This window comes from Miniopterus schreibersii (assembly GCF_964146895.1).
Source record: "Miniopterus schreibersii genome assembly, chromosome: 2".
Lineage (NCBI taxonomy): Eukaryota > Metazoa > Chordata > Mammalia > Chiroptera > Miniopteridae > Miniopterus > Miniopterus schreibersii.
The window spans coordinates 147,366,353-147,654,710 of NC_138102.1; the positions used below are offsets into that span (position 1 = coordinate 147,366,353).

Below are 288,358 nucleotides of genomic sequence, written 5' to 3' on the forward strand. Positions count from 1 at the left end.
GGAGAGGGAGAGAGAGAGATAGAAACATCAATGATGAGAGAGTCATTGATCGGGCCCGCAACCCGGGCATGTGCTCTGACCAGGAATCAAACTCCAATCGCCTGGATCCTAGGTCGACGCTCAATCGCTGAGCCACGCTTGGCTGGGCTCATATGACTTTTAGAAACAGCTTCTCCACTTATTCAATAGAGGCAGCTGGGCTTTTCCTAGAATTGCACTACATCTGTAGGTCTATTTGGGGAGAACTGCAGATTAACAATATTGTGTCTTCTAATCCATGAACAAAGGATATATTCCTATTTTGTAGGTCTTTAATTTTGTCTCAATGATGTTTTATAGCTTTCAGTACACACATGTTGCCCTTCTTTTGTTAAATTTATTTCTAAGTATTTTTTATAGTATTGAAATTGTAATGATTTCTGCTTTCTTAGTATGTAAATTCTGAATTATTTGATGAGCAGTTTTTTGTTTCTTTTAATCCTCACCCAAGGATATTTTTTCCATTGCTTTTCAGAGAGAGTGGAAGAGAGAGAGAGAGAGAAACATCAATGTGAGAGACACATCGATTGGATGCCTCCTGCACGTGCCCTGACCGGAGCCAGGGATTGAGCCTGCAATGGAGGTGCGTGCCCTTGGCTGGCATTGAACCCGGGGCCCTTCAGTCTCCGGGCTGATGCTCTACCCACTGAGCCAAACCGGCTGTGGCGATGAACAGTTCTGAGAGGATTGCCGATGTGTTCATAGCTCCTTACATTGTGTTTTAGCTGTTATGAGTCTCTGAATGGCATCACCACTTCAAACAAGACAATTTCATATGAAAAGCCAATGGGACTGTTTTGGAATTATTCTCATTACTTGCATGCTAAATTTGTATCCAGTGTTTCCCCAGCTTCATTATCTTTCTTTCTACCTTCATGACTCTTACCATGTGTGCATTCCATTTCATATATTTTAAAAATATGATCACTTTTTAGACTTAAGAAAATTTATCGAAAAGGAAATTTTAAATCAAAGATTTAGGGAGTAAATGCATAAATCACTTCTAATATGCTTTCCTGTACATATATTATTATTAAAAAGTTCTTTTACATATCACCTAATAATATTTTTAGGTAGTCATATGTTTACTACTCCTTGGGATTCTCTGCTATAATCAGCATAATTTACTGTTGAAATAGAAATTTCCTTAAAATTTATTTTATGGTGGCTGGGTTATATCTTAGTGACATGAAGCAGAGATTTAGCGTCTTTATTGGAATTCTTAGACAAAAGACAAGATTAATTCCTCCAGTTCTTGATTTTCCTTTTCTTGGGAATATCTAAAGGATATGTATCAAGTTAGTGATTCTCTGAATAAAATCTGCTCTCATTCAGTGCTCTATGGATTACATCATGCTGCTGACTTATAAATATGAATAATTTCCTCCTAGAGGGTAGAGGCTGTGCCTATTTAACTTGCCTCATACAGCATGCACCATAACATTATGTTCATTTGGGCACTTCATAAATGCAAGTTGATGATATAATGCATTTGTTAATCACCAATCATCCTGAAAAATAATGATGTACCCAGAGCTGATGGGTCTACCCCAGAGTTTTCTTATTGAGGGCTGAACATTTTTGAGAGGACTCTGCTTAAAAGGAAGCGCAGTAGAAAACTGTTCAGCTTTTCAACAAAAATGGGGAGGTTTTGTCCTTGATAATTAAATATCTTTTCAAAGCTAAGAATTACCTGAATGTTTATTTTACTTGGAGAATAACAATATTTATTTAAATAACAATTTAAAGCATTTCATTTTGAAAAGACAACGTTTCATCTCTGGAGTTTTAAACAGCCTTTCAATAAGCACCAGGCCACAGGATCTTTGGCATGAAGAATTAGTTAAAGGTTAAGAGATAAGGAAAGAGGGGGTCAATGGGAGGGGACATCTGTAATACTTTCAACAAAAAAGATAAATTTTTTTAAAAAGAGGTAGGGAAACAGAGACTCTTGGCTTATCTCTTGACACTAACGTGTTGAAACAATTAGAGAAACACCAAAACTTGCCTCATTCCAACTGTTTACCTACATGCTGCTCCTATTTCAAATTCCCAGTTCAGCTTTTTTTTTATGGGACTAGGGACAATTTCAAGAGGGGAAGGCCCTTTCCTTAATTATTGCTATGGTCTAACAATGTAAGACCTAAAAGAGTAGTTGTGTTTTAACTAGGAACTGCTAGAGAGACGTGACTTATGTAATTTGATTTTGAACATAAATTTCCTGGATGTAGCACTTCAATAAAAAGAACATAACATTTCCTAGATGCAGCCAAAGAAGGGTAAGTGGATATCATTTAATAAACATGAAACTATTTATGGAGCTTTATAATCTAATATAGATTGTGAATTAAGTTATAAACTGGTACCATATTGCTATGGGCCTGAAAGACATACCTGAAATAAATTTTAGTGTGGTTTTTTAAATTTACTTTTTTATTTTGTTAAAGAAACGACGAGAGCCTTTAGTCTAAGAGCTAACAGTTACTGGTACCGTGTCATGACCTGCATCTTTCCTGCCTATAAAATGTGTGTTCCTGTGTTTCTTTTGATTTCATTGTAATCTTGATGGAAGAGTTGTTAGCGTGATTAAAAAGATGATAGGGCATCTATCTGACTGTTAATCTAAATAGAAATTCAAAGGTGACAGGAAACTCCTTGATCAGATGCCCAGACTAAAGGTAATGTAATTATTTGTCTTCCTGTTGAAAATGCCCCTCATAATTCAAGAGCTTTGGATACTTGAATGGAGAGTCTAGGATTAATGAAACAATCGGTGTTCCAAAATCCTTAAATTAAACATCTGTAAGGCGATATATTCGGTTTGTTTGTTCTTTTAAGGACAGAGAAGTTTGGCTATAGTATCAAAATGTAAAGTTGGGAGAATGAATTGTTTTGCAAGAGTAAAACTAGATCTACATTTCTTTCTTAGAATTTTTTTTTTTTTCTTTAGAATAGCAAATACATCAAATAAGAGAGGAAGCAGAGAGATTTGTATCTTTAAGTAATAGAAAATTGAAGTGATTGGCTAAAAAGTCTAAGGCCTCTTGGCACTGGGAAGACTCAGTGCCCTTGCCAGTACACATGACTTTTGCTTTGATGTGCTCAAGATTGTTGGATTACATAACTTCCTTTCCCGTCTTGTATCTCCTTGGTACAGTGAACAATAAATCTGGCCTTTCTGTATATTTACCACCCTTCTTCCCTGCTTCCCTCTCCTTTTCTTTTATTCTTGATTACCTGGGTTTATAGTCTTCATTAAAGTCATAGCTTTTACGTCAGGCTCCTTGTTTGCAGATCCAAATTGAGACAAGCACCCACTCAAACTCATTTGCCATAAAAATATGTATATAAATTAGGATTCTAATCCTCACCTGAGGAAATGTTTTTATTGATTAGAGAGAGGGGAGGGAGAGAGAGAGGTGTGTGAGAAACATCGATCCTCCTGAATGCGCCCTGACGGAGTTTGGAACCCAAAACTTAGGCATGTTCCCTGACCAGAATTGAACCTGGGTGGGATTTCATTTTTTAAGTCCTGTGTCCTGTGACCGTAAAGCTTTCAATAACAAAAGTTTCTGAATTAAATTATAATTATTAAGTTATAATTATGATTATATATTATGAGTACAAATATGATAAAAAACATGAACATATGCATTTCAATAAATGTGTGATAAATATAAAAATAAACTTTCATTGGAAGTACATCTCTTAATGAGATGGAAGTAAGGCTATTTTCTCTAATTAGTTTATGTATCCATGGATAACTATTTATGCCAGAGAATTTTCTGAGGCAATATACTATAGTAAGATTCAGGATGGATGAGAACCTTGTCTTTCCTCATAAGGAAAATGACAATCATGAAAGGGGATGTGGCAAAGGAAAACTTGCCTCTTTATCAAAGACACTTTCTCAGGCAGAGTCCTGGGACATTTCAGAATCCTTCTGAAAATGGATTACTTTAAGAATGTCTATGAAGATCTGAGTGATGTAGCCACAAACCAAGCAATGGCCGCAGTATCAAAATAGGTGGTATATAATGAGGTAAGCATAAAGTCACAGGTCACACCTTTGTAGCTATTAGCTTAGCCCAAGCCTCAGGTTCTCTATTAGAAGCTAAGGACTTTCTCTGATATAGAACCCCCTAGCCCCGAATGAGGTCAGTGTGGAATGTTAATTCCAAGGTATCTAGAAACAACAAAGAGACCAAGAATATTCCAGAGAATGTAGTTTTTCTTCAAGGAATGTACCTTTTTATTTTATTTTATTTTATTATTTTATTTATTTTATTTTATTATTTTATTTTATTATTTACCTTTCTCTATAGTACTTGTCTACATTTGACTTGCCCACTTGTTCATGACCTCTTTCCTACCACTATACTATAAATTCTACTGATTTATTCACTTTTGTATCCTTAGCACATAAAATAGTATCTGGCACAAAGAAGATGCTCAGTTGTGTGTAAACCAAATTAATTTTAAGGGAATGGCCATTTGCTTTCATGATATTAGCCCTTTTTAGAGAAGTTATATAATCTTTAAACCAATTTTTTTATAGTTATTACCCTAATTGAGAAATTTAATTCCAAAGTAAAACTGCCTAAAGGCCCTAATTCTCTGGCAGTTTCTCAGAGTGACTCTCTTTTGCATTATCCTTTTACTGATATTTAACATTGTCCTTTTCTTACTTTTTTTAATTTGAAAATTTCATTAAAGGCAGAAATTAATAATTACCCACATCCCATGACCCAGAACAAATAACTTAAAATTTTAGCTTTCTTGTTTTTTATCTTTTCCTTGCCTGTATTCTTTAAAAATATTATGTACATAACATACAGTATTAGTTTCCTGTGGCTGCTGTAACAAATTACAGCAAACTGGGTGACTTGAAATGACAGAAATGTATCCTCTCATAGTTCTGAAGGCCCCTGTGACTGACATCAGTTTCCCTGGGCTGAAAGAGAAGGTGTTGGCAGGGCAGTGCTCCCTTTGGACGTTCTAGGGGAGAATCCATTCCATGCCCCTTCAAGCTTCCTGTGGCTGCTGACATTCCTTGGCTTGTGACTGCATCACTCCAATCTTCAACGTCAGCATCTTTAAATCTTTCCCTGTTTTATCTTCACATTGCCTTCTTTTCTGTGTCTGTGTCACATCTCCTACCTCTCTGTTATAAGCATAAGTGTGATTACATTTAGGAATCATTCGGATAATCCAGGAAAATCTCATCTCAAAATCTTTAATTTAATCACATCTGCATAGCCTTTGTCTTATAAGATAACATTTATAGTTCTGGGATCAGAATCTGATATCTTTAAGGGGGTATTTTAGCCTACCATACATATGAATATATAGTTTATTTAAGTTAGAATTTAGAATGTTACAGATAAAGCTAAAATCCCATTTGACCTCTGCTCCCAATTCTGGCCAGCTCTATGTTCCCTAGCAGTCATCTCCATGTTTAGTTTGTCGTCCTTCTAGCACTTTTAAAAATCTTTTACCTCTTTCTGTAGATATAGCTATGTAAAATGTATGGCATTTGTTTGTGTGTGTGTGTGTGTGTGTGTGTGTAAGCCCCCAAGTGTTATCAAGCTATACTTGTCATTTTGCAACTTGGCTTCTTTTTACTCAAAATGTTTTTAGGATAAAGTTGCATTTATACACTTAAATATACTTTATTTTTAAAAAATTGCAGCATTTCATCTTAAATATGTACCACATTTTACCTATTCTCCTATTTATGAATGTCTAAAGGAATTTCTAATATTTTAGCATTATAAGCAATATCCTGGTCCAGTCATCCTTTTGTACAAATACACATCTATTGAAAGAGTGAATGAAAGACTTTCCCCACAACCTGAATTATATTTCATGTTCTCAAGTATTTTAATCTTTGTTCAGATTAATCCATCTAGATTTGATTTGTGTGTATTATGTGAGATAAAGTTATAATTTTATTTTTTCATTTTGCCAGCCAATATTTGAACATTATTTATTGAACTTTCCCTATTTGTCTCATTTGTCATGTAGCATGTTAGTTTATGTGCATAAGACTAGTTATTATTGTGTCTTTACTCTGCACTATAAAATATTTTTATGTCATTCAATTTATCCTCTCCATAGCACTTATCTACACTTAACTTGCTCATTTGTTCATGATCTCTTTCCTACCACCATAATATAAACACTATTAATTTGTTCACTTGTGTTTCCCCAGAACATAGAATAATATCTCACACATAGTAGATGCTCAATAAACATTTATTGAATTAATACATTTTTCAGTTGGCTAGCTTATGCAATTATTTTAAGTAATATTTTCTCTAATAGTGTATTACCTTGTGTGTGTGTGTGTATCACTAAATACATACTTTAGTTAAAATATCTAGCCTTTAATTAGAGCTGAAAACTATGTGATAATGTTGGGAGACAGCTCTCTATGGGTCTCTCATTTTTCTACATATCTTGTGAATAGAGACACTGAGAGTCTTTGTTTCATACTATGTTTTTAAGGATTTTTTATACCGAAGGTGGCCCATGGGTCAATTTAGCTTGCCATGTGTTGTTGTAAATAAAGTTTTATTGGACCTTGCCACATCCATTCACTTACATATTATCTATTTCTGCTTTCACACAATATCACACAGTTGTGGCAGAAACCATGTGGCCCGCAAAGCCTAACATATTTACTGTCTGTCCCTTTACAAAAAGCTTTGCTGATCCCTGGTATAGCAGATATTCTTGGAAGATAGAAATAGTACATCTTTCCAGAGCAAAGGGCAGATTTGTTTATTGTCCAGTATAAAGAATGCCATTCTTTGGTACAATGTCAGGTGAGCTTACTGCCCATTATGAAAGGTAATGCAGCCTACTACATGCATGTGCGGATACCACTGCTCTCTGTACATCACCCTGTGGAAAGTGGGACTCAGGGAAACAGCACACATACTGACACTCAGGCTGCTGCTATTGCTGGGAGCAATAAACCGGCCCTTGTCTCTGACTCCAGAGACTCATGTCTTTTATAAGCATATAGGAAACTGTGGCAGGCTAACTTGTTAGCTTGCAAACAGGGTATAATTTCTAACATTTCACACCTTTTGACCATATACCTACCAGACTTTATTTCCAAGATGTAAAACTAGTATATCTAATGGCTGCAGAAAAATGTTATATTAGCCCTCAAATGTAGATTACAAAACAAGTTTAGAGAGGGCACTGTTTGTAAAAAAGTAAATCATATATTACCAATATTTTGCTTGAGAAAACTCTATATTCTTATACTTTAAAAAGTATGTCATAAAAAACCATATAGAAACTTTAAAGAAAACTTGGAAAAATAAGCAGAGAAAGAAATAAGTTACCTATAATATCATCATTATGACATAACAATGACTATTAAAATGTCTTTAGAAATTTCTGCATCTGATCCACTCTGCCACATTTTCTTGACAGTTTGTAATATCAATACAGTCATACTTCAAATATGCTTGAGTTTCTTTAACAACATATAATGTACCTGTAATTTGTGATTTTTCTTTTCTTTTTGGCCTTAGATGTAGTTTTATCCTGGACCTGATAAGAGGACAAAAGTTTTACTACCTCCTAACAGAATTTTTATCTGGCCATATTTGCATTGTTCTAATATCCTGGGGAATTCTTGAATAATACATATTCACTCTATTTGAAACTATTAATTTTCTTGGTTCATAATCCTATTTTTTAAGAACTTTATCATCATATCCAAAATCTCACAGATGTTCTATTTTTTTTTTAATCCTCCAAGTCTGCTCCATTCTCTCCCTGAAACATCTGCAAATTCATTGTATGATTTCAAGAATTGAAGAGATGTATTTCTTATTGGGAGAAAAATCACTATTTTGGGTAAATCGTTAGTTTGTTAATGGAGTCTTGAACCATTAATCTAAAATCTGTAGCTAAAGAACATGACCATTTTCCATGAATGAGGATGATGGTATTCATAGCTGGAAGAGCAGAAATAAATGCAGAAGAGATCCTTGGGCCTCAGTTTAAAAAAAGTTCCACCTGATGTTTGAAATAAAAAGAAAATCAAACCAATAAAAAGAAAATCAAGTAAAAATAAAATCAAACATTGAAGTTGTTGGATAAAAGGTATCATAAAAATAAAATTTATATTACTTAAACAATGAGCTCATTTTTATAAAAAGCTGTAGAAAACTCATTCATGCACACATTTTTCTTTAATCCAACTCTATATTTCATCTCCTTTTAAAATAGTTGAAATGATGCCCATAGTCAATGCAATGTTTTCAGTGTATTATTTCATTTACAGCTTGTTTTCAGAAAGATAATGGGTCACAGATGATGATATGAATCCTCATGAGCTATTTTCTTATAAAAAGAGTTCATGACCCTTCTAGATAAGTGATTTTATTATGGATTTAAGAAATAGTGAAGGAGATCCTCTTTCACAAATAAATTTTCATCTAGTTTGACATTTGAATGGAATAACATCTTTGTGATAAAACATTTTATTTAAGACAGAAGCCAACAATCTTAAACATAGCAACATTACAGGTGTTTCAATTAATGTGAAGAATGTCTTCCAAAGGAGAGAGATGCTTGAAAGGGATAAAGTTGCCTTTCTTTATTAGCAACATCAGAAATGGTTGTAAGAAATCTGTTTCTTAGGTTTTCCTAGGACTGTGTGACCTTGAGCTAGCCAGCCATTGTACTTTCTTATTGCCAGAGACATTATTCAGATTAATAATCAATGAGGAAAAGATCCATGGAAGCCTGAAAATGAAGTGTGTAATCAAATTGTCAATAAGCGTTGCTGGGCAGGTAAACCTGTGACCATCGTCTTAAAAGCTTCATGTCAAGACTAACCGTGGTCTACTGTTACTACTTAGTGAACTGGTCACTACTTGTGATTTTCCCTTTTCCCTTCATAACTTTCCAGCTTTAATGTTAACCTCTTCTTCTGTAATAACTTCCCTGGAACTGGTGGATCTGTTCCACTTCTTCCTTGTTTCCTACAACTATGCCAAAGGCCGCTCTATTTCTGCTCTTGAACTGTCAGAAAATCCAACCATCTTCTCTTCACACAAGCCAAACTCGGCTTCCACGATAACAGCTTGGCCACAGGCCAAGGCCTTGCTTTAGTTATTTTTGCCTAGTTATTTATTATGAAGAATGAATCACATGCAGTTTATTAGGAATACGTTATCAATTGTAACAAGCTAAAACTGCAATAAATTTTAAAGTGTGGCAGCAAAAAATCTGATTGCTTACTAATTAAAACTACAAAATAATCATCATTACTGGTAAATTAGAGTTAGTTAATGGGGTTGTTGGGGTTTGTGATAGGACTATTAGATAACACAAGCAACATTTTACTTTTATTTTTATAATGCTTTCCAGGTTTACATAAAAGCCAATCTGATCCACACAACTTTATGAGTAAGATATTTTTATAAACTCCATTTACAATGGATGGGACTAAGGCTTGGAAAGATTAATGAGTTGTCCTAGGAAATACTCCTAGTGAGTTTCAGAGAGGGTCTCAAACTCTGGTGCCTGACTTTTTCTATGACAGCATGCTACGCTGGGAGCTAACAGAGGAGATATGCTATGTTACTAGAAGACAAAAAGGGAGGAGATATTCAGGTTTTACCTAATCTTCCAGTTTTTTTCCTTTTTTTTATTTGGCCAGAAAATAGCTTTTACTATTCCAAAGTACTGCTGGAATGTATTTATTTGGGGGTGGGTAATGAAGGGTGGTTCCAGGCTTTCTATCCACCTTCATGGCAATGGATTAATTTATTACGGTTGTTACTTCAAGGTAGCCATTTTGGAAGAATGTGGGTTTTTTTTTGGTTTTGGGGTTTTTTTTTGCAGCTGAGAACTGCGAAAGTCAATTTTAATAGGAAGCAGGGGTCTGCTTTGAAGGGGGCTGTGGTGCTGGGACCGGGAAAATGGGGAGAGAGAAGAGTGTGGGAGCTGAAAGGCTACGAAAAGGAACCTGAGACAGATTTAGCCCATTCTCTCCTGTGCGAAGGGGCCAGGCGAGCAGCCTGGGATGGGAGGGAGGCGAGACTAGGGCTAGCAAGGTGACCCGCTGATTCAGTTTCCTTTCCTGCCTCATTCGTCTTGTCCTGGTTCTGCTGGGTTTTCAGAAAGACGTTGTCAGAAGGCAGGGTTCCGTGGCGGAGCTCTGCCCCTGTGGGCTGAGAGCAGCCTGCTGCGGCTGCGACTGACGGGTGGGTGAGGTGGTGGAGGCAGAGGCGGGCGCTGCCTCTTGTGCTTTGTTCTGTCATTAATGGGAAACAGACAGTCCCAACACCTCCTGTAAATGCTCAGATCCACCGCCGTCGGACACTGTGGGCACTAGCGTGGTACCCTTTATTTGGTCTTTAAACCATGAGCATGCTGACCCATTCAGGGAAGGCACCAGCGTTTTTCCAACAGGCTTCATTCTAGGAAGACTTATCTGAATTGAAATTAGCGAGCTCCTTCTCAGGGATCGGGTTACACGCCAATGCACATATTTGCCTTTCACAGACCCGCTCTTTACAGTGACCCAAAGGGCAGCTGGGCATTTTGTATAAGAAGAGAGAATGCTTCATAAGAATGGCCTCATGTTTGGTGAAGAAATTTTTCCTAAACTGAAACACAATGAAGGAGTTACAGATTCTTTTTCAGTTTAAAAACTAAATACTCTTTAAAACATGAACATTTATTTAAAAACTTGTGTTATCCCTTTCTGCATGAGTTCCTCCTTGTTCATTGATTTCTTTCCTACTTAGAAAATGTCCATTCCTTAACCTTTTATATTCATTTGATGAGTGGATTACATGAGAAGTAGAGATAACTCAAATTAAAGAATAAAGAATATAATTTTTGTTACATAATGTTTTAAAAATGTTTTTAGAAATATTTGGATTTTTAAAATAAGTATTCTAAATATAGGTGTCTGATAATCTCTGACTTTTTGGTGGACTAGATCATTAATCAGGAGGCTATAAATTATGAGATGAGTCAATGACTGCCCATGTGAGATTGTAATGTGTAGACGAATAACTGAAATTATTTGTCTGGGTGAATTAAATGTATATTTTACTATTTTATAAATTTCCACAGCTTGATTGTAAATACTGCTTTCAAGGAATTTATCAGGAACTTATATATTAACTTTACAGATGGCTATTCGCGTACATTTGTTTCTTAATCTGAGGACACATTTGGGCTTTAAAAGGTGCTAGCAGTTTATGAGTTGACTAGCACTTAGTCTTCTGATCCAAGATAAATGTTTGACAAATGCAAAGACTGCTCCTCAACTCTTTTTCTCCAAAGGGGAAATTAATTTAAATACCTTTCTAGTACTTAGAAAAATCATAGTTTTCTAGCATCTCAGTCAGGACTCTTATGGCCCATGTTCTGTACTCTTTCTTTAATTATTGACTTGTATATTCATGCGTAGTTTAATTCAGGCCAAAGTGACTACTAGGAAAAGGCTTTGGGCTATTAGGTGGAGATTACAAGTGTGTTCTTACTTTAGGTGTAGAAAGGGCCCATTGTTAAGTGCTTGTAGGATGAATCTATCCCAGGCTCTGAGCTGTGTATGAGGTTTGCCTTAAAAGGTTTGAGATAGAGTAGTATATCTTATTTTCCATGTCACTTGTTTCCTAAACTCTGAAAATTTTGATTTATCTTGCAAGCATAAAAAGTGATCCTAAATTTTCAAAAGAGAGCAAGATACAAGTTAAACTTGTATATATTTCCTCTTTTGAGTACTATTTATTTTTAAGAATAGCCATATAACTCATTATGATGCATTTAAAATCATTAAAAATGTTTTGATTCAATGGAAAGTGAAGTTGGAAGCAATTCTAGTTAATTCATTTTCAGGCAAATTCATTAAATTAGAATTTCTGATAACATACTAGCATATATTAACTTTCTAGACTATATTTTTGAGAAAATCCCTCAAATTTTTGGTAATAAGCAAATTTGCAGTAAAATAGTGATATTAAACCAACTAAAAAATAAAGTTTCTTTATATCTTTAGCATAGTAATTATGGATATGCAAATTATCTTGTTAGATAAAATATTGCATATGTTAAAAGTTGAATGGAGCGTCTATTTAGAATTATATTTAAGCAGTTTCACCTCATATATATAAGCAGTAGATTTGCATTCCTTTAAATAATTCTGAAAGGCTGTTTTGAAACTCTACTTCTATAGAGTTTGGACACTCCTTTGGTTCATGAAGGAAAGATACAAACTAATCAGAGGAGGAAGACTACCAAGTAAAATAAAGACTGAGATACACTGCATTTGGAAATGTGGGGTTCATGGGTGACCTTACTGAGAGCAGTTTAAATGGAATGGTATAGTTGGAAATCAGATTTCTGAGGCTGATGACAAAATGGGATGTGAAGAATTAGAGACTGAGATCAGGTTAATTTTTCAAGTCTGGGTGGTTAAGGAAGCAGTAGGATGGCAGAGGGAGTTACAGGGCTAAGGGGGAGCTCTGAAGAAAGCAAGCAAGTGAGTGTGTGTTTGTACATAGAGGGGAAAGCCCAGGGTCAGGAGGAAACGTAAAAAGCAGGGAGAAAAGAGGTGATCAATAAATACTTATTGAATGTGTGAATTCCTGTATCTTATTAGTACAAATAGAGTTATACCAATAAGCCCCTTCTTTGAACTCTGTTTAAAGTTCAAAATTAGGACAAGGGAAAAAAATTTTCTGAAAGTTACAAAATTGTATTTGTGTCTGAACTTTATTGATGATGCATACTGCCCCAAGCTATTTTAAAAAGCTACTTTCATCATTCTTTTTCCTTGTCAAATTTCATCCAGTTGGGAAGTGTTTCCTATTTTGGGGAAGAATTTAGAAATTATTATCATGTCTTAAATGTTTAGTAAAATTTACCAATAGCCACCTATGACTAGATTTTTTATTTGTGGGAGGATTTTTCATTATTATTCAATTTATTTGATAGATGAAGAAAGGCATATGTATAAATATAGGACTATTCAAAGTTTCTGATTCTTCTCTGTCAGTGCTGGTAAATTGTGTTTTTCTAGAAATGTGTCTCTTTCATTTAAATTTTGAATTAATTGGCATAAATTCTTTTGCTCATTTTTATTACTTTCTAGTATTGGTAGGGACTACAAATAATTTCTGATATTTGTAATTTATATATTTTTCTCTCTTTCTTTGTCAATATTTTCAGAGATTTAGAAGTTTTACTAGTTTTTCAAAGAAAAACAAAAACTTTCGGCTTTGTTTTTCTGTTTCTCTTATGGGTTTGTTTTATATTTCATTGATTTCTGCCCTTACCTTTATTATTTCCTGCCTTCCACTTCCTTTGGATTTAATTTGCTATTCTTTCTCTATTCAGGTCCTTTGCACATTGAAAAATTTTTTCACTCTACTTATATTTTAAAACAGATAATGTAAAAATTAATCTGTCTATTTTGCTCAGAGTTTCTGAGAAGTTATTTTGGACAGTTTATCACAGCATTTTCAAGTGTCTTCAAGTGAGGTCAGTGAAGACCAGCTACTCCTATAGCTGAAATACCTCGGAGGTGAACATCATTAGTGTGTATCTTGGTTCTTATTTTCTTTATTAAGTAGTCAGTATTAAGAGAAAGAAACAAATATAGAAGTCTTTCTTTTGTTCCAATGCTTTTGACAAGGCAAATTTATAAAAAAAAGTATTTGTACCTATGGAAGCAGGGTAACTAAATATTACTTCATACTAGAATTTTGGTTTTTTTTGTCAGTGTGTTGGTACTGCAGAAGATAATTATGAGATAAACTGAAAACTGAATTTATGTGGCTCGTGAGCTCCTGGAATTTCCAGTTTTTGTCTTAAAACACCTAATTCAGTTGAAGCAAGTTGAATTTGCGTTGTAATTCAAGCCTTTTGCCACCTAGACTTTAAATTTGGCTTTACTTTCCTCACCTGTTGGTTAAGAGCTCCTGAAATGTTCACAGTGACTGTTTCTGCAAGGTGAAGCAGCTCCAGTGTGCTTTCTGGTTCCCCTGGAGCCAGGAGCTCTGCATCCTAAGGAGATTTTCATTCTACTGATGTGAGAAAAGGCAATGATATAAGAAGATTTATTTCCCTCCTTTATTATTCCTTCATCCTATACCCAAATGAGCCCAAGCAACATAAACTGATTCAAGTCTTCTAAATATATGAGATATGTTAAGATCAATAAATAAGTTCCAATAAAAACAAAAAGATATCTCCAAACTCCACAATACTCAGTAGACACTTATCTAGCACTTATCACGCGTCAGACCTTGTGCATAATTGTTTGTGAGTGAGATTGTTTACAGGCTCCAGGCAAGATGTTATCCAGGCATTTTCCCTTCTAACTTCCCCAGTCAGGCCAGGTGACCATTAACAGTTGATATGAGGCTTCTAAGCATGGACTCCAGAGACAGCTAGAATAGCATTTGGAAAAAAGACTTTTAATTTCAATTTTGAATCCAATGGAAGCTAAGGAAGGGGCTCACCCAAGGCATGAGACCTCCGCCCTCCCCCTCTTCCCCACTGAGACTCCCTAATTTGTTATCTGTCAACCTCACAAACCATCACCTCCCATAACTGCAGGGAAAATGTGAATGAAGATAAGGTAAAGACAGAAATGAGGTAGAGAGGAACTCTGGCTGGGGCAGGAGACTTGAACCTGCACCCAAGTCTTCAAGTGAGCAAGCAAAACATAGGCCCCTGTGGGCTCTGAAAACTCAGGAAACTTGCGGGTTCCTTCTGCCAAACACTCACTCCTCTGGACTTCCCCTACAAGTGAACAGTTCAGTGGTGCCAGCATATGTACGGAAATGCTTTTGTGTGAATTGAAACTGTGTGCTAAGTACCTGCGATATCCTAGGCATGGTCTTTGAGCTCACAGTCTAGTTGTGGACATAGTCTATATGTCATCAAAGTCCTTTACGCCAGGCATTGCATACAAGCCCCTCAGCTGAATCCGTCCCTGTGGAGTTGCTTGGTGTGGTTTTCATTGTGTTGTAATAAAGTCTTAAATTCATTGGCTTCTTCTAAAAACAGTTTTCCCATGAAATTTCTGGTAATTCTAGGTGAAAGCACTTTCTCATGGTAAAAATAAGCAGCTGCCCCTTTTGGTTGAGGCAAGCCCTCAAATGCCCATCACTCAGGTAATTGTCTGTCTAGCATCTTTGGGCTTCTGCGTTTGTAGCACCTACTCTGTCCCTCCCGCGCTATAAACACCATTCTCCAGCCTGTCCCCAAACGCAGCATTTAAGCCCTTTTGTTTAAGCAGGGTGCCCAAAGGCCCAGTCTGTCCCTCTGAGGCTTCAGGTCTTCCCTGGTATCATTCTAGATCCTCCTGTGAAAATATCCTGGAGGCTTCCTTGCAGTCCAGATGGTCCCAAGTACCTAACTCATTCCACACGTGAGTGACATAGCTTATCAAAAAATCCCTCAAAACCAAAATTGCTTTTATTATATGCTTCTGACTTGACCATGGCACTACTAGGTAAACATTTACATACCTAAGGGTAGCAGTTTAAGTGATTCTTCACAGGATAACGAAGATCTAGCTCTTTAGGGTTATTTATCCTTTGATTAGAACAATGGGGCCATGGGCCCTACACTTTCATGGCCTTGGGAGGCCACTTAAATGAGTCTTCACAAAACAAAGTTACCAATTTATTCTCTGGTGGGTAACACCACTAATAGGATTCCTTTCTGCATGTGTAAAAAAACAACTGAAATACAATGAGGAAAATATTACAAAGATATGAACCTAGCAGTTGAAATTTAGTTAACAGATTTTAATAGACTTAATCACCCAATTAATATTAAAATAATGATAATTATCACCTTTGAACATTAAAACTCATGAATTCTTGGCTGAAATGATATAGCATTGGAAATTCTCCTATAATTTATAAATAGTTATACTCCACCCATTTGCCACAGCCCAGTTTTACATGGCTAGGCAGGGCACCCCCCCCCCCCATTAGAAAGTACCGACATGAAGGGATATAGGTCCTTTTAGTTCTTGTTTCATAATATAGTACCATACAACAATAGAGCTGAAAGAGTCTTTAAAGATCATCTAGTACGGCCAGAGTATTTCAGTTTTGCACATTAAACCCTTGACCGATGTCTTTAAATTTAAGTTGTATTCAGCTAGTTTCCATTATGTTGCTGGGCTTTGATCTAGAAGATTCCTTATCTGTGCTCTACATAAAACGAATTAAAAACCATTCCCTTTCATCTCCCAAGAGCAATAAGTGTGAATCATTTGCTTAGCTCTGCTTCTTTTTAGACGATGTGTCATTCCTCTCCCTGGTTCCTGGTGAGGGTTCTTTTTTTGCCCTTGATGAACCAGTTCCTTTATCTGTTTCTACAAAAGGACCCAGCAGATGTCACTTCACATTTGTCAAGCCTAAACCACATAATCTTTTTAGCATGGGATATTTTATAATATCTTCCTGGGGTTTTCTCTTTGCCATCTTTAATGAATTCCGCCAAATTGCTAAGTATTTGAACTATATGATCAAGAAACTTTGGCAAACTTTGGGAAGAGAGCATAAACTCTACATCCCATTTCCATATACAGGGAACATTCAATGAATGATTTAGGGCAGTTCATTCAATTCTCTGAATTAACTATATAGTTTCAGAGCTTAGGGCAGCCATATTTAAAATTTAACCACAAAATTTATAAGATTAAATATTTAAGTCACTATCTATATGCTACAGTAGGAGAGTATACATATGACTATAAGACTGTTAATATTTCTGTAAGTCAGTACATAAAACATTCTTTCTAATTAGGGCAATGAAGAAGAGAAGTTAAAAAATAATTTCCCTTGCCTCAGACATAGTTGCATCCTTCTGCTATTCAATATTTTATCTAATCTTTGTTAAAGCCAGTTCAAAATATACAGTCAATACTTCACTCTAACTGGGAGAATGTGTAATTTATTCATATATTCACAAGCAATTAAATATGTATATTGTCTAGAAAGCCACAATAGTTTGAAAGAATCCTGTCATTTAAAATTGGCTTCTGCTTTAAAAATTATAGCAATCTGTTCCAAACATCATGTTGTCTTCTTTAAATGATTGTTTTTTTGTGTGTGTGTTTTTATAAAAAAACACACAAAACTTCAAAGCCAATTTCTTCATCAAATAAACAGTGCATTGGTTGTGACTTTGAAATAACAAACTGATAATCTGTTTTTCTCTATAATCACTGTGTGTAATACATTTTCACTCTGTGACTAACCATTTCTGTGTAGAAAATGTGAAAGGAAACATAAAAATCTTATTTATGAAGTTATTTGAAACTTGATATCATAGGAATGACGCATGAGCACAACCTGTATTAAGTACTAACAATCTTAGATTAACCACTGAAAAGAGTATAAAAGCCGAATTCCTAGAAAATCCTATTTGGTTCTCTGTGTCTTAGCGTTGTTGTTACTGCTTTCATAATTAAATTATGGCCGTTCCATATCAAGCCTTAGCTGAAAGTAAAATTTTCTGATCAGGTTATTAATTACTAAATGTAAGGAGTTAAAAGGAAATGCTGACAACCCACAATTTAATCATCGCAGAACTAATAGTTCTGGTATAATTAAAGGCTAGTTTAATCCAAGAATTCTATAAAATTTGCTCAGTTTAATTCCAAGAGCATGTTTACAGTGTGGTTTGTTTGATTAGAAAGGCTTTCTTTGTTTTGCTGTAGTGCAATTTAAATATCTCTCCCAGGAACATACATTATTACCAATGTACAAGATGTCAGAACATAAGGCAAAGTTTGTTAAAACCCCCAGAGTCAGAAAATTCAATATATCTACAAGTATTTTGACTACTGAGACTTGCTGAAGGAATATTTCTCTATGACCCCTTCCTTTCTACAGTGGTATAAACATTACTACAAAAGGCTTTTCCTAAGTGTATGACATTTTCTATAAACAGATTATCCAGTGCCTTTTTGTAGAGGCCTGTGGTGTAACGGTCCAGTCAACTGCTATTAATTTAGATGAAGTTATTTATTTATTATTCCCATTACGATATTATCCAAATAATTTCAATGAGTTAATATTTAACATGCTTGAGAGAAGACAAATGTCCTTATGTGTATGAAATTCAAAATTATTTGAGATTCAGTTTGTCTGGATTGCTTAACTGATTATTCCTTGTGTTTTGTTAACCCTCCAGGACTTTCTAATTAATGGGTTGGATCAGCATGTCCATAAACTTCTGCACAGTTCAGCTCTCACTTTCCTTCCAAACCTTCAGCATTAAGAAGCAGTATAAAACAGAAAGTTTTGGGAGTGCATTTATAATAATGGCAATGAAGAGAGTGAATATTTGGACCAGTATGGTTCTAAGTGGTAGACGTCTACCTTGGGCCTGGGTTAAGACTAGTCCTACAAGGTCTCAGCCCCCCTGAAACCTGTCCTGAAAGTTCCATGGGGCGCTTATGGACTCTTATGGCCCTTATGGACTCTGGGTTCAGGATCGCCACTCCTTCAAAGGAGGTGAGAACTTCCCTCGTTTTTCTGTGAGGCCGGAGGAAGTGTTATGGGTAGTCAGTGTCTATTGGAATAAATTCCCTAGGCTTGGCTTAGCCGCGACTCTGAGCCTGAATGCTGGAGCCAAGGAGAGTTCTGATGAGCGTTAGGAAAGCTACTGAAATAATGACCTCTCAGGCCTCACTTTCTCTGGCAGTCCCTGCTGTTTCTTCCAGGTTTAATAGTGATGTCGACTCCCATTCGACGTTAGCCGTTTTATATTATAAACGCTTCATAACCACATCGTATGCGTACAATGATGCCCATGCACATACCCATGACATATATTTTTATATTAATTAGACTATATGTAAATATACTAAAAGAATATTCACTTAGGGACAAAATAAAAACGTCAGACTAGTCTAACGTTTAAGTAGTTTTTCAAATTGTTGTAAAAAGTATGTGTTGTTTGTGTGTGTGTGTGTGTGTGTGTGTGTGTGTGTGTGCGTGTGTGTGTGTGAGTAAGAGAGAGACCGGGAGGGAAGGGGGACAGGAGAGAAGAGGAGAGAGAATGTGAGAGACTACATCTATACCGAGGGCACCGAAACACGCTGCAACTGGGAGGGCCATCCTCACGCTCTGCTCCAGCCTCTTCGCCCTGCGCTAGCGGCAGCAGGCTGCAGAGCGGCTTGTGACCCGCTTGTCCTTTACTCTCTGGGATTTATGAGTTTGGGAGAGCTTCAGTGACCGGGAGCAGAGACGGGAGAAGGCGGGCGAGCAAAGCGAATGGGGCGCCAGTGTACTTTCACCTCGGCGGGACGCCCACAGTCCAGCCGCCAGTGCCTGTGTATTGTATTGTCATTGCCCGATTCAGGGCACTAGCCTCGTGTTCTTGGGATCACAGGCTTGCCCTGAGCTGAGAGAAGCCGCCTTTGCAGCCTGTGAACCTACTCTGCGCAGTGCTGCCTCCTTCCCAGCCGAAGGGTCCTTGCAGAGCCAGGGAGAAAGGGAGGCGTCTTAGGAACAGGGGCCAAGAGCTTCCCTCCCGAAACTGATTCTTCAGGCACACTTCTACTTCTAAGCTGCTGTGCCTTTTCCTCCACGCGCGTTTCTTCCCCCGTTCTTTCTTTCTTTCATATTTTCAGCCAAAACTCTACTTGTTTTTTAATGTACAATGCGAAAGTCAGTTCTTCTGTCCAAATACTCCTAGGAGATTATTTATTTATTCATTATTACTTTTTATTGGATTTATTGGGGTGATAGGGGTTAATAAAATTGTATTGGTTTCAGGTGCACAGTTCTATAATCCATCATCTGTATGTTGTGTTGTCTGTTCACCACCCCAAGTCGAGTCTCCTTCCATCACCGTTTATCCACCCCCACCCCCTCTTCTACTTCTGTCCACCCTACTCCTAGTCCATTTTAATATTTCCTTTGTCTCTGGTCCCAACTTCTGCCTTGAACTATATTACTTATTTACATATCTGTCTCACCTATTAAATCACAGAGCTGCCTCTGGAACTAACGGGCGATTCCAAGGCAGGGCTGTGGGGAGGTGGGATAGGTAAAATTCAGACCCCTTATTGCTATTTTAACCACAGATCCTCAGATTTGGGGTAATATATTGGTAAGAACCAATATAATTTCTTTGATATAATTGTTAAACTGCTAAAACACAAAGTTTAAAGATCGCTACCAATATTTTAAATTGCTGATGGGATTCTTTTATTAATTTCTATATTGTGGCAAAATTGGAAAGAACTGTTTTCCAGTGAATGAATAAATCAGTAAGTATCCCATAAGATATTACAAGAACTGTATTGCATTTTAGCTGAAAGCACAACAAACACACTCAGTATTACTGCTTGAATACCAGTCTTTCTCAAACATTCAAGTGGGAAAGTAACAGAACCTCAAAGGTTGGTGGCAGGAGAGTGGCAGGGGAGAAGAGAAAGAATCAGGGCCCCTGGGATTGATTTATGAAGAAGGGTAGTAAGATTTTATGGAGTGGAAACTAACAGATGGCTCACACTTTTTTTCCTTCCCACAATTACCCCTCCCTCAATTACTTCTGGAATATACATTCTGCACTGGCACAAAGGCCAAAAGCTCTTTGGAAGACCTGTTGGAGTCACATGTAAATAACATTAGGGCTCCTAACACAATGATGACTCTTAGCATCCCCAGTCTCCATATTCATAGTTGTGGGTATTGTGGGTGATGAGTTTTTTTATTCTTTGTGCAAAGCTGTCTTACCAGGCATGACTTATCAGAGTCTTGGGGAGCCACAGGTGTGCTTTTTAAGCTTCTAGTCTAGACAGAAAATATGAAAACATTAGTCAACGTCCTCCAAATTCATTTAAATGAATCATAAACTGATTTCCTCCAAATTCATTTAGCAAACCTCAGTCACTAATATTTTTTATGTTTTTAAGAACTTAGGATGGTTGAGAAAATCATTTTTCTTTTAAAAATCAAATATCTTTCAAAAAGTTATTTATACTTCAACTTGCTTAAACATTTCATTAAAATAAAATGGAGCTAATAAAATACACACTTTTCTCTTTAAAGCCCTTGACATGATTAAATTTTGTTTAAAATACAGAACAAATTTCTAAACATATACTACTATGGAACCTAGAACTTGCGTTTGAAAGGACGTTAACAGTCTCATCATATTCCAATGCAAGAATTACATAGAATAATGCAATCCTTATATTTTGGCATTTCTGTTAGACAACCCTCCCTGCAGGAAGCCAGCTACCTCACAAGACAGCCAATTTGTTCTTCAGTGCTACTTGTCAAAAGTTTTCTTCTTATCAAGCCATAATCTGCCTACAGGAATGAGGCTACCACAGACCAATTCCTGTTCTACCTTCTGGAAGTCTGCAAAAGTATAATTTCTCTCCCAGAAAAGTCCTTTAAATGTGTGATGATACATATTATGCCCCCTCTTAAGGCTTTTCTCTTTTCTATTATGCATACACACTTCAAAACCATTTTTTACATAACATTGATTCCTGGATCTTCCCAACTCTAATTATATTTACCCAGGACATTTTCCAATTTGTCACTATCCCTCCTAAATTTATGATAAAGTCTTTTTAGAACTGATTTTTTTGATAAACTCAGATATTTCAAGGAATCTAAGTATTTCAGCTTTAAAGCAATATACAAATTAAAATAGCTTATAAATAAAAATTATTAATTATTAAGTTATTAAAATAAGTATTAGAAAAAATACTTTTTTCTGATATTCTGCACCATACTTTTATGGGCAAAAGTATTAACCTGTGAATTCTTCATTCTGATAAAAAATGAATATTTTCAGCCTGATCTAAGTAAATCTGCCATTGTCTCACAAACCTGCTAAGACGTGACTGTTTTGGCAGGTTATTTCCACTGCCTCTCTCCTCACCTTTTCAAAGAAGCTTCGCTCATTAAGCCTCTTTTCACTTTGACTGAGAAAATCCTCTAATTGAATTATTTTCCTCTTTCGTGTAGTTCATCAGGCCTGAAGAAGAAAATAGCACGACAGCATTCTCCTTGCCACCATTAATAAGCAACTCTCTTCTAGAGGCTTATACGATTTTCTTTTATTATTGTCTTCCTACTGTCAGTGACATTATCTGTTGATTTCTGGGACCATCTCTTTTCTTCCATAGTAATTTAAGTATTTAGATCAGAATGTACTTCTCTTCTCCATGATATATGTAAACCTATTTTTCCTCACATTGGAGTCAGTCTCACCAGTTCCGATGATGTACATGTCCACCCCATTTTACCCACGCAGCTGCCTACAGCCTGAACCACTCCTTTTGGACTGGACTGGAACCTGCCTCTCCTCCCGTCCTCACCGGGTAGTCCTAACTTCTGCGGCTTCTCCAAAGTTTTACACAGGCCTGTTGCAGTCCTACCTTCATTTCTAAATTTTAAACTCTAAAAATAACATTTCTGACCCCAAGAGCTTTATCCTTATAATATTGGGACCTACTGAACCTTCTCCGAGTACTCATCGAATCATGAATCCTTTGACTTTCCTTAATTCTCTCATTTCATCATCTCTTTAATTACTTCTTTCTCTGTTCGGCCTGCTTCCAATGACCAACTATTTTGGTCAGATATTTACAACTTCTCTAAAATCCTTTCCATTTCTTTTTTTTTCCAGTTTGCACTCTCCAGAGTTGAGAGTCAGAATCTGACTGACAAATTCTATGTATTTGTGCTGTCTAACTTCAATTATGTTACTTTCATTTAATTAGCTTGAACTGAGAAGATACTATGTTGGCCAGCAGCTGTCCTGAGTGCTAGCTATTCAAAGAGAAATTAGATTCAGTTCTTTCCTCTGAGAAGGTCAGAGTCTAGTCAGGAACATAGCCACAAATGAATACTTTTCTACCCATGAAATGTGCTAGAACGCAGATAGGTTCAATACTCAATTATGGTATAGAAGAAAGAACAAAAAATAATTCTGTCTGGAGAATACAGAAAGTCTTCAGAGAAAAAAAGTATGGTTTTTTTTTCAGTGTCTTGAGTGATAAGCTATAGTTTCTTGTGTGCTGGGAAGGGCCGATGTGGTGGGGAGAGGACAGGCATGCCAAACAACTTGAACATCATAAACAAGGAGGTGAAGCTGTGGGAAGGCAGAGCAGGTTACAAATTGAGGGTGAAGATGTTGAAAAGGGGAGATGATGAGAGGGAATCACGGAAGGACAGAATTGCGCAGTGCTGGGAAGGTGTTTGTGCTCAGGAGTTCAGGATACATTTTGGGAGCCAAAATTCCCAGGGTGAGTTCTATGAGCAATCGCATCCCATCAATTATTTTCTGTGGACAAACTGTCTTTGTGATCCTATAAATTGGGAAAATTCTATAATACTATAACCCTTTCTTTTTTTCTTTTCTTTTTTATTGAATTTATTAGAGCGACACTGGTTAATAAAATGAGATCGCTTTCAAGTGTACCATTCAATAATACATCCTCTGTGCGCTGCACTGTCGGCTCACCATCCCAAGTCACCGTGTATTCTTTCCATCACCGTTTATTTCCTCATATACCTTCTTCTAACTCCCCCTACACCCCTTCCCCTCTGGTAATCACCACACTGTTGTCGGTGTCTATGAGTGTGATTTTTAGAGAAAGAGGAAGGGAGAGTGAGAGTGAGAGAAAAACTCCTGCCGCTCCCTACCAGGGCTCAAGCGGTAACCCAGGCATGTGCCCCTACCGAGAACTGAACCAGAAACTTTTTGTTACATGGGATGACGCCCAACCAACTGAGCCACATAGGCCAGGGTGAATTTAAAGAAATAAATTCATGATTCACATTCACATATTAAAAGTTCTGAAATTTCTGTATGAATAGGCTATTTAATTTTGTTTAACACAGTGTCTTCCAACACAAGTAGCTATAATGATTTCTTTTTCCTCTGAATCCCTCTTCTTCTCTCAATGGTGTCCATTTGTACAGGGCAAACTCTTGGCATCTGAAGATTTTGAAGGAGACTTAGAAGTCCATGGCACGTCCTATCTGCTGAGGGATCGTTCTGAATTGTGAATGCTTCAGGGCTGCTGTGTGAGTGTGAGTCACAGAGCAGGTAAGAAAGTCTAGACAAACACTCGGAGCCTACACGCCTCAGTGCAACAGTGATGTTCTCTGTCATACCTTACTTTGTTTAATTGTCAAAACAACCCTGTGTATTATTATATCCATTTTAGCTATAAGATCACTGATGAAATTATATACGGGTATTTATATATGGGAATTACAGCTTTGGACATATGTGACATAATTTCAAGATCTGCTATTATTATTTTTTTTAATCCTCACCTGAGGATATTTTTTTCCATTGATTTTTAGAGAGAATGGAAGGGAGGTGGGGAGACACAGAGAGAGCAACATCAATATGAGAGAAGCACATCGATTGGTTGCCTCCTGCAGGCACCCCGACTGGGGCCCAGGGATCGGGCCTGCAACCAAGGTACGTGCCCTTGACCGGAATCCAACCTGAGACCCTTCAGTGCACTGACCAACACTCTAACCACTGAGCCACAACAGCTAGGGCAAGATCTATTATTCTTATTTGGTCCTTTATACTAGATTACATGCTTCTTGCCATCTATAGAGTAGGGAGATAGAAGCATAAGGTTCATGTTCACTCAGCAAAATCTGTGAGCTACAGATTATGCCACGGAGTATGAATACAGTAGACATTCCAAGGCACCACTTTTAAAAGCAGAATTTATTTTTAACCCTCACCTGAGGATGTGTTTTTATTGATTTTAGAAAGAGAGGAAGGGAGAGAGAGAGAAGAGAGAGAAAGAAACATCAATGTGAGAAACATCGATGGATTGCCTCCTGTATGCAGCCTGACTGGGAATCAAACCTGCAACCTTTTGGTATATGGGACAACACTCCAATCAGCTGAGCCAGGGCTAAAAGCAGAAGTTCAATTTCTGCTTCAATCAATTCATTTTACTCTATGAATAGTTATGAATAGTTATTTTTATTTAAGCAATTTCACTAATACTCATATTAACAAACTGGTTAAATTTGATATTACATTTTCAGGATTGGTGTTTGTAGTGTATAAATTCTAATTCATCTCAATTTTAAATGCTGAGCAGACTGATTTAAAATGATCATATTCATAAAATCTCTGTGTAATCAAAGCCATAAATGTGTAAGACTTTGTTACTGCAAAATAGTAGCATAGCATTGTGGACAGTAACATAGCAATTCAAACAGCCTAGCATGCATTTATAGTTGGCATAGCATATTGGGTCTCTTTCTGCCTCACTTAACTTTGGGATTAAGATTTGAACCTGATCCCCTTGTCCTTGAGTTTATCTACCTCTTTTCAAAAAAAACCCAAATGATTTCTGTCTAAAGTTAATTATAATTTACATGCAGTAAATTTACTAAATTGCTTCCAGATCTGCCTTTTTTCTTTTTTAAGAAGCAGAGTAGGAAGTAATATTTGTTCCTTAAAAAGAATCTTTGTGTTTGCCTAAATGTACATTTTTTAAAGCTACATATGTTCAGTTAATTTTTTCTATGGCTGAAAGTGGTGCCTAGAGAAACTTGAAAGACTTAGAATGGACATTGTATTCTCTGTCAGCAAATTTATATGTAAAAACTGGCAAAGACACAACTTTCTGGGAAAGTTTTTGCCATGACAAAAAGTAGAAAGGGCAAGTATAATTCTCCTATTTCAATACTGATTAATTGGCAGTGGCTGCCTTAAGGCTGTGTTGAAAACATTTTGAGAGTGGAGGAGATGGCTTACAAGGAACTCTTCAGGTAATGATGTCTGCTGTATTCGTGGGGTAGGAAGCTGTGCTGTGTGGCATTCATCCCAATATTAGTGTCATATCAGAAACAGGTGAGTAGCATTTCTACTGAAAACAAGCACGTCTGAAACAAATGAAATTTGGAATAGAAAAAAAAAAATCTATAACTATATGGACTCTCATGTTTATATTATATATTACCATAAATAATTCTCTGATCCTTTTAGTTATTGGCTAACCAATAAGTTGCCAGAAACATCTGAAGTGAGAAAAACATATCCTCATTTTTCCTATCACTACTCCTAGGGGTTGTGGGGACATGAGGGCCAAAGGGCCTTGCTCTACTCCTTTCCTGAGTGCAGGGATCAAAATAGTACTCCTAAAAGCTTACCAAGACCCCTCTTTTTTTCTGTTTTAATTTATCTTTATTGCTGAAAGTATTACAGATGTCCCTTTTTCCCCCACTGATCTCCTCCATCCAGAATTGCCCACCCCCCTCTACCACCCCAGGGCTTCCCCACATTGTTGTCTGTGTCCATGGATCATGCATATATGCATATAAGTTCTTAGGTTAATCTCCCTCCCCCACCACTTCCAGCCCCCGCCTTCCCTCTGACATTCATCAACCAAGACCCCAAATTTGACCTGACCCTAAATGCAAAGGAAAAAGGAGGGTACAGTGATTGGTAGCTTTAGAATGGGTCCTAATGTTTATGGATCACCTCTCAGGCAAGAAGTTGAAGAAAGGAAAACTGGCCGTGTCTTGCATAAGAAATAAACAGGAACATGATTATGGCAGGGAGGAAGCAGAAAAGAGAATATGGCAGAGAGGAAGAGAGAGACCAGGCACTATATTAAGGATATGCAGCTTAAAGATAAATGTAGTCAATATTCCTGATTGTGGGGTGATAGAACAATTTTCAACAATTCTGGCTTTTCATTCTATGATGTGATATAAACTCTGTACATCCTCATCCTCATAATCCATATAAAACTAGCAGTACATTTAAAAAATATATATATCTTTATTGATTTTGGAGAGAGGAAAGGAGAGGGAGAGAGAGAGAAAGATCAATGATGAGAGAGCTATTGATCGAGCCCGCAACCCAGGGATGTGCCCTGACCGGGAATCGAACCCCGATCGCCTGGATCCTAGGTCGACACTCAACCGCTGAGCCACGCCCGGCCAGGCCAAGCAATACATTTTTTGAGGGAAAGAAGTTTGTTTATGTAAGCTCTGTAAGGAACCCCATGCTGTAGCTATTTTTTGTTTGCTGTTAGTTGTAATTTGGTCTGCCATTCACTTTGCTGCCAATCACTGCCTAGATAACTTAGATTTCTGGCTCTTGTGATATGGTGCAATTGTCACCACATGGATGTCAGTGTAGTGATAACTTTGGGAGGTCACGCTTTCCCAATTTTCCCCACAGAATTGCTACACATAAGGCCAGACAGGTATGGCAAACTTTTTTTTCTTTTATTTGTTGTACATGTTATATATTCTACTAATTTATGAAAATATTGTTCTCCAAACCATTTTTTTAAAAAGTATGCATGTTCATTACTATATTCCTATAATCTAAAACAGTCTTTGACACATAGTAGGTACTCAAAAAATATTTGTTGAATAAAAAACAAGTAAAAATTTTGTAAAACAAGTTACTTTTTTACCATGTCATGCAATCTGATATAATAATCTAGTCTAGTCCATAACACACTTAATTTTAAAAATGTGAATCAACAATTTATTAATTTGATTATATGAACCTCAAGTGGTCAATTAATGCTTGAAAACATTAATTTAAATGGTAAGGATAAGAGTTCTGGGTTCAGCAACTAAAATATCTGAAAAACAAAAGACTACCTGAGGACTCTGAAAAATAAACAAAGTAAGAGGGAGTCAAAAGTAAATGCACAGGGTATATTTTTCTTTCTTTCTTTTTCTTATATACTTTCCTCCAAGTGTGGGCCCCAGCCACAGTGCAGCATATCAGCAGTGGATGCATGAGGGGCTAAATCTTCCATAGAAAGCCCATCTTTACAATCATAGAAACCATCAAAGAGCTTCTGGGGGCTAGAGAGTGAGAAGAGATTCTCAGAGCAGAGAGAGCCAGAGAAGAAGATCCCGTAGGATTGTGTATAAATCTGCAGATATCTCTGGCTCATTTTTTATTGTGGACAGGCTCAAACAAGCAGAGAAATGTTTTAAAAACTGAACTAAGATTTGAACCACCAGCTAGCTACAAAAAGCAAGAGAGAATCTGTGGTTTGAACTTAACCATGTTGGTTGCCTGCTAAATAAAAGTCAACATGCTCCAGAGGATTATAACAGGAACTAGAGTCTAGACAACATTCAAAATGTTCAGTATATAATCCAAAATTATTCATCATACCACCAGAAAAATGTGAGCAATTATCCATGAGAAATAATCAACAGATGCTGAGGTATTAGAATTAGTAGACAAAAGTTTTAATGCAGTTATTAAACTATGTTTTATGAAGAAAGGGAAACACACTTGAAATAAATCAAAATATAAAATTTGGTAGCAGAGAACTAGAAACTATAAAAAACCAACATGGAATAGAATAGAATCTCAAAAAATAAAAAATGTACTGGGGGGGGGGTGTCTCCATGATAGCATGTAGATGACAGAGGAAGTTGACAACAGGTAAGTAAATATTATCCAACTTGAAGAACAAAAAGAAAGAAAATAAAACACGTGTGACAATATCAAAAGGTGAAACATACATGTGATTGGAATTCCAGAAGAAGAAAATGAGGATGGGGCAGTAAAAATTTTTGAAAAAATAATGGCTGGAAATTTTCCAAATTTGGGAGAAGATAAAAATGTACATATTTAATAAGTCAAGAAAACCTCTAAACAAGATATAATAAAATAAAATAAAAGTTAAACAAACCTACTGAAACTTCAGGAAACCAAAGATTTTTAAAAAATCTTATAAGTAGTTGGACAAAAAATGACACATTTCATACAGGGAACAATGCTTTGAGTGATGACAAGTTTCTCGTAAAAATCATGAGGTCAGAAGACAGTGAAACATCTTTAAAATGCTAAAAGAACTGTCAATCTGAACTTCTATATCCAGTGACAGTATCCTTTAAAATTACTGATAAAATTGGAGACTTCAGTTTCTGATCTGGCATGTAAGGAGCTTAGAAGTGCCACTCTGTCCTAACAACAAGTAAAAAACTGAACAAATGGAAAAATTTAACGTCTTTTCCTAGGTCCTTCAGAGAAGTAAGGTCACAGGACAAACTGCTGTCCTCAAAATTCTGGAGACAGACAGGCAGATACAGAGAATCACAGTTTCGTAGAGTAGAAAGCCATGAGCAGAAATCTCTATAGTAATCAGTGCCAAGAAAAGAAAACTTGAACTGTAATTGATGAATTGCTGAAGGCTCAGTGTGATCAAGTCTGAGATTTAAAAAGTCTCTGAGGACCTAGTCGTAAGGGAGCCCCCATGTTTTTTTGCGAGTTTTATCTCCGGAAGCTCTACCAAGGCCACACAGTAAGTACTGGAGAAAAATCTCCTGGTGCTTCCAACAGGAGAAACAAAGAAACCATTTTGAAATATGTCAGAGTACTCTGTTCTTTGTAATAAGGCCTGTTCTCGATGAAACTGTTTTACTGGAGCCCAACCTACACGGATTTTACCAGATTTAACTTAGCTGAGGAATTGGAAATACACAAGTCTAGTCAGCTAGCCTTCCATTTGAGAGAAGGGAAATACCCTATTTCAACTTACTCTATCTTACAAAGTTGGGGAATGGAAAAACCCAACTCCTAACCTCTCTAACCATCCTGTCCCATCTAAAGGCGGAAAACTGAGCAGCACTGGTAAAGTTCACAGTCCAGGGGCACAGACTCATTAAAAGGCTGAGACTTAATCATAAGACTAGACTTCTTCCTCTTCCCCCACACCTTAACACCATATTACTTAAGACCTACTTACCAGAATTCCTTTAATTCAGTACATCATGTCCATATTTTAATACAAAACAATTACGAGGCATTTCAAAAGTAAAAAATACAGTTAAGTGGCTGAACAAGCATTAGAACCAGAGTCAGATACAGCAGGAATATTGCAATTATCAGAACAGGAATATTATAAAAGTATGATTAATATGTTAAGAACTTTAATGGAAAAAAGTAGACAACATGCAAGAATAAATAGATAATGGGAGCAGAGAGAGAGAAAATCTAAGAAACATTATAAAAGAAAGGCTTGAGATGAAAAACACTGGAACAGAAATGAAAAATTCTTTTGATGGCCTTGTTAGTACACTGGACACAGCTGAAGAAAGAATTTCTGATCTTTATGATATGAAAAGAAAAACTTCCAAAACTGAAAAACAAAGACCGAAAAAAAAAAACCTGGGGAAAAAAAGAGAGAGAGAGAGAAGGAAAACAGGATACCTAAGAATTGTGGGACAATTACAAAAGATGTAACATATATGTAATGGAAATACCAGGAGAAGCAAGAGAGAAAGGAACAGAGCAATATATGAAGCAATAATGACTGAGAATTTCTCCCAAATTAATGTAAGACTCCAAACCAAGCTTCCAGGAAGCTCAGAGAACACCAAGTAAGATAAATGTCAAAACAAACAAACAAACAAACCTAACCCCTAGTCATATCATATTCAAATTCCAGAAAATGAAAGATAAAGAAAAAACTCTTGAAAAAACCCAGAGGCAAAAAAACAGCTACAGAGGAGTGAAAGTAAGAATAACATCCAAATTTTCCTCAGGAATCATGCAAGCAAGAAGAAAGGGAAGTGAAATATTTAAAGTATTAAGAGAAAAAAACCCCATCAACCTAGAATTCTGTAACCTGAAAAAGTGAAGGAGAAAATCTTCCTCTGACAAACAAAAATTGAGGGAATTTGTTACAAGTAGTCATGCCATGCAAGAAATGTTAAAATAAGTTCTCAGAGCAAAGGAAAATGATATAGGTCAGAAATGCAATTCTTCATAAAGAAAGGAAGAACATCCAAGAAGGAAGAAGTGATGGTAAAATATAAATTTTTCTTTTTCTTACCTTTTTAATAAATTGTTTACAGTATTACAGACGCCTCCCATTTTCTCCCTTTTTGTCCCCATCTGCCCTTCCCCCACCCCACCCTAGACCTTCCCCACACTATTGTCTATGTCCCTGGGTTATGCATATATGCATATATGTTTTTTGGTTAATCTCTCCCCCCCCCCCCCCAATCCCCCGCTTCCCTCAGGGGACTGTTATTCTGTTCCATGCATCCACACCTCTGGGCCTATTTTGTTTGTCCGATTATTTTGTTCATTAGATTCTACTTATAAGTGAGATCATGTGATAATTGTCTTTCTCTAACGGGCTTATTTTGCTTAGCATAATAATCTCCAGCTCCATCCAAGCTGTCTCAAAGGGTAAGTAAGAGCTTCTTCTTTTTTACAGCTGCATAGTATTCCATGGCGTAAATGTACCACAGCTTTTTTATCCACTCATCTACTGATGGGCACTTGGCTGTTTTCAGATCTTAGCTATTGTAAATAATGCTGCTACGAACATAGGGCTGCATATATTCTTTCTGGTTGGTGTTTCTGGGTTCTTAGGATGTATTCCTAGAAGTGGGATTGCTGGGTCAAACCGCAATTCCATTTTTAATTTTTTGAGGAACCTCCATACTGTTTTCCACAGTGGCTGCACTAGCCTGCATTCCCACCAGTAGTATACTAGGGTTCCCCTTTCTCCACATCCTCGCCAGCACTTTTTGTTTGCTGATTTATTGACAGAAGCCATTCTGGCAGGTGTGAGATGATACCTCATTGTAGTTTTAATTTGCCTCTCTCTGATGATTAGTGATGTTGAACATTTTTTCATGTCTCTTGGCCATCTCTATGTCCTCTTTGGAGAAGTGTCTATTCAGGTCCTCTGATGATTTTTTCATTAGATTGTTTGTCTTCCTGGTGTTGAGTTGTATGAGTTCTTTGTATATTTTGGAAATTAACCCCTTATCAGATGTATCATTGACAAATATATTTTCCCATACAGTAGGTTCCCTTTTCATTTTGTCAATGGTTAATTTGGTGTGAAGGAGCTTTTTAGTTTGATGCAGTCCCATTTGTTAATTTTTTCCTTTATTTCCCTTGTCTGAGGCAATGTATCAGTGAAAATACTGTTACATAAGATGTCTGAATATTTTTCTTATTCTTAATCGATCTAATGGATAATTTGTTCAAAATAATAATAACAATAAATAATTTTTTTAGTATGTGAGCTATGTATTTATCATATTCATGCTTAAGTATGCTTATACATAAGTGAAATGAATGACAGCAATAATATAAGGGGAAAAAAGGGAAGAATTGGGATTATTTTGTTTTATAATGTACTTGTACTACCTGTGAATTGGTATACAGTATTATTTGAAAACGGCTTAGTTGTAAATGTATACTGCAAACTCTAGGTAACCTACCAAGAAAAGTGAAAAACAAAAAAGTTAATATGCTAAGAAAGGAGGAAAAATGAATCATATAAATACTCAATTAAAACAGAAAAAGTGTGGAAGACAGAAATAGGAACAAGGGTGAACAAATAGAAAAGAGTAACAAATATGGTAGATATTAATCCAACTATAGCAGTAACCACTTTACTTTTTTTACTTTTTACTTTATTTTATTGCTGACACTATTATAGATGTCCCCCTCCTTTGCCCACCTCCCTCCTACCCCATCCCCTTTTCTATCAGTAACCACTTTAAACATCAATTGTTTAAAGACACCAATTAAAACACAGATATGGTCAGAGTAGATCAAAAAGCACAACACAGCTATATGTTGTCTACAAGAAACCTCTCTTTAAATATGAAGATACATGTAGAATAAAATAAAGGATAGAAAAGATATACCATGCTAACATTAGTGAAAGGAAAGCAGGAGTGACTGTTAATTTCAAACTGGTTAGATTTCAAAGCAAGGAAAGCTATCAGGGATAAAGAAAGGAATTACATAGTCATTAAGGGGTCAATTCTCCAAGAAAATATAACAGCCCTTAATATGCATGTACCTAACAACAGAGCATCAAAATATGTGAGTCAAAAACTGATAGAACTGCAAGGATAAAGAAATGAATCTACTATAATAGTTGGAGAGTTTAACACCCCTTTATTAGGAATGGACAGATCCAGCAGGCAGGAAATCAGTAAGGACATAGTTGAACTCAACAGCAACATCAATCAACTGAGTATTATTACATCTAAAGACTACTTCATCCAACAACAGTAGAATATACATTCTTCTCAAGCTCAGCATTTACCAAGATAGACCACATTCTGGGCCATAAAATATACCTTAATGAATTAAAAGAATAGAAATCATACAGTGTCTGCTCTTAGATCTCAATGAAGTTAACAGAAAAAAATTAATAACAGAAATATAGCAGGAAAATCTTGGAGATTGAACAACACATTTCTAAAAGAACTCTCAAGAGAAATTAAAAATATTTTTAACTAAATAAAAACAACACAGCCTATCAAAATTTGAGGGATAAAGTGAAAGTAGTGCTTAGAGGGAAATTTATAGCATTGATTGCATATATTAGAAAAGACAAAAGGCCTAAAATCAATAATCTAAGTTTCCACCTTAGGGAAGTAGGAAAAGGAGATCAAATTAATCCAAAGTAAACAGAAAAGAAGAAATAATAATAATCAGAGCAGAAATCAATTAAACTGAAAAAAAAAATCAATAGAGAAAAATCAATAAACCCAAAAGCTGGTTCTTTAAAAAGAAGAGTAAAACTGGTCAGCCCCTTGCCAGGCTTCACATACTGTATGATTCCAGCTATCTGACATTTTGGAAAAGGCAAAGCTATAGAAACATTTCAGAAAAAACAAAACTATGAAAACTATAGTAAGACAAATGGCCTAATGGAAGGTGGAAAGATGTTCAAAGTTATTAGTCATCAGGGAAATGCAAATTAAAACCACAATGAGATACCATAACCCACACTTTAGAGTGTCTACGATTTAAAAAACTGACCATATTAAGTGTTGGTGAGGATGTGGCTCAGCTGAAATTCTCATATACTGCTGCTGGGGATGTAAATGGTAAAACCACTATGGAACAGTTTGTCACTTTTCTTAAATGAACATACACATAAAAGGTCATCTGATCTTTTAATTCCTAAGGATATTCTCAATAAAAAGTATATATCCATGCTCCAGCTGGGTTGCTTTGTCAGTTGGAGAGTCGTCCTGTACACCAAAAGATTGCAGGTTCCATCCCCGGTTGGAAGGCATACTGGAGGCAACAGATGGATGTTTTCCTCTCATTGATGTCTCTCTCTTTTCCCCCCTCTTCCTTCTTCTCTCTAAAAACAAAATCAATAAACATATCCTCATTTAAAAAGTACATATCTGTATAAAGACTTTTGTGTGACTGTTCATGGCAGCTTTATTTGTAAAATCCCTAAACTAGAAACAACCCATATGCCCATCACAAGAATGGATCAACAAATTTTTGTATAGCTAGGCAATGGATACTACTCGGCAATAAAAAAGAACTATTATTAATACACAGTCACATTTGTGAATCACAAATCATTATACTGAGTGAAAAAAAAACTGGACAAAATATAGTATGTACTCTATGATTCCATTTATATAAAATCCTAGAAAATGCAAACTATTCTGTAGAGACAGAAGAATCAATGATTGCCTGGGGACAAGGTGAAGGGAGGGAGGGATTAAAAGGGGGCATGAAGAAACTTTTGGAGGTGATGGAAATATTGTTTTTCTTGAATGTGGTAAGGATTTCACTGCTGTATACTTATGTCAAAGCTAATCACATTATAAATTATAATATGTGAAGTTTATCTACCTCACTTATACCTTAATATAGTTATAAACTAAAACCACATGGATGGACATTCCCTACAGTTCTACACTAAGTGAAAGCAAAACCTGGTTTCTCCCATGGAAAATGAAATAGAATTTGATACTAAAATATTAACTTGAATTTCCTCCCCTAAATATATATGTGTATGTGTATGTGTATGTGTATGTGTATGTGTATGTGTATGTGTATGTGTATGTGTATATGTATATGTATATGTATATGTATATGTGTATATATAATTTCTCACTAATATAAATACATTTTAATGTTTATATTATACATTAAATTCTAAGCCTCCTGGGAGGTAAGGATCATAGCTTTGCATCTTTTCTTCCACTGGCCTTGTACAGCGACAGTAATGGGCTCTTAATGCATTTTTATGGAAACATCTTCTATTACATTATAAAAAAGTTGGGGTAGATTCTCCCACCTTTTCTGTTTAAGCTCTGCTGAAGATTGTTTAAAAGAGTGCAAATGCATAAAAAATATATTAAGATAAAGAAAGAATGGGGAATTACCCAGAAGTATATGAATAGAACAAAATTTCTTTGCTAAGAAGACCATCAGTATATTCTCAGGACGTGAACTTATAAAAGCCTTTCAACTGAAACACATACACCACACACACACACACACACACACACACACACACACACACCACTTTTATCTTTGCAATAAACGAAAAAAGAATCATAAATTGGAGACCCTTTACACTGTATTTAAAAGCAACCTACAATTAACTTTAGAACAAGTTACTTTATCCAGACTAACTGAAGGGGAAAAGCTTTGAAAAAGCCCAGCTGTTCCAGTCAGTACTTCCATGCATTTAAGTCATGGGACATGCTTAGAGATGCTCTATTTTCTGCCTTCCACCAAGAAAACCTGTGTTATGCTGCTAGGTGAAACTCTACCCCCAGCTAAGTTTGAATTCCAGTTGGGGATCTCTTAATCACTTGAAATTTTCTCTTAAATGTTTTGTTGTTATCCCCTGGCTGGTGGTCCCCAAATACAATCCCCCAAAGAAACCCTAGAGCAGACCAATTTCTTCCCGATACTGACTCTGGAGAAATTTCCCCTCTTGTTTGTTGATCTTTAACTCCTCTGGGTAGCAGTGGAGAGGCTGAAGCAACTGGATTTATCTCTGAACAGAGGGTATTTGTATACAACTTAATGGTTGCACAGTACATCAGACACTTCAAATTCCAAAGTGTTGTTATAATTTTTAAATAATACGTCACCGAAATCTAGTCTTAGTGTAAGAACATTCCAGTCCTCCACAAACATTTATAAGCTCCATTTATTTCTGCTTATTAAACAGCAATCTTCCTGGCACATACGAAGTACTGTGCATCCTAGCCAAAAAAACCACTGTCAGATGAAATTAGTTAAATTTAATGTCTATTTCATGCAAGGTTGCAAACAAATTAAATAGGCACCTTCTATAAATAAGACCACTTGATGTTAACCTGTGAAACTTTGCACATTTTGACTTTTTGGGTCTCAATCATTCCGTTAAACGTAGCTTTGTTAAGGTATTCTACATTTTAATTGCCATTAGATCTAGTGATACGATACACAGAGGCTATTTTGCAGCTGTGGAAAGGATTACCAATAGCTTTGCCCTGCCAACAGTTACCACTCTGAAAAGAGCATGAAATGCTGCAGTTCATTGCTCTGTGTGAACACAATCATGCTATACTGGGCTGCCTTGTAAAGAACTGTGATCTTTGAACTTTGGGAGTTGCTTGGGGTCTGTAGAAGTGAAAGAGCAGTTAAGTGGGAAAGTTTAAAAATCAGCATTGCAAAATAATTTTCCTAAAATAATCACACTGAAGAAAAAAAGGTGGAGAGAAGGGACACTCTTCCTATTCAGTTCTCATTCTTCCGAGATTCTAAAAATAGGATTATAAAGTGGAAAACTTAATTTTTCTGTCAAACTGTAAACATCTAGTTTGGATTTATTTACAGAGTTGTTCTGTTCCTTTCTATTTTCTTGGCTCCCCTCATTCACATAGAAGGTTTAGGGAAAGGCAAGTAATATGCTCAGTGCTTGTGAATTTGCTGCCAAGCAGCTCCTGTGAAATAGAACAGAGAACTCTTCCCTCTCTAGTGAGGGCTCCTAGGAGTCCACAAAATCTCCCCAAAACACGCCCTTTATATACTGTGGAGTCCCAAGCTTGCTGCTGAAATTCAGCCCAGCTACTGGAGGAGGACCTGAGCAGCCAGTGGGAAAATATTGCCTCACTTAGACCAGTCACAGACCACAGCCATGGCAGGACTTTGTCAGTTAAATTGATCTCATTTGTTCATAAAGAAATAGCCGTATGTATTCAATCAAGCAGTTTGGAACTATTTCATACCATCCTTCACCCCACCCTCCTTCCGATTCCTCTTTTTCCTCCTACTCATTTATTTCATTTAAATCCCACTGTTATTTTTCTTTCGAAAAGCATTTTTGTGATGAACCATAGAACAAAGGATGTTAGAGTTGGAAGGGACTTTAAAGATCACCTCATCCAATATTCTCATTTCAGTTGAATAAATGAGGGTCTGAGACATGAAGTATTTCACCTGGATATCCACTATTATTACTGGATAGTGGCAGAGCCCAGGGCTACCTCTTGAGTCCCCAACTTATAGTTTAATGCTCTTCTGTCATACCCTACTTGCTCTCAAGACACATGACTTTTCCTTTTTTTTTTTGTTATTTGATCTGGTTTTTTACATAAGCAATCTTACATGGTATGATTGAAAGGCATCAGTAATTCTGCTTGGAGCAACATTGCTTCACTGCTGGCCAGGATGCAGGGAATTTCCACCATTAGACCATCAGAAGAGATCTACTGTGACTTATGAATGGACACTGGGTCTCCAACACAAAGATTTGCCCTATTTAAAATTCCTACAGTGACTTTGGCAAATGGATATTCTATTCCTGATGCTAATTCTTTGACATTCATTAACCCTGACTCATAAGATACAAGGAAAATTGTAATCATGCTTTCTTAGGATACTGGTTGCCAATCCTGTAGAATACACAAGGGAATTTCTCATATCATACTTACTAAGTATGTAGGTTGCACAATGGTTCTAACAAAGAGACATTTATGGGATACCGTATTAATGGTTTACAAGTAATGGGAGGAAGGAAGGCAGCAGGGAGGGGAGGAGGGAGGAAGGAAGGAAAGAAAGAAGAATGAAAAAATTCATAGGCAAGACGGATGCCTGAGTAAGGAGAAAGAAAGAGAGAGTGAGAAATCAAGCCGTTGAAAGTCTAAATACCATACATTGTTACAGGCTTGGGTTTTTCCTGTTCTCTATATAGCCAAGATGACAAGTTCTATGGCAGACAGAGCCATGTAAGTTTTGTATAAACTAATAAAGGAGCTCAGAATTGGAGCAAAGTTTCATTAGGTTATCAAATGAGACTCTCCTGAGTCCATAGGATAAAAGGACTGCATAAGGATTTTTCTAAAACAAGAGTAACCATTGAGTGAACAGAGAACTCATGAACCCCAATCAATTCTAGGAGATGCCCTTATCTGGTCCATAAGTGTCTTTTGGTGACAAATGGGTCTATGATTCCTCATTGCTCCACCTCTTTAGGACAGGACCTTCTAGAGAAATGCTTACGTAGGTGAGCTCCAGTAGAAATGGCTTTGTCCATGTAAATACTTTACTTTCTTTACCCTAACTATACTGGAATAGACTGCTCATTTTCTTCTCTTATTTTTCAAATACTTTGCAATTGATCAATCTACCTTCTATTTCAAGTTTATTGCTTAAAATAATTTAATACAGCACTTCTCAAACTTTAAAATGCATTAGAATCACCTACAGAGCTTGTTATAATAGAGAGTGTCTGGTATGGAGCCCTAGATTCTGCATTCTAACAAGCTCCCAGTTATGTCAGTAAGGCTGGGTTAAATATTCATTTGCATTTTTACAGGAATCGATCATTAAAAACATTATCACTTAATTTCCATATTGTGAAAGAGAAATTTTAGATCTAAATAAGTTATGGTAGTATCGTTAACCCTGACTTTGAAGGGATTTGTCAGAGTCTTCTCTTACTTTTGGAAATTGGGTGGAATTTTTCTACAGTTACATTGTTACAGGCTCTTTGGCTGAGGTCAATTTGTACACTACCCAGAGATCCTGGATGAGGCAGCAGCTGTTCTGCTATCAACTGGTGTGACTGGCATTCTGGGGACAAGCCATCCATGTTTTAGGGGAGTTTTAATTTGGCCTATTAAAAAAAAGGGTTTTGTGGAGTTTTTTACATTTGATATGAAATTCTGGGAGAATGGAGTTTATTTAACATTGTTTCCCAAATCCCTGTGAACAAATATATCAATGAAGCAGACATCCAGCCTTACCAACAGTTTGACCTACTTTCATTATTTTACAATTCTGCTAAATTTTGCATAGTATTACTTGAAGTACCTTACCTTTGAGATGTTTGGAAGATGCAGAACTTGTTCACCAAAACCATGAAGAGAAAAAAAACTTCAGGATTTCTTCACTTTATGATGTAAAACATAGACTTGATTTTTATTTTAAAAAATGACCACTACTCTGTAGTGACATTACGCATGCTTTCAGAATTCATTCTAACAAAGCTCTGCTTGACTGTTAGTGCATGTGCAGATTGTTTTAGTGGTGAATATTCCTTCTGTGAATTCAATATGCACATGGCAGCAAACAGTGTCTCAAATTCAGGGAAATGATAAATTTGTCTTTATGTCCTCTACATGGAATAGAAAGGGACAGTTTTGTCACTGAATAAAAGAAAAAAGTTGAAACACAGATGTTCATTATCCGGGGGAAATCATATAAGGAAACCTAGATTCAAATTCTTGATTCTACCTTTGAGTTACCCTTCTGGATTCTGCAAGTGTTATCCAGTTTCTGATCTATCATGGTGCCCCAAGAAGGAATAACTGATTGAAGGTCTCCTCATCTACTTTTCACTTTTTACTTTCATATTAATATTCTCTTGCTCCAGATTAAAATTATATTTTAAAAGGGATTTTTGCCTAAATTTGGCAGCTAATCTATAAAGAGCAACTTATGAAATATATTTAATATAAACATCTTATAAGCATATTATATTTAATAGAAGCTTATATTATAAAATACATATACTTACATATACATCTTATTTTTGCTATTTGTTCCACTGGGTAATTTGATTGCAAGATACGTTACTCAAATATGAAGCACTACAGGGCAAAGTACACTCTGAATTCTACGTTAATTTGCACACATGTACCAAAACCAATTCCTTCCTCCTCACAGATATTCTTAATCATATTGCCAGCACTTATAACTATCTGAAAATATCTCCTTTACTTGTTGGTTTATTGTTTGTCTTCTATCATGAGTATGTAAATTCCTGAGAGCAGGGACTTCTGATGGTCTTGTCCATAGCTGTATCCCCAGGGGCTGTCCCTCTAGCACCTGACACAGACACATACCTAGTAAATATCAGTTGAATGGATAAATAAGTGAATAAATGAATGAATGGATAAATAAATGAATGCTACGTCTCAAGCGCTCAGCATCTGGGGCTTGGAAGATAGCTGGATCTTCCTTCTAAGCATTTCATTTTACAGGTGGAAAAATGGAATCTGGAGGAGGTGCAAGTTTCTCTGTTATCCAAAAGCAGGGCATTCCCACAAAACCTTTTGTAAGCCTAAATGGCATTAAAGCATAGAAGCAGTTTCCATTCATTTATATGGGAAAATGTTGAGCTTTCCCAGGCCCCCCCAAATAACCTACCAGATCATACCAAGTAACACATAATGATATAATAAATACATGCTAAGCTTTGTACACCCATCAATCCACTCAAGCAATAAACTTTCCATTTTTTCCATTACGGGATACCATCCAAAAGAGATCACTTTGCTGCTAACAGATCCAATAATAACTTTGGCAGCTTTCAAGATTCTTTCTGCGTGTAAATATCATGATTGGTAAACACAGACAAGTCCAATCCATGCACAGTGTATTTATTTTACTTCCCATGATTGAAAAGCTTAATTATGTCCAGTTTTATGCTAAGGGCAACACCTTTTCATGCTCTTAGGCTTTTCTGATACCTTAGGACACATCTTGCTAATGGATGCACACAATAAATTGAGATAAAGCACAGATGCTCATAGATGCGACTTAAAGCTATGGTGGCTTGATGCTGAGATGGAAGGAACTTGGTGGGGCCACTGTAGCTGCTGGGTGCGTTGCCTCTACATGGCTCACCAAACGCTATTTTTGCTATTCTTTTTTTTTTTTTTTTCCTTCATCAAAGTGAAAATCCTATTCAGATTTCTATTGGTTAGCAAAAACAGGTACATAGTAATGTAGATTTTTCATAAAAGTGAACTTTTGAAAAGCTGGTGACTATCTGTAATATTGTTTGTAGCAAGCTACTTGGCCTATTAAAGGTACAGCTGGGATTAAGATATGGTCTTTTAATTCCTGGTCTAATATTCTTTCAGATGTAATTCAAGTTGATTATGAGAAGCAGTGATTATTGATTTGCAGATTGTAGAAATTTCTTCCCACGTACATCATTGATCCCATTAAAGGCTCTAATTAGAATACATTATAGAATTAAAAATGACTGCATAAATATAAGTATATGGAGAAATAGTGAATAAAAATAGAAATTTAAATGTATAGCCTAATAACTATGCAAAACATTCTTAATTAATAAGAACCAACTGATGTAAATAATTATAAGTTGAAATATATCACATTTTTTCTATAAAATTAAAATTAATAATAGAGGAAGACATAAACAAATGGAAAAGTATACTATGTTCATGGATTGGAAGAATTAATATCATTAAAATGTCCATACTACCCAAAGCAATCTATAAATTCAATGCAATCCCTATTAAAACACCAACAGCATATTTCACAGATTTAGAACAAACACTTCAAAAATTTATATGAAACCAAAAAACATCTCGAATAGCCATGGCAATCTTGAGAAAGAAGAACAAAGTTGGAGGGATCACAATACCAGATATCAAGTTATAGTACAAAGCCATCATAATCAGAAGAGCCTGGTACTCACACAAGAACAGACATATAGAGCAGTGGAACAGAACAGAGAACCCAGAAATTGACCCATGCCATTATGGCCAATTAATATTTGACAAAGGAGGCAAGAGCATACAGTAGAGTAAAGACAGTCTTTTCAATAAATGGTGTTGGGAAAATTAGACAGATATGTACAAAAAAATGGAACTAGACTGCCAACTTACGCCATACACAAAAGTAAATTCAAAATGGATAAAAGACTTAAATGTAAGACATGAAACCATAAAAATGTTAGAGGAAAACATAGGCAGGAAAATCTCAGTCATCTCTCGTAGCAATATGTTTGCTGATACATCTCCTAGGGCAACAGAAACTAAGGAGAAAATAAACAAATGGGACTGCATCAAAATAAAAATTTTTTGCACAGCAAAAGAAACCATCAACAAAATGAAAAAGGAGCCCACTGTATGGGAGAACATACTTGCCAACAACACATCGGATAAAGGGTTAATATCCAAAATATATAAGGAACTCATACAACTTAACAAAAGAAACACAAATAATCTAAAAAATGGGCAAAAGACCTAAATAGACACTTCTCTAAAGAGGACATACAAATGGCTAAGAGACATATGAAAAAATGCTCAGCGTAGCTAATCATCAGAGAGATGCAAATTAAAACCACAATGAGGTATCACTTCACACCGGTAAGAATGGCTACCATCAACAAGTCAACGAACTACAAGTGCTGGCGAGGGTGTGGAGAAAAGGGCACCACGGTACATTACCGGTGGAAATGCAGACTGGTGCAGCCACTATGGAAAGCAGTAGGGAGTTTCCTCAAAAGATTAAAAATTGACCTGCCATTTGACCCAGTGATCCCACTTCTAGGAATATATCCTAAGGAACCCAAAACACCCCTATGTTCATAGCAGCTCAATTTATTAAATAGCTAAGATCTGGAAACAGCCCGAGTGTTCATCAGTAGATGAATGTATAAAAAAGCTGTGGTACATTTACACCATGGAATACTATGCAGCTATAAAAAGAAGGATCTCTTATCCTTTGGCACAGCATGGAGGGAACTAGAAAATATTATGCTAAGTGAAATAAGCCAGTCAGAGAAAGACAAGTACCACATGATCTCACTTATATGTGGAATATAATAAATAAAATAAAGTGATGAACAAAGTGGAGACTTAGAAGCATAGAACAGACTGAGGGATCTCAGAGGGAAGGCAGGGAGGGGGGAGTGGGTGGGGAGAGATTAATCAAAGAACTTATATGTTTATAAGCATAACCCATGGACACAGACATTGGTGTGGGGTGAGCCTGGGGGTGGGATGAATGTGGGGTGGAGGAGATCAATGGGGATAAAAAGGGGACATCTGTAATATTCTCAACAATAAAGATGAAACTTTAAAAAAATTTAAAATTATTATTTTAACTCTTAGAAGTTCTGACATTGAAATTTCAAAAATTCCTCATCTCTTCTATCTCCTCTTCCTCTCTGAGCTGGTGATGATATTTAAGAAATCAGTCTACCTCAGATTTGTATTCCTTCTGTCAATGTTACTTCTTTCTAGAGAGTGTTAGCTTCTAGAGTTGTTTTAAATATTTCTTGGAATTATCTTTTATTTATTCAAAAACTTTGAATCACAATATAAACCTCCACATACAAATCTGCTCCTACTGTCTTCTGAAAAATCAGTTCCTGGCCTCTTTGATATATCAAGCCTGTTATTTCCATCTTTTCTATGCAAATATCACTCCCTATCCCCATCGCCACCCCAACTGAGAAATATATTTTTCTTATATATATTTAAATATCCACCTATCTTTTTTTACAAGAATGGATCATTAAATACATTATTTTACAGACACTGTCACTAATGATATGTAAGATGGAAGGAAAAGACTCCCCTTAGTCTTTTACATCTAAATTTTTCCGCAGTGAACTGACAGTGAGGGAACCTAAGCTGGAAGCAAGATTCTATTCTGAGCTTACTTCCAGACTTGGATCAGTTAAACTTCCTTTACTTTGAACCCTTGCTATAAAGTTCATTAGCAGACCTTTTAAATATATTCCAAATTGGCTGGAAACTTAGTGTGATATTGTGGTGCCCAGGTTCAAGAAGAAATAAAGGGGAAAATATATTAGTTCTATACCATTTTATTTGATTTTCACTTTTTTGAATGTTTGAGCTAAGACAATATTTTGAAAATAAATCCTTGAAGGGTCCTATGCTGACAGCGCAATGTCTGAATTCTTCCAAGTGCCTTTCCAAGCTCACCTGCTGTGTTTCTTCCCTCTGCTCCTTATGCTCCCATCCAGAGCCCGCATTTGCCTTAATCTGCTATGTCTTGTGGTCTTTTCACAATCTCTGCCACTGTTCAAGCTATTTTCTCTGCTTAAAATCCTCTTCTACTATTTCTGTCTGAGCCGCTCTTATTTATCTTTTAATACCCAATTGAAATATCACCTTCATCAGTCCACTATTTTCTAACTTCTCTCTGTTCCCCACAAAATACTTATTACTTTTTTTTTTAACTATATAATGCTTTGCATTTATCTCTGATTACATTGTGTAGGGTTTGAAAAAAAAATGTATGTCTACCCCCATGGTTGATTTTAATAAATTTATTAGAATCAGAAACTGAGAGTTGTTTCTGTTTCTCAGGGTCTAGAATAATACCTGGCATAGAGTAGGATCTGGATAATTATTCAGCAAATATGGGCTCATAAGGGAATTCCTTAGCAACGTGAGGCAAATAATTTATTATTTGTATTAATTTACTAAATGAGAAAAAACATGATAAATACAGAGATTCCCTTTATATAATTTAAATAGCCTTATTTAGGAAAACAATAAAAACCTTTGAGGAACATGAAATGCCAGGAAAAAATTAAAATTCCAACTTTGCACATTTAAGCATAACAAACACATGCTATGATTTAGTAGCTTAAAATAAGGTGAAAATTAGACAGTATACAACTATCTGTTTTTATGAGAAACCTTGGAAAATCAGAACTCACTGTTCTCAAAAGTTTCAGTATTGTTTTTATAGTAAGAATAAAGGTCAAGATAGTTTTTTTCAGTTTACTTGATGTCATATAGGCTATTCAAGCATATCTGTTGGTGGATCCAAAATTGGAATATGAATGAGATTTTGCTACAGTTAATTTAGAGAATGTCTTTTATTTCACTGAACTTTTCCTTACTCAATACCTCTCTGACTTTCGTTCTACTTCTCACTTCCTATTATATAGCTGAATTTCTTTCTTTCACATATGTGCTCAGTATGAAAATAGTAATTATTCTTCCTGATATATGTAACAAATGATGTATAAGGATGTGCGTTCATACACACGTATGTTTGTACACATATATGTCTATGAACTGAATATTTATAAGTAATATGTAATAATAATAGCTTCTATTTATTGAGTACTTAATATGTGCTAAAGTTTGCGTCAAGAGACTACTATACTAAATTCCATTTATTTTTTATAATACCCCTTCAAGAAAGGTATTATCCCCATTTCCTTAACTGACATGCTGCATAATCTCCATGGGGAGGTGCATTGCATGGGCAATAGAATGTTTGATTGAACTTAAAAATGTTTTAAACTACAGAAGAATCCTTTGGAAGCTGCTTACAGTGTTATCTATCTGGAGGTGGAGTCATCAATCACCAGTGGAAGAGACTGATTTGGTGAGGGAGGTGGTGGGAATCGCCAGAAGTGGAGCTTAAGTTACACAAGTATAAGACAATATCTGCCTATTGTTTTTAGAGAAAACCATGAAACAACCATGAAATTGAAAGCAAATGCTTTAGATGAGATGCTAGAGCTTCTATTTAGTAATAAGTATTTGGTAATTTTTAGTAGGACCATTCCACACTGAAGACAGAGAAACTCTCCTCCCTCCCACCAAATCTGGTTTAAGCTGCCAAATGCCTAAAAGCATTAATTATTTTTGGGAAGTGTGTGTGTGTGTGTGTGTGTGTGTGAGAGAGAGAGAGAGAGAGAGAGAGAGAGAGAGAGAAGGAGGTGGAGGATTATTTCCTTTTGCCCAAGCATTGCTGTTAGGTGGCCATGAGACTGGTCTGAAGCAGAGAAGACATGAAGACTGGATTTTTTCATCTTACTATAGGAAAAGCTAACAAAGTAACCAGGCTACACATTGCACAGCACTACCTTGACTTCACTTTGGCATCCCACAAAAGGTGTTATTTAAGACTAATTTAGCCAGCCTTGGGAAACGTGCAGGGTTGAGCACTGTTATTTCCTTGCCTGGGCCATGGGGGGCTAAACCACACTTGGCAGGTGCAGGGGGGGTTTCTCCCTGAAGGAATGTGTGTTCCCACTGCCATGTTCCCATGGGGGTTTGAGGGACGGGCACTGAGGCAGATATGGGAGTTGGGTACGGAGCTATATGGAGCTAGGAGTTTGAAATCGTTCTCCTTTCTCTGGTACTGTGGGTGGTGGATCTAGGAACTGAAGGTGACATTGATGTCTAGAGTTTCCTATTGGCGGATGGAAGTAAAAGGAGGCCTATTGGCCCAAGCCACTTCCAGTGCTGTGTCATATTTTCAATACTCCAAGGTATTGAACATTTTATTTTATTATATTTATTTATTTTTAAATATATCTTTATTGATTTCGGAGAGGAAGGGAGAGGGAGAGAAAGAGATAGAAACATCAATTTCAGAGAGCAAGGGAGAGGGAGAGAAAGAGATAGAAACATCAATGATGAAAGAGATTGATCGGCTGCCTCCTGCACGCCCCCTACTGGGGATCAAGACTGCAACCCAGGCATGTGCCCTGACCGGGAATAGAACCACGATCGCATGGATCCTAGGTCGACGCTCAACCTCTGAGCCACGCCCGGCTGGGCAGTATTGAACATTTTAGAGTGTGCCTACTCTTGAGTGGAAGCAGGACAATGTGAGCACTTTGCCAACGACCTGGAAAAGCACTTAGGAGGGAAAGAGGGGTGGTCTGCAAAACTGGAGCAGGAAGGTCCTGAGTGAGGGGCAAACATATTTGCAGTGCATGTAGCATTACTTAGTAGGATGGTTTCATATTCTGTCAACTCAGCCGATCTAAAACAGCATTTCCCAGAATTCATTCTTCTGCATGGTTCCAGGTTAGAATTGCCCAAGGAGAAGTCTGTGAGTTTTGGAAGGCATAGTGAAACAGCTGCAACTATACTCCAAAGGTCAGCAAAGGGTGCCAGGCACCGTGTGCATTGTTGCTGATCCGCTTGCCCAGTTTGCTGGTGTGGGGCCAGCTGGCCTGCAGCTCCTCCAGCGCCCGCCATGTCTCCCTTCAGTGTCTTAGAGTCCTGGGCCAGGCAGCTGTGCAGCTCCATGGAGAAGGGGGTGAGCCCTCTCCTCAGGTCACCTTCATCTCAAGTTTAGAGACAGTGAGAGACAGATGTGGGGTCTAGTTTGTACTCATGATTTCCAGGTTGTCCTTTCAGGCACCAGTTTGTCCTCACACATCCCCACTTCACATCCAGACTGTCTGCACTGTTGACCTCCAGTGACTTCAGCCCCGCCACCAGAGGCAGGAACAATGGCTTTCCAAAACTTCATCAGCTCCCACAATTGTACAAGGCGCAATCCCAATCATTTCTACTTCCCTGACCCAATCCTTACAGTTGGGGAAACCTGAAGACTAGAGAGAGGCATCTGGGTTGCATATGTATTCAGTAAAAATGTTTGGAAATAAGGCAACTGTCTGCAATTAGAAAGAATGATTAATAAATTTATGAATCATGATTCTATTATTGTTTCCTTTGAAGGGTAATCATTTATCATCTTAAATAGGACTACATGTTTTATGTGTCAGTAATGTCCAATGATAAGTCAGGGACATACTGCAAATTCAGGTGACATATATAACATAACCATCAAGGTCAAATTCAGATAAGTTGTCATTTAAATAGTCACTAATCACTCCAACTAAAGATTTTAGTTCAGACCCACAGATGATTAATATTCTGTTCTCTTCAATGTTTTTAGCACATTTTCTGTGCCAGGAACTGTGTCAGATGCAAGGGACATAACTATAGGTAAAAAAAAAGACATAACCCCCGACCCCACGGTGTTTGCTACCTGGAGGTACTGACCCCTCACAACCCTTCAAACTAGCCAGTTTGGCCATTCATCACAGTGACTGATAGCTAAAGGGAAGATGCAGAAAGCGACATCTGTTGAGATCATTTTTCCAGGCCTCTGCTCTGGCTCTTGACTCCCAGGATTTCAAATCCCTGGCTCCACACTTTTGAATTCCAAACCTGCTTCTGCTCCTCCCATCTGTTTGGGGACCTTTGATTTTCAGCTTATTGAATTTCAACTTTTCATTGAACCTCGCTGGTTCTTCGCCTCTGACATTTTCTGAAGGCTTTTCCAGTTCTGGCTTCAGGAATTCAAAGGCTAGGTCAGCCCCAGACTCTCTCCTTGCTGAAGGAATGGAATTCAGATAAGTGAGGAGACAGAAGTGAAATACAGAATTGTAACATCATGAAACAAGCGCTATACTGTTCACGTATGAAGTGCTGCACATTCATAGAGGGTGATGTAATCAGCTCCATAAAGTGTGACCTCCGTCAACTTCCTGCCCGTATAGCTACATATCTATATCTGCACTCAGTTATTCTTCCATTCATTCTACAAATATTTATTATGCAACCACCATGTGCCACCCACACTTATTGCTCTCTCTCCATCTTACAGATGTCTCTTCTGTTTCAGGCTACCACCCAGGCTTTGGAACAGCAACATATAGTAGTCATTAAGCATATTGAGTCACACTGCTACATGCCTTAGTTTCTTCATTCAAAAAATGAGGATAATCACAGCACTTAACTTCCTAGGAGTGTGAAGGTTAATGCAAAGAATGCATCAAAGCTCTACTCCAGTGCCTGGAAGGTTACGTAAATACCCAGGCCGTGTAAATATTATTACTGTCTTTTCATCTCCTCTAAGAGCAGTTTTTCATTTTGTGGTATTACTGGTTGCTACCACTCCATATAGTCTGCAAATATATACTCATGTCTCATATATTATTGACTGTCCCCAGTTCTGTATCTTTCTCTAGCTTCCACACTGACCATTCTCTTTTGTTTTACAATTAGAATGCTCAGAAGTATTGACACTCACTATTTTTATTTTCCTTGCACTCAATTCACTTTCCAGCCCTCTCACTTATGGTACTGCTCCTGACTAAGAGCCCTATTAATTTCCAAGTCCAAAGATCATTTTGGTCATTTTTTATTTTACTTGCCATAACATTCCTGAGACTTTTTCTTCCTTTGACTTTGGTACACTGCTCTTTCTGGTTCTCCTTCCACATTTTCAACCATTTCTTCTCAGTCACGTTTGCAGATTCTTCCCATCCATATAAAATTGGTTATAGAGTTCTGCTGTTTCTAAGTCCTTAACTTATTGTTTATCTTTCCCTTCCACTCTTTTTGCATCATAGCTGTCCTAGCCCAGATCCTTGTTATATCTCATCTGAATCAAGTTGGCCATCCTTCTTTGCTTTTGCCCTCACTCTATATTTCTTCTGCAGTAGTGATCTTTCCAAAATACAAGCATAATACATTGTATATTTCCCAGGCCAAAGCAGTGTGGAGATGAAATGAGCTAAATATCAACATCAAAATAGTATGTCTCCTCTCTGAACTCATAACCCAGTCTAATATGAGAAAAAAATCAGAAAAATTCCAGTAGAGAGGACTCATTCCTACAATATATTCCTCAAAACTATCAAGGTCATCGAAAATAAGGAAACTCTGAGAAAATGTCGCAGCCAAGAGGAGCCTAAGGAGACATGCCAACTAATTGTAATGTGGTATCCTGGATGAGATCCTAGAGCAGAAAAAGGACATTGGGTAATTACTAAGGAAATATGAACAAACTATGAGCTTCAGTTAATAATTATGTATGAATATTGGTTCATTAATTGTAACAAATGTGTCATACTCATGCAAGATGTTAATAAAGGGGAAAACTGCAGATGGTGGGCATGTGAGAACTCTGTACTATGCGCTCAAGTTTTCTGTCAATCTAAACAGTTCTAAAGAATAAAACTTATTAATAAATATAGTATTCCTCTTTTGTTTTCACTCTCCCCCTCCTTTGGATTTCTCAAATTCTTCTCCAAATATGGGAGCCTGGGGGGTTGGTGATGTTTCACCTGTGTGCTCTGAAGTGGATTTTTTGTTGACCACTGTTTTTTTTCTCTCTTTTTCTGGCTCCTTAAGAAAAAAGGAATAATGCCTTCTGCTGAAAGACCTGGAGTCCTTGCCAGGGCACTGAAGCCAATGCTGGTGTCTGATGTTTAAGGTACCAACGTCCTTGCAATGCAGCCAGTACCTTTTGTCCTGCCAAAGCTACTGACTCCACTCCTGTTGACTTGATGATATTGTCTTGGGATCTGAGATTCTCATGGGAATTTTGTGAAACAGTCCTTTAGATTACTTGCTTGTTACTGCAGTTCTTTCTTCTTGGGGCTCAGGCATCAATCCATAGGGATTGGGAAGAAGGATAATCACAGGGGCAGTCACTGCATGCTAAGGTCAAAACCACTGCTTTTCTGTCCACGACTCCAGGAAGCCTGGAACTTTTGCTCCTTATGGATTGACTTATTTTCCAGGACATTTCTTGACTACTCATGCAAATATATTGCTGAGAGCCTGGGCCAATAGCCCTCAAAACCTGTCCAGACACGTCTGAATCTGAAGGAGATCATAGCACAAGATCAAGCAGCACAAAAAGGGCTATGCTGTTGTGCTGTTTAGAAGTCTCCAATGAACCCTTTATGCCACTGACATGGCTTTATGAGGCACTCTTAAATCCTGCTTCAATATATCTCTCCAGACTCAGCTGGACACAAACCCTCCTCAGACTCTAGTTTAGCCACATTGAATTATGTTAATCACCCACATTCCATGAATTTGCCAGGCTTCTCATGTCTCCATGCTTTATTCATAATGTCCAGGTTAGATTAGCCACCCAGCCCTTACCACCAACCCAAAGCATCATAATATTTTGGTGTATTTTCACCACTGAATATCCTATTGTATTAGTTATCTCTTGGTGCTTAACAAATTACCTCCAAACCTGATGGCTTCACACAACAAATATTTATTACCTCACAGTTTCTGTGGGTCAAGGATTTGGGCATGGTTTAACTGAGTCCTCTTTCTCAGGGTCTCTTACAAGGTGACAATCAAGGTGTTGGTCAGGGCAGTGGTCTCATATGAAGGTTCAACTAGTGGTAGGTCTGCTTTGAAACTGACTGACATTGCTGTTGGTGGGATTCAGTCCCATACAGGCTCCTGGACTGAGGGCCTCAGTTCCTCAATGACTAAACCAAAGGCTTCCCTCAGTTTCTCAGAAGGTACCTCACAACGTGGTAACTGGTTTCCTCCCAAGCAAGGAAGAGAGCAGTAGAGAATATGCAAGAGAGAAACAGGAGTCTTTTCTGCAATCTAATCACAGAGGATGACTTTACTCTTATTGCTTAAAAGTGATGGGACCCATCACCTTTGCCGTGTTCAGTTTGCTAGAAGCAAGTCACTAGGCTCAACCGACATTCAAATAGAGGGGATCATAGAAGGTCATGAACACCAGGAGGCTGGGATCACTGCGGTGTGTTTTGTGGTTGTCCTGTGGAGGGCAAGCAACCCCCACTCGCAACTGGTCCACATGTTGAAACTGATAATACTACACGTACACCAAGATGGCATGAAAATAATTATTACTCACATAATGAGATATTTTTGAAGAAAGAACAGGCATAAAAGCTAGTCTATTATGTCTTGAGCAAGGAGATAACCTGATGGCTTTGGTTTTTATTGTGGTGAGGGGTTAGGGTCTCAGTGAGGGCTCCTGTGGAAGTGGGGTTTGGGTGGTTTGAACTTTCCCACCAGCAACAATGGATGATACTCTAAGGCTTGCTTATTATTTGGCCCTCATATGGGCTAAAGGGAAAGGAGGAGATTAGAGCATGAAAGCGGATAGGGGAAAAACATCAGAAATGCAGTTGAAGTCAGATTCCTTATTACAGGGGCTGTTTTACAAGGTGTCTACTATATCATTGTAATATAATTACTTCTTTACTTGTCTGTATTTTACAAAATAAAGAGTGTATTTTGCTTACCTTTATGTTCTCAGCACCTAGTGCAGCGCTTGACATATCATGGTTCTCAAGAAATGTTGGCTGAATGAATAACTAAATGACTGAAGAAACTCTCCCTCCCTCTTGATTATTACTTAGCCCCTGTTGTATATCTATTGATCTTTCAAGATTCATCTCAAGGGTTATTTCCTCTCAGATGCCTTTCTTGATCCATTTCCCCTCTTCTCTGGTAGAACTGACCATCCTCTCTCTTCTTCGTGCTCAACTGCACTGGGTACAGATTTCTCTCATAGAACTAAGGGACATTTATTGCTTTACAAGACTGCATTTTTCACTAGTCTTAAAATTCCCTGAGGGCAAGGACTTGTTAGAGACATTAGTACCCTCAAATCTAGCATGATATCATACACAGATATCCAATGAATGTTGCACAAAGCAGTGAATCAATTCTGCTCTGGAGAAAGGAGTAAGAGAACAGTAAATATTGAAGGGGTATTTAATCTGGATCTTGAAAAATAAGTAAAAGCTTGGCATGAATAGGTGCAGGAGTAGGGAGGCTATAGAGAGGGAATGATCTGGACACAGTAAGTAGCAAGAGCAAAGACAATGACTCACACAACCCAAGGACACGAACAATGGTGGGGAGAGAGTGGAACTTGTCTTTAAGATAATCAGGAGTAATTTAAGATTTTTAAAAAGACTTGGGTGAGGTTGTTAATCTAAATAAACATTCTAGAAAAACCATCCTGGAGATGGAGTAGAATGGATTTGAGTAGGAGTGACCTGGAATCAATCAGGGATGGGAAATGGGTGGTTTCACTGGGACAACATGAACTCTACCTGGAGGAAGTCAGGGGAGAGATAGAAGGTAAGTTTCAGCATTCTCAGTGCTGCTCAGAGGAACCAGAGAGCTGAGATTTGGGAAGTGTGAAAAACAGAAAATCTCAGTGAAAAGGTTTTTGACCCACAGTTTAGAAATAGATTTGGTTCAACTTCCTTGCTTTACAGATGAGGCAACAAGTGAGTTGGAACAGGTCATTTACATGTGTTGCTCAAGGTTACACAGAGTTCAAGAGAAGGGTATAATCTAGAACTCCTGGCCTGGAGACCAATTAACACAGTCTCAAAATAGCCCAAAGCATTAAACCTATTAACACACAGGCAATATTAAATTATAATGCATATGCTAAGTGGTGTGTTATATGAATTCTACTCCTCAGAAGGTACTCTCAGACTTGGAATTTTCTGGCATATTTGACATCATATTGGGGCCCATATTGTTATTAAAAAATTAAAAAATATTTTCCCAATTTTTATTATTTGAAACAAACAGTGCACAGTTTAGAATCTATGCATGATAGATTCTATCTGCTTATCAATAGATGCAAAGCACTGGTACCATGGTTGAGTTTCTTTCACACTAGTTCTTCCTCTTTGTGAGTAGGAAAGTTGGAATAAAGAAAACAAAAGCCAGAGTGGCTTGGCACGCAGGAAGAGGAGCCAAGAAGGGTCAGGAGGGTAGATGTCTTAGATGCCAAACCTGGGTGCAGATGGCTCTGTTCCACTGATCCGGCTGAAGGCGTGTATTTGAAGTGGCATAATAATTAGGCTCAAAAATTTACCCTCAGTGTGCCCTTCAAAGAAAAAGATTGGGTTGAACCTTGGGGCAATTCATTTCTGATTTTTAGACCTCTGTAGAATACAGCTGCAGATGAGAAATCTCAAGGGAACTGTTTTTTACCCCCTTTGAGAGCTAATACTGCATATTTTCTGATTAATCAGTGTTGGTGAAAGGAACTTCCCTTTAAATTTTATGTCAGTTATTAATTCTTTATGATTAAACCATTACTCTCAAAACCACAAGATAAAATGATAATTAGGCCTCATTTTTCTGAACTGACATATTTCTTAAAAACCTTATTAGTATAAGATATAGTATCTGTAGACAAATTTAAAGTTATCGTACATAGATTCTGAACTCTGTATTGTTTGCTTTAAATAATGAAAGTCAGGAAAATTATTATCACATTGCAGAATTAAAATGCAGATAGCTATCACTTCTTTCATCAAATATATGAAGTATTTTTCTTTCCGTGGTTTGTGGATGAGTTTTGCAATGTGTGTAAGTTTGATTCAGATGAAATAAAGGTTTGAATGCTACTCCTTTAGAGCAAAGTTGACATATAAACACATATAACAGACACTCTGTTTTGTCAATCAAAGAGATCTTAAATATTTTTAAGGGAGATAGATTTAAACGAACAGCCACTTGCTGACACTTAAGATAAGCACTTTAGAAGTGTATAAGAGAGCGTAATGTTATGTTCTGGCGTGGAGCCAGAATGTTTTATTTTTCTTACCAACATTTTATTTCCCTGAACTCTAAAAGAAGTGACAGGTTATTTTGTCTGTAATGGTGGTTATTTTCGACTTCAAAAACTTTTCTGTGATCTTAAAACCTTATAATTTGTTCACAGTTACAAGTTAATACAGGCACTGAGCAGCATCTGTATGTAATTTTAGCTGAGAGATATAGTGGGAACTTTCAGTCCTTCCAAACTTATTTCATTAGACATGCATTGTCTAGAACAAGTTTGCTGCAAGCAGAGTACTGAGTTCCCCCAAGTCCAATCTATTGTTGGAAATGTGTGCCTTTTGGGGTCTTTATGGGGTCCCACATCAGTCTTGTTCTCTGTTAGATGGAGATGGCGAGGAAAGAAAGGAAGGAAACGCTTGGACAGAGCTTGCTCTGCCAGGCTCTGTAGCAGTGCTTTCCTCTGTGCTACACTGCTTCAGTCTGAAGAAAACCCCCTCTCCTTTGCAGTCATGCCTTTGCCACTAGGCTCTCTGGGTCTGCCCTTCCCGACAGTGACGGGCCCCTCCAGCTCCTCTCTCTTGTTTTGGGCATTTCCCTGCAGCATGACTGTGGCTTCCTAGAGATGCAGGACTTAATACAACTAGTCTGAAGAGGGGAAAGAGAAGCACATGGGCAGGGCTCTTCAAATCACACAGAGACTAGTCCTCTTGAAGTGAGGGGTAGACAACTTCAAAAAGAAAACAAATGAACTTCTTTAAAAAGAAGAGTTAATTTGATTTTGGTTGAAGTCTCAATTATTTTTAAAAAAGGGAGCAAGTTAGTAGGCATCAAACTTTGTAGTAAAGTAAAAGTTGAAGAGGGTCCATCATTTATCAAGGGTGGGGAACCCCTTTTTCTGCCAAGGGCCATTTGGATATTTATAACATCATTCTCGGGCCATACAAAATTATCAACTTAAAAATTAGCCTGCTATATTTGGTAAAACATTTAATTAACTCACCCCTAATGTGATGGCTGGAACTGCTTCTCTTTGGTGAGGCCTTGGCAGGGCCAGACCAAATAATTTTGTGGGCCACATAGGGCCCACAGGCCGGACATTCCCCACCCTTGATTTAGATGAACTTAGAATAAATGTGGACAACGTCAATTTAAAGATTACAAGTCAGAGAAAAATGATGGGAATTGCATGCATTTTTCATATGTATTTGCCTGGTTACATCCAACCTTGATATACACAATTGTGCCTAACTGAAAAAATTGTTAAAGCAAGTCTTACCTGATGTGTTATTAGAAAAATTGACTAGGTAAAACTGTGGATGGAATAACTTCTCTGTAAAAGCCTAAAGGTGCATCTTTATCACTTAAAAACAAAACCAAGGCTCTGCCCGTTATTTTCCATGCTAGGTTCTTGCCGACTGGCAGTAGCGACAGAGACTGGGGTGCTTTGTGGTGGCAGCAGAGGGCTGGCAGTGAAAAATATACAACAATGCCCCTGTTATCTGTTTCCAATTCTTGCAGCATAGAGCTGGAATCCAGAAAATTTGCCGCCTTCAATAATTCAACTTTCAAATCTGCTGGTGGCTCATGACAATTGTGATTTACTTTTCTTTAACATTTTATTCTTTGCCTAGTTTTCATCACTCGTTTTCCCCCCCTCTGCCTTAAATTCTTTGGTTTTAAGAATCAGAGTGGTGATCTCCTTTAGAAATTATTAAGCAAGACTAGGCAGAAACAGGATACACTAAGAAAGATATATGAGAAAAATCAAAAACAACTTGTGAAATAAGAAGGCAGCCTGAATTCTACAAAGCTTTATGATTTTGTAATGACTCTCTTACCCCACTCTAATGTTCTAGGGGAGCTTAAAGCTCTCTTACCCGGAATCTCCTTTGTAGATAACAAGCTTGACATGCTTTAAATGTTGATAGTGGGACCCCAGAGTGTTGCAGAAAACAATGCAGCTTCCAGCAGATGGACTATGAAGCTGGAGCCTTCATTAATGTCACACACGGTGCTAGAGTGGAAATAAACAGTCTAAAGAAGTGAGCCTGGCGAGTCTGGATCGGCTCAGTGATGATAAACATTCACATGTGTCTTCTCAATGTGTGTTCTATTATATGTGTTTGTGTTTTCTTCTGATTTAAGAAAATAATTTTTGTTCAAACAGCATGATAATGTTAATAAAGAAAATGTAAACTGGAAAATATAATTACTACTTCCTAATAAGACTTTCTCCCTCTCTCTCTCTCTCTCTCTTTCTCTCTCTCTGACACACACACACACCCCGCTAAACCTGTCTTTGCCTCCATTCTCCCCTCCTTCCTTTAAACTGGCTTTCCCCACATGATGGTGACCATGGCTGGGAGCAGCAGCTCCAGTGTTGTAAACATGATAGATAGCTTCATGACTTTGAGAAAAGACAGGGTTTCTCTCTCCCTGCTTCTGTATATAACACTTCTATGGAATAATGCTGATTAACTAAGTTTTAGTCTTGTGCCAATTCCTGTTGCTAAAACAATGGAACCCTTTCATGTGCCTGGTTCCTGTGCCCATTACTAGCAGCCTCACTAGTGTCAAAAAAGTAGAGCAAGGGAAGATCAGCTCCCCAAAAGAAGAGGTTGCATTTACTGGAGGAAGGGGAAAGGAGCATGTTCAGCAGACCAAGATATCACTGTTTACTATATGAAAAATTAAGGATATAGTGAGAATTGCGAGATATGCTGTCTAGCAAGAACTGGTAATGAGATATTCTATAGAAGATGACCGTGTCCATTAGTTATTCAATAGGCATTTCTTAAGTGTCTACAACTATAACCGTTGACATGCAGGTTCTCCTATGCTGGGATATAGGAGTAAGAAGTAGGTGGAAGTCAAATCCAAACCCCCTTTTCCTGGTGGAGTTGTTTTACACGTCTCCTGTGACTTACAGCGTGTCCCCCTGCAGCCACAAGAGGTTGCTTCTGTAATTCTGAATTAATTCTGTAATTCGTCAGAGGCTGCTGCTGCTGAGAGTTCACAGTCACGGCTGCCCCATGGATTCTGTTTCCTTTGTGCCTGTGCATACACTGACCCACATGCTTCACTGCTCCACCTCTCACCCTGTTCACATAAGCCGGCAGAGTCATGACTTGGGGTGCGTCAACTCCCCTTTGATATTATGCACATAGCCTCATGCTTGACAATACTTTCTTTTTTTCCATTACTCTGCTAGTCAACCAAGGTAAGAAAAAGTCTGCTTTTCTCCAATGAAATAACTGGTTCCTAAATAGCACCCTTTGCAGTGCCCTAGATATAAAAGCCCTTTATTAGGCTTAATTTCTTAAAATCCTTCATCTGAGGCTTCTAAACCCAATTATTGGTAGCTGGCATTGCTTACTATTGATCCCTCAAGTTCTGTATCTGGGCACTCTTGCTAGTGCCCCAGGACTAAGTTCTAATATCTCCACACTGATCATTGGGGTTCATCTCAAGACCTTACTTCTCACAGGTCCTGAGACCTGCTTGATCCTGGACTTGTCCAAGGGTTTCAGTCACTGCTCTTCTAAGATGACTTTTTGAGCTCACATGCAACTAAAATCCTCCAAGTTCTTTTTATTATTATTATTATTATTCTTTGATATGTCGGAAATTTACAGTGAATGTAGATTTGGGGTTTTTGTCTTGTACCCTTTTGCTACATGAGTAAGTATAATGTGAAACAGAATGAAATAAGATCAAAACCAAAAGAATACAGGAAAGGTCAGGGGAATACAGGCAAAGGACTAACTGATTCCAACTGGGGGAATCAGGTAACAATTTTAAGAAGAGGTGATATTTGAGCTGAGCTTTGAAGGGTGGGTTGGATTTTGATTGGGGGTGTGGAACATTTCAGATTAAAAGGCTGGTATAAGGCAGAGAGTTGTGACATCCATAGTACTTTGGGGAAATAAAACACACAGTCACAGAAGGTTGGGGGACCACAATATATTCTCAGAGATCCATTAAAAATTTCCCCTTCATAGTGGGCCCAAACATATGAGTCCAAACATTTGTGTTGGAAAGTGAATATACGGAGAAAGAATTATTGAATCCCATCTCTGAGTACTGAAAAGGAGTTCAGTCTTAATTGTAGGGAGTAGGTATCAGGAAAGAGCCTGAGCAAAGTAATATTTTTTAGAAAACTCTTGACAGCAATGTAAATGTTCGATAAAGAACTGCTAGATTGATGATAGGGTGACTCACTAAGAAATTGCCACCAGTTGAGAGCAAACCAATTTGTTAACTTGCTTGGATTCAGAGAAAATGGATCAGGATATAATTTTGGAGGTCAGGAGGAAGGAATGGGCTGCTCTTGCTCTTCTCTGACTGATACTGCTGTTGTTAGCTGGCTGCTGGTGCCTCCTGTAAGACATATGCCAAAGCGCTCTTCCTTTGATAGAGGCTCTTTTGTGGCTGCCTCTGAGACTCACTCCATAAGCCTGAGGACCTCCACACGGTGCCATTCCCTGTCATGGGCGACACTCTCTCTCCAGCTTACCTTTCAGGGCAACCTTCTGTTTTTCAGGCTTCTGTCCTGAAAGTAGACCCCACCCAGTCTTTTTCTGTTGGATCCCTTTATCCCATCTTAGGCAGGGGTTAGGCAGAAAACTCTCTTAGGCCAGAATACAGATCACTTCTTTGTTATTGATTCAGTCCACCAGAACTCAGGGATTCAGGTCCTGCCAAACTCTGGAAATGAAAGCTGGCGTTTTCCCACTACTGCCCTCCTCTCTCTACTCACCCAGCAGCAATACATCACCTCCAGACTGCTCCAGGTGAGTTACATATCTAGACTCTCTTCTCTCCAAGCTCTACAGATTCGTTAGGCTCTCTCAAGGATTCATACTTCACTCTTGTATTAGCCCAGGATGAGCCAAGGAGTTTATGCAGATTAGGAAGCATCCAGTTGGGGAATGAGGTGCCAGTTGACTTTCTTTAGGGGTATGCAATCCCCACCAATTCATCCAAAGACCCCCTTCCCTCTATCACTAGGGATTCATCTTATTAATTTCCCTAGAAGGAACTTCTCTAATGAATCTCTAGCCTTATCTAGAGATAAGACTGTTAGAGGCGATGGCCTCCGGAATAGTTGGAAACCTCTTAGTAAATCTGTGATGGTGTGTGTGCCTTTTAGAGCCTCAGCTGAAAATTCAGGAAAACCAGAGAAGTCCTATTTAACATCTTTTTCTATTCCTAAGTGTGAATATGAATAAAAAGGCTGTCAGTAGGAGTGTGGGCTATGGAGCCAGACAGCTGAGATCCATTTCAGAGTCTGCCACTTCCTGGCTGTATGAAAGGGACTCCCAGTACCTCATTTTTCTCAGCTGGAAAATGAGAATGCTAATTACACCTATTTCTGTGATATACTACTATGAACATTAAAGGAATTAATAAATTTAAAGAGCATAGGTATTGATTGACCATACTAATATCTAGCTACTATTACTTCAAACATTTTTTTAGCATTCTCCCAAATTCTTTTTTTCTTAACCTAAATTCTTCTTATAGTGTTCTTTGCTTATTGCTCCTCTCATGTTATGATACTGGGGAAACAGTGAAGAGTATTAGGACATAATATTTTAATAATATCTGAGTTCAAATTATACTTTCCACTTAAGTGATGAATTAAAATTGATCCATTTCAGTTTGGTCAAAAGTGTTAAGATGTTAATGTAAGGGTGAATTTTGTTCATTGAGTCAATGAATTGGAGTTGGGTAAAGTTCCAAATATTAGGAATTAATGTATCTGTGGGCTTATGGCTTTCAAGAATAGACAAGAAATTACAGGGCTGAGGATGAAGGGACCCAAGTTCAACTTATGGTCTGACAATAAACAGAGTGTGGGAATATAGACAACTCATTTTATTCCCTGGGATTCATTTTCCACATTTGACAATGAAGATGTTTGATAAATGGATAGGAAGACAGTGTGGTGAAGAGTGTGATCTCTGTTCACAGAGAGAACTGGGTCCATAGTAGCCCTGCACCTTACCAGATCTGTAATCATGAGCAAACTATTTCACTTGTCTAAGCATCATTACCTTATATGCAAAAAGAGAATGTTAATAATAGTAATACCTGTCTCTTAGGGTTGTTGTGAAGATTGGAGAATTCATCTAAGTACTTAGCCCAGAACATGACACATAATAAGCACCCCAGAATGTTATTTTAATAATAAATAATTAGTATCACTTTTTATTTTATGATTAAGTCCATTGGCCATCAATTAGGGAAATCTGTATTTGTACTGACTTTATTTCCTGAGGTCATCCCTTTGTCATTTGCCTCCTGCCTCCTTCTACTGCTCACTTGATACATGAATTAAATACAATGATCTCCTTTTAGTCAGTGTACTTGGGTGTCTTTTAAATACATATTCTCCTGAAAAAGTAACAAATTGAAGGCATATTTATGTCTTTCCACATGAATTTGCCAGTAAGTAATCTACCTTCCCTTTATCTCATATCGATACTTTATACTGATTTCTTTTGTCCCTAATACATGACTCCAGTGTTTTATTTTCACACCCATCCACTTAGCATTGATTTCAATAAATATTCATCAACATTTATTAAGTCTGCCATGTACTTGGCCCTGTTGGGTCCTTGAGATACAATATCAGAAAGACATGATTTCTGGGCTCCTCAGGCTTAAAGTGATATTATCTGGAAATACAAAAAACCTTTTTATTCATGTATTTAAGTTGATCTTAAAGGCTGGCAAAGCTATGCAATTTCCATTAAGTGGCACAATTTTAGAAATCCTTAGAAGCCCCCCCCCCCAGTTTCTTTTCTACTGACGAAAATAGCCTAAACATGAGTCTGGTGCCACTACAAGCTCTTCCACCTTTGATGCCTTCTCAATACTTCCTGGTCATTCTAAATGTCTACCTCAGCATCTCCCTCTGTGTCCCTGTCAAGACCAAAAGACTTTTCAAACTTTCTCAATTTACCTGAAACCTCTTAGCCTCTTCTCTGACCTTCATTTTAAGAAGGTAATTTATTTACCTACATCACAAAGAAAATGCTTCCTGTTGCTATACTGACATATTTATTTAAATTGTAACCCACCCTTTTACCAGCTGGATATCTCTTTGATTCCAGACCCATCCATCTACCACTTCCCAGGAGCCCATCTTGCTCCTGTTTCCTCTCTCAGCCTTCAACTTGCTCTGTCCTATCAATTTTTGAATATGCTCAAGACACCTATGCCCTTAAAAAGTTTAGAAAACACAAGCCATTTTCAACCATGTATCTCTCAGAGACCATTCTCTACATAATGAAGTTACTTGAAATAGGTGCCTAAGCTCATTTTCTACTCCTTCTTCCACCCTGGTCCACTTTCATTCTACCAATTGTTCCAGCAAGGTCATCAATAACTTCCTTACTGTAAAATCCAACAGATATTTATCAGTCCTCATTTTATTTGACCTCTCCCCACTCCTTAGTTAACTATACATGTCCTTCTAGAAAATCTGATTCTTAAATAATCTATTTTTGTGTCATATTTCAACATTTTGTCCTGATTCTTTAAGATGACATCTTGAAATGAACCTCTTAATAGCCCTCTTTTCCAATGCCAGCTGTGATGAACCAATCCCACAGAGGTGAGCATATCTCTATTCTTGTTCTTCTACTAAAAAGAGAAAAGATATGGAGGGTGAGAGAGGGGAGAGAGAGAGAGAGAAAAAGGAGAGGGAGAAGGAGAGAGAAACAGAGAAAAGATTTCTTGGAGATGCTAGGTTCAAGTTTTTGGAGAATGGCTGGTAGGGATTTGTGGTTACATAGCACTTAGGAACTACTCTGGGAAAAGTAAAACCCTGAGCATTATATTAAATCAAAAGAGAGGCACAGTGAGAGGGAATTTAAGCAAATTCACATGTGGGGCTTTATAATAATTGCAGAATCATGCCTGCCAATTCTCAGTGATTAGTCATAGATGTGGTTTCCATGGTGATTTTTACATAGCTCATACTCCCAAACTAGCTTCTCCTACCTTCACTATAGCTTACATTAAATGAATCAAAGCACAAATAAGGATAATTAATAATTATTTCAATGTTATAAATTCTGGTCCTGATCCTGGAAAACCACTGTCAAAAAGTTAGACAGTGGTTTAAGGTTAGTAACTTAGCCTATCATTCCTTACTTTGTATTTATTGAAGGAAATGGGGATCTAGATATTTTCAAATTTCCAAGTCCATTGGCACAAGCTCAGTGTGCATGTTGGAATTTTTGTTTCTCCCTGGAATGGAGAAAAGATGATGTTAAGAGGTGATAATATCTGGTCTACATTTCAGCAGCATTTCTATTTTGGATACCACAATTTTTGTCTGTTCATAGCATCATCTCAAAAGGAAGAAAAAGTTAGAATAGCTAACTTTTTAATTTATATTTATCTAAACCTATGTGAGTGAAGAAAAACTCTAAAATAAATTATAATTTTTGAAAAATGTGGTGAATCGTATTGGAATAAAATAGCCTAGGTAAATTTTTGCTCACTGTCACATTCTCCTGAGTGCAGGCATTTAGTTGGCTCTTTGCAAACTGTGACTAGAGTCTAATATTACCATCGTGTTAGCCTGATAAATTTCCAGGTGCCTCCCCAGCTAGAACGGTCTTGTATTATTGCTCTTCCCATTGCTTCCAGAGTTCTATCATTTAAGCTGGACAGCCAGAGAGCACTTTCTTCTTCTGCCCTTGGGATGATGCCATCCTTCCCTTCATTGACTTGCTAAAGGCTCCTTGCCTTATTTTCACCCCATCCTAGTGGTATTCCACCTTATTTGGCATTCAGTCATGTCACTGGGGTAACTGCAAGCCTGGCTCCCATGTTCTTTGATCTTTTGCCATTTTTGGTTAAAAGCTCTACTGGTTAAGCGCCAGTGTCCATTTTCAATTTAACACCTTCTTAAAAGGAAGTTATTTTTGCTTTTCTTAAATATAGTAAATTGTTTTAATACAGGATTTTAAGAAATTCTAGTGGTAATTCTTTTGATTTTTTCTATACCTAATAGATTGCTAGAATTTTGTCTCATTAGCAAAATAAAATGCAGACTATATTACTTATTAAATAATTTGTTTAGAAGGAAGCATTTTATTTATATGGGCCTTAGATCATAAACTATCAAGACTGTATGACCAAAAGACCAATTTTCAGGAGCAAGACACTTCAGTTCTTTTTACTTTACAGAATTCCAGTATCAGATCATTAGAACAGAAACAACTGTGTACTTGTTTAGAAAAATTTATTTCCTTTTAAAGCAGTTAATTCTTCAAATTATATTTCATTCTTCATGGAATACTAACATTATTCTCTATAGAAAGTCAGTTAATATATTCAGGGTGAATTCACTGTGTCAAAAAAATACTATCAAGGAATTCTATAATATTTGTATGACAAACAGGTTATGGGCCTTAATATGCAGTAGAGTATAAAAGGTCAAAAAGTTACAAATAAGATGTAAAATTATGATTAGACCCATTGGAATTCTACATTCTCTTGGATAAAGTTAGCACTATATAGTTTAAAAGAAAACCAATGAATTATTCATGAATCCCTCAAGAGATCAAGAGAAAGTTATTAGATTTCCCTTTTTCCCTCTCTCTCTCTTTCTCTCCCTCTCTCTTTCTCTTCCTCCCATCCTTCCCTTTTTTTCTTTTCTAACTCATGAGTTAAATACCAGGAAATTAAGCAATATATTTTAATTAAATATGTTCTGTGGAAGAGTATATATGCCTTGTTCCCTTTTTATTTTTAAAGTAAAAATGGAATGTATGGTTAAGTGACTGATAATAGCCATGGAAGATATTTGTGCCAGAATTTTCTTGATTGTTTTGGCTTGTGAGATTCTAGTTATGGACTCTGGTTATTGAATTAAATTGTGCCTGGAAATAAACATCTACCCCCAACAGATTATCTAATATTTAATAACCAGAACTTCTTTTAAACTTTTTCCATATAGTACAAAAATAGTGTGTTTTTTATAATAAGATATTTAAATTTAAAAACTGTTTATTATGGTACTAAACACACATATACATTGAAAATAATACATATTATTATATGAAAATATGTGAGTTCAGATGTATGAACTTACACAATCAAACCCACCTGTACAACTAGAACCCAGATTAAGGCAGAAGGGAATCAATGGGGGGGAAAAAAGAAGACATCTGTAATACTTTCAACAATAAAGATAAATATTTAAAAAAGAAACAATGCTACCAGTGTCTTAGAAGCCCACTTATCTTTACTCCAATCTCTATTCTGCCCACCTCAGGGGTTAGCCACTATCTTCTAACGACATTGAGTAGTTTTGCCTGCTTTTGTACGTTGCATTTAGAAATGAATCATAGTAGGTAGTGGGGGGGGGGGGTGTCTGAGACTTTCTCTGAAGAATATTTATGGGAGACATTTATGTTGTTGCATATATATTGTTGAAGGTTATACATTCTCATTTTGTCTAGAATTCCATTGTGTGCATATACCACAATTTGTTGCTCTGTTTTACTATAAATTGGCTTTAGGGTAATTTCTAGTTTTGGCTATTACAAAATAGTGCTGCTGTGAACATCCTTGGGCATGTCTCTTCTTAAAGTTACAGGTGCATTTCTTGTGAGGGTGTACTCGGGAGTCACACACTCTGCATGTGTTCAGCAGTTTCCAAAGCAGTTGTAGCAATTTGTGGCCCTACCAACAGTGTCTGAGAGCTCCCGCTACACCACGTCCTTATTATCACTTGGTAATTTCCTTTGTTCAAATTGATCCATTCTGTGGGTGCCTGGTAGAAGGGATAAATGTAAAATTGTGTGTTTTATTTACATTTCCTTGATGACTCATGATGTTGAGCGAGTTTCCTATATTTATTGGCTATTTTGATATTTTCTTTTACCAAATGTATTTTTAAGTCTTTTGGCTATTTTTCTGTTTGGTTATTTTTTTCTTATTTAAAGGAGGTTGTTTTTTTTTCTAATATATTTTCGATACAAGTTTTTGTGAGATAAGTGCATTACAAATAATTTCTCACACAGTTTTCATTCTCTTGATAGTGTCTTGAATAAAAGTTCTTAATTTTACTATAATTCCATGTATCATTTTACTTGTATATATTTAGAAACAAGTTCTTTGTAATATATATGAATTGTATGTAATTTCTTTCACATTCTTAATTTTTCTAATCGTATATTTTGATTAATGAAAATTTCTAATTTTACTACAATTCAGTTTATCATTTTTGGTTGATACTTCTGCATTCTTTTAAAGAAAATTTTGTTTAAGGTCGTAAATATGTTATCCTATGTTTTCATTAAAAGCTCTATTGTTTTATCTTTCGCTTTTAGATCTGCCATTCATCTAGAATTGATTTTGGGGTATGTTGTGAAGTAGGAAATCACATTTTAATTTATTATCAAATTTTATTTAATTTATTTAGAGATATGTGTTATTAAATACTAATATTATTAAATGTTACGTATATTATATATTATATAAATATATTATTACATTATTATTAAATATTTATCAATAAATCACCATTTATTTTTTTAAAATTTGTCTTTATTGTTGAAAGTATTACAGATGTCTTCTTTTTTCCCCCCATTGATCCCTCCCACACCCCCCTCAAGGAATACATGCTCATTGAAGAGAAAAGTGGAGAATAGATATCAATTATGATCTACTATCCAAGAATATCATCACTGATGCTGTGGTGTGTATCTTTCTACACACTGCTTTTGTTATTATTTCTTAGTTTCATTACTTAGTGATGCTATTATAAAAGTTATTATTTTTAATTTTTCTCAGTTATGTGAACTGTAGATAAGATGTCTAGTTCTTTCTCTTGGAACCTCACCCTCATCACCCATGACAAAAAACAAAACAAATATCCCTAGGATAATGTGAGTACCTTTTTACTTTAAGCTTTGTATATTACAGGCTAACTTCTCAAGTTGACTTTCAAGTTTTCCTTCTCCTGTGGCAAATTTTCCCACTGAAACGAGTTAAACACATTATCTTTACTATAATTTGAAGGCCTATAGTTTGTTTTCTAAGTCTTTCATTTTCATTGTATCTTTATTAATTCCTTTATTCTGCTTTCCTTTACTTTCCCCCAATATTTGAATTATTTGTTAAATTAAATTTGTATTACTTTTTAAAAGGGATCTAAAAATTTACACAAAGACTAATACATAAAGTTTGTTTTCAAGATACAACTATTTTATTAATTATGTTATTTAGGTCTTTTATATTCTCACTTATTTTCTTGCCCCTTTCCTCTCTCATGAACTGATAGATGTAAATTTAAAACTCCCACTACTAATCTGTTCTTTCCTGTACCTACTTATAATAAAATCCCTGCAACATGGAGGTGGTTGCTCTGCTATGGAGTAATATATTTATAACTGCCATGTATTTATATATTTTTTATTTTACTTTATAAAATTGGCCATGTATTTATATATTTTTTATTTTACTTTATAAAATTGGCATTCTCTTCTGTTACTCAACATTTATTTTAGTATTAGATCTAAGTTAAAATTCTTTAGAAAAATATCCTCTGAGTTTTTGTATATTCAAAACTGTGTATCATTTAAACTTGAAGGATAGCTTGGCTACAATCCTTGCCTCAGATTTTTAACTTGAGGTACAGGGTGGGGAAAAAGTAGGTTTACAGTTGTGAGTGTGCAAAACGCAGAATTTGTTGTATTATTTTTTATCAATGTATTATTTTCCATATGAACAATTGTAAACCTACTTCTGCCCCACGCTGTACAGATTAAGGACGTGATTTCACTGTTTTCTGATGTTGAATGTTGCTGTGGAGAAATATGAAATGACCTAATTATTTTATCCTTATAAATAACATTTATTTTGTCTGACTGCCTAAAAATTATTTTAAAGCCCAATAGCTTTACCAGGAAACGTCTTGATGTTGATCATTCTTGGTCAATTCTTTTGAGTCTTTCCAACGTGTAGATTCAGGTCTTTTCACTTCAACAAAAGCATTGTTGAATCACAGCTTTACATTTGTTCTGTTCCTTTGTTTGACTCTTTTTTCCTCAGGGGCTATTCCAAGTGTGTGTATGTGCATCTCCAATACATATCTTTTCTATTTGTTGTTTTCTCTCTAGTCCTTCCTCCCTACCTCCCTTCCCCCTTTCTTCTCCCTCCCTCCCTCCCTCCCTCCCTCCCTCCCTCCCTCCCTCCCTCCCTCCCTCCCTCCCTCCCTCCCTCTCCTCCCCCCTCCTTCCTACCTCCTTCCCTCCCTTCTTTTCTCCCTTCTCCCTTTTTTCCCTCTCTTTATTTCCATTTCAATGTGGTCGCTTTCCCCATTTTTTCCATATTCCTTATTGTTTTATTCATATGCTCTATTCTTTCTCATGCTCTTTTCAATTTTGTTTTTATTTTGTTGAGGTGGCCTTTTCTCCCCTACTTCTTTCCTGAGTTCTGCTAGATTATATTTTATTTGTTCTTACAGCCTTTCCATATCTTTCATGGGTTCTTATTTCTGCTTTGAGGTCCTACTTCAAAAGTAATCTCTTCATTTTTTAATCTAAAATTTTTATCTGCTCCATGGCAACATTTTTCTAGTGTTTTTCTTCACCTGTAGGTAAGTTTTGATGGTCTGTCCCACATTTGTTTCTTACAGTCCATTTGCATTTATTGTATGCAGTCCTTTAATAAAAAACCAAAACTCACCCTTGAATTAACTGAATTTTCCTGGACTAGTTATTTGTTGGGGCTGAGAGGTTCAGAGTAACCTCCCAGCTGCTCTCTGTGTCTGCTGTCACAGAGACAGATGCCTCATGTAGCTCTGGCTCCTCTTTATTATTATTTGCATAGCCCACTTCTGCTTCTCTGGAAAAACACAGGCCAGGAGGACTTCTGCTAACAGACCTGCTCAGCTACTCATTCTCTGGCGTTCCACAAGAGGATTATAGCTTTCATGAAATGGTGAGCACTCACCTTCAGAAAATATATTTTTTTCTGGTGTTACTTGATACCTACCCCGGCTGAGCCTTATTGCTCCTTTCTGAATATTTACTTTTTTCACATGGCTCTTACCTCGCTTGTTCATGGTAACTGTTACCTGGTCTTAGTGCTTTTTTTTTTCTTTTTCTTTCTTTAAAGCAGTTTCTAGGAGGAGAAGGTGAACTATCCCAATGTATAGCAATATTAAGCTTTTGTGTTGATTTTCTTGTTATACTTGAATAATATGTAATATTTGAGTCTAAAAGTAGTGGACATGCATGTGAAGAAATTCTCCAAGAATAGGGGAAGAACCACCTAAAAAGATTAGAAGTAGCAGTACCCCTGGCTCTTACAGGGCTAGGAATAGGGTCTGTTCCCATTAATCAGGCTGGAAAACCTTTTGAGGCATGAACATTGGATAAAGTACACAGAAGGGTCTTGCCTCAGTAGTGGAGAATAATTATCCCTAGAGTGAGCACTGCTTTACTCTCATTTTTAAAAAATCTTAAAAGCAAGACCAGAAAGGCTCTAACTGTTTCTAAGCAACCTAATTACACCCCAGCGCAAAGAGCAAGAAGATGTATAAGAACCCAAAAATAACCAGCACACAAAAAATGCAAAATTCACAATGCATGAAACCCAGTCAGAAATTATCAGGGATTCAAAGAAGCAGGGAATTGTGACCAATACTAATGGGGGGGGGGAGATAAATCAGTTAAAACTGACCAAGAAATGACCAATATGTTAGCATGAACGTTAAAAGAATTATTATAATTGCATACCATAAGTTTAAAAAGTTAAGTAGATGTACCTAATATACAGATAAGACCCCAACTAAAGTTCTAGAGATAAAAGTATAACACATGAGATGAAAGCTACATTGAATAGGAATAACAGCAAATTAGACATGGTAGAAGAAAAGGTTACTGAATTTAAAGAAAACAATAAAAATTATCCAAAATAAAACACAAGATGAAAGAATTTAAAAAACAGTTTCAGAGAGTTGTGGGACAATTTCGTGAAGCGTCATAAATACATAATTGGAATCCTTGAAGGAGAGGAGAGAGAGAGGAACAGAAATATATTTTTAAAATAATGGCCCCAAATTTTGCAAATTTGGTAAAAATAAACTCATAGTCCCCAAAATTCAGTGAACTCCATACACAAGAAACATGAGAAAAAGCACATCAAGTCCCACTATAAAAAACAATTGCACAAAACTAAAATCTTAACACAGTTACAAAAAGAAATACCCTAGCAGAAGATAAATATAACAGTTTTGTTTGTTTTTTAATTTGAAAAAACTCAAGCCCTGGCATTTCACTAAGTGGTTAAAGTGTAGGCCAGCAGACTGAAGGGTTTCTGGTTTGATTCTAGTTAAGAGCACGTACCTCAGTTGCAGGCTCAATCCCCAGCTGGGGTTGGGGCATGTGTGGGAGTCAACCAATTGATGTGTCTCTCTCATATCAATGTTTCTCTCTCTCTCTCTCTTTCTCTCTCTCTCTTTCTGAAAAACAATGAAAAAAATATCCTCAGGTGAGGATTAAAAAAGAAAAGAAAAGAAAAAACTCCAATCAAGAAGAGAGTAGATCAATATCTTTAAATTACTAAAAGAAAAAAACAACACCACCTCAACCTAGACTTCTATACCCAGATAAAAAGGTTTCAAAACTAATGGTCAAATAAAGACTTTTAAAAATATACAAAAGTTGAAAGAAATTATCATCTTATTTTATTAAAAATGTTAAAGGAAGCCTTAAAAGCAGAAGGAAAATGATACCAGATGAAAATAACTGTTTAAATAAAAATAACAACAATTTAATATGGGATTTATAACATATGCTAGTTAAATGAATGGTGACAACAGCACAAGAGTAGAAGGAAAAAAATGTAACTGGCACACTATCACTTGAAGGTAGACAGAGATAAGTTAAAGAATTATACTATAAATTCTAGGGTAACCGCTTAAATAACGAAAGAAAGAGATATAATTAACAAAGGAGATTAAATGGAATGATACAACACATTCAGTTAATCCAAAAGGAGGCAGAAAAAAGAAAAAAGGAACAAACAGAATAAGAAAAATGGAAAACAAATAGCAAGATAATAGACTTGATTATAAACAGATTATTATATTAAATGTAAATGGTACAGATAGCTTAATTACAAGACAGAGATGGTAAAATAGGCTGGTAATTTGCTTAATTCTCTTTGGTATATAAATTTCAATATTAGTACTTATTTATCCAATGAATGTTTAATTTCTTTTTGTTCAATGGGAAAACAGCCTTTCGTGCTGAAGGTACTGCTTCAAACAGACAGTCTACAACATCTCCTTACAAGATCCTTATAATCTGGTATTGAATGCAGATAAGTAAATAAGAAATAGGAACAGACGGTAATAAGTGCTTTGGCAGAGGAATTTGATTCTTTCTTGCATATCTGGAAACAACAATGCTTTAAAAATTATTAACACAATGACCATAGCTTGAACCACTTTAATTACAATGATGAACAATTTCCCACGCCTACTACAATATATAAAGATTTTTTACTAAACAACTGGCCATTTGTAATTAAGAATGGAGCACAATCTATGAAGTCTTCTGCCAAACCTACTTCTGTGCATTTCTCAATTCTTTCCCCTATAGGTCAGTGAGTCTCAACTTGGGACAATTTTGCTCCCAGGGGACATTTGACAATGTGGAAATGTATTGGGTTGTCACAACAAGGGTGGGGTACTACTGGCCTGGAGTGGTGATTAGAAGCCAGGGATGCTGTTTAACATTCTACAATGCACAGAGCAGCAGCTCACAACAAAAAAAATCACCTACCTTAAAAAGTCGATGTAGTGCGCTGGATGAGAAACCCTGAACTTGGGTGACCAGTTCATCCTTGATTGCCCACGACTTCCCAAATTTTAATATTGAAAGTGTAGCACCTCAGGAAACTCCCTAGTCTTAGGTAAACTGTGAAGATTGGTCATCCTATCTCCTACCTACTAATATTAGAAAAACAGACAGTATTCAAATAGTTGTTCCCTTTGGTATGAACATTCAGTCCCCTGTTGTAATGTAATAACAATCATAATCAGCATGAATATGAATTGAGCACACATTTTGTCCAGTATTATGTCAAGTATGTTACCTGTATGATCCCTTTAATCACCTTAACAATTGCATGTGATTACAGTTATTACCTCCGTTTACAATTGATGAAATGTAAGTTTATAGAGTTTAGGTAAATTGCTGAATAATGCATAGCTGGTTATGGTAGAATTAGGATTACAAAACAAGATTTATCTTATGTATAGTGACTATAATGAGCATATTCCTATTTTGCAAGATTAAAAAAAAGTATAGAAATGAAAACCAAAGAGATTTGAGTCTAACTGGCTATGTAATCTGGGTGAATTATTTAATTTTTCTTAGTACTATGGAGGAAATGGGCAAATTAAATGGGTTAACCTTTCTGAAGTTCCATGTATAGTGCTTAGTCTGTTAATGATATTTCATAAGTGGTAGCTACAATGATCAATGTGAGGAAATTGCTTGATTTAAATGGCATAGATTGGCTTACTGATAACATTTTCATAGGTAGCGGGAGGAGAAAGGAAGAGAGACTAGCAATGTGAATGTCCCAACAGTTCTAGTCTATAATGAAAAGGCATTGGAATCAGAAAGGATTTGTGGAACTCCACCTTAATTATTTAGATACTATATGAAATGTAATATTTATCTTCTATTAAATGAGGGAAATAATGCTCTTTACTGAACATTGTAAAAATTATAATGACATAGAATACATATCCCATGCATTTCCCCATTTCTTTAAAAAAGAAAAAAATGCCCTATTCTTAGAACAGTGTTTTCGAATAGAGCAGGTTGAAAATCAAATACTCCATTACAAATACTACTTTGAGTAACATCCAGTGATGGAAATGAAATACCTTTTTTGCCTGCAGCCAGCAGTCAGATAGCCAATTAAACAGGTGCAGTTCTATTTTCTGTTATTTGTATGGGGGGGGGGGGATGGCTCCTAAGGTAAAGATGCATTCAGAGCTGCAATGTAATTAAAATGACTCTAAATTATAATGTACTGAAGGTAACCACTAAATTGACAGGTATGGGTGAAGGCCCCTTTTTTGTTTAGAGTAACAGTACGCTTAACTTAGAAAAACACCAGTAGAAGTCTGTAATTCTGTGATGAATGAAATGACACTTGTGAGGAAGGGGTACAAAAGAAGGGGATTGATTGTGGAAGAATTACCATCCAAGCTGGGTAATTTCCTTGGCAAAGGTAAGATGAAACTCTCCTTCCCTGAATAAGATTGTTCCACATTTGTGGTGAACAACAGATGGACCAAGTGTGTGATGTAAGAGTGAAGAGGTATGCCACAAGAGGTCAATTCAAAGCAAACAGAAATTTCATTGTTGGGAGCTCAGAGGAGGAAGGACAGCCAGGGACTAAACTGAGAGTGTATTCCTTTGTGTTTGTGAAGATTTGCCCACATATCCCTTTACTTTTTCTTTCATATTCTTTCTCTCCCTTGGGTGGATTTCAAGACAATCTGACTACACCCTTCCCTTTTGTTTTCATACTGGTTATAGAGAGAAGCAGATATGGAACCTGCATATCAAACAGGTGGGTCTGGGAAATGAGAAAGTAGTTCTGAAATGCTGATTGCTTTCTACTGCTCCTGAGGTCCATCCAGTTTCACAGACAGCAAGTGACACAACTGGACTTAGAGCTTCAATAATTGCTTAGGAAGGTAACTGTGGATATGTGGGGGACATTTGGGTATTGTAAATGAAGAAAATACGATCAGTTTTTTAAAAAGTAAAACTATCAGCAGAAAGTCTCATAAAAATATTGACTCACAGGCGGGGCAGATCCAAGTTTTGTGGGGCTCGACCTTTATATAATTTTGGGCCCTTTTATATACCCGTTAAGTACAAACAATGAATATTAAAAGGAGAAAGTCACAATAAGTTATCTGGGACTTTGGAGACTGAGATCCTTTTCTTCTCGAATTTCTTTAGACAATTTCCAGAAATTCCCATCCAGAAGTGTTTGCTGATTGCAACCTCAGCTTCCCCTCAGCACCTCCAGCAAATTCCCAGCAACTCCTAGGACACACAGGGCCCCTTGGCAAAGGAGGCCTGGCGATCAAGCTTCATCGGTAGCATCCTCTGTCTACAACAACTTCCCGCTATAGCTTATTTTATTTTGCTTGGGAAGCCGAAAATGACCATGAAGCATAAATAACAGAAACTTTCCATCTGATGCTTGTTATTTCATTCTAAGAGCTGAACGCCTCACACACTTATCACCTATCCACCTCGGCCTCGCAGCCTGTGCGGGTCTTGGGCTTTCCAGGTAGCGGGGTGGTGTCCGGCTGGGCCTCGGGGTGCTCCCCACGCTGCACGCCCGCAGCGGGAGCCCCGGGCACCGCACTCGGGTGCAGCTGGGGGCTGGGGGCGGGCTGCGCGCCCGAGGCGAGCCGGGGCCGCGCCTCCCGCTGATTGGCCGCGGCCGGCCCCTGGGGGGCGGGCTCTCGCCCGCGCTGGCCCCGCTGGGGTGGCTATATATTGGCACCGTTCCTGCTGCGGCGAGGCGCTTCCGAGCGTGGAGCTGGACCTGAGCGGAGGCTGCGGAGACCCAGGCGGGGGCTGCGGGGCTGCCGGGCGATGAAGCAGCGGCTCAGGGAGCGGAGGCTGGCCGTGTGGCGCGACGGGCCGGCCCGGGGCCGGGGCTGCTGCTCCGGAGGCTGCTGAGGCTCGGCGGCGGCCGGCGCGGGGAGCGGCGGGCGAGAGGGAGGAGAGGCGGCGGAGCGCGGGGGACGCCGGCTGGCTGGGCTTGGCCTCCCGGGTTGGGATCTCCCGGGTGGAACCATGCGGGTGGCCAAGTGGCTGACGGGGCTGCTCTACCAGCTCTCGCTCTTCATCACCAGGTCTTGGGAAGTTCACTTCCACCCCAGGCAAGGTAAGGTCACCGCGCGGCGCCTTCCGCAGCGAGGTGGGGGCTCGGGGCCCGAGTGGGACAGCCGGACGGAGTTGGGGGAGTGAGTGGCTTAGCGGGTGGGGGAACCCTGGCTCCGCAGGGGCTCCTGAGACTCCCGGATTAGTCAGCCTCCCAGGCATCCCGAGAGGTTGCCCCTGCGTCGGGTTTCGAGGAATCGTGCGCGGGAGACAGGACTCCCTCCGGGGACCACGCGGTGGGGGCGCGTGGGGCAGGGGGGCGCGCGCGTCCGCAGGGCACGAGTAGGCGGCGGCAGGGAAGCGGGGAGGGTTGGGGGAAGGAGGTGGGCTGCTTGGGGCCAGGAGTGTCACGGGCTCCGCTGGGGGAGGGTGGAGCAAGTCGGGGGTGTGGGAAAGCGGAGCACTCACACTCCCGGAGCGCACGTGTGTGTGTGCGCGCGCTCGCCCTGCTGTGTGCATTTGTTGCGCCCCAGGATGTATCGGGACCTGAGACCTGGGATCTTTTGGTGGGAACGCTGGGTTGAAGAAGTTTGAGGCTGCGAGTTGGAAACACGTCGGGTGTGTGTGTGTGTGTGTGTGTGTGTGTGTGCGGGGGGGTGCTCCATGGCCCTGTCGCTCTGGTTGCAGAAGCGCTGGTGAGGACACTGGCCTCGTACGAAGTGGTGACCCCCGCGCGGGTAAATGAGTTCGGCGAAGTGTTCCCGCAGAGCCGTCACTTCAGCCGGAGGAAGCGCAGCTCCGAGGCGCCGGAGCCCGCGCCGGTCAGGACCCTCTACCGAATCAGCGCCTACGGGCAGCTGTTCCAGCTGAACCTGAGCGCCGACGCCGCCTTCCTGGCCGCGGGCTACACCGAGGTGCACTTGGGGGCCCCCGCGCGCGGGCCCGAGGGGAGCCACGCGGCGTCCCCAGACCTGCGCCACTGCTTCTACCGGGGCCAGGTCAATTCTCGGGAGGATCACGTCGCTGTCTTCAGCCTCTGTGGAGGCCTGGTAAGCTCCCTGGGGGTCCTTTGGCATTTGCTTGGGATCCAGTCAAGGGCTCCCGTTCGGACAGCCATGCAATGGGTTTCTTTGAGTTAGTGGTTGGTGACCCAAGAGATCAAAGAGGGCACTGGAGGGATTAACACCTAGGTGAGCCCGAGCCCGAGCCCGAGGCCGCTCCTTCCTGCAGTAGGGGTTGGGAAGGACTGCAGGTTTACCTGCTGTGCGAAATGAACTCCCCTGTGAGAAGCTGAGAAACTCTTCAAAGTGTCAGACAGGAGGCTGGGTTAGTGAGTCAGGGAGTGGCCCTGTGGCCCCTGCTACAAGTGAAGTGTGGTTTTACTCAGACACATCCATTCCTGACCATCTGTTGAGGCAGAACCCCTGCACTTACATAATTTTGTTCCTTGAATTTAGAATCATAGAGGGAAAATAACCAATATATATATATTATTTCAATATATAGATTAAAAAAAAGTTTGAAGGGAAGAGTGGGTTTTCCATAGTATGTGGAAGCCCATTAGTCTGTGCAGTACAGAAGAGGGAAGAGGTTGAATCTGCCTGTTTATTGCATTACATTAAAAAATATCGTAGAGTATCCACAGTGGCCTGGTGCCAGCAAATGGTCATTAGAGTGACAAGAGTAAAAGACAGAGACTTGACAACCTTATCATGGAGAGAGGAAATGAAACACACAGAACCCAGTATTTGTTTCTCTCCCTCTAAAACAGATTCTAAATCTTTTTCCATGAACTTCTTTCAGCAGTCTGGCGAAACCCCTTCTCTAAATTCTCCTAAAGTAATATCTTGTGTGTTATTTTACACACTTAAAATGATCTAACTGGCTTCCTTTTAAATACTAACAGCAATCAAAATGTTACAACTATTACAGCTTGTGGTGCTATGATATATACTTCTTGAATAATGCTTTAAATATCTATTGGGGAGGGGTTTATTTACTGTTATTCCAGTGGTGATGACTATAAAAGATCCGAATAGCTACATCAAGTCTAATGTAATACGAAAGTATCAGTTTATTGGTAACGAAGTCATAATGTCTATGGTTTTAACCTACAATCATAATTGTAGGAAATGTTAGATATCAGAGGTTAGTAAAAATAAAGATGTAATACTTTCCCATCTCAGTTCATGGAACCCGAGGTAGATAACACTTCTATTAAAACATATGAGCTCACTTCATCATTAACTCCTCTCAAATATATATGTTCAAGAAGAGACAACCACTAGGACTTTGGGTGCAGGATTCTAGAGTTCTTCTCAACCAGCTTAGCTTCTTTTTTTTTTTTGGAGAAAACTTTAAAAGAATAGTCGCAGGATCTCACTCATATGTGGAATGTAAAGAACAAAATAAACCGATGAACAAAATAGATCCAGAGACACAGAAGCGTGGGACGGACTGACAAATCTCAGAGGGAAGGGGGGGATGGGTGAGAAGAGATTAACCAAAGAACTTATATGTATAGGTGCATAACCCATGGACACTTTTTTTTTTTAATTGAATTTATTGGGTGACATTGGTTACTAAAGCCATACAGGTTTCAAGTGTACACTTTTATAACACATCAGCTGCACACTGTATTGTGCACTGACTACCCAAACTCAAGTCTCTTTCTACCACCATTTATCCCCTTTACCCCCTTCCACCTCCCTCCACCCCACCTCCTTTCCCTCTGGCAATGGCCATCCTGTTGCCTGTGTCTATGAGGGTTTTTTTGCTTTTCTCTTAATCCCTTCAACTTTTTCACCCAGCCCCCCAACTCCTTTCCCATCTGACAGCTGTCAGTCAGTTCTCTGTATCTGTGATTCCGATCCTGTTTTGTCTTGTTCATTAAGTTCCACATATAGGTGATATCATATAGTACTTGTCATTCTCTGACTGGCTTATTTCGCTTAGCATAATACTCTCCGGGTCCTCCTATGCTGTCGTAGAAGGTAAGATTTCTTTCTTTTTGATGGCCAAGTAGTATTCAATTGTGTAAACGTACCACAGCTTTTTTATCCACTCATCTACTGGTGGGCACTTGGCTATTGTAAATAGCCCTGCAATGAACATAGGGGTGCATATATGACTTCAAGTTACTGTTTTGGGTTTCTTCCCAGAAGTGAAATCACTGTCACTAGGCAGTTCCATTTTTAATTTTTTGAGGCAGCTCCATGCTGTTTTGCACAGTGGCTGCATCATATGCGTTCCCACTCGGTGCAGTTCCTCCCCATCCTCGCCAGCACTTGTTTGTTGATTTGTTGATGGTGGCCATTCTGACAGGCGTGAGGGGATATCTTATTGTGGTTTTAACGTGCATTTCTCTGATAATTAGTGATGTTGAGCATCTTTTCATATGTCTCTTGGCCATCCGTATGTCCTCTGAAGAGGTATCTATTCAGGTCCTTTGCCTATTTTTAAATTGGATTGTTTGTTTACTTGGTGTTGAGCTGTTCAACTTCTTTATACACTTTGGAAATTAACCCCTTATCAAATGTATCATTGGCCAATATGGTCTCCCATTCAGTGGGTTGTCTTTTCAATTTGTTGATGGTTTCTTGGCTGTACAAAGACTTTTTAGTTTGATGTAGTCCCATTCGTTTACTTTTTCTTTTGTTGTCTTTGCCTGAGGAGATATATCAGAAAAAATATTCCTATGAGAAATCTGAGATTTTTCCTGCCTATGTTTTCTTCTATGATTTTTATGGTTTCATGACTTACATTTAAATCTTTAATCCATTTTGAGTTTATTCTTGTGTATGGTGTATAGAGGTGATCTAGTTTCATTTTTTGGCATGTATCTGTCCAATTATCCCAACACCATTTATTGAAGAGACTGTCTTTACCCCATTTTTGCCGCCTCTGTCAAATATGAATTGACCTTGAAGGCATGGGTTGATTTCTGAGCTCTCTATTCTGTTCCATGGATCTATATGTCTGTTTTTATGCCAATACCAAGCTGTGTTGATTACTATGCCTTGTGCTATAACTTGGTATCAGGTATTGTGATCCCTCCAATTTTGTTCTTTCTCAAGATTGCTGAGGCTATTTTGGGATCTTTTGTGGTTCCATATAAATTTTTGGAATATTTGTTTTAGTTCTGTGAGATATGCCATTGGTATTTTAATAGGAATAGCATTGAATCTATAGATTGCTTTGGGTAGTATGGACTTTTAATGATGTTAATTCTTCCTATCCATGAACACAGTATATGCTTCCACTTATTTGTATCTTCCTCATTTTTTTTTTCTTCAGTATCCTATAATTTTCTGAGTACAGGTGTTTTACTTCCTTGATTAAATTTATTTCTGGGTACCTTATTTTGTTGTTGTTGTTGTTGCAATTGTAAATGGCATTGTTTTTTTAGTTCCTCTTTCTGATAGTTCATTTTTGGTGTATAAAAATGCCACTTACTTCTGAAAATTAATTATGTATCCTGCTAATTTACTGAATTCCCTTATTAGTTCTAGTAGGGTTTTTTTTGGTGGAGTCTTTAGGTTTTTCTATGTACAATATCATGTCATCTGTGAATGACAGTTTTACTTCTTTCTTTCCAATTTGGATGACTTTTATTTCTTCTTCTTCTCTGATCACTGTGGCTAGAACTCCCAGTACTATGTTGAATAAGAGTGGTGAAAGCTGACATTCCTGTCTTGTTCCTGATCTTACAGGAAACACTTCTAGTTTTTGCCCATTTGGTATGACAATGGCTATGGATTTGTCATATATGGCCTTTGTTATGTTGAGGTATTTTTCCTCTTGTCCCACTTTGCTGAGAGTATTTATCATAAATGGGTGCTGGATTTTAGCAAATGCTTTTTCTGCATCTATTGATATGATCATGTGGTTTTTATTCTTCATTTTGTTTATGTGATGTATCACGTTTATTGATTTGGGGATGTTGTACCAGCCTTGAATCCCCAGAATAAATCCCACTTGGTCGTTGTGTATGATCTTTTTAATATATTGCTGGATCCGGTTTGCTAATATTTTGTTGAGGATTTTAGCATTTATGTTTATCAGGGATATTGGCCTATAATTTTCATTCTTTGTAGTGTCTTTATCTGGTTTTGAAATTAGGATGATGCTGGTCTCATAAAATGAGCTTGGGAGTCTTCCCTTCTTTTGACTTTTTTTTGAAAAGTTTGAGGAGGATAAGTGTTAATTCTTCTTTGAATATTTGGTAAAATTCTCCTGTGCAGCCATTCAGTCCTGGACTTTTGTTTGTTGGGAGTTTTTTGATTATTGCTTTGATTTTTATTAGTTGTAATTGATCTATTTAGATTTTCTGATTCTTCCTGATTTCATTTTGAAAGACTGTATGTTTCTAGGAATTTATCCTTTCATTCAGGTTCTAGTTTGTTGGCATATAGTTGTTCATAGTATTTTCTTAAAATTCTTTGTATTTCTGTGGTGTCAACTGTTACTTCTCCTCTTCCATTTCTGATTTTATTTATTTGGGTCCTCTCTCTTTTTCTTTTGAGTCTGGTTAAAGGTTAGTCAATCTTGTTTATCTTTACAAAGAACTAGCTCTTGGTTTTTATTGACCTTTTGTATTGTTTTTTTAGATTCTATGTCATTTATTTCCTCTCTGATCTTTATTATTTCCTTCCTTCTACTTACTCTGTGCTTTGTTGTTCTTTTTCTGGTTCTTTTTATTAAAGTGTTAGATTGTTTATTTGAGATTTTTCTTGCTTCTTGAGGTAGGCCTGCAATGTCATGAATTTCCCTCTTAGCACTGCTTTCGCGGTGTCCCATAGATTTGGGGCTGTTGTATGCTCATTTTCATTTGTTTCAAGGTAACTTTTGATTTCTTTCTTGATTTCATTGTTAACCTATTAATTGTCTAGTAACATGTTATTTAGCCTCCATATGTTGAGTTTTTTAAAGTTTTATGGTAATTGATTTCTAGTTTCATACCATTGTGGTCAGAGAAGATGCTTGATATGATTTCAATCTTCTTGAATTTATTAAGACTTGTTTTATGTCCTAACATGTGGTCTATCCTGGAGAATGTTCCATGTGCACTTGAAAAGAATGTGTATTCTGCTGCTTTGGGAAGAAATGTTCTGTAAATATCAATTAGATCCATCTGGTTTAGTGTGTTGTTTAGGGTTGCTGTTGCTTTGCTGATTTTTTTTATTGTCTGGAACATCTATGCACTGATGTCAATGGAGTGTTAAAATCCCCTACTGTGACTGTATTACTGTCAATCTCTCCTTTAATGTCTACCAAGATTTTATTTATATATCTAGGTGCTCCTATGTTGGGTGCATATATGTTTAGAAGGGTTTTATCCTCTTGTTGGATAGATCCCTTTAGTACCTCCTTTGTCTTTTGTTATGGCCTTTGTTTTGAAATCTACTTTGTCTGATATAGGTATTGCTACTGCAGCTTTTGTTTTTTTCATTTCCATATGCATGGAATATCTTTTTCTATCCCTTCCCTTTCAATCTGTGTGTATATTTTGTTCTGAGGTAGGTCTCTTGTAGACAGCATATATATGGTCCATGTTTTCTTATCTGTTCACCTACCCTATGTCTTTTGATTGGGACATTTAATTCGTTTACATAGTTATTATTGAGAGGTATTTATTTATTGCCATTTTATTTTTTATACCTATGTTCTTCTCTCACTCTTTTTTTTTTTTTTTTTCATTCTTCTTAAAGAAAACTGTTCAACATTTCTTGCAATATTGGTTTGGTGGTAATGAAGAACTCCTTTAGCTTTTTTTTTTTTTTTTTTGGAAGCTCTTTATTTCTCCTGCAATTTTATTTTTTAAATTTATTTATTTTTTAAAAATATATCTTTATTGATTTCAGAGAGAGGAAAGGAGAGAGAGAGAGAAACATCAATGATGAGAGAGTCATTGATCAAGCCCGCAACGGGGCATGTGCCCTGACCGGGAATTGAACCCCGATCGCCTGGATCCTAGGTCGATGCTCAACCGCTGAGCCATGCCCAGTCGGGTCTCCTGCAATTTTAAATGATAGCCTTACTGGATAGAGTATTCTTGGTTGTTGGTTCTTGCTTTTCATCACTTTGAATATTTCATGCCAATCCTTTCTGGCCTGAAGTGTTTCTATTGAGAAATCATCTGACACCCTTATGGGAGCTCCCTTGTAGGTAGCTGTGTTTTCTCTTGAAGCTCTTAAATTTCTCTCATTATCTTTAACCTTTATCATTTTAATTATGCTGTGTCTTGGTGTGGGCCTCTTTGGGTTCATCTTGTTTGAGACTTTCTGTGCTTCTGGACGTATGTGCCTTTTTTCTTCACCAATTAGGTGAGTTTTCAGCCATTATTTCTTCACAGGTTCTCAATCCATTGTTCACTCCCTTCTCCTTCTGGTACCCTATGATGTGAATGTTGTTATGATTGATGTAGTTTCAGAGGTCCCTTAGATTTTCCTCACTTTTAAAAATACTTTTTTGTAGTTGTTGTTGCTCTGCTTGGGTGTTTTCTGTTATCTAGTCCTCTAGATTGTTGATTCAGTCCTCTGCTAAATCTAACCTGTCATTGATTTCATCTAGTGTATTTTTCATTTCAGATACTGTGTTCCTGTCCTTTGGCCCTTAAAGAGAGCACCTAAGTTTCTAGCAGACTTCCTCCTCTTCCAGGCTGACTGCTGATTTTTACTGCCATATGCTATGCCTACTCCTCTTCCTGGCCCTGGTGCTCTGGGTTAGGGATACCCACATGAGGTTGAGACACCACACTCTTCAGGTGGAACCTTTACAACTAAGATATCCCTCTGGCTTCTCAGCTGTTGCACATGGATATAGGCCCAGCCATCTTCGCATCACTACCCTTCTTACCAGTCTCTATGTGGCTTCTTCTGTAAATCCTTGGTTATAACACTCCTTTTCAGCTGTCCTTCAGTTGGTTATTCAGGTTGATTGCTCTATAGTTTAGCTGTAAATCTGGTTTGGCACCAGGAGAAGGTAGCTTCTACCTACTCTGCAGCCATCTTGAAATCTCAATGTTTTCTCGATTTAGTATTTTGTGTCAAAAAAAAATTCCAGATGGAAAGCATTGTTAGGAGTAATGTTTCTGCTCATGTTGATTCAAAATGCTGGTGTAGTTCAAATTATTATTAATATCCACTTTTGAAATGAGAAAACAGTTGGAAATGTCTAAGTCTTAACAGTTCATCCTTTCTTGTGACTATCAACTTGGATATAGTGGTCTAAGTTATCATGCATTATTAAACTGATTTATGTATGCACTTTGCTTTGGATAGACTTATTGATATATCAGAATTTAATTTAACATTTTAAAAACTTATTTTCGTACCTGTGTAACTCAGTTTTATCTTAATTTCTTTATATTTGTAAGACTACATTGAGGACATCAGTCATGGAAGAGATAGAAAATTTCCAGTAATACAACAAATAGTTAGAGGTACCAGGATCTAAAAATATTTAGTAGTGTGATTATGGCTAATTAAAAGTCTAAATTATTAATGAGATTAGTGACATTTTATATTTCTCATTTTTGATATTAGTATTAAACATTAGCACTAAAACAGATGTATGTACATATATGTATGTATATATATGTGTGTGTGTGTGTGTATGTATATTTGATTGTGTATTTTATTTCTACACTGACTCTGTCATTAACTTCTTTTAGATGAATAGTTTCATAAAATAGTGGAACTTCTGGTAGATTTTAGAGTCCATTTTTTATTATATCAGACTCCTCTTTTTAGTCTCAGATTAGATTTTAGATCTAGATAAAATTGTGGTACAACCAACCTGGCTCAGTTGAGTTTTTTGCAGTTGAGTCTTGATACACTATCCCCGAAATCAGTAATGCTAACCTTCTGGTCATGCTCTGGCTTGCTTCCTGACTTATCTTGGGGACTTTTTATCTGTGACTATAATGATCTAACTTTGACCTCTGTTAATCCAGTAAACCCTAAGGTTGATGTGTACTGAGGATTTTTAGAGTCAGTCTTACTAACTTAGAGAAGTTCTCTTTTTTCATAGTTACTCCTAATCATAATTGGCTTTTAATCATGCATGGATGTCATACTTAATCATATGCTTTTTCTGAATATATTGAAATGAGCATGTAGTTTCCTCATGTTTTTCTGCTAATGCATGGTGCCTTATACATTGCTGGATTTAAGCATACATTGACTATTGATGAAAACTGACCCCATACAGGGCCATGAAGTGTTCTGAGATTTTGTATTTGGAAGGAGGGTGGGAAAATCATCCTGTTCTCCAGTTCCTCTGGTTTGTAATGTCCTTTGTGCCTTAGCCTCTTTGCATCCTTCTGGGACCAGCCACTGAATTCTGGGCCAGAGAACTTGTGGCATTTTTGGTTCCTCAGTTTGGGCTCACTGACTCATTCTCTTGTAGGCTCTCACTGGTGCTGCATATCCCTCTGAGTTTTGGTTGCAACACCTATTTGATTTATTGTCTGACTGATGCATTCACTGTGTTACCCTCAGATGTAAGTGCCACTTGGCTCCTACTGCTGCAGCACCCTCCCCATGTGGGGTCATTTGGTGATGCAATTGGTAATCTCTCAGACTCTTCTAAGGATCTAAAACCCTCCATGGCATTTGAAAATCAAGGGGAACGTGGTGCTGGACTCTGCCACACCACACCTCTAATCTTGGTGTGTGTGTGTGTTGGGGACTCTTTCAGAAGGTCCCTTCCCTCAATCCCACAGAGCATGCTGAAATACTTCTCTTGGCCACCCCCTTAAACTATCTAACATGTCTTCTTTCTCCAAGATCTTAAACCCCAGTGGAGAAGTTAGCACACATGCATCTTTCCAACTGTTTCCTTTGCCTCTATCACCCTTTTCTTCTAAATCCACTGAATTCCTATTACATCTCATTTATCTACCCTTTCCCCTTCCAGCTTTCTATTTCAGGTAGCATCTACCTTTCCTTTGTTTGGTGGCTGCTGAGAGTGTGACTTTTAGAGGAAAAGAATGAAAAACAAATTAATATTTTAAGAATATACCTTTATATACAACCATTTTGGAAAATTGGCACTCCAACATATGTAAATTCTATTTAGTTGTTAATGTTACTTTAATCCTAAACATGTGAACCAATGTTTTATTTTAATTTCTATATGGTTAATTGTTTTCCACTTTTAGAAGTCTTGGTAATTACATGTTTTTCTCTTTCATTAAATCACTGAACCATGACTAGTATTGTTTAGTTTTCTTAAGTGCTTTGAGCCCAAGAACCAGAAGGGGCTAAGAGTCTGCCAGAAGTTGTTTCATGTGAGTATAACATTTGCTTTTCTAAAATCTCTCTATTTTTTCTAATGAGCATATGTGTTTATCACATATTTTAAGCATTTTTGAATAGAAATTTATTTACACATTTCTAAAATCTACAGTAGATATTAAAATGGAGCTGAATCCTAGGATTACCTGTAAGTAATGTAATGGCTAACGAGATTTTGTTTTTAGTTCATTGATATACATTGATACAGAATGTATAGTTATCAGGTCTTAATCCTTCCTATATTCAACTATAAACTTCATTTTCATGGTCATATTATTGATCTTCTCATAATGTTGGTACACTCTTGCCAAAGTAGAGGTCAGTATTTAATAAGTTGGTGTATTCTGGGGTGTACTTGTCACAACAGCATGCATAAGTTGTATGGAGGCCACAACCTCTGTGCTCTACTCACCCTCTTCTCATATTACCTGGTAGGTTCCCTTCTTCCAAAGGCCCTCAGGGACTAACCTGACCACCTAGACAGTGAACACCACCATTTCTTGGTGGAATTTAAAGCAATGCAATCTTTTTGGTTGAAAGAAACAGTTTCCAGATGTCATAAAACCAGACACTGCATCTGGCTTGTACAGTATTCTCACGGAGTAGCTTGCAGTGGCTGTGTGTACTTTTTTGAAGTTTCTTATGTGAACCATTCTGCAGCATGTCAGACACTAATGCTCTCTGATGACTGATTATTGAGTTGCTCTAGTAACTTCTTGTTCAGACAAGAAATAATTGTATGGAAACTATCAGTGTCTTTACTGGTTTTTGTCTATTCTGGGAAAATTTTAATTTTATTTTTTAAAAACTTCCTGTTTGCAGAGAACTAATATCACCCCAGATCATTACACACACCATTCTGTATTTGAAATTTTTTTTTGGAAAAATTCATAGGGACCTCCTTTAGCAATTCATGTATGTAGTCAAGTACTCAGTCGCACAACACTAGGGAGACTTCCTTATGCCTCTACTTTATCAGAATGTTAGTCAGGTCTTCCAAGAAACAGATGGCAAGATGGGATTAAATGTGCAAGGATTTTATTTAGGGGAAGTGCCTGTGTTAGAGGAAATAAGGAGAGAGTGATGAAGTCTGAGATGGGTGAAGAAAGAAGATGAAAATGTGGGGTAGAAGCATCTCAGGCTGTGGGGCAGTCTAAGGCCCAAAGCATGACTCAAGGCACATTTGGCTGAGAGAAGAGTCCCATGCCTCCTAAGAACCAGTTTACCCTTAGCATCCTTGCCACATTCAGGTATGACTTGGAGTAGCACTTGGGAGATATGGCTGGGGCACAAACACTAGGTTTTTTGAGGGATTATATTGTCAAAGAAACCATGAGCCTGGATTGAAAAACCCTTGACTGTTTTTGTTGTAACCTGTAGACTCTTAGAAGGATGGATCTGGGGCCCCTGGCCAATTATGCCCAGCATTCTCAGGGCCACCACAGAGTGACACCAGGCACATAAACACAGAATGAAAATAGCCGAGGAGTACAAAAAGTGCTGTGCGAACTTTGGGGAAGGAGTGACTCATTAAGATTGTTGTGAGACCTGTGTTGGAGAAGGCTTTGCAACTGGACTTTGAGTGATGAATAGACATGTGGGGAGAAGAAAACATAAGGGTTTCCTGTGCGTCTGTGCAGATGAAAAGTAGGGTGAAAAGGGAGGTTGAAATCAGATTGTTAAGGCTTGAAATGCCTTTCCCCTAAACTGCTACTCACCCTTCCAGATCCATTTTGAATCCTACCCCCATTCTTTCCTAGACATAGCTGACCAGGCCTTTCTTTGTTTTACCACTGGGCATTTTATGCATAATATGTTGAATTGCAGCTACTTGTCCACACTCCTATCTCATTTGTAGATTTTTAAGTGTAGGCAGGACAGTAATATTTATTTTAGCATCCAATACAGCATATAGAAATTCTCAATACATATATGAATGAATGAGCTAAAGCAGCTTTTATGAATATGTGCCAAATACTTAGGCCAGCTCTTCTTTACATCAGTCATTTAGTGCAGGAAAATTATATTAGCAATTTTAGTTTAAGTCCTTGAACATACTTAAAAAATTGGTATAGACTAAAATCTTTTTCAGATGATAGCTAAGTTAATTGCATTCATATAGGCTCACATTGCACTCTTGTTACTTATGGCTTATTCTTGTTTTGCTTATAACTACTGTTTCCCATAAAATATAGTTAATTAAGTTGTTCCATTCATATTAATATTCAGAGGAAGAGACAGATTGTTCGTTCTTTTTCAACAAATATTTATCAGCCTTTTATGTACCAGCCACCTTTAGAAATTGGTGCATAATGTCCTTATTACAGTGGTATTAAATTTATTAATTAAAAGTATTCATGAACTACATAAATGCCTTATTACCATAGTAATAGCACAGAGAAAGCTTGATTGCCTCATCTCAAAAGAGACACACTTCTATGTACATTCTATTGGTGAAAACTTGTTGCCTGGTTCTACCTTAATGCAAAAGGCTGGAAAGGAGGGACAGTGATATGACCAAGAGGAAGAGGGGAGAACAGATGCTGGTGATCACCAATAGTCTACACTACATGCTCCTCTTCTGTTCCCCAAATATCCCTCTGTTTTCTCTTCCTACATATCGAACATACTCATCTTGTCTCTGGCTCAGATTTCAGGATCTCTGGGTAATACAGACTTCTTCATAAAGTTTAGATGTGGCTCTTTGTGGTTTAGCAAATAATGAATTAATAAGACAGATTTGCACCTTCCCCTAGCCAATGTACAGCATGATCAGCATTCCTGCAACCCTAATCTTAACTTCCTGTTGAATGAAGTGAGATTCTTAGTAGTCACTGACTTATAGCAATTCTTGACTTCTTCTGGGGATTGTGGAGACCCACTAACCTGGAAGGAGGACGGTTTCTTGATTACCTCCCTTGATTGACCTTTCTGGGATGTCCAGTCACCAAGGTGTCCCTGGTTCTGTTCTCTGGAAGGGTCTTTCCCATCCTCCATAGCAGCATCCAAAATAGATTCTAGGGGAATTCAGGAATGTTAGAGTACTTCTGAGAGTCTATAGGTTACAATGAAAGCAGTCAAGGCTCTTTTAGTCCAGGTTCATGGTTTCTTTGACAGTACAGTATGAGGCAAAAGTAAGTTTACAGTTGTGAGTTTACAAAGCAGTTTATTCTTGTATTATTTATTAAGTATTGTATTAGTTTCCATATGAACAACTGCAAACCTACTTTTGCTCCACCCTGTATAATCCCTCAAAAAACTAGTTGACTTCTGGTGGCAGATCAAGTTTTGATAATTGCTTCAAGTTGGTTTCCTGTGACAGTTGCCAAAGCCTAAAAGGCATTTATGTTAAATCTGTGAATGCCAAGAATCTCTTATGAAGAAAAACTAAATACTAGATTCTCATCTTACTGGTAAACCAAATAATATTATAGCTATATTAAAGATGTAGAACCACATTACATATACCATAACCTTTAGGTATGGAAAACTACAAAGAGAGACATAACAAATGAAAAATGTTTGCCTAAATGATAATTGAAGAGTACCATATGTCAAAATAACTGTGAATTAAAAAGATAGACTAGGAAAATATATGCTATAAATATGACAGATGGTCTGGCAGGTATATGGCATTGTGTCCCTCTAGATATTGTACATATCTTTTCAAGTAATATTGACTTATAACATTTGACAATATCATGAACATATTTCCATGATACACCTACAAATTAGTTCTTAATGGTTTATTGTTAAATTTCTAGTTGTTGTGATGACTTTACTTTTTATGTCTTCACAATTATTTTAGTAAGAGGTTAGGAGTCGCTGTGCTGAGAATCACTACCCAGACCCCACAAGAATGTGGCCATTTCTTTGACAGTTCTCTCCACTTTTAGTGAGTTTACATGACCTCAGAAACAACTCAGTGCCTACAAGAAAGAGAAATATTACAGAGTATAGTTCTTGTATTTGATATTGATGGGATATTTGAACTTGAGTCATTGGCTACATAATCTTGGGTAGATGAGTCTCAGGTCTTTGTCTTATTTTCTTGATCCTCATGGGCAAGGATTTGATGAGAGAGCAACCTCTTTTTGGGTGAGGTATCAGCAACACACGTCCTCTTTTTTGTCTCCTCTTACTTTTTTTTTTTTTTTTTAAATATATCTTTATTGATTTCAGAGAGAGGAAAGGAGAGGGAGAGAGAGAGATAGAAACATCAATGATGAGAGAGTCATTGATCGGCTGCAGCCCGCAACCCGGGCATGTGCCCTGACCGGGAATTGAACCCCGATCGCCTGGATCCTAGGTCGATGCTCAACCCCTGAGCCACGCCCGGCTGGGCTCCTCTTACTTTTATACTGGAGATCTGGAATTGTGCTATGGAATGCGGAATAAGGAATGCTGCTAAAAAGAGAAGATTCATCTTTTCAAAAATTTATAATGAATTTTTTGCTTTAGACTTCTGGAGCCAATTTTGTTTTCTTCATATGATTCATGCACTCAATGTGTGCTTATATACACTACAGTATTTCCTAGGCATGATCAGTGGTAGTATCACGAGAAACTCTCAGGCTGATAAACCTTTTGCATTGAACAGAGTATCCCAAAATAAAAATGAATCTCAGAGTTAATCTTCATGACCTTTCTTGCATAACAATTATACTTTGCCTAGGGTAAAAAGAGTGGCTGTAACATCTGTTTTTAGTGGAGAATTCTTTATCCTATTTCAAAATATATTCAATTTCAAAACAGTTACTGACATTATTTTAACACACACTGCCTTTCTCAGGAAATTAGGTAGATATAATTATTTCTATTTTGTTTTGCAAGTTATGGAACTTGAGGGTCCAAGACATAAAGCAATTTGCCCAAGGTTCCATGAGTGCAAACCCAAGACTAATACTTAGGCTCTCAAGTAACATCACATTGATTCTTATTACATGACACGATTAAAGATTGAAAACTAAATATTTTAGTCTTCATGGTAGTAATTACCAGTGACCCAGCCCTTAAGTGAAAATCCAATTTAATTAATAGTTGGGAGCAATTTGTTACTAAAATAATTTCTCAGTCTAGGCTATAATTGCCTTGTTCAATAGTACTTTATTTTTGAATGTTCTCTAGTTACCTAATGTAATAACTGTAAATGATGTGGGAAAAGAGTCCAAATGGTTTATATTTTGCACTTGTTTTTACCCTTCAGTGAAATCTGAGAGTACATTATTGGTTGTTGCTGTAGTACATGTGTTCGCCATGTATTTGGAAAAAAAATATATGGATGAATGGAAAAAAATATATGGATGAATGCCACAGTACTGAAATAAGAACATTTTGGAAAAACAATTGTATAAAAATCCTCTAAACATATAAAATTTTTGGCCTACGAGAGTAAATTAGAACCAGTTGTGCAATCACTTACTGCCTTTCAAAACAGTTGGCAAATAGAAGATCATTGCTCCAAATAATTGGGAAACCCTTGCCCAAGTGAAAACTGGTTTACTACTTTTAATAGTCATCAAAAGAAAGTGTTTGGAATTTGATTGACATTTCTCATGAATCAAATTGCAGTGCCCATCTGCAGATAGGCAGTTTCTAAAAATATGGCATGATCTAAATATAATTCTATGAACCACCTGTTTTGCTAAGTCTTCCAATTCCTTACCAGGTTCTTTTCCAAGTTAAAAAGAATTAAGTGCTTCCTTAGGAGCCTTTAGGCAGAGCACTAATATTTTTATTCTTTGAACAGAAAGTCCTCTGCAATAGAGTGGATTACAGAAAAATGGGTAGAATTAAAATGCTTTTAACTCCATTGATGAATATAGGGAAGTCACTTTGAGGATAAATTATTTGCCATTTATTCTTGGACTTAGTATTTGTTGAAGAAAAAGCCCTTTGAGTTATAAAGGCAATATTCTTAGCAGGCTGGGGTACTCTAGCCCAACTTACAAGGAGATGCTGATGGCCTCTGGGTAGAACTAGATTCACTTCTCACACAGGATTACAGGTTGCACCATGTGTGGTTTTATAGGAACATTATAAAGAAGTACCTCATAGAGAGGTTATGATTTAAAGGAGCACAAAAAATTTCCCAAGGTATAAATGTTTTCAATATTCTTGGGAAAAGTGTCACATTACTTCCAAGTAGTTTTCTAGGTAGATTTAGATAAGTAACGAGTTGCCTCATGTCTATTTGTATCTTTTACTAAGATGCTATCACATTTCCCATCTTCAGCATGCTTTTCAAAGGAAGAAAGTGATTTCCATCGTCCATTTACTGAGATTTCAAAACCAGTGTCTTTATAATTTACAAGCAGAGCTGAAATTATCTTTCTGGGATGGCAGGAAAAGCTGGAATTTTGATATACATTGGAAAGCAGTGGTTGTAGTTATATTTATAAAACAGGCACTGGTAAAATTAAATATGCTAGATGAATTCTGAATATATATATAGCTTTTTATTTTAAGACTATAATTTCAGTATATATGATGGAATTTCAATTATTTTAAAGCTTTTAAATATGTGTAATTTAATATATTAGCATATTACATAACCAGGAGTGCCTAGATGTTTTACTTTCTAGCACTGAAATAAAATTATGTAAATATTTCAGACAAGCCCCCAAACTACTATGACTTAAGAATGTTAGAGGGGGAAAAAAGGGCATATGGGGGAAGACACAAATGTTCTACCATATTTGTTAGACAAATGTTCATTTCTACAGATATGAATTGAGTGCCTGCTATGTTTCAGGTAATGTTTTTTAGGTTCTGGAACTGTAAAAATAGAAAAGACTTTGTTACCTTTTGAGGAGGAGACATAGATCTAGTAATAATTATGAATGTAAAGAAAACTTTGTGACTATAATTGCCACAGTCATTTAAATGGCTTTAAGAGATTATTTGGTTAAAAGTGATTTAAAATGTATTTTTTACAATGAATTTAAAGCAATGATCTCAAAGTTATTAGTTTAAGTAATTTTAAGATATTTAAAATTAAGAAGGAAATGAAGCCTCCTTCACCAAAACTATGCTTATTATAGTATCTAAAACTCAGTAACTCATATTCATTTCTGAATTGGTTCTTCACAGAAATGCACTTTCTTTTCTATGTGGAAGATTGTGAGGTTTTAGATGCAGATAATTGTATATCTGCATATTCTGAAGTGTGGCAGGTGCTTTTTGATGTCAATCATAATGGGTGCAACTGTGCGCGGCCTGCACAGCAGCCCCTCCTGCATCTCCCCTTGGCGGCACAGCCTCCGCGTCCCTGTTCTCTCTGTCACTGGACCCTGCCAAGCTCTTCCCCATCACTGGCCTTCCAGTCACTGCTCCTCCTGTCTGAATGTTCTCTCCGAGTTTTCCATGGCTGCCTCCTCCTTATTCTAGCCTCAGCCTCCCCACACCACCCTCTGCCATTCTGTCTCCCTGCCTTATTATTGTTTTCTTTTTAAAATTTTTAATTAAATGTATTGGAGTGACAGTGGTTAATAAGATTATATAGGTTTCAGGTGTACAATTCTATGATGCAGCATCTCTCTATTGCATTGTGGACCCACCACCCAAAGGCAAATCTTTTTCCTTCACCATATATTTATTTTCTCCATTGCACCTGTTACTACTTGGCCTGCTATATTTTTATGTATTGTTTGTCTTTTCCCATAGAAGTATAGATTCTTTGAAGGCAGGGGTTTTTGTCATGTTCACCTTTGTGTATTTTGCCCCTAGAACTGTGCCAGACACATAGTATAGGTGTTAATTAAATATTTGTCAGTTATTTTGGAGGGTTTATAACAAGTGGTATATGATAACTACTACAGTGTAATGGGTCAGGCATGAATTGTGGAGCCAGGCTATCTGGGTTCATATCTTGGTTCTGTCACTTACTGGATATAAGACTTGGACAAGTTACTTAACTTCTGTTCTTCATTTTTGTCTCACCTGTGAAGTGGGGATAATAATATAACTCACCTCAAAGAGTTATTATTAGGTTAAAATTTATTCAAAATATGTATAAATGATATCTTCGGGACAATGATGTCTTCGGACTTAACTATTATTATAAATGCTTACCCTTGATTTAGCTTTCCCAGATTAGAAAAAGGGATCTATCTACAAAAGTTGACTGTTTAAGGGCTTCTTGCCACTCTCTTGACTACTAACAGATACAGGCCCTTCTTAGTTCATACCTTGATGGCTAAAACATCCCCCTTGCTGGTCTTCCCAGAGCTGAACAATATTATTTAATCTTCCAAAGTTCTTGCTTTGGCTGCACTCCCCCTTCCTACTTCTCTTCAAACCAGTTAATAATTCAACAATGAAACCCTTCTCAGAATATTTTAAAGTGCCAAGATAAAATACAAAATTAATGAAATGGAAATATAGTTACCAAGATAGTTATGTGAACTTTTACGTATTAGCACATCAAATAAGATCTAATGGCAGAGCAAATAACTATCTTAATATTGAACATAAACAATATTTTGAGATCTCAGACACTTCATGTGATGAAAATATCTGTGCTTTCCACTGGTAGTACCACTGGGATTTGCTGCCCACATTTACAGCTGAAGAAATGCTAAATTTCAGTTAGAGGTTAATGATGAGGATGTCACTTTTTTTGTTACCCAAGTTTATGGACTGTCTTGATTGAGACATCCCTGCATGCAAGGGTCTCCACACTCCAGCTCCAGCCTGTGTGTTCAAATTTGTATCTTTCTTTGCTCAACACCAGCTGAGTGTATAAAGAGTGGGAAATAATAGCTTTGCATGGTTCAACAAGTATTTGCTGTGTAGCATGCCTGCCCTGTGTCAGGTACTATATTTAGCAGTGGAAATTCAGGGCTAGATCTCAGCCTGTATGAAGCCCCCTGTGTGATGATGGAGAAAAATGATAAATAATAAAGAAATACATAAATACAATAATTTTTTGAGTAAATCAAACAATAATCTATTATAAAGAAGTAATATATTTTCAGGAGTAGGCATAGAGATGTGGTTATCTAGATAGCTGGTCAAGGAAAACCTTTCTGGCCCATTGCTGTCTAACTGAGACTTGCGGGATGAGATGGAAGCAGCCAGGTGCAGAGGGATCAGGCAGGGGTGTGAGGTGGAGGGTGGGAACTGGAATATTTTAGGCAGAGGGAAGAGCATATATGAAGGATGCTATCCCTAGTCATTCCTGAATCCACCTCCTACTCTCTTCTACCTCCACCTGTACTGTTTCTAATCTTTCTAGAGTTTCTTTAGTAGCAACCAGGCAAATAGAAATATTTAGATTTTTTTTTCTTCCTTTGATACACAAGTGGTAGTGAAGTATATATCCTGTTTTACAATGTTATATTTTGGTTTAATAATTTTGTTGGAGGTCTTTCCATATCGCTACATGAATGTTTATTCTTTTTTTGTCCATAATCACAAGATATTCCGGTGTACGGCTACACCATAGTTTATGTAAACAGACCCTAAGCAATGGAGTTTTGAATTGGCTCCAGTATTTTGCTATTAAAACCAATGGTATAGTTAATAAGCCTGTAAGTGTTATTTCACATGTGTGCAAGTGTACAGAATTCTCAGAAAGGGAATTGGCTGTGTCGAAGGGCAGATACATTTGTAACTGTGATAGATACTGTCAAAGTGCTTTGCATTGTGCTTGCACTGATTTACATTTTCAGCAGCAGTGAATGAGATGCCTGTTTTTTAAAACACACATTTTAAGTATGTTATAAAATGTCGATTTTTGTAGTCTCAAAGATGAGAATGGTTTCTCAGTTTAATATTAATTTCTATTCTTCCTGAGGGAAGTTTAACAACTTTTTTTATAGTATTAAGTCATGGTTAGAATGACATGTCCTATTCCAAAATTATAAAAGAATTCTGTCATGTTATCTTGCAGTGGTGTTGTGGATTTATTTAAAACCTTTACATCACTGGGGTGGGAGGAGGTCAAAGAGGGTCAAGGGGAGATAAATGGTGACATAAGGAGATGACTTTGGGTGGTGAACACACAATAAAATCTACAGAAATGTATTATAGAATTGTACACCTGAAACCTATGTAATTGTATAACCAATGTCACCCCAATAAATTCAATAAAATTTTTTTTAAAAGTTTACATCATTGATCCTTTAGAACTTATTCTGTGGGATGTATCTAAATTATTTTTTTCCAGATGTCTGTCTACTTGTTGCAATGCTATTAATTAAATATTCTCTTCTGCTATTGATTTGAGAAGCCGTCTATATGTAATAATAAGTCCTGTATGATTTAAGATTTATCATTTGCCCCTCTATTCAGTTTATTGGTTTTCTGGTGTACATGTGCCAGCTTTGGAGTATTTAACTCACGAGGCTTTATATTTCAATGTCTTCTGGTCCTAGCTCTACCTCATTGTTTTCTTAAAATTATCTGGCTATTTTAATTTATTTCCCCATATGAACTTTTGAAGCAGTTTACATATTAAAAATCTGTTGGTATTTTGTTTAAATTGGGATGTCATGTTTATAGAGTTTTTTGGGGACACTTGGTTTTCAAGAACCAAGCAGGTGATCCTACCTGTTTGTTTTCTTTTGCAGCTATCTAGCAGGGCTTCAGCATTTTACAGAGACCTTAAAAACTCTTGTTTGCTGATTCCTGGGCTTTTAATCTTTTTATTTGTAAATGGGGTTCTTTCTTCCATAATGCCTTTTAGTAGCTGTTTTTTATATGTGAAAACCATTGAAGCCACTGAATCACTTATTGTCTATAATAGTTTTTCAGTTAATTTTTATTTCTTAAGTTCTGTACTGATAGCATTTATGAAGATGACAGTTTTAACTCTTCTTGTCCAATGTTTTCATATTTCTAATCTCTTTTATCTAATTCTGTTTAATACAAATGATCCTGGGCATTCCTGTACTTCTGACCTGAGTGGAAATGCCTTGCATGTGTCTTTTTTTCATGATACTGTCTTTGAGCTGTAATATAATTTATCTTAAGGAAGCATCCACCTAATTATATTTTATTGATGTTTTTAAAATCAAGGTGGTTTGAATTTTTTTCAAAAGCCATGTGTGTTTTTTTCTATTCTAATAACTGATTATAATGAATTATATTAATAGATTTCCAATATTGTATTATACTTATATTATGATAAACTCCATCTCATCATGTAGTATTCTTTTTATGTTTTGCTGAATTTTGTTTGCTAGTACAATTTAGGACTTTTATCTTGACATTCATATATGAGCTTGTCCTATATATTTTTTGTTTAATTTGCTGCTGTCTTTGTCATGTTTTGTTGTAAGTTTACACCAGCTTCATAAAAATAACTTGAGTGTTTTATTTTTAAAATATTTTGGAACAGTTGAAAAAGGGACACCTGTAATATTTTAAACAAAAATAAAATTTTAAAAATAAAATAAAATATTTCAGGACAGTTGAAATAACAGTGGAATTATCTGCTCTTTCAAGGTTTGATGGAATTTCTCTCTGAAATCATTAAGGCCAGGAGGTTTTGTGATATAACTCTGATAACCTTTTCTATTGTTGGGTAGAAAAGGAATTTGTTAAAATTTTTAACATTCTCAGTTATTTTGGAAAATTATATTTTCCCAGAAAATTATCTTTATCATTAATTCTTTCTCTCACTGTTTCTCTGCTTTCCTCAGGCATTGGCATCTTGTAACTTTTTTGTTCCAACTGTCCTCCCATCACTGTCATCATAATTCAAGTTTTGTTACCTCTCTTCTGTCTTACAACTGCTAGTATTTTTTATGTTGTTTTTTTGCTACCATATATCACACACAATGTTACCCTACAGTCTTACTCATTAATTTTTCTTTAATCTTCACCCTAGGGTATTTTTTCCATTGCTTTTCAGAGAGAGTGGAAGGAGGAGGGGAAGATGGGAGAGAGAGGGGAACGTAGATGTGAGCAAGACACGTGGGTTGGTTGCCTCCTGCACTCGCCCCACCAGGGCTGGGGATCGAGCCTGCAACCGAGGGACCTGCCCTTGGCCAGAATTGCATCTGGGACCCTTTGGTCTGTGGGCCGAGGCTCTAACCACTGAGCATACTTGCCAAGGCCTGCTCATTAATTTCCTATGTTATCCACCATCTGGTACGTGGCGGGTCTGAGAGGCATGCAGAAAAGAATGCGGGCAAAGCCCTACTCTCCTGGAGCTTATATTTTCGTGGCTAGTGTAAGGCAAAGAGCAAATAAACATAAATGCGAATATACCCAGAAGTGATAAGCGCTGTGAAGAAAAATGAGCAACTGGGGGAAGACAGAGACAGGAAGCTGGGCGCCGTCTCATGCAGGGCGAGGAATGTTGGGCAGAGACATGAAACGTGTGGCGAGAGCCGCCGGGGAGAAGTCCTTGAGAGGCGGGCGGCTGAGCAGGCCCGAGGGTGTCGAGGTGAGAGCATGCTTGTCGGGCCTGAGGAAGCGCGCAGGCCCTGGCAGCGGAGTCGGGAACGAGCCACGGTGCCAGCGAGAAGGCAGAGGCCAGGGCTGCAGGCCGTCGGTGCGCTTGGAGGGACGGGTGGGACGGCGGGCAAACCCCGCAGGGCGCCGTGGGCCGCTGCAGGAGCTTTGGATCTTTCTGCGTGGCATGAAAAGTGATTCGTGTGCTTTATTTATTTATTTATTTTCAGAGTGACATGATAGAGACCTAAGAGAAGTTACTGGGACTGTCCTGTAGAGACCCGACCGTAGAGGGCTGTGGGCTGAGGTCAGGAAGGGGATGGCGGATGCGGTGGCAGGCGTGGGAGAAGTGGCTGGCTCTCAGGTGTGCCCTGAAGGTTGAGCAGTCAGGATTTGCAAGTGGGTTGAATGTGGCCTGTGAAAGGAACAGCCATCCTCCGTTCATCTCCACGGACTTTTGGCCTGAGCAAGCTGAATAATAACGGTGCCGTGTGCTGAAATAGAGAGCTTCTCAGAAACAGCGGGTTCAAACCAGAAATCAAGAGATTGGCTTTGGACACGATGAGGTTGTGCATGCTGCTAGTTATCTAGTTATCAAACAGTAAGTTGGATATTGGATTCTGGAATTACGAAGACAGGTTTTTGTGAAAACTCTTCAGGGGCTCCCCATTGCTTACAAATTCTAAACTGTGAGCATCACATTTAACTTCTCGTTTTCCGGCCCCAGCCTCCCTTTGATGTCTTGTCTCGCACTAGTACCTTACATAGACCAAGCCAAACGGGATTTTTAAAAAATTTCTAGAATGTGCTAGACTTTTTTTTTGCCATTTTGATGCTTTTGCCTGTGCCATGCTTTAGGCCTGGAATGCCCGTCACCTCAGCTCTGCCAATTGAAATACTGTCCGGTGTTCATGACCTTATACATAAGAGCTGAGAGAGAAAGGTGAGCGCGGAGGGGAAACTTCATGTTTAGTTGATGACATTCAGTGAACAAACAGACGCCTGGCTGTCTTGCTTCTGGGTGCTCATTTTAACCTACGGCATAGTGTAGTTTCTCTTAGTGATGAAAAGAAAGTTGATTTTTATTTTTTTAAATTTTCAGATGGGAACATTTAAAGCACATGATGGCGAATATTTCTTAGAACCTATAATGAAGGCAGATGGGAGTGAACATGAAGATGACCATAACAAGCCACATCTTATATACAGACAGGAATTAAAGAGGAACTATTTTCTGCATCCTCATAAGCCTTGTGATGTTTCAGGTAAACTATGAAGCAAAAGTATTTGGGTTAAATTATGATACTATTTAAATCTTTTTATGGGTTAGAATTTGCATATTTTCTTTAAATATTGAAATATATGATATTTTAAACAAATTTTCTTGACCCATTACGAATCATCTAATGTCTGTATGCAATTTTGTTATAGCAGACTAAATTTAAATCCAAAAAAGTATTCAGTATATGAGATTTGTAGCAAATAACCATAGAAAGTTTTTACTTGAGTATGTTAGTCACACTAGTATGATTAAATTTTTCTCAGCAGAATTTTAGATAATTAAAAAAACCGAACCTAAGTAACAACAACATGTTGAATTTTGCATGCTTTTTACTTTATATAAGGGAAATGTTGTATATAGTTTTCTGTGACTTACCCATTTTCCTCTGCTTGGTGACTGAGCTTCATCTACACTGGTGCATGTAGCAGCAGTTCATTCATTTTCATTGCTGTACAATATTTGATTATATCAGTTCATATGCCCATTTTCCTGTTGAACTTTTGGGTTGTTTGCAGTTTTTCACTGTTATAAACAATGCTGCTATGAATATTCTTGTCCCCATCTCCTGTGTTTGAGAGCTTCTCTAGAGTATACACATAGATACTGGGTAATTCTCCATTGTTTTGCAAAGTGGTTTTTATCAATTTTTTTGATACTCCAGCAATATATGAGAGAGGTCTGTTTTCATCATTTTCCCTCTAAAATTGAAGATTTGTAATAGATTACAACCTAGGATTCATAGATATTTTTAAAGTGTGAATCTGTTGCTAGTAAAATACTTGTATGTTGCATAAAAGTCATGTTAAGAGTTGTGTCCAGCCTGGCTGGCGTGGCTCAGCGGTTGAGCATCGACCTATGATCCAAGAGACCAAGGTTCAATTCCCGGTCAGGGCACATGCCTGGGTTGCGGGCTCCATCCCCAGTAGGGGGTGTGCAGGAGGCAGCCAGTCAATGGCTCTCATCATTGATGTTTCTATGTCTCCCTCTCTCCCTCTGTCTCTCTCTCTCTGAAATCAATGAAAAACAAGACGAAACATATTTAAAAAAAAAAAAGAGTTGTGTCCACATATGTTCATGAGTCTTCACCATATCATTGTGTGTCGTTCTATGAAGAATGGAGAACGGCACCTGCAGTTATCATCAAAGTACAAAATCTAGACAAAAGAGTGGGATTAGAAAGGATTTATTTGAGATTGTAGGTGTCCATAAACTATAGTTCCAAGTAGTGAGATGCCATCTGTTTTGGGATATAATGATATGTAGGCCTTTGAAGGTTTTCCTGGCAGTGCACTTCTTAACCTTTGCTATTATAAGAGTGCCATTTCGGAGTGGTTCTCACTGTGTCTAAGGCCGTGTTTTAAATCTATTGACATAATAGATGCCTTTCTTATGCTTTTAATATGAGCATAAGGGTTTCATTTTTATGGTTTCAAAGAAAACACAAATGGGCACAGCTTCACAATAGAGTTCTACAGAAGGCAGCTTATGCTTGTGCTGATCTACCATTCAGGAGCAGCTTGTTTAATGAACTGTTTAGCTTCTTAAGAAGAAAACCACCAAGTAGACACTCTGAATGCATAAATGTTTCACCTAATGATATGCAGGGTTTAGCATTCACAGGCACTGTTCATTATCAGAGGGAAAATGGTTCAAGAGAAGCCAGGCTCTTTTGTTTAAAAATTTTTTATACTAAAGATTTACTATAAAAACTACAAATAAAAAGCAAACAGAAAGCTATGGGATTTAGTTTTCTTTTGTTCACAATATATTTTTCCATAACATTTATGTACTAAAATGTTGAAGGTAGTATGCTTCTCTTCAGTTCTTAAATTACTTCCATTTTTTGGTACAATTGGCATGCATATTTTTAATCACCAAAAAAGGCAATCAATTACTGGTCTAAGTAATTAGCTGCTAATTATCATTTTCATAAAAATAAGGTGTTTTGAATGTATTCAGTAAAATATTATCAAAGGCTTTTTTTCTTTCCTAATTCACACGTTGTTGGTCAGAAATACTTGTAGAATCTTACATTCCTTAGGTGAACCTTCTTTCAGGAAAATTCTTCAGATAGGCAGGTTTAAAGATTTAGCACATGAACCAAAGGGATTAAGTGGAAAAGGAAAAGTCATTGAAAATAAATTTCTACTGATGGTTTTAAGTTTTTAAAAAAATTCTTATTTATTTTAGAGAGAGAGAAAGGGAGAGAGAGAAACATCAATTTGTTGTTCCACTTATTCATATTCATTTGGTTGCTTCTTTTTTTTAAATTCTCACCTGAGGATATTTTTCCATTATTTTTCAGAGAGATCAGAAGGGGGAGAGAGAGAAGGAGGGAGAGAGAAACATTGATGTGAGAGAGAGACATTGATTGGCTGCCTCCTACACATGCCCCCATCCCAGCTGGGGATGGAGCCTGCAACCAAGGTACTTGCCCTTGGCGGGAATCAAACCCCAGGCCCTTCAGTCCACAGGCCAACCCTTTAACCACTGAGGAAACCTGGCTAGGGCTGGTTGCTTCTTGCATGTGTCTTGACTACAACTTTGAGTATCAGGACAACACTCTAACCAACTGAGCTACCCAGCCAGGGCTGATGGTTCTCATTTACTGTGGTCCTAAAATGTTGCAATTCATAGTGGCTTCAGCTTTGATGAATTAGATTAAATTATTTTCAACATCAGATTTCACCATGTGCTTTGAGGTCATACGAGTTATATTTGGTAGCCATACCTAGCTGCTGAGGATGCCAGGCTCCCAGGTAGACATCAGACATGTTCTAAGTAATATCCAGTGGAAATGGTAGAACACACACATAACTTAAAAAATGAACTAACTCCCCTCCCCACGCACTAACAAAATTAAAACGTAGGGGGAAGGAAGCCCTGAAAAGACTGACAGGTATGAAAAAAAAAAACCTCCAGATTCTGTTAAGTATAGTTCTGCTATTGCTTATGGTCCAGGAGACAATCGGAGCTGGCCTGGTTCCTCAGGGGACCTGGTGAGCCCTGCTCCATTTCTTCGATTGCCACTCGGCCCCTCTCATCTCAGGGTCATGGGGTAGGAGTGCACAACATTTGTAGAGCAATAAATGAGGACTTGCTGTGAGTGAAAATGAAATATTGCTCAGTGCATTTGAGGTTATGTTGGCCAGCTTTAAAATTTCTGTGCTTTCTCTAATTTTTAAAAAACTTATTCTTATTGTCTTTGAGTCCCTAATATGTGTAAAGGATTATACTGGGTGAACTAAATCTTTCTTTCATTCAGGTCCTTGAAGCCCAGTGGGTGTTTAAAAAAAACCCACAAACACAGAAATCTTACAAAACTGAGTCAAGGCCGCCCTAGCTAATGTTAGGAGCAATATGGTCTGTAGCTCAAGGGGCTGAGTAACAAACTGCCCTGGGTTTTACTAGGGAGGTGATAATTTAAACCACTTAACCTGCAAGGTGAAGGATTTTTAAGCCTTTTCTAAGCAAAAGGAAGAGGGAGGGCTTATATTAAAAATCCACCTGGGATTTGTTTTGATCAAGCATGGTAAGGTGACAGACATGGAGATAACTGCTTTGGAAAGAATTTATTACTTACAGTTTCTGAGAAAAGGGGACATGTCACCCACACAGGGCCACATGGGGCAGTATCTGGGCTGGTTAGGAGGCCAGAGGGGTGTGGGGAAAGCATGGGCAAAAGGCAGTGTTCCCAGAGCAGTGGGAAGTTGTTCGATGGGGTGTCACCTGTTGGACAAGAAGTGACACACAGATAATGGGGTTTTGCGGTTGGAGGGTTCGTGATATGATTTTAGTGAGCCCAGCAAAGCTGGACATGGAAGAAGTTTGGTCCTGTGATTAATGGATGACAAATCAATTGCAAAATCTGTGAATGTTGGCTAGGACGGATCTATAGATGAGCAGGAATAGTATTTTTCTCTTTAAAGTCCTGACGGGGAAGAGTGTGGGAAGCAGGGGAAGAGTGTGGGAAGCAGGGGAAGATGAGCCGCGAAGACACGAAGAGGCAGACCTCAGAGGACTTTAAGGATTTTGGAGGCTACCCCATAGGCATTGGGGAAACAAAGAAGTTTTAAAGCAGAGACATCATATGATTTCTTATGATGATTTCTTAGGATTTTACCCAGCCGGCAGCTTTATTTTTTAAAGATAGATTCAGATTTGAATGAGAAAAGACTGAAGCCGAAGGAGACTGATTCAAAGGAAGCAGCTATCTTGTCAACAAAGGATTTAAATGTAAAATAAAGTGCACAGAAAGAAGTGAATTGAAGATAATTTCCTTAAAGCTTTTTCTTCAACTTAGAGATGGTAAAGATTTTTGTGTGTGTGTGTGAGTAATCTATTTGGATATTTCTGTGAATGCATGAGAACTGTTTTTTGTTTTTTTTTCAGTCCTCACCCTAGGGTATGTTTGTCTTTGTTTTAATTGATTTTAGAGAGAAAAGGAGGGAAAGGGAGGGAGAGAGAGAAACATTGATCTGTTGCCTCTGGTACATGCCCCATTCCCCAACCGGGAATCAAACCCACAACCTGGGTATGTGCCCTGACTGGGAATCAAACCTGCAACCCTTTGGTGCACTGGACAACACTCCAACCAACTGAACTGCACTGGCCAGGACTGAGAACTGTCTTTTTAATAAAATCATACTTATATACAGATCATTTCCCTTTTCTTTAAAGGTGTTTTAATCAGCATCCGGATGTCTTAATGTTAGCAGAGGTCACAGTTCACTTAAGCTAGGAGTCGGGGAATAGAGTTCCACTGCAGGCTCTGTTACTAACTGATTTGCGACCTTAACTTCTCTGTCTTAATATAGCTTAGATAGTGGATGGTTAATGGATTAGTGTTTCCTATATAAATGTCAAGTTTAGGGGTTTCTAACTTAGATACCTCACAGCTATAGGAACCAGGCAGTTACCAGAAATGAGTGAAATGAGGTGTCACTACGATGTCCACGTAGCCAGAGGTCAATGGAATATGTATGCTTCTGGCCAAAGGGACATTGGGAATGTGGGATCAGTATTACCAGATCTTTTGAATTTTACAGAGAAGTTAAAAATGTAGGGACAAAGGTTTGAGAGCTGAATTTTGCTTGTTAACTACCAATGTGCAATCTCTTACTTAATGATTTCTAAGGTTCCTATCACTTAAAACATCGGTTAATCTAGAGGCAGAGGATTGTAAATATGGCCATGACCATTGCCAATATTTTCAACTAATAACTTGTTAATGGTGATTTTAATAGTCAGCTCCAGCTTCTAAATATATATATTATAGACATGACTCTAGAGATTTAACCCTTCTGCCCACCCTTTGTTAAAACAACTCTTTCAAAGATCACTTATGACCTACTCGCCAAAAGCAATCTCTCTTACTGTTACTTCATTTTAGGGGAATTTTCTCTTTTTTTTGGCCTCTCTGACATACTTAGCTTCCAACTTTGCTGCTTTTCTTACTATTTGTCCCATTTCTCTTTCTGGTTCCTGTTACTGTTTTCCCACCTTCTAAGCATTTTTTAAGTGTTCTTGGCCACCATTTTTTATATAGTCTACATGATTTATTTTTCCTACTTCCCTAATTTAACTACTAATTTAAATGATACATATTTTTTAAATGATTTAACTTGAGCTTGTTTTAAGATTAAATCTCAGGTCTACAACTGTCTGATGCTCATGTTTCTTGGTTGTCCCAAGGGGCATCCTGGAGTCAGTACATCTAATCCGAAGCCATTGTCTCTCTTTCACCTACCTCTCTGTCCATACCACCCAAAAGAAGCCTTTTTTCTTTTAGTGCCGAAATTTCTATCTAAATTAAGCACCTGCTATAGTGGAAACTTAAGATGTGTTAATTTTTGAAAAAACCCTACTCTGTTAACCAGAGGAGACTGATTTAGATTTGAATAACAAATTTGCCTCAACTACTCAGGTCTACCCTTTTGCTTTATTTGTTAATCAGTGATCTAAAGTGCATGAGTAGTTTATTTTCTTAAGGAGCTATTTTTACTCTTATTGTATTAGTAATGTTCTTAGGTTAAATTTTTGTCCTAAACCAAAGAAAAATCTTAAATTGTGAAATCTGACCCATGAAGATTTTAAGATTGTGAATCCTATGGTATTAGAAGTACCTCATATACATTATGAAAAGCTCTACACTTTTCAAAGCACTCTGCATAGTCATATCTCGTTGATCCTTAGAGTAACTCTGAGATACAATCATCCTCAACTTACAGATGTTTTCTGTAAGGGGAAGAAACCTAGTGGTGGTGTGACAGTTGTTTGTTCCATGTATACAGGGTTGTGTTATTATCTGACCTATTTTGTCAGTTGTGCTGTTTGCCATGGTAGTGAAATATACACGTATTTAATAATGCACCCCAAAGAGAAAAATCCATCTTCTGTATATGATCCTTGCTTTGTGTTATCATTCTGTCTGTGGCAAGTCCCAGAGCTTTGAAGTCCTATTTTACTTGTGATTCTATTACCTAGTTTTATTTCTAATGAGGCTGGTGATTCCCACGTTGGGTGAGTTATCTAAAATGGGCAAAGGAGGAAGGGAACCAAAATGCAGCAACCAGAAGCACGTTTATCCGATCGGGTGCATTTCTAAAATACATTAACATGGAAGGTAACTTGAATGCCTTACATTTTAGGTGTGGTAACAGCATTCCTTTCTAGGAGGATGACCTGTCTATTCTGAAGAATTACACTTTCTTTTCTTTAATCTTCCTTTCTTTATACTAGGATTATATATTTTCATACTACATCATTAAACCGGAGACTGTTTTGTGGGTAGAAATAATGATTCGTTCTTTTTAAGTTTTGAAAGCAAGGTTTTAAAAAAAGATTTTCTCTGTGATGAATCTGGAAGTAGAGCAGAAGCCATACCATAGTTACAACCCCTAGTTGAAGAACAAGCTGTGTCTGAACACAGTGTTGTACACAGTGGTACAGCACCACTTTCATATTTGTTCCCATCTGATTGTCTCTCACAGTCTGTGGAATTAGAGCTCATTTGTTGAGAGGAATTCTAATTTTTCCCCCTGCCCCTGTCAACGTGTTCTGGTTCATGTATTTATCAAGCTTACTTTTGAGGGAGAAAGGAGACTACTAGCCCTTCTTGGAAATACATGGTACATCTGTTTTTCTGTTCTACCTCCATTAAGAATTTTCCTATCTTTGCTTGATATTAGTCCGCTTCCTGCTGTGAAATTCATACGCAGGGGTTTAGTCACTTTGCAGCTTGGTAAAGTTCCTGTGAGCTTTTACCGGACAGCAGTGTGAACCTCCCCTGCCAGGATGGACGACATCTCCATGGAACCTTTCTTGTAACAGTGCTCGTCCCGCTTTGATCTGTCTAACATCTTGCATTTCCTTTGGCTTGTTTCATACTCTTAAGTCACTGCTCCGTTAAGAAATTTCTTCTTAATTTCTCCTTAATCTCTTCCTTCCACAGTGAGACATGTCTCCTCAACTTAAAACAAAACAAAACACAACCTTTTGCTCTAAATGAGTTTATTTAAATACTTCAGGCGCTCTTCACCTTCAGAGATTAAAATGTGAATGGAGTCATTTGTTTTAAGCTCTTTTACCAATTGTACCTTGTTACAGACTCTTGCATTACAGAAAATTTCTATTTGATTGTCTTATATTTAATACCTTCTTCATTCTCCTGTGGTTAGTGCACCTGCTCATAATTTTATAAGATCAAGAGTGCAGGCTTTGGAATCACCGGCCAAATAATTTACACCATCTTGCATTGTTTTTAAATTTGTTACATGCCTCTGCTATCTCTCCTATTAGTTTAAAGATTTGGTGTTTGTTCCTTAAAGTAAAAGGAACATTTCCTTTCATTCTTCACATCTTTACAGCAACTACTGTTACGAATATAGCTCTGTGTAAACAGTTGGGTTGTTAGTGCCAAAATGACTCTTCTGTTCACAGACAAGCGTTTGTTCAGAAGATGATTTGGGGCCTCATAGGAAAACCACCTTAGACATGCAAGTCAGAGAAGGCTTATTTGAGAAAAAAAATCTCATTATCTGAGACCCAAAAGATGAGTAGGGGTTGGACAGGGAAAGGAGAGAGGGTGAGAAGTATTCCAGATGAAAGCAGCAGTGTGTGCGAACACCTGGAGATGGGGCAGGGCGTGAACCGCTTAGGGAACTAAAAGTACTTAAGAAAAAGTATGGGATGCCAGGAGATGGCAAGATGATATAGTGCTGAGAGGTAAGCAGGAACAAGCTTATAAAGGTCTCTGTTAAGCTCTGTGAAAGGATTTAGGCCTTAACTTGACACCAATCCAGTGGGTGTTGGGAGTCATCTCCCCAAGTAGCTCAAAGTAAGGTTCTGGTATAGGGTCTGAGTATTATTTCGTTTGGCCTCTGCTAATTGCTGTTAATTGGAGGTAGAGCAATAATCAGCCAGCCCCGCCCTGCCCACTATATGCTAAGAATGAATGGGGGTAGGTACCCAAAGAAAAATCGGAAACTGTTGTGAGAAGTTAGATGAATGAGAAAATGCTCGAACAAAGGGGTGTACATTCATGATATTGATATTTAAAAATTACGTTGGAGGTGCCTTTGAGCACCGCAAAAGGAGATGCCAACAACTGAGAAGTACAGAACGAAGGGGATGTTTTTGACAGTAATAGATGAACAGCTAAATTTTGTGTTTTGAGAGAGATAGAATGGACAGAAAACTTGAGAGATTAGTAAGATACAGACTCTGGTAAAAGAAAGAGAAACCGGTACTGTTATTCTTAGTGTAAACCTGTTTAGAATTTTTAGTTAACTCAGTTTTCCACTGCTGTGGTTTTTAATAATTTCACATGTCTTCTAGCAAATTGAGATTATCTCATGACTACCCCTTAGTTTTTTATTTGGGCGGTGGGGAGAGGTCAAATAAAAAGGCCAAAGTAATGTTTAGGTTGTGACTTTTAAAATCTGATCATGTAACAAGAAAATGGAAGAAATTTCTGAATGATCTCTCTTTCTTAGTATATCCACTACTGGCCCTGATGAAGTCAGTCATAGCCTTCAGCTGGAAGGAGAAAATTTATGGTATAGGGTCAATAAATCAGAAGCTTGCCCTTTCTGTTTCCCCCTCACCTTGGGCGAGGAGAAGGGACACAAACGAGAGTGCAGGGTAAGACGTGTGTACAGGTCACCCCGCTTCATATCCTGGGGGGAGGGGGGGCTGGGCCCTGGATATGTGAAGAGAAAAGCTGACTGCTAAGAGGAGACTGTTGTTCTTGTTCCACATTAGTAACTCCAAAGGACGAGTCCTCAACCTTGCCCCGACACGGATTTGTTTATCCACTTATAAAATATTTGAGCACCTCTTCACTGGAGCTGCAGAGGTTCCAGGCCCGCTGAACATGCCCTATGACCAGCCTGTACAAGTACAAGTAAAGCGAGGGAGAAAGAGAGAAGGCAGAGTGGTAGTGGGAGGCTAGATCATGTAGTTAGGGGTGAATACAGGTGTGGGGCCTAAAGATTAAACAAATTGGCAGGGTTAGGAAAAATAATAGAAAAATTATGAATACAAAATTTCTAAGATTCTATCCAAAGCCTTGGAACAAGACTTTGTAACTGAGAGACCAGAATTTTAAGCTGCTGTAGGTTCATGGTAAATCCACCTCAACACATAGGACATCGTAAGTCACAATAACAACTTGGACTATAACTCTTAACACTGGAAGCCACTGTAGGATTCTGAGCAGAGGAGTGACATGATCGGCTTACATTTTAAGGGATCACTCTCATTTGGTTAGATGGAGAAAAGATTAGCAGAATTAGGGCATAAGCAAGGAGGGTTAGGAGGATACTGAAATAATCAGGCTGAGAAATGATGAGGCCTTGAATAAGGGTGGTAGCCATGAGGTTAGTGAGAAGTGGCCTGGCACTGTGTCACTGTGTCCTTTTTGATGGTCAAGCTGATGGGTGGGTGGGGGTGGGGTTTGAGGGTTGAGAGTAAGAGTTGTCACAGAGTATTCTAAGGTGGTTCTCCCTTCTCAGAGCAACTGGAAAGATGGAGTTGTCATTTACTGAGATGGGGAAATCCATGGGAACCACAAGTTTAGGAAGGAGTATCAGGAGTAGATTTTAGGCATTTTGAGTTTGAGGTGCCAATTAGAAATCAAAAGGGAGAAAAGACAATAGAATATATGAGTTGGATGGTCAGTATGGGGATCTGGGCTTGAGATAATAATTTATCTCAAGGAGTTAGTATATAAAGATATTTAAAGATAGAAGGCTGCTTACAGGGAATGGACTAGATACAGAAGAGAAAAATATCCAAGGATTAACTATGGGACATGCCAATGTTTAGCGGTTGGAAAGATGAAGAGAAAAGTAGGAGACTGAAAAGTAGAGGCCAGGGAGATAGTAAGAAAACTGAGAAATGTGTGCCCCAAAGCCTAGTGAGGAAGGATTTTCAGAAAGTTAGGACTAATTCATTGGCTACGTGGTGTTAAGAATTCAAAGAACATGATTTGGAGCTGATTACTGAATCTTGCAAACTAGGGATCATTGGTGACCTTAAATGTTATACAGACTGGTTCATACAGAATAGGTTCAAGAATATTTGAGTGAATAAAAGTTATAAAACTAAGATATTATAAATGATTATCTTTAGGCCTTCTTTGTTGGGGACTAATCCTGTTGTGGTGAAAATCTTCATTTAAATAAGGTGATATAGTAAACGTTGGAGTATAGTATCAAATAAAATTAAATAAAATACTTGTTTGAAATAAGACCTCAATCTATCAATAATTTCAAACTTTGGTTATTTCTTTTGCAAAATCCAAAAATAATGGACTTAATAAAACTATTGAAGCAATAGTCAATACAACTTTATTTTGTAAAAGTTAATTGAAATATTTCATAGAAATTAAAAATATTTAGCATATATAACATTTATTCAAAAAATATCCCTATCAGTGGATCTGCTTTGGACATTGTCTTTTCTTCCACTGGTCTATGTTTTAATCATTGTGCCAAAACTACCTTAAAAATATTATAGCTTTGTTATAAGTCTTGAAATGTGGTAAAAGAAGCCTTTGACTTTGTTCTTCAAGATTGTCTTGGTTATGCTTTTTAAAATTTTATTTTTCAATTACAGTTTACATTCCACATTATTTTATATTAGTTTCAAGTGTATAGCATAGTGGTTAGACAATTATTATATACAAAGCTATCCCCCTGATAGTTCAAGTATTTGCCTGACACCATACATAGTTATTACAGTAATATTGACTATATTTCTTATGCTGTACTTTACATCCTTGTGACTGTCTTGTAACTACTAATTTGTACTTCTTAATCCCTTCACCTTTTTTACCCAGTTCCCCATCCCCCTCCCACCTGACAACCATCAGCTTGTCTTGGTTATCTTTGACCCTTTGCATTTGACATATACATTTTAGAATCAGTTTGTTGGTTTCCATAAAAGGGAAATAATATGATTGAATTTTATTGGATCAACAGATCAATTTGGTGAAGTGGCATCTTTATAATGTCTCTTCCAACCCATGAATATGGTATATTGTCCATTCTTCCACATAATATTTTATATTTCTTCTTGGTATTTAGTTTTTAATGGTAAGTGGTATGATTTTTAAAATTTCATTTTCTAATTATTACTTCTACATAAAAATGCAAAGAATTTTTTTATATTGAACTTATACTCAGCAACTTTGCTCATATATTCTAATAGTTTGTCTGTTGATACTTTTGGATTTTATACATGAACAATCATAGACAATTATTTATTCCCTTCCAATCTTTTAATCTTTTATTTATTTATTTTTATTGCACTGGCTAGGATTTCTAAAACAACACTGAATAGAAATGGCAATAATGAAAATTCTTACCCCATTACCAATTTTAAAAGGAAAGCTTTCAACCTTTTCTAATATGTACAGTCTGTTGGTTTTCCTTAGGTGCTCTTTATATGATTAAAAAAGTTCCCCTAAATTCCTAGCTTAAGAATATTTATTATGAATGGATATTGAATTTTGTCGAAACTTTTCCCCTCCACATATACCAAGGTGATCGTGCATTTTTTTCCTTTGTTCAGTCAACTGATTCTCAAATGGCAAGTCCACCTTGTGTTCTTACCAGCCTGGGTTTGGTAATATTTTCTTTAGAATTTGCACATCTGTGTTTATGAGTGAATTTGGTTTGAAATTTTCCCCTGATTGTATAGGAAAAGATCAAAAAGAAAATTAGTGCCTACTGGAAAAGAATGATTCAAATAATGGGCCATGGTATATGAACTGCATAAGGATGTCATCGTCTTTATTTTATACACTCAATATTCTTTTAGATTTACTCATCAGGTAAAGGGCAGAAGTGAAAATAACATGATATATTTGTGGAGAGCGATAAATGTAAAATTTTCTTTCTAAGGTATTAGATCATTAATCAGCCATATAGCTCATTTGAGTTTTCCTCTGGTCGGTCTAGCAAACACGACTTAATTGCAGATGCTCAGTGAAGTAAATTTTAATCTCTGGCTCCCTACTGCTTAGCCATGCGATGCTTTCCTCAGGAAGGGGAAGTGAAGATTTTAATTATTTGCAATTAGAATGTGATTCAGTGTTGCAGTGTTCAGAAGCAGCTTCTTTAGAGACGTGAGACCTGAGACTGAGCTGCTCTCACGATGAGCACACCTGCCAGGGGAGAGCACAAGGATGGTGACAGGCCCCAGGCCCCACTTGGGGAACATCATTACTGCAGGAGTGAGAGTTGGGCCCATTGCCAGGCCAGGCGACAGATACACTATTTTATGGGGAGAACATCCAGGCCTCTGGACCTCCCCCAAGTGGGCTGCTTCCTTGGGCTTTTCTACCTTGGAAGGGAGCCAGAACACTGAGGGAAAAATCTCCCCCTTTCTGAGCTGTTAGTCTGCAGTCTGCAGCTTCTTTTGCACGTACACAAATGTAGCTGGATGTGAGATTAATGTGGTGTTAAGTAAGATTAGCAAAAACATTCTTTTAAAAAGTGGTGTTTTATTCTGAGGTGTAGTAGCATAAAAATACCTGCTTGAAAATAAGAAAGAGTTCAATCTATTAATGATCTCAGACTTTGATTTTTCCCCCACTTTTGTCAAAAACTAAAAATACTGGGCTTAACAAAAGCTGACAAAAGCAATGTGAATAAAAACTGATTCCGTAGTAAAGATATTAAGTACTAGTAAGATACCACATAGTATTTTTATTTACTGAGTGCCTTTAATTAGACCAAAGGTTTTCAATGTTAAATTTACTTTGGAAAATACTCCTTTTCTTATTTTTGAAAATCTTTTAAGAAATATGAATAGCTAGAGGACTATTTCACATGAAAATTATATTTTCAGTCAAAAGCTGTTTCAGGAATTACAGAGCCTGGAGGAGTCAATTACAATGGCAGGAATAATGTTAGAATAAAGAGTAAATTAAAGTCTAGGCTTAGATTACATTTTAGATTTTTGTGTTATAACTTTATTTTTCAAAAATATTCAATAAAAATAACTGATGTTATAGTTAATAACAATAGGAAATGTTCATACTCATATTTAAACAAGTTACTTCGTATGGAGAAGTAGTTTTATACCAATGCTTGAATTGATAGAGCAAATAGGTTATAATATTTGTAAATTCCCACTTTGAACTAACTTTGCATTTTGGGAAGATTTTAGAGTGCCTTCGTACTTAAAATGACCTCAAAGCATTTTTGGAATGACTCCACATACATGAGAAATATTGTCAGATAATGTGGGAACTCTGCTAGCTCAGGAGCAACTCATGCAAAAGTCTGGAGAACAAAGGGGAGTTGTATGTTGTCTGGTAAATCATAGTAAGTGGATATAGTTTAGAAATGGACTTCCCCAAAGGCTGATGTGAAAATAACAAGATTGATAAGTAGAGTTTGTACTGTTATCAGTTTTACTAGTGTTAAGCTATACTCTAACTTCAGCAGCCACAGGCACTTGCAAAATAAGCTTACCAGATATGTGTTCAACATGAATTCCGAATAACTGATTTTTCTTTAAAGGATGAATTTATCTCAAAAGATTTTCAAACATCTTTTCAAGAAGTAATAGAGTGGGAGTTTGTAGTATTACATTGTTATATGTATAATTGTCCATCTAAAGTCTTCTAACTGCTGTGTTATTTGGTTAGTTTGACTTAGTCTCATTTTGCTTAGAATTTCTGACAAAGAATAGGATTTGAAGATGTGGAAAAGCACTTTGCAAAATGCAAAGGGATACACAGTTCCTCTTCTATACTCTTCAAGTGTAGAGGTTGGGAAGTCGAAAGCTGGAAAGAGATATCTAGTGAGTATTCCTTCTCACCTAAGAAAGAAACATCAAAGGTTGTGAATTTATGAATGAATGTGTGCTTATTTTCAACTCATCATCTGTGCAAGAATTCTTGATTATTAGGAAAATCTGTCTTACATATCTTTAGAGCAATCCCCATGGGTTGGATTCTTGAGAATGTGGAATAAAGGGTATTCACTCTGTAATACTTGACCAGTGTACTCTTTGCCCTTTCAGCACACTTAGCAAAAGAAACTGGAATTTCTTACTGGATGTAGGATTAATGAGGGATAATGATGTAGGATTAATAGGGGATAATTTGGGGGGGTTCCAGTGCCCTCCTTTTTTTTTAGGGCCAATAGAGTGAAAGGACAGTGCCAGATCTTTATCAAGTCTGTGCATCGTAGAGCTAAATCTATTTATATCCATGGACAACAGATTGCTGGGGGGAGTGGGGTGGGGGGAGGTGAATGATGGTATCGGGGGAATAAATGGTGATGGATGGACACTTGACTTGGGGTGGTGAGCACACAGTACAGTGTACAGATGATGTGTTGTAGAATTGTGCACACGAAATCTGTATAATTTTTAAGCCAAAGTTACCCTAATAAATTCAATAAAAAGGGGGGGAGGGAAGGAATTACGTAAAATAAATATCAGAAAAAACTGAAATGTGTGCAGGGAATAAAAAAAATGCATTTATATCCAAATCTTGACTCAGCTCTATATTTTTATAATACATGGAGAACTAGACTCATATTTTCATGAATATGAGTAGCTAGTTCCTTGTTTAGTTTTGTAGGAGGCAGCATTTTCCATTATGATCCTGGCTACTAAATTCTTCACATTCTACATATATTACCACATATGACCTTTACAAGGGTCATGTGATATGGAACTCAGATGTAATAATTGATATTGAGGAAATCTGAATTCATTTCTTTGTTATGCCACTTACTCAGCTGGTGGCTGATGAAATTTCTTGTAACCTGTGTCACATGTCTGTGTTTCAAAATGTTCTCTGTAATAGTGACTGATTCAGGGATGCAGTGAGGACTAATGATGTAATGATTCTTTTATGTTTCAAGTTTCAGCTAGCCACAGGCAAGTCCACAATTTTCTGCACATTTATTAATAGTAGGTGCAGTTCTAATTATTAACTTGTGAATGCCTTGGAAAGAAAGCATTTTATAAGCTATGTGCCACAATTCTGTAAGAGTGGTTGAGATTTCTAATAATATTGACAAATCATAGAGGACTGGAGATTTTCAGAAGCTTTTGTCATAGAATACTACTGTTTTAAAAACTTAATAGGTTCCAAATTATATTTTATTATGTAACCATGGGCAGCTTACTTAACCTTCCTGTTTCTCATTTTCTTCCTATATAAAATGAGGGATAGTAGTACCTACCGTATAGAGTTGTTAATAGTAAAGGAGGTAACTTATGCGAAGTGTACCAGTACTTGGTACGTAGCAAACACGCATCAAGTACTGTGTTTGTTATTGACAATAGTAGTATTAGTAACAAAATTGAATATGGCAACATAGGACATATAATAGATCCAGAAAATAGTTTAAATAATAAGAAAATATAAATTAGATTTCACAATATATATGATATGATTACTCTTTATCTCAAAGCATAGCCAATTCTTTGAGTTGGGAGTCTTGTTGGGCATTTGACAAGTGGTTTGAAATGTTGATGATCTAGTATATGCTTCATTTGTTTTATGCTCTCATGTTTAGAATGGGTGGTTACATGCTATTGGACAAGTATAAAACTTGTGTTCTCATCTGGTCAAATACAATTCTGACCTCAGTACAGAGGCCAGAGTGAATTTCATACTTGACATCAGGAATGTCAAAGGCAACCTCTTCATCTTTGAATTGCTATCCTTATACATCGCAGGTAGTATTACCCTTCCTTGAAGTTTGGTCTGGTAAACCTTTTGCCTTGTTCCTCAGTATATTTCTTTTTTCCACCTCCCTCCTTCTCTTCCTTTTTTCCATCTCCCAATTTTTCATCATCCTTCCTTTCTTCTTCTTAATCATTTTTGCTTCTTCTCATGAACATCTGATGAGGACTTACCAGGGCAGAATACATTGCCCAAAAGTGTTCTCAGTCTTTAGAGAGCTTATAGCTTGATGGCAGTGGTGGTGATGAAAGTGTTTAGTGGTGGGCTGGTGGTGGTCAGGGGCTTGGACTTGATCTTATGGGCAGTGAGGATCCATGGAAATTTCTTGAATTAGAATGAGATAAAAGAGATATTCCTAAAAATGAATCTTTTTGGACATAAATGTAGGATGAATAAGAGAGATAAGAGATTGAAGATGGTGAGACTTATTTGGGAGACTCTATGTCTAATCTGCATTCATGATTCTAATAACAGGTGGAAAAGACCTGAAAGATGTTAGAGGCAAGGGCATGGTTGACAACAGGTGCAATACTAGGGCCGTTTTGAAGGAGAAGTGGCAAAGCTTGGTCACCAGATGCAAAGGGTAAAGAAGAGCCCAATGGTAATGTACAGTTTAGTGTGAGTTATGAATATTAGGAGATTATCTCTCATAGTTGTAGAAATAAGGAAACTGGGAATAGGAGAAGAAAATGACAGATTTATTTTTGTATATTTTGAATATGAGGTGCTGATAGGATTTTCAAGTGGAATTGTGGGTTTCTAATTACATTTTATAACAATAATTTTTTTTGACAAAACGGACTTCTTTTTTAAAAAAAATGTTCCCCCATCTATAAAGTAGGTATATTAATGATAATTTCTCCCCATAATGGTGAGAAGTGAATGAAGGGATGCAGGAAAACTGTTTAATAGGTTACCTACACCTAAAATAAGTAATCAGTTGTGGTAGGTATTAATACTGTCACCAAATCCTTAAGCCAGAAGCATAGAGATAGTTAGATTAATATTGTGTTCAGTTCTAATGTCAGGTTCTAGCTCAATCCCAGGCCACTGATGGAGAATTAAGGCTAAGTTTTGAGTACCGCTCTGTGGCAGAGTACAATTAAGAACCTAATTTCATGCATTGAAATTCTACTCAAAGTTAGTACATGATCCTATTATAGCTTAAAGAAATTGTTCAAGCAGGCCAGTCAGATTCTTGGTCTAGCAGAGTAGCTGTTTCATGTTAACGGTGGCATGCTAGACCCATGCTCATCAAAGAGCCCATCTGCAATGAGATAAGGAACTCATACCGGAGTGTAAATCAACATACTCCCTTCGTTATCAAGAAAGTCTTGCTATGGAAGGATTGTCAACTGAACTTAACAGTGCATTGAATAAACCACTTTTGAACTGCATATATAGAGGACTGCAAATTTCTGAAACTAAGATAATCCCTGTGTCCGATTTCTTTATTTTTCTTAAATAAATATAGCTCTATTTTAAAATTATATTCAATCACATGTATTAAGGAATTGATCAAAAGAATATTTTTACAAGGTGTGGGACATTTACATTATTGGTAGAATTACACTATTGTTGAACAATTTTTAGTAGTTTATATTCTTATGGATTATTAACTTTTAACAATCTTGCATTTCAGAATACAGTATGCTGCCACAAGGATTATACTCACTGCTTATCATTGTTGCATGATGTTCGTGATTTGATGGTTTGTTTTGGTCTAAATTAGCTTTGGGTTATATTACACTTGTTATTAATAAATGACAAGAAGTCATTTTAACATTTGACTTGATGGAACATAAATAGAAAGACAAGCATTGCATGAGATGATGTAATTGAATTGGCAAATGAGCTTTGAATATGCCCATTTATTTAGGGTATTTAGAAAGGTCACTTCATCATCATTTGTTACTCTGCTTAAGTATGAACATCAAAAAAAGGTAATGAGATTAAATGTTTAACTTGCAAAATAGTTATAAATGCTGTTTCTAAAAATACAATAATTTAAAAGTTATAGTAATAAAATAAGTCCATTGCAATGATTTAAAGGGCACTGAGATGTTAAAGAGTTCGATAGCTTTACTATCCCCCTCTTCATGTATCTACTACAACCAAACAACTTTGAGGTGTATACTTCCATACCTTTTTGGTTCATTATATAAAATTTTATAAATATGTACTTGTATATTTTATGAAAGATTTTACAAAAATAGGATCATACTATACATGTTACTTTGCCACTTACTTTTTAAATTTAAAAACACACCATGAACATCCTTCCATATCACAACATATAGACCTAATTTATTTTTTTAACAGCTGCATAGCTTTACATTAATTATTCCTGTGATGAGGACTGTTCGTTTAAAATGTTTTAAATGAAGTCTCTTGTATTTTCTCATAAAAGCTATTCATCTGCAAAATCATGGAAAAAATTTCTAATCATACTGTACATTTCATTTTATTGTTTCCTTGCTTTAGCGTTATTGAAACAATAGCGTATGATAGTGAGGAGAGCTGTCATATTGTTTTAATAGTCATCAGTTTTGTATATTACTATTTGCTAAGGACTTGTTAATAATATCATACATATTATGGATATATAAACCAATATGAAATACTACTTGGACAACCAATATGCAGGCACATAATTCTGCTCCCAGTTGCCCACCCAGTTTGTCCACCTGCCTCCCCATCCCCTGAGGCAACCATCATTCTAAATCTCTATAGAGTATTCTTATTTCATTTGCTGCACAGATTAAACTCTTGAGATCTGTATTGTTAACATTGTAATTGTTATTAAATTATGGTTCTTTCATTTTTCCTTTTAACTTTCATTATCAAACTATCTTTTAGTGCTTAAAACCACTAACTCTGGAGCAAGATCCCCAGGATTTGAATCCCAGATGTACTACTTATTAGTTAATATATGGCTGGATTTTATCAATCCAATTCTATAAAACTTTTGCTTTTTGGTAGGCAAACTTACAACACCATTCACCTTTATTACAATCAATGATCTATTTAGTTTTGTTCCATTTATTTCAGCTCCATTAATGATCAGTTGTATTTGTGAGTTCCTTAATTTCTATATATTGTAGATTACTCATCTATAAAATAGAATTAACAATAGTACTTATACAAATGAGTGAATACAAGTAAATTTACAGAAATGTACTTGGCTTACAGTAAGCAATATGTGTTAGGTGTTGTTTATATTAATGATGCTCTAATTTTGTGTCTTTTTCTCCGATTTCCAAGTTCAGGTGTCTCACATTATATTGCCATGCCTTGTTTTTGTCAATATTTTTAATTTTAGCCATTTGAGTGGATGTATAATCATGTTTTATTGTTTTAATTTGCATTTTTCTGATTATCAGTAATTTTATATATTTATTGCCTTTAAGTTTTATCTTTTTGAGGTATTCAAGTCTTCCTTTTTTTTATTGTTTTTTCCTTAATTGATTTGTAATTATTAATTATATAACCTGTATATAAGCTCTGTATTGTTTTATATATTTTGCACATACCTGTCCAACTCTAATGGTGTTTTTCGTTGAACACAAATTCGAAGTCTTAATTTAGTCAAGTGAATAGTCTGTACAGTTAGTGTTTTTTGTGTCCTAAGGAATCATTGTCTTTTTCTTTATGAAAACAAGATCATAAAAATATTCTGTTACAGTATCTTCTAAAAACGTCATGAAACAAGTTTGGGATTCTTTCTTTTTAATTCTTTTAAGTGTATCTGAAAGAGTACTGCTCTTCAAACGTTTAGTGGTGTTTATTGGTGAACCACTTTGAGATTGGATTTTTTAGGAATAATTGATTAGGGTTCAATTTTTTAAAAGTTATATAGATATTTAGGCTTTCCAATTCCTTTTTTAAAAATCCCTACCCATGGATATGTTTTATTGATCTTATAGAAAGGAAGGAGGGGGTGGGAGAGAGAGAAAGGGAAAGGTACATTGATATTAGAGAAACGTGGATCAGTTGCGTCTCTCACGATCCCAACCAGGGATCAAACCCACAACCTTTTGGTGTACTGGATGTCACTCCGACCAACTGAGCCACCTGGCCAGCATGACTTTCTAATTCTTTATGGGTCAGTTTTGATTGTTATATTTTTTAAGAAATGTTCTGCAAAACATTTCTAAATTTTGCTTATATCCTGTTAATGTCCATAGGGTCCTGATATTGGTTATTTTTTTCCTTATTTTTAAAATCAATCAATTCCTCCAGAATTGAATCTTTAAATTTGAAATTTATATATTCCTTTGTTCTAGAGAATTTTTTTCTGTGCTACATTATCTCCTTCAATGTTTTCATTTCAGTTTGGAGTCCTTATTTGTTTCTTTTATTGTTTTAGCACAGGGCCGTTTATTCTAGCTTTCTTTCTGTCAGTCTGACTCTTTCAAGCACCAGTGCTTCCTTAATTGGATTGTGTTCCTCTTTTTCTAACTAGTATTATCTGGAAAGATAGTTGGTTTCTTAGCGTCAAGGCAGAACAGACTTTGGGAGATTTCTCAGACAGCAAGATATTGACAGACCTTGGTAACTAACCATTCAACTTTAAATTTTGCTGTTTTAGATACCTCATAAATGAAATTTCATAGGTTTTATCTTTTGTGACTGGCTTATTTCACTTAGCGTAATATGTAACAGAATTTTCTCCTGAATAATTATATATATATAGGTGCCCCCAAATACATATACACACACTTTGAATAATCATAAAGGCAGTGTTTATTAAAATACATTTCATTTTCAAAATTGAGCTATCAGCTGTTAAAGTGTGTATACATTTTTTTGGGACACCCTGTATTTTCTCTCACTCAATAGGTTGCCTTTTCATTCTGTGTGCTTTGCACAGACTTTTTAAAATTTGATGTAGTCCCTTTTGTTCATTTTTTTCTTTTGTGGTTTGTGCTTTTGTGTCATATCCAAGAAATCATTGCCACATCCAATATCATGAAGCTTTTCCTATGTTTTCTTTTAGGAGTTTGAATTTTGGGTCTTACTTTTAGGTGTTTTATCCATTTTGAGTGAATTTTTATAAATTATTTGAGATGAGTTCTTTTTCATTTTTTTTGCATGTGGATATCCAGTTTTTCCAACACCATTTGTTGAAGAGATTGTTCTTTCCACATTGAACTGTCTTGGCACCTATGGTGAACATCTTTTACCCGTACACATGAGGGTTTATTTCTAGGCTCTGTATTCTATTCCACTGGTTTATATGCTGTGACTATTCTTCTACAAGTTATTTTGTGGGCATGTGTTTTCCTTCTCTTAGGTGTATATGTAGGAGTAGATTTGCAGGGCCACGGGGAAGATACACTCCTGACTTCACTTAGAAATTGCTGGAGAATTTTCCAAAGTGGATGTACCTATACTTAGTATTATAGATCGTTGAGATTTTAGCCATTTGGATAGGTAGAGTCACTTTGTCTCTTGGTTGAATTGTTATTGAAACACTTCAAGTTATCTGAAATTTATCCTTAAGTATGTGTTCATTTATTATTTTTTCTACCCAATGGATTATAAGCTTTATGAGGTGCTATTTGTGCCTCAATTTCTAAATGTCCTCTGACATACAGAAGGTGCTCAACAAGTGTTTCTCTTGAATGAATGAAATAGGTGAATGAGTAAATCAAAACGTGATTGTTTGTCTTATCCCTGAAAGTGCTGAGATTTGTATCCGTAAGTATATCTGGGATCTTCTCCAGGGTCCAGTCATTGGTCATGGATGTTTTAGTGGTTGAATCACCCCAGGAGAAAAGAATGGTAGGACAAAGTTTTAGGACTATACACTCAGTTTGCCAGATTTCTAGAATCTCCCACTGAGATAAAATTTAAAACCCAAGAGCAAAGTAATATTAAAAGGCAGGATGGTTTTAGGAATTAGAAAAAGAAGTGCATCTGTGGAAACAATGTTTAACAACTTCAGTTTCTTTCTTACAACCAAAGGATTTCTGCTTTAAAATGAAATAAATTATTTCTATATGAAACTGTAGTCTTATATTTATGTCCAGTTTAAAAAAAAAAAAATCTTTATTGATTTCAGAGAGAGGAAGGGAGAGGGAGAGAGAGAGATAGAAACATCAATGATGAGAGAGTCACTGATCGGCTGCCTCCTGCACGCCCCTGCTGGGGATTGAGCCCGCAACCCGGGCATGTGCCCTGACTGGGAATCGAACTGCGATCTGCTGGTTCATAGGTTGAGGCTCAACCACTGGGCCACGCCAGCCAGGCTATGTCCAGTTGTTATAGTAAAACTAAATCTTGATGGATTTGGTATTCATTATTTGGTTCGTTAAGTATCCAGGACCTTTTATTTCTTCTCACCTGATTATTTTGGTTAATTTCTCTGTTCAAAATACTTTCACCAAACAAATGTTAGTAAATTAGCAGAAAAAAATGAGAAAGGAGAGGAGAGCAGAGGAACAAACTGAAGAAGGAAAATAGGACAAGCAACCATTCCACCTATGAATTTTTCCATTAGAACAAGGAGTCCAGAATTTAGAAATGGCTTTTATAAACACATAGGACCTAAAAGTGGTTCCTATAATAGCCTCCAATGTTCAGTAATTTTAATGCTGTATTTATATAGGCAAACATAAAGTAATGGAGTATTTTATATAATCAAGTATTATAAAATTTATATCAACATTTGATTTTCTGGGTTTGAAAAGCCGTCTTTTGGTCTATGGGCCGATTTTCTGTTATTTTTGGTGCTCTTGACATATTGTATAACAGAAGTATGCTTTGTTCTATATCTTGACCTTTCATCCTACAAAGTGTGATTACTCTGTAGTCAGATTAAATGCCGTTGGTAAATTGAGGGCTCAGTTTACCCACTGAGAAGAACATAGAGACTCCTTGATTTATTTTTATTTTCTATCCAGTAATTAATCTTTTTGAGTACTCATAGCTGTTTAAATAAGACTGAGCCACAGTTTTGTTCGTGCAGTCTATGAAAATATGAACATTCTATTTACTGTGAATAGTAATGCTCATGATAATGCCGTATAACATTGTTTTAAATAATAAGTTTTTGTCTTTTTATTGTTTCACATTGGAAGCAGATGTGTAAGTATTAAATGTTTTTTGCATCATATTTTAGTCACAGAGTTTAATGACTGTGTATTATAATCTTTCCCCCCCGCCAGAAAGTCAAATAAAGAGGACGACTTTACCTTCTCATAACTACAGCAACATGAGTGAAGATCTTAATTTAAAAAAGGAAGTAGTTTTAGGACACCTTTCAAAAAATATTTCACTGGAAAATGAAAGAAGTCAGTTACATTCCAGGAAAAAACGTTTTTTATCATATCCAAGATACGTGGAAGTTATGGTGACAGCTGACGCTAAAATGGTTCATCATCATGGGCCGAATTTGCAGCACTATGTACTAACTCTAATATCAATTGTAAGTAAACTTAATTCTTTTACATTTCCTAAAATGTTTGACGTAATGTTTTCTCACATTTAATTTTAAAAGTTTTCCCAAACTCTAGATGTAAATGAATTATATCTAGTTTTAAGGCAAAAATAATTAGTTAAATTTAGTTCAGTTGTATAGCAAGTACCCCATTCTGTTAGTTGTATAACTTTCTAAAACATGTAAAAATCTCTGCAGCCCCTTATAGAAAATACTTGATTTACTTCATCACATGAATGGCTTCCGCCCCCTAGTGACAGGGAAGATCCTAGTAGCACTGGTCTTTTGCCCTTGAAATCTGAATTTTAAAAATCTCACCCTATTTTTGCATGGAGAGGAGGGTATATTGTTTTTTACTACTGATAAAGTTGGCCAAATCAGAAATTGGGATGCATGATATTTTAAGTCAAAAATATATTTATGGGGATAAAAGGATAAGCTATTACTAATAGAGCTGCTTTAGCAAATTGGGGATGTAAGATCACAGTAGCTATAAGAGTTCCTTTTGTGATGTTAATCTCTTTTTGCTGTGGTGGTGCCCATATCCATAGAAAGAATTCTAATGCCCATGAAGGGTACCATTTCTGTGTTAGTGGTATCACTCTATATCACACATGTGTACACATATAGGTACATGCATATACACACACATATCTAGTGTTTGAGGCATTTTTAGATCTAGGCCTGCTGTTTTGAAGTAATTACTAAAAGCACCCCCTTTCATGCTCGTAAGTATCCTGGTTTAGTTGATGAGTTATATGGTCACATATTTATACAGATTCAGGGTATTGGAACATATCTCATAGCTGGAAATGCCTTTATTCACATACAGGGAATTCAGGCCCACTTGGTTGAAAAGACTTGTCCAGGACACATCTGTAGGCCATTGTAAATTTCCCTCAGCTAGAAATCCCCAATTAAGTTCACTTAAAAATCCTAAGACCCAGTTATTTTTCTTACATAATAACATTTTATCTTAAATTCTTAAAAGTGCTAAGTATACATGGTCTGTGTTGCCTAAACACAATATCTGGTACAAAGTGGACACTCAAATAATTCTTGAAAGAAAAAAAAAATGAATGAATAGGTTATTAAAATACCTTTCCCCCCCCCAATGCATAACATTATAATAGAAAAGAGTGATCCAAAATGATTTTCTGAAATTTATATAATATAGACATCTACTTGTTTTGTTTAATTGAATTGAATTTTTAAAATGACAACAGGGCTGTACATAGAAATTTATCCTGATGACACTTTTTTTTAACTTCTGAATGTGAGGTAATTATCTAGATATGTAATTTTCTGGGTGTATAATTATCTAGATGTGGGTGCAGCATGCTCATTATGAAGGGTTCTAATGAGAACACTGACATGGAAGATGCCAATTGATATGTAGGAAATTGTATCAATTATATGGAACATTGTGGGATAAACTTTGCAATTTTAAATGTTTAAAGGAAATGGTATTCATTAAGAAAAGTAGGGAGGGGTAGTGATACTGAAGGAAAATACTAGATTTTGTAAACACAACAGATTTTGAAGCATGTTAAATGACATGTAAGTCTGGTACCAGTGCTTTGGAAACACTAACTAGAAGGGGATAACAACACACAAGTCATTTTCTAAGAGTAACTTTGGAATAGCTACATGCAGTTTTTGGTGATAATGCCATCTTCCAAGAGTTTTATTATTTATATTTTATATTAAAAAGCAATTAATATAATCACTGTTTAGAAGATATTGTGGCATACCTTGAGATATGTGAAGCTGTCCAAGGGATGGATGGATAGATGGATGGATAGATGGATCGATGGATGAATCCTCACTCGAGGACATGCTGTTATTGATTTAGAGAGAAAGGAAGGGAGAGAGGGAGAGAAGGGGACAGAGAGGGAGGGGAGAGAGAGAGAAACATCGACCGGGGATGGAACCCTGGCCCACCTGGGTGTGCGCCCTGACCAGGACTCGAACCTGAGACCTTTTGGTGAGGACAAGATGTTTGTAGCCGCCAGCTGGCCTGCCCGAGCTTCGCCCACGGGGCTGGGGGCTGCAGCAGGGCTGAGGAAGGGAGGGCGTCCCAAACGCAGGTGGGCGGCCCGAAAAGGGTGCGAGGACTTCTTAAGTCTCTCTTTTGAGGTAGTTTGGGTTTTGCATATGCTTTTTTTTTATTTCCCCTCTTCAGATGTCAAATTTCAGGTGACTTCTAAATTACCTGGGTTTAGTGGCTTCTTTATTTTTTTTCTTTTTCATTGAAATAATGTTCAGATAAGGATACAAGAAAGTCAGCAGACTTTAGGGCTTTGTACATATCTGGTTATTTATTAGTAAAGAACTGTGACCAGAGCTAATATTTGTAGGTATAAACAAGTTAAAGGTGAAGGTAAACTTGGAGAAAAAGTGACCCTTGTTTTTTCTGGAACTTTCTTAGTTTTAGTATTAAAAGTCTTATGTCCCTGGAAAGCCCTCAGTCCTGGGCAAACTGGGACTGTTGGTTACACTACAGAAAGATTGCAAAATGTAGTTGAACTTGTTTTATCTGCACTTGTGAAGTCCATTTCCAAAATTGCTCTAAAGAGATAAGAGGCATGTTGTCTCCAACTACGTGTCCCAGATGTTTGCAGCTGAGGAAGGGGCCAATTTAAGTTTTACATATTTTGTCCTAATTTATAAGAAGGCATTAACTGACTGCATTTATTCAAACACACTCAGGATATTGGTAATGTTTTTGGTCATAGTAATTTAGGAAAAACACACACCAAGAAAATGTGATTTAGACTTGGAATGTGATTGAGGGCCATTTAAAATTCAAAGTGCTGAAAAAGTTTTTGTGTGTTGAGCTCCAGATATAAGGGGGAAATTGCTAGATATTTTCAGCACTGAACTAATGGATTATAATTTAGAGAGATTATCTATCCTTACCCACCCTGCACAAAGTAAAGAACTGTGTTATCTTTAGGTTTTGCTTTGCTTCAGCAATTTAGCAAAATGTCTGAGCATAGTGATAGAGAAATAATGTGTGTCATTTAATTAACTTTTTAGAGTGCTGTACTCGTGTTGTAAACATAGCTTAGTGATCACTAGTCTAAGGGTTTTGGAATTCATGTTAAAATTAGCTGTGAAGAACACAATTGTGGTGTATAGTATATCTAATGAGATAAGAATGTTGAATGAGCAGAGATGTTCAATTATTTGCTATTCCAAAGCTTCTATCCTTATAGAATTTAGGTGACATCATCACATTAAAATGGCATTATTACACCACCAAGGTATGTATAAACTAAGACAATTACTTTCTGCAACAGATTGACTTTGATCATCAATGACTTACTGTTTAACAAACTTTGAAAATATTTTTGTCAGAGACATTCACGCTCCATTGTGCTTACAAAGGTTTGACTTTATAATATTCACCTTGTTATAAATTTAATGTAAATTTAAGGAGCATGATGTGATAGGAATTAGCCCTATTTATTAAAGCATCGTTACTGTTGTTTAGAGGCATTTATCAACCAGAGACCCTCACTTGCATCACATTGAATTACATTGACTTAATATCATTGCCGTCAGTGTTTTGAGCTGCTTTTACTGGTGTTACTCAGGCCAGGACAATTTTCAACCACACTACAATAAAGACTGATTTGCTTTCATACTTTGTGACCATTTATGTTACCTTTTGCTTTCTTCAACTCAGTGTTCTGCTTATTCTTAGTTTTTTGCATGTTTTACTTTGTATGTATGTGGAATGTCATCATTTTCTAACTTAAAACCAAAATGGTATTTCTGACAAGAGTGGTGATCATTGAAAACAAAATTTGTTTACTTGTTAAAATCAGTTTTTTTTTAGATGACTTTGAAGGTAAAGGTAAGTAAAAGGTATAAACTTTCAGTTAAAAGATAAATTATTCCTACAGCATGGTGATTATAGTGAACAATACTGTATTGTATATTTGAAAGTTAAGAGAATAGATCTGAAAAATTCTCATAAGAAAATAATATCTAACTATGTGTGGTGATAGATTTAATCTAAACTTATTTTATAATATATGCTTATCAAATCATTAGGCTGTACACCTAAAAACTGATATATTTTATGTCAACTCTCTCAATTTTAAAAATTGCTAAAATGATAAAAAAAAATGAAGGTGGCCTCTAAACATGTCATATATGAACATTTGCTGAAACTCTATATAAAAATTATTTCAAAATGGCTGTTCAGTTAATAGTGATAATATTTTTTTTTTTCATGCTTTTCATGAAGTATATTATGCCTAGAATTTTCTTGGAAATATTTAAACAACAAAATTCGTATCTCTTTCTTTACCTTTCACTAAATACCTATGAACTAATGCTTACTATTTGAGACCTGCAAAGAAATATGAACTCTATGTGCCAGGGAAACACACACTTAAAGAATAAAAGATTTAATATGTTTTAATTAGAGCAATACAAATTCTAATACATAGCCTTCTAAACTGTAGTAATTATGGTGATACATAGTGTTGCGTGGCTTTATACATGTGATCATCCATCTGCCTGATTCACAATTCAGCTTAACTGAATAGTTATTCATTAGTAGCGTCTTTAAACATTCATATATAATAAAGTACATATATAGAGTATGAGTGTATAGATTATAAAGGTCAATATATAAAACAATAGAAAGTGCATACAGTTACGTAAGATGACCTTCTTAAAGAAACAGTTTAATATAAAAGCAAAATATCAACCTGACGGGTTTTGGGTGTGTGTGTATAAATAATGATTTACATCAAACCATATGTTTTTGTATCTTTTACTCCCAGAAGAGTGAGTTCAAGGGTAGAGATCATGCCTTATTCATCTCATCTAGTAAGCCACACACACAGGGTTTGACAGGCAGGAGATATTTAAGAAATATTGAAAGAAATAATGAAACTGATGCTCTTGGATCCTTTGCTTTCCTTTCGGGTATACTATGATAACTAATTTGAAACATGAACTAAAACTAGCATTATATATAACATAGACCTTTTATTCTGAAAAAGTTGTGTAAATGGTAATAACAATAACTACCATTGATACCTATGACCCAGGCCCAGATCGGACTGTTTTCTGTACACCATTTCCTTAAATCCTATGGCAGCCTGATAAGTAGGTATTATCAAAAACTGGTAGTTAGAATTTGAACCTAGGTCTATTTAACTTAAAGAACTATGCTTTACATTGCATAATAATTATTTGAATTATCTTTTTCCTTAGATTTTAAGGAAATTTTGCTGTACTAATATATTTAAAAATTTACTGTCAGAACACTGGGAATATGTTTCCAAATTCCAGCCAGTAGGAATTTACTTTTAAATTCACAAAATCAAAGTATAACTCTGAAGTCACAAATATGGGTCTACTTTGTTTTCTCCAGTAGACATATTTTTAAAAGTTGCGTGGAAAATGAATATTTATCAATTCAGCTATAGATTTCCACAGCTCCCATTTTAAAGGGAACAATACTGCAGCGCTAACAGGCCTGCTTGAAATGACCAATCATCTGATTTGTCCCATTTTAACTTACTCTCAAACCCACTGGGGCAACCACAACTCTTGCCAAAAATGCCACCCGCAAAGCCAAAGGCCTCACTTCAGGGAGAGATGACAAACCTGTGTTTGTGCTGCACCGCTAAAGCCATAGGTAAGGTGCTAGAATGTGTAAATCCATGCTCACCCTGCAGTGTCAGCATCTCCAGAGATGCTTTTGGCTCTGGTTTGGGTAGTACTGCGTGTGGCATTGGAAGTAGCAGAAGCACTTATGTTATTTATTGTGCTGGTGTAGTGAGGGCTCCACTATTTCCAGCAAATTGTATTCGCCACAAGATCAGTGACCATGTCTTCTAGCCAACAAAGCAAGGAGTAGATGCTGACTGTTTATTAAATAACAGAGAAGTAGCACCTCCTGAGGCAATAGTCATCTTGGTTTGGGCAGTGGTCCAGGAGATGGTGATCCAGGTTTCAGAAGCAATTTGTATGGCACAGGTGGTCCACGTCCATAGAGTTATGTCACTAAAGGGGTGCAAGGCAGAGGCACTGGCCATGGAGGGCACTCCTACTGCAGTGGCAACCTCTCTGATGGCTACAAGAAGAGGGTATGAATTAGTGAATTGGATAGCACCTTAAATGTGAATCACAAACTGAGCCCATGCAGAGTGCCTGATAGACTGTGTTCTCTAATTTGGAGAATGAAGAGCCAGGTAGTGACCTATAACCTCTTCTGTGGCTCTTTATATGATTCTGGATGATTCTATCTCTGTGGATTCCAGTAGTGCTAAACATTAAAAATCATAAGCATGCTCAGAATTGGAAATACGTAACCATGGCAGAAGAGATCAGGTGAAACTACCAGAAAAGAATAGATGAAACTTACATATTTATTATGGAGTACTGTGGGCACATAAACTGGATTGTGACACAGAATTAAGTGAATTTCTTGCTAAATCATCCAGAACAGTATTTTCCAAGCTCAAATGCATGCTCAAATTGTATTAAAATGCAGATTTTTGACTCACTAGTCCAGGGCAGGACCTGAGATTTTGTATTTATCAGTTCTAGTGATTTGGATGCTGCTGATCCATGGACAGATCTCAGTAGCAAGGATTAGGATACTGGTTTTAAAGCTGGCTTCACATTGGAATCATTAAAAAAAAATTCTGAGGAATTTGAAAGATATTGATGACTGAGTCTTAACCCTAGAGATTCAGACTTAATTGGTAAGGGATGTGGCCTGAGCTTCAGGATTTGTGAAAAGTTTCTTATGAGATTCTAATGTGCAGCTAAGTTGAAGAATTGATGTTTTCCTGGACTGGTTTCAATTTACTTTTGAAAAGAAATATTCATTTTAGACATCTAATCGTACTTTTTTTTCCTTGCAGGTTGCAGCAATCTACAAGGACTCAAGTATTGGAAATCTTATAAACATAGTAATTGTAAAATTAATTGTAATTCATAATGAACAGGTAATAAATAGTTCTAAAATTAATAATCTTACTTGTGGTAGGCTCCTAGCATAAATATCTGACTATGAAACTTACTAGAAATGAGATCCTTTAAAAATTTATGTTTAAAAAACTCGATTTGGAAAGGAGTGAGGTTAACTTTTCCTGATATGATGGAAATAAAATGGAATAACAGCAGAGGAAGTAACAAATGTTAATAAACAACAAAAATTTAAGCTTAAAAATATCTAGGTATTTACTTTTATAATCTTATTATTGAATGATTTAAAATATGGGAATTTTTAGAAGGTAGTGTTTTAATTTTAAATACTGGATGATTATATTGAGAAGGTCTAATTAGATTCTGTTTTGATCACAATGTTGGAAGTGTTGCTAAAACATGTTTGCGATCTGAGGGAGAGAGGCTGCCGCTTCATTAGCCTATTAAAATGCGATGGGACACATTGCAGGGACGCTGACAAGCTTTGAGGGAGAAGAGGCCATGAATGTTTTGCGAAATACTGAAGTACATATTTTTTTGCACAGGAAGGACCAGTCATCAGTTTTAATGCAGCCACCACGTTACGCAACTTCTGTTTGTGGCAACAAACGCAGAATGTCCTTGACGATGCTCACCCTTCCCACCACGATACTGCTGTTCTTATCACGAGGTAGTTTCAGAAATACAACACTTCCAGCCGCAGTTGCTTACCCTTTTCTCCTGCATGCTCACTGATACTTCTTGTTACCTTAATTCTTGATCAATAATAAACAGCAAGAGAACTTGTATTACAAAAGGTATCATTGAATGAAAACATTCTTCTGTTCTTTCAGATCAGTATACTAATTGATTCCTTAGAAAATTAGCACAGCTAGGTTAAGTAATGGTACGACCTAAACAAAATAACTACCTTATTGTATTCGTGGCAGAAAAGAGAATTGGGAAAATATTTAGAAATTAACTTAGGGAACCGAGAACAGGTTTTGTTCATTTCTCTCTTGATCTTTCAATCACTTGGGAAAGAAGAGCTTTTGAATTTACCTGATTGTCCAATAAAAGTGGTCCTTCTACTTAAAAAAAAAATCTATCTGCTCCTTGTTTTGATGCTTAGTGCATGTCTTAATTGCTAGACTGCTTTTGTTATGTTTTTCCCCCCAAACTTATTTAATTACATGAAAAACAGCTTCTGCTATTATAAAATGATCCATTTTATAAGCACCACTATCCATTGTTAATTTATACCTTTATTTCAGCAATATTGATGCTAATAGAATATTTACATCCTAGGTTAATTGGTTATTTTGTTGGTTGGTTAATTAAAGGAAATAAATCTCTCACTTGAGGGTAAGACTTCAAGAAATCTCACCTTTTAGAACCCTGAGATTAAAACATTTAGTCCATATGTAACCGGAGACATACAGTCCATGTGCTTCATCTCTTTGAAAAACTAAAGCAGAACTGACTTAATTTCATACACAGCAGTCTATTATCAGTCCATGGTTCTGCTCTGGATTGTAGTTTAGAGGCCAAGCAACAAAGACTGTAGATAACAGCTTAACGATGGGATGGAGAAAGGGCTGTAAGAGGAGACCGTAAGGGAAGAACTGTTTACAGCAATCACTTTTGTATAGTACCCATTGCTCACTGATATGCAGAGCTCTAGGTTTAAACTTTTTGAGAGCTTATTAAGAACTGGATTTTAGAAGTCAGTTTGTGGTAATAATTAAAGCTTCTTTATCTTTGTTTTGGCTTGTTGCAAAAATATTTTCTGAAAATGCTTCAAAATAAATCTTTTTTATTTTATTTTAAGGGAGGACATTTGTGGAGCCAGAGAGAAATGTGACACATTAGGTAAGTTATTTTGTAAATTAAATATAGCCTATAGAATTGTTTACGGAATTATTTAAGATGATGTGTAGGTTATTTTACATTTTGATCAGTTGTCCTGATTAATGATTATAGTTGTCACTATTATTTGTTTCTGCTTCTATACATTTTAAAGAATAATAAGAACTAATATGTGCCAATTACTAAATATCAATTGCTGTTCAGAGTTTGACATATTTTAAGTGTTTTAATTTATAATATTTGATTTATACAAAAGAATACTTAACAACCTATATGCAAATTTAAAGCAAAATAATAAAATGAACAGCCATGAATCCACCACCAGATTTAAGAGCTAGAATTTTATCAATATGGTTATATGCCCTGTGCTAAGTCCTATTCTGTCGCCTTGCATTTCCCCAAGAGGTAGCCACTACTGTGAATTTTGTATGTGCCAGCACCTTCTATCTTTTGCAAAAGTTTTAGTACATATGTATGTGTTCCTAAAAGAAATTGTTTGGTTTTGCTTCATTTTGAGCTTTGTAGTTGTATTTCATACATTTTCACGCTGTATAATATTTTATTCAAAGTTCACATATCCTTATATCCTGTCAGTGGGCATTTGGGCTGATTCCAACTGTGTTCTATTATGAACTTTACTATAAGAGCTAGGGTATGGTCTTATGATTAGAATTGCTGTGTCAGTAAATGTGCTAATGTCCAATGTTATAAGACTTACCAAATTATTTTCTAAAGTGGTTGTACCAACTTACTCCTTTATAAACAGTATATCAACTTTCCTTTTGATTATGTACTTGTGAACAAAAGCTATCTTCAGATTGCTCATTTTTGCTAATCTGAATGTAATATATTTTACTGCAGTAATAATTTTCAGTTCCATTATTACTAATGAATTTGAAGTGTAATATTGCCTATGACATTTGTCTTTTTAAAGAACTAATTATTGGCTTTTTATCTGTTGTTTTTACTTCATTAATTTCTGCTCTATTTTTTTATTTTACCAATTTACTCCTGCTGATCTATTTGTAATGTAAATTGTCTGCTTAGCCCTGGCTGGTGTGGCATTGTCCTGTGCACCAAAAGATTGGCAGTTTGATTCTCAGTGAGGGCATATGCCAGGTTGTGGGCTAGGATACCCCACATGGGGGATCAATGTTTTGCTCTCACATTGATGTTTCTCTCTAAAAATCAATTAAAAAAAGAAAAATCTTTTTTAAAAAATTGTATGCTTAGCTGGTAAGTATCCAGGATATTTTCTTTTCCAACTTTATTGTTTAAGACTATCCATTTACTTCAATGTATCCTATTATTGTGTCCCACAAGTTTTGATAGGTATTTTTTATGTCATTCAAAATTATAAAAAATTTTAAGTACATGTAAATTCTATCATGATTTCTTTGACTTATTACTTAGAAAACTATTTAAAATTTTCTTCATATTGAATTCTAGTTTAATTTCATTGTATTTGGAGAACATGATCTATATGATACCAGTTCTTTAAAATTTTTTATATTACCTTTATGGTCTTTTATGTAGGCAATTAAAAAAATGCCCCATGTATTTTTAAAAAATTTCTCTAACTATAGTACACAGGCTTCTCTGTGTCTGTTAAATCAAACTTGCTAAATTGTTGTTCAAGTCAGCTTTTACTAATTTTTTGCTTGGTAGGTAACTAACTTGAAACATGAGTATATATCTGCCACTCTCTCCATATAGTATTACAACTATAATATTACAACTCTGAAAAATTCCCATCCTTCCCACCCCCAAGTTTGTCCTTATATTCTATCTGCTCTCTCCTGGGACCCCAATTATATTTGTATTCTGTCTTTTTATTCTGTTTTCCATGCTTTCATTTCTTTTTCTCCTCATGTTTTATCCAAGCAGCCCTAACATGCATTTTACTGTTTCTCTCTTTGGCTGCTTCTAATCTGATATTTCAACCATCCTCTGGATTTTCCATTTAACGTATGATTTTCAGTTTAATAGATCCTAGTTAGTTCTTATTCAAAATCTGTGTTCATTTTGTTTACATTCTCTTTATATTTGCTCACATTTGTAATTGCCTTTCATGTTTACTTAAACATTTCATTTGGAGTAATTTTATATTCATCTCTGACAGTTCCCACATCTTAAACAGTGAAGGCCAAAAATGTGGCTTCTGCTAACTTTCTCTTGTGTTGACCTGTTTGTATGTTTGGCTGTCTTTGATTGTGAGCTCATATTTACTTAATATTAATCCATGAGATTAAGGGTGAACAGCTTTAAAAGAATGTACTTTCTTTCAGAGAGGATTTTCTGTTGTTTTTGCTGTTACCCAAAGGGTGTTACTATAACCAGAGTCCCTGACTTAATGTGGAAAACTCAGGATCAGATTCTGTACCTTGAGGCTTCCTCCAGCAAGCTCTTAGTCTCTGGATCATATCACTTAAAAAAATGTTTTTATTGATTTTTAGAGAGAGAGAGAGGAAAGGAGAGGGAAAGAGAGAACCATCGATCGGCTGCCCCCTGCATGCCCGCTGCTGGGGTTCCAGCCTGCAGCCCCGGCATGTGCCCCGACCAGGACTTGCATCGGCAAACTCTTAGTGCCTGGGACGGTGCTCGACCATCTGAGCCACCCCTGCAGGGCTGGCTCATATTACCTGTGTCAGTGTTTGCCCTCAGCGCATCTTCTGTCCTTAGTATTCATTGCTTACCCCTTAGGATTTAGCTCAGGTCTAAACGTGTGTGTGTGTGTGTGCACACGCATGTGCATGTGTGCAAGCATGTTGTATGAGAGGGGCAGGGAGAGAGTGTGTGTTAGATTTTGGAGGTTGCAACTCGATCATTCTTGTAAAACATGTGAGGTCAGTATTTATTAAAAAATAGTTTTTATTAATGATCTAGTTTCTTTGTGTTAGGAGGACCCTTTAGAAACTCTAATCTTCTACAATTGTGGAAATAAACACCTGCCACTCTAATTATTACAACAGGCCCCGTTCTCTCCTCCCTGCAGACTATTCTCTGGCTTTGTTCGCTATATTTTATCAGTCAGTCATCTCACAAGAATCCATGAATGTATTTCTTACATTATCTATGTCCTGTTTTCACATCTTTATACTAACAGTATGAAAATGTCTGCCACATCTTACTGTTTTTTAATTGATTTAATGCTAAACATTCTGGACTAGTCATGGAGAAGTGGGTGGTTTCCTAGTCCCCAATCATTTTTTTGTTTTCAGCCTCTATGCACATAAATCATAGTGACATTTAGAAACAAACTATGAAAATCAAAGTGTTCTTATTAGTCTGTTAAATGAAAGGTAATGATAATAATGATAGCTGATGTATCTGAGTGGTTTTATATACTCTATACTATATTAAGGTTTTACATGATTTAACTCTTTTAATTTTCACAACAAACCTATGAAGTAAGAACAACTATTCCAATTTCATAGATGAGAATGATTTTCCCAAGGCAGCACATCTAGTATTCACACAAGATTTAGTATTTTATTTTCTCATCTAAAACATATGGGAAAGTGACAAACTGGGGGTAGCTATTAATGGCAAACATAGAATGTTGGTGGTAGTTCCTCGGTTTCCTGCTGTGTCTTCTCTTGCAGGCACTGATCCCGCAGTCTCTGAGCACGTGCTGCAAGCGCGTTGGAAAATGGCTTTTGTTTCTCAAGGTGGCTAGGTTAGATGACCTGTGCAGCTTCTTGCACTTCCATCGAGAGAGCGTGTAGCGGATTAGGGCCCATGCTGCTTTATTCTCTCTTTGACGCCTTTAGAGAGCTCAGACCCAGCTCGAATGAATCCAGGCACAAGCCACCGACAAGCAGCTTGGGCCCGTCACGCTGTGCACTCACTTCCATTTCTGTTGGTCTTTGTTTATGGGCATATTTGAGTGTGGTCTTTGTTCACATACAATGCGTATTTTCACAGGTCTGCCATGAGACAAAAATGGTCAGATTAGAACATATCCTTAAGCATGAAACAAAGTTTGGGTGGTAGCAGAGGCAATATCATGTTTCAAATACCTCCATGTCCCTGAAAATAAATATATTGGAATCTGAGCCACTTGACAGATTGAAAACACTAATGAAGGCATGGAGAGTAGCAGAATATTCATGACAAAAATGTGTTGAGTTGTAACTTATTCTGACAAAGGAGAACTATAATATTGACAAAAATGGGCTAAATAATTTTACATACAATATGAATTCTATAATCTTATGAAAAACAATAATTTCCTCATACTTTGAACAGAGGGCTGTTAAAGAAAAATTTTTCTGTCTTTTTTTTCTTTCTTGCTTTTGGTCTTGATTCTAAGAGAAAAGTCTTTGGGGTGGGGGTGGGGGTGGGGGAGGTTATGCCCAAGTAAGTTTTTGGCCCTGGGGTCAGAAAGAGAGCAAATCTCTCCTTATTGCTAAGAAGAAAAAAAAAGTATTGGTGAATGAACTTATTAGTCTGAATTTTTCCAGCATTTTTAGATTCCTCAGTTTAACTTCTATTTCTTTTAAAGCACAACAAAATCATTCTAATTGTTAGGATATTTACTATGAATGCTGGGAAATTGTCTGTTTTTAGCTTTTATGAATAAAAGAATACATAAAAGTAGAGAGCTAAAACACAGAAGATAATACAAGTCTACTCTATATTAAGACATTTCTAAATGCAAAAACTTTACAGTAAGAAATTGGTTATATGAAACATTTTTATGAAAGGAATCATTGTAGGGGAGTAGTTAAATTTACAAGCAAATATTGAAAGATAGTAATAGCAAAAACCATGGTATTACGTGAAATTAAAAAGTAAATAAATGAAATGAAGCTTGGTTGCTGGAATATGGATTGTTTTAATGAACTCTTATTGTGAATTTCTTATTAGTTTATTTTTAATGGACTCTATCGACTGTAATTACTGTCACCTTTGGTGTTTGGCCAGTTCGTACTATCCTCGTCTTTCAGCAGCACATTCACGTGGCATGTTGTTCTTTCTATAAGCGTGAATAGATGTTAATATATGATACATTTTCTGTTGCTGTAATAGTTATAACATTAAGTGCTTGCAATAATTCTTGTCATAATCTGTTTTATTTAACCTGTATTAAATGCCAGGTGCTATTCTAAGCTTATAACATATACAGAGTGGGGCAAAAGTAGGTTTACAGTTGTGAGTACATGAAACACAGAGTTTATTCTTGCATTATTAGTTATTAATTATTGTATTTTCCATATGAACAACTGTAAACCTACTTTTGCCCCTCCCTATATTTACTCATTTAATTGTCGTGATAACTGAATAACTGTATGCAGCCTGGAAACTTAAAAAAAATTAAGGAGAATTCATAGATTATTGTGTTCCATGCTGTTTTCTTTATTAGTTGTTCTATTACCAACTTCATTCATTGCTTTTCTTACAATCTACACTAATGTGATCTAAAAGTTTATATTTCCTGCAAGAAATACTTTTTCTTTTCCTGTTTAATAAAAATTGTTTGTTCACCCCACATTTTCAGATTATTTTCTTTAGTAAAGGAATCCAAGAATTTGTTAAAAAGACTTCAACTGCAGACAAATCATTTTTTTCTTTACCTAAAATGCTCATACACTGTTAACAGCCAATTCTGCATTCATTTCTAAGTAGTAATGCCAATGGTAAATGCTTTAAAATTTAGTTCTGACTTGATGATTTGGTGTTTCCTGTTTTGATGAAACACAAATGTGAAATTTTTCAGGCTTAGCGGAATTAGGCACCCTGTGTGATCCTTTACGGAGCTGCTCCATTAGTGAAGAAAATGGACTCAGTGCTGCCTTCACCATCGCCCACGAGCTTGGGCACGTGTAAGTACCTCCCTGTGTCACCTCAGTAATATGCCTTCTATCCATTCCATTTAGTGCGCCTAAAATTCCATCTTCAGTTAAATAATTAGCACCTTTGAGTCTTGAACACCATTTTTAGTGAAATTTGTATCCCTGAAATGCTAACCCTGGCTCTTTTGTGATCTATGTTAGGTCAGATCAACAGACTAAGCTAAGAACTAGAACTTGGGGATTCTTTCATTTCATTACCTGTGCTGGGTCACATGGCAAGCGCTTCTGGCCTCTACCCCTCATTAGCCTATCATGACCAGGCCCTGTCCCCTCCCATCCTAGGGGAGGGCCTACAGGGGCTCCTGATTATGGGCAGCTCCCCCAAATATTTGTGATACCAGATCATTTCTTGCCCTTGTAGCTCAGAGCCCCAGCAGAGAATATGGTATGTGGGAATTATTTTTATTTTTAATTCTTACCCTAGGATATCTTTCCCATTGCTTTTCAGAGAGAGTGGAAGGGAGGGAGGGAGAGAGGAGGAGGAGAGAGAGAGAGAGAGAAACATCGATTGGTTGCCTCCTTCACATGCCTCTACCGGGACCAGGGATGGAGCCTGCATCCGAGGTACGTGCCCTTGACTGGAATCGAACCCGAGACCCTTCAGTCCCCAGGCCGATGCTCTCACCACTTAGCAAAACTGGCTAGGGTGAAATTTCTTAATGATTGAAAGATTTTGAAAAATGTTTTCTCCCAGATCTATAGTTGTGTGTGTGTTTTCTATAAAAATTTGGGATTCTCCTATCTGCTCCCGCATTATTAAAAATTCTACTGGGGTTCTATGCTGTAAGAATGGAGGCCGTGACTTCCAGTGATACCTTTGGAGCTCCCATGGAAAATCAGAAACCCCTCTACAAACTCATCCTCTGGAAAATGATCCTGATGTACCCCCAGAACTCCTGGGATTTGCTAGTAAGGAATTGAAGCTTGAGTTGCCTCTTAGCTTGACTATGTTTTCTTTTCCTGGTCATGCCTTGACATACATATTAGTGTATTCAGCTGGAACAATTCCAAGAGGAGACCATTTTTATTAAACTGGTGCCTCTTTAGTTCCCTTTTAGGATGGTTATGTCTCATGAGCATCAGCAAGATACACTCTCTGATTTTTAAGTTGTTTCTTGAAGTGGGGGATAGGATCAGGAACGTAGCTGAGGGTCATAGATGCATTGCAGTGACATGCGAAAAGTACTGTTTGCTGGTTTAGAAGACTGTTCTTGCAGACAGCACCCTCTTAGACATTTGTTTTCTTCCTTAGAAACTCTTTAGGTGTCTTTAGAATATGGGTAAGTAGTTTAATTAAAAGACTGATTTAAGTAAGAGGTAGTTTCAATGTTCCTTTTAAAAGTGAGTTTGTACTTGGGTTCTCAAAAGAATGCATAGGATCTGTTGCTGACCAGCTAACTATTTAATATTGCTCTTGTGAAGATTTGGTCGCCTTTTAGGAATGTATTTATTATTCCAGTCTGCTGATCATCACTTATTGATTACAGATTAGGAACTTGGGCTGTTTCATATAAAATAGCTGGATATTATAGAATGATATGGAATTAGCGATTAATGAAGTCCTTTTTTAAACATTGAATTTATTGAGGTGACATTGGTTCACAAAACCGTACAAGTTTCAAGTGTATAAATCAATAAACATCATCTGCACACTGCATCGTATGCCCATCGCCCAAGCAAAGTCTCTTTTTGTCTCCATTTTTGCCCCCTTTGCCCACCTTCACCTACCTCCACCCCCCTTTCCCTCTGGCTATCACCACACTGTTGTCTGCGTTTATGTGTTATATATATGTTTTTTTGGCTAATCCATTCACCTTCCTTCATCCAGACCCCTTCCCACCTCCCTTCTGATAGCTATTAGTCTGTACCATGTATTCATGCCTCTGGTTCTGTTTTGTTCATCAGTTTATTTTGTTCATTAGATTCCACATATAAGTGATATTATATGGTATTTGTCTTTCTCTGCCTGGCTTATTTCAAATAAGTCCTTTTGATACTGTACCAATAATCAGTGGTCTGGAATTTAGTGTGGTATTTCCTTTACCTCATCTTTCCGCACATCTGAGATAAGCATGTTGAAAACTGCCAGTATTCTTATGTGAACACTTTGCTCTTGTTGCAAGGAGGTGAGCCAGATTCCAAATATTTTGATTGTTTGGATTAAGATACCATATTAACTGAGTGCTACTGATTAAAGTTATAATCTAGTGTTTCTCAGGGATTAGGTGCTTTTTAACATGAAGGTAACCAAGTTTTATAATGCTTTATGGAGAGATCAAGATACAAATTCTGATGTAATCAGACTTATCTGCATCTTACATTATAATATGATACAAATATAAGAGATTTGTTACTAATGTTGTATACATATTTTAGTATTCTTTTTAATGTCTGTTTTTATTTTTAGATTTAATGTTCCACATGATGATAGCTTTAAATGTAAGGAAACTGGAATTAAACATCAATATCATGTGATGGCTCCAACTTTAAATTACCACACAAGTCCTTGGACCTGGTCAAAATGTAGTCAGAAGTATATCACCGAATTCCTAGAGTAAGTCTGATTTTATGACTTTCATTAAATTATTGAACATTTATTAGATTATAAAATATGAAATTTATGTGTTCTTTTAAAGTGATTCAATTTCTGTTTAGTTTTTCACTGTTTAAGCTTACATTCATTGTACAAATGGGTGTTTAAAAACATGAAGTCATTAGCATTTCACTCTTAAAAGTTTTTTTTGAGAGGTTACATTTCAGATCTAGCATTTCCCTACTATTTATCACTTTTCTAAGTCCTTTAAATATATTTTGTGCTCTCATAGCAATTTGCAAGGTAACTATTACCACCCTAATTTATAGATGAGGAGACTTAAATATCTTATCCCCAGCTGTGCGTCCTGGGAAGTGGTGGAACCAAAAGCCAACCCCCAAACCTGCCATTCCTGACTTTTACACTCCTTTCGTAACAAAACCTCTTTGAAGTGGAGATGGAATAATACTGTTTCAAATTCCTTTGCTTTGTTGTCAATTAGAACTGTAAATGTACTTTCTCAAATGACTTGAAAACTTGTTTTTATTTGTACATTTTGAGTTTTGGGGCATTAGATATAAGGTATTACTATTGGATAGCAAAGTAGACCGAAAGTATCATGTGATCAACATATAAATTTTTGTTTCATAAATTATATTCTGATGGATTTGTCTTTTTTTTTTTTTTTTTTAATTGTACCTTCAAGGCAGTAGTGGGGCTCAAATGAGAACAAACACATAAGAAGTCCTTTGAGGTTTCCTTACTGACTTTGATTTGAGCTGGGTTTTAAATTATGAAAAAATACTGATATTCTCTTTGGAAATGCAGAACTACAGAAAATGTGATGGAGAATCTTATACTGACATGCGTCGGTGTATATTGATGATATTTTATTTTCTGTCATCGGTACAGTACTGGTCATGGGGACTGCCTCCTGGACAAGCCAAATGGAAGAATATATGACCTGTCCTCACAGCTCCCTGGATTAATGTATGATGTAAACAAACAGTGCGAGCTTATGTTTGGTCCTGGATCACAAGTGTGTCCCTATTTGGTAAGAAACAGTTTGTCCTGTTGTTTGAAAATTACCATATAGTTGTAGTTAGAATGTATTTCAAAATGTATATTCTCTTGAACAGAAAGTGAATTAAATATATCTTAAAAATTTTTAAGTGTTAGCCTGGCCGGGCGTGGCTCGGCGGTTGAGCATCGACCTAGAATCCAGGAGACCATGGTTCAATTTCCAGTCAGGGCACAAGCCTGGGTTGCAGGCTCCATCGCCAATGATTCTCATCATTGATGTTTCTATTTCTCTCTCCCTCCCTCTCCGTTCCTCTCTCTGAAATCAATAAAGATATATATTAAAAAAAAAGTTTTTAAGTGTTAGAAAAATTTGGTGTTTGTTAGAATGGGGTTTATAAAAAGGGAAACTAAAATTCATTGAATACTTATTACATGACAGGTACTGTGGTAGGTGCTTAAAATTTATCTTTAACAAAATCCTATGAAGTATTCCCATTTAGAAACAAAGCCACAGAGGGGTTTGAAAATTAACTGGATTTAAATATTTACTTTCAAATGATATTACTTTGGGAACAGGGGGAGAAAATTGTGAGACATTTTTATATTTTAATAACAAGTTGTATTAAAAGACCCAGGAATATGATAGACTGCATTTTAATTTTCATAGATTTGAATAAAAAGAAACGACATTTGTGGCCTGTTGTCTAGTTTTCATTAAACTCTAAGTTATTTTTAGGATTTTTCATAGGTTAGATACAGTACTAGATTGTGAGAATCATTGGACCAGAAATGCAACCTTATTTATTCATTTAAGTAAAGATATATCTGCAGTGTTCGTTAAGGATCTGCCACATAAGTTCCATAGAATAAGTGCTTGTTGACTGTTGAACGAATGAATGAAAGTTACTCAACAGTGAGTACAGGGACATACAAAGCATATTTTATAAAGTGAATATTGTTCCTAAAATCATAAATTCATAGTCACAAATTTTAATGAGCATTTAAACATACACTATGGAAGGGAGAAGATTTACCTTAACTTTTTACATAGAGGATATATTTCTTTCTTTTTTGTTCCTACCTGATTTAGACACTAAATAAACTTTGAATTTAAATTCAGAAAAAGGAAGGAATTATCTTGGGTATAGTTCCTGTGAGCCTCCATGGATTTTCGTTTCTTGTGAAAACTTCAGAACCCTTTATTCAAAAGTTGAAAGTCTGCATTATATTTACAAAATAGGAAACCAGTATACATTATACAGTATTTCTATGCACATTATTCATACATTCCACCATCGGATCAAAGGGGGCTTTTGGAAACGCCTCGTGAATAACATTTAACAACAAAAAGTCCTTTAGAAAAATGTCTTGCAAAGAGAGAAAAATGCCTCACATCATTTTGAATATGTCCACTCCAATTCATCTCTCCCATTGTTCAATGTATGATGAAAATCTGAAAGTTAAAAAACACTAAATGCTGCCATTTTATGCATTTAGAGCAAAATCAATGGCTAGGACTTAGTGAAGATTTTTTGCTGATTATTTCCAGCTCTGACCGTGAAACCAGGAGCTATATAAGATCAGTTCGTGAACTGACTTGACCCGGTAGTTGTGGCATTACTTTTACCCTTGCTTGCCCGCCTCCTGTTCCTCTGCAGAAGCAGTGCAGGCGTCTCTGGTGCACAAGTGCAGAAGGAGTTCACAAGGGCTGCCGTACTCAGCACATGCCTCTGGCGGACGGAACCAGCTGTGGGCCTGGGATGGTAGGTTTTCTCCAAGGGTGAGTCTTGTATCGAGAGATTTTCCAAGGAAGTGATGGCTCTGCGTGTCAGCACTCTTCATCATTTGCTGTCAACTTCTGTTCTGCTAGTCGATTTAATATTATTGCCATGTTTTTTGGATGTAGTATGGTGTCTAGTGAATTAAAATGATAATTTTACTCTTTTTTCAAGATCTAGCAGATGAATACTGAAGTTACATATAGTTATCATAAAAATAAATACATATGTATACATAGATATCTAAGTATATCATAGTTTTGTCATTAAAAATGAGTATAGCCCGGCCACTGTTGCTCAGTGGTTAAACGTCCTCCCATGCACCAAGAGGTTGCCGGTTCGATTCCTGGTCAGGGCACATGCCCGGGTTGTGGGCTCGATCCCCAGTAGGGGGCGTGCAGGAGGCAGCTGATCAATGACTCTCATCATTGATGTTTCTCTCTCTCTCTCTCTCTATCTCTCTCTCTCCCTCCATCGATATTGATGTTTCTGTCTCATGGATGTTTCTATCTCCGTCTCTCCTTCTCCTTTCCTCTCTCTCTAAAATCAATAAAAAAAATAAGTATAAACATAAAGGTCTCCTAATATGTCAGCAACTCCCCAAATGCAAAGATTTACTGTTTCATACAGTTTTTCCCATAACATTCAGTTAAGTATAACTGAAAGTTTTAAGTGTTTCCTTTGGATTTTATTGGTTCTAATTATATTAAAATACAGGATATCCCTACAATAAACTCCCTACCACACAGCATCTTTACTGCTCTAACAGCAGTCATGAATGAACTTAGGTAAACCGGCCCTCATGATGTTGAGTCACAGAGCTCACTGTGATAATGAAACGTATCATATGTGAAGATGAAGTGAGATTGTACCTGGTGCTCCAGCATGAAGTCAAGTTATTCTGGCCTTGGGAGCGAGTATTGTCTGTACAGAATAAGGTGTAGTCTCCTCTGAGCTACCCCAGTGCAAAAGGAGCACTTCTTGGCAAGGGGTTGGCTGGTGCTGCCCAAGCTCACGTTAGGCAAAAGTGAAAACTTAACATGAAGGTCAGTTCACTGGCTGAACTTGTGTCTTTACCGCCTGTTGCTTCATTGAGATGTTTGTACCAGCTACTGCCCTTTTCCTGCATCACTTTTCCATCCAAAGGCATGTTTTTTCCATGGATATCACTCACATGACAAAAGAATTATTAAAGTTTTCATAGGAACTTCAGCAATTTTTGCAGTATCTGAAGTACTCATTGAAATGGTTTTGCACTCAAATAATTTTAGGATCAAAATTCTAATGGAACTCGTCATATTTTAGATTTAAGCTGAAACTAAATTTTAAAATTTGAACTTTATTTAAAATGTCTATTTTGAAAGTAAAAATCATTTAAAAAAAACTATTTTTCTCACTTCTTGTGACTAGTACTTGCACTTGGCTTTTTTTGAGGGGGAAGGGGCATTTGTGAGAGTTACTGATTATTTGAGGGTGAGCAGAGAAAAACCTCTGAAGTTTGAATACTGGTGTATTATTATTGAATACTAAACCTCTGGGATATTAGAAAGAAGACTTGCTCCAAGGGGCTCACCTGATTCAAATCTAGGATTGGGTTTTAGTGCCTTAGCAAATTTTTAAGTTTCTGTATTCCATGGATCTTCAGGCTTGACTTCATGTGGTTGAAATAGCAATTGATATATTTATAAATATCAAGAGATACACTATGTATAAGTAATTCATTGTGCAGTCTAGATTGAGTTTGGGCATAAACATTAAAAAAAAAATTGAGATATATGAGTAAAATGCACATATCTTAAGTGTACAGTTTGATAGGTTTTATCAAATGTCGATGCACACATATCCAACATGTCTATCAAGAAAGTTCAGTCTTGCCCAGCCAGAGTGGCTTAGCAGTTGAGCATCGACCTAGGATCTAGGAGACTGCAGTTTGATTCCCAGTCAGGGCACATGCCTGGGTTGCAGGCTCGCTCCCCAGTGGGGGGCGTGCAGGAGGCAGCCGATCAATGACTCATCATTGATGTTTGTATCTCTCTCTCCCTTCCTCTTTCTGAAATCAAAAAAGACATATTTAAAGAAAGAAATTTCAGTCTTGACTGTAGACATTTCCCTTCTCCCTAGAGACAGCTCCTGTTCATGTTTCTATCTCCATAGATTAGTCTGTCTGTTCTTGATTTAATATAAATGGAACTATATCGTATACCCCTTTGGGGTGGAGATGGGGTCAAACTTCTTTTTGTTCAACATAATGTTTTTGAGTTTCATCCATATTATTGTATGCATCAGTACTTCATTCCTTTATGTTGCAGTATAATTCAACTGTACAAGTGCACCATAATTTGTTTACCCAGTCTCCTGTTGATGGACATTTGGATCATTTCCAGTTTTTTGCTGTTATGAATAAAGCTGCTGTGAGCATCCTTGTACAGGTCTTCTTATGGGCATATGTTTGCATTTCTCTTGGGTAAATAGCCAGAGTAGAATTTCTGGGTCATAAGGTAGGCGTGTGTTTAACTTCATATGAGAGTGCCAAACAATTTTCCAAAATATGTGTACCATTTTAGACTCCCAAAAGTAATGTCTGAAAGTTCCAGTTGCCCTGCATTCCTTGCCAATTTTTAATATTGTGTTTTAACAAAATTTTAGCTATTCTAGGGGGTGTAAAATGGAATCTCATTGTGGCTTTAATTTACATTTCCTTGATTATTACCAATATCAAGCCTCTTTTCATGTGATTATTAGCCATTTGAATATTTCCCCAATGACATGGTATGGTGGGCATGGATATTTTGGAATTAAGGTAAATGTGATGAGACACTGAGACTTACTTTAAAGCCCATATAGATTGAAAGCAGAGGTGGTATTTGGGGTAACTACATGTGGATCATGATAGTTCCCTCTTTTAATTAATTGAAAGCAGTGAGCCCTTATATTGCATTAGCATTAGCAGTGTCCTGTATTAAATAGTTTATTCAGGAGAAATTTTAAACAAGTGTCCTGTAACTTTGCCTTAACACTCTTCTTTAGTCCATTTATCTTGTGACTATCTTACATGTGAGGCAGTCTGTTTAATGCTTTTGTTAATAAATTCATTTTTATGAAAACATGATGAACCCATTTGACAGTGAGCTGATTTACTACATGGTGACTAGTATAACATTTTATCTTTTTCATGCTCTGATCTCTCTCACACACACTCACACACACACACACACACACACACACACACACACACGAGTGCATGCAGGGATTTTTGAACTATTTCTGGAAGATGCCAACAAAATTTACATGCACATAGTACAGTCTATCCCAAGATTTTGCTTTTGCTCACTCCTATTGTGGCTTTCTTATATTGAATGATTTTGCTCTAATGGAGGGCACAAAACATTTTTCTTATAATAAAATTGCCTATTGTATGTATTTATTCATTCCACAAAGATTTATTAAGGGTCTGCTATATGATCAACTTAGATCAACTCTCTAGATATTTCGAGTGGTTAGGGCAGGAGTTCAATTTGGGGTTTCTACATTTGAAATGTTGAGTAGACATTCAAGTGAAATTGAGGAGGCGGTTATATATACAGTTGGGAGACCAGGAGAGAGACCTGGACTAGGAGTGCTTGTTGGCACTGAAGAATCTAGGGCCAGGATCTGAGCCTGGGGACATTCAAATGCTGAGAGATTGGAAAGAAGAAACAGTAAAAGAAACTGTGGAAAAGTAATCATTAAAGAAGAAAGAATACCAAGTGTGTGGAGCCCTGGACACTAACAGGGAAATAGTGTATCAGGAATAATAATTAGCTATGTCACATACTGCTAAGTCAAGGAAAACAGACTGAAAACTGGACATTGGTTACACATTGTCGAGGGCCATTGGAGATCTACATGTGAGCTTTGGAGGTTGGGGTATAAAGCTTGGCCAGGGTGGGGTTATGAGAAAATAGGCAGAGAGAATTAGACAATGAACATAACCCTTTCAAGGAGAAACCAGACAGTAGCTGGTGAGGAAAGTGAGATCTAAGGAAAGTTGTTATATTTTTTGAAAAAAAAGAGTATGTTTATATGTTAATGAGAATAGTCTAATGGAGTATTTTCAAACTGTCTCAAGTAGACCATTCTTTTTTTAAAAAAAATCCAATATTTATTTGTACAAAATGATAAAAATGATTGACTAGGAAAATGAAACAAAGGAAGATATTCAAAATGTAAGCCAGATTTTCCTATGGAAAAAATAGTGGCTCCTTATAAAAAATTAAAAATAGAATTATCATATGACCCAAATACCACTTCCGGGTGTATTTCCAAAGGAATTGAGACCAGGGTCTTAAAGAGACATTTACTCATGCTCATAGCAGCATTATTGACAGTAACCAAGAGGTAAAGCAACCCAACTGTCCATCAGCAGATGAATGAATAAACAAAATGTGGTATATATATATACAATAAAATATGATTCAGCCTCTTTTTAAAATTCAATTTATTGGGGTGACATTGGTTAATAAGATTATATAGGTTTCAAGTGTACAATTCTATGATATATCATCTGAATACTGCATTGTGTGCCTACTATCCAGTTGCAGCCTTTTTAAAAGAAGGGAATTTTGGCACATGCTACGTGTATGAACTTTGAAAACATTACGCTAAGTGAAATAAGCCAGTCAAAAAAGGACAAACACAGTATGATTTCAATTATATGAGATATCTAGAATAGTGAAATTCATAGAAATAAAATGGAATGGTGGTTGCCAGGGGCTGGGAGGAGGGGTGAATGAGGAATTATTTAATGGACACACTGTTTCAGTTTGGGAAGATGATGATTTCAGTTGGGGAAGACAATGGTTTCAGTTGGGGAAGACAATGATTTCAGTTTGGCTAAAAGGTTGCACAACAGTGTGAGTGTAATTTATACCACTGAACTGTACACTTAAACATGGTTAAGTTGATAAATTTTATGTTAACCATAAAAATAAAAATTAAAATAGATGTAAGCTGATGTTAAAATTATTAACTTCAATAAACATAAACTTACTCTGTAAAACTCTTAACAGTGTTTCTAAATGCTTACTCTCAATTTCTGCACTCATCTCCTCACAGACTGACAGTGACCAGTTCATACACCGGCATCAGGGCATGAGCTGCGTTCGTTTTCATGTCATAGAGACTGGAACAATGACGTAGGGGAGATGACAGAACTGAGTGATGCTCTGAGAAGTGAGAAGGGCTGAGATTAAGTGGATAGGTGGAGGGGTTGACTTGGGCTAGGATCCTGGATTTTTCATGTATATGAATAGGCAGGAAGGCTGAGTTCTAGGTTAAAACGCTGGGTGGGTAGAAGGGGTGTCAGAAGATTGTGGCAGATTCTGTAAGTTTCCATTTTCTTCATGAAAGTAAGAAACAAAGTGATCATGGAGACTTTGGATGAGATGAAGTAAAAAGTTATCGAAAAGAGTTAGAGGGTGATAGATAACTGCACTAAAAAAACCAAGCATGGATATATGCTATATTAATCTACTATTTGCTTTTCTAAAAACATTTTTTATTTTATTAAGTTTTTTCAATATTTATAAGTGTTCCATAACCTAACAAAACTAAATCTCAAAGGCAAGGGCTATTTTTTATTCTTTTGCATTCCATAGATCTTCTTACAGTTATTCCATAGATACTCAGTAAATAGTCATAACATGGCATTAAATGTAATCCCATCTGAATTAACATTTTGCTTTAAATTGTATACACTTTGTTCATCTATTTGTCTTTATGCTGCTGTTGTAGTTACTCTGGTGTTCTGACTAGATCTACATGAATCACTTCTTTTTGTGTTATTTTTATAGCATTGCCACCATGGGCTCTGTGTAAACAAAGAAATGGAAACTCGTCCTGTAGATGGTGAATGGGGACCATGGGGACCTTACAGTTCTTGTTCAAGAACATGTGGAGGTGGAATCAAAAGCACAACCAGGCTCTGTAATCGCCCCGAGTATGTCCTTTTTATGTCACTGTAAATTAAGATTATCTCAAGGCACCAGAAACTAAACATCAGTTTCATTCACTTCTAAACCGGAGGTCAGTCTGTAAGTTTCTGAGATTCAGAAAACTTCTGGAACACTTTAAGCCATATTACTTTATATCTTGGTAGATTCAGGTCTTAAAAAAACTGAATAGATAAAAATGATCTTTAGAATCTGAATTGGGACAGAGCCTTTTTTTTCTCTTTCTGATTTAGTGTGAATTTGAGAAATAATTATACATAATGACCATAATATAATGGTTCTTTTTTTGTTTGTTTTACATTTATGGTATTTCTATTGAAAGCTACTTTTTCCTTTTAACTATGTTTTGGCTCTCCTGGAGAAAGTATGTAGTTTCATTACCAGTTTTTTACTGTTTTGTGTAATTCGACAAGTAATATTTTCTTTCTTTGCCTCTTAAGTTATAGATGGACCCATGTCTTTAGCTTCAATAAGTACTGAAGCATATCTCCTCTCATACTTATTTAAGAGGGCTTAGAGATTCCGTAAAGACTTTAAAATAATGTTTCTGTTGTTATGTGATATATAAATCGGTAAGCAATCTGACATTTTTCACTTAAAATCTGTCAGCGAGAATTTTTAGTGCAGAAATGTGACATATTCTTAATAAAATACGAGTTTATTTGAATTTTAGAATAAATTATGTTAGAAGTCTCTATATGAAGAAATGCTGAGAAAAGAGTTTTCATTTTCCAGCATAAACTGAAATAGATGGATGGATATAGAGTGACACCATGAAACTATGTGAACTGAGTGATAAGGAGCATGTATATGACAAAGACACATATATTTCTTCTTTTTTTTAACATGGTATTATCTTTATCATCTTTGGCTCGCTATGTCATTCCTCCCCGCTCCCCAGAATATGAACAAACCATTTTTTGAAGCTTTCAAACAAATTCCCATTATAGTTCCTTGTTAGTTAATCAAGTCATGAATAAGGTATCATTTCTGTCGTCCAGGCCACGGCGTCCGCTAAGATGGATATTTTTAGGTTCTTAGCCATGGAATTGCTTAAAAATGATATTACATACTTCTGTTATATTCAAAGTGTTAGTGGGACATCCTGGAAAGGAATGGAACCGTTTTAGAGGTAAATGGCAAAAATAATACTGTACTGATGTGCTTTAAAATGTAATGAATTTGACTAGGCCAAGAAACGGAGGCAAGTACTGTGTGGGCCGCAGGATGAAATTTCGATCATGTAATACTGATTCATGTCCAAAAGGCAAGCAAGACTTCCGTGAGAAGCAGTGCTCTGATTTTGATGGTAAACATTTCAACATCAATGGTCTTTCCCCTAATGTGAGATGGCTTCCAAAGTACAGTGGGAGTAAGTAATTAGAATATTTTTGATGTGATTCTTTTTCGAGATGTTGGAACACATGATTATATGACTGTACACCCCAAATTTGTGTGTTTTTTTCTTATAGTTGCCATAAAAGATCGCTGTAAACTCTATTGTCGGGTTGCTGGCACCACTAACTTCTACCAACTGAAGGACAGGGTTGCCGATGGTACGCCTTGTGGAACTGAAACAAATGACATCTGTGTTCAAGGCCTGTGTCGGGTAAGTCAACTTATTATGGTTAAAGCGACTTTCAGAAGACTGTTAAGTTCTGCCGCTTCAGAATACATTCTTGTGAGTTCCAATACGGCAGCCTTTGGTGACAGCCACACTCTCTGTAGGAGCATCATTAGGGGACTTGGTTTACTAGGTGATCTGCCATCAAGAGTAACTCATGAAGCATTCAGGTAGGTCTGCCAATTTTGTTGTGCGTATGGTACTCAAAATCAAGATACGGGATCAGGTCAGCTTTCTAAAAAGGTAAAAAACATTAGGACACAAGGGTTGAAAACTGCTTTTATCGTTCAGAGGTGGCCTTCTGTAGTGTTACCCTGCCTCCCTCTTTCCATTCTTGTCTCTACGTCTCAGGTACAAGCAACAAGCATTTACTGAGTTCCTACTAGATGTCAGATAAAAGGATGGAACAGAGTGCTAGCCTCTAAGGGGCCACAGATTTGCGAGGGAGATAGGTAGGTAAACAGTTACAGGGCAGTGCTGCGGAGCCGCCTGCACGGTGGCTCGGGGTACTGGGGAAGGCCGTGGGTGAAGGCTTTGGAGAATGCTCATGGAGGGCGTGAGGCTTGAGCTAGTTACTGAGGGTGAGTAGGTTTTAGAAAGGTGAGGAGGTATGGGGACCAGGGTTGGAGGCAGGGGCTAGGTGGTGGTGGTTCTGTAACTTTTCCCCTAGCATCCTTGGAGATCCTTAGAAGGATCTGGAATTGAGCAAGAGATGGGATTTGGTTTGCACGTCAGAATCTTCAGAATATGCTGGGTTAGGAGAAGGCTGGAAGGAGATGGGCCATTTAGCAGGATTCTAGGTGAGAGCAGATGAGACCTGAATTCAAGCGCATACATTGTACATGGCAATCTTAAAAATGGGTGATGAATTTGAAAACAAATGTAATTTTATGAACTTATCTTTTGGTTAAGTGGAACTTAATAGAACCAAGTTCTCCCTATAACCAAGTATCTATTACCAGCTACTCAGGTGATAAAAGACGTTGCACACAAAGTGCTAATGAGATGTTCAATGGAACTTAAAATCACTTACACATTGGAAATACCTTAAATACTAGAAAAAGGGTACTCAGAGGCCTGAAAAGCTTTTTTTATCTAAATCAATAGCAGAAAGTCATATAAAATGAAAAAAATATGATTACCTAAATATATAGATGCATACTATTTTCAGAAACTATCTGGTTGAAATTTTTATTTTAGAAATATTTGCCTCTTCTATAAATTATGAGCTATATGAAATTTTCTTACTTTTTCAACCACTAAATTTAGAGGAGTCATCCAGAGAACTAAAAGTCATTGCCGCATGTGCAGAAGACACTGTCTGTCTTGTTCTTTTAAACCCGTGGAACAAACCATTTACTTTCACCTTTATTTATGTAGTCATTCTTTTCATAAACACTTTTTATTATGCTGGATGTTAATTTTGGAGAAATAAACTGTTTCTTTCAGCTGTACTCAGTTTATTCCCAGGGTTCTAATGTTATGAGTTTAAAAAGAACATGAATCATAAAAGACATCTTTTTAGAGTTATTTATTATTATTTTTTTAATTCTCACCTGAGGGTATTTTTTTATTGACTTTGGAGAGAGAGAGAGAGAAACATCAATCAGTTGCCTCCCATACCAGGACCAAACCCACAATCTGGGCATGTGCCCTGGCCAGGAATCAAACCTGAAACTTTTTGGTGTACAGGACGGTGCTCCAACCAAGTGAGCCACCTGACCAGGACTGGAGTAATGTGTTCCTTACATAGTCATATTTTTTGTCCCTTTCGAATGACATTTATTTAAAGAGTGGTTTTCAAATGATGGATATAGGAATCACTGTTGTTGTTACAATGTGGATTCCTAGGTTTCACCTTTAAGGCTTTTATTCAGAAAATCTGGGACTCTGCCTTTTTAGGTGCCATCCCATGTGATTTTGATGCAGGAGGTATGTGAACGACTCTTTGAAAAACACTGCTTTTTCAGCCATGTGAACCAGATATGTGAAAATATCAGAAGACATTGTGAGAAAAACCCTGCTGTATTCAACCTCCTATTAATTGAAAGAATATTTGTGAAAAGGACTTCATAAAGCACAATGTTTATCGTTAGTCATTTTTATAACACTGATTTTAATTATTGTATTTTGAAGCAAGCTGGCTGTGATCATGTGTTAAACTCCAAGGCCAAGAGAGACAAGTGTGGTGTGTGTGGTGGGGACAATTCGTCATGCAGGACCATGTCAGGGTTCTTCAACAGTGCTCATTACGGTAAGCTGTGTGTCTGCTCCTGGTCTGCACTTGTATTCGGTGTAATCATGGTGTATATAATGCAGGTCTAATAGCGATGGTTTGTTACTGTTTTGTCTACTCGATACCCTTAGTTAAAAATGACTGCTAAAGAAAAACTTCCTAAATATAAAAGATTAAATTTTATACCAGATGTATCCTTGAATTAATGAATTCACCTGCTCAAGGCAAATCCAATTTATTAGGTGCGTTTATTAGAGTAAATCCACTGCTATTTGCCACTGATGTGTGAACCGTCCCCTCCAGTTACCGATGTGTTCTTATTGCTGTTCCTGTCATCTAATGTATGTATTCATAATGTTTCCAGGAAGCTTGCTTTTAATTATTTTTCATTATTTGAATTTTTTTTTTTTTTTTTTTGTATAACCTGGCCTATCTTTTGTGTTTGTTACTGATGATATATTGAAAACTTTAATCGAATATGAAGGATGAAACCATGAACTTAAATGTGGATTTGTGATTATTATTACATTTGATTTTCCAGGAAGTATCTGGGTTACGAGATGTAACTGATATTTGGCCATGATTTCATTTTTCTTCAAAATTGTTAGGAGAATATAGCAGATATTTTCCATTCTAAAATTTTCTGGGAAATATTTTTTTTTTCTTTTCATGGTAATAAAAGCAGCCCTTTAAAACTTTGCTTGCAAAATAAAAATGTATTCTTACAGTTTTATTGTTCAGCTTTAAATTATATTCACATGTGTTAGAGCACAGTTAAGTTAGTCTGAATTGCTTCAATTTAAGCAGTATATTTTAAAACAAAATATACATTTTTACTTATATTAAAAGTATAGTACATTTCATACTCTGATGATACTTACAAATCCTAGTCCCTAGATGATTTGATGTTTTTTTCTAGTTCTTATGATTCATTATTTCATGGAAGCCATACATATTTGATCCCCTTTTATAACCAAGGGCACAGATTTATCAGTCTGATCTTGTATTCACTGAAAAACACTTTTTTTTCCGTAGAAAACCACATGCACCAAATTAGGATCATGTATTTAACCTTGCCAAAATTGTACTATGAATTAATCAGTTTGTAAGTGAAAAAAGATGCTAAATTCATTCGCATGGTCTGAATAGCATTTGTTACATCACTGCCCCCTGGCGGTAGCTTTCATCTTGTCACTTTTGCCAAGCCTAGGAATGGCTTTCTGGAAAAATATAGAATAGCAAAAACAAATAGTGAAGGTTGTAGGAATATTTTATAGTAAAAAAAATCATGAATTAAAATTATTCTCGTAGGCCGATAGCCTGCAACCATATCCATATAGTGTTTATAGAATCATCAGACCATTCATCACCTTATATTTAAATGTGATGCCTAAGAGATATAAATAAGGCTGCTCTAAAAACATGCAAGGTAATTTCATATCGGAATTGCAAACTTAAGCTCTTTTAAACTTCCTCTTCTTAAATTCATTCCATATTTATCAAAGTTCGTTTACAAGAAAAATTTCAACTTCTTTTATTCATGTATTAAATAGAAGGGAAAAAAACTATAAGGATAAAGGAAAAACTTAAAATTAGTATCACTGGAGCAAATGAGAATATTTGGACAACGATGAACTATGTAACATGAGTATTTTTAGCGTAGGGAAAACTTTCCACTCTTTCTTAATAATATGTTTACTATAGTGTTTCCATATCTTTTGAGCAGTGCTGGTGTTGGTGAATTAGTTCTCATAAAATAGAAATATTGTTTTCATTTCTCTCAAGTACATTTTTTACTTTTCTCTTGACAATTTGTTAGTAGACTTAAAAAAATAATGTAAAATGTTGGGGGTATCTACAGGGATTTCTGCTTACACTAGAAACTAAAAGTTTAAGAAAAATATGCTTCTCATTAACTCACATTATTTTGCTCCTTACTAAGTCTCTGTGTACACATATAGCAATGACCAGCTATTTTGATATCTTCTGGATTTGTGAATAACATTTAGAATACTGTATTTTAAAAAAAATTAGGAAACATAAGATGTAAAATTAATAGTCAAATTTAAAAATGGATATGTGTATTAAATATCTCAGGAGCTAGCTTCATTCTTATTCTATACTCAGAATTTTAGAAGTAAGAAAGAATAGGAAATGTTCTTTTAAGAATTCCAAACTCTGTATGTTTCAAGACAACAACCACTTTTTCTCAATTCTTAGTAATTCGTATAAGGCATTGATTAAAAGAGAATAAGCACTCGTATCATTTATCAAAGATAAAATGAAATGAAGTCTGACTATACAATTGAAAATTTTCAGCTATTCAGCAGTAACAGCCTCTGGACCATCTGTTTTTTGTGAAAGTTAACATGTATAAAATTATATTGCAGGTTATAATGTTGTTGTAAAGATTCCCGCAGGAGCAACCAGCATTGATATTTTTCAGCACAGCTATTCTGGAAAACCAGAAGATGACAATTACCTTGGTAAACATTTCTAGTAAACAGCACCAATATGTGGTTCGTGTGCGATTTCATGGAGGTCTGCGGTTGATGTAAATTCTTGGAAGGCAAGCAGAGACCCCTGACAAAACATGCAATTTCAGTTCTTACGGAGTTGAGTCGTCTGACTCCAGATACATGTTTTCTTCTGAACTATACACTATATCCTATTTGAAAAATATGGAACTAAATTCTGAAAAGTAAATTTGTGTTTTTCCCCTCAGAGTGTTTTAAATAACCAAAGATTGTATCTAGTTTAAGTTGTGTGTTTATTGAGAATAAAACCCTCTTCTATCTTTTAATCCAAAATTAATTAGAGACCTGTTTGGGGTTAGATTTTTTTTTTAATTTTTTTTTTTTTTTTTACCATGTAGTAAAAGGATTTATATATAGTTTTTTAAAAGTTCTTACATTAAAGGAAGACAGAAGAAGAACTATGGATTCATATTTTTTGATGTTAATGAACATAGTTATATTGCCTTTTAGCTATTTCTAGAGAACAGATTTCATCTCTTTTTTAATTTTAGAAAGTAGCTCTTAGGTTTAAGGAATTTCATTTAGGCCCAAAGATGAAGAGAATGCTTTATAAAGCTTTTCCTTCTGCCTGAAAAATATTTTACTATTGACTTACGTATAATTCACGAAACTAGAGCAGGTGGTATGGAGCTGAAATTCAGAAAGTACCTGCTTCACATTAATGAAATGTGAAACATTGGCTCAAAAAAAATCAATGCTTATAACTGAGGATCTGAATCTATAATGAACAGTTTCACTCAGGAATTGCACTTGGCATGATACAGTCAAATATAAAGGGAACAACTGCTTAATGGATGCAGGACTTTGGGGGGCGTGATGAAAAAGTTTTAGAACTAGGTTGAGGCAGTGGCAGTTCAACACTGTGAATGTACGAAATGCCATTCAATTGTTCACTTTAAGATGGTTAATCTTATGCTACGTAAATTTCACTTCGATAAAAATGCAAAAAAATTCTCAAAGAAAATCAAGAGTAAATGTTTTGATTATTTTTTGACATTTGGTTAATATGTCTCTCTTAGGTTCCAAATATAGATATTTGTATCTTCCTAGGCATGGAGAACAGGCTCTGCCCAAGTTTAAAAATTAGAAATGTTCACCAGTAAAGTAGCAAAATACTTCGTAAGAGAACTGCTAGTGACAGTATCAAAATCTAAAGTGAAATGAGCAAAATAAATGGGAAATCATTGCAAGGGATTTCGAAAACATACTGTATTTATAAAATTTGCTTTGGTAACTAAAAGTAGTGAAATGGATACAGTGTTTGTCAGTGCAGTTCTGCTTATTTCCCTTAGTTTTTATGGCGCTGATACTCCCGTAAGTAGGCCTGCGCTCGTTGGCTCAAGTGCAGATTACAGAGAGGAATTTCCATTTTGAAGGATAAATGTAGAACTTTATTGGTTCTTCATTGAATTTAGTGAAGTATACAGAGACAGTCATGACAGTCCATCCAGACATAGAAATATCAAATTTATTTGGCAATAAATACTTCTAGGCAGCTTTTTCGAGGGGTGTAGTATTTTTTACGAAGTCTAGCCATAGGTAACTTGTGTGCCCTGGGTGGGGTTCCCTGAAAGACCAAACAAACGTTTTCCAAACAGGTTATTGTTCCACTGAGAAGTATAATACAAGTAAAGGAGGCAAAAAGTATTTGATTAATATGGAATTTTTATTAGCGTAAAATTTAAAATATTAGATACCCTCTTGAAAATTAAAAAAGCATGCTTTACAGTTTACACACCATAATAGAATGTTTCTTCCTGAGAAAGACCCAGACCTTTAGAGAATCATGTAGTCATCACATGCCTTTCAAACACTGACCCTAGAGTTTTTTTTAATTTTTTTTTTTACGCCCCTAGAGTTTTAAAGCTTTGCACATTTTTTCCAAGATAAGTGTAAATGGAATGTTGCCACGGTGTAGCTGCTCTTTCTTTCCTTGTCGCTGGTGACCAGGATCGTTTTAGCTGATCTTTCTGCTGGGCCCAGGACTTATTTCTATTTTCCCACTTCTCACATGTCCCTCCTGAAGCTGCAGGACCTGGGGAAGGAGATGGAAAAGCGCAGGGCGAATTTATTTTAATGTCTTTGGCTGGTGTGCTGAAGGTTCCCTACCTGCTATGGGTTAGATACCGCGTTGTAGAAAGACAAAGGTCATGGTCTCAATATTGATTTACGTCTACAATCTTAATTTCAATAAAGGATTCGATTTTAAAAGTGAAAGCGTTTTCTGGGCCCCGGCCGCTTTCGCTGCTTCACGAGTGCCGTTCCCTTCCAGCGCTGTCTGACACTCAAGGGAACTTCCTTCTGAATGGGAACTTTGTCGTGAGCATGTCGAAGCGAGAGCTCAATGTGCAAGGAGCTCTTTTTGAATACAGCGGCTCCAACAGCTCCGTGGAGCGAATTAACAGCACCGACCGCCTGGAGGAAGAGCTGGTTCTGCAGGTAAACCTCGGGCCTTGACCAGGGCTTGGCGTTAAGCGCGTTGGTGAACTGGGTGGCCAAGCGCTTTGCATTGATTGGCAGATACCAAATGCTATCTCGTAGGAATATATCTTTTTAAATTAATTCTACGCTCCTCTGTATTTGTATCGAGGTTCTGTGTGTGGGTAACTTATACAACCCCGACGTGCGCTATTCCTTCAACATCCCTGTGGAAGAGAAGAGCGACCAGTTCACCTGGGACCTACACGGGCCATGGCAAGACTGTACCAAAATGTGCCAAGGTACACTGGCATTCAAAGAGACGGAAGGTGGGGCACATGGGTCTAATTTGGGGTCATTCTGAGCCTGGCTCGTACCGTCTGGCAGAGTTCTCCCCACAGTCCGCTCCCAGGCAAGCCCGGCGGACATGCGAAGCTTTCCTGCCTCTCCCCGCTTCCCACGGCTCTCCCCGCTCTTTCTTTCTGTTTCTTACACGTAGCCTCATTTATCTCCCCCCATTGCAACATTCCGCATTTCCACTCATTTCCTTTCCCTTCACTTTTGTTTTTCTCCCAGTCACAAAAATTTCTCTAACTTGGATACTGTTTCCCAGTGAAATAACTCCCCTCCAGCACTTCCCCAACTCCCCTGTCTACTTCTGTTGGAGTATGAAACTCTCTCTTTCTTTCATTTCCCTTCTGCAGCCACAAGAAATACATATTTGTACTGATGGCATGAATCACTGAAAGGAGCGGAGTGGGAAATGGAGAGTTTACAGTAGGGAAAGGAAATGAAAAGACTGGATTAGTGATCTGTAGTTAAGGGTGCTTGATTGTGCAATAGGTTTGTTCAAATCAGTAAGCATTCACCGAGTGACCGCTTTGTTTCAGGTTACTAATAAGGCCGTGATTCTGCGTTCAAGTTTTAAAGTCTCGCGGGTGAAACTGAGTCTGAGTAGGTCACCTTAGTTTATAACAGTAAATGCGGTGCTGCAGGTAAACAGAGAGGACCGCAGAGAACGTGGAGGGAGCGGCCTGTGAGGTTAAGTCTGAAGGCACCGGGAAGTTTGTCTGGCATGGAAAAGCAGTTCCCGTGGGGACTGGAGAAAGGCGTGGGGATTAAGGGAGCAGTAGGTCAGAGGAGAGGATGCTGCCAAGAACAGCATGGGCGTGAGCTGAGAGAAGGTGGGTGGCCCGAAGCAGCGACCGCAGATGATGGGACAGTCTCACAAACTGACCTCAAGGTGCCACAGGCGTTGTGGCATCCCGTTCAGCAAAAGGCACAGCCTTGGTCCTGCGGTGTCGGCATAGTGTGGTGCCCGGGTGACTGTGTGGGAACCAGGTGCTCCTGGTGGGCAGCGTCTCGGGGAGGGACACTGAGGGAGATGACGGCGGGCCAGCTGGGACAAATGCTCGCAGTGGGAACAAAGAGCTTTGATGACATAGCAGGAGAAGGAATTAATTTTCACAGAAAGACCCTGGACATGCATTATGGGAGAGAATGGAAGTTTTGGGAGCTGGGGCCAGCTTTTGAGGATTGAGTGGGTGAGCTGGTCTGTGGCCGTGGCTGTGGGAAGCTGGGAACAAATCCACGGAACGGGGCAATGAAGGAACGTTCTGAAATGTGAACACACCAAGGAAAGAAGAAGAATTGAGGTGGAGGGTTGGACAAGGCACAGTGAGATGGTCTGGGAGTCTGAACCAGGAGAGGTCTCCGACAATTGTGTGCACCCGGGAAGAGGAACTATATTAATTCTATTGCCACGTGGTGAAACTATGATTAATATTCTCTTTTTTTGCATGTAACTTTTGGTTTCTCTAAAGTTAAATTTCCTCAGTTTTATTTGTTTTCTGTGTACTGAAAATGATCAGTACCCAAACTTTTGGTGAGAACTATACATTTTGTCTGTCGGTTTAATCTGTCGGCTTAAATTTTTCTTCACTTTTCCTTCATCTGCTGCTACCACGGTCCTCTTTTCTCTTGTTCCAAGTAGTGTTGCTTTTTAGGCCTGTTACATGGCTGTCATCTTGTGCTTTACTTTCATTATTACCCGGGGAAATCTTTTCGACTTTCTTTTGTGTTGGGTTTCCTGTTTTCTAAATCCCATGAATTCCTCTTTTTGATTGATTTCCCCCACTGGGTGGGTCATATCCCCCAGTATTTTCCTGAAAAATGAAAGTAGTTTTCTGAGACCTTTCATATTTGAAAATGGCATGTTTGGCTGGTATAAAATTCTAAATTAGATTATTTTCCTTTACAATTTTGAAAGCCTCCTTTCCTGGCCTGTGTTCTGATTTCCTGTGATCCTTTCTGTTGTGGAAGTGTTGTGGATTCCCTCTTTAGTTCTCATGGTGTGAAATGTCAGGACGATGGGCCTTAATGTGGTGTTGCATCTGTTTTCCTAAGTTATTAGGATGCCATTCCAATTTGGAAACATTTTCTTTGACTTGAGAAAGTTTATCACATTATATCTTTGATCACTTTCTCACCTTAAATTTCTCTTCCGCCTTTCCAAAATTTGTATTATTTGGATGTTCGACCTCCTGGATCGATCACTTATTGTCTAATTTCGTCATCTTATTTACATTGTTTTCTTAATATTTGTTCTCATGTATCTTGCTTTTGTTTCATGGATGCAATATCTGTGTCTCTGAGAGTACTAATCATATCTGTAAGTTTTCTTTTGCTCCCTGACATACCTGTTTCAGTTGTATTTTGTTTTTATTTTGGTCTCGTTGTGTTAGTGGCTTTCCTAAAATGTCTGCCTATCTTTTCCTGCTTTTTTCATAATTCAGACTAAAATGCTCAAAGTCCTGTGTGGGTCAAACACATCAAGTAGAGGCCTCATTATTGAGTAATTGGATCATGAAGTAGCCTTTTCGTGTGTTATTGGGGAGAAGCCCCAAACGTCCTTGTCAGTGGATCTTTTCTCTTGGGCTGAAGAGTCTCCCAAGAGAGAAATTTTCCCATCTTCTGAAGGTCAATGAGAGTACCAGGGAACCATAGAAGTTGGCTTGGAGCTAGAGGGAAATGAAGAGAGTCCAGTGGGCCTGGATCTCATCATTCAGTATGAAGACTTTTAACCCCCTATTTTCAGTGCAGTGCTTCCCCAACTTCCTTCAGCTATGTCTGTCCCCTCAAGTTCACCTTCTCTGGAGCTATGGTAGCCACCAGGCACAGGTGGCTAGTCTACTGGAATGTACTACCTATGAAATGCACAATGGATTTGGAAGGCTTACTATAAAAAAGAATGTATACTATATCGTCCATAATTCTTATATTGGTATCATGTTGAAATGCTCATTTTTGGATATTTACAGTTAAATATAAATATCAATTTTACCTTTATCTTTTTACTTTTTTATTGAATACTGGAAAATGTAAACTTACATATGTGGCTCATGTTCTGTTTTTATTGGACGGTGCTGCTTTCAACCTGAAGGGTAGGAGTCTAACCATTCTTTGTAAATACTTTTCAATCAGTTCTGCATTTTTTCAGGCCTGCCCCTCACACATTAACCTCCTCAGAGGAGCCTGGTGTTTTTGATTCCTGGGCTCCTCTTGGATTCTATGAATGGTTTGTTTCTTAGTCACTTTCCCCCTCCTCACAGGCTTAAGTTTCAGCTTTCTTGGCTTTGTTGAACAGTTATTTCCATCCACTTTTCATATTCAGAATTTCCTTTTCTTGCCTACTGTGTTTCCTTTTTTACTCTCTGTGTTCTTTTAGGTTTATGCCTTTTCAAAGTTCCTTATAGTTATTTCAGATGGTATCTAGGAAGGAGTGGAGATAAACATGTATGTTCTTATTTAGCTAACTGGAAATATACCCTTGAACTTTGATGAAACAGAAATTTGATCATGTCGCTGACTGCTTCAGCTCTTTCCTCTGTCCCCATTGCAGAAAGTGTGAAGTTTAATCTACCCTGGCCCATTATAACCACTCCTCTTAGTTTGCTTTTGTTGTGGTTCTGCTGCAAACTCCCGCCAGATCTCAATGGCTTGGAACAAGAAAGGTTTATTTCTTGCTCATACTATGTTTTGGCTCTTAATTGACTGTGACTTTTCTTTGTTTGGTATCTGTGCACACATCATTTAAAAAAAAAATCAGTAGACCTTATTTTTTAGAGTCGTTTTAGGTTTATGGAAAAATTGAGCAGAAAGTACAGGAATTCTCTGTCTTCTCCCTTCTTCCACTTCCATTATTAACATCTTATATTACTGTGGCACATTGGATACAATTACTGCATTATTATTAACTAAAGTCCATTGTTTACATTAGGGTTCACTCTCTGTTGTATATTCTATGAGTTTTGACAAATGTGTGACAACATGTATTCACTATTACAGTATCATGCAGAATACCTTCACTCTCCAAAAATTCCCTCCCTCTGTCCCTTCCTGAATCTGTGGCCACCACTGATGCCCTTGTTGACTGTCCATGACTTTTTCATTCATGATTCCAGGCTGAAAGCTCGGCCCATCTGGGAAAGGCTGTCTTGGAGACAGAGGGGAAGGGAAAGAGCTGACAGAAGCATGCAGTGGCTTCAGGGCTTCTGCCTGGAACTGGAATAGGTCACCTCCCCCTTACAGTAGGTTGGCATGAGCCTGATGTTAATGGGCAGGGAAGTATACTCCATCCATACCTGTCCCACTTTTCTTGTCTCTTCACTAAACAAACCCCTCAGTCTGTCAAGATTGAGCTTACTCTAGAAAGTCATTCCTGACTAGATTAATATACTTGTCTATCCTGTATGCTGTGTTGGATTTTTATTTTTATTTTTTTTGCTTTTTTAGCTGAATCCTTTAGGCCATTAGCAGAATTAAATAATTATGGAACATCTGCTTATGTGAATTTTCTTTTTCTTTTTAATTTTCATTTGACTTTGGCCAAGGTCTTCATAGAAGAAAAATCACCTGCATACGTAAGAGTGACCTTACAGCAGTGCCTGATCAAAGATGTGACCACCTACCACTTCCACTGTTTGTGACTGAAAGGTGCAATACAGACTGTGAATTAAGGTAAAAGGGAACCAATATAACCAGTGTATAATGTAACCAGATTAAAGTCAATAAATGTGATAAGATGTCAAGCATCTAGTGCAGTGCCTGGCACAGAGTGGACATGCAGTTAATGCCCATCCTCTGTCCCTGCCGTTATGAAATTCAGGTTCACTACTATATTGTGAAACTCAGCAGTTGGTTTGAATTTTTGGTTCATAGTATTTGCTGAATATCAGTATAGAGATCCTCAATATTCGTGTAGGAAAGAGAAACAAATTTGTCTGTAAAATGTGTACAGGTAAACTCTAATCTGAAAAAACATGGTTTAAAGATCTGAAAGGATACATTTCATAGCATGTTTCTTTAATTCCCATTTACCTGATGAGCCAGTGAGCTTTTAAAGTTTGAGTGTTAGAGAATCACTAGATAGAGAAATCAATTTTATCTGCATTTTCTCCCTTAAACATTAAGGGGCATGACCTAGATCATAGCAGGGAAGTCTGCACTTCTAACATTTCTTGTCATTAGTTTTTTGTGTGCTTAGTCTTAGACTGAAGCTAAGAGCAATAACCCATCTAACGAGTGATAGTTAACATTCAAGAATGGCCAGAACCTCCTTCATCCAAAAAGGATGAAAATTTTCATATATTTATGATGATATTTGAAGACATATAGTGGGAGCCCAGGGGTAGAACTGCCTGAATAAGTCACATCACTGCATTGCAGTGGAGTGAAGCACAGTGAAATCCTTGAGACACTATTGGGGATGGAAGCGAACTCCGTGCATTCTAGGCTTTTTTATCTTGGTACACTACTATTGTATGATACATTGCTGGACTATAGTTGGAATAATTGGGTGAAAGCTAGATTTTACTTGTGGGGGAAAAAAATGTTTTCCCTGAAGACGTGTCTAAAAATAGGTCACATGAATTAATAGGAAAATGTGATATGCTCTACAAAAACCTAGTTTACCACCTTTTAAAGGCTTTATCTATGTAGTCAGATTCTCAGTATTCCCTGATCATAACTATGGAGGGGTTGCATAGGGAGACATTACCTGATTACAAGTGAAATATATTCAGTCACAGGCTTAATTGTCCAATTACTGCCACTAAATAATTGGGTAATCTTGATCTAAACCAGCTGTTTTCAAAAGTTTTGGCAAAGCGTGTGGTTTCAAAGCTTGGGTTTGCAAAGCTGCCAGCAGGTGCCAGAGTCAATAGGTACAATGCTGGCTCCTATCTCTAACTTTCACCAGACCAGCTACATTTTTACATATTTGGAGAGCAAATTAGATTTTATTTGTGAAAAAAGTAATATTTCTAACAAAAAAAGTCAAGTGCTTATAGCATTTGAATACACACCACCTTTGGGCCTCATTTTCTCATCTATAAAATGAAAGTTTGGGCTATATAATCTCTAAGAACTTTTTATTTCTGAGTGATCTATAAAATACTTTCAGATGGCTTGTTTATCAACTCTAGCACAATTTTGAAAGTTGAATCATATGCATGAGTTTCTCTGAATCCAGTTTTTAAATTGCATCCGTTAGCACACCTCCTAAGTGTCAGAACATCCTTCCTTCTAGGTGGCACATCATTGGCAAAAGTGAATGCTCATCCCATTGTGGGCCAGGACACAGGTCCTTGGATGTCCACTGCATGAAGTATTCCGTTCATAAGGGACAGACTGTTCCCGTAGATGACCACTACTGCAGTGACCAGCTGAAGCCGCCTACCCGAGAGCCCTGCCACGGTGACTGTGTCTTAACAAGGTGGCATTATTCAGAATGGTCCCAGGTACCAATGCAAAGTAACTCTTAAGAAGAGTTACTCCTTTTTTCTCTAATTACATATTTGTTACTCTAAAGTATACTTTGGTTGTCACCACTTGTTGTTTGTTTGGTTTTTAATCAGTGTTCCAGGAGTTGCGGAGGAGGGGAGAGGACCCGAGAATCCTACTGTATCAGCAGCTTTGGCCACCGCCTTGCTGACAGCGAATGCCAAGAGCCGCCCCACGCGAAGGCTGAGAACTGCAATGAATTTCCCTGTCCCAGTTGGGCTACCAGTGAGTGGAGTGAGGTAACATTAAATACACGAGGCTTAGAACTGTCACGATGTCGCGTAGGGAAGATTTGTGATCCAAGGCTTTATGTAATTCAAAGCTACTTACAGTTCTTCCATCATTTTGTAAATAACTTTGTTATCAAGCAATAAAAATTAATAAGTGCTTTGTTGTTAAAATATTTACAGCATGTGGCTAACAGTAACCTTAACTGGTGTTTAATCTGTAACCATTTTCCTAAGAAAGTCCCACTGTCCACCATAGCCTGAGATACATATTCTAAGGTTATTTTTGTACCTTTGTTCCTAGGACAAATAGATGTTGCCCTGGGATTTGGGCAGCAAGTTTGGGTGGCTGATCTTACTCTGTGAATAAATCTGGAGGAGTAAAGGGAAAATGTCTTAGGAATGGCCTTCGAACTGTATTTTAATATGCAAATTAATCATTGTATCATTTTGTAAGGCACTGTATTAATATTGAAAATAAATAAAGTAAATGTTGAAAATAAATAAATATTGAAAATAAATAAATATTGAAAATAAATAAATAAATATTTTAAATAAATATTGAAAATAAACACTGTTCTTCCAGTGTCTTGTCACATGTGGAAAAGGAACAAAGCAGAGGCAGGTGTGGTGTGAACTGAATGAAGATCATTTGAGCGATGGTTTCTGTAATCCAAGTACCAAGCCCGAATCCCTGAGACCATGTGAGCTTCATACGTGTGCCTCCTGGCAAGTAGGACCCTGGGGTTCTGTGAGTATATGATAAGGGTTTTTCTGATTTAATCCATCCTTCAGAATAGCACAAATGTTGTGGTATATTCATTCTTTTAGTGGATGCAGCTAAATTTGGATCGGTTTATTGGAAAAATACCACTGAAGCAGCAGATCCTTATCTGCAAAATGTTCTCAGTAGTGCTATTCATTTGCCCTGGTAAATATTTCAGGTTCGCCTTTGAATTCGCTTTTGTTAACCAAGTTGCTACAAATTTTATGCTCTCAGCAGCTTTGTTTATAAATATGTCCATGTTGTTTCTAAGTTATCTTTACTGTGTTAGAACAGGCAGTGTTTAAAAGCTTGGCCAGAGAGGAAGCTGGGAACCTGCAGGATGAGCAGCCGTCGGGCTGGAGAAGGGAGGGTAGTGTGTTCACCTGGGGGGTTGCCACAGGTGACGGGAAACCTCTCATCTTCCCTTCAGCTTTGCCTTCTTTCTCTCTTCCTTCTTTATCTCTGGAATTTACTCAGCATGTGCGTGTGTTACGTGCTGGGAGTCAGCTCTGACTCCTGGTGACCCTGTGAATGGGTGACGTCCCCAGAGTCCCGTCTGTAACAACCCTGCTCAGCTCTGTAGACTCATACCCATGGCTTCTTGAGGAGTCAATCCATCTCATACTTGGTCTTCTGCTCTCTCTGCTGCCTTCTGCTTTCCCCAGCATTGTTCTTTCCCCCCCAAACCACAACCCTGCCCTCTCATTATGTGCCCAGAGTAGTAAAGCTTCAGTTTTGTCACTTTGCCTCTAGTGATACCTCAGACTTACTTTGCTCTAGGACCCACCGCTTTGTCTTTCTGGTAATCCTGGCTATCCATAGACCTCTCCTCCAACACCGTATTTCAGTTAATCAATTTATTCAGCCTACTAAGTGACATACATACACCAGGTGGATTTTTAAAAAGTATTTAGTTTTCCTAAATTCTATGGACTCTGCCTCCAAAATGTCAGGTCTTTATTGATATTTTTACATGTTTTGTTCTTTTTTAAAATATATCTTTATTGATTTCAGAGAGAGGAAAGGAGAGGAAGAGAGAGAGATAGAAACATCAATTATGAGAGAGTTATTGATCGGCTGCCTCTTGCACTCCCCCGACTGGGGATCGAGCCCGCAACCCGGGCATGTGCCCTGACCGGGAATCGAACCCCGATCCCCTGCATCCTAGGTCGACGCTCAACCACTGAGCCACGCCCGGCCAGGCTACATGATTATGTTTTAAAGATACAATAATAACTGTCCATTTTAACGTCAATATTTTATGAATATCTATATAAATTTGAATAAATATATGCAGAGAGTAGATTTACTAATAGTTTAGAATCTGGTGTAAAGGACTATTAAAAGATCTAGTGAAAGTATATTATTAGCTGTATATTTATTAAAAAATGAAGTTTCTGTAATTTTAAAATAATGACGGTGTTTGAGACCTGCTTATATTCCCTCAGTGCACAGCCGCCTGTGGACATGGGTATCAGATGCGTGCCGTGAAGTGTGTGGATGAGCTGCTCAGTGCCGTGTTGGACGACAGGGTGTGCCATGGAGTTAGTCGCCCTAGTGACAGGCAGGTAAAGGACACTTATTCGTGGATTATAAAAAAGAAAGATTTCTGATATAGGAGGATTACTGATGTGTTGGAGTTGTTTCCACATGTATTTTCCCACTGTGTGCCTTAAGAACGAGTGTGCACCTTCATGTGCGTCAGAGAGAACTTAGCGCTCTTGGTTTTGCCAGCTTTATAGCTTCAGGAATGATTTTTTAATTCTTTTTTCTGCCATTGGATCCCTCATTTAACATATATTCCCATCTTTTGAATGGCAGAAGAAGGACTGTATCTATATGAATATCATGAACTTTTAAAGTGTGGCCTGCTGTTTAAGGTGGTGTCTGTGTTCATGCAGAACGTCTCTGTTCAGTGATATTTTTGAAGGACTAGTGCTCTTTTCCCTTTCAACCATCAGAACAAAATGACCCAAACTTTAGGATTCAGAGCCCTACTGTCCCCTTCAGGCCCTTGACAATACTTGATATTTCGGGGAGTGGAGTGGGAACCTTTATATCATTTGTTTGCAACGAGTATGCAGCTGTTCTTGAATTAGAAATGTGGAAGAAGAAATGGAGCGCAGGATTTGATGTACTTCAGAGTGAATAGTTAACTGACGGCTTATGAGATCCATTTTTCTCTTGCGCAGGACTGCATAGTGACACCGTGCCCACTTATCCCTAAAATTGGGGCCACTTCATTACCAGCTGTCCCCATGGGAAAGATAGCGCAGTGGCGACATGGTTCTTGGACTCCAGTAAGTGAATTTTATTAAGAGGGACAGTGCTTTGATTATTGGAGGCCATTAGACATTGACATAACGGTTGCTACTGATTTGCCAGGTTAATGTATACCTTCATTCTCGGGTATTTTGATGGCATGGAAGGAGCTTGGGGCTTAGAATTAGGTAATTTAATGGCCAAATCCTGCTGTGCCTTTCCAGAACTCTGCATCTCTGGGCAAGAAACTTAAGTTTTCTGGGTCTATTTTCTAATCTACAAAATGAGGAAAATATGTGACAGGTGCTTATGAGAAGCAGATGTGATATGAGGCTTTTTTTTATTTTTTATTTTTTATCAGCCTTTATTTAAACTACTGACATTTTCATGTTTTTCTAAATGGAAAGCTTCGCTTTAACCGTATGTGGTATATATTTTAAAGCTTAGCATATTCTCTGAATCAATTGCGGATTCGTATCTCCTCTATTACTGAGGTCTTCAAAGATATTTTAAATATCATAACATTCTCTTATATAAAACGCTTTTCATATCTCTGATTTGCAAATAACTAATCGGTAGTCCAGGAACTTGAGTGCTCTACTCTAAGTATCGTAAATATTTAACCTGGGAAACTTGTGATCTACACTGAGTGGTAGTCACTGCCCCGTCCCCGTCATTGCCTCAGAAAGGATGCCAGGTGATATCATTTACGATTTGGTTTTTCAAGAAACCTGATGTGTTAGAAGTTTGAGCAGCAGCTGCCTGTAAGGGAAGGAGGGGTCCTCCATAACCTTGGTATCACCCAACTCTTTTAAGTGCTCTGCGTCCTGTGGAAGAGGTCACCAAGCCCGCTACGTGAGCTGCCGCGACGCCCACGACCGGGTAGCAGATGAGTCATTCTGCGCGCATTCGCCCCGGCCTGCCGAGGTCGCTGTCTGCTTTAGCCCTTGCGGGGAGTGGCAGACGGGGAACTGGTCACCTGTAAGTATTTTTACGAGAGAAAAATGAAATAAAAAATTTAAATATAATTAAGAAGTTCAAATTGGCAGTCACAAGATAGTCCTAAGGATGTAAAATATGGCCTAGGGAATATAGTCAGTAGTATTGTAATAACTGTCTATGGTACTAGAGTTATGGGGGGATCGCTTGGTAAGTTATATAAATGTCTAACCAGTATGTTATACACCTGAAACTAACATAATATTGAATGTTAACTGCAATTAAAAAATTAAAAATAAAAGTATTTGATATTTAGTATAGTCTTGTAGTTTATTACGTTACAAATGTTGTCTAAATTTGTGACCAGTGTTCAGCGTCCTGTGGCCATGGAAAAACAAATCGACAAGTTTTATGCATCAAGTACTACCACCAGCCAATTAATGAGAATTACTGTGATCCTGAAGCTCGCCCCTCAGCAGAACAAGATTGCAATGTGGCAGCCTGCCCGCCCACCTACAGCAACTTTCCGAGTTCCTCGGAGCAGCCAAACCATTTTCCAGGCAGGAATTTTCCATTAACTCACAAACCAGAAGATAGTAGAAAGTGGGGGGTCCATCCATCAATCAGAGGAAACCAATGGAGAACAGGACCATGGGGATCAGTAAGCCGTCTTTATTAAGTTATATTAATTCTATAATTTTGTTATATTATAGCCTTTTAGAGGATGTGTATATAATGACTTCAAATGCTTTTAATGCTAGATTTATCTGAAGATCAATAGTTTAAATCTTACAGGGATTAAGCAAGTTTTGATACAGATAGCAAATCCCCAGAGTTTTTATTGAATTATACACTAATGTGATATTATGCTTACAGAAGAACGCACTTAAAAACAATCAGATTACAGTCCATTTTAATAAAAGCAAGAAGAAAATCTTTTAAGGCTACAAAGGTTTATGAAAAAATCAAAACCAGAAATTGATAGCAGTGCAGCAAACTGGTGTAAAAACACAATAAACTACAGAAGGTACAATTGTATTTCATATTTTACATGAGATTAATGACACAAAATAAAGAAAAACAGGAATATAAAAGTTAAGTTACTTAACGCTATTTATTCCTTCATATTGAGACCTGAAAACTTTAATTTCTTTTTACTTAATACTTAGGACAGGTGAATTTTGTCCTATTGCAAGCTTTAAAACATCACCTTTCCATGGGACGGATGACTCAGCACTCTAGAGAGATGTAAATTCTCCCCAAATTGACGTATAGATTCCGTGAAAGACCAACCAAACTTTAAGCCTTTGGGGGGACAGAGACTGAGTTGTTTCTGAAATGTTTATGAAAATAAAAGAGTCAAGAATAGTAAAATAAAACAAAACCAAACAAACAGAAAAGACAAACAAAAAAATCACCTTTTCATTAACAAATTATAATGAAGCCCCTACTAAAACTCAGGCGCCCTGCCAGATTTTCTCAATTCAAATTATGACTCCAGTGAAGGGGGGCAGTTAACGTGGGGGCCTGAATCTGCACCCCAGCAGTAGCCTTGCCGCCGGTGCGGCGCCCGCAGCGAGTGCCCTGTCTCCGCAGTGCTCCAGCAGCTGTGCGGGCGGCCTGCAGCGCCGGGTGGTGGTCTGCCAGGACGAGAACGGACAGAGCGCCCACGACTGCGACGCCGCCTCCAAGCCCCCGGAGTCCCAGCACTGTGACCCAGGACCTTGTCCGCGGTGGAACTTCGGCAGCTGGGGAGAGGTGAGCCGCAGCGTTTCTCCGAAGACTGAGCGTTAAGCACTTCTACTGTTCCTGTCAGATAATCTTACTTCACTATATGATGCAGGATGTATATAATTTTTTTTATCAAGTTAGTAAAACCACGTTCTTTTAATAGATATTCTACCATGGTATATATCCACTTATTCATGACAGGAAATATATACTCTAGATTTTTAAACAGAATCGAATCAGGCTAGCCGATATGTCTGTGAACCTAATACCTTTTTAAAATTTAGTATATTAATGTTTTAATTTCTTAGAAAATTGGATTGATGTAGAGATAGAAAATCAGATTGATATATAGGCCATGTTTATATCTTATTACTGAGCCACTTGTTTGATGAATCTCTTAAATGATTATTGAGCACTTCCTTTATGTCCTGGCATTCTTCTAGTTACTTTGGATATGAGGATAATTTTTTAGATGGTTATAATGAATACTAATCTCACCTATATTATGGATGAGAAGACTGAGAAAGACATTGGCATTGGATGAATAAACTAAACCACTCATTTAATTAGTCAAATATTTTTGCTTAATGATTTTTAGTACATATTTTTTTCTTCATACGAAACTTGGAAATCATTTTTTAAAGATACACTTCTGACCAAGTGCTTATAGATATCAAGTAACATTTTTATTTCTGAATTTAGACATGCTTATTGCAAAAATTCAAATAATATGATACATTTCCTGCCAGACTTCTGTTCTATATCGGTCTAGAAATAGGGTCATATTACCCATGTTGCTTTGCCCCTTGTTGTTTTACTTAATATATACTGAACATCTTTCCATGTTTAGAAATTTAGATCTGCCTTATTAGCTTTCATAACTACAGAATAAATCTACTGATAGGATACCATACGTTATATAGTTAAACTTAAGTAAATCAGTTTTGTTTTTGACTTAACCTGCCAGGCCCTAACCTATCGAGAGCCTCTATTATAGATCCTTCACATTTTATTGAAATATCTTATAGTACTAATTCTCAAAATTTTGTCTATTTTTTTAAAATTATGGAACAATACTTTGATTTATTTTTAACCAAGGAAGAAATGTTGACAATTACGAAGAAAGGAGACATTTTAAACTGTAGCATTACTAATTATGTATTAAACACTGAATAAAGCGGTATAATTTTCTCTTTAAAGCCACATGGTTTTGAATTTTCTTCTTCTTTTTAGTGCACACAAACATGTGGCGGAGGAATGAAATCAAGATTTGTAATATGTCAGTTTCCCAACGGCCAGATAGCACAGGAGCAAAACTGTGAAATCTTACACAAGCCACCTAGCGTGGCGCAGTGTCATGTGCATGCTTGCCCTGATGATGTAGCATGGCATCGGGGACCGTGGAAATCGGTACGATAGTATTCTTATTTTTATCCTATTTTGTTTTGTTTGACTATGTCCCTTTTACTTTCATTTCCTGTTTTATCAATTGTGCTGCACACACTATATCTTCTCATTATTTTTTAAGCAGACCCTTGGTCATCTTGGCTTGTGTTCTTAAATGCGATAGTTTGGAAGAACAAACCAAAGTACTGTAATATATGTAATAGTTTTATATGTATTTATTTTTTTACAAGTGAATTTTGACCCATGGTACTATTCTAATTGAAATGTTTTACTCTGGTACATCTTTGGCTTGCCTCTAATTAACCAGAAATGTTTGCTTTTTTCATTTGTATCTAATGTTAACGTTGTGCTTGTAACAATGGCAAATTAGGGCGGTGTCTTGTTTGAGTGTATAACTGTATGTGGCTTTCTTTTGTCTGTCAATGTCCAGTAACTGATCTTTAAAACTTTGTTTTTATCATTGTTAAACTTAGTATTTTGTTTGGAAATGTGAAAATATTATATAAAAGTAAAGACAGAGAAATTTACATAACTAAAGTAAATTAATTGTTTACACTTTGTTACATACATCATGGGAAAGTATGATTTATATAGTAATTTATATGAATATTCATTGCTTCCACTGTGTGGAGTTACTGTGTTTTGGGGATGTTTTACTTTTTTGTTTATTTTTTGGAGCCATAGACAAAATTCATAAATATTTTTGTGAATGATTTATTTTTTCTAGTATTTTTCAAATATCCAGGCTTTGAAGAATAATTTATATTTATATATTGAAATTAGCATTTTGGTCACTTTTGATATTATAAATCATGAATAACCAAGTATACTTCATTCAGGTGAAAACTGATTTGAGTCTATAATTCTATTTATAATTAATTTTATAAAACTAAACAGTTCTTCATTTGAAAAATAATTATAACTCTGGTTTTGTAACCAATTTAGATGTGTACAGTTGTCTTTGTTTGTCCAAGTCAAAGCTTTACATTGATATGTAAACCCAATTCCAATTATGCTATTTGAAAAGTAGGCCAAGTTCTAATTCAGGTGGAAATTCATCTTTACAGTCCAAGTGTGACTGATAAAACAACAGATCATTTTAACTTTGTAGGAGGATCTTAAAGTTAAATTGCTGCATCAGAGAATCATCATTTTGTGGGAATTAACAAAAGATATATTTTGCCATAGAAAGCATCCACATGCTTGTTTCATAAAATGTTGACTGACCATCTGCTTTTTCTAGGCACTGTGCTATAGAATAAAGACATGTTTCTTACCCCTATGGAGTTTACAGTCTAGTTGGAGAGATTTGAAATACTATAGAAACTCACCACAAAAAGAGCATTTTTTTGGTTAGCCATCTTAGATTAGAAATTCACTTTCTCTTTACTATATCTCTGTTATATTTCCTTTTTCATTTTATTGGTTTTAGTTTGAAGCCTAGGCCTTCATAAGGCTGTGGATTGCCTTCTTGGAATTCTGCCCCAGTTAGGAAAGCAGACCCCTCACCGCTAATTAGAGATGGAATTGTAATGGCATTTGTTTCTGAGCACAAAAGTTTCATTTTCCTTATTCATGACTTCTTTCATTCATTCCCATTCCAAGCATTAAACATTTACTTAATGTCTTCTGCTTTGGGCAAGTTATTGAAGTATTTAAAATTATTTTTAGTCAGATTTTGTACTTAAGCGGTCAGCAAACTACAGCCAATGGATTAAATCTGGCCCACTGCGTCTTTTTGTAAATAAGTCTTATTGGGACACAGTCGTGCACATTTGTATGTATTATCTCTGGCTGCTTTTGCACTATAAAGCAGAGTTGATTAGTTGCAATAGAGACTGTATGTATGGCCCTCAAAGCTAAAATATTTACTATTTGGCCCTTTCTCGGAAAAGTTTGCTGACTTCTGTTTTATTTAGTAAACTTTATAATGCTTTTAAATTTTAACATAAAATGTAATTATGATTATAGAATATTAGAATTACAGGAGTTTATTTGCAGCCAGTTTTAGATTTTTTAACCCTTAGCTTAATATTTTAAAACAACTTAAGTTTACCAACCTTCTCTGTATATTCACTGTGGTATTCACACAAATTTTTCCCAGCTTTATTGAGATATAATTGGCCTATAACATCACGTAAGTTTAGGGTGGACAGCATCACACGATGTTTACATATTGTGTTGGAATATATAATATTCCAATATATTTGTGTCATGCTAGTTTTTGTATGCAAATGATGTCATAATGGAAGAACCTTGAATGTTCATTAAAGTCCTGTGCATCGCTGACTTCTTCAACCTCACAAAAACAGATGAACAAGAAAACAGTAATAACCACAAAGTACAAAATAGTGAGACAGAAGTTACACAATTCATTGTCTACTACATGTCTGTTCCAAAAGGAGTTCATTGAGTAATTCAGTCTTTGCACTAGTGAAGAAATGTAATCTTTATTTTTCTGAAAAATTGAAGGTGAATTTCAAAAATCACAAATGTTTATATCAGAATTTTTACAAACTTATTTATTTACCTTTTATATGTATAAAGTGCACATATATATATATATATCATTAGAGTTTCTGTATTTCTTTTATTATATGAAGAATTTTACTCCTTAAATTAGCCTTTTATATTAAAAGGGTTTAAGGGATCTGAAGTTTTGTTAAAGCCAGATATAACCTTTTACCTCTTTCAGTGTTGCTACATATTAGCCAAACTTCAGAATACCTCTTATTAACATATCAGGTTAATATTCTTTCATGGGTAACTTTAATTTCAATAGTTCCTGTTCACTAGATTAGAAAATTAAGAAAGTGTATGTATGTATGTGTATACATATACGTATATATGAATGACCTGAAATTTCAGAAACACTTTTCATTTTAAACCAAAATTAAAGTAGGAGGTGCTAAATCATTAATTAAAATGTAACTAAGAAGAAAGTTGTTAATGTACATGTACATTTCCTCCATGTGAGAAATCTTGTAATAACTTACAAACACGATTAAAGAAAGGAATAAATAAATCTTAACCTATGTTAATTTAATGACTATTTTTTGTGATTAGTCAATGTAAAATGATTGTATTTTAACCCTTGTTTATTAATGACATGTGTTGTGGCTTTGTGCTTTGCATAATTCATATGTGTATGTTGTATTTTTACTCCTTTGATTAATACCTAAAATGTTTTAAGTCACTGAACAGATCTTGTAATGAATGCCTCTTTTCTTTTGGTGGTATATTTTTCTTAAATAACAACTGTTCATTTCTCTTATTAAAGATTTCATTGTTGAATAGTACATGTTTTTCTAATTTTACTTAGTATATATATAAGCTGCTGCTATTTTTAAGATAATTCTGTTAGAAACTAACATTGGTATTAAAAACATGATTTGTTGTTTAGCTATCAATTTTCAAATACTATAATTTTTATAGTTTTTTATGTATTATAAACAATGAGTAAAAATTTATGATACCAAGTTATTTAGTACATTAAAAATAGATGTGCTTATGACCAAGATAGTCTTTAAAAGGTAAGTAAAGTTTTATTTTTATTTTTGCTTTCATATATATAGTAAGGAATATTACACATACCATAATCAAACTGCTTAAACAAATGTTCTTTAAATAAATATATATTAATCTCTCTATATTTTCCCACTAAGACTCATTTTAGTGATTCATTTTCTACATGTTTTTTCCCCTGCATAGAATGAAATCATATTTGGTAAGAAAAATAATGTGTATTTCATTGTGTTCTGGAACTGATGATGACCCAATAGAAGTAAAGAGAGTATTTTTTTTCCATTAAAGATTGTTTTTTCACACAAAAGTGAAAAAGTTGTTTTGAAAAAAATGAAAGCTCTGTACTTGAACCGTCTTGATTCTAATATCTTCTCCCAGTGTTTCTTTTTTAAAAGAATAGACTTCTGTAGCATTTTGTAATGTGTATATCTATATATCTCTATCTACAACTCCTCTCTCTCTCTCTCTCTCTCTCTCTCTCTCTCTCTCTCTCTATATATATATATATATATATAAGAATAGGCTTCTGAAGCATGTTGTAACGTGTATATAGATAATATATATGCTATATATACATAGCGTGTATCTATATATACACGAAATCTCCATATTGTATCAAATATATACAGTAATGCAACAGAAGCACTTCCAGAAGAGAGTATGTGGTGGCAGCACACAGCCAGTAACTCTGCAGTTTGCCGATTTGATCAGCTTTATGTAGCAAAAGGACACTGAGGGTCTGAGCAGGGGCGTAGGCTGCCGCTTCCACAGCCGCTTCCCCTCAAGGTGGCGTGTCCTCAGGGTGACACTTGTAATCGCCCCCATTGCCCCGAAGGCCCGCAGCAGCCGGGAGAGCAGGTGACGGAGGGGCAGATGGTTTCAAGAAACTGTCAGTTCTTTGTAAAGGGGAGTGTTCAGTAACACTTGTAGTAATTATTTTCTTAAACTTGGAAAAGACACACAAGTGTAATCATAGGCTGGAAATCGATTTTGCTCCAAACTTATTATAGAAATCTTTAATGATTTATGTTTCCATGTGTTCATTACCATATCCTTCAGCTACATTCATGGATGCTTCCCAAAATTATGAACATCTCCTACATATCAGGTGGTGTGCTAGTCACTAGAGATAGACCAGGCACAATTCCTGTATAGAAGGAATTTGCAGCTGAGTGACGAATATAAAGAAACCGGTGATCAGAATGCAGAGTGGGGTTCCTTTCTCATTTCAGTAACAGCCATGTGATTTATAGTATTAGATGAACAGAATGATAGAATCGGGTTCTATTATTAGATGAATAGAATAATAGAATTAGTAATGAGAATTGTACTTGACAACACAGTAATTCCGCCAGTGAGTCCCCCCAGAAGCCTGAACTGGTGGAATATGTTCTATTGTAACCTGGCAGGAGATGAGCAGCGAAGTCCCTACCTGGGAGGCTAGTTTAGCCTTCACATGGTGGCCGCATCTTCCCTTTTTGGCACGTGTGGATTTTGTGTCTCACCAAAAGGGAAAATACGGAAGGATTTATCATTTTCCCTAGATATGCTGCTCTGAAAATACTTTTGGAGCTCCAAATGGTCCTTGCAGGTTTGAAGTGTATGACCTAAGAAAAGTTTAAGTAGATAAGACCTCATTAATGATGAGATCATGAATGAAGAAACTTTCTGTGACTGTGTCACGTTGTGTGAAGTTAGAGCATAGAGTTTAAAATAACTAAAAAACATCCTGACATGAAACGGCGATATGCCGTGTTTTTCTTGATATTTGTATATTACAATGAAAATGCCCTTGTCTTCATGGTAATTATGTTTTCCCACACATAATGCTTCTGAATATTTAAGAATCTCTGGAAAAATAGATTAAAATATTTTAGAACATATTCTGCAGTATCAATGTGCTGTGTGAAGAGACTTTATATAAGATATGTAGGCATTGTTAATATTAGTGCATTTGGTCACCCTAAATTTTTTTTATATTTTGTGTCAACGTCCTGTAGTTTGAAGAAATTATTTTCAGGGGTGGGTAAAAGTAGGTTTACAGTTGTGAATATGTGAAACGGAGTTTATTCTTGTATTATTATTTACTATTATTTTTTATACAAACAACTGTAAACCTACTTTTGCCTACCCTTTATATAAGTCAAACATTAATACTTTTACATCTATTGCCTGACATTTTCTAGACAATTGATCTCAATTTTTTGATCATATATACCTTTATCAGTAAAAACATTTTGAGCACCTAACCTTATATATTTTTATAGTATATTTATACATTAGAAACATACTTAATATATAACTATATTTTGTGATTTGTAGGACATATACAAATGTGAATTTAAAAGTATGAGGTGAATATATAATTAAAATAATTTTTACTTTATGAATAACACTTTTCTCTCACTGCACTGTTATAATCATATCATTTTAAAAAGAGTGATAGAATGTTTCATTAGTTTTGAAAATTTTAGATCAACACTGTTATAGCAATTCAAAAATCTGGTTGTTTCAATGTGTGCTATCAACAGCTTCTATGGCTGAAAAATTACCTTCCAAAAACATATGCCTTCATACAGCAAAGGTTATCACTGATGTTCCTTCCATATATTGGTAAGTGATTTAAAATCCAGTATACTAATTATTCAAAGCATTTGTTGAAACTTGTCTCACAAATTTTCCTTTTCCCTGATGTCATTCAGTTCTTGAAAAGTACTGGGAAGTGTTCTATTTTTATATTTTAACAAAGTTAAATAAAACTTTGAAAGATTTGGAAGCCATTTAAACAGATTAGAAAATTTTGCTTCAAAGCTTTAAAAGTAATACACTTCTGAGAGTTTTTATAGTTGGCATGTTGTTAATGATAACAAAGTCACATAATACTAGAAATTAGTACAATTTTCCAAAAGCAGAGGCTTTCTCATTCACTCTTAAATATCTTGTTTACCTTAACAGAAGATAGGTCTTTTTAAAAATTATCTATTAGATATCACATTTTTATCACGATCATAGGAAAAAATTAGCAAATGTGGAACAAACCTCTTTTTGAGCGGGAAAATTAGGAAAGTCATGATAATTGTGAGATCAGTAAGGTTTATATTCAAAGAGATTAAAAAGCTTGGGCAAGGAGCCAAGGAGTTGACTTGAGAGCACGGGGATTACAAACTGCAGGTTCAGGGGCCCATTGGCTGGAACGTAACTTGATTTTATATCAGTCTCATGTAAGAGAATATAATTTTGATTTCACCAAGAGAAATATAAACTTTCATTTACCAAAAGAGTTTGAAGAGACATTCTTCTCAAACCTGCTGAAATGTTAAATATTAAGTGCACCCTAGATCTTGTGGTTGAGGGAGTTGTGGGGTCAGAATGCCCAGGTTTGAGTCGACTGCCATCATGTAAGTGCGTGGCCTTTGACAAGCTACTTAACATTTCTTAGAGTTTATTTTCTTAGAATAGAAATAGTGGCTACCTAAAAGAGGACATTTTATTAGGGTTAAATGGTAAAGTGGTTGTCATAGAGCCTGCTACATAAAGGATCAATATATTTTGCTTGTCATGATCACTTATCCAATAATAAGTAGATATTCCCTAGGAATTCCTCAAGGAGCTAAAAATCTAAATACAGTAGATAAAGCTAACACATCAAAAATCTGAAATGAGAGCCACTGAAGAAAGTTATACTCTAGTATGAGAGAAATCAGTTTGGGTTGGAGGTTTTTTTCCTTCTTTCTTTAATTTTTATGGAAATAAGACATCCAGCACGACTTGAAATCATAAAGGTACAGTTTAATGCATTTTCCAAAGTGAACACACCTGTGCAGCCTGCGCCCAAACCAAAAATATCAGTGGCCCCAGAAATTCACCCATGTATCCCCTTAAAGTCACCGAACAGGTAACAGAATAGGTAACTCCTATTCTGACATTAAATATCTTAAGTAAGTTGCCTGTGTTTGAACTCCATCTAAATGGAACTTAGATAATTTGCTTGTGAGAGTAGCAATGTTATGTTTGTGAGATTCATTATGTGTGTAATTTTAGTTTCTCATTGTAGTGTAGTAATAATTGTAGGAGTTGAATAAATCTGATTTGTATTACTATTTATTTTCCACTTGACAAGGAGTTGGGATTGTTTTTAATTTGAGGCTTACACATAATGCTGCTCTGAACATTTCTTACCTGGGTCTTTTGGTGAACATGCTCACGCAGATCTATTGGATATGTAGCCAGGAATTGAATTGCAGGATCTTAGTAGATGCATATGTTCAGGTAGATTCTATCAGATGGTTATTTAAGATGGTTGTATGAGATTTCCAATTGTTCACATCCTTGTCAGCACTTGGTAAATCTTAGTGATTCTGGTAGGTGTGTAGTGATATTTTTTTTGTGTGTGTGTGGTTTTAATTTGCATTTTGTGATGCCCAATTAAGTTGAGTTCCGCATCATATGTTTATTACCAGAGGGACTCTTCTTTTGTGAAGTATCTATTGAAGTCCTTTGTCTATCTTTTTATTGAATTTTCTGCTTTATCTTATTGATTTGTGAGAATTAAATTTTTGCTTGGCGTATAAGTCCCTTGTGGAATATATGTATTGAAGAATATCACCTGTACATTTCAGGCTTTAATGCCATTCAGTCTCAGCCATAGCTACTGAGAAGTAGCAATAGTAAAGGAGTTTCCACCTCTTACCATTAAGTAGGTAGATGAAAGATTCAGAGAGAATTTAAATAGACAAATATGAGGAGAACAGCATGGCTAATGGCTTATGTTTATAGTGAATATTTATTTTTAATGACTTAAAAGAAAACTTTTGAGGAGCTGAAACTTGCTGCTTTAAGTAAGAAAGATTAGCCAATCCTTGCTCCAGTTCTCTAAAAAAAATTCCTGACTTACAATCTTCATGAGTTTCTATCGCTGATTCATTCAGTAGATATTTATATAGCAGATACTATGTATTAGTGATGTTTACTAGATATGAAGAATAAATCAGGACAGCGTTCATATTACAGCAGGTAAAAAACTTTTCAAAAAAGATACTCATGAAAACAAATGACAAATTATTTTTGAGACAAATGGTCCTTTTAATGAAATATTTATTAATAACAAGAAATACCACTCTAAATAATTAACCTAGTTCCAAAACATAACTAACAACATAATTGAAAATACTGTATCAAGAAGTCAGAATTCTATGAAGGAGAACTTGGAGACAATAATTACACTAATTACAATTGTAATTACAATTGTGAGGAAAAGGCTTGCCTACAGTAGAACCATTTCTATTTCTAGCCTTTAATATTCTTGAGGCAGGGTTATAAACATATATTCAGAAAAGTTTTCTTCTAATGTAGTAGATTTTTACCCATAAACAAACCCAAGTATATTTAATAGGTAGAACCAGAAAGCACTTCGTGTGATTAATGATTAATCATTCCATTTGGGATGCCATTCAGTCCAGTGTGAGAATTAAAATGTACAGATTATACTGTATAAATGATAATATGTACTCAGTGAGAGTATATTCTTTTTAGGGGTCTGAAAGAATAAAAGGAAATACATATTGCCACACCAATAACTACTGACTCTGTTCTGCCACGAGAGAGTTCACATCTTTTCATCTGAGGGACACATCTTCACTGTTTATTTGTGGGCCTTAGAAGTGTCACATCGGGAACAGGGAAGGTGACCAGGCACGGCCCTGCCCTCGCTCCCAGACATTTCTTCAGAGGCAGGAAACAAGTGCAAAAAAATTGTAGCTCATAGGGACCCTGTCTCCATGTCAGCATTTCTCTGCTAAGCTTAGATCTGTCTTAGATGGAGCCAGGAGGAGGCCCCTCTTATCCCACAGGGCATCCTAGAGCCAGACCATCAGCAACACAACTATCAGGAAAGATCTATCACTCGAAGCTCTCCTCTCTGTGTTATTTTTGGTTGAACTAAAAATCATTCAGCTCTACCTCATTAAGAAAAAACATTGTATATTTAAAAGATCTTTGTATGCATTTGCTCATATGTGTGTGTATATATGTATATATATTTAAGCTTCATCAGAGGACATGGTTAGAGAGGAAGGGAGAGAGAGAGAGAAAAAGAAACATCAATCGGTTGCCTTCCGGATGGGCCCAACCGGGGACTGAACCCGCAGCCTAGGGATGTGCCCTGACTTCCAGTCAAACCAGCACCCTCTTGGTGCACAGGATGGTGCTCAACCAACTGAGTCACCTGCCGGGCTGCTCATATATTTTTTTCTATATAGCATTCATTCATTCATTCATTCATTCATTCATTCATTCATTCATTCAGTAAACATTTATAGATGTGGTTTCTGCCCTTTTTGAATTTAGAATTCTCGTTTATAATTCATTTCATCAACTGTAGTATGTGGATAGAAAGTCTAGCTATTTTTGACGATGCATAACTTATCCATGAAAATGATCCTAATATCCAAGTTTATATTGTGTTAATAGGGTATTCTATTTATTTAGATATGGCAAAGTAGGCCATTATGAGTATGGTCTATAGTTAGGAGTACTTTAGAGATATTTTTTGTGTTTTATGGAATTAAATGTTATCTCCAAGTTTTTCTGTGAATCTGAGGATTTTTACTTTTGAAGTCAAAATATGGAAAAAACCATATTATGAGTAAGACTCATTGACTGGGAAGATGGTTCCTTACATATTTTTTGATGCTTAGGAAAACTCCAGGGAATTTTTTAAAAGGAGAATTAGTTGGAAAGATTTTAGCTTGCAGTTATAATAAAAGCAGATTCCTCTTTGGAAATCTGTTTTATCAAAAACTAAAATTTAAAAGTCTGGGAATAACTTTAGGATTTCATTTAGATACCTGATATCACAATAAATGAAGAAATATAAAATGATCAGATTTATTTGATGGTTTTTAAGAACTAAAGGATGGCATATTCTCCTACCAAACAATGCCCCATAATTCAGATACACAGAAATGTGCATATTCTCATTTGAATAAATGATACAATATTTTTATAAACATATATATATATATATATATATATATATATATATATATACATATAAAGAGTTAAATTGTGATTCTTGAAATATTTTAAAATTACTGTTTTTTCTCTTGGTATCATTTTAAAGATTAGGACAGAAACTTCCAATTTTCTCTTTCTTACCCTTCTGCAAAAAGAATACATTGTTTCAAGTTTCTCAACTAAAGTGCCACAGTTTTTAGTTTTTATATTTTTAAAATTACAGTTTATTCTCAATATTATTTTTAATTAGTTTCAAGTGTGCAGCACAGTGGTTAGGCAACTATATACTTTACCAAGTGTTCTTCCCTATATTTCTAGTACCCACCTGGCACTATACATAGTTATTATAATATTATTGACTATATTTCTTATGCTGCACTTTCCATCCCCATGACTAGTTTGTAACTACCAATCTGTACTTCTCAGTGCCTTCACCATTTTCACCCAGCCCCCCACCCCCCTTCCTCTGGCAACCAACAGTTTGTTCTCCGAAACTAAGGGTCTGTTTCTGTTTTGTTTGTTTATATTGTTCTTTAGATTTGACATGTAATTAAAACCATATAGTATTTGCCTTTTTCTGTCTGACTTATTTTACTTAACATAATACCCTCTAGGTCCATCCATGCTGTCACAAATGGCAAGGTTTCATTCTTTTTTATGGCAGAGTAATATTCCACTATATATATGTATCACCTCTTCTTATCCACTCATCTACTGATGAGCACTTGGGTTGCTTCCAATGAACATAAAGGTGCATATATTCTTTCAAACTAGTGTTTTGGGTTTCTTTGGATATATGCCCAGAAGTGGAATCGCTGGGTCATAAGGCAGTTCTATTTTTAATTTTTTGAGGTAACGCCATACTGTTTTCCATAGTGGCTGCACCAATCTGCAGTCCCATCAACAGTCAAAGTTTCACTTATTTCCACACCCTCACCAATATTTATTGTTTGTTGATTTGTTGATGGTAAGCCTTCTGACATGTGTGAAGTGATATCTCCCAATGGTTTTAATTTACATCTCTCTAATGATTACTGACATTGAGCATCTTTTCATATATTTATTGGCCATCTGTATGTCCTCTTTGGAGAAATGTCTATTTAGATCCTTGACCCATTTTTTAATTGGATTGTTTTTTTGGTGTTGAGTTGTATAAGTTCTTTATAATTTTGGAAATTTACCTCTTATCAGATGCATCATTGGCAAATATGTTCTCCCATTCAGTGGGTTGTCTCTTCATTTTGATGGTTTCCTTTGCTGTGCAAAACCTTTTTAGTTTGATATACTCCCATTTGTTTATTTTTTCTTTTGTTTTCCTTGCCCAAAGAAATATATCAGAAAAAATATTACTTAGAGAAATGTTTGAGATTTTACTGCCTATGTTCTCTTCTAGGAGTTTTATGGTTTTGAGTCTTTTTTTTTTTTTTAATATATCTTTATTGGTTTCAGAGAGAGGAAGGGAGAGGGAGAGAGAGAGAGATAGAAACATCAATGATGAGAGTCATTGATCGGCTGCCTCCTGCAGGCCCCCGACTAGGGATCGAGCTCACAACCCGGGCATGTGCCCTGACAGGGATTCGAACCCTGATCGCCTGGATCCTAGGTCGACGCTCAACTGCTGAGCCACGCCCGGCCGGGCGAGTCTTACATTTAAGTCTTTAATCCATTTTGAGTTTATTCTTGTATATGGTGTAGGAAGGTAATACAGTTTCATTTTTTTGCATGTATCAGTCCAATTTGTCCAACATCATTTATTGAATAGACTATTTCTACACCATTGTATGTTCTTGCCTCCTTTGTCAAATGGTTAAACTGACCATTTAAGAAAACTGGGTGACCACTAAAAACTGAAATTTGATGCAATATTGAATATGTATGGTGCAGTCTTTATATCAAGGATAGAAATACATTTTACAGCTATGTTCTTTACAGTTAGACCATTTTTTTGGCTAATGAATGAAACTAGATGCCACAATTTTGAGAGGGTCATAACAAAGGAAATTGGGATAATTAAAGAGTTGGACTAGACAGATAAAGTTAACCAGAAAAACACAAAGAGAAAAACAACTGTCTTCAAATATTTGCCCTGTGAAATGTGATGTATTCTCACTTCAAAGTGCAGAATAAGAATTACAGGTGAGTGTGTCATATGTATATATATATATATATATATATAAAATCAGTTTCAGCTCAAAATGAGAAACAACAACCCCATAGTTTTCCTAAAAAGAAATAACCACTTCTTTTCCCTGTATCTTCAAAAAAACAAAAAACAAAAGGGAGGCACATTTTTCCATGTGTGCAAATCTAAAAATGTGTCTAGGAAACCCTCACATTTAATTAGTAATTTTGCTGCTTATAGATTGAAAATCATTTCCCTCAGAATTCGTAAGGTGTTGCCTTCTCCTTGTGCACGCTCAGCTATGACGCCTGGGGACCCGATTCCCAGCCTTTGGTGTAAGCCCTGTCTCCGGGCCTGGTATCCCCTCTCCATCTCTGCTGTTCTGCTGCTTCATGGTGAAGGGACTCAGTGTCTTAAAATCTAGTTTGCAGGGTGTTTCATGGGTCCTCTCATTAAGGAGACTGGTGTTGAGAAATTGGTTGTCTTATTTCTTTGATAATTTCTCTGCAGATGTGTGCATTGTTCTTTCTTGAATCATCAGGATTCTTGGATTGATTCTCTAATTCTCTCGTTTTTATTCAGTTTTATATCTCTCATTTGTTTTTACTTGATGCTAACCTGTCAGTACCTAAACCATCTACTGAATACTCTTTTCAGTTATATTTTTACCTAGCAAAAGATTCTTCTCGCATTCTGATCATTTAGGGGGCACAGTATTATATTCTTGCTATATGCATACAGCTCCCTCCTTGTTTACAGTGTGTTTGGTTTTCAGGGTGCTTCTCTTTGCCTCTTGGTCCCTTGGACTTTTCCTTTGGTGCTAGAGTGAAAATGGTTTTTTTTGGTTTTTCTACTGAAGTTTTCCTTCAGATGTTGATGAATCTCGGTATCTCATTCTTATTTAAGAGTAAAGCACTAAAGAATTAATCGAAAACTGTGCATTTGCATAGAGTTTAGTGACTGATGATTTTCCCTGTAAGTCAATATTTGAAGTGCTTTTTCCTTGGAGACCCAGTTTCTCAGAGAAGGACCCCTAATGCCCTGCCTGTGGTGAAGACAGTGTGGGCAGAGAGACTGTGGGTGAAGACTCAGTGTGAGGGATTCCCTGTGTTTCCCCCAGCACCCCAACTCCAGCCCAAGCAGCTTCATTTCTGCAGGAAACAGGCCCCTGACCTGGCTTCCAGGCGCCGAGCGGCCCAGGGCTTCTGCAGGGGCAAGTCCGCCTCGCTCCCCAGTGATCTTCATTTTTTTACCCTCTTTATATCTCTTTCAGTTACTGAAATCTACTTTATTTACTTGGACTTTGCGGGTTGAAAACAATCGAGGGGAAGAAAGGAACACGTGTGGCCTGCCACTCAGCTGTTTGTCACCGAAACTGGTTATTTTTCCAGCCAGATACCTGCTTTCTCTGCTTCTACCCCCTTTTCTCTGCTCCATCTTCCCTCTGAAAAAAATCTAAGTGTCTGAGGCATCTTCCCTCTGGGTAAACAGACTTTTTCCCGGGGAGACACACAGGGCCTTCCTGGAATGCTTCGGGGTGACAGCCTTCCTCATGCGACCGCCGAATGAGCTCTCCCTGTAAGAGCCTCGCCGGCACCCGCCTTCCACCCAAGTGTCCCCCTGAGACGCCCGTGCCGTGGGTTGTAGACCTACTAAGTTTTCTATTTTCTCGGCATCTGGGGAAGGAAGCGTGAGCAAGGGGCATGGAGGTTTCATACGCATTTGGAATATTGAGTCAAGCGCCGTTTCAGGTTCAGCCGCACGTTATGACCTTGAATGTCACACCTGCACTGGGGCCCAGGTGCCCTCGGCTGAGGAGACAGGATGGGCAAAGTTTAGCTGAGCACCAAACGTAAGTCTCTGACTCCAAGCTCCAGGCCCTTTTTATTACCCTCCCCTCTACTCCTTAGTAATAAAAACTCTGAAACCCCACCTTAAATTGTAACATAAATAATTCATTTTTATCTTAAGATACTTTTTAAATTAGCTTAAATTCGCTGACATATTAAATCAATCCCTAAAACATTCTTGCCTCAAAACTTTTATTGCACATGATAAATAGACATAATTATGTGGAATGGGGATTTTAATTTCAACTCTGACTTTTCCTTTGTCAAAGCATTCACAGAGCTCACTTTATATTTCTCATCTGAGAGCTCTCTGTGCATACTCCTTTCAGATCTTTATAGCCCTACTTAAAAGCAAACTTCTTGGCTTTATTTCTGTTAACTCCCACAGCTAGCACAAAAGCGTTTGTAGAAACGTGAAATGGTAAATTGCTATTCTGCTGGCACTTGATTTTAAGAATTTTGTAAATGTTACCATAGTAACTAGTGCCTTAAAAGTAAAAAGTAAAAAAAAAAAAATTAAAAAGGTATGCTTTAGTTGTTTTCCTGATCTCTTTACCTCTTTATGGTCCCGCCCACGCTGAATAGATTTGCCCTGTTCCATCCAGGAAGGCAGATGCTCATGATGCTCATGAGGCTCCCAGGGGATGGATGGGAGTGGGGTTTCCATCATGGGGTGTGCCATACAGTCATGAATCCCATGTGCTGTGATTTGTATAAAGACATCCGGAAAAAGTAAATTCACAATAATGGCCCCAAAAGAATAGTTAAAACTAGACAAGATTTATATTATTCTCATACCGACAATAACATTTTTTCCCTCTTATCATGTAATTATAAAGATTTGTGTTACTCAATGAGTCAATAAAAACTGCAAACAGGAACTCTTCAAATGAGTTCCACTTGCTAAACAGATTTTAAAGAGGAGTTTGAAATGTGCATTACCCCTTTGCAGTACAAACAAACTATATACTATTAGACAGAAAGGTAAAAGAATAAATTACAAGTCATAAACTAATGGCAGTTTTTCCTGAGTGTTTCTTGCTACAGATAATGCTTAACATTTTGAATTCAAATCACATTTACTGTTGCTTTTAGCAGAATAAACCTTAGTCCAGTACTGTCCATAGGTTTATAATAATTGCTTATCAAGTCTTACTATTGAACAAAACAAATCCAATAATTGAGTAGCTATCAGTTAACCAGGTGACTTTTCAATCTTGATTTTCTAATATTTATTTTATGTGTGGAAAATATTATCTGATAAGTGAAGATTTCTGTATAAAGTACTTCCATGAGTTATTGCAACTCACATCCAGGTTTTATATTTGAAAGTGAAAATAATCACAAAGCTTTCCCAAAGTCAGAATTTAGGAAATATTAACAACTATATTGTAGTAAATTATCTTTAAATGTTTACTTCCAATTGAATAAACCATGTTGCATTGACTAGCTTAAAACTTTAAATCTATTGTTGTATGCATATAAATATATACACATATACATTCAAAAGTAAAATTTTACAACATAAAATATAAATTAATTTTACCATTATAGTATTATAAAGATATGAATGTAATGGAAGTTTACGGGATGTTGGTTATTAAGCATATATTTCTTTGTCTTTTAATTTGGAACTCAACATTTTTGCAAGTGAATCTGACTTTTATATTTTTTAAATATCTGAAAGTGCCAATTTTACACATAATAAGATGTAATGCAGTAGAATGAAATATTTCAGTAGTAAATATTTTTAAGACCAAATGCTGTCTTGGTTTATTAAAGCTAGTTAGTCAAAGGGTGTCTGTAACAGGCTAAAAAGGAAAATTTTAAACTCCATTAAACTTTAAAACTCTCAGTATAGTCTTTCAGGAAATACTATGAATGGGGCCCCTGTTGATAGATTTAGTATCTCACTCCTTAGTGCACATATGCGTTGAATTAAAGGAACAGTAGCAGTATTTTACAGATTTGACACTAAGTATGCATATTTTGGTCTTTTTGTTTGTTTGTTTTTGTTTAAACCGAGCAAGAGATACCTTACTCTCCTATACTTGGGCTGTTTTACTCTATTCTAACTACTTCGGTGTTTTACTTCTCTAATAATTGAGGAGCTCAGTTTAAAATAGTGTTCCACTGTTGTAGAGAATGCCCTTAATTGCAAAGTAGTTGTATAAAACTTGTATCTAAGATTTTACTATAGTGAGAGGCTTTTCTTTTAGATATGTAGGTGTCATTAGCTTCCTGAAGATTTTAAAAACCATGTTGTTCCTGGGGTTTAGATAGAGCCTCTATTTTATTTAAGGAATGTTATAGGCTTAAAAATCAGAAAGAAGAAATAAAACGCACATATGCACGGATGCATATACACAGTAGTGTTTTATTCCACAGAATATCTCATTTCTGGTCTGTTTTGATCTGAAACTCTATCACTTCCTTATTTAATGTCATTTCGTAGACAAACCTCTTGTTTCATAATAGTATTATAAAGACATTTAACATAACCGCCAACGCATCATTTTAAAAAGACTCTAGCAAAATAGCTACGTTTAAAATTTTTCCACTAAAATTTTTGACTTTGCTACAGAAACATGAAATTACTGAGTCTGGCAAGAGAGCAAAACAAAAATGAATCATGCATGTTCCTATACTGAGAAATTCATTGATACTTCTGGATTTTTCCTGCAGACTAAGGAATTTCCTTGAGACTAAGGAAAACACAACTAATCCTCTCAAGTTATTCCAAGAGAGACACTCAATACCTGGTTATGTTTTAGCTATTACAATATGTTTGTTTTTAAGTCAGAACCACTCCATTTTATACGTTGTAAATTCATGCTTCTTACTCAGTTGCATTTGCTTTGAGGGAAGTGATTTCTGGTTCGTAATGAGAAGGCTGAGACTTGTACTGGGCAATGATGGCATTTCTGTGAGTTTAGCTCTCCTAAAGCAAAAATCATGTGAATTCTTTTGTCACAAGGGAGTAGGTGGTCCTTGGTCATCTGAAGAAATTAACTAATACCTGCCATACAAGAACAATCGAATGGCTGTGACACGGTTGTGAGCTTTTACGTTTTTAACAGATGGCTACGGACCCAACAGATGTCATATCTAGAAATAAAGTAAAACTTTGTTTCTTTACCTGATTGATGACTTACTAGGGTTATGTTTTGAAAAAGCAATCAGAAAATTCCAAGTATTTTGAAAGGCAAAGTGAAATTTAGTAATAGTACACCGCTTATTTTTATACGGTTTAGTGTTTTCTTGTTAGTCATGTTTTATTTAATAGCAACATTAGGAAACTGAAATAAAGGTAAATGGCTGAGAGAGAAAAATTAATATATTTATATCCAGTTAGATTATTTAATACAAGTGAAAAACTAAATGCCATAATTTTTAACCATCCATGAAATGCTTTGTGATTAAGCAATATTAAATAAAATGTTTATAATAGTGTTATCACATTTTGAAATATTGTTTAATTTTAAATATTTTCCTGATCAGCAAATGAAGAGGAATGTTAAAGAAGCAGTAGTTTTATTGTTACAAGATACCTCTAGTTCTGATTAACTGACCTTGAATGACTGACTGTTCTCTGCTGATTTTATTTATTTATTTTTAACAGTTTATTTTTAAGTTATAGTTGACATACAATATTATATTAGTTTCAGATGTGCAACATAGTGATTAGGCACTTAAATACCTTACAAAGTGATCAGCACAATATGTCTAGAACCCACCTGGCACCAAACATAGTTACTATGATATTATTGACTATACTCTCCATGCTGTACTTTACATCCCCATGACTTATTTTATAACTAGCAGTTTGTACTTGTGAATCCCTTCACATTTTTCACCATTTCCCTACCCGCCTCCTGTCTGACAACCATGAGTTTGTTCTCGGTGAGTCTTTCTCTTTTGTTCATTCATTTTGTTTTTTAGATTCACATATATGTGAAATAATGTATTTTTCTTTCTGTCTGACCTAATTCATTCAGCATAATACCCCTAGGTCCATCCATGTTGTCCCAAATGGCAAGGTTTTTTTCTTTTTATGGCTGATTAATATTCTATTGCATATACCATACTTTCTTCACCCATTCATCTGTTGATGGATACCTAGGTTGCTTCCATATCTTGGCTAATGTAAATAATGCTACAGTGAACATAGGGCTGCATATACCTTTTCTAATTAGTGTTTTGGATTTCTTCAGATAAAAACCCAGACATGGGATTGCTGGGTCATATGACAGTTTTATTTTTATTTTTATTCTTTGAGTCATTTTCATACTGTTTTCCGTAGTGGCTGCACCAGTTTACAATCCCGAAAACAGTGCACCAGGGGTCCCTTTTCCACATCCTCACCAACACTTACTCTTTTTTGTCTTTTTATAAAAGCCACTCTGACAGCTGTGAGGTGATATTTCATTGTGGCTCTGATTTACATTTCCCTGACAATTAGTGATATAGAGCATCTATTCATATGCCTGTGTTCCATCTGTATGTCTTTGGAGAAATGTCTATTCAGCTTATCAGCCCATTTTTAATAGGACTGTTTGATGTTGAGTTGTATGAGTTCTTTATAAGCAGTTGTAAAACACATAATACAATGATTAATAATAATAGAAGAATGAACTCTGAGTTTTGTGTACTCACAACTGTAAGCCTACCTTTGCCCACCCCTGTATTTTGGCTTATTACCCCTTATTGGATATATCACTTGCAAATATCTTGTTCCATTCAGTAGGTTTCATTTTCATTTAGTTGATGGTTTCTTTCTTTCTTTCCCCCCCTCACCTGAGGATATTTTTTTCATATTTTCCCCCAGCTTTTTTGGGGGGGTAGAAAAAGAGAGAGAAAGAGAGAAACATCGATGTGAGAGACACATCTATTGGTTGCCGCTGGGAGCTGAGCCCACAACTGAGGCATGTGCCTATGACAGGAATTGAACTCTAGACCCTTCAGCCCGTGGGCTGATGCTCTAACCACCAGCCACTGAGCCAAACCAGCAAGGGCTAGTTGGTGGCTTCTTCACAGTGCAAAGTCTGTTTAGTTTGCTGTAGTCTGATTTGTTTATTTTTACTTTGTTGCATTTACCCTAGAGGCATATCCAAAACAATATTTCTAAAACCAATGTCAAATAGTTTATCACCTGTGTTTCCTTTAGGACTTTTACGGCTTTGGGTCTTATATTTAAGTCTTTAATCCATTTCAAGTTTAAAGTTGTGTATGGTGTAAGAAAGTGGTGTAGTTCCTTTTTTTTGCATGTATCTGTTTTGTGTTTCCAACACTACTTACTGAAGAGAGTAAGTCTTCATCCGATTGTATCATTCTTACCTCCTTTGTCCTAGATTAATTGACCGTATAAGCAGGGGTTTATTTCTGGGCCCTCAATTTTATTCTGTTGACCTATAGACCACACTGCACTATAATTGTTTGTAGTGTAGTTTGAAGCCAGGGACTGTTAAACCTCCAACTTTGTTCTTTTGTCTTGAGGTTGCTTTGGCTATTCGGGGTCTTTTTTGATTCCCTATAATTTTAGGGTTATTTGTTCTAATTTTGTGAAAAATGCCATTTATATTTTGATAGGGATTGCATTGAATCTATAGATTGCTTTGGGTAAGTATTCTTCCGACCATAAACATGGTCTGTCTTTCCAGTTATTTGTGTTCTCTTCAGTTTCTTTCATTATGTCTTATAGTTTTCAGAGAACAGGACTTTTACCTCCTTCATTAAATGTATCCCTGGGTATACTATTCTTTTTGATACAATTGTAAATGGAATTGTTTTCTTAATTTATCTTTCTGATCATTTGTTATTAGTGTATGAAAAGGCAACAGATTTCGGAATATTAATTTGTATCCTACAACTTTACTGAATTCATTTATTATTTCTAATGGACTTGGGGGGGCTGGAATCTTTAGGGTTTTCTATATATAGTACCATGTCATGTGCAAATAGGGACAGCTTGACTTCTTCCTTTAGAATTTGGATGTGTTTTACTTCCTTTGCTTATCCAATTGCTGTGCCTAGGACGTTCAATACTATGTTCAATAAAAGTGCTGAGAATGGGCACTCTTGTCTTTAGAGTTTTCTGAGTGTGGCCATTCTCTTTATTCTTACCTAAATATTTATATGAAATGGGTATTATTTTACCAATATTACATGTGAAAAATAGAGGTTCAGTGAGGTTAAATAAATTACCTCTGGTTACCCAGCTTGTAAAGTCTGTAAAAGGCAGTTTGTGCATGACTAAGGAAGAGTGTAATAGTTACTTTTCAGGGCTATTTTGTTGCTTATTAAGGTACATATCAGTTCTCTTAGTGTTTTTACCATTACTGTCAGAGAGGATGGCAGATCAGATAAACACAATAGTTATGGAAGCCTACACACACACACACACACACACACACACACACACACACACAACACAAGGTTTTCCATTTTCTAGACCTGAAGATACATTTTATTTCCTTATTTTGTTTAGCAATTTGTTTCCAGAATTAATCAAGTGTCTCACAAATTAAGTCAATTCATTCACTCTTCTGTAGTATTCTTATATGTAAACAAACAAAGCAATAATCCACATTTCAAATATCAGAAGTAATCTTGTTCTGTAATATACAGCTAAACTTTAGAATAAGAATAGACTTGCCCCAAAGTTAATCATAGTAGAGTGGACTAATTGATTCCAGCTCTCACCTCTCGGTACTGAAAGCACCGGGTAACCTGCATAACTGCAGAATCTATTACAGCTTGAGGGCTTGCAAATTCTGTATTTGTTTTGAATGTCCTGTTTTCTGTAAGTAGACATTTGTCTTCACCTAATCTGTAGGAATGGATAACTTAGGTTGCCTGCATTTAATGTCGCCACTTCTGAAGTGTATATCTACGGTTCCAGAGTAATGAAAAAAATCTGAGAAAGCGTTTAAAACAATGTCAACTAAGGATGATCAATGCTTTGCACAGAATGCTGTCAATGAATTGTACAGTATTAATATGACCTCAAGGGGGTAGGATGGTTTCAGAGATATAAAATAGAGAAAAAACAAACAAGAGGTTACTGGAGTGCCAGAGAAAAGAACCGACATGTTGGGTATTCCTACTGAATGGGATATTTTTGTGGCTGCTTTGCAACTCAGAATGTATTGTGGTTTGAGGCAGGAAGGGTAGCATTTCACTATTTATTTACTGTAATATTGCCTCCTTCCAACTAACACATAATTATTGGTATAACATGTTCTGTTTTACTATAATCCCTACATGAATTTAATCAGCCATGATAAAATAATCTACTTATTTTTCTTCAGATATTGGGAGAAAAGAGCTCTACTTTAAAAGTGAAACAAAGGAATAATTTTTTAAATGTTATCTTTATTGTTGAAAGTATTACAGATGTCCCCCCCTTATCCCCAATTGAACAAAGGCATAATTTATGTTGCAATACTTCAATTTTCTATTTTTTTCTCTCAAGGAACTTGAGTTTATTGACCAATAAATATATTTCATGGAATCTAAAGTGTTTTAATAAATTATTTTCTAGTTTTTGGAAAACAAATAAGAATTGCTTATACCAAGTATCAACATCAGTTAATCGGCTGATATTTATTGTATGTGCCACTTTGTGGGTGATCTAAAACGTCCTTGACCTCCAGAAGGCTGGGTAGATAAAGCATGTGACAAAAGTAGAAAATGATGAAGTGCTAAAAACAGAGTGAGCCTCAGACAGAAGAGTTCAGAGAAATGAATGATTGATATGTGTTTACCCTAGAAATGGGCTTGACTTAGAGCTTTAGGATAACTAAGATTTAGAAAGCACCAGAGGAAGTGGTTAGTGGAGGTAAAAAGGAAGTGATATGAATAAGGCACTGTTGGTGAGTGACTATATCACATTAAAGAGAAATGATTATATTATGCCTAAGTAGAGCAAAGGTTGCATGTTGAAAAGTAACAGAAAGTAAGGTTGGAAAAGTATGTTAACTGAAATTTGGATCAAGAAAGCAAGAATGAGTATAAATTTTGGTTTTTACTATTAAAGACAATAGAGAGCCATTGTTAGTTGTTGTTTTTTAATATATTTTTATTGATTTCAGACAGAGGAAGAGAGAGAGGGAGAGAGATAGAAACATCAATGATGAGAGAGTCATTGATCCGCTGCCTCCTGAACGGCCCCCCACCGGGATGGAGCCCGCAACCCGGGCATGTGGCCTGACCAGGAATCGAACTGCCGTCTCCTCGATCCTAGGTCAATGCTCAACCGCTGAGCCACGCCGGCCGAGTGCATTGTCAGTTCTTGAGTGTTAAAAAAAGCAATATGTTTAAAATTATGTTTAATGGCCTTGGTTACAGATTAGAATAATGAAGAAAAGAAAGAATCAAAGATGACCTTGAGTTAGAATATGCAGTTTTTTGAAGAGTAACCTTAACTTTGATAGTGTATTGCAGTGTCCAAGTTTACAGTCCATTCACAGACACAGCTTATAGAGAAAATACACTGCTAAATTCTAGACTGAATCTTTAATGTCTCCTCTTATGTTACATAGTTTTGTAAATGAATCGGTTTTTCATATCAACAGTTAACTGCATACTTACTGAGGGATTCTTGGATTCTTGGCACTGTTAACTCAGAAGTTTACAAAACAGAAACACCTGGGCAATGTCTAGATTAGGCATATTGAAATATAGAAAGTCATCCATCTTTGTTCATCAACAAACCTACTTCTTCAAGATTGAGTTGAAATATCACTTTCTCCTTTAGTTCTTATGAAATATCCCAGAGAGAAATGACTAGTTACAATGAACTTCTTAACTCCATTATAATTTTTTATTGTATCATTTTTTGTAGTGTTTTTTTTTCCTCTGATCTTTATTGGGTTTAACATTTAATATCCACTCTGGCATTATTCATTTAATGGATGGTATGTGTCATTTAGATAACAAGCATTTTGAGGATAAATCAAGGGCAAAGGCAAGAGATGGTGCTTAATGAATCTACAATTCTTGGTATATTCCTGGAAAGCAATGTTCATAATAATTAAATAAAGTAATATTTATCCATTTTTCACAAGTACTAGTGTATCACTATCATAAAAATTCACAATAATTATTACTTTTTTAAATGGGCTAACAGGGACAGTAATAAATTTTCTTTTGTTCAAATGGTCACAATTTAAAAGTTAGAAAAAAATAATAATACACCTTAGTAGAAAACACTTCTGTGCGTGAATATGTATGTATCCTCCCTGAGAGTATATGCTTGATACTTGTTAATATATGAGGCTTTGGTATAAAATATGTTACACTCTTTGAAAAATAGTGAAGTAAAGAAACAGGCAGGAAAGTGCCCAAGATAAGTTACCAAAAAGAGTAGAGCATATTGGTAGATCTGAAAAGACAGTCAGTCACTAGCAGGAAAGAATGTACACTTAATACAGTTTAGGAGACCTGTGGGGATTTTCACAAAATTAAGTGTGTTAAGTGGAATGTAAAGGCTGTGTGTGTTAATGGGAAGAGAACAGCTCAGATATGATAACAATAAGTCAATAATCAAGACACCAATTTAAATTGTCTGCACAAATGGGATTTAGTATTGCAGTTAATATAAAAAGGTAAATCATTCCCAAACTATTTTTTAATTTAAAATATCTTAAAATGTATCTAAAAATCTGTTTTAGCCTAACAGTCTTTGAACTCATAATATACATAAAATGCATACTATATGATCTAATGTTCTCAGAACTCAGGATATGTTTCTAAATGAAACCATATGTGAGCAGCTGTCTCCGTTATGAGCGGACTTGCCTGGAACTCGTGTCTTCTTTGCTTGACTTTTCCCTGGTGCCTGGGTCATGCTCACAGTTGTCAGCATCCTCTCTGAGACTGTATGAAGGAAAACCATAGAAAAGGAAACTGATGTTTACTGAAGATGCACCATGTGTGATAGGACTGAGTGAGACAGTTCACATTCTTCATCTCATGTTAATCTTCATAATAAACTTGTAGTTCATTCGTGGTGATATTCCCAGTTTATAAATGAAGAAACCGAGGCTTGGACAGGAGATGAAATGTGCCTAAGGTTACCCAGCTAGTAGGGGGCAGAGCTGGTATTCAACGCCAGAGCCCAAGCTCTTTCCACTGCATTGCACTGGCCTCACTCATAAAATGGCAACTGGCTAAAAAAATAAATTCTAATCATTGTTTTACCTGTATCTTTATAGAGGTTTTAGTTATTTTGTTGTTTACTAAATATTTTGGAAGGTTGATGGTAGGGAGATACATCTTACAAAAATGATACAAAAATGAACCCAAGCTGAATTGCACTTTAAAAATATACATTTTCAGCTCGGCCAGCGTGGCTCAGTGGTTGAGCATCGACCCATGAACCAGGAGATCACAGTTTGATTCCCAGTCAGGACATAAGCGGGGCCTGCAGGAGGCAGCCGATCAATGACTGATCATTGATGTTTCTGTCTCTCCCTCTCCCTTCCTCTCTGAAATCAATAAATGCCTTTTTTTTTTTTTTTTTAAGAAAAACCATACATTTTCAGTTTTCTTAATCACAGTTTTCTGCACTGAGAGATCATGGCATTTTTTAAAACATCTCAAACATACTTTGCAGTCTGAAAAAGCATACGGGTTAACAATAGAGGAGGTAGTGACTATACACAATTGAAAGCAAGTTTTATTGGATTATCTGTGATAACAGGAGTTAACTCCAGATAGTCCTTAACCTTAAAATATCTAAAATCATTTATGTGCCAGAAAAGTGGTTGGCATATTGTAGACAATATTTTTAAATAGAGTAAGTGGATATCTTATATCAACATTAACCCAGGGCAGATTGGCAACTTTTAAATTCTCTCTAATTAGAAATATCAAAGTATATCTTAATGAAAATGAAGTTTTGATTGCTTCAAGTTGTACTTCTTGTAGATATATTTAAATGAAAATAAAATGAATCAAGTGCATTTGTATTTCTTTTCTAGTGTTCAGCTTCTTGTGGTAAAGGTTTAAAGTACCGCGAGGTGCTTTGTGTTGACCAAGTTCAAGGGGCATTAGAAGAAAAGTATTGCAGTCATCTACAGAAACCTCGAACTCACAAAGCTTGTAGATCTGTCAGGTGCCCTGCATGGAAAGCCAAAAGATGGAAGGAGGTATGTGATGTATTTTATATTTACATATATTTTTTGCATTTAAAAAGAATATCTTAATTCATTCCGTATGCTTTCAATAACCTTGAAAGTTTTACTCCACTAAAATGTGCTGTATTCTGTTAGACATTTTTGTACTAATCTCTGAATTAATGCTGTACAGTGTTAACGTATTTGCTAAGTCTATAGTTAAATAACAAAAATTAGTCATTTAATTTTTTGTGGCTGTAAACTTTATAAGAAATTCTGTTATTGACTACTAGGGGGCTACTGATGATCATAATATTGTTCCAGGTATCCTAACAGTAAAATACATATGATAATGTATTCAGTAACTGCCTTGTTTCCACACCAAAGTCTTGGATTTCAACTAATGTTGCATTTTGGAAAAGGGACTGTTAAGTTCCAGAAGGAATCATAACTGGAGATTGAAAGTTAGGTGTCAGAACTAGGTGCTCAGCCTGACTAAGACTGGAATGCACACACACTTTGAAAAAATCAGCAAAATTGAAGCTGTACGTAGGTGACATCCAGGCTGAGAACTGAGTTTATAAAAGAAGAGTGATCGATACCTGCCCTGGCATAACTCAGGGAAGCAAGCTCAAAAATCTAAATTAGGAGAGGCATGCATTTCAACATGGATGTCAAACAAAGAGCAGCTTGGGAAATATAAGAATCAAGTCCAAGAATGAAGTCGGAAACATTAACTAGAATAACTTCCCAAGGCCTGATTTCAATGGAGCTGGGCTTTCAGCTCAGCCTTCTGGCTGCTCTCAATAGTACCTTAGGGTGCTTAACCCATTTCTTACAGGGCCTAGCCCTGAAACAGGAAAAAGAAACCTATTTTCTGCTGATGGAACTTCCTTGTCTTTGTCTGATGTTGGAACTATGTTATTAGAAAAATGGGGGTGCCCCCTGACTTCTAAGTCATCACCATCTACTGTGAGTTCAGAGCCTTGGTGCAAGGCGCTGCGTTTTGAGCGCCATGGCGTCAATGTGTTGTTATTGAATAAAAAAGCCCCCAAATGCAGTGAGCATCTCAGGAGGGGTGGCCTCTGTCACGTGCTAAGGTGCTGAGAAGTGTGGTTAACGTTCGAGGGAAAAGTAGGGGCAAACACATCTCTGTGTTTCACCCCCACAAAACATATATTCTCGAGCATTGTCTTCTACATTTGTTAGTAAATAACACCAGTTTTAATGGTTTAGCAGAGGTCATGATTGAAAAGATCTCCTACTAACCTGTTTTATTTAGTAAGTGCCACTACCATCTACTGAGTTGTTCAAGATAGAAACCACCCTGTTGCCTTTTCCCTTGACCCCAAATCAGTCCCTCAGCCCTTTCTCTCAATTCTTTCAAGGCAGCTCCAGAACCTTCCTTGCCACCACCCATCTAGCGCATCGTCACCTGATCCCAGGTGTACTGTGGTGTCTTTACATAGAGCTTTGCCATTATTTACCTGTGGGCGGTGTGAGCTGTAGCAGAACTTGAATGTGACCTTGTCACTTGGTAACTTCTATGACTTACTGTTGTCTTCAGAGGGTAGGTGTAAAATCTGACCCGTGCTGACTTCCTCAGCCTTGTCCTAGGCCGCCGAATCTCAGGGGCGATGGGTATCTTGTTTGCTAAGCACTTAGCTTAATATTTCTCACTTTGAATACTGCAGTTGAGTTTCAGAAACGACATGCCACCTCACGATGTATTAGTTATACATTGCGATTTTGCTTACAGCGGGGCTTTGCCTTCCTTTATGGGGACCAAGATGTGGCAGAATAAGGGTGCAGCTAAAGGTGCCGGCCCAGCGCGGGGCAGATGCCTCCTGGCTGACGCCAGGCCCGGCTGCTGGGGGACGGAGCGGGAGTGAGAGCCTCGGCTGCGTGGCCACCGTTCCTGCGGGGCCCCAGGGTCCTGCTGCCGGGCAGCTTCCCCAGCTGCTGGTGGCTGGTACTCCGGAGGGACACTTCCTGACCCTTGACCTCCAGCCCCACAGCAGTGAACCAGTCATCAGGGCTAACAGATTGGCCCTGGCCTACCACCAACTATGAATCTGTAAGATTCACTGCAGGAGCCTGTTTCAGGGGTTTCTAAGATGCGGACAGGAATATTCAAAGGCTGTAAGAACACTGATGCTCTTGTCCGGAGGCCGCTTTCTTCCCTTTGACTTGGTTTTCCTTGTCACAGAAATTAGCCTCAGATGCCCACACAGTCCCCACGTCTCTGCCAGAAACAAATGACCGCTTGTGGAGCCGTTGGCTTTTGATTTACTCTATAAAAAGCACCCGCATGAAGTTAATTAACAGCTGCAGGCTGTCATCGCACTGCATATAATAACATATTCAACAGAAGGGTAATTTCGGAGGTAGTTAGGAGATAATTGCTGGTTGCTCCTTTGTTCTGACTGCATAAATTGTAACATTGCTTTAATACAATCGCTCACTATCAAATAATTTTATTTTATTACTATTTTACATTGTACCTCAAATGGAGAGACTCATTTGGCAAATCGTGACCAGAGAGGGGCTCAGATGAGATGAAGTAATACTCTTCATTGGGTACTTGATATCATTTTTCAAATGAAAGGATTTAGTCATGCCTTTTAATGACTGCTGCTAAGTGGGAACAAACACTGCTCTACAAGGCTGTGTGTCCTCTGGGTCAGGATATATACCTTTAGAGGCCAATTAAAAAATAAATTATTTTTTAAAAGTATCCCCTCCTTCCTGGAACCAAAAAGGATATTTTTTTCCACTTAATTTTACCTATTTGGGAATACCAGCTTCACTTATAAATTCCAGTTTTTAAGGCTAGCATGGTGCTAGATTCTTCATTGTCCATGTCTCATCTACTTAGTTCAGTACCATCCAAAGTAATCTTTTTTTAATTGAATTTATTGGGGTTATACTGGTTAATAAAATTATATAAGTTTAAGGGTTACAAGTCTATAATACATCATCTATATATTGTATTGTGTGTTTACCACCCCAAGTCAACTCTCTTTCCATCACCATATCCCCCCTATATTGTCTACTACCTCCCTCACCCCTATTTCCCTCTGGCTACCACACACTGTTGTCTGTCTATGAGTGCTTTGGTTTTTCCCCCCATCCAATATAATCTTTATGTTAAAAAAAAAATCCAGAATTCTCACTTCCCCTTGATCATGGCAAACCTGCGGGACATCTTAGAAAGATACCTAAAATAACTCACTGAATGCCTAAAGAATATCCTACGGAATCTAGAACCATGTGACATCAGCCACTTGCCTGGTTCCCCTTCTCTGAGACCCACCATTGCCTTTCTAGTATTTTAAGATCAGAGCTGGAACCCAAGGCTATACAAGTGCCAAAATCTCACAAATCTACTGGCCAGTGCCCCCTTTCCCAAAACCCTTCCCCTAGTTTGGAAAGAAAAAGAAACTGTATGCTAAATGCTAGCATGTTTAAGTATTTTGTATTTCTGTAATCTCATATTTTCTACCTTTCCAAAAATACATAAATCTATGTTTCTATATTTTCAAAAATTTCTGATGTATACAGATGTCTCTCTCATAGTATAAAAAGATAAATCTTAATTAAGTCCCCATAGCCCCTGGCCAAGCACCCAGACCCCTTCATCTCCGCACCCAGGCTGTGTTGTTGCTACCAGTGAGGCCAGGCAGGAGCCCGAGGACGGCAGGGCGTGTGTTTGCTCACGGGCTGGGTGGACTCTGCCTCGGCCTCTCCTAGCGAGTGTCCGCAGTTCTGTTTTGCGTCCTGTGCTGCCTGTGACCTCTCTACCATCTTTCTTGATACCTAAGATGGCCCTTCTTGGACTGGGCTGAGATGCCTAACACTTTTTTGGTTTGAGGCATGTATCAAGAAACTTTCAAGGCAGAAATAATTATATCTCCTTAAGAAAAGTGAAAAAATGGGACTAAGAATGGAGCAGAAAGGAACAGTCACTTCTTGACACTGTGAGAGACTTGGTATTCCTCACAGCTGCAGGTACTATTTCATTCATTGTGCAGATGAGAAAACTACTGCTTAAGGGGGTAACTAGCTTGTGCAGGTCCCAAGCCAGGAAGCGTGGGGGGCAGGCATTTAAAGACAGGTCTATTTGAACTTTCCTTACTCTAGTTGCTGTCATACTTATTAAATTACTATCCTTAGACATAACTCATTCTTTATTTTCTGAGCAACATACTGCCCCTCTTACAAGGGCTCCTGAAATCAACAACTGCAGTCTGTTATTGCACCACATGTCACACTGCATTCAACGGAAATGTAATTTCTATGTTGTCCGGAATTCTTTGCACACTTATTTATGTTAAAAAGTCTGTTGCACAAATGTATGATTTGATTTAGTTGATTACATATTAAATATGATGTAGTTGCTCAAATCACTAGTAGCATATTAGGCTACGTTAACAGATAAATAGTATCCAAACTTTTGGCACCAATAATCCTGGTCAGATTTTGGAGCAGTGCCTATCTGGGACCCATGTTATTACAAAAGTCTTAACAAATGACCAGATTCCCAGAGAAGCACAATCAAATGGTGACAACTATTTAGGATTTGTCCTGTCCTGTTCTGTTGCAAGTAGGAAAAGCCCTGGTCATTAGTGATTTAATCTCAAAGAAATGTATTGCCTGGACACTGGAAGGCTGCTGGTTTTAAGTTTGATTCAGCAGCTCCATAATATAAGTTGCTGGGTTGGCATGTCTGTGAGTCTGTTGGTCAGTTCCTAATATTCCTAACATAACTCACACAGTTCCAGGCCTCACCTTCATCTTTCTCATGTGAAAGTAATATGTACTTGTTCCATGTTGGTAAGGAGGAAAGATTCTGGATGGTGGGTAAAAGTTTAAAGAATATTTCAGCTCAGTGTAAGTGAATATTTGCTAACGTTAGAGTTATCCAAAAATGGAATGACAGCTTTCATGATATCATGAACATACCCAGATGGAGGCTATAGAAGTATGGGTGGGTTTGATATCATTTATTCACTATTAGTGTCAAAGGGATTTCAGAATTGAAGAGAAGTTGAGATTAGATATTCCTGGAGTCTTTTCTAACTCAAAATGCTGCTAATACTACTGCTACATTATTGATTTACTTGAAATAAACAATAGTTACAAATAACCAACTATAATAAAACCAAAACCTTACTCCATTAATAAGAAATTATAAATAATGTACCAAGAGAGAAGATGTCACTATTTTCATTTTGATAGCTATTTATTAACTAGCAGTGTGAGTCAGCCTCGATGAGCCTATTTTTTTAAAAAAATTTTTTTTTAAATGTCTTTATTGATTTCAGAGAGAGGAAGGGAGAGAGAGAGAGAGAGATAGAAACATCAGTGATGAAAGAGTCATGATTGGCTGCCTCCTGCACACCCCCTACTGGGGATCGAGCCCGAAACTGAAGCATGTTCCCTGACTGGGAATTGAACCTGGATCTCCTGGGTCCTAGGTCGATGCTCAACCGCTGAGCCACTCCAGCCAGGCGAGCCTATTTTTGCAATGCATGTTCCAACATTTCTTTATTTTTGCTCTATAATATAGCCACATTGATTATACTACCTGTGGATGGGCTAAAATTCACCTTCTCCACTTCCACTGTCAAGTCTTTAAAGTGCCAGTCTTTGCACTGTTATAATATATTTATGTATAAATAAGATAATTGGCTGATTTTTCCTGTTTAAATTTAATTACACAGTGTTGGTGAGTTAGTGCATTCCCATCAATTGTTTGTGTTATACGTGTAACTATAGCCTCACACTGGCTTCATATTTGTTACTTGTATTAAAAAAATGCTTATAAATATGTAGTTCTATAAAGCTATTGAATAAGGGTGCATATATTGGGATGTACGTTGGGAGATCCTTCTGGTAAGTCACTTGACTTAATAGTAGGTGATCATATCTTCCCAGAATGACTGGAGGAGGAATGGGCTGGGCAAAGGCAAGAAGTTCTGCTTTGAAAATGTTGAGTTTGAGGTACCTTTGACATGTCCATATAGAAAATATATGAAAATTCTTAAATACATGAATATTTTTTGTAAGTATGTGAAAATTATAAATGTAGAGCTCAGAGTTATGACCAGGGCTAGAGAGAACAGGTTTAGAAATTATTGGTACACAGAAGAAATTGCTCACAGAGAGCTCAGAGTGTGCAAAGAGAAGCAAGTTATAAACAAAACTCTGAAATATGGTAACGTTTCAAGGCTGAACAGAGAAACTAGAGTCAGTTAAGAACTTCCAGAAGGTGCAACCTCAGAAGAGGAGAGAGAGCTCTGGACCAGAGGGACGTCAGTCACAGAAGCCAGGATGGCTCTGCAGAAAGTGGTCAGTGGCGCTGAATATGTCAGTGAGGTTAAGATTTGAAAAGTGTTTATAGGATTTGGCAATTAGGGTTTTCGAGATCAGGCTAAGAAATATTTAAGTCATAAATTATCTGTTCAAATCTAAAACCACATTAGTTCACCCTTTTTACTCTTATCTCTAAGAAACTAAAAAACAAATGTCACTAGTTTGTCCCAAGCAGTAGTCCATTTTGTTTCCTTTCAGGAAAGAGGTCCACCGAGAGCAGTTACACAGAGTCTCAGTGGATTTATCTAAACACATACTGTGATCAAAGGAGAAATAGACTATTGTGGTTTACTGAATTATAGAAAATTATATTGTCTGATAGAACTTCTTGCTAAACTGTGTTTTGTGAGTTATATTTTCCAGGTATTTTTTGTTCAGGTTTAGAGGCCGGAAGTTTTCCAAATGTAATTTATATTTGTGAAATTATCCTGGGAAAATGTTTGTAGGATCCTTATATTGTAGGCTAATCATTTTCACAAGAGGTTCAGATAAGCTAAACTACATACAGATATTTTAGTCTACATAATATTGTGCCCTTCACAAAGCACATGTTATGTTATTATTGTCTCTGTAGAAAGGAGCTGTATGTTTTGTGTGAAAATGTTCAATGAGTTGACACAATTCGACTGCTTAAGCATAAAATGAAAGTCAATATAAGTTTGTAGATATGTGTAATGTTCTTCATAGGTTAAAAAAATACAAAGTATCTTTCAAGTCAGTTTCTGCTTATACACCCAAAATAGAAAATAATTTTAAAGAGCCTTTAGAATAAAAATGCTGCACAGCCTGTGAGAGGAATTCAAGTCTCCCAGGTGAACTAAATTCTTACCTTTTGTGGGATTTTAATTTTCATTCATGATAAAAACCATATACTGTAGATATATATATTTATTACTGTGAGAAAAAATTATTTACTCAGGAACTTGTACAGAAATAGAGAACTTAATGAAGACCTGATTTTTTACCCTTATAATATCCATCAGCAATAGTGATAAGCCCCTGAATATCACTCAGTCCCCAAATTATCACTCAGTGTGACTTTCAATCCCTTCTGGAACAACAGGAGCATAAAACCAAACAAACTCACACATTAAATAAATATCATTGGATGTTCCCCACACTTTATTAATGTTGGCATCACAGCTTGGTTGTGGCCAAGCTGTGTTAATGAACCGGCATTCTAGAGCTGAGAGATGCCAAGCCCTTCCCTCCCACTGGGGAGCCCAGTGAGCACTCAGAGCCTGGAGTCGGGAGCAACTGAGCTTTAACTTGCATCACCACTAACCGGGGGCAGCAGCTCAGCCAAGGGACGGAACAGCTCTATCTCAGGTCCTCAGCCCTGGGACCTCCTTTGTGGAGCTGTTGCCAGGAATAAGTGTCTGGAAAATGGCCTGTGAAATTTTACAAATAACACAAAATTGTCATTGTGCAGATAAGAAAAATGAGACCTGGAGAGGTTAAGACAAGTTTGTCTAAGTTTATGTTGACGCAACCAGCTTCTCCAAACTTATCCATTGAAATATGAGCACGGACCAACAGATTAGCAAATACCTGGATCCCCCACGTAGAGTAAGCACTGCAGGAATAAAGATGAATATAATACAATCTTGGAGATTATTGTTTCTTTGAGGTCCGTTATGCAGACAGTGTAAGGATTTAAGTGATGTGAAAAAACAATGTAGAATAGTTTCATTTATAGATGTTAGGTACATTTAAGTCAGAAGAGAGTGTTATTAATTGAGCTGGAGTGTCTGGTATAACATGTCATATAACTTGTCATAATTTCCAGAAGACTTGAGTGGATATTGCAAAATAAAACCTATTTGTGTAGATGCTTCATATCAGACAATCTTGAACATACTTACTGCGTGTGTTTTCTATCTAATGCCTCGTATAACATCAAGCTATGTTTAAATGAAACAAGAAAATGTCATGAGAGTATTTTGCTATTTTTACACAGCTGAATATTTGTTAGCTAATTGTGCAAATCTTTTGGGCTTCTTTGTAGTGCTCGGTGACCTGTGGCTCTGGAGTTCAGCAAAGGGATGTGTACTGCAGGCTGAGAGGCGTTGGTCCGGTGGCTGAAGAAATGTGTGCCGGGTCCAGCCGGCCTCCCTCGCAGATGCAGTGCTGGCGTCAGGACTGCGCGCGCTACCAGTGGGTGGCAGGAGAGTGGCCGGACGTGAGTACTGACGGGTAAACTTGCAAAGACACCGCAGGCAGGCCCCGCACGTGCGCCACTCATTCCGTCCTTGCGTTTCTAGTGTTTGACGTCATGTAAGAAGAAGGAGACACGCCGGCAAGTGCAGTGCATGGACGCACAAAACATTCAAGTGAACGAAAGTTTCTGTGACCCTGCAACCAGACCTCTTTCAATCAAAAAGTGCAAGAACCCTCCCTGCAAGTATATTGTACTAACAGCAGACTCATCTCAGGTAAGGCAGAAAAAGGGAAGTGGAGAATTTTTGCTTCTGAAAAAAACATACCTGAGTCTAAAATGTGCCGCAGTTGAAACAGTCTAAATTGGAATATGGGGGCAGATACAGTATGAATTTAATCTAAGGAATAAAGCCACTGATGGATGGTGCAAATGAATTAATAGCAACATGGATGTCAAACAACTTAGTGCAGTTGTGAAGTGTCAGTTACTGCCCACTGTGAAATCAATTCCCAGGAACAGTTTGGCAAATTGGCCCTGCAGAGCTGCCTGTTTTTAAGAACAGCTTTATTGAGGCATAATTTACAAACAATAAGCCACATGTATTTAAAGTGCACAGCTTAATAAGTTTGGATGTATGGATACGGAAACACCATAAAGCCATTACCATATTTAAAATAAAGAGCATCTCCATAACCCCCCCAACCAAGTTTCCTTGTATTGCTTTGTAATTCCTCCCTCCTTTTCCCCTCTCCCTTCCCCACCCTACAGGTAACCCAATCTATTTTCATTTTAGTGATCTGTCACTATATTAATTTACATTCTTAAGTTTCATATAAATGGAATCATACAGCATGCACTATTTTTGTCTGATGCCTCATAAGTATTTGGAGATTCGGTCAGGTTGTATGTATCAATAATTTGTTTCATTTTATTATTGAATACTATTTCACTATATGCATATCTTTAAGTCCACTGACTTTTTCTTCTGTGGTGTCTGATTTGCCATTTTCCCCACCCAGTCTATTTTTCATCTCAGATAGTGAAATCTTCTTCTTTAGAGATTAGATTTGAGCTTTTTTACATCTTCCATGTCTCTACTTAACTTTTGAACATACTGGAGTTATTAATAACTTTTTAATGTCCTTCTCTGCTAATTCTGACATATCTGTGTGTATTTACAACTTAGGGAATTTTTAGTATATCACAAGTTTGTGCAGCTATCACCATAATCTAATGCTAGAACATTTTATCACCCCAAAAAGAAACTCCATACCCATTAGTAGTCACTCCACATTTTTTCCTTCCCCCAACCCCAGACAAACAGTTTTTTGACTCTATGGATTTGCCTGTTCTGGACATTTCATATAAATGGAATCATACAATGTGTGACCTTTTGTAACTGGCTTCTTTCACTTAGCATGATATTTTTAAGGTTCATCCGTGTTATAGCATACATCAGTAACTCATTCCTTTTTGTGAATGACTAATATTCCATCGTAGGGCTATGATACATTTTGTTCATTCATTCAGCAGTTGATGGACAGTGGGTTGGCTTACTTTTTGACTATGATGAATAATGCTGTTAAGAACATTTGTGTGCCAGTTTTTCTATGGTATACGTTTTCAATTCTCTTGGGCATATAACTAGGAGTAGAATTACTGAGTATTATGATAACTCTGTGCTTAACTTTTTGAGGAAATTCCAAACTGTTTTCCCCAGTTGCTGCACCATTTTGCAGTTCCTGCCAGAAATGTATGAGGATTCTGATTTCTCCATGTCCTCATCAACACCTGGTATAGTCCGTCATTTTGAATATACCCATCCTAGGGGTATGAGTGGGATCTCATTGCATGTCTGAATTTCATTTCTCTAATGACTAATAATGTTGAGCATTTTTATGTGCTTTTGAGCTATTTCTATATCTTCTTTGGAGAAATTTCTCTTCAAATCCTTTGCCTGCTTTTAAATGGGGTGGTTCATCTTTTTTATTGTTGAGTTGTAATTCTTTATAGATTTTGGGGTACCAAAGTCAGTTATATGAATTGCAAATATTTTTACCCATTCCGTGGGTTGCATTTCGCTTTCTTGATAATGTTTTTTGATGCACAAATTTTCTTAATTTTGAAGTCAAATTTACCTATTGCTTTGGTTGCTTGCATTTTAAGTATTATATCTTAAAAAAACTATTGACTACCCAAGGTCACAATTCTTACCTATATTTTATCCTAAAATTTTATAAATTTAGCTCTTACATTTAGCTTTTTTATACACTTCAAATTAATTTTTGTATATGATGCAAGGTGGGATCCAACTTAGTCCTTTGCATGTGGCTACCTAGTTGTCCCAACTCGATTTGTGGAAAAGACTGTTCTTTCCTCATTGCATTATCTTGGCATCCTTGTCAAAAACCACTGGTCATGAATGTATGAGTTTATTTCCGAACTCAGTTCTATTCCCTGATCTGTGATGTCTGTCCTTATGTCAGTACCACAGTCTTGGTTACTATAGATTTACAGTCAGTTTTGAAATCAGGAAGTGTGAGAGAACCTACTTTGTTCTTCCTTTTCAAGATTATTTGGTATTCTGTGTCCCCTACATATCCTTATGAAATTTAGGATCAACTTGTCATGTTCTGTGTAAAAGCCAAAGAGGATTTTGTTAGAGATTACAATGAATTCTGGTCAATTTGAGGAATATTACCATCTCAATGAGTCTTCAAATCCATGAACATGAGCTATCTTTCCATTTATTTAGGTCTATTAATTTCTTTCAAGGATGGTTTATAGCTTTAAGTGTACAAGTGAACTTCTACTTCTTTTCTTACGTGTATTCCTAAATATTTTATTAATTTTTTATGCTTCTGTAAATGAAATTGTATTCAATTTTATTCTCTGATTGTCCATTGCTAATGTGGAAATACAATTGATTTTTGTATGTTGAACACATTTATTGGAACTAATTCTTATTTGTGCATGGATTTTGAGGACTTTCTGTACACAAAAGTACGTCATCTGCAAATACAGATAATTTTATTTCTTCCTTTACTTCTGGTTGCTTTCACTTTTTCTCGCCTAATTTCCAGGCTACAATCTCCAGAACAGTGCTGAATAGAAGTGGTGTAAACAAACATCATGGTCTTGCTGTTGCTTGTTAGAGCAAAGTTCTCAGTTTTCGCACTTAAATATGATAGCTATAGCTTTTTTTTTTTTGTAGATTCCCTTGATTGGTGCCCTTCTATTCCAGTTTTGCTTAGTGTTTACACCATGAAATGTGTTGGATTTTGTCAAAAGCTTTTTCTTCATTTCTTGAGATTCTTGTGTGTGTGTTTTTCTATTATTCTACAGTAGAATAGATGCATTCCATTAATTCATTTTTCATATATTAAAACAATCTTATGTTCTTATAATAAATCTCACTTGGTCATTGTGTATAATCTTTTTTATGTGTTTCTGGAATTTTTGGCTAGAATTTTGTTGAGGATTTTTGCATCTATATTCATAGAAGATATTGGCCTGCAGTTTTCTTGTGATGTCTCTGCCTGGTTTTGGTGTGAAGGACACACTGGCCTCAGAGGATGAGTTAAGAGGTGTTCCTTACTCTTCTTTCTTTTGCAAGAGTTTTGGAAAAGTCGATGCTAGCTCTTTAAACATTTTGTGGACTTCACCAGTGAAGCCTCTGGTCCTGGGCTTTCCACTGTGTGAAGTTTTTTGATTATTAATTCAATCTCTTTCCTTCCTATCAGTCTATTCAGATTCTTCCTCTTCTCCAGGGTTTATTGTTATTGCTGTTTGTTATTATTTGTTTGTTTAGTAACTTTCCTGAATTCACTGTAAAGTTTGTATTCTCTGTCACGTGTAGTCACTGAAGTCTCTGCTTGATTAGTTTAGTTTTCAGTAAATGATTGAACAGTGATTCCCTTAGGTACCTGAAACTGAATAATCTCCAGCTTTTGCCAGAGGCTTCTGTGTGCATGTGCAGGCACCTTTAACACTCGGCCAGGCCACTGACAACTCTTCCTTAACCTCAGGTCCTGCTTGTATAGATCCTTGAGAGCATAGGCCTTTTTCAGGTGCTTCCTGAGCATGTGTACAGTCCTGCACAAGTGCACAATCCTATGCATGCATGGCCTTCTGGAATCCTATGAATATACTGAGGCTTTTCAAAGCCCTATGAACATCCCATTTCCCAGTTTTTCCTTTTAATTCTTGTTTGGTGAGCCGACTGTTTGTCCCAACTGTGATCCATCTCTTCTGGAAGCTGCAAAGTTAGACAATGGACTTAAATTCAACAATTCAACAAATGCCCCTGGAGGGGAAAGTCTTTTAGCACTGGGTAAGCTCCAGTTAGGTTAAAAAAAGCCTTGCAAGTGGGGTCTTCTAGAAAACCACCAAATAGTTCAAATAATCACAAATCTTTGCAATGGAATCGTTGCAAGATGCCTAGTCTCATTCTGCCCCTTTGGTGGCTGCCAGGCTGCTGGTTCACCATATTTGCGGGGCTATTGATTTTCAAGGCTACTGTGGAGCAGGAAAGGGGAGAATGGGAGTAAGGCAAGCCACAGCATCGCAAAGCTCCCTCTTCTGAGATTTAGCCTTGGCTATTGAATAGACGTTTCCTGGATTGTTGCAAGCTTTTGGTTAATTTCCAGAGATCTGAAAAGTTAATTCTGACAAATTTTGCCAGTTTTCTCATTGCTTTTATGGAGGAGAGAATTTTCACAGGTCCTTCCTCTGCCATTTTTACTCACCCCACTGGGCCTGTTTTGATAGACGGATTTTTCTCCTTATTATGGACTATATTTCCTTGCTGCGTTGCCTGCCAGTTATCTCTTTCCTGCTTGTCAGACATTCTGAATTTTACCTTCTTGGCTACTGGATAATTTTTATTCCTATACATATATTTTGACCTTTGTTCTAGAATGTACTTATTCTGTCTGGAAGCAGTTTTGTCCTTTCTTGTCTCACTCTTAAGCTTTCTCATGTCAGACCAGTTCATTGTTTAGGGTTAATTTATTCCCTTGTACTGTGCAAAGACCCTTCTGAGTGGTCTACATATCGTAGAATGCATGCAGGTAAGATTTGCCAGTCTGGCGAGAGGGACCAGACTATATTTGGTCCCATGTGAGTGGCAGATACAGTAATTTCTGTATCTTTTGATTGGTTCATTCCTGGGCCTCAGTTGGTGCCCTCACATGTGTGTACACACTGGTCAGTACTCTGCTGTTCCCTAATAAATGTCCTTTATTTCAGGTAAGAACCCTCACATATGTTTTATTTCTCCAAAGCTGCACCTGTTGGGAGATACATTTTCATTCAATTAAGATAGTCTTAGTAGTGTAATGGAAAAAACAACAACAGGCACTTTAAATAGAAAATCTAGCCTGGATATGGATCTTTTCCATTTATTGATACAACTCTGGGAAAGTTACTTAATGTCTCTTAACCTTCATTTACTCATCTGTAAATGAAGCTAATGAATAAGATTGTTGTGGGGATAACATTGGATAGTGTGTATGTATATTTATATTAATATATTTACATGTGTGTATGTATATGTGTGTACATACACACACACACACATGCACCTGGTGAATATTATTAGGCCTGGTTAAGTTTAAGGATATCGTCTCCCCCTCATAATTATTTTTCAGTGTGCTGGTAACTGTGGATTTAGTTACCGACAAAGGCTTACATATTGCACTGAGATTCGGTCCACTGAGAGATATAAGGTCCATCAGCTTCGGCCTATAGACTATGGAGAATGCCCTGTGCTGCCTTCAGCTCAGGCTTACAAATGCAACCTTAGGAGCTGTTTGCATGTGGCCACTTGGAAAGTTGGAAAATGGAGCAAGGTCAGTATATAATTATGAATTTAAAACTTTCTGGATGAAACTTTCTAGGTGTGAGATACCTATGTATCTGCATGTCTAACCAGATCCCAGAATTGTTTCATACCCCTATTGTCTAAAACCCACTTTGTTGGTTATTTGTAAAAATATCTTATCTTTTTTATGTGCTTTACTATAACCTGCTTCTATGTATTCCTTGGAGAGCCTCACACAGTGACTTGCATTTTGAGTAGATACTTAACCAGTAAATATTTTTAAGTGGAGAAGTAAATAAATCTAACATGTGAGTAATAAAAGTGACTCACACTATATTCCATTTCCAGTTTAATGGATGGAAACAAGTAAATATTGCTTTCCAAACAGCATGTAACAATGAGAAAAAAACTAAGTAGTTTTAAGAACCAACATGAATTAATGTTTATCAAGTGTTTATAATATAGTGTTGATATAACTATGCAAAATAAATGAAAAGAAGCCAGTAACTGAGAAATGAGAGATTCAGGCTAATGCCTAAGAAATCCTCCCAGCTGTGACTGTCCAGTCTCTAGGGTATTTTTGTATCTACAGTAGGTCTAGCCACTACTGGTCATCAGTTTGTTCCAAAAGGACCTAGTCTGAGAGGAGATATGGATTTACTGGCCTTATTACCCATGATACACTTTACCTTCAAATTTGACTCTGTTCACAGTGCTCAGTGACCTGTGGGGTTGGGATTACGGAGAGAAGAGTAGAATGCATGGCTGAAAACGGTTGGTCCAGTGACTTATGTTTAAAGCGTTTAAAGCCAGATGCTCAGAAGAGATGTTATGTCAATGACTGTAAGTAACAGACTTCAAAAATCTACCTAGTACCTAAGTGTTCCTAAGAGCTTTAATTAAAATTTGAAAGTGAATATTTGTAGTAGTCATATACTACACAAAATGAAGTGCCTATTTTTTTAGTATAATATTTGTATGATTGAGTTAAATTCGTGCTGTGTTTGTAATTTGTTCATTGTTGACAAGTTGTACTCACTCATCCTTGAAGGCAAGACATTTAGCAGCTGCAAAGAAATCCAAGCGGAAAACAACATTACCAAGGATGGCGACTATTACCTTAACATTAAGGGAAGGATAATAAAGGTATTGTGCACGCAGTTCCTATTTGATTTTAACGTTGGCCGTTGACTTTGGAGAAAAGCTTCTCTAGATGTTTGCATTTTCCCTTTAGGTCTATTGTGCAGATATGCACTTGGAGAACCCCAAGGAATATATATCATTGGTCAAAGGTGAAGAAGACAACTTTTCTGAAGTATATGGTTTTAGGTATGAGATGTGGTTTGGCTTATCAGTGCATTTCTTATGGTCCTTCAAGAAAATCAGAGGTTCCAGCAGTCAGAGTGATACTTGAATAGCATGCAAGTGGGACAAGTAATTCAGAAGCAGATGACATATTAGGACCTAAGTCAGGAGTTGCCCATGCCTGTTCAAACATAAAGTCTTGAGTATTAACATGTACTCATGGAGAGATGGACTGAGAAGGATACTGTGGGTGAGCAATGGGAGAACAGAGGAAAGGGAGAATTTAAGCCCTATGTGTATTTTCATAAAAGCATATTAATTCCAGTAACAAAAGCTAGGAGATCTAGAGGTGAATTATTTTTCCACTTGTCTTGAATTTCCCATTGGTAATTTCATATGTTGACCTTGAGTGATTTTTACTTCTTTCTCATTTAACTTATAGACATTGTCATATTGAAGACTGTATCTTTTACTTTCCACTTCCAAAGTTTACCTACATTGTGGGCTGATAGCTGTATCTAATACTAAAAATATTCTAATGTTGTTACAGGCTACAAAATCCATATGAATGTCCTTTCAATGGAAGTAGGAGGCAAGACTGTGAATGTACAAATGACTACCTGGCTGCTGGACACACTGTTTTCAGCAAAATAAGAATTGATCTCACTTCTATGCAAATTAAAAGTAAGTGCTGAATCTCTATTGTAAAATGAAAAGCTGCTCTTTGCTAATGAAAGTCCCACAATGTGCTGGTATATATAATAGCTAAGGTATAGGGAAGGGCTTAGCATTGGGCAATAGTTATTTAAATTATTTTTTTAAGTTATTGGTTATATACTTCCTTTGCAATGACAAGGACCTTGGGGACCCTTAGTAAAGATATAGTGGTGAGGATAGCGATAAGATACATAATGCCCTTCCAAGATATGGCCCTCTACCATAAAATCCCCAATTACATTAAGGATAAAGTTAATATCTCAACATAATTGTATAAATTGTTTGCAGGGTTTAAAGTAATTTCAGATTACAATTTGTCGAGTGTTTTCCCATACATTTTCTCAGTTGATCTTTTTTGTAATCCTCACCCAAGGATATTTTTCCCATTGATTTTCAGAGGAGTGGAAGGGAGAGAGAGAAAGGAACATGGATGTGAGAGACACATCGATTGGTTGCCTCCTGCACACGCCCTGACTGGGGGCCAGGGATCGAACCTGTGTGCCCTTGGGCGAAATCAGACCCCAGGACCCTTCAGCCCGAAGGCAGAGCCAAACAGGCGAGGGTCTATTTGATCTGTTTAACAATCAGTTAAAGCAGAATTGCATCACATTGTTGCAAGTGACACAATTAAGATGCCCTTATAGAAGTTAAGTGACTTGTCCCAATTCATACAGTTGGTAACTGGCACTGAAGGTAGGTAAAGTCCCATTCACAGATCCCAGACTGTGGATCTGCTGCTTTTTAGGAAGCAACTTATAATATGGTCAAGTCAAAACATATCTGTGAAGCCTAATATCCACCGAGCAGCCTGCCATCCTGAAGGTGACATATCTACAGGAAAAGGCAAAGAAGTTAGTTTTAGAAGCAGAAACTCTAAATCACAATTGAACTACCAGTGCCTAGCACAGTGCATAAGCCATAAAAAGAAACAAATACATAATCTCTAAATCACAGTCATATGATAATGACTATTATTAGTGGTAACAGTGGCTACATTTACTGAAAACCCACCATTGCTGCAGTGGGGACGCGTCACACTGTGACGGTTATGATCGTGAACTCTGGAGTTAGGCTGGGCAGAGATTCTCTGCACCATTTACCAGTTCTGTGACCTTGGACATATCTCTTTAAGCCTAAATTCCCTTCTCTGTAAAATCCCTCTGAGAAAATCCCTCTTAGGGCTTTTTCTTTCTCTTTTCGTTCTTTTTCGCTTTTCCTTTTTCCTCTCCCTGCACCCCCCTTTTTGGGGGAGAAGCGTTAGTGGGGATTAAGCGATAATTCCTGTAAAATACCTAGCAAGTGCCTGCATACAGTAAATGCTCTATAAATAATAATTATTACTTAATGATGTATGTGTGTCAGGTAATTAGCATCGCTGAGCACATAATGGGCGCTCAGTAACTTATTTGCTGTTTATTAAGTTGTTGGTTTTCATTAATTTATCAAACAAGCCTGTCATTTACCAGGCATTGGACTGGGCCCTGAGGGTACGATGTTAAATGTGTACTCAGCTTCCTGGTCTCTTCCTTCCTCAAACTTGTGTGACAAAAACACCCAGTCTCGGCTAAATGAAACCTTTCACCTACTCTGCCCTTGCACCATGAATCTTCTGTGTGTCAAATAATACACTGCCCTTAAGGCTTATCTCACTTTAAATGCATGACTACTGAGCTTGCATGGACCCTTCATGCTGCTGAGTAATCTTATTGCACTTCCCTAGTTAATTCCCTTCTGGCTTAGTTACAGATGTGCCTGCCATTTCTTAGGGCAATTTATGAGATGAACATTTCTGTATTAAAGAAAAATTATTTGTGAGAGCCTGATCTATGCTATGTACTAAAACTGTATAGCATTTTTGCTTAAAAATTTGAATTAATTATATAAATGCATTTAAGAATATAATATGAGCCCAGCTGGCGTGGCTCAGCGGTTGAGCATTGACCGAGAATCCAGGAGATTGTGGTTTGATTTCCCCGTCAGGGCACATGCCAGGGTTGCGGGCTCGATCCCTGGGGGGGTGTGCAGGAGGCAGCCGATCAATGACTCTCATCATTGATGTTTCTGTCTATCTCTCTCTCTCTCTCCTTCTCCCTTCCTGTCTCTGAAATCATTAGACATATTTATTAAATATATATATGAACACTATGTTTTGGATTGATGATTAGAAAAGAGACAATGTCTCATTGCTGAAGAGTTTTTTTTATTACATTCTAGCTACTGACCTTCTATTTGCTCAGACAATATTTGGAAAAGCAGTTCCATTTGCCACCGCTGGAGATTGCTATAGTGCTGCCAGATGCCCACAGGTATTTCATATTTGTTTATTTCTCCCTAACTATGAAAAAAATTGATACTGTTTCTCTTCATTCATTTTCTTGATCATAATATTGCAAGAAACATAAGTAAGTAGAAAATGCAGACTTCTTACATGAACTTTATTTCAAAGGTTATAGTAAGTTTTGAAGGATTTTTGCCAATACTAGGTTTGTTTGAAAGGTGTAATAACAGGAATTTTAAATTGTTTAGATCCTATTTCTTCTTCTACAATGCTTTATTATTTTTAATCTTTCCACTTAGTCCATGAAAATCAATGGACATATAAGGAATGGATCACATGCATGCGACTTTCTTTCTATACATCAGTTATATTAGTGACCTGGGTCTGGAACATTTCCAGAATAACTTTTTATCATCTGTGAAATGGTACATTTCCATGTCTTTATTCTTTTTTAATCCTTCATTTCTGGAGTTCTCTATACGCACCCTTTCTATGTCATCTCTGATTTCCAGAATAGAGTGTGATTCCTAGAAAAAACATACTAACTCATTTTTTAAAAGGAGATTTTCGTAAGTACATGTGAACAACATTTTTATGATAAGATGGAGAGATATAAAGTTTACATGAATATAGCATTGTTAGATAGATTTCTAGCTAATTTATAAAATTGTGCACAAAAGATAGTAATTATAATATTGATATCATTTTTTAGAAAATAGCTAATGGTTTGTCATAGCCCTCTGTTCTTGGAATTTCCCATTCACAATTTTCATCATATGACACAGAAGGTACACTTATGTTAGACAGAAAGATCATTTTCTATATTGAGAGAAAAACTTAAGGGAGATAAAAAGACACTGGAATTATGGGCTGAACCAAATAAGGAAATGCAGTTGTAATAAATACATAAATCTTAGGTCCAGAAGTGCAAATAGAACTTGGCAATGGCATAAGACTAAGGTCTTTGATTCAAGCACAATGAGTTCGTTATAACCCATGGAGAGCATGGGGTGATTTCTAAACAACCTAATATAATCATAAGGTACCAAAGAATAATACTGAGACCAAAAAAGTTATTTGTACTTAACAATGAAATATTATATTTATTTTTTAATTTCTGTTGGGAAAATAAATTTTTATCTAGGAGTAGGAGGTGGTAGCCGGGGGGAAAAAAAGAGGGTTTAAATCATGTCACAGAAGGACAACGGAAAAGGGCCAGGAAAGGAGTAGAAGGTTATAACTATTTTTATTATTTATTTATTTTAAACATATCTTTATTGATTTCAGAGAGAGGAAAGGAAGGGGAGAGAGATAGAAACATCAATGATGAGAGAGTCATTGATCGGCTGTGAGCCCGCAACCCGGGCATGTGCCCCAACCGGGAATTGAACCCCGATCTCCCGGATCCTAGGTCGATGCTCAACCGCTGAGCCACGCCCGGCTGGGCTGTAACTATTTTTAAATAATTAAAGAGCTGCAAGCAACAGGAGTGAGGTCAGTGTGTGTTACTTCAGGAGACATTAACAGAGCAGCAGATTCCAGCTCAAGATAGAGAAGGCCTTTGACAGGGACGGTTACCCATAAAGAGACCCCCAAATCTGAGGCACAAATAAATCACTAATTTTTGCCTATATTTTTATAAATTGATCTGGAATCCTACAACCTTGCTGAACTCATTGTTTAGTTGTAATAGTTTTTTATTGGATTCCTTAGGATTCTCTATATACATGGTGATGTTATCTACAAACAAAGGTAGTTTCTTTCCTTTGCAACCTGGATACCTTTTATTTCTTTGTCCGGCCTCATTGCTCTAGCTAAAACTTCCGCACCGTGTTGAACGGAAGCGGTGAGTGGACATCCTGCCTTGTTTATGATTTTAAGGGGGAAGAAAGCCTTTAGTCCTTCTTCATAAAGTCTGTTAACTGAGAGTGTTTCGTAGATGTCTTTGACCAGGTTGAGGAAGCGCCCTTCTACTCCTAACTTAAGTGATTTTATCATGAAAGTGTTGGATTTTTGTCAGCTGCTTCTTCTGCATCTATTGAGAAAATCCTGTGGCTCTTGTCCATTCCTGTAGAGATATGGTGTATCACACTGATGGATTTTTGTATTTCGAAACAACCTCACATTCCTGGGGAGAAATCTCATGTGGTCATGGCGTACAATCCTTTTTATAGATGTTGCTGGATTTGTTTTTTATGTTGAAATTATTCATAAGATATTGGTCTACCAATTTCTTTTCCTGTGATACCCTTGTGTGATTTTGGTATCAGGGAAATACTGCTCCTGTAGAATGAATTGGACAGCGTTTCTTCCTCTGATACTATTTTGAATAGTTTGTGAATAATTAATTCTTTAAATGTTTCATAGTTTCATCAGCAAAGCCATCTGAACCTGGACTTTTTTTGTGTATGTGAAAGTTGTTTTAATTAGTAATTCAATCTCTTATTGTAGATCTATTCAGATTTTCTAGTCCTTAAGTGAGGTTTGGTAGTTGGTCTTTTAGGAATTTGTCAGTTTCATCAAAGTTATCTAATTGGTTGGCATACGGTTGTTCATATTATTGCTTTTATAATCCTTATGTAGTCCTGTGGGACTTGCAGTCAAGTTCTTTCATTCCTGATCTTAGTAATTTTAGTCTCCTCTGCTTTTTTCCTGGTTTGTCAATTTGGCTCTTTTAAAAAAAAGCAACTTTTGATTTTGTTGATTTTATCTATTTTTCTATTCTTTATTTCATCAGTTTCCACTCTATTCTTTTTCATTTCTTTCCTTCTGCTTGCTTTAAATTTAATTTGCTCTTGGTTTTCCAGTGTCTTTAGGTAAGAGGTTAGTTTATTGATAATGAGATATTTTTTCTCTTCTAATAGAGGCATTTACAGCTGCACAATTTCACTTCTTTTGTTGCATCCTTGAAGTTTTGATACGTTGTGTGTTTATTTTCAATCATCTTAAAGTATTTTCTATTATCACTTACATCTTCTTTGACCTATTGGTTATTTAACAGTGGGGTGTTTCATTCACATATTTGTGAATTTCCCAAATTTCCTTCTGCTATTGATTTTATTTTCATTCCACTGTGGTTGGAACACATTTCCTAATATTTAATCCTTCTAACCGATTGAGGCTTGCTTTATGGCCTAGCATATGGCTATCCTGGATAAAGTTCAGTGTGTGCTTGGAAAGAATGTTCTGGTGTTGGGTGAAGTCTGTCAGGCCTAGTTAAAGTAGTTTCACTCTTTGACTGCCTCGCAGATCTTCTGCCTAGTTGTTCTGTACACTGAAACTTTGCAAGTATTACTGTTGAATTGTCTGTTTCTCACTTCAATCTTATTGCTTTATTTACTTTGTGGGTTTGGTGTACATGATTATAATGATCATACTTTCCTGATATATTTTCCCTTTATCATAAAATATTCCTCTTTAACTGTAGTAGCTTTTTTGTTTTAAAGTCTAATTTAAAATCTAATATATGCTTGTTTATAGTAGGTGGTATAAATGTTTTCATACCATTTACTTTTAACCTATTTCTATTTTTGGATAGCATCTCTTTATATCTTTGCCACCTATGGAGAGCACTTTCTTGGATCTCTGCGGTTTGATTGCATTGCTCAAGGTCATTATTGATACGTTTGGATTTATACTTGCCATTTTAATGTTTGTTTTCTGTATGTCTTATGCTGTTTTTCCTCCTCTGTTCCTTCTTTACTGCTGTCTTTTTTTATTCAGTGAATGCTTTCTAGTGTAACACTTTAATTTCCTTAATAATTTTTCTTTATTTTTTAAATTGCTTTCTTAACGGTTGCTTGAGGGCTTACAATATACCTCTAATTGGAATCTATTTCAGATTTATACTACGTAATTTCAGCGAAATACCAAAACATTAGTCCTGTAAAGGCTCTGTTTCTTCTTCCTTTTTTGTGCTATGCTTGTTAAACATATACTATCTACATATGTAACAAACTGAATACATTTTTATAATAGTACTCTGTATATGAATTTATGTATTTTAGAAAATGTGAGAGAAGAAATTAAAAAATTACTTATCCATAGTTTTTTAATGAATCTTTTATTTAACATTTCTGATTCTCTTCATTTCTTCCTGTAGATTTTATATAAACTGGTGTCATTTTCTTACTCTAAAACAGCTTTGTTTCCACCTGCCTCATTTGTGCCATTATGATAAAACATTTTTATATAGTACAGCTCAATAATATAATTATGTACATGTTTGTTTATATCATTGCTTTTTAAGTCAGTTAAGAGAGAAAAGAAATATGTAATTATAGTGCCTTTTATAATTACCTTTACCAGTACTCTTTGGTTGTTTTGTGTTGATTTGTATTAATGCCTGGTGTCACTTGATTACAACCTAAAAATTTTCCTTTCCTTTAGTAAGACAGGTCTACTAGTAACAAATCCTCTCACTTTTGTTTATCTGGGAATGTATTTATTTTGCCTTCATTCTTGAAAGATTGATTCTCTTGTTATAAAGTTCTTGATTTACAGCTTTTATTTCTCAACACTTTAAATATATCATCCACTACCCTCTGGCTTCTAGATAAACAATGGAAGTCAACTATTTATCTTATTGGGGTTCCCGTATATGTGGTAATTTTTCTCTTGATGCTTTCAGATTTTCTCTCTCATTCAACATTTTTACTGTGACATATTTGGATGTGGATCTCTTTGTGTCTACCTAACTTGGAAGCTTTTGTGCTTCTGGGATGTATAGATTAATGCATTTCACCAAATTTGGGAAGTTTTTAGAGATCAACCAAAGAACTTACATGCATATATGCATAACCCATGGACATAGATGGAGAAGGCCTGGGGAGGGGGGAGGAAGGGGTCATTAGGGAAAAGAGGGGGACATCTGTATTACTTTCAACAATAAAGATAAATTTAAATTTAAAAAATATTTCTTCAAATATGCTCTTTCTCTCCTCTCTGTTGATACTCCCATTATGCATATGTTGGTGCACTTAATGGTGTCCCTCTGTTTCTCTGAGTCTTTATTTTTCTTCATTCAATTTTTCTCTCTGTTCTTGAGATTGTATCATATTTATTGATATTTTTTCAAGTTTTCTCATTCTTTCTTCTCTCACCTCCAATCTATTGTTTGAGGCCCTCTAGTGAAACTTTTATTTTGGTTATTGTACTTTTTAACTCCAGAATGCCCCTTTGGATCTTTTTGTAAGTATAATTTATATTCCTTCACTGATATTTTCTATTTGATGAGACACTATTATAACTTTCTTTACTTTTTTAAACATGTTTTTTTTTTGTTTTGTTCTTTGAACATATTTATAATAGCTGCTTTGAAGTCTTTATCTGCTTAGTCTGACATCTGAAGCCTCTCAAAGTTTGTTTCTGTTGCCTTTTTGCCCTGTATATAAGTCGCCCTTTCCAGTTTATTTGCATGTCTCAAAATTTTTTGTTGAAAAATGAGCCTTTTAAATAATATATTTTAGGAACTGTGGATACTAAGTCTCCCTCTTCTCTAGGACTTGTTTTTGTTTGCTTGCTTATTTGTTTTGTTCTTTGGCTGAACTGTTTCAATGACATCTATTTCCTTTGGAATGTTCAGTCTTTGTTATTGTTTCTCAGACAGTGCAGCTTTGGACATGTACACAGTCACCATGATTCTCCTGGAATGACAGGCTTTTGTTGTTGTTTTAGCTGGGCTCTCTCTGATTACCCCTTTTCTTGACTCCCCATTAAGTTTCTAATTTATCTGTCTCTACAGATTTTGCACTCAGCTCTTAGCCTCCACTAATTGCTAGATTATTGGTGTATGCTAAATTACTCTATGGTTTGATCCAATTCAAACCCTTTGGTCAGAGTAGTCTTATAGGTCAGTCTTTAGGGACAGGTTGGACCTCAAGAGGAGCCCTTATTAGCTGTCCCTTTCCCTGATTCTTTCTGTTAAGTTCTAATTTGACCTACCACTTTGTTTGTTGCTCCATTAAGCTACCACCATCTTCCTCTTAACTGTGTACTACTAAAATTGTGTTTATAATAGCACCTTTAGGCTTGAACTTCCCCATGCTCTGTCCCAAATAAGCGCAGTCCCCTTAAAAAAAGCTATGGAACTTTCTGTTCTTACAACTTGATTCTCCCTCAAGGAAGAAACTTTGGATCAATTCTGTGTATCCAGAGTTAGGGCCTACTTCTCAGAGTAACACACCCACTTTATACACAGGATACTAGGTCACAGTAGCCCCTGGTATTCTTGGTTTGCCCTTCTTACCATGGAACCTCTGCCCTAATAGTTACTTGAGTGGGGATGCCTCAGGCCTTGAGTGGCCTGCCATGCCTGAGGTAGCTTTTCTGTTCTATGAGTAAGGACTGAGTGACAGAAGGGAGCTTCAGACTCTCAGCCACTCTTACCTGTAATAGATCTTTTCTAGCAGAGATGGGTGATATGAGAAGCCATGGTGGCTTACTGCTCCCAGGGAGAAAACTTAGCTCTAACAGGAATCTGGGGGAAATAAAGTCCTGTGTTCTTAGCTGCACCCATCAAGAGTATAACTATCATCTTGAGGTGGGGGGAGGAGAGGATGGGCCATTGTTCAAATGTCACAGAAGCTACTGTTCTTACCTAGAGTTCATAGATTTTTTTCATAAATATTTATCTGTTTGTTATATAACATTAGGACAATTTCCAGAGACATTAAAATGGCTGTTGTATTTTATAATTTTTACCAGTTATGGTTGTTTTACTGGCTATATTTTTAAAGGTAGCTAACTTTGCAGAAGAACCTCATTTGGTCTTTGAGGCTAGTTAAGCTCTATTCATGTCCATTTCTCTTCTTCCCTACTTCAGTCATATTGGTCTACCAGATGATTGGTCTACCTCCCAGATACTGACTCTGATCTATATCTTCTATTCAGTTCTATTCCCAGGACTGTCCTTCCCCTTCTGAACTCCCCTTTCTTAAGTTTTATATTGTGTCTCTGTGGACACCTGTTCTAAAGTCAAGGAGGGTAATATAAAACTTCTAAAATTCAAAACAATATTTTCCCTCACATATGGACTTTTTAAAATAACACTTCCATTTTGACCCTCTTAAATGGAGAGTATTCATTCTCCAATGAGCAACCCATGTCAAGACTGGCCAACTTTATCCAACATCTCATTCTCCTAATTTATGCCTTTTGGCCATTTACTTGATGCAATTGGAGAGAAGTAAATTGAGATTGCTACCAAGAGATATGAAGAGTCTGCTACAAGATCTTATAGATGCTATTGTTTTGGAAATGTCACTAAGTTCTGGGACTCTGATTTTTTCATTACAAGTTGAACTGAGTAAGATCTGATCAATGAGACAACAGAATTCACAGGAGACTGATATACAAGTAAATCATATAATTGTCAAGTAGAATCAGAACTCCTTTTATCTCAGCGAGCTTTCCTTATAGGAAATATCTTAACAGAAGGCTTCTGTTAAGATATCTTAACAGAATATTTCTCAATGAATGGAAATCTGAATAAAAGTTATTAGCACAATCAGGTTTTAAAATAAGGCAGCTATTTCCATTAATTTCTAACACCCTTTCTTCAATTTCCATGTAACTGCGTTTCCCCTTACGATATCTTGAAAAAGCTATATACTTGTAAACTACATAATCCTTGTTTATAGTTGGAGAAACAGACACTCTATGTTAACAACCTGTCCAACATCCTTGGTAAAGTCAGAGGCAGAACCAGTACAGTAATAAAATACTCCTCTCTGCTCATCAAGGTGAGATGCTTCCCTCATATAGTTCTCCAGCCATTTGTGGAATACAAAGCTCTAGTTCCAAAATTAGATGTTATCGGGCAAAGATATATGCTGCCAAAAGGAGCTATGCTCATTCAGTCTGTATTCAACTGCCTGAGGTTACTGTTACAAAAAATATACACTGCCATGTATTCTTTGAGATGTTCTGTCAAATATATAAACCAGATTCTGTGTTAAGTTACACAGCATTTGCATGAACACTCTCCAGATGTTTGATGTCACAGAAAGAACTTATACTGTTTGGGATTCATCAAAACCACATCCTCTGTGTTTGCATATGACAGGGCACCCCAGGACATGAATGCTAAAAAGAGAAGGGACACATATGGCACTCTTTAGGGAAAATAAACTTTGCCACATTGCAATATAAGATGAAGTTTAAGGAGTGTGGTGTGACTTTAGAATTCATATATCAAAAGTGAAATAAAGTGTTTGGTACTTTTTACAGAGCCACAAAAATTTAAAAAAGCATACAATGTATCTTTTTAGCTGTTTTGTGATTATTATTGATTACATAAGAGCAAGAGAAATAACCACATTCAGCTAATGTCTGTGGATCATGGCCAGCATTCATTTTGAGTACTCAGAGCCTGTTAAGTATTTTGAACCTATATTCTTTATTATTAGGGTGCAGAGTTTTATATATAAAACTCCATAAGATCTACCCTTTTAATTATATGATTTAGATCTTCTTTCTCTATATTTTTGCCCATTTGATCTGTCTTGATACTAAAAGTGATGTATTAAAAAGGGTGACATCTGTAATACTTTCAACAGTAAAAATAAATTAAAAGAAAAAAGAAAACTTTTCCTATTATTATGGTGTTTCTATGACCTTCATAAATCTCTTTGCTTTAAGTGTATCTCTATCATATAGTAGTAGTTGGGTTTTGTTTGCAAGCCAATTGGAAAATACTTTTCTTTAAATAGATGTCATATCCATTCACATTAAATACATTTAAAAAAAAATAACATGCAGTATACTTGCTTTTTTTGGTATACAGTTTTAACATATGTACAGATTCATGTTGCCATCAGCATAATCAGAATATAGAACAGTTCCCTCCCACTCCTTACCACCTAACTCCTGGTAAACACCAATCTGTTCTCTGCTGCTATAGTTTTCCCTTTCTGGAATGCCATAAAAATGTCATAGAAATAGAATCATACAGTATGTAATCTTTGGAGATTGACTTCCTTCACTCAACATAACGTCTTTGAGATTAATCTGTGTTGTGATATATATCAGTCATTTGTGTGGTTTTTAATTGCTGAGAATTATTCCCTCATATGGATATTGTATAGTTGTCCCGCAGTTTGCCCACTCATCTATGGGAAGAAAATTGGTTGTTTACAGTTTTGGAGATTGTGAATAGAGCTGATATGTGCATTTGTGAAAAGGTTTTTGTGTGAACATACATTTTCATTTCTCTAGGATAAACACCTATGAGCAGGTTTGTAGGATTATATGGTATGTGTATGTTTAACTTTATAAGAAACTGCAATACTGTTTTATAGAGTAGCTGTACCATTTTGTATTCCCATCAGCAAAGATGAAAGTTCCAGTTGTTTTGCTTCCTTGTCAGCACTTAGTATTGCCAAGTTTTTTGTTTGTTTGTTCCCCATTTTAAGTGGTATCTCATTGTGGTTTTAATTCACATTTCACTGATGGCTAATGGTGTTAAACATATTTCTTGTGTATATTTTTCATGTCTTTTGTCCATTTTAAAAATTGGGTTGTTTCCTTACTGTTTAGTTTTGAGAGGTTTTTATAATTCTGGATACAAGTCTTTTGTTGGACATGACATTTGCAAGTATATTCTCCTGGTCTGAACCTTTTCTTTCTCTTGATTGTCTTTCAAAGAGGAAAAATGTTAAATTTTAATAAAAGTCAAATTTATTATTTTTTCTTTATGAGTTATGTGTTTAGTATCATATTTAAGAACTCTTTGACTAACTCAGTTACAAAGATTTTTCTTCTATGTTTTCTTCAAAAATTTTTATAGTTCTGTTTTACATTTAGCTGTATGATTGATTTTGAAGTCTAAGAAGGTTTTTGAACATAGACATCAATTGTCCTAACACCATTTGTTGAAAATACAATATTTTCTCCCCTTAAATGCCTTTCCCCTTTTTTCAAAAATCAATTGACATATTTATGTGGATCTATTTCTGGACTCTCTATTATCTTACCTTGATCCATATGTCTTTCTTCTCACCAACACAGCACTGTCTTGGTTATGATACTTTTATAATGAGCATCAAAATAAGGTAGTGTGGGTCCTTTAATTTTATTCCTTTTAAAAAAATTTGTGTAACTATTTTAATTTTTTGTCTTTCCTTATAAATTTTAAAAATCAATTATTTACATTAGATCTATAGGTCTAGATTACATTTATAACAAAATTTGTATAACACACTTAAAATTGTATTTTTTTATTAAATTTTTTTTTTAATGTTGACATTATTGCAAGAGTCCCCATCCCCCACCCTTTGCCCACCTACACCCTCACCCACCAATCCCTTCCTTGGCTTTTACCAAATTATTATCTGTGTTCATGGGATATGTGTATATGTTCTTTAGCTATTTCCTTCACCTTCTTTATTCAGTCACCCCCACCCTTCTCCCCTTGGGCACTGGCCAGCCTATTCCATGTATTCATGCTTCTGTTTCCATTTTGTTCATCAGTTTATTTTGCTCATTAGATTCCACATATTAGTGAGATCATATGGTATTTGTCCTTGTCTGACTGGCTTATTTTACTTAGCATAATGCTCTCCAGGTCCATCCATGCTGTCTCAAAGTTAGCACTTCCTTCTTTTTTACAGCAGCATAGTATTCCACTGTGTAAATGTACCACAGCTTTTTTATCTACTCTTTGAAACAGCACTTTGGCTGTTTCAGATCTTAGCTATCGTAAGCAATGCTGCTATGAACGTAGGGATGCATATATTCTTTCTGATTAGTGTTTTGGGATTCTTAGGATGTATTCCCAGAAGTGGGATTGCTGGGTCAAAATATAATGATGAAATGAGCACACATGAAGCAACAAGTAAGTCAAAGAAGTGAAACATTAAAACTTGCATCTACCTGTATGTTTCTCCTCTATCTTATATCCATAACTACTTTTTCCTTTGATGCAGCCAATTACACAAAGGCAAATGCTTCATATTCTTAAATTTCTGGTTCTCTTGAATTGATTATTTGAATTTTACTTCTTTCAAAGATTTTTTCAATCACAGTTGCTGTACAATATTATATTAGTTTAAGGTGTACAACATAGTGATTAGCTGTTTATATAACTTACAATGTGATCACCAGTAAGTCTAGTTCTCATCTGACATCATACCTAGTATTTACAATATTACTGACTATATTCCCTATGCTGTACTTTATATCTCTGTGACTGTTTTTATAACTGGCAACCATCAGTTTGTTCTATGAGTTTATTTTGTTTGCTAGATTCCACACAAATCACATGGCATTTACCTTTCTCTGTCTGACTACTTTGCTTGTTCCTCTAAGTCCATCCACATTGTCACAAATGACAAGATTTCTTTCTTTTTTATGGCTGAGTAATATTTCATTGTATGGATATACCAATTCTTTATCCATTCCCCTATCAAGTAACTTAGGTTACTTCCATTCTTGACTATTGTAGATAATGCTGCAGTGAACATAAGGGTGCATATATCTTTTTGAATTAGTGTTTTGGATTTCTAGTGAAATTCCTAGGTCATATGGTAGTTCTATTTTTTAACCTTTTGAGGAAACTCCATACTGTTTTCCATAGTGGCTGCATTAGTTTACAATCCCACCAACAGTGCACAAGGGATCCCTTTTCTACACATCCTCACCAACACTTGTTTACTGATTTATTGATGATAGCCATTCTGACAGGTGTGAGGTGATATCTCATTTTGGTTTTAATTTGTATTTGCCTGATGATTAGTGACATTGAGCATCTATTTATATTTCTGTTGGCCATCTGTATGTCTTCTTTGGAGAAATGTTTATTCAGTTCCTCTGCCCATTTTTAAATTGGATTGTTTGTGTTTTTTGGTATTAAGTTGTACAAGTTTCTTATTTATTTTGGATAATAAACCCTTATCAGATGTATCTTCTCCCATTCAGTAGGTTGTCTTTTTGTTCTGTTAGTTTCCTTCACTGTGAAAAACTTTTTAGTTTGATGTAGTCTTATCTGTTTATTTTTACCTTTTGTTTTCCTTGCCTGAGGAGACATTTCCTAAAACATATTGCTAAGAACAATGTCAAAGTATTTACTGCCTATGTTTTCTTCTATGTGTTTTATGATTTCAGGTCTTAAATTTAATGCTTTTATTCTTTTTAAATTTATTCTTATATATCATGTAAGAAAATGGTCCAGTTTCATTCTTTTGCATGTATCTGTCCAGTTTTCCCAATACCATTTATTAAAGAGACTGTCTTTATCTCATGTATATTTTTGCCCCCTTTGTCATAGATTGACCACTTAAGTGAGGCTTTATTTCTGGGCTCTCTATTCTGTTCCATTGATCTATGTGTCTGTTTTTATGCCAGCACCATGCTGTTTTGATGACTATGTCCTTGGAGTATAGTTTGGTATCGAGTGGCACCATATCTCCAACTTTGTTCTTCTTTCTCAAGATTGCTGTGGCTATTCAGGGTCTTCTGTGGTTCCATATGAATTTTAGGTTCATTTGTTCTAGTTCTGTGAAGAAATGCCATTGGTATTTTGGTAGGAGTTGCATTGAATCTGTAGATTGCTTTGGGTAGTATGAACATTTTAACAATGTTAAGAATTTTACTTCTTATAGTGCCCTCTTCTAAAAAAGATGTCAAGAGTAGAAGGGGAGGTAAACTTTATACTACTTTTAAAAAACATTTTTTTAAGCAGCTCCTATGTTGAGCTAATTTTTCAAGCTAAAGATTATATTTAAGGAGGTTCACATTTTAATCTTAAATGAAGTATTTGGAATGGAAGTAATTACTTAAAACATTTATTCAATCATTTATTACTTCTGAAGTCCCACAGGAATGTACCAGTATCCTTCTCATGGCATCTTTAATTCTCTACATCACGTCACATTTATTTACACACATATGCTATTTTACTTATCAGGTTTATTTTTTTTTTCCCAGTTTTACTGAAATTTAATTGTCATATGACATTTTGTTAACTTAAGGTCTACAGCATAATGATTTGATTATGTACATGTTGTAAAATAATTACCACAATAAGTTTAATTAACACCCATCACCTCACATAGATATAATTAACATCCATCACTTCTCATAGATATGAAATTTTTTCCTTGTGATGAGAATTTTTAAGATCTATTCTCTTAGCAACTTTCAAATATACAATACAGTATTGTTAACTACAGTCATCATACTGAACATTACATCACCGGAATTTATTTATTTTATAACTGGAAGTTTGTATCTTTCGACCAGCCTTGCCCATTTCCTCCACCCCTACCCCTGCCTCTGGCAGCCACCAACCTGTTTTTCACTCATCAGATTTGTAGTGAGATCTGTCTCTGTCCTTCTACAGTATTTGACACCATGTCAGCTGCTCAAGTTTGAAAGAGAAAAATGTATTTTTACCTCTAGCAATAACATCTTAAATTTTAGATGCATTGCTTTACCATTTCTTTGAGATTGTATTATATTGCTTTTTAACAAGGACATAAGTAAATTTCATGAAAATTAGTTCAGAGAAATGGAAAAGCAGCTATGTCTAGACCTAACTGATAGTGCTAATGACGACCTAAGTCTCTCAGTAATCAGTTTTTTCCTTTCACTTCCAATGTATATACATTTGAATGCTTCCACACAACCTTGAGCAGGAAGGTAAAGAATAAATAGAAGAACAGAATATTTGGTTTTGAAAACACCACATGACCCAGCCAGGACACTCAATAAGTGGCTGGTGATAGGAAACCTACATCACACAAGGTACTTCCATTCTTAAGAAATGTTATTTGGTGAGAAGCCTGTGTATTAGTTAACATCAGATGGAGGTGTATAGTGCAAAACCTGTATCCGATTGACTAAGTATAAAATAATAGAATGTATCCTTAGAATTAGTTCTCATTCAAGTATTTACCAATGTAAAATATTAATATGTCTAGTGTTATTGTCAGTCATTATGGAGTGTGAAGGGTTTAGATGTGTATGGATTTACTTTTTTAATGCTGCACTTAACTTATCCACTCAAAGACACTGACTGAGTAGCAACCTCGTCCCTCTTCTGGGCTCTGAGAATGCAACAATGAAGCAAACATACAGGTCATATTCTAAATTTCATAACCAAATGAGACATGTAATAAGAAATTTTCTTTGGAATTTATCTAAAACAAATTATTTCTATTATGGGGGAAATTCTCCATATGTTATCATTGTGTTAAAATGTATTTGAATCTCTATTAATTTAGATTTCTGAGCAATGTTATATATTTCTTATTTAAAACCAAAATAAACTAAATTGATCTAAATTATTACTATTGCTAAAACAATTACATATTGTAAATATATTTAAATACATTTAGCCTTTGCTTTCATGACAAGGTAATATTTTCATTCACATAATATAACCCCCAGCGTTTTATTGGTCTTACTTAAGATTCACGGGTCTTATCCATGGGATAGTATGATGTGATCTAAGAATGCCTTAATATCTCTGAATCTGTATGTTTACTGAATCTGTATATATAGTGAACATTGGCAGTAGATGTAATTAGCATTAAGTACTTCTACTTTTCGATGTATAATTCTGTATTGCAAGATCATGTAAATGTGACACAAATTTTACCTGTTTTAGTCATGTATTTTCTCAGTTAAGATATTTAAAGTTTAAGTTTTAATGGGCATAGTCTGAAATAGTTTGACTTCAATGATTCTGTCTTGAAAAGAATTAGATCATAAAGCCACTAGGGGGCTCACATGCCATGTGTGTAAATCATGAGGTATCACGTCCACATATACTTTGGGTGCTTAAAAAGGACCTAATAGCTGGGACACTAATGCAACATTCAGTTGTTTTCTGTGGTGGGTTAGGAAGTAATATTTTTAACACCAAAGGCACAGTAATAGAAGATTCTAGAAAATTCATCAAACAGGTGTGACTTATCAGGGAAGTCAGCAACTAGAGGTCAGAAACTGAAACTGAATAAATGGTCAAGCCTGGTATTAGTCCCTATGAACATCTCCGTCAGGACTCTCCTGTGCTACAGGAACACTGGCTCTAGCTGTTAAGTCTTAGAGTTGGATGGAATTACTTTCACACAAACAACATTATGTGGTATCAATCCATGTGTCTCTTGTATGAGAAGACTTATTTGTAATCAATTTTTAAAAATTTACCTTAGAGCCATTTTCTTTAGAGCAAGGTTGTATCAATATCCTTTCATTTTATAAAGGAAGACCCTTCAAAGGCAATTTGAGTCCTTTCTTATATAATTCACATTCAGGTGTTTCCTGCCAAGAACATTCTTAAATATTTGATAAATTCCACCTATTTTGGTTTTGCTTTGCTTCCATCCAGGGGCAGTTCAGCATTAACTTGGCAGGCACTGGGATGCAGATTTCCAGCACCGCCAGGTGGCTGGCTCAGGGCAGCTACGCCTCCGTCATCATACACAGATCGCAGGTAAGTCCTGCTGGACCAGGGCGCCTGTTTGAGGTACTTCTGTGCTGTGAACTTACATTAAAGGTCTTCTACCTAAATTTAAAGTTATGAGGTTAGAGACTAATGAGTTATTGCATAAATGGAACATAACATTGATTTATGAAATTGGGTTCATTTTTATTAATGTGCATGTGTTGGTTTTATACACATACAAATTCTTGCACGGGCTACAGAGATGTGAACATGAAATATCAAATGCCGGGGCACATAGATTGTATCTAGCACAAGTTTAGGGCTAACGACTTGAAATGCAGGTACTTCAGAAAGAGGTAGTGCTTTTAACTATAATTATTAAGGTCTGTAGGTTTTAATATTTCAAAGGGAGAGGTAAATTTTTGGTTTATTTATCTCACTGCTTTGATTTACTGATGGGATGGTGCTAAGGCCATTGGTCATTTAAAAAATACCCTTTATAATACTCTCTTTAAGAATAAGGACTATTTTTATGGTTTTATACATATTTTCCTCTATCTAGAAAACAATGTTATTTGCTTTCACCTCTGACACATACAAGGTGGGGCAAAAGTAGGTTTATAGTTGTTTATATGGAAAATAATACAATTAATAAATAATAATACCAGAATAAACTCTGTGTTTTTTGAACTGTAAATCTACTTTTGCCCCACCCTGTATATTCTCTAAAATAGGATCCGTTTAATTTTGCTGCAGGTATGATGTGCTAGCACATACACTGTAAGAGGTGGCTTCTATATTTAGAGTTACCATGTCTTAGCATGACTCTATCTGTAGTAAATCAGGATCTACATTATACCCGTTATGGTATTGTACATAAATCAACACCATCAATAGTCTTATGATTGCTTTCTTTTGATAAAAATGACTTCTATTATGCTCCTATTTATAATGAATATTAGTAAATAAAATTCAATTTCCTGATACTATAGAGTTTAGACATAATACTTCTGAAGACTATGAAATTGTTTTAATTAGTAATTAAAGAATTACATTTTTGTTCTGTATATGGGTAAGCAGTAGGCTTTTAAAACAAATGGGTCTTTATTTGACATATTTAGGTCTAATCCATTTTGGTAGAAGTATATTCTGAGCAGGTATAAATATAGAGAGCTCAATGAAATATTCTGACCTTATTTATCCAGTTTTTGGATATCCTTTGGTTGGTTAAATGTGAAGACTGAACTCTGCTGAGGTCAGCAGTAGATATGAATATCTCATACAAGTATTCCTTTTGCTTCTATTTAAGTTTTACTCTAAAGATTAATAAATTATTTTTTTAATTAACAGAATTTCCACCTTAATCAAAATGTTGCATGTGAAGGTCTTTCCTGAAATCTGATGTCTGGTGTGAAACTGAAACCCAAATATACTTATGTGGAGGCAAACATATTTTCATTTGCCAGTAAATTTAATAAAGGTTAGGTTTTTACTTAATCTGGGATAGGAATGTATGTAAATTGGAATTTTTACTGCCATTCCCTTCTTTTCTGCTCACTCAGATTCTTGAGAGTAAAAACAAAACAAACAAAACAAAACAAACAAAGCCACACAAACTTCTAAAAGAAAAGTCAACTTCAAAAGCCCCTGATCTCAAAACATCCATCCCAAAGTAGTCCAGTAACCCTCCCTTTCATTTGAAAGAAAAACTGCAAAACAACTACAAAATAACCTTACCTTTCCAAAAACAGGAGTTCAAACTGTTTTTGCCTCATCATATCAAAATTTTTTCAGCCTTTTGACTTTTGGACCTAAAGATGGAAGGCAGTCTAGGCAGAAAATCTGTCTTGTCCTGACCATGCCCCTCACCCACCGCTGACCATCATTCAGTCCATTGTTTTAGCCCCTTCTATCCTTTTCTCCAGTCTGTGTTTCTAAAGCTCCAGTGAGACGTTTGAGGTTAATGGGGTAGAATATGACTTGTATACAGTTAAAGTCAAGTTTGTGTGATATCTTTTATTTAGTCTATGAAAATCTCAAACTCACTAAAGCAAATAGATACCTGGATGAAAAATATGTGGGTTGCAATGAATCATCTAAATTATATTTGGTTTATAATCATCAAGAAGCTGATATGAATCTCAGGTAGATTAGCTCATTGCCATAACCACCAATTTCCACCAATCCTGAAATGGTATGAACTTTGACCTCGAATGTAATTGTGATAGGAAACCTTGGCTAATGATTTCAGCCAAATGATTAAAACATTTGCTTTTTCTGTCATGTGCATGCACCAGCTTGTATCAGATCCACCTATCTTTCTGCCTCTTCCTATTTTCAGGATGGAACCAAAGTCTACGGCAGATGTGGAGGGTTTTGTGGAAAGTGTGTTCCTCACCTGACTACTGGTCTCCCAGTTCAAGTAATATGAACATTCAGAAGTGAGAAGTATTTTCCCAACGAGGAGATATTCTTCGGAACCTGCAAATAACTGGTGCTCATTTCTTTTGTCTTCCCTTCCTGAGGTTTCCATGTCCAAAAGGTCTGTGCCTTTTTTTAGGGTGCTCATCAGGGAGTCAAATCCCCGCTTAACTTTTTCAAGGCCTTCAAAATAAACATAACAGATATATGACTCTATTCAGGATCTGTTTTTGAAAGGACATAGCTATGGTACAGTATACAGGGATGTTTGAATGAATTATACCGAGATAATGTTGCAGTTAACAGCTTGACCCGGACCACAGTCATACCTATAAACACACATGCAAATCTCTACTCAGTATCCTACCCTACAATGAAATGTTTATTCTACTTGTTAAAGAAGAGCAAGTGAAAATTAGGAGAATGAACTTATTTAAAGCTACCATAAACATTATTTCATGTCGGGTGAATAGTTACTTTGAAAAGTACATAGCCATTATACTTACTGATACAGCATAGATACCTTGTTTTATAATTCCTTTAATTTTTAATTGTGGATTATGGTGCTTCAAATTTTAAAAATCCTAAAATCGTGGTATACTTTTGTATTAAAAATGTGTTCTTGGGTTAAATACTAAATAAGAACTTTTGTGGGTATAATACAAAAGAAGATATAATATAGTAGAATTTGACTTAAAACACCTACCTCTAATTTAATTGTGCTTATAAGAGCAATACATTGTTTTTATAATGTGTGTGCTCTCTCTGTCTTTATAACTCTTACATATGTATATATCTACTCTTAAAATTCTATTTTCTCAAAGGTTTGTACTGTATTTTATTAATCAAATAGAGAAGTAAGGATTATTGAAATTTGGAGATTCAATAAACATGCAAAATTTTTATTAGAGATTTTCAAGTTATTTTATATCCAAGGTTTCTTAAAGCCAGAACATAAAAGATAGTAAAAATTAAATACTCATGGACAAATTCTCAGGTACTGAGTTTTTTCAGGTGAATAATTGTGTATTATAGGATAATGTGGTTTTAAATTAATCAGAGAAAAATAATATTTTTCTATGAAACCTACTCTGTAAACCAAAACTGAATCTACTAATAGAGTTTGCCAGTAAATAATAGTATATTCATTTTACCCACAAAGTTTTTTTCCAAACATTTATTAGCAGTAGATTGTACCATATAAGGTACTAAAGCAATTTTGTGCCAATGTGGTTAAACATTTAGGGATCTCTGTATCAGAAATAAAGTATGTTGCACTATGTGCCTTAAATCAGTTACAAATATTAATATGAAATGTGTAACATTAGCTAGAAATGTTTTCATTCATAATTAAAATCTTTTAAATTTATAAACATTTAAATAATAAATGTATTTGTGTGATACATTAACACCATGTTCTCATTTTCCTTCTTTTACAAAAATGAATCCTTCACCAAAAAGTGTCTCTAAATCTAAAATTACTGCAGAAATTCTAAGGAAATGTTTTATTCAAATTATTGCAGTTGGGATGGAAACAGCGGTCTGGTGGCCACCCTTCGGTTGGCAAAGGGAACACGAGCAGGAGGCTGACAAAAACTTGCAATGCCTTTAAAAGCTTCTGTTCCTACAAGGGTTGCCACTGTCTATTCATATTTAATTGGCCAAGTCAAGTCACATGACCAAATCTTAGTCACTGGGGCAAGAAAATATACTATTTTATGTATAGTTCTTTGTTTGCCCGAGGGATTCATATATATATCCTTAACTTATCACAATATACCTCAAATGTTATAAACTCCAAATATATTCTCATATAAATTTGTCAAGTGTCTTTTAAAATAAGATAATATAAAATTGTCCTCTATATATACCCACATATTTACAATTTCCTGCCCTCTCTCTTCTTTCTTATAGATGTGTTTCTATTATTTCTCCTAGCGTGAGCCTGCTGGCACAAATCCAGCTTTATTGCTCAGAATGTCCTTAATTGACCTTCACATGAGTGCCATGGCTCATTGGTTCTCCTCTTATAGCCCATTCTTTCTCAACCTTAAAGAAAATTTCTCACATTATTCTACGCTATAAATGCTTGAATTTCTCTCATGTATTAGCTCATTGTGACCTCCTCCATAAATATTTCCTGGACCACTGTGTTTGGAATGTTTTATTTTTAATTCTCCATGTATTGTATTCCTGTTGTTACATCACTTACTGTTTTCTACTTTATATGTGATTAGGATTTTGACCACCCACTTTACCTGCTCTTCAAGACAGTTATTTAAGTAAAAATTAGCACTTGCTTAGTTTCTATTTTATGCCAGATATTGAAAGACACTTTATATCCTTATGTAATTTAATCTTTACAACAACCTTATGAAGCATCACTATTTTCAAGGTCATTTTATGTAATGTCAGAAACTTTTAGCACAGTGCACATCTGTCCAGACACAAAGCCTTTCTTTTTATTCAACCGTGTCCTTCGCTTAATGACAGAAATGATATTTTATTCTGAATCTCTCGTGGCAACTATCAAGTGTTGTCTACACAGTGTAGATTTAATATTTTATTGTGAATAAATGAAAATACTTAGGAATTTACTTCCACAAGAAAATATATGAAAGCATCTATATGAGCTATAATTTACAAATATTTGGTGGGATTGATGTTTTATTAAAAAATGAAGAGACATCCCAAGCCATCAGAAAGATGCAGGTCTCCTGGCGAGTTCCATCATGCCCCAGAGTGGGATTTGTGAGCCAGACGAGATGTGAACAAGCCACCATGCGCACTTTCCGTCAAGAGTAAGTGTTGTAAGTCTACTTTAATTTGTATGTTTTAAATTATTTTCAAAAGATGCAACACCTAAAAACATTGATGGGAAAGAAGATAGAAACAAATTTTGCAGTGACAACTCATTCATAATTTGGTACAGCTTTGATAAACACAAAAGTTTTATGTTGCCACAATAATTAAAAAGAAACAGAATTGATTTGTGTTTGTATGTATTCTTTCTTGATGCCACTCATCAGGATAGGATATATTTTTGCTATTAAATATCGCTACTACTCAACATTCTAATTTGTAAACATTATTTTCAACAACAGATGACTCACTCTTTTCTTATTAATTTTTTTCTAATACTTTAGCTTGTCTTTTAGTTGCCAACTTTCTAATTAAATGTTTTGTTTAAAGGTAAATAATAAGACCCAGCTGAGCATTAGTTTTGTCACTTATTTTTTTAAGATAACATGATTATTTTTATTACACTTTACTTGCCATGCTCCCCTCTCCCCCCGTAATGACTCATCTTTATTTGAAACAGGAAAAATTATTTACAACTGTCAACAGTGGCATCTGCTGGCCACTCTTAACTATTCCTCAGTAGGATAAAGAAAAAAATGGAAAATAAGTTTTCTCTGCAATTTCCTGAAGAGCTTGAGGAGCAACTGCTTGCAATGCAACAGGCAATCAGTGTTTGTGTTTTCCTTAATTCAATGGAAAACATTAATACCTATATATCCATGTCATCTCTATATCTATATCTCTATCATACAAACACACTTTTTCCCCCCACTATTTCAATCTGAGAACATTCTTAACAATATAAAACCTTCCTTGGTCTCCAGGAGCAAATAGAGAATTTGTTTTAGTGCAATAATTTTTTGGGGGGTGGGGATCATCTTTATGCTATAAATAGAGAAAACTTGGATTGGGAGCAAGTGCTTGGGGACACCCAGCTTTCTAGACCAAGTGCTAATATTAAATTGTGTAATAGTAAACTTTAGGTTTGTTTCCTCAGCTGTAAAATTAGAAGTTTGAAAAAACTTCTAAGGTACTTTTCAGCTGTAAACGTTTATATATATGATTTGTTTCTGGTGCATTATTTTGCAGTTACTATCTGATAAATAAATAAAGCTATTTAGTATTCAATGTGAGTTAAAAAACCCAGTTCTTGGAGGGGGTAGATTACCAATCTCCTCTTTCACTTTTACTATATAGAAACTGTTAAATTTACCAAACAAAGCAAAGATATGCTCCTTTCATAGTTTAATACCTAGTCTTTCATAGTTAAGAAGGGCTGAGGTTTTTACATGTTCTGACATTTTCTAGCTGTGGGGTCTCATAACAATGTTGTAAAGTGTTTGTTAAATGGGTAGAAGAAAAATTTCCCTGCTTACCTTCCTAAAATAAAACTATAAGGTTAAATGAGCTATTGTTTGTGAATATGTTTTGATTAGTAGAAAGTGCCAAATTAGCTACATTCCCTTATTTTAAATATAGAAAATAGCTTTGAAAGCTATAATAGGCAGTAGAAGGCAGGTTCTGGGGGTCTAAACTCTAGCTCTACTACTTATGTAAACTTTGTGACCTTGGGAAAATCACTTAATCTTTCTGACAAGCAAAAACTAAAGGAGTCCTTCACCACTAAAACAATTACACAAGAAATGTTAACAGGTCTTCTTCATGCAGTAAAGAAAAGGCCATAATCAGAAATAAGAAAATATAAGAAAGAAAAAAATCATACAGGTAGAGGCAAATACAAAATTAAAACAGAAAATTAGCAACTTAAAAAACTAAGATAAAGGTTAAAAGACAAGCAGCAAAATTAACTATAACTATAATAAAATAGGAGATACATAAAACAAAAAAATATAAATTATGACATCAAAATCACAAAGTATGAAGGGGAAGTAAAAATATAGTGCTTTTATAATGTTTTTGAACTCAAACACCTACCAACTTAATATAGACTGCAATAGATATAGATGGATATATATGAACCTCATAGTAATCACAAGCCAAGAAAATACAAAAAGACCCCAAAAAACCCAAACACACACACAAACACAAAGAGAACCCAAACAAACCACCAGAGAGAACCAGTAAATCAAAAGGAAAGAGCTCAACAGAAGAACCAAGAACTATAAAAATAACCAAAAACACCTAACAAAATGTCAGTAAGTGCATACCTATCAATAATTATTTTAAATGTAAATGGACTTAATGATCCAAGAAAAATAGACAGGGTGGCTGAATGGATGAAAACACAAGACCTATCTATATGCTATCTACAAGAGACTAACTTCACTGAGACACACACACACACACACACACACTGAAAGGAAAGGCATGAAAAAATATATTCCACACAAATAAAAACAAAAAGAAAGCTGGGGTAGCAATACTTATAAAGAAAACACTGATTGACATAAAGGGAGAAATGAACAGCAATTTCAAACTATATTACAAAGCTATAATAATCAAAACAGTATGGTACTGGCACATAGACACATAAATCAATGAAACAGAGTCTCGAAATAAACTCTCACTTATATGGTGAATTAATCTATAATAGAAGAGGCAAGAATATACAATGGAGAAAAGACAGTCTCTTCAATAAATGGCGTTCAGAAAACTGGACAGATACATGCAAAACAACAACAAAAACACAAAACGACCACTCTCTTACACCATATACAAAAAGAAACTCAAAATCAATTAAAGACTTAAATGTAAGACCCAAAACTATAAAAGTTCTAGAAGAAAACACAGGCAGCAAACTCTTTGACATTGCTCTTAGCAATTTTTTTGGATATTTCCCCTTGAACAAGGGAAACAAAGGCAAACATAAACAAACAGGATTACATCAAAGAGGTCTGTTTCTAATTCTAATCTTATGGCAAATCATAATCTACATAAAGTAGTTAAATTTCTTTTCTTGGTCATCATAGTTTTTTGAGTCTTTTAGACTTTTTCTTAAATAAAATTTTGGGATAAAGACATGCATTTCACAACTATGCAAAATAAAAAACCTGGGTCTCCAATAGGTTTTAGCAGTGATAAAAACAAATGGAGTCTTGTTTAAAAATAAAAACATAATATCTGATTGTATATTTTTAGTGGGACATACCTGCTGCCAATATGTCAGCCTAAGGATAGCAGCTCTACAACCACATTGGAGGGTGCATATCAAATGCATCTCTTGAGGTGATCAACAGATCATTCTCATCCCGTTATATGGTGAATTACATTGATTGATTTGTATATGGTGAACCAGTTTTGCATTCCAGGAATAAATAAATCCCACTTAATCATTGTGTATGATCCTTTTAATGTGCTGCTGAATTTGGTGTGCTAATATTTTTGTGAGGATTTTTGCATACATGTTCCTGAGGGATTGGCCTGCAGTTTTGTGATTCTTTCTCTGGCTTTGATATCAGAGTTATATTGGCCTCATAAAATGAGTCTGAAACGTTCCTCTTTTATTTTATTTTTTTTGGAAGAGTTTAAGAAGGATTGGTATTAATGCCTGTTAAAATGTTCTGGTAGGATTCACCAGTGAAGCCATGGGGTTCATCACAACATTACAATAACTGAGACATGGAAGCAGCCTAAATACTGATTGACAGACAAATGGAGAAAGACAATGTGATATTTACATACAATGGGACATTACTCAGCCTTAAAAAAGAAGAAAATTCTGCCGTTTGTAACTTCATGGGTGAACCTGGAGGACATCATTATAAGTAAAATAAGTCAGACACAGAAGGACAAATACTACATGATATCACTTATATAAAGAATCTAAAGTAATCATACTCATAAAAGCAGAGAGTAGAATGGGGATTGGCAGGGGTGGGGGTGGAGCAGGAAGGTGTCAGTCTAAGGTACCAAGTCAGCTCTACAAGGTGAGTAAGCCCTGGAGAGCTACTACACAGCACGGAGCCCGTAGGTAACAGTACTGTGTTGTATACTTAAAATGTTGCTAAGATGGTAGATGTTAAGTATCCTTCCCACAAATAATAACAACAATAAATAGAGAAGAAAGAAACTTTTGGATGTGATAGATATGTTTATGGAATAAATTGTGCTGATGCTTTCATAGGCACCAAACTCATTAAGTTGTATACATTAAATATGTACAACTTTTTGTATGTTAACCATACTTCAATATAGTGGTTTTAAAATTAGTTTAAACACAAACATTTTATTTTCCATTCCAAAAGAACATAGCGTAAGGAAATAAAAAGCACTGGTAAGTGCACTAGAGAAGGAGCGATTGGAACTATTCAAATATGTAAGTGAGCTGGTGCCCCTTTGACACTATGAGCCACAGTCAGTAGAGGATGCTGTTGCATCTTTTATAAAGTGCTCTTGCAAAGAGAGCTTTCCGGGGCTGTGACCCTCCAGCAAGGGCAAAAAGGGAAAATAAAAATGAGTTGCAGAGATGGGGACTACCTGGTGAAATGATTCACGCAATTTGACTTCCTGTTGAGCAAAACAGCAAGGACTGAAAAAGCTATGAAAATGCAGGGAAATTATAAGCAGATGGAGACTTTGGTGCCAAAACTGTCCTGAGAGTAATACTCTAAGGTGATTTTAAAGACAAGGAAACTATATAATTGAGGCACTTGTACACTGCTATCTCCTTCAATATATGATTTAGTCGTCATAGGAGTTGACCATTCCTGGATTTCTGGAAGCTTGATCTTAATTAAACAACATCGCTCTAACATAGGATATGGGTTAGGACAACTTTGATTTGCTCCATTGCTTTTGGACTTTTTGGCAGGGTTAAGTGTGTAACTATGGTTTGCAGCACTTTTCCTATTGGCTCAGACTGTACATTTCTCTCATTTATGCATGGAGATGTGTCTTGGAATATGTTTACAAAAAAATAGTAGAAATCAACACAGGCATTTGATTAAGGCTGAAAAATCCTCAAGGTGGCGCAATTACATGGCCATAAAAAGTTCAGGGGCAGGCAACCACTGGCCAGTTCTACCTTTCTCTAGCTTGCTATGTGAATTCGAACAAGCTGTTTTATCTCTCTGAACCTCAATTTCTTTATAAATTACTCACCACAATTGCTTACATATAGTAATCCTCAATATGTGTTAGCTATTATTTATCAATTATTTCTCTCATTTCCTTTGATTTTAACAACAGTTAGGAGGTGAGTGAACAAAGTATTTTTGTCCCCACTTTAGAGATAAAGTTAAAGAGGTTTGGAGAGCTTGAATTGCATGCTGACATTCCCACGCCTAGTAAGAGAGAGGGATTCCAATTCAGCTTTGTCTGAAGTCAAAACACGCTTTTTTTTGGTAACCTACACCAGGGCTTCTGGTGTAATCATTAATGGGTGTGAGGATCATCTGTAGACCCTGGTGAAACACAGTTTCCAACTCAATGGAACTACAGTGGGGCCTGAGGTCCTTCATTTCACACCTGCTCTGAGGTGGCCAGCAGACCAGCAGCATTTCCTGGGAGCAAATTAGACCCCAGATCCACTGAATCTGAATTTGCATTTTAACAAGATCCTGGAAAATGAATTTGTTCAAGTTGAAAAAGTACCGGTCTAGAACAGGAGTTGGCAAACTCTTTCTGTTAATGACCAGATTGTAAATATTTTAGGCTCTGCAATCTCTGGTGATTCCTTTGCACATTAAAGTCTTACAAGCTCAGGTTTAATCCACACTTTCCCCCTGCATGAAAACGGAGTCGTGTCTGATGAATTAAGGCCTCACCAGGGACACACAAGCACTGTTTCCCTGGACAAGCTCCATAAACATCAAGGCTCTCAATTTTTGCCTGAAAACAAGATACCTTCTAATGGAAAAGCACCTATGTCTGAGACAACAGAAATTTCATCTGAGTGGGAATGTCTGACTCCGTGAGAGATTTATCCACCATTTTATGATGCCTCTTCTTAAACTCTAAGTACACCACAAATATACTAAAACAAGAAACTTAAACAGCAGTGTTCATAGGAACAATGTGGGACTCTTGATAGAAAGCAGATGGGATCTACCACAAAAGATCATTGGAAGTTCTGGGTAAGACCCAAGAATTTTCCTTTGAAGCTGTTTCACAGGTGATTCTGAAGCGGGCGGCCCGGGGATATCTTGGGAGACCCTGGCCCAAGCCAATCTGGCTAGAACTGGATTTGGCACCCCTGACAGAGGAGCTTGAATGAAGTCTCAAAAAGAATGGACAGTGGAATTTCAAATGATGTCCTTTTAAATCTGACAATCAGATTTCCACAAGTTTACAAAATTGTTGGATGTATCCACTAGAGGTCATGATTGAGTCTGTATCAGCCAAATTTTTATTAGAGCAATAGTTCTCAAGCCTGGTTTCAGGATCTTTTTAAACTCTTAAAAATTAATGAAGATCCCAAAGAGCTTTTGTATAGGCAAGTTATGTCTACTGAGATAGAGACAGAGAGAAAGAGAGAGAGAGAGAGATACAGGGGTGGACAAAGGTAGGTTTACAGTTGTGAGTACGTGAAACAGTTTAATCTTTTATTTTTTATCATCACCTGAGGATATGTTTATTGATTTTAGAGAGGTGAAGGGAGAGAGAGAGAAACATTAATTAGTTGTCTCCTGTACACCCTTGAGCGAGGATCAAACATGCAACCTAGGGATGTGCTCTGACCTGGAATTGAACCCGCACCCATTTGGTGTATGGGATCATGCTCCAACCAACCACCACCCAGCCAGGGCAAAAAAGTTTATTCTGGTATTATTACTTATTTATGTATTATCGTATTACGAATTTGTATAATTTGTTTTATTATTGTTGTTATTATTTCGTATCCTTACTTATGATATATCTTTTAGGTAATGATGGCTGATAATTTAACCTACTTTTGCCCATCCCGGTATAATACTATGTATAGTATTAGAAATAAAATTGAGAACTTTAAAAAATATTATTAATCTATTGTGAAATAACTATAATAAACGATTACATGTCAATACAAATATATTTTTATGAAAAATAACTATATTCTCTAAAACAAAAACATTGTTATTGAGTCGAATGGCAATTGTTTATGTTTTTATAAATCTCTTTAATGTCTGGTTTAAGAGAAGACACCTGGCTTCTTATAACTGCTTCTGCATTCAATCTTTTCCTATGTCACACATCATGGAGAACTCAACTGTGAACTTGTGAGACAATGAGCTTGACAATGGATATTAATGCTTTAGCATTATTATGAAAAATTTTTGACCTTATGGACTGTCTGGGTTCCCTAGACCATACTATGAGAACCACTGCTTAGAACAATATTTAAGATGTCCTTAAATATTGATTTCTATAATAGTCACTTCAGCATAATTTTATTTCCCTTTGCTAAATTGGAAGTTCTTTGAGAATGCCTTTGTATAGCAATCACACTATACACAGGAGTTTTCTTTCTAAATGTGATTGTTAGTCCTATTTTAATGAATAAATAAAAAAGTCTTGATTTTATTATATGAAGATGCTGCTTGCTACTTAAGTATTTTAAATGAGGTTTCCAAAAGAACAGTCAACCTTTTACCTAATTTCTTTAAAATGCTAGAATTTCAAAAATCAGAGGGAATGAATCATAAGGTGTAAGTTTATAATACAGTATATAGACTCAAAGCTGATAATTCATTGCTTAAAATGTTACTTAATTCTCAAGACTACATTCATCGTATCGCAAAAAGTAAAATCTAAATTCAACTGCGACTTAGCAGAAATTTGGAAACATTTTAAATAAAAATAATTTATATGGAAATGATAATAATTTTAGGTAAATATTTTATAACCTACAAAGCCACTTGGAAATAGTCCACACAGACAAACTCTATAGTTCATGATGGTTTTCTTTCTTTTTATTCAAACCATATAACCATGTTTATAGCCACGTCTGTCTGTTTATGTATATATTTCTCCACCATGCCTGAGGAAGACATATGCGAAGTCTCTTTATATGTTTTGCAGTACTATCTATTAGGCTGTCAGTCTGAAAAGTACCAGTTCAAAATACAGTTGAAACAACAAAATATCCCCTTAGCAGCTAGCAGAAAGCAAGAATGAAGTTCCTGTCTTCCTTAATGTTACTATCCCCCCCTATTGTATCCATTGTAAGATTTTCAACTGCAAACTTTCAAATTTGAATTTTCTGTGAATAGAATATTTTAAACCAAAACAGTTGAATCATTTGAGCTCTTTTCCCATGGTTGAACCACGAACAAAGAACAGGGTCTACACTAAATATTCATTCAATCCAGCTAAACTTCCTTTAAAAAGTCTGCACTGTAATTTTCTCTTACAGTGGAGAAACTTTTGACATTCAACAGACCAGGATTTTAAGCTCAGCTTCAAATCTTTGGCAGGTTAGTACACATTTCTGAGACTCTGTGTCCTCATTAGTTTTAAACAAAAAAAGATAATAATATTTACCTTGCAAAATTTTGATCATTTATTCAAATGACAATAGTTATGATTTATGGGGCATTTTGTATGCATTATCTTATTTAATCCATACAACAAACATAGGCAATAACTACTGTGATTTTCTCATTCTTGCAGAAATGCTAATTTCCAAACAATTTTCTCATCTATTGAAATATAATTTATATAAAATAAAATCCATGGATCTAATACACAATTAAAGTACATAAATGATATAGAGAAATCTTGATTTTAATTAACTTGCTAATTGTTGAGCTGGGGATTTGAACCTAGGTAGTCTGGTTTAGAGTCCATACCCTTGACCCTGCTTTTCACCTTCAGCCGCTTTTCAATTTAATCCTGGAGTGTAGAGATAGAGAGCGTGTGTTGTAAAATTATGCATATCACAACATATATGTTGTTTTAGTTATATTATTTACATGTATTAAATATAGGCTACACAACTTCTATCATCTATTAGGTTACCCATTTTTAAACCAGATTTGCTGAATTAAGTAGTTTTATTTTTTTCTTATGTGAATACACCAAAATAGCTTATATCAAATTATCCAATGATAGCAGACAGAACTCTTTATATAATCTCTTTCAACTATGTTATTAATCTTTTCAAGCTTGAGACCCTTGTACTTGTATTTCCCAACTCCAAGTCCACATAGGCTGATGATGGGCAATGATAAGTGCTTGCTGGAAACTCATGACTCACAGAGTTTTATAGAACATGACAGTTGATAATTTGCAGGCCATAGAGAAAGAAGTTAACTGATGCAAAAATACATGTTGCTCTGCGTCATTTATAAAGTTTCTCATTGATGTTCTTTTGTTCCAAATCAGGTTTAAGAGATCATTTTACCCAGTTACATCATTTATTTATTTTTACTCTAAAACTAAGGATCTTCACTTTGAACAGTTTTATTTAGGGTGGGACTGTTTCTGGGAAGGATTTGTAGAAATGTAAAGTATCCAACTACATGAGTAACAAGCATGATCTCATAAACTGAGAAGCTAAGGATAACATAATGGCACTTTGTATTTGGATTATATTCTTCTTCTAAGTTGCTGAAAGCACTCTATGGACAAATGCTGAATTTTTAAACTTTAAAATGGACTTGTAAATGAAGAAAGAAACAAATTATGCTGCTTAGAGCAATCTTTTGTACTTGCTCCAAATCATGTCTCTCTTTACAATGACTTTGAAGATGATTAAGCTAAAACAGAAAAGACAAGAAGGAGATTTACTTGGATCCAGGCATTCATTATAGGTAAGCTAAATACCTCTTACCCCGATATTGCAGAAGTAAGATGAAAGACAAAGTAGAGAAAGGAGAGAATAGGTTCCCCCATTAGAAAAATCTCTTCATACAATCCAACATCAGCTTATTTTTGGTTATTTATGTGACTCACTTTTTTGTTCATTTACAAAAGTTTATTCTTTGTTGTGCAAAATGTGCTTAATAAGTGTATATTTTAGCAGATAAGACAAGTAGGTACCTGACCTCGAAATTTTACATTTTTAGAAGTGGAGGTATACAAATAACTATAAGGTTGGGTGGAATTTTGCAAGCACCAGAAGACAAGTTAAAACTATATAACAGAAAGAGTTAGAGGTAGACAGAATCGTCAGGATCTTATTGAAGCACAAATGAAGTTTTTGTGGAAGAGGCAGCATTTAAATGGTGATTTGAACCATGGGTAGCATTTCTATAAGCAGATGCTTAGAGGGAAAAATGATTAAATATAACTTGTCAAGTAGAGGAAGTTCGTGGACAAAGGGCACACAGTGGCAATTTGTGGAGCATGTAAATGGAGCACAAGTCTTGCTTGAGTGAAGCATAAGCAATAGGAATCATGAGACAAGAGATATCTTGGGACAAAATTTGACAATGAACTGTGGCAAAAAGCCACAGAAAAATTCTAGCTGGAAACTAATATCATTAGAACTGTGCTTAATAAAGGTTAGTCCGCAGGGGAGCCTAGTGGGACGTGCAGGAGAGAGGAGAGTGAGACTGTCACCTTCCTGGAATAACTAAACTAAAGTGATGGAAAGTGGCCATGGAAAGAAAAAGACAGAACAGGACCCAAGCAATCTTGCAGAAATAAAGTCAATGGGACTTGGCGGCTGAGTGGATGAAGGAGAAAAATAAAGGGAAGATTAATAGGTGACAGGCTTCCACTTGGAGTAGGATGTAGGTCACAGCAAACCAGTGCTCCTACTGTAACAACTAGAAAAGCTGGATAATTTTTTAAAATCCTATTTTAAAGGCATCAGGCAGCTATGTAAGTAAGGATTATTAGAACAACTAAAATTTCAAAGAGGAGGAAGCTTCCTGAAGCGAGCTGATGATCTCTAGTTATTTTCTTTGTTTCTACTACGTGATTTTTGCAGATTACGAGCATGTCCACAGGCAAACTTAGGGCTTGTGTAAGCAGAGAGCATATTTGCTGACTTCTGCTCTGTTCAGGAGGCCAGGAGCTGGGCCTACAGTCTAAGGGCAGAATGAATGTATTGCAGTATCTTAGTACTCAGGAAACAAAGACCTGCTTTAAACCATTCCACGGGCCTCTCCATCATGATGTTTGACAGGTTGTGAAGCTACTTTGGGCAGGGGCCTGCAAACTCTGAACAGCAGGGCCTGATCTCCAACAGTCAGGGTTGAGGGGACAGAGACCTGTTAGGCTCTCATCATAGGCCAATTCTTAGGAATACAGGAGACCCAGAGGCAGATGATATGGGCAGAAGGAGAGGTAGAAATTCAGGCCCAGTGAATTCTCTGCTAACCTGGCAGGGAAACCGGGGAGCAGGTATTGTCACCAGGATTGTCTCGTGCTACGTTGAAATGGCCAGGCCTATAGAACTTGCTCAATGACCAGGTGCTTGCTGCCCTAAGAAAAGCAGAAAGACTTGGGGTGAACTGCTTCTCTGAAGTGGAGTTGGGCCCTGAAGGAGCTGAGCAGGAGGCTGTCTGCAGATAACACTCCCTACAGCAGGGCAACAAGGCCTTTCTTGAAGGTCTGAAAAATACATTTATGTGTCTCCCGGTAAATGGACTAAGTAGTTCAAGTAAAAGAATAAGATCATCAGACTGGATAAACAACCAAATGATAACTACAGGCATCTTACAAGAGACCTCTTAAATGTAACTACACAGAAAGCTCAAATAGAAAATGATGGGGAAAAATCTTATCACACAAACACTACCAAAAAAAAAAAAAAAAGCTGCTGTGACTATAGTTACAATAGGAAACGTAGACTTTAAGGCACAAAGCATATTGGAGATTAAGAAGAACGCTTCAGAATGATACCTCACAGCAGAAAGACCTCGGTCATAAATCAGGATGCACATAATAACAGTTTCAAATCTGAATAGACAAATTCCCAATCCTAGTGGGAGGCTGTAACACACCTTTCTCAATTCGATATGGAAGGTACAGAAGATGTAGTTTACACACAGAGAAGACAACATCTAACAACAATATAATCACATTTTTCAAGTGTACATGGTCGTTTATCAAAACAAAATCAAATGGAAATGCTATAAATAAAAAGCATGATGACAGAAAAGAAGAATGCCTCTAAATGGCACCAGCGGTGGACTCGACGGCGAAGGAAAGCATTAGGAGCTTGAACATAGGTCAAAAGGCCTTACCCAACCTGCTACACCACGAGAAAAGGGATCGGAAAGAATGCAACAGAGCATCCAAAGCTGTGGGGCAATCAACGTGTGATCGGGATGTCCGAGGAGAAGAGAGGAAGAATGGAACTAATGCTGCATTCCTCAACAAACTCTTCTCCGTCAAGAAATGTTAATTTTTTGAGTTACTAATCAGATTTTTTCTAAAAAGAGTTTATTGATATTTTTTTAGAGAGAGAGGAAGGGAGAGGGAGAGAGAAAAGAACATCTCGGTGAGAGCAAAACATCGACTGGCTGCCTCCTGCACTCCCCCTACAGGAGACTGAGCCCCCAACCCGGGCATGTGCCCTGACCGGGAATCAAACCAGCGACCTTTGGTTACGCAGGACAATGCTCCACCAGCTGAGCCACACCAGCCAGGGTAGCTAATCAGATTTTTAGAACTAAATGTATTCACAGGTTTTGCTCTGTATTAAAATATGAGATTGGCCTATAGTTTTTCCTCTCCCCTCCTTTTTCTTTCTCGGCCTCTCCCTTCTTCCCCTCTTCTCTCTGCCTCTCTCTCTCTCTCACTGTCCCTGTGTGTCTGTCTTTCTTCCCTCTTTTTTGGTACTGTATCAGGTTTTGGTATAAAGGACTCTGGTTTGATAAAATGAGCCAAGATGCTTTATATTCTTTTATTATGGTCTGGGAAAGAACCAATTTATTTTGAAATTATCTGTATATAAAATGAGAGAAAAATGAGCTGTGGAACTTTCTTGGGTTTGTGCCTTTTACGATAGAAGAATTTTAATAATGTTGGCGCTTGCTTTCAATGCTTGAATGGCAAACCAACCCCATACTTGGAGATTTAAAACTGATTCTCTCTCAGGTCTGCAGACGATCTGGGGCAGCTCTGTGTATCTGTTGACCTGCTCATTCATCTACACATCTACTGGGACTGTGATGTCTGCTGGGCCCTGCTGGCACCTCTGTGTCACGTCTCCTCCACCCTCCTTAGAGGTGGCTAGCCAGGGCATTTTTTTTTTTTTCATGGTTGTGTCAGAGGCAAAAAGCAGGAGCAAAGAAATACCTGAAGCCTCTGAAAGGCTAGGCTCAGACCAGCACACGTCCCTTCACCCGTGTATTATTGATTAAAGAAACTCTCGTGGCTAAGCTCAATGAGGTAAAGAGGTCCACAATGGCCAGGGTGTGGAGATATGTCGCAGGAGGAATCTGCATCACATTTCAAATCCCTTCTTTTGTAATAAGTTTATGGAAGCATTCTACTCCTTCTTGGGTAAATGTTTATATTTTGCAAAGAATCAATTTTCTCTAAGTCTTAAAAATGCCAACAATAAATTATAGCTGGCATTATTTTATATTTCTTATATTACCAACTGCACTATGTCTTCTCCTCATTTCTAAACTTGTGTCATTTTTCTTTGTTTTTTTCCCTTAACCAAACTTGCTAGGATTTGTTGTTTTCTTATTGGCCTTTTAAATAATGCAATTTGGGTGTATCTATATCTTCTTAAATATTCTGTTTTTGTTTTTTCCCCCAAGATTGTTATTAATTTTGTTTATGTAATTTCTTTTGGTTAATTTTGCTGGTCTTTTTCTAATCTTTACACTGTGTTCCTTCTTTATATTTGAAGGTATTCCAGCTTTAGCTATAACCCATAGGTTTTGGTATAATGTTATCTCTTTTTACTGTATATAGATTTATAATTTTAGTTTGTGAGTTAATGGTTCTTTAGAAAGAAAAACTCTTAATTTCTAGATAGTTCCATAATTATTTCCCCATTACCTTTTTATATTTTATGGACTTATGATCAGAAGTTGGAGCCTATAAAATCTCTACTATTTTTATTTCATCTAGGCTCTCTTTGTGGCAAAATAAATTGATTTTGTATCTATATCAGTAAAATTAAAAAACTAAATTATCTATTATCAGGAAACAACATTCTGTCCCTCTCAGTCATGCTCTCTCTCTCTCTCCACACACACACACACACACACACACACACACACACACACACTAAATTAAGGAGGTTGGTGCTTTAAAAATTATTTTACACCATTCTTTTACTTTTTGTTTTCTATTGCTAAGTATATCTGATCCTGAAGGAGTTGCATGAAATCTGTCACTATGAGTTCATTCTTATCAAGTTCTACGTATATATTTCATATTTTTGTTTTGCATAGTTATCTGCTATTTTGGGGGGCATATATGAGTTAGGACTTTTAGGGAGTACGATGTCACTATCCTAGTTCATAATTTTAACGCTAAATTCCACCTTGTCTGTTATCAATATTGCCATTTCTGCTTATTTTTAATACTTACCAGATAGTTTTTTGCCTATTCCATGATTTTCATCTATTCATTATTATTGTTTTTAGTTCATTTCACCTAAAAAATATGTGCTGATTTTTTAACCCAATCCCCAGTCTCAGTCTTTTAAGAGGGAAATGAATCTTAATCACTTTTAGTTTTTCAAATATATTTGATTTTATGTCTGCCCTCTTTATATTGGTATATTTGACTTTGCTATTAAATTTTTTAAAGCAGAATTAGAAGTTAATTCTGCTATCAATTCTATTAGTAAACTTTATCATGTTTGTTATCATGGGGTGATGGTGTAATTGATGGAGAGATGCCAACAGAAGAAAACACAAAATGTCTTTAATGACAAAGGACATGGAATGTGAATGGTATCCCTAACAAGGAGTGAGGGTTCCACCAGCGTAAGAACCGCCTTCTGCAGTTCTTCCTTGCTCTCCCTCACATCCGTCTGTACTGAAGACCGGCTCGCTCTTCAGTAGCAAGTGGCTGGTATAAACAATTCTAGCACATTCCAGAATGTTTAGAAAGATACTGGGTAGAACAAAGCTCAATTTCCCAAAACCCAGACCACTCCTCAGCAGACTCAGGCTTCAGTTTGTCTGAGGTCAGCTCTTTCTACTCATTCCAGGGCCCCAAATTCCAGCCATGTCTACTCAGCAGAACTTTTCTTTTCTTTGTTCTTTATTTCCTTAATATATTTCTCTTTGTTTTCTCGATAATTTTATGTCTCAGCAAGATTATAGAGAGGACGATATTATCTATCAATTAAACATATCAAAGTATTTGATCATTGCTATTAATCAAATGATTTGTCTTTTCTGAACTGCCTCTATTTTTAGTAAAAATTGAGCACTGATCCCTTGACTCCCATCAGTAGGTATGACTTTTCTCTAGCATACTCTATATTTTTTGTCTTTTTCAAGCATCCTCTTGGACATGTAGCCTATCACAGGTTCAACTTGTACCAATTATCCCCCTTTTCCAGGAGGTCATAAGTCATGCTGCTACTTCCAATTCAAGGAAGTTTCTTTTTCATTTTGCTCTAATATGAGTTTAAACATTTCCTATCTTACCACTAAATTTGGTAAACCATGCTAAAATAGACCTAGCATACAATGTGTTCAAATTAGGGTTTTCCCTCATTTTGAATTCTCCATTTCCCATTTCAGTAATCCTAGAGTTGGACCAAGGTGTTCCATTTCCATTAAATATGCTAATTCTGTGTGGAAAAAAACAGGAAATCCCAGCCCACTGCAAGTACACTACAAATACTACCCAAGCATAAAATGCCTGATAGCTCAGAGAGTACCCTCCTCAATAGACAAGAGAAATGAAATGGACACCACAGAAAATACAGCTCTTCAGATTTTACCTAAAACTCTCCTCTAATTATTCATGTTCATGAGCATCAAAGCCAATTTTAAGTCAGTTTTAAACTTTTATCTCAAGAAGTTTTAGTAGTGTTCTCTAGTTTCTTAAAAACTTTTGGACAATTGTAGATGCAATTATTAAGAATACTTTAATCATAAGTATGCCTCGGTCCAGTCAAAACCAATTAAGAAAGAATGCCAGAAAGTACAATCAAATTGACATTAAGAAATGTCAGCAATGTTTACAACGTTGCCTCCAGTTCAAAGCAGGGCAGTTTCTTTAGGTCACAATATTTTTATGTTGTGTTCCACCAGAAGCAGCTCATAAAAGACACTCGAGTATTTAGATCATGTACAGCTGTGGATGATACCACCCACAGAGAGTGAAGCTCTGACCAGGTGTGAGAAATTCCTTTTTGCCATTCCCAAAGGGATTTGTCAAGGGCGGGGTCCCGAACACCCACCACCCTTCCTGAGCTGCCTGGTCTGCAGCCTCTGGCTACATGCCTGCAGTGAAGGTCAGTTTCCCAGAAACACTTCCTTTTTTGAAGTTTGTAATCAAACACATATTTCTCCATTCTTCTACAAAAATAAGATACGGACCCACTACCCAGCACGCTAAGGCATTCTTGTTTCCAGCTGTGTGTCTCCTCGCTAAGATAAGGCCTTTAGCACATTCCTGCTTCCCCATGCCTGCTCACTGACAGAGGAGACCTGTAAGAATATTTCCCTTCTTCCCTCTCTCCCAGCCACATCTCACTAACTTACAGATCTTACTAAACCAGCTAATGTTTTTCATTTCAGCCTACCATTAGGGTTTCCGTTTAAGTATCGATTTCAAGTATTCTGATTTAATATTTGATTGAATCACTTGATTGTTGATATTGAGATATTTTTATATACAAAAATGGCAATTTTTTAAAAAAATATGGTTTTTGTATTGATTTCAGAGGGAGGAAGGGAGAGGGAGAGAGAGAGAAACATCAATGATGAGAGAGTCATTGATCGGCTGCCTCCTGCACGCCCCCAACTGGGGATGGAGCCCACAATCCGGGCATGTGCCCTGACCTGGAATCTGAACCTCAAAATCCACTGAGCGAGGCTGGGTAGGCCAAAAATGACAATTTTATATAGTTGAATACATTATGCATTCCCATTTCCTTTATCATTCACTTGTATTTAACTACCTAGTCTAAGATATTTTAAGCAACTTATTTTAGTCTGGTTTCTCTATTTTATTTATTGTTGGATTTTAATCCTTCTTGGAGTCTTCTTCTCTGTTAGGACATAAATGACATTTACTAAGACAGTACAGTGTTGTGTAAAGCTTGAGGGCACACACTCTAGAGCCAAATACCAGGGTTCCAACCCTCCACTCTGCCAAAATCTAGGTGTATGAGATAATATACTATATACAAGTTCCTGAACTTTAGCAGAATGAGGATAGTAACAGAAACCACCACAGTTGAGTAAATATCGGTAAAGTGCTTAAACAGTGTTTGACACAGAATAAGTACTGCAGAACTATTTTATATCCACATAGAAAGGCAAATTATTTTTTCTTTTAACCTACAGGTCAAAAATATTTCAGAAATTGACATCTTATAGCTTATTTGTATCTTGCTTGGCTTCTCTGATTATGAGTAAAGACCTGTGGGGTTTTAGATACTTCTGCGTAAGGGCCCTGGCAGTGACCTGCTTCCTTCTGAAACTGCTGGGAAATCTAGAGTATGTCTAAGAGGTATACTCCATTTGTTAGTCAACTCAAGGGAAAATGACTTTTCTGATGAGGTCTAGTCAAAAATTCAAGACATCATTAACGTAAAGGAAATGGAAAATGCAAATAAGGGCCCTGAGAAATTTAGGGTTGTTTATGAGCGGAAACAAGATAGATATAAAATTTTAATTAAATAAAGATTCCCTTTAGTAGTTAAGTTGTAGAATGTAGAAAATTCCCTGTGACATGTCCCTGCTGTTTTATTAGCACTGATGTCTCACTGAGTGGGGTATTAGGATGAAATCCTAAGCAAATATTTACACTATCTCAAGAACAACTCTAAGTCAGCTGTTAGGGGAAAATGGACCATGTCAAGGAAGGAAAGAAATTTAGGCTTTTGTAACCTGTCTCTGGCATAAATGTGTAGAAATTTGAGAATAAAAGAAAGATACAAGAACTGCTCAATTAAGAAGTTATATTAAGGGTAGGCTACAGGCCTGGTGGGTGGTCCCTTAGGAGAGAAGTAAACATGGGAAATAGAGATCAGTAGCAGAGAAAAAATACAATTGAGAAGAAGTAAAAGTTTAGAAAATGTACAATGAGTAAACTGATGAATCCACCATATAAAAATAGATTAAAATCAGTTTCAAGGGAAAACTTGGAAGAATAGGCTGTACCCCTAAAACAGGGACAGGGGCAAGGGGACCATGGTAAAACAGATCCTGTGGAATTTCCTAAGTCTCACAGCAGTCAAAACTGTCCAGTTTCTCTATTTTTTTTTTTTTAAAGCAATGACTAAGAGTTTATTCTTTCAGTTTTACCATTTGATGTTATAAGTTAATGGTTGTACTGAAAGAAAGAATATGGTATAAGGCAACATAAGGAATTCTTGGAATCTAGATGTTTAAGACTGGCCAATACTGACTAATTGGGAGAATTGGGAGAGTCTAGTCATGTTGGGTTCACTAATAATAAACGGAGTTGTCTCTAGTAGGGTAAAGAAGATATTTCAAGTCCAAGCTGAATTCATAGATTCAATGATATTTTTATAGTTTGGAATATCTTTTTTTTTTTTTTAGCTAGGGTGTTCTATGTCTTTGAATGATGAACTAAGACTCTACCAGAAAAAACAAACAAACACATCTGAATAAAATAATTATAAAACCTGGAAGTAATACATAACACAATGACCTGAAGTTACTGGGCACTGAACAGAAGACAGACCTGGTGGGAGTTCATGCTCATTTGGAGTAGGGAACATAGGGAGCTCTTTACAAATAAATTCCGCTTTTCACTGCTTTTATTCTGGGTTAAGTGCAGTCCAGAGACTACACACAGAAAGGGGTTCACATGGAAAGACCCAGATTTTCTGTCTGGGGAAGCTAGAAACATGTAGCCACAAAACCTGACCCATTGAAGAGAGCAAGGAAACCTCACAAGGGTAAAAACCAAAAATGGGTTCCCCAAATTTGCTTGCCCATTATTGTTGACTGATCCCTGAACCATGCATACATAGAGCAGACTCAAAACAGTCCAGCTAAAGGCAAAATAACAGAATTGAGATTCCAGTGAAATCTGGAAAGTTTGAATTTCAAGACCCATTGAGAAAATTACTTGCTAAAACTAAAAAAACAATGCTCATCAGAGAAAAATAACAGAATCTTCACAACTTGAAATTTATAATGTCTAGGATACAATACAAGACTACCCAAAATATGAAAAACTAAGGGAAAAACCCACATTCTCAAGAGAAAAGAAAATCCAGTCTGAACCTTTAGATTAATTACATATTCAAACTATCAGACCAGGGTTTTAAAGCAATATTATAATTATCTTCAATGATGTAAAAAAAAAAAAAGATAAAACTAAAGACATGTTTCAATGGATGAAAGTCTCAATGGAGAAATGAAAATTCAGCAAAGAAATGGAAACCTTAAACAGAACCAAATGGAATCTCTAGAACTGAAAAATAAACTTGATGAAATAATGATGACCGAAACAAATGGGGGTTGGGGTATTTTCATGAATTGCAAGACCATTTTTATTCATTACAATATTCAATTTTGTTAACTTGGCAATCTTTCCTAAACCAATCTATAGATTCAATGCAATTCTATTCCAAATAGGCATTTTTGAAGAAATTGATAAGCTAATTAAAAATATTATACACACTTACCTGCTTTTTCCCAATATAAGCAGCCACACCTGCCTAATTGAATGACGTAGATTCTAGACTCTGCTGTGTTATAGTAGTTGTCAACTCACACATAACAGTATCAAGTTAGTCTGGTCTATTAAAATATCAACTCTGTAAAATGCCTACTTTCAATCTTCATCTGATTGCATGTGTATCTCAGGAACAGAAAACCAAAGTCCCACAAAGGTTTTATTTCACAGTAAATAAATTAATACACATTACAGAAGGGTCCCTGGATGAGGAACTATGAAGTGACACAAACATTTTGTTTTGGATCCTGTCCTCTGACATGTTGGCCAAGGTACTGTGCAATCCCTTACCTAAAAGTTACTAAAGTAGTCAAGATAGCTGATTTGTAAGCTGGTTAAAAACAGGAAAGAAGAAGGAAAAATAAAATATGTGAAAAGCAAGTTGGTGGTGTAAAATTTCTTCCCCTTTCTTGTATTTGTTGAAATAAAGCAAATCATTTCCAGGGGTGCCACATATGGAGTTCTCTTTACCAGAGAACTTTACTGCTCACTTAGCAGTCACATTCTTATGGGACCAACAGGACTTTTTGTTTTTGTTATGAGAGGCATAACCTATTAAATGAGTAAGGTTAAAAACGATTAGTATATAGAGAGAGCGTACATTCATTGTTGAACTGTTTTGAGAGGGTGTGTGTGTGTTTCATCTTTCACCTGAACCTCCACTGTGAAATACCACTCACTGTGAGAAAAAATAATGTCTTCATCTCTGCCTTAGCCTTTGGGACTCTGTCTTGAGTCCCCAGTGAGCCTGTAGAGAGTGCCCACTGTCTGGATGGATGGGGAGCAGGTGTGCAGGTGCTATTCTCATGGGCACCTTATCCACCAGCTGAAAAGTGCTCAATCTGTTCGTGTGTCACTGGTGCAAACCCATAAAATCTGAGAATGGGGGTCCAACACGTCCATGAGAAATAATTTAAACCCAGCAATTAAGTCTGGAGTAATGACAATAGCTTGGCTTTCAAAATTGGTATGCTATCACCTTTGAGGTCCTCACAAAGTTGGCAGTCATTAATATTAAAGATAGGTTTATGTTGACAACTTCCTCCCCTTCAATGACAACAAACTAGTTAAGGCCTCAAGGAAAACAACACAGTGACCCTGGAAACAAGAGCATTAAAGCAGATGACAGGAAGAGCCACTATTTATTTCTAAGCGATAGTCAAAGAAAAACTCAGCAGGAATTTTCAGAAACAAGTAGCTTGTTTGGCTTAATCTCAGACCACCTACCAAAGGAATGCATGTTTTTTAATTGCTAAATTGTAGAATTAATTTATTCCTACTCATTTTTGTTTCTCTTTTAGTAAGAAATGCAGGACTTCCAGAAACCAGAAAAAAATGACTAACGATACAATATTTGCCAAATATAATTTAATAAATACTTCTACTTCAAGTGGATTTATGTTTTCTAAGATATACTAAGTAGATTATTTGACTTCAAAATTTTTAGTTTGTGGCACAGGAGCTAAGTTAAACTATATAAATCCCTCCCTCCTTGAAGAATGTTTACTGTGAGGCAAAATGGAGCTTGATTAGTAGTGTTACATGAATACATCAGTACAGCTGGGCAGAAAATAAAAGTCTATTCTAGAAAACTAGAAAAGAACCCAAATACATGCTTTTGTGGCTTCACTTTTATGAAAGAAATTGGCAGGGGGTGGGGTGGGTGAATCTGTTGAATAAAGAATTGTTATGCTCATCAGGGTCCAAAGACAAACATCAGAAATTGATTCAGGGATTCAGGTCTGTTAAAGCAATAAAAACAGTTTGTTCAAAATATTTTGAAAGATACTCCAGAATCCTGAGGAAGGTTAAAGAACTGGAACCCAACATGAAAGGGAGGCTGTGTAGCTAGAACCACAGGCAAACCATGCTATGCCAGGAGGCCAGCAGGAAGCAGGGCTGTGCCACTGAGCACTGGATGGCCAGCTTGCCTCACTGGTGCTGAGCCCTGGTCATCACCCCTATAACTTAGGATACTCCTGTCATTTCACTCCTAGAAACTGAACACTGCTTCCAACATTACTGCCCTCAAAGGAAATGGCCACTGTCTCTACATAGGAGCCTTAGAAAATGAGTATGTAGCTTTTTTTTTTTTTTAAATGTATTGGTATGACATTGGTTAATAAAATTATACATGTTTCAGGTATACACTTGTATAGTACATCATCTGTATATTGTATTGTGTGTTCACCACCCCATGTCAAGACTCCGTACATCATTATTTATTCCCCACTTTACCTTATTCTACCATCCCCACCCACCCCCCTGGGGCAATCACCATTTCGTTATATGTGTCCATGAGTTCTTTTTCTTCTTTGCTTAACCATCAACAAAATGAAAAGACAACCCAGTGAATGGGAGAATATATTTGCTGATACATCTGATAAGAGCTTAATATCTAAAATTTATATGGAACTTATAAAACTCAACACCTTAAACAAACAAACAACCCCCCCCCCCCCACACACACACACAATACAGTTAAGAAATGGGCAAAGGACCTGAATAGGCACTTCCTCAAGGAGGACATACATATGATCAATAGACATATTAAAGGATGCTCATCATCACTAATCAGACAGATGCAAATTAGAACCACAATGTTATCACCTCACACCTGTCAGAATGGCTATCATCAATAAATCAACAAACAACAAGCTTTGTGAGGATGTAGAGAAAAGGGAGCCCAGATTGGTGCAGCCACTGTGGAAAGCAGTATGGAGTTTCCTCAAAAAATTAAAAATGGAACTGCCTTGTGACCCAGTGATTCCACTTCTAGGCATATATCCAAAGAATCCCAAAACAAATTTGAAAGAACTTATGCACCTGTAGGTTCATTGCAGCATTATTTACAATGACCAAGATTTGAAAGCAGTCCAACTTCCCATCAGTAGATTAGTGGATTAAAAAAGCTATGGTACATTTACACAATGGAATAATATTTGGCCATTAAAAAAAAATCATACTTTTTGCGACAGCATGCATGGACCTAGAGAGAATTATGCTAAGTGAAATAAGCCAGTCAGAGAAAGACAATACCATATGATTTCACTTATATGTGAAATCTAATGAACAAATAAACTAACAAAGTGGAGACAGATTCATGGATACAGAGAACAGACTGACAGCTCTCAGAGGGGAGGGGTTTGGGGGCTGGATGAGTAGGGTGAAAGGATTAAGCAAAGTATGTAGCTCTTTTAGATTCCATAGTAGGACACAATTAATTCCTCTCTCCTCACAAAAACCCAACAAATACCTACTTCAGTCCATCCTAGCACAATATTAAGATTACCTTTTTTTCATACTTAAAATTAAAAAAAAAAATCACTCATAAACAAAATGTACCATTGCTCATGCAAATCCAAGCACTCTCATTCTCTCAACAAATGGAGCACCTAAATTTCTCATTAGGGGATACACTTGATTTCATGTTCAAAATTTGAGGGTGGTTTTTATTTTTACTCTAGTTAAATCAAGATTATGACTCAATAGCATACCAGCTACGGACAAAGTTATAAATTTAATAACAATCCCAATATGTATCCTATGCACAATATTGACAGGAAAAAATTGTGAAGGTATATGTATGCACACACACATGCATGCACTATATATAGATATTTATATGTGCATATCTATATATATGCACACACATATACATATACATGTATGTTGTATATAAAATTATATACACACACCCATGCATATGACTATATAAATACATCTGCAAGTATAGGCATATATATAAACATATACACATGTAAGAAGTGATTATAATAGTCATTTTCACAGTATGTCATAATCTTCACTGTATATTTGACTTCCTTTTCCTCTTTTACTTTATATTCCAGCTTCCTTTAACCTTGATATACAGCCAGTTTTCAGTACCATACATGGTAGCAAAACTAAGCATCCTCAGAATTTCCTGTGTTCCATCAATAGTCCTCTCAGCCCTCGCTGAATACCAACAGCAAGCCCATCTGTCCCTGATAGTAAGAATCAATTACTCCAACAAACAGAATAAATCTGTTTTTCCTCATTTAGCCAATGGTGTGAAAAATTCCCAAATGATAAGCTGGCACTTTTATCTTCCTATTCAATAAAGCCATTGTTGTGTCACTCGGTGAAAAATAAAACAGAGCCAACTCTCGGTCAAGATGACCGAGTAGGTAAATGCTGTGCTCGCCTCTTCCCATAACCACATCAAAACTACAACTAAATTATAGAACAATTACTCTTAAGAACCTCCTGAAGACTAGCTGAACAGAAGTCCTATAACTAAGTATATAATGAAGCCAGGACAAGACTGGTAGAAGTGGTGGAGACATGAAATAGGCAGGCTCCACATCCATGGCATAGCGATTAAGAATCATGAGGGATATCTAGGTTGGGGAGATCCCCATTGAGGAGTGGGAGTGGGTCACAGTTTCACCCAGGATCCCCAACCTGGGGCACCAGTGCCAGGAAGAGGACTCCCCATAACAATTGGCTGTAACAATCAGCAAGAACTCAGTCTGATGAGATGGAGGGCTGCTGAAGTCTCAGGCATTCCTCTTGAGAGGCTCATGCTTGAACTCACTCATTCTAGGCTCTAGTACAGGGGCAGCAGCTTGAAAAGAGCTAGTGACACACAAGGGGGAATAAAATTGACCAGCTTCAGGGTGAGGACTGGAGGGGCAAGGGTCAGGGCAGCTCTTTCCCTGGAAGGAAGTGCAGGCAAGCACCAGTGATCCTTGGTTGAGCCCTCCCTTCACCCAACAGGTCAGGCACAGGCGGGCATCACATTTGAGCTCTCTATTAACCTGGCTAACACTGTTTGACCTACCCTGGTGATTTCCTGAGACCCTGCCCTACCCAGCTCACCCACCAGGCCTCAATCTCTCCCAGCAACATTTCCACATAAGCAGCCTGCCTCAGCTTACACTGTGGAATTTCCTAATATCTCTCAAAAGTCAACAAACAACAAACAAGAAATGGTTGGCCTCAGAGTGCCCTGTACCTCTTGTTAAACATCCCCAAGCCTGGCACAAGTGGCAACCAGTCTCAGCTTGCATTATAACTCCTATCAGGTGGCCCTAAACCTGGCATAACCTATGACCACTTTGGCTTGGAATGCATCTTTAACTAAGCAGTCACAAGCCTGACACAAATGGTAGCTGGCCTTAGCTCATACCATGGTGCCCACAAAAGAGTTCCAAGCCTGACATTAGTGGCAGCCAGCTTCGGTTTGCAGCATAGGCTCTCCCACATGCCTCCAAGCCCAGCACAAGCAGCAATCAACTACAGATCACTTTGAAGCTCCCACCAAGTCTCCCCAAGCTGAGTACAAATGGTGACTGAATTTGTCCTGCATCAGAGTCCCTCCCAGGAGCCTGCAGAACCAACATCCTAATATCCAGCTTCTGACCATGCAAGAGAATCACCCAACCAGCCCCACTAATGGCACACCTGAAGGACAGACTCAGTTGGCACCAGAGCCTTACAAAAGTGACTCCCATGCCCTCACACAACAGCTTGTCCACTGTAGTCAAGACCAGCTCTAACAGCCAGTCAACCTTAGGGTCAATACTATCCACTGATGTACCAACAGCAATCAAGCTCAACTACAACAAGAGGGCACACAACCCACACAAGGGACAACACCGCTGGAACACCCAGCTAAGGTGACCAGGGAAACTGAGTGACTGGGTCTCAGAGAACATCTACTATACAAGCCCATGTTGCCAACACTGGAAGATGTCGCAGATCTTCCAAATACATAGAAACAAACACAGAGTGTTGATCAAAATGAAAAGACAAAGAAACGTGTCTCAAATGAAAGAACAGGACAAAACTCAAGAAAAACAACTAAACCTAGTGGAGGCAAGTATTCTACCAGATACAGTTCAAAACACTGGTAACAAGAATGCTCAATGAATTTAGGGGAGGAATACATAATCTCAGTGAGAACTTCAACAGAGATGGAAAACAACCAATCAAAAATGAAGAATGCAATAACTGAAATGAAGAACACATTAGAGGGAATCAACCACAGACTAGATGAAGCAGCAGACCAAACCTGTGATCTGAAAGATAAAATAATGGAAAGCACCCAATCTGAACAGCAAAAAGTAAAAGAAATCCAAAGAAATTAGGATAGTTTAAGGGACTTCTGGGACAACATCAAGCACACCAACATTCACATCATAGGGGTACCAAAAGGAGAAGAGAGCAAGGCATTCAAAACCTATTTGAAGAAATAATGACTGAAATAAGTAAAGCTTCCTTAACCAGGTGAAGGAAATAGACATACAAGTCTTGAAAGTTCAGAGAGTCCCAAACAAGATGAACCCAAAGAGGCCTACCCCAAGACATCATAATTAAAACACCAAAGGTTAAAGACAAAAAGAGAATCTTAAAAGCAGCAAGAGAAAAGCAATTAGTCACCTACAAGGGACATTACTTCTCATTTTTCAGAATAGCTATCATCAATAAATCAACAAATGACAAATGTTGGTGAGGATGTGGAGAAAAGGGAACCCTCATGCATCGTTAGTGGGATTGTAAATTAGTGAAGCTACTATAGAAAATAGTATGGAGGTTCTTCAAAAAATTAAAAATAGAACTACCATATGACCGAGAAATTCCATTTCTCTGTATTTATCCTAAGTAACTCAAATCACTAATTCAAAAAGACATATGCACCTTTAAGTTTATTGCAGCAATATTTACAACAACCAAGATATGAAAGTAACCTAGTTGTCCACCAATAGATGAATGGATAATAAATAGGTGATACATGTATGTAATGGAATATTGCTCAGCCATAAAAAGGAATGGAATGTTGTCATTTATGACAACATGAATGGGCCTACAGGGTACTATCCTAAGTGAAATAAGTCAAACAAGGAAAGACAAATACCATATGATTTCACTTGCATGTGGAATCTAAAAAACAAAATAAATGAGCAAACTAAACAGAAACAAACTCATAGATACAGAGAAAAAAATTGATGGTTACCAGATGGGAAGGGGTTGGGGAGACGGGTGAAAAAAGTGAAGGGATTAAGAAGTACAAATGGCCAGTTAGAAAAATAGTCATGAGGACATAAAGTACAGCATAGGGAATATAGTCAATAATATTGTAATAACTATGTATGGTGTCAGATGGATACTAGCTTTATCAGGGTGGTCACTTCGTAAATTATATAAATGTCTAATCACTATGTTATACACTTGGAACTAATATAGTATTGTATGTCAACTATAATTGAAAAATTAAAAAAACAAAACAACAGAACCAATGATTTTGAGAATAGAAAACAAAATTTTGTGAGTGGGTAATTTGATATGATTATGAGAAATTCCTCATGTCTACCTTTTTAGTCTCAGACTCCTATATTATGTCTAGAGAAGAAACAGTATCAGTATATTGGTCACTGGTTTAGAACATAAACTCTTTCTTAAAGGACAGCATATCAACCTTACAAGGCATTGTTCCCAGATGGTGGGATTAATAAGTCTTTTACAAAGCATTGAACCATTTGGTAAATCCAGCTCCTTAGAGGAAATGGAGACTTCCTTAGAACAGTGAATTTATGGATATCAACTATAGGCCTTGAACATTTTATATATATATATATATATATAAAATGATATATGTTTATTGATTTTGGAGAGGAAAGGAGAGGGAGGGAGAGAGAGAGAGAGAAACACCGATGATGAGAGAGTCATTGACTGACTGCCTCCTGCAAGCCCCTTACTGGGGATCAAGCCAGCAACCTGGGCATGTGCCCTGAAGGGGAATAGAGCCTCAATCTCCTGGATCATAGGTCGATGCTCAACCACTAAGCCATGCCAGCTGGGCTAGGCCTTGAACCTTTAATTGTAAAGTGAGAATATATGTAATGTGGGATATAATGATGGCATATAAAGCATTTATAAAACCACAGATAATGGTGCTGGAGGAAGTATAGTAGACAGAAAAAGTAAACACATTTAGAATAAGTATCTTTAAATGAGATAGGTGCTAATTGAAATAGGTGCTTCAGCCCATGAAGAAAGCATTCCATTACAATCAACCAGCCACCAGGTAATTATCTAGTTGCCCTCAGATAGTGGGAAGTCATGGTAGGTTGTTGTTACTTGTAAACTGAGAAGTCAATAACTGAGTCAACCTTGGTGAAAACAAGTCCATTTTGTTAAGTCCATGCAAGTCATTTATCCATGAGAATATCATGCTTTTCATCAAGGCCGTCTGCTACTAAGAGGCAATGTGTATTACATGGAGGTATAAATATAGTACTTTCCCTTTGACCTGAAAGCCTGTCACTTTTGGTAGGGTCCAGAGCAGGAGAAGGAGTTCTAGTTAGTACACTCAGAACTTCTGGTACTCTGACATAAAGCCATTGGTAACGATGAGAAGTGAGACTCAAAGATATATATAGAACTTGTCAACAAGTGGAGCTTTTTCGTGGGCATTCACAGGGGGCACATGGAGGCCACTTGGGGAGTTTTATCTCCAAATCTTTTCCTAAAAATTTTTGAGTCACAGACTTAAGATTTGTAGGTATCCCTGTCTTAGACCATCATCTCTCCACTGTGGACAAAAAATAAAGTATTTTACTCAATTTTTTTTTTTTACACTCGCCAAATATTCCTTCTTATCTACTGTGGTCACACTTGAGTGGGCTTCTAATGCATCCACAGACCATTTCCAGCTGGTGCTACAATATCAGGAAAACATACTTGTAAAATAATTCAAATTAATTATGTCTTTTCAGCCATCTCCTCATGGTAAATGCCCCCATGAAACCATAAGTGGTGCTGAATAAGGGCTGGTAAAGCAGCAATTATAGAAAGGCAAGAAGTATAAGCAATCGGCTCATGCAACTTGTTTCTACAGGACCAATTCAGATCTAGTCCCCCCTTTTTTTTTACTTCTACTTTTGATGAAGTACTGCTTGGAATGTCTGAATTTATGTCAACGTAGATTATAAAGCATCCAGTTCGCGTTAGGCACCCTGGATTGCATGGTCACTTAGTGTTCATTTACCAGGGTAAAGCTTTTCAAAAAAAAAAAAAAAAGTTGCCAAAGAACCTAAAGCCATGCTCTGAAATCCTAGGGTCCTACACGATAGTTCTCTGCTGGTTCGTGCCATATGCTTCACATGGTGTTTTAGTCTGCTAGAAATAGTCTGACAACCATTGAAATCACTGTGTCAGGTGAGTGGCAGAACTGCATTCGCTCCAGCCTGAACCAATTGGAGCACTTTGTCTTTCTATGGAATCAATGAAACCTGGACAAAGGTTAAAATGCTGTATTTGTACCTCAATAAAATATACCTTGCCTCCAAAATGCAAAGAAACTCACTAATTTTTATTTCTCTTTCTAAGTAGCATAAGGCACAGTATAGAGTTCTTAACTTTAAAGAAGATATCTTTAAATGCTCCATTCATGTAGACAAGTGGTTGGCAAACTACAGCCTGCAGGTTAAATCTAGCCTGCTACCTTTTTTTTTTTTAATAGCCTGTGACCACTGCTTATGTAATTACCTGTGTAATTCTTGAATCTTCCAGGTGAGTCTTCTCTTATAGGCAGTGTAGAGCTGGCTCCTGTGTTTTCTATCTATTTAGCCAATCAGTCTTTTGATTGGAGAGTTTAACCTATTTACATTTGAAGTAATTACTGATGCAAAGGGACTTACTCCTGTCATTGTGCTATTTGTTTTTTATATACCTTATAGTTTTTTCTTTCATTTTCTGCATTATTGTTTTATGTGTTTGTTTGTTTTGTAGTAAAATGTTTGAATTCCTTTCTCATTTTCTTTTGTGTATATTCTATAGCTATTTTCTTAGTGGTTACCAAGGGAATTTCATTTAACATCCTAAAGTTATAACACTAAATTGAATTTGTGTCAGCTTAACTTCAATAACACACAAAACTCTGTGTGTTTTTTACAGTTCCATTCCCACTTTTTTTGGTTGTTAATGTCACAAAATTACATCTTTACATATTGTGTGCCTCATTACAAAACAAATAGGTCTTTCATTAATTGTCTCTTTTTAAAGCAAGAACTGTACTAAGTCATGATAAAAAGTTAGTCCACACCCTCAAGGAGTTCATAGTCAGATGGTATTGTCATTATTTTGATCCACCTAAATAAAATCCATTCCTAAGAATTGCAAACTGTCATTATAGAGCTATGTTTTTTAATTCAGGACAATTTTGTATCCTTGGAGACATTTGGTAAAGCCTGGCAATATTTTTTGGTTGTCACAATTGGAGGGTGCTACTAGCACCTAGTGTGGAGAAGCCAGGGATGCTGCTCATCCAAAATGCATAGGGCAGCTCTTCCCCCCCAACAATTTTCCAGCTTCCAATCAATAGGGGGCTGAGAAACCTTGATCTTAGAATTGCAATTGGCTGCCTTCACTCCCCTTATCAAGAATATTTTACTGATCTTTTTTTTATTATTATTCAAAGTATATCTGAGAAAGTCTGATTTCTCTGATTCTTAGTGATAAAAATACAAATAAAGACATGTTAATAATCTATATTTTTATGTAAGTCCTTCAGCAAACTTCCTCTCTTTAGATCTATTTGGATAGGGATTAGTTTAGAAATAATCTAGTCCATCAGAACAATGGTGTAAGACATACATATTTTAAATTCATAGAAGAAGATCACTAAATAACAGCAAAATTAGTCTTTTGCTGAAGCAAAATTTTTCTTAAAAAGCTAATAGTATCCACCTAACTTATTCCTTTGAAAACTTAGAGTTTTGCATTCTTTATTTTCTTAGGACCATTTGGAACACCTTCCTAGTGTGTTATTTTACTCACTTACGTGAAGGAAAAGAATTATATCCTCATTAAGGTTATTTCATCGTCTGCAAAGTGTTTATTAATACTTTAAATTAATTACCTTTGCTCTTATACTAAAATACTCATTATCATCATCATCTCTACCTTCTGATTGTCCTTCAAATTCATAACCTGTTTAATCTTTTTGTGGATACACACAAATCAGATTTAAGGTTCATCAAATTGTTGAATTCCAGTTACATATTTCGAACTTGATTTTAAACCAGTCTTAAAGTCCTCATATGCTTCACAAGATCTTTTACATCCAGTAATAAAGATATTATTTCAACCTAAAAAAACTTAAGATTAACTTCTAGTCAAGTTATCCTTAAAAGATTTATTTCCTCAAACAAATAAAGATAGAGCTTAAAATAAAACTACTATGCTCTTTGGGAAAGCTTCGTGATGAAAATGTGTGAACGGATTAATGGTTGCTCCAGGGAAAGGTGTAATTCACATTCTGAGAGGAGCAGCTGTTCTATGATAAATGTACTGGGGGTTACACTTCTGGTTTTTGATACCTGACAGAACACCTGATTGACATCTAGCAAGAATTCCTCTTCAAATCGTGTGTTTGGTTTCTGTTGTTTTTTGTCTCTTACTATACTCTAGAATATGGCTGGTTTTATTAGACTGCTGAGCCTGATCATTACGCCCTTCACGTAGCAGTGGTATTTCAGCTGGTATTAATTTTGTTGTCAAAGATACAGCTGTTGTAGGAAATATTTTGAATTTTTAGTACCATCTGGTGCACTGAAGTGGTAGTGCTCTGAGTATTGGCATCAATCCACTTTCTAAGTGGGTAATACTAGTGCTCTGAAAAGGGGGCTGTCAAAATGGGAGATGAGAGAGTCATTAATCTGAAATGTTTTCATCCTTGTAAACAACCACAGTACAACAATTAAAACAAATATTTTGTATGTGTGCATGTCAGCAATCCTTCAGTAGAGTTCACCATTTATATGCAACATTGGCATAAGAGTTCACATCCAGTAACTTAAATATCACAATAAAACAATAAAACAAAAACTGTAGCCGCCGGTGAGGAGAGAAAGATGTGTCAATGTTGGGCTCTACCTTGTTAAGGGAGGCAATACATTGGTACCCAGGTAAATTGGTTTCCCCCTCCATCACTCCTTGTCATCAGATATCATATTCAGATGTTCACTGAACTCACAATGTCCCCCCAAAATAGGTATTGATTGAATTGGTATACAATAAAAACAAGCAATTACTTATGACATAATCTATTTTGTTTCAAATAATTGGAATCTTTTTTGGAATGATTATTTCAGCACCTGAAAGTTCCCCAGAGATCAAAATATAGTAGAAATAAGACAGCCAGGTACTTGCCTAGGATACAAGTCTAAACAGGGTACTAAGACATCAATGGGACATAATACATGTAATGCAATTTTTAAAACATGTATATCAAAAATCCTTATACAGAGGAGTATAAGTGGTAGAAAGGACTCTTTTCATAGGACAATCTAAGTGTGGGGTGAGGTACACTCCCAAGGGTGTTTTTTAAGATAAGTATATTCACTTTTGTTTACAGAGTGAGATATGATTTGGGAATCCAAGATTGAATTTTTAGAGAGAACAGTTTGAACCATGATGTTTTACTTCTGTCCATTCTCCATGCAACACTCATGCTCTAAATGGTGAACACTTACTTACCTAAAGAAAGTATTTTGAACAAACAAAAAATGATTTGCTTCCCAGGGCACTTATAGGTTTTATAATAACTCAGACTCAGAGAGATATTGTATAAATTGTAAAGTTACAGTACAAATCCCTGTAGGCTGAGAGGTATATATGAGGCCAAAAGTGCTATAAAGTTTCAGAGGGAAGCAGGCTTTTATTCAGTGGGTCAAATGGGCTGAATTAAGGAAAAAGCATTATAGAAGAATGGGCATTTTAGCAAAACCTTAAGAAATAGGATTTCAATCACTGGTTTTAGTGAGATGTCCAAGAAGAAGAAAAAGAAGAGCTAAGGTCCAGAAAAAAAATTCAGGGTGTCTGTGAAGCAGCTAATAGTCTAGTATTGTTGAGGTATGAAGTCCTTGTAGGAGAATAGTGGGAAATAAGATGATGAGGGTCAAGTGTACACAGGACATGGAAGGGCTTAAATGGTGAGTTCGGCCCTTTATTGGGAAACTTCTGCAGTGTTTGAGAGACAATAGAACAGCGTGGCCACAGTGGAAGAATGGATGCTGGGAGGGGGTGAGAAAATAGAAGTTCGTAACTCATTAGTTGGGTAATGCAATGAGTTAAACTTACTGATGGTTAAAGAGTTGATGATGCCCGGCCAGGCTTGGCTCAGCGGTTGAGCATTGACCTGGGATCCAGGAGATCGACGTTCAATTCCTGGTTAGGACCCATGCCCGGGTTGAAGACTCGATCCCCAGTAGGGGGCATGCAGGAGGCAGCTAATCAAGGACTCATCATTGATGTTTCTATCTCTCTCTCCCTATTCCTTCCTCTCTCTGAAATCAATAAAGATATACGTATTTTTTAAAAGAGTTGATGATGACTTGAATAAAAATAAATAAAAATGAAAACAGAGACAAATACAAGCAATATTTTGGAGACAAAAGAAGTAAGACTTAGCAACAGAGCAGATGTTGGAATTCTGGTGGGATGGGGAAATCAAAGAAGGATAGAGAGTTTACAGTGTGAACCGGAATAAAGCAATCAGGAAATGAAGCTGTCATGGAAAAAATGTTGAGGTGATGATATGATGGGTAGAGTTTGGTACATATTAAGTTGATTTTAATATAATTCAGCATCATATCCTTCTTTTAGCATTTCATGATAGCAGAGCATCTGGTGAAATCATAATGACTACCATTTACTGAGCTGCTATAAGTCATCAGTTATAATGCAAGATGTTTTACAAATGCATCCCCTCCCCCCCAGACCCTAAAACATCTCTGGAATATATGTTCATGCATCCTCATTTTAAGATGATGAAACCAAAATTCTGATAGGTTAGATTATCTGATCAAGGTGATGTAACTAATAAGGAGGAAATGTGAAATTTGACTCTGTCTGTTTGGCTCTACTAGACAGAAGAATTAAAATGTGATGGAAAGGCCGTAGCATTGGGAGACTAACAGAGGAGCATTTGCTTTTAGGGGATTTTATCTAAGTTAGAAAAGGAAATGAGAAATAAGAGACTAAGCAATTCTCCTGAAAGATAGATTTGTTCTATACAGTTAAAATAGCATGTCACATAGTCTTCTGATTGATGGCCAGTAAGTTGTTAAAGTTTTCCAATAACTGTAGGATATACCTGATTTCCAAAACATTAAATCCTAAGATAATAGGCATCTTAGAATTGAAACTATATTGTATCAAACTAAATTTTATGAAACTATATTATATGAGGTTGGTTATTGTTTTCAGATTGATATTGTCTGTCACCAGAAGGAAGTTTCCTCTTTTATTTCTTGCTAAATATATATCTTTTTCTATTTTTGTTGTTTTTAAATAAGAAGAGATGTTGGGTGGGATGCAATGATTTCATTACAGCTTTTAGATAAACGTGTTTATTATTTTCTTCTTTTACTTCTCTTATTCTGCCACCCCTGCCATCCAATTTGGCTTCCCCATTTACCTCCTCCCAGATTATCTCCTAAACTCTCCATTTATCCCCTATCTACAACTGGTCTTGAATACATTCTTGCTGCTTTATAAATCATTCCCTACACTGCAGCCCTTGTGATTATTTAAAAGTGTAAATCCCTATTCTGCTTAAAACCTCTCAATATGGTCTCACTGCATTTTAGATAAAGACCAAAATCCATACAATGACCCCAATTTAAAGCCTGTGTACCCTGGGCTCCACCAGTCTTTTCAGAGTCAGGCACAGACAGTGGGTATAGCCAGGAGAAACACTGCCTTTGGGACTGGCTTTCCTAATCAGGATCATGAAGGCTGGGCATATTAGTGGGCTGCAAAAATGATACAATTACTGTCCATTTCACCTGGATTTCTGACACATTGATTTCTCTTTATTTCTTAGGATGGATGCCAGTGTTGGTCTTCAATGTGTACATTCAAGGACATTTTAGCTGGAAGTCAAGGGAAAGGGTCAGGTTTGGGAGTTGGAGTCGTGAACCAGCATTTCTAATTCTCCATGTTAAACTAGACATCCTCCTGTTACATCAAAGGTCTGTAGCAGGTTTAAGTCTTTGGTGACCATGTATTAAATAGCACTCAAAGGAAAGTCATCGAGGTAGTGGTTCCAGGGAAGTCAACTTTTTTCTCTCACCACCTGTCTCCCTTGGGGGCTTATTTGAGAGTCAGAGTCATACTCTCAGGGTACACAGACTGGAGGGAATCATATCTCAGAAACAAATCAACATAAAGTCTTTTTCTCAGCTAAAACCTAATGTTTTACTGTATATATCAAACTTCAGAGCTCAGTTGTATAAACCAGACTGATATACATTCAGGTTCTCATAATTTATTATATACCTTGCATCTAACTTGAACACAAAACATGAAAACATCTCATTTATTATGTGGAAATATTTAATCTGTACAACCCAAGACATTTACTTCATTCCATGTTCAAGCTTTTTTCTGAGATTTAAAAATCACCAGAACATAAAGATAAACTACGTTAGAGAAACACAGCTGAGAAATCAAAAGAAAGGTACAGGAGAATGGGACTAGGGCAATGTAACTTAAACTTAATTTGGAGAGAAACACAACAATGATTGGATTTTCCAGAAGGAGGCTAGCAAAGCATTGAATTAATTAATCAGACACCACTCTCTCAAGAAAGCCACCACCCTCATCTTTCTGGGTTGGAGAGGGCTTCTCCTGGCAACACCCCTTCTGATAATACATAACTTTCCCAGCTCCCTTTTTCTCCTCCTAAGTATGTTTTGTGCCCATTTAGTCTAGATGGTTGTCAGCTAATGTTTTAAGCTAAGCAATACAAATATTTTAGCTGGTTCTATTAGGTTAATGTTATCTCTCTCATTAGGACTGAACTGTCATAACTCAAAGAAGTTACTCTAATGGTGGCTATTGTAGAGACCATGGCAGCCGAAAGAGTGATGGGGGGCCCTAGATCTCCAGTGACCCTTAAATCATGCACATAAGCAATTGCTTAGGCAGGCTATGGAAAGTCACCAGGCCTCTTTGTTCAAAACCTCTGCCATATACCTGGTGTGTGCACGTGGGTGGCTGAATGTACTGAAGATAGACAGAGAGTACTTTCCAGAGGATCTGCTAGCTGAACTATTCTCCTAAACATGTCCAGGAGAATTGACTGCTACTACTGTTTCATGGTTTAGGGGAAACTATGGAAATCTCCTCTTCTGTTGGCCCCAAATATACTAACTCCACCCCACCCTCCTTTCCCAACTGGTCTGTGACAGAACCTCAAATTCTAGAACTGAAATTTCATTAAATATGCCTCTGCAATGAAAATTCAAATGCAAATCTTAAATTTGTAAACATCTGGGAAAGACAACATTTTAGGTTACTATCAACGGAGTAGTATTGTGAGAAAATGAGGTATCTAGCAAAGAATTTAGAATATGCGGGATATATCTTTATTTTCTACTTTGAAGTATTTCTCCTCAGCCTAAACTGTGAGCCCAATAAAAGAAAAAAATATCCTTAGATTCTTGAAATCATCAGAGATCCTTAGAGAACAGAAAAAGGTGTGTGTGTTTAGGCACGGACAAGTAGGAAGAAGGGGAATGGCCGAGCCTACACAACTGAGTTTCTGCTATCTGCCAAATCTCTTTGCCTCCTTAATGCCACAGAAATGAGACACCTCTAGACAGTCCACGTAGCAAATCCTTGTAATAATATCTTAAGATACCTCAGACGGGGCACAGGGAGAGAAAAAATAAATATAGTAGTTGGTTTCATGCAGAACATCAGCTCAGCAAGGACAAGGAATGGAACAGATCCATGGTTCAGACTTACATACCACTGAGTACCTAGACTATTTCCTGAAATGAATTTCTTGGGTATAAATAGCATACCTAGTACTACAAATATATATATACTTTTTACTAATGTCACTGTTTCTGGACTTCACTTTGAAATGAATTTGAAAATTCAGTGCACTTGGTTAAGGAAAGTTGTTTTTGGAAGTTGAATAGGCAATATGGCTAATGGGACCAATGCTTTAAAATTACATTTAAGGACAAAGTAATATTTTTAAAACTATGTTTTTATTGATAATCCCTTCTATTTTTATTTGTATTTCACACAGAGATAAATCCTTCACAAATTAACGTAGAAAGGAAAACAGCAATAGTTAACAACTTGCTGACATTTCTTAACCAGATTAAACAGATCTTGTTTAACAAACACATTTTTAGTTTAATCATGTGATGAATGACTACAATGGTCTCATGGATATTATTAGAAAATTTAGAAAATCATTAGATGGCATAAAGGGACAATTTCAAAAGCTTTACTTTCACCAGAAATAAATATTGTTAACATTTTGATGTATTTCCTTTCAGAATTTTTTCTGAGAGTCTGAGTGTACAGTTAGTGGGTTTTCTGATTACAGCTGTTACCTTTTTTCTGATTTGCAATTATTTTGATTTGAACAAATAACTTTTATTTTAAAGTTTGAGCCAATTGGGGGGTTTAATCACTGGAAATGTATTTGATCACATTTAATAATAATTGTTTAGTTTAAAATGTAATAATGTTATTGAAATTATATTCTAGACATAAAAAGTGAATATTAGTAGTTGGAATGGTTATGACGTCTTGGATTTGCTTTAAAATAATCAAGGCATGAGCCCAGGTAAGGTGGTTCATTTGGTTGGAGGGTCATCCCATACACCAAAAAGGTTGTGGGTTCGATTCCCAGTCAGGGCATATGCCTAGGTTGTGGGTTTGAGCCCTGACCAGGGTGCATATGGGAGGCAGCTGATCAATGTTTCTGTCTCTCTCTCCTTCCTCTCTTTCTAAAAAAAAAAAATCAATAAAAACATATCCTTGGGCGAGGTTTAAAATCATCATCGTCATCATCATCATCATCATCATCATCATCCAGGGATGAAGTGATATAGGCTATGAGTTAACAACTATTGAATATGAGAGAGGGATACTTAGAGGTTTATTTGACTATTCTTTAATGAAAAGTTTAAAATATTTTAAGCAAGTTAAAGGCCATCAGGCTGTACCTCATGGTATAACAAGTTATATATATATTCATAAACACCCTTAACTTCACTAATTATGTAACTTAAATTTTCTATATTCATTTTTTTTTATGCCAGTTTGACTTGTTAAAAGCTGAAATTGCTGTGTAATGTAATTGGTGTGACATTGGTGTTTAACAAACTGATTATTTTTTTCTAAGGTTTTAAAAAAATTTATCCTGAAATTAGGTTACTTATTCTATTAATATATCATTGTTCTTTCTTCATCTGTGTTTACATTTTATTGACATGTCTCTCTAGTCCCACTTCAGTGTTTTGTCTTACGATGTAAATTCCACACTTGTTTTCTTTCCTTTTTGTTGTTTTTTCTTGCTAATTCTTGAGCATCCCTTTGTTGTTCTGGCTTTGGTGGTTATTGAACATTCTCTGACATTTGTTTTTAGAATATATGCTTAAGAAGCACATAGGTTTTTTTAAAAAAATAAACATGATTTTTAATTAATGGAGGAGTAAAATTCATTAATGTTTCTTTCATCAATTCTATATTTAAAATTATAGTTCTTATACTGAGTTTAAATTTTTTCACTCACTACTATGTACATGTGGATGGATACACACTTATTTATACTCATGTACAAACAACATATGGACCATTTTTATTTTCTTCCAAACTCTGCAAAAATTTGGTAGTTATATAAGCTGCTTTTAGTTCTACTAGTAATAAAATTTAAGTACTATAAAAACATTCTTTAAGCTTGTTTCTATAAATTTGAAAGCCAGGAATGGAAACGTTTAGCTTAACTCCACCCTATATAAGATGAAAAAGTCAACATATCTTTACTTTCCTGTCCACACCCTTCCCATTTACTATTATTTGTTGATATAATATAGGGTTTGGTTTCAAAACACTGTTATTAAGTTGTTGACACAAGAGAGCTTCTCTTCGGTTTGTTTTAACTTACAATTCATTTCTATAGAACGTACAATAACAAAAATATCTAAATAACGTGTTTTATTGACTTTAATGTTCATCTGTAATTTTACATTCTGACTTATACATATTTTTATATGAAACATTAGAGTGTGTATATTGTAAAGCATTATAAGACACAGAACTCCAATCTCACTTTATATTGTTTATTTCTAAATCTATAGTACTAATAGAATTTTTCTTCAAACTATCCTATGAGAAAATGTAAGGGGAGGGAAAACCTCCCTACTCATTCTATGAGACCAGAAATACCCAGATTTCAAATACCTTCAAAGACATTACAAGAAAGAAAAGCCACAGACTGATATGCCTCGTGAACCTGAATGCAAAATTCTTAAGAAAGTTTTGCAAATAGAACTTAGAAATAAGTTTTACCAGATGATATGTCATTAGCTAAGTGAGGTTCATCTCAGGGATACAAGGTAGTTGTATCATTTGATGACCAATCATTGCAATTTACCATATTAAAAAACTAAAGAAGAAAAAACATGCTCTCAGTAAATGCAGAAAAACCATCAGGTAAAATTCATCACTTATTTATGATAAAAATTCTTAGTAAACTAGGAATACACGAGAAATTTCTCCACCTAATAAAGGCCATCTAACATAAACCTACAGCGTCATACTTAATGTTTGCTTTATATAATCAGGAACAAATCAAGAAAGTAAGCTCTCATTTTTAATTCAATATTGTGCAGGAAGCCCTAGATAGACTGGGAAGGTAGAAGTAAAACTATCTTTATTCATACACAATATAGAATCTACGTAGAAAATCCTAAGGCAGTCACAAAAAAACTATTAGAAATAATTAGAGAATTTAATAAGTTCATAGAATGTAAGATCAATATAAAACCTTTTTCTATTTCTAGGTGCCATCGAAAATTGGAAAGGAGAAGAGGGAGAAAAGAAAGAGCAGGAGAGAGTGGTTGGGGGAGGTGAGTGGAGAAGAGATGGGAGCAAGAGGGAAAGAAACTTAGTATTACTTTGAATACTTCAGCTTTGAGTTACTTCAAATAGTACAACAAGGGAGGCGGGACTGGGAGATAGGAATAAACGAATTCACTTAATATTGAATAAATCCACTAAATATTTGAATAGCCACTCTGTATGTGTAACAGTATACAAGATGATAGAGATATAATTCATCACAGCATATACCTTCCTGTACCTTAAATTTTAGTTGAAAGACAAACCCATAAACAAACAATTATTTTACAGTGATGATGAATGCTAAAAGTACTTGGAAGTGCAGTGTGAACAGAGTGGACAGGCTTGGGTCTGACCTTAGCCCACCCTACATTTTACTGGGTAAGTCCATATATTTCGTGATCTGTTGATTCAGTTCAAATGCTATGGACCGAGGGCCTAGTACTGTCCATGTGTTACTTAGAGGAATATGCTTCATTCAGCACTCATCTTTTGTAAATATTTCATTTTATCTGAAATTACTTGGGAACCCCTGTTACTGAATACGTCACCCTTACCTCTCAGTTAGTAGAACAGAGTTAACGGGAGAGTGAAAATGGCGATAAGACAAGATTATTGTTTTGCTCTTGGATGTAAACATCTCTGGTTTGCCTTTTCGTAGGCTGCAGTTGGCTGTTGTGATAATGTTTGGTTGACATTATCACTCAGGTCCCTTGTCGCGGGGAGTGTTGGGGACACCGCTGCCTCAGGCTCCCTCTTTGGGCTCTGGGGCCTCTGTAGGGCTCTGCTTTGCCCACCACCCCCCTGCCTCCTCCCTTCCTCTTCCTCCCTGCTCGGATGTACTATTATATCCACAGACTATTGTTGTGTCTGACAACTCCTCCCACCCCTAGAAAAGCGTAACTGATTTTCTCTTTATGAAATAACTTCCACAGATTGTTTCCTCTTTTATTATAAAGTTTCTTGGAATGTCAAAAGCATCGAGGAGCACAAGCTCTTTAACTCCCTTCTGTCTCAGGGGATGAAGATTCCCAGCACATGGCAAACTTCTTCCTCCCTCGCTCTCCGCTCTGGCAAAATTTAACTCTTCTCAGCAATTCTCATAGAAAGTAAGCCTCCAATATTATAAAAATCCACATTTAGCCATAAAGTGTTTTCCGTTTCCCTTACAAATATGATCTAAGAACACACTTTTGAACCTATCGTCCTCTGCTCGCTTCGCATGAAATGATCACGAGTCATGTAAAGTTTTGTATTTTCCTGACTATTGGTAACTAAAGCTAACTACACACACATTTATCTCCCATACGAATAGCTTCGTACCTTTAGTTACAAATATATTGACAGTCCTTTAATTTTTTAAAATTGGTTTCTTTGGTCCTTACATGCCACATTAGCAGAAAACCCAGCATCTTGCCCACTCCCTGTCTAAGAGCTGTGTGGATCGCTGGCCCACTCCACTCCGTTTCTCACGGCCATGTGCTGTCTTATTGTCCCCAGAGCCTCACAGGTAGTGCCTGCCGCTGCTGAGAAGGGTGCCTCCGTTCATGCTGCATCGGGAAAGGTGCGGCTTTAACCCCTCATCTCCTCTAGTTCACTGGCCAGCAGCTCCCGCCTCGTGAGCCTCGAACCGGCATGCCCCTTTTCTTGCTGGCACCCACGTGGTCCACCGGGGCCACTCCTCTTCCCAGGACTGTGGGAAGTCCCTTCAGAGGCACTGCCTTCAGCAATCCCGAAGTGATTTCCTAGCCCCCTGTGCAACTTAATATTGCTGGCACTTTCTCTCATTGAGAAACACAAACACATACACGCACGTTTAATCTCTGGTGGGACGGTGCTTTTGATAGGAAGTCTCATTATTTGTAAATAGTATGGTATTATATATGTATGCGTTTGTGTATATATAAACATACATAGACATAATACAAAGTGTTTGTATATAATGTATATTTTGTTTGTGTTGGTTTGAGCTTATTAATTGGCTAAAAAATACGCATTAAAATAATTATGCACCAGCCACCGGATATAAAATTTAACAAATTATAATCTCTCTCTTCAAGAAATTAAGGAATCAAACCAATAAGCAATCATGATGCTGTATAGTAAATACCATTTAGAGTTACGCATAAAATATAGATATTTTAGGCAACACTCAAGCATGAACTTTATAAGAGAGGAGCAAATTCAACAGAATCATGTAGCTCACAGCAGACTTTAGTTCATGATTAGGCCATGAATCCATCACTCAATTCCCTTCTTCTGTCTGGATTCCTGATACACAGTGTTGTTTTGTGGTTTTTGTTATTGTTAAGTTTTAATTCTAACACAACACATTCCAGGTATATAGAGAAAGCATACAGTATAACCTCAATAAATATATGTTTTATAAACCTCGAATGAATAGACCAGTTGCACTTCTGCAGTGATGGCGAGGGAACCTGTATACTGTTTGTAGAGGCTTTTGGGTCTAAGTACATTTTGTTTAATTATAACTTCTGGTACAATCAATATGTTGCATTTAAAGAGATCATTTGTCAGTACATGGGGTCCTCCACCAGCAATATGAAGTGTTGTGCGACTTAATAACAAGCATCGAGAAGTAAGCTTATTTTTTTCCTAGTCTCTTTCACATTGCACCCATAATTCTATGTAATATAGTGGCACCTCGGTTTCCGAATGTCCCAGAACTCGAACCATCTTCCAGAACAGATGACATTCAGAAACCCAGGTACCACTGTACACTTACAGTGGGAACCACAGCAGAAGTTGAAATGGTGATAACACTGTCCACACACTGACTTGCAAATTGTTTCACAAGTTTTGGCTATAACTGGGCTATTTGACACATGAAATTTTGATAAAACTTGGAAACCTTAATATGTTTAAATATTTTTAGTAACAAAGAAATTGTTGCCTTAAAATGTTTTATTCTATTTTGGATTTTTATTATGAATATCTAAATCAAAAGGGGAGAGGAGCAAAAGGTAGAAAAAACACTTTATAAGTTCATAAGAATCTCAATCTATTTTTTATAACCAAAAAATTACTGGTCTAGGCTGTTAGGTAGTTTTAGGGGACTTCACTTCATCAGATGCTGAGCAAGACCAGAAATACTGTGGGAGCTGTTTAGCACCATCTTACTTGTGTGCAATTGTGTGTAAGTGTTTCTGGAACCACTACCCAAACAGGTCCTTACATAAAAAAAAATGCTTCAATGACTACGTGCTAATTTAGCAGAACTTGAATGCAGTTTTGAATGGAATAACTTAATAAACTTCAGTGATTGTATAATGTATCTGGGGTGGGATTAGGGAAGAGGTTAGACTAATTTTGACCTCTACAATCCTTAACCTAATGTCTTGAGTTTAATAACAATTTTTGAAATATGAGAAAAAGATGTCATATTTTGCCTATTATGGGACCACTTGAAAACCTTAATTTGATTGGCACCTATTTTGTAAGGAGGAGCATCGCTGGGGAAACAAGAATTCCAAGTCACAAGCACTAATAAAATGATTAGGCCAGAATGGACATGTGTAGGCAGGCACTTTTGGGGACGCGTGTGTGCACCTGGTTAGAAGATAGCTCTTGGCAAAGTGAGGAATTATTGGGCAACATGTTTATACGTCTTGCAACAGGGCCTTCAGGAAAACACAGATAGCAATATTTGTCCAATATTACTTTTAATTCTTTTGAATTTGTCCTTCTGAGAGGTAAATAAAGGCATTTGGTATTTGTTTTGTTTTAAAGTAACAGGTACCTTATTCAACCTCAAATGTGACAGTGTGGGTTGTGTGTCAGGTTATACCAGTTCAGCTTTGTCCCTTTTAAATGGAAATAATGCAAAGAGACTCCTTGAAGTAAAAGCTTAATGAAGCCAACTTCCCAAAGTACCAAGAAAGATCACTCAGAAAAAATGAAACTGCAACATTTGGTACAACTTAGTTTGCCCATCTTCTTGAAACCATATTAGTTTTATTAGTATTAAAAATTACGGTTGTGTCAGTTCTGCAGCTGATAGTGGTTTGGTTCAAACCAGTCGGTGGCAGCTGCAAAAATAAGGAAACACCTTGTCTGCTGCCATGAGAGGATTAGGGTGTAGCTCACAGCAAGCCAGCCTGAAGCAGACTACCTCAGGCTCGCCATGTAAGAATCAAAGTCACATGTCTCTACATGAGCCATGTCAGCTGAGGAACTTTCAGCCTAATAAGCAGAGAAATGTAACCACAAAATCCATGAGGCTTTCTACATGGAAAGGACAAATACGTGAGGCATTCTTTTTTCAAGCGCAGCAGTTTTTACTGCAGAGGCCTGTCCCATTCCTGCAACTCTCCACTGCCACCTCACCCCTCAAAGATTCTCTGATGAGAGCTGGTTAGGAAATTTCTCCCAACAATATAGGGCTCTCCTCCAAAAGCAGCGCAGTCTGCTTTTCTTCAGCCTCTACAGCTAATTCATAACCCATAGACTGGTATCATTCGAAGTGTTCTAAAGCCATAATCACAGCAGGAAGTCCATTTCCATCCACATCCAGCATATGTAAAAGCTTCATGAAAAATATTTACCCTTACAATATGTGATGCACTCAGATAGTTTCTATTTTATTCTATTCTGTTTAAGTTTTCATGGTTGCTGCACACCACCAAGTTGACTTCATTACACACAAATAAGTCATGAGCCACAGTTTATAAAACACCGCCAAAGGTCAGTACTTCTCATGTCCAGCTGTGCATCAAATTCACCTGGGGAGTGTTTTCAAAACAAAAAGCCAAGGCTGGGCAGTGGGGAATGGAAAGTGTTACTGAAGGCAGGCAGACAGTTCTCCCCCCATACTTGCTGCATGACTTTGAGTAACTTACTTAACCTCTCTCTCAGTTTCAGTTTCCTCATCTGTCAAATGATGATAATAGAATCTTCCATACAGAGCTGTTGTGTGCACGAAATAATATGTCTACTTTAAGTCTGAAACGTGGTCAAAAGGAATTAATGTTATTCTTAAGAATCTTTCAACCACACTATTTCTACACTTGGGTTGTATTACTGATGTCTAACGAGGATTTTTTTACTTGTCCTAATCTGCCTTAAACGCTGAGCCATTGCTAGAGCCAAAACTGGATTAGAACTCAGTCACTTCATTAATACCTTCCCTGGCTTCAAAACTGGAGGTACCTAAGGAGGATACTAATGAGGTGACCCAGTCCTAATCTCATTTTGGCCCCCACTACAAGTATTAATGATGTGACCAGGGTTTAACCTGTTCTTGGCCTCACATATATGCTGGTGTTCAAAGCACGTGAAAACATGTTTTTCAAAGGCTATTAAAACATCAAATGATGAGCCTAGTTGTTTCTTTCTTTTAAAAGGTACATGATTGAGAGACATAAAGGGAAAAAACAGTTAATTAGAAACCCCTAATATTAATCTTCCATGAGATCCTGCACCAATTTTCCTGAAGAAACTATGGTAGATTGCAATATGTGTGGCTTAAGTAAATATTTAAGCCTTTCCAGTGAATTATGCTCAATTTAGCACAATATTCTCAATCCATAGGTCCTAAATTGAATCAAGTAACAAGGATTTATGGTAAACTAACACTGACCACAATAAATTAAGTGCTATGAGGACACTGGGATCATTTGAAATGTGATCCCTTCATGCAAAGTGCTTACAGTGTGCTTGACAGAACCCATTTTAAAACAGTGCATTTGCCCGGCTGCCATGATTCAGCACTTGAGCACTGACCTATGATCCAGGAGATCTCGGTTCGATTCCCGGTCAGGGCACATGCCTGGGTTGTGGGTTCGGTTCCCAGTGGGTGGGGGGGTGCAGGAGGCAGCTGATCAATGACACTCTCATCACTGATGTTTCTGTCTCTCTCTCTCCCTCTCCCTTCCTCTCTCTGAAATCAATAAAGATATATTTAAAAAAAAAGGGGGGGGGGAGAGAACACTTCCTGATCTTGACATCAAATGGGTCCCATTATAAAAACAAAAAACCAAAAACCAGAAAACAAACAAAAAAACAGTGCATTCATAAAAAGTTTGAGGTATAGTAAGATCAAAAAATCAGGAGACAAATGATACTATTTATAATGATTGGTCAAAGGGATGGTCACATGAACTAAGCTGGGCCAATCAGAGTGCTTCCACTGAGATTCCAATTGTAGATGCTGGAGAGACTGTCTGTATCTTGTGGGTTATAGGCTGCAAGCATTAGAGACCTGGACTTCCTTGAGCTGCTAAGGCATGAGAGAATGAGGCAAATAGGAAGAGAGACAAAAACATAAATAGATGTTTAGAGAGATCTAAGAGATGGATAAGCTTCTATTATTGTTTGAGCTTCTGGATTTAATCAGGTTTAAATGCAAACATCTTCACCCTCGGGCTTAACAAATGTATGAGCCAAGAAATTTCCCTTTTGCTTAAGATGTTTTGAGCTTCTGTCACTTGCAACTATTGCTGACACAATAAGATGTCTACAAAAGGTACACATTCTTTTGGGCACAGGCCTGTCCAAGTTAATGAAGATATAATGAAGAAGAATTTGAGTTAGGGTGTACTTTTATTCTTACATAGATAACCATTGCCTTGCAGTGTGCAGGTTCTCCAGATCAAGGTATAAAAAAGGCTGTACTTCAAGTTGGAAATAAATGATATATTATTTTGGAATGGCCCTTTAGAGAAGCAGAATAAGATCCCAATGACAAATCAATCAATCTGTCAAAACCAAATACTAATCATCTGCTCTGTGTCAAGAAATGGGACATGTACAGGAGGCTCCAAGAGAAAAGGGACATACATGGTCACTACTGTCAAGAAGCTCACTGCTTACTGGGAAAATATGGACCCAAAATACCAGGCTATATGGTAATGAATACATGGTAAGTTCCCAAGTGAGCAGTATGAAAATATCTTAGGGCTACATATGTTCAAAGGAATGAGCAATAGCAATTGAATGAAAGTGTGTAGGAACATTGTTTTTTCCCTTCTCTCTCTCTCTCTCTCAATTTTTAGAGGAAGTGTAACTTGACCTGTACCTTTAAGTAGGGGAAGATTTAGCAGAGAGAAAATCTTTGCCTACAGAGAGAAAATTCCACATAACATACACTGCTCTATCAAGAGCCAATACCAGACTGAAGGAAGTGGAATTTAATGCAGCAGAAAACCATCTCTTTACTTCTACCCCCATATCATTATTTCTTGATTTTTATTCTTTAAAATGAAGATAAACAGATTTATTAAAAAATATAAGTCACATACTGATCTACACAGTCATGATTCTTGCCCATTATGGGTTTTCATCTATTTAGAAATTTCAGGAAAGAAGGCATGCTATAGTTTTGAGTAATATCTATAGAACAGGGCAACTAATGCAGATTAAGGAAAGTCAGAGTAGGATTTTTAGAAAAACTAGCACCTAAATGAAAACTTTACTAAAGGCTGAGTGGAAGTTAGCCAAGATTCTGGAATAACTGTGGCATGAATGTTGTGAATCCAAAGAAGGTTAAAGAGTCAAAGGGGCAACAGATGAGATCAAACTATGTAGGAAAAACCATAATAGCACAGAGCAGCTGTTCTCCAAGAGCATGGACCTCTGGGGCTCCCTGAGACACTTGCAGGGAGTCTACAAAGTCAAATAATTTTTGTAATAATGCTAGCGTATTACTTGCCTTTAAAAGCTCATTTTCTCATGAGTGTGCAGTGGAGTTTTCCAATGTGCATTGGGAAAATCTACATAAAAAAATGAACCAATATATTCTAAATAACAAATCATCAAGATATAAAAATCATGCATTGATTAAAAAAAACACATTCAAGGTGCAAGACAGGCCAATGTAACAGACTACAAAAAAAGTTTATTAATATGGTTTCAGGTCCCATATAGAAACTAATCTTAAAGAGACTACCACTTTTTGAATTTGGATATAGTATAAAAGAAGCATAGTCATAATTATCTAAAGTGGCTATTAAAATATCCTTCCCTTTACCAACTCTGTATATGCATGAGACTAGGTTTTCTTTATATTCTTCATCCAAAATACACATCACAACCAATTGAATGCAGAAAACACTGCATTCAAAAGTTGGACAATCTATCCAACTTTTGTTAAGCCAGACCTTTAAAAGACGTTCAAAAGTGTAAAACAATTCCACTCTTACAACTGACTTTTTGGGGAGTGGGGTGGTATATAGTTACTTTGCATAAGAAAATGTTTATTACTGTTATTTAAAAAATAAATCAAATGTTTTAATATTTCTCAGGTTTAATGTTTTAATATAGTAACTATAGATAGATATAACCCACAAAAGCTCTTTAGTGTCCTTATAACTTTTAAGAGTCTAAAGGGCCCAGCCAGCCTTGGCTCAGCAGTTGAGCATCGACCTAGGATCCAGGATGTCAGGGCACATGCTGGTCGGTCGGGGGCATGCAGGAGGCAGCCAATCAATGAGGACTCTCATCATTGATGTTTCTCTCTCTCTCTCTCCTTCCTCTCTCTGACATCAATAAAGATATATATATTTTTAAAAGATATAAAGGGATTCTGAGACCAAAAGTTGGAGAATCATGGCCACAAAAAGTGATGTAGGGGATTCTGTTTCCTCCCTCCTGGAGATCTCTTCTTTTCTGGACCCTGCGTGATGGTGGAATATTCAGTAAGCTCTCTCAACAAATGTTGTCATCTCTACTTCACTCACTGTCTCCAACAGCCCATTGCTGTAGGCCTGAGTGAATAAAGGGATCTTGCTCTCACATCACTACCATCTGCTTTTGGGCTTGAATCCTCCTTTCCCATTGATAATGTGTCAGAAGTAATAGCTGCTATTATGACAATTTACGGGAATAGCGTGAAGATCGATAAGCAGCAAGATCAAACTCATAAATGTATCTGCGTCTCTGCAGAACGCTCTGGATAAAAGCCCAGATGGACTGGGAGACAGTGCTGCTTCCCCATGGCTTTGAATGTTTTACATTACAAACGGTAAAGCTTTAAGCAGGCGGCAGAAGTTATGCCTTATTCTCCAATTCTGAACCAAATACTTGTGGAAAAGATTATAATGAATAATCCCTTATCTTTAGTGGGGAAAAATGTCTGATTGCTTTCTTTGCTTTGAAGCTGCTGATTATTTCTGGCTGTTTGCCCCACATTTTGATCTGAAGCAGTTCCCTGGGTGCCTTTCCTTGTGAGGTCCATCAGGAATATCTTCCTGATGACTTTTTACTGGGATTTTCTATTTAACACTTGGCAGCTGAAAGATTTCAGGAAAAGTATAAAGCATCCACTCAGAGGCAAAACTCCACAATCTTCTTTAAGAAGATGGTCCTGACATGAAATAGAATGGCAGTGGGGACAAGAGTGACAGCTGCAGCAGGGATGCAGAGCAGGCTGTGCCTCTCACCTGGCTCCTGGCCTGTGGCAGCCCTGCTCTTCCAGGTGCCAGCCTCCCCGGGGCTGATTCCAGGGAGGCATTAGGTTGCCCTTTGGAATGGGCACAGTCCACCCCTTGGAAGTGAGTTGAGATGATCCCATTCTTTTCAGTTATCAATGCTGGCAATTTTGATGCCATGTTATCAGTGAGAGGACATTCTTTTCAAATAAAAATCTAGCTTCTGCCAAATTTTGATGAAAAAGAAGTCTTTCCCATTCTTTTCAAACATTTTTTTTAAATGTTTGCTTTTCCAATTGAATTAAAATCAAGCTTAGTATAAAAGATTTTTGGTTTTTTCTTACTTGAATTTGCTTGTCAAACCCCTTTAAAGTGATATATAAAGTGTATATAGTAATCTTCCAAAAATTCTCTTTCCCCGCTTGCTTTTATTGATTAAAAAATGTTTTGTTTGTATCAATGCTATCTATTAAATTTACATTTTAAAAAATGCATTAAGGATTTTTAAAGTCAATTCTTTAACAGCTGAAAAAAATTATGCACAATTATTTATAAAATACATGAGTGCCCTCTCTTGTTCGCTCAGTTTTACTAATCAAATAATTTTCTCTCTATAGCAGGAAACAAAATCAGCCACCTTTAATAACATAATCTATATGTCTTTCTTCTTTGACAATATGATATATAAATACATGACATTTCATTAAGAAGAGAGGAATTTACTGGGAGAAAATAAATTTTAAAGTGAGCTCAACTTCTTTTATAAGAAGTTAAAATGATAGGTTTTATTACACAACTCTGATAGCAGTTTTAATTTTTTTTTTTTTAATCTTGGAGGGTATATGAAATTCAAGTAAGCCTGGCTTTTAAGATGAGTTTCCTTTTTGTTTTGACTGAAGTGACTGCACAAGTTCTAATTTCCCAGAGAACTAAATCTAAAAATAATAATATTCTGATTTTCACTTTTTTTTTAAACAGTTGAAGGTAAAGCAATAAATATGCCTGTTGTTTGGAGTCAGTAATTTCTCCTCTTGCTGTGCTGTAATGGAGCTGCACAAAAGGACAGACTATGGCCTGGCCCGGCGTGGATCAGTGGTTGAGCGTCCACCTAGGATCCAGGAGATCGTGGTTCGATTCCCAGTCAGGGCACATGTCCGGGTTGTGGGATCCATCCCCAGTGGGTGGGGTGCAGGAGGCAGCCAATCAATGACTCTCTCATCATTGATGTTTCTCTCTCCCTCTCCCTTCTTCTCTCTGAAATCAATAAAGATATATTAAAAAAAAGAAAAAGAAAAAAGAAGAATATTTACTTATCATTTCTTCAGCCTTATTATTTTCCCTAGAAGGTTACAACTGGACAAAATGTACACAGGTCTCTGTGCTAGGTATGAAAGGCCAAATTGAGGTAGAGACTTCTGGTAGATAGAAGAACTTCCATGAACATCACTCATGCTACACTCAAGGAGCTTAGTGACGAACACTCTGCTATGGTTTCAGAAATCTTATGCCATTTCAATTGCAGTCCCTTGAAAGTTTTAAGTGAAAAAGCACTGGACCCTGCATAGTTGCCTCCTGGAATCTCAAAGGAGTTGGTTTTCACCATAAACCTTTCATATATAATGAAAAACCTTTTCTGAAGGCATTTTTCAAAAAAGCAGCACAGGTTTCTAAATCTAAGAACTAGACCCTGCCTCCCCCTTTGTAACCCCCTAGTTCCCAGGCCCCACCTCACAGGGTTTTATACTCTTATCAAGTGTGCCGGTTGCCAAATGAAGTATTTCAGTGCTACTACAACTGCAGATGTCGTGCTGACTTCCACCAGGTGGTGGAAATAGTGCTAAGGATCAGATCTGTCCACACTGTGTATAGGAAGAGTCCTTCAAAAGGTGGCTGTAGCTGTTTGCAGAGTCTAGGATCACGTGCTCAAAGAGGATCTGATGTTCCTTTCCTTCTAAAATACGCTGTTAGTGATGTTATCTGGATAATTTCAATAGTTCACTTGACTAAAGGTCAGCCAAGTATTGTAAGAACGAGATCACCAGTTAGTAGAGGTGAGCCTGGTATTGTGCCTTTATCAGGAAACTATATGTAGTAAGTAGGGTATCTTCACGGCTACCCTGTAAAGCAGAATCTATCATCATCTCTATCCAGGGTGGTTAAGTAACTTCACCAGTGGCAAATGGCTAAAACTGACTAGACAGAGCTACAATTTGAACTTAGGTGTCCAGCTCCAGAGTCCAGGCTGCACTTATTCTAGCCTTCTCGCCACACTTAGCTGTTCTTCAAGGCTCTGTCTGTCAGCTGCTTCCTCCCTTTCTTGATTCTCTCAGCCAATCATAATCTCTCTCTTCTGAACTCTCATAACGCTACCTTTAGTCTTTCTCTAATGCCGATTTGCTACTCAAGTTTTTATTATTTATGCATTTATGTCTTTTTTCTACATCTACGCTGAGAGGTCATCAGGATGGTATTCACATATAATTTATTTCTGAGAGAAAGGGTACTTACAAATTTGGTGGTCATTCACAAAATAGCATTTTAAAGCCATTAGATTTACAAGCTCTCATTCTAGTCACGAGTCTTTCATTAATACACATCTTATTATTAATGGTCAGTTATTAATAGAAAAGTAGTTTGCTGCTCTACATCATTACTGACAGAGTAACTAAGAGACTGTCTCATGTATGCGAGGAGCTTTCTGGGGAGCATTTTAGTATAAAATTTAGAGGCATTATAGACAGAAAAAGGAAACAAATCATTTGTACAAGAGCGATGGAACAATAGTGCAGAGAATACAGAATGTTCTGATTTGAACATGGGCACTTGGAATGAGTTGCAGATAATATTGGGGGAAAGAAGGCAGAAAGCACATGGAGACACAGAGTTCTTAAGAAAAATGAACCAGGATCCAGTCAGTTCTGTTTCATTCATCCAGGAGATCAAATATCCTTCTCCAAGGGTTCAACTTGACTGGGAAAGGGAAAGGTGAAACTTATTTAACATCATTACTTTCTGGGTTAAGAATTTTTTTTTCCCTGATAAAATTAAACCAAATAGCCTCAAGTTGTTTTGACTGCTGATGGATGAGATTTGGAAACGAGAGTCTGGAGTCATGAGAAATGGCAGCTATGTTGGGTTGACTGTGATTGTGTGTGGTACACCGCTTTGATGTCTTCTACTTGGCCCATTGCAATGGATAACTTCTAACAAATTCAAATTTGCCAAACAAATAAAATAATCTGACAGCTTGTGAGGGTGGGAAAAGATGTTGGTTCATTTCCCTAAAGACTTATCTCATAGAAAGGCCATATATTACGCAAAAAAAGAAATATACTGTAATTCAACATTTCTCTGCCAGAAAAGGCAGCCAGATTTTTATATTGTTCCGGGAAGGAAAGCGATCTTTCTGCAATTTCCATTTACTCCTTCCTTCCCAAGCCTAGGACCTTACTCTTTTGGAGATGGAAATGATATTGCAACATTTTCAGAAAGTGAAGCTTGAAGGTACAAAGAAGTTTGATTGTACCAAGCACCAGCCTCCCTCCCTTTCCTCAGTTGAGACCCATTGTTGTCTGTCGCTTCTCTGCTCTCAGTTTTAGTGTCCTGGTTACTTTCATCACCTGT

General features: G+C 36.7%; 1 protein-coding gene across 1 annotated transcript; it reads left to right on the top strand.

Annotated features, from left to right (window-relative positions):
• The first annotated feature begins 74,112 nt into the window (after window positions 1-74,112).
• On the top strand, window positions 74,113-234,329 carry ADAMTS20 (ADAM metallopeptidase with thrombospondin type 1 motif 20). Its single transcript, XM_081128121.1, has 39 exons — window positions 74,113-74,243; window positions 74,867-75,228; window positions 97,988-98,150; window positions 121,562-121,821; window positions 128,736-128,819; window positions 129,345-129,469; window positions 130,610-130,650; window positions 136,370-136,475; window positions 138,913-139,059; window positions 139,951-140,092; window positions 141,720-141,824; window positions 147,671-147,816; window positions 149,020-149,201; window positions 149,302-149,438; window positions 151,590-151,707; window positions 154,080-154,175; window positions 156,499-156,665; window positions 156,817-156,946; window positions 161,537-161,663; window positions 163,234-163,444; window positions 163,562-163,726; window positions 164,301-164,465; window positions 165,929-166,048; window positions 166,673-166,780; window positions 167,559-167,723; window positions 168,049-168,342; window positions 169,278-169,439; window positions 170,646-170,822; window positions 196,316-196,483; window positions 204,837-205,010; window positions 205,093-205,263; window positions 210,641-210,841; window positions 211,527-211,656; window positions 211,865-211,959; window positions 212,048-212,142; window positions 212,669-212,802; window positions 215,050-215,141; window positions 230,445-230,549; window positions 232,843-234,329. The coding sequence occupies exons 1-39, from the start codon at window positions 74,153-74,155 to the stop codon at window positions 232,930-232,932; spliced, it is 5,751 nt and encodes a 1,916-aa protein (XP_080984247.1). The 5' UTR covers window positions 74,113-74,152; the 3' UTR covers window positions 232,933-234,329.
• Window positions 234,330-288,358: the final 54,029 nt, after the last annotated feature.

Excerpts from the sequence above, each read along its gene's own strand:
- ADAMTS20 (XM_081128121.1), top strand. The coding sequence starts at position 74,153 with ATGCGGGTGGCCAAGTGGCTGACGGGGCTGCTCTACCAGCTCTCGCTC. Across the intron at positions 98,151-121,561 it reads TAAGCCTTGTGATGTTTCAG|AAAGTCAAATAAAGAGGACG; the intron begins GTAAACTATGAA and ends CCCCCCCGCCAG. Across the intron at positions 166,781-167,558 it reads GACATGGTTCTTGGACTCCA|TGCTCTGCGTCCTGTGGAAG; the intron begins GTAAGTGAATTT and ends AACTCTTTTAAG.